This window comes from Leptidea sinapis, chromosome 27 (genome assembly GCF_905404315.1).
Source record: "Leptidea sinapis chromosome 27, ilLepSina1.1, whole genome shotgun sequence".
NCBI classification, from domain to species: domain Eukaryota; kingdom Metazoa; phylum Arthropoda; class Insecta; order Lepidoptera; family Pieridae; genus Leptidea; species Leptidea sinapis.
Window position 1 is genome coordinate 2,504,385 of NC_066291.1, and position 243,793 is coordinate 2,748,177.

At 35.4% G+C, this 243,793-nt stretch overlaps 7 protein-coding genes and 1 long non-coding RNA gene across 16 annotated transcripts; 4 read left to right on the forward strand and 4 right to left on the reverse strand.

The window, feature by feature from the left end:
• Nucleotides 1-5,233: 5,233 nt before the first annotated feature.
• On the reverse strand, nucleotides 5,234-34,408 carry LOC126972762 (zinc finger protein 665). 3 transcript variants are annotated; one of them, XM_050819790.1, is made up of 16 exons: nucleotides 33,796-34,408; nucleotides 33,263-33,485; nucleotides 32,777-33,069; nucleotides 31,151-31,271; nucleotides 28,287-28,444; nucleotides 26,261-26,404; nucleotides 25,838-26,025; nucleotides 24,852-25,245; nucleotides 24,396-24,482; nucleotides 23,756-23,903; nucleotides 20,679-20,746; nucleotides 19,140-19,246; nucleotides 17,316-17,436; nucleotides 15,276-15,443; nucleotides 14,382-14,518; nucleotides 5,234-13,529 (listed from the first exon to the last, which is right to left on the reverse strand). In XM_050819790.1, the coding sequence occupies exons 1-16, from the start codon at nucleotides 33,919-33,921 to the stop codon at nucleotides 13,406-13,408; spliced, it is 2,607 nt and encodes an 868-aa protein (XP_050675747.1). In that variant the 5' UTR covers nucleotides 33,922-34,408; the 3' UTR covers nucleotides 5,234-13,405. The 3 variants fall into 3 exon arrangements, with proteins under 3 accessions (XP_050675747.1, XP_050675748.1, XP_050675746.1); XM_050819791.1 differs by having other exon boundaries at nucleotides 23,801-23,903; nucleotides 31,151-31,286; XM_050819789.1 differs by having other exon boundaries at nucleotides 31,151-31,286.
• Nucleotides 34,409-34,896: 488 nt separating this feature from the next.
• On the forward strand, nucleotides 34,897-39,937 carry LOC126972855 (COP9 signalosome complex subunit 7a). The gene is made up of 4 exons (XM_050819957.1): nucleotides 34,897-35,262; nucleotides 35,562-35,814; nucleotides 36,915-37,135; nucleotides 39,653-39,937. The coding sequence occupies exons 1-4, from the start codon at nucleotides 35,071-35,073 to the stop codon at nucleotides 39,803-39,805; spliced, it is 819 nt and encodes a 272-aa protein (XP_050675914.1). The 5' UTR covers nucleotides 34,897-35,070; the 3' UTR covers nucleotides 39,806-39,937.
• On the reverse strand, nucleotides 35,302-42,176 carry LOC126972904 (uncharacterized). The gene is made up of 3 exons (XR_007731215.1): nucleotides 42,084-42,176; nucleotides 38,360-38,716; nucleotides 35,302-35,414 (listed from the first exon to the last, which is right to left on the reverse strand). It is a non-coding gene; the product is annotated as an uncharacterized LOC126972904 (long non-coding RNA).
• Nucleotides 42,177-84,346: 42,170 nt separating this feature from the next.
• On the forward strand, nucleotides 84,347-157,649 carry LOC126972881 (protein yippee-like). 3 transcript variants are annotated; one of them, XM_050819993.1, is made up of 6 exons: nucleotides 84,347-84,449; nucleotides 142,919-143,034; nucleotides 146,265-146,439; nucleotides 147,721-147,764; nucleotides 149,570-149,678; nucleotides 151,530-157,649. In XM_050819993.1, exons 3-6 carry the CDS (start codon nucleotides 146,278-146,280, stop codon nucleotides 151,617-151,619), a joined length of 405 nt encoding a protein of 134 aa, XP_050675950.1. In that variant the 5' UTR covers nucleotides 84,347-84,449; nucleotides 142,919-143,034; nucleotides 146,265-146,277; the 3' UTR covers nucleotides 151,620-157,649. The 3 variants fall into 3 exon arrangements, with proteins under 3 accessions (XP_050675950.1, XP_050675951.1, XP_050675949.1); XM_050819994.1 differs by lacking the exon at nucleotides 84,347-84,449 and adding an exon at nucleotides 96,316-96,608 and having other exon boundaries at nucleotides 146,315-146,439; XM_050819992.1 differs by lacking the exon at nucleotides 84,347-84,449 and adding an exon at nucleotides 96,317-96,608.
• A 986-nt stretch (nucleotides 157,650-158,635) lies between these two features.
• LOC126972815 (zinc finger protein interacting with ribonucleoprotein K-like) lies at nucleotides 158,636-179,296 on the reverse strand. 4 transcript variants are annotated; one of them, XM_050819888.1, is made up of 10 exons: nucleotides 179,036-179,291; nucleotides 178,290-178,685; nucleotides 176,603-176,716; nucleotides 174,336-174,458; nucleotides 172,311-172,433; nucleotides 170,088-170,238; nucleotides 168,677-168,779; nucleotides 167,500-167,626; nucleotides 165,199-165,268; nucleotides 158,636-164,435 (listed from the first exon to the last, which is right to left on the reverse strand). In XM_050819888.1, exons 2-10 carry the CDS (start codon nucleotides 178,679-178,681, stop codon nucleotides 164,352-164,354), a joined length of 1,287 nt encoding a protein of 428 aa, XP_050675845.1. In that variant the 5' UTR covers nucleotides 178,682-178,685; nucleotides 179,036-179,291; the 3' UTR covers nucleotides 158,636-164,351. The 4 variants fall into 4 exon arrangements, with proteins under 4 accessions (XP_050675845.1, XP_050675846.1, XP_050675848.1 ...); XM_050819889.1 differs by having other exon boundaries at nucleotides 178,944-179,049; XM_050819891.1 differs by lacking the exon at nucleotides 174,336-174,458 and having other exon boundaries at nucleotides 179,036-179,296.
• Nucleotides 179,297-180,578: 1,282 nt separating this feature from the next.
• Nucleotides 180,579-192,759, forward strand: LOC126972805 (uncharacterized). The gene is made up of 11 exons (XM_050819870.1): nucleotides 180,579-181,054; nucleotides 181,395-181,479; nucleotides 181,564-181,634; nucleotides 182,449-182,713; nucleotides 183,943-184,117; nucleotides 188,867-188,949; nucleotides 189,939-190,097; nucleotides 190,554-190,658; nucleotides 191,161-191,289; nucleotides 192,232-192,325; nucleotides 192,547-192,759. Exons 1-11 carry the CDS (start codon nucleotides 180,958-180,960, stop codon nucleotides 192,724-192,726), a joined length of 1,443 nt encoding a protein of 480 aa, XP_050675827.1. The 5' UTR covers nucleotides 180,579-180,957; the 3' UTR covers nucleotides 192,727-192,759.
• A 498-nt stretch (nucleotides 192,760-193,257) lies between these two features.
• LOC126972833 (dnaJ homolog subfamily C member 28) lies at nucleotides 193,258-197,399 on the forward strand. The gene is made up of 4 exons (XM_050819920.1): nucleotides 193,258-193,449; nucleotides 193,536-193,754; nucleotides 194,858-195,205; nucleotides 196,488-197,399. Exons 1-4 carry the CDS (start codon nucleotides 193,354-193,356, stop codon nucleotides 196,911-196,913), a joined length of 1,089 nt encoding a protein of 362 aa, XP_050675877.1. The 5' UTR covers nucleotides 193,258-193,353; the 3' UTR covers nucleotides 196,914-197,399.
• An 801-nt stretch (nucleotides 197,400-198,200) lies between these two features.
• Nucleotides 198,201-243,567, reverse strand: LOC126972745 (trifunctional purine biosynthetic protein adenosine-3). 2 transcript variants are annotated; one of them, XM_050819754.1, is made up of 24 exons: nucleotides 243,191-243,567; nucleotides 241,156-241,403; nucleotides 239,677-239,857; nucleotides 236,935-237,148; nucleotides 228,888-229,018; nucleotides 227,224-227,347; nucleotides 225,928-226,150; nucleotides 220,447-220,663; nucleotides 219,605-219,803; nucleotides 218,114-218,321; nucleotides 216,429-216,676; nucleotides 215,155-215,304; nucleotides 213,973-214,138; nucleotides 211,981-212,065; nucleotides 210,390-210,636; nucleotides 208,557-208,672; nucleotides 208,046-208,181; nucleotides 205,543-205,721; nucleotides 204,752-204,862; nucleotides 203,445-203,588; nucleotides 201,807-201,968; nucleotides 201,044-201,177; nucleotides 200,256-200,379; nucleotides 198,201-199,791 (listed from the first exon to the last, which is right to left on the reverse strand). In XM_050819754.1, the coding sequence occupies exons 1-24, from the start codon at nucleotides 243,356-243,358 to the stop codon at nucleotides 199,609-199,611; spliced, it is 4,098 nt and encodes a 1,365-aa protein (XP_050675711.1). In that variant the 5' UTR covers nucleotides 243,359-243,567; the 3' UTR covers nucleotides 198,201-199,608. The 2 variants fall into 2 exon arrangements, with proteins under 2 accessions (XP_050675711.1, XP_050675712.1); XM_050819755.1 differs by lacking the exons at nucleotides 198,201-199,791; nucleotides 200,256-200,379; nucleotides 201,044-201,177; ... (12 more) ...; nucleotides 219,605-219,803; nucleotides 220,447-220,663 and adding an exon at nucleotides 224,711-224,812 and having other exon boundaries at nucleotides 243,191-243,547.
• Nucleotides 243,568-243,793: the final 226 nt, after the last annotated feature.

Here is a 243,793-nt window from a genome sequence, read left to right on the forward strand (position 1 = left end):
GTTTAAAAGCGAACAGTTGCTTCAAACGTAGTGGATTTCGGCTATCTCCGTTTTTTTACAAGATTACAGGCATCACCTGTCAATCTATCGATGACTGCACGATTCATACAATCGAGTGAATCGCTTTTTTTCATAGAGTTTCGTTGGCTGCTAGATCCGACTTCACACGTGAAGCTTTCACTTCACTTTTGGGACGGTTTCAATGAAATGGCAAAGGATAATACTAGTAGTGATCGCGATAAACACAATCCAATTTTTAAAAAGATTGAGTTTTACTTAAAGACATAATCGATCGCAATTACGACCCTTACATTTGGTGGTCAGTTAATTTGAGTCATTCAAAGTTAGAACATATTAGCGTATACCACCAAGATATTTGTTGTTCTTTTACGACAATCAGAATCGGTTACAGTTACAATAAATTCGCTTACCGTCGTTAGACATATTCTTCTATCCGACACGCTTTGTCTATACGCTAATATATTATAAGTCTATGGTCGAGCCCAGCGATTACCATTTACCGGGTCGCGACTTAGTGCCGGGCCATCTAAAAAAATACCAGGTCACGACATTCCCGCCTTGCTTAAAAAAATAGGATACAACTTGGATTCTTTAGTAAAAAATAATCAAAATACCGGGTCACGACATTCCCGCCTTGTTTAAAATAAAAAAACAATAGAATTAGACTTGAATTCTTTAGTAAAAAATAATCAGCAACTTAATACGTCGCACTAAAATTTTGTGACTAAATAGGCGATACCAGAGTATGTATTAATATTAAAACCTTTTTATTATTAATAAATGTGTATAATTTTACCTAATGGAACCAACTTGGGGTTAAAAAATATAACGTGGGTCGCGAAGGTTCATTGTGAAAGTTACCGAGAAACGGCAGAACCATGTTTGGGAAACACTGGTCTAGCACACATACTGCGGAGTAAGAACGCATTGTTAGACGGATGATGCAACGGAACGTCATAATAGAATGCCCGTCGGTACTAATACCTTACCACTAATATCTTTTCGATACATAATTAATCATTTAGGTATAGTGGTTTTCGATGCCCTACCTGAAATTTTATCGGAGTTATACCACACTTATTCGATACATAATATTATGATACACTTCACCCTTTTCCACTTCAAAATCTGTCTCTCGAATGCGAACCTCTTTCATTTCGACAAGATTGACGCTCGCCGACGATTTCCCCGAGGAGCTATCAGTTCCCAGAGTGAAGATATTGTTTACAGACAACACTCGTGAAAGCTCGCTATTTTCACAACTATTCTTTCTTTGTTCAATTTTGAAATAGGATACGCTTTGTATGGTTTCTACGTATTGGTTAGAAAACCTCAAATATATTTCCATTATCTATAACACAATACATACCTACTATAGATGTTTGATAATTTTCTGGCTGGGTTTATAATTAAAATTTATGTTTGACGAATGATAGATAACAAACAAGTGCAGCAAATCTACTCGTATATGACCATATCTGTACCCAGATATTCACATATTAGTATGTTATGATACAAGTTAAGTTGCTCATAATAACACGAGGCTGTAGGTTGCAGTAATTCAGCCGCTGTCTACTTGCTCACGAGTTTCATACGCACTCTTTCAACATACTAGCCAGAAAAAAAGAAACATGTAAGTACTTATTTAATAAATTTTTCAAGCAAAATATGAAAATTATGGGAAATGGCTCGCATTTTTTTTTCTGCACGCGCCGAATGTCGTGTGACTGATTACATACCTACCTATAGCCATACAGCCTACTTCAAAATTATAATTTTAGTGTATATATTTTATTACAAATTATAAATAAATTGATACCTAATAATAAAATATGCTTATAGTTTTAATTAGGGATACTTTTATTTATTCCAAAATGTAATTGGATATTCAGCTGCATAAAACTTAATTGTTGTTACAACTAAAACTGTATAGGCCGGTTTATTTGAAAATGCTGTTTACACTCACAAAATTTGCAGTAAGGTACCTACTTACTTAATTTTTGTTCTTTCGTGTAGTTTTTTTATGCACGTGTGTTCGTTTTATGGCCCTAAAAACGATGTTATTAGGCTCATTTTAAGAGCAAGCGTGTTGAAAATTTTAATAATGGACATGTCAGATATTTTTGTTAAAATAACATATTTTTACGAATTATTGAATTTTTTCCTTTCACTGTGTCTGTTCTGACTAACCGATTCTAAATTCCTGGACCAATTTTTACGGGATTTGTACTAACAGATAGATTATGGTACAAAGTTGGTACTGAATGTTTTTGGAACTGGCCACTTGAAAACAATATATTAAAAAAGTAAGCTTAAATTTGAAAATGGAACAGAAACTGAGGCACCTGTGGTCTTCTTCTAGGTTTCTATTGTCGTCAAAGAGACCCCTAAGGACGCGTGGGCAGGGCAGTTCTTAGTGGTGTCATCGGATGTAGCGATGTGTTGCTGTATTTATCGCTTCTTCTCTCTCAGAGCGCCATTTGTTTCCGAAGCGGTAGTAGTATCTAGTATATTAGAAATGACATCAAAAATAATTCTAAAGGAAGAAAATAAATACCTTTTATGCCTTTATTGACTTGAATGGATACTATTTTAAAAGAACTTTCAATTTGATCCTCATAGCTCTTAACCACTTACCATACATGTTGCAAGAAGGAAAACCTTTTTGGAGATTACTCCAAATTTTTAATTGATTTTCATATGAGAAAAATATGGAGAGTAAAACCTACTCATCAAATGGCATAGTAACGTTTTTGGTGCGCATCATTTCTAGCGCACCTTTCACTTTCTTGTATTTTGAAGATTTATTATATTATTGAAATTGATTTATTATTATATTTTCATAAAGTTTAGTGAAAATTCTATAAATTATGCCAGAAAGTAGTGTTAATAATAGTGCTGGAAAATCTGATAAGCACGTAGGTACTAATTAAGTTACAATTCGTACTTTAATATGACATGTATTGTATATATAAACATGTGTGCTTTGTATTTATTAAATATTGAATTATCAATATAGTTCATACAAATTTATATGAGCTATGCACATAATTAAATGTTTAATTTAATATGGAGAGTATATATAGCGCATTTCACGCCAAATAGACATATTTTAACCTAACCTTTTATTTTTATTTTAATATCTATAATTTTTTTAAAGTTATTATGATTTATTTTCTACTAACAATTTTTGTAGTTTCAGTTATGATAATTAATGATTCAATAATATAATTATAATGATGTAATCATGTAAGATCTACTTAAATGTAAAATATCTATACTAATAATATTATAAAGCTGCAGTGTTTGTTTGTTTGTTTGAACGCGCTAATCTCTGGTACTACTGGTCCGATTTGAATGATTCTTTCAGTGTTGGGTAGTCCATTTATCGAGGAAGGCTATAGGCTACGTTTTTTTTTTTCAAAATTAGGGATCCGTAATAAAATTGCTATTTTGTAACACATGGTGTAAAATCGAAAACCTATTTTTGCGTGCGCTGCAAAAACTATTGACAATAGAACAAAATGATGTACAGGCTATAATATAGGCAATATTTTATTACTTATAAAACTATCGCGTGAATTATACTTTATATGGCAAAACAACGTTTGCCGGGTCAGCTAGTTTGATATATAATATTTCGCCGAATAGTTGTAAAAAGTGTAAATAATATAAATATATATATATATATATATATATATATATATATATATATATATATATATATATATATATATTCTTTAAGAATTTTCATTAATGCGTTTATTTACCCTAATATATGATGTCGATCTTTTTTAATTAATACGCTTTCATTAGCTTCTAGAGTTCTTCGTAGAGTCTGTTTGTAACCGACTCCATTGGACTTGATTTTGTTTAGTACCTGTTCAAAGACAATCGTTCTTGAGGAGTAAACTCGTCGTGCGTCGGAGCTGACACACACTTCTTTTATTTTATTGCTTATAACATATAATAATATATCTATATTATTTTATGACTAAAAAATATGAAGCTCACCCAAAATAATCTCTCTTGGCCAACGATCCTTAAAAATTACAGCAATTATAATTATTATTTTAAATATTTAAGTAATATATTTATTTATTTAATATTTATTATAAGTCTTCTGTAACGATCAAGCTCAGCATCGAGTCATAATGCTGTCGATCATACCATGTACTTAAGAGATTTAAACACCTTCACAAAATCTGTATCTTGTTACAACTGTGTTTGAATAGGCTTTTCAGAAACATTGAAATATCGGTAAAATCATGAGCAGTCACTCAAACCATTTTGTGTGTTGGTAATAAGCACCCGCTTCTCCGCGAGTAGTCCCACATTATAGCTCTACAAAGCGGAGGTTCGGCCACATATATATATATCGGAGTATATTGCTGTCATCTTTGGTCTGGCGCAACCCAGTATCAGCTTGAAACATTGACCGCGTGCAACGCAGAGCTGCTCGAATTGTCGATGAGCCAGTGCTCTGTCAACGGCTGGATCACTCGGCGTTGCGTAGAGATGTCGCTTCATTTTGTGTATTCTACCGCATTTATCACGGGGAGTGTTCCGAAGAGCTGTTTCACCTGATTCCTGCCGCCAAATTCCACCACGACAAGCCACAAATTAGGATATCATTCGCACCATCTGGATGTGTGGCGTTCCTCCACAGTGAGGTTCTCAAGGAACTCGAAGCGGTGAACGGATGAAACGGTTAAATATGATTGTATAATCATAGTGACGGCGCGGCTGTTACACCCACATTACCCATCTAGCCTTTTTTACCTATTCCGTGAAAATACCGCTGCGAAGTTGATTGAATGTGAAATGAGAAACGAATCTGTCTCACACTATTTTTATTTTAATGAAAATAAGGGACGAGACGAGCAGGACCTTCAGCTGATAGTAATTAATGCCCCCTGCCCATTACAATGCAATGCCGCTTAGGATACTTGTAAACCCCAAAAATTCTGAGCGGCACTACAACTGTGCTCATCACCTTGAAACATAAGATGTTAAGTCTCATTTGCTCAGTAATTTCACTAGCTACGGCGCCCTTCACACCTAAACACAATAATGCTTACACATTACTGCTTCACGGCAAAAATGTGTGAAAAATGCTGTGCAAAGGAGTCTCCCACTGGTATCCCAATAGCAGTAAAACTTTCTAAAGTGGTTCTTAGCAGTACAATTGAGCAGATAATAAAAAAATACACCATCTTCAATTATGTATAATTTCCATTTAATATAAAAAATTATGAATATCAACTATGTTTATAATATTTACAGTGTAAGTAAATGGCAAACAACTATAATTTTCATCACATCGTCTCCGACACGGCTCGCGACATATAATTGTTTCACAAACATAATATATTAATTACTAAACATAATACTGTCTTTGGGTTTAAACAGTTTTCACGTTGATTTGAAGGTCGGAAGCACTCTTTTTAAATTTTAACGTCAACGCATACCGAATTGAGATGAAGTTAAGATTCTGAAGTTAATTAAGATGCTTTCTGTTATACGGACCATAGACTAAGAAAACATCTTAAGCAACATGTTCACACCCAGCTCATGAAACAAACAGGTTTGTCCCAAAATACCAAGTATAGTACGTTTACGGGTTTTTTTTGATTACATAGTAAAACCTCAGATTATTTATACGTCCAGATAGACTGTGACCGCTGTGAAAAGTAATAAACCTGGCATGTTTTCATCGGTTGCCTAGCAGCAAGAGGCTCCATCTAGACGTATAAATTATCATAGAGAAAAACTTATCATCACAACTTTTTATTGTTGTACACAATTAATAATTCAGTTATTTTTGGCAATAAACTATCTTTAGGTATCTTCCACGGCATACTATGGACCACACACAGTAAACAACTACTAACAAAACCAGCAATGGTCTCCTTACTTGTCTCGCCACACACACACTAGTTTCTCTTTCGTACATTATATTTCCTTAGCCAACAATAAAATTGTGGACTGCTTTAATTCCTTTATTAAAATTAAAATATTTAATCAGCCTAAGTTTTTCCCAATTTAGGGAAATGATATCTTTAAGCTTAAATCATTTATACGTCTAGATAGATTATGATAGCTGTGAAAACGTCGAAAAAAATTGAGATTAGAACTAATGTTCAATTTACATACTTCAAAAGGAACAGACCCTCGGTAGATGTTTAAATCTAGAAATATCGCAAGATGTTGGTAGTTAATTGGTAAGTGAAGCACTTTCTATCTATATTTAAAATCTTCAGATATGACAACAGTTACATTAAAACAATATTAGTACAGTACCCACTTCTGATAGTAGTAGTAGAAGCTAAGTCTATATATAGATGGCGCCACATGTGGTTTAGAGTCTGCGTATCAAGTCACCTGATGGCGTTAATCCCACAGTACCAAACGTATTGTTACGTATAGATCAATCTTTTAGCAAATCACGCCCCCGATTCGGAAATAAATATAAAATCAAACAAATAAAAGCACTAATGTTCTAATCTCATTTTTTTTCGACACATTAGTGTCATCCAAATCGCGAGTGTAAGACGTAGTTTAACCTAGTCTGTACCGGTTTATCGTATCATCTAAAGGATTAACTGATTGGCCTAGAAAAACTAATTTGTCCTAAAATCGGGTTTGGCCGGTAACATATTATACAATAGTACAGTATTCATATTATTACATTATAAGTACAGTAATATTATTAAATATAAGTAATAATCCTGGCCTGTTGTTATCGGTTGTTTAACAGCAAGGAACTCCATCTAGACGTATAAATTATCTAAGTTCAGAACTATATAACAATATGTGGGATCACCATATTTTGTGCAATAGACCATTAGTATTACTGCCAGCGTCAAACTCACATAATATACAACATTACACAGACTAGATTTGTATGAAATCTAAAGAAAATATAATAATAATTTAAAGTTTTTATGATTCAATTGTTTTTGCAATTAAATTAATAATGTTTGGAATATAAGCATTCAATGCATCCGATAAATATTAAAATGTTAACATCAGTTGGCACAAGATTTTTGAACCACGATAAAGCAATTTCTTCAAGAGACTATGTTTTCTCATCTCATAATAATCTGCCCACTAGAACAATAAATTAAAACCAGTAATAACTTTTGTTGAAAAACATATTCACAACATGAATATCACCCATGTAATATAAGAGTATAGAAAATAAAATTAAAATATAACAGTACCTTTAACTGGATTATTCAACAGTGTCATAAATAAATTCAGATCTAAACAATATACATTGCACAACGCATTCTGCCACTGCACTGCTTGAACAACGGTAGTGTGTACTTCTGAAGCTTATTTTAAAAAAGCATCTATAAAAATAACGCCTATAATATAGCCGCCTCGCGTTTGTACAGTGATATAACCTTTCATATTATCGCCTGCGTGGTGTCAGCAAGCAGTCATTAGCTATCAAAGTGTACTTTGATTGGTTCGTCACAATGACGACACAAAGATGGCAGTCTGTCCCAATCTTATCGCGGAGACTATATAGTGCGCGGGTTGCGTACATACACGTGTACGCCCGCCTGTTTATATATATTATGGCGATCGCTTCGAATATGAGAGATTGATATCAATTAATAAAAACATTAATATTTTATATTAGGTTAGTGCATTTATGAGGGGGAAGACAAAAACGGCACATATTTCAAAAGGAACAGACCCTCGGTAGATGTTTAAATCTAGAAATATCGCAAGATGTTGGTAGTTAATTGGTAAGTGAAGCACTTTCTATCTATATTTAAAAATCTTCATATATGACAACAGTTACATTAAAACAATATTAGTACAGTACCCACTTCTGATAGTAATAGTAGAAGCTAAGTCTATATATAGATGGCGCCACATGTGGTTTAGAGTCTGCGTATCGAGTCACCTGATGGCGTTAATCCCACTGTACCAAACGTATTGTTACGTATAGATCAATCGTTTAGCAAATCACAACCCCGATTCGGAAATAAATATAAAATTAAACAAATAAAAGCATCTTTAGCAGACTTCTAACTAAAAGCATTAGAAATACCATATTAAGTGTATGTACATAATATGTACGCACGCACCATCACTTTTATTTTATAAATGCATGCATGCAGCGTAAGAATTAAAACTATTTTGAATACAAACCTCTGTAGTACTCTGAGGTCTTGGTTAGTAACTGAATATTTTGAATATAGATATCAATTCACACTATACTATAGGGCGAATATATACCGAATCACTTCAGTGCTGCTAAATTAAGTAAATGCGCGGTGCATCGGTAAAAGTCACTCGCGTATTTATTTATTTTTCAGAAATACGCCGTACGACCTATAATATCAAAAATTTGGGCTAAAGAGTTGAGTAGTAAAAAAACCGACACAATCGAAGCGACCTCCGAATTACAATAAAAACCTTAGAATACCCATATGTGCGTACATTTACATACAAATACGCTCTCAGAGTTCACGCTTCATCATTACCTTTTACACTTGATACAAATCGCTACGCTAACTATTATGTATGATATGTACAATAGAAATGACTTAATACTATGCATAGTAAATCTTAACAGCTTAATACAATTTACACGGATACTTCTTTTTACATTCGATAGCTGAATGCTCTAAATTTTAGAACATCCCGTATATTACAAGCTATATGCATTACTAATCCCGTCTATAATCTACAAAGTACATCTAACTTAAGTGACCCATAGAACTCCATGCCTCAATTGATGAAAACAACGACGTTCTATACACATATAAGGACATATCATTCGCAGTCTGCTAGCGGAACGGCAAAAATGTGCTTAAGGCTGGGGACCAAACCAACGGCCTTGAGGAATCGAGCGGAGCTAGGTTACCTCTCTCGCATAAGATCGAAATAGTTTTAATTCAGAATTAGAAGCATTTTTAATTTATTACAAACATAATACAATTTTTTCAAGATTGAATGATTAGCTCCAACTGTAAAAGTTAGGGGTAGTTTGGTGATGTTTTTTTCGCACTGTCTATAAAATTAGAAAATTTTCATCTCATATTGTGTAGATATATAATTATTTTTCGTAAAAATATAAGCTTTATATAAACCGTCAAGATATGGTTTCAATTATGCGCTATTTTGACAATTTCTTGAGATAGTGGCCTTAAAGACAATGTAAGCACACTCCTTAGTCATGTGTCAACTGTCACTGTCCGAATCGAGTTCCAAATTCAACATACGTAACCTGAACAGATTAATGTTTTACATTGCTGCTTATTGAACAAGAATATTTTAAACAACTAGAGTAAATGAGGCAATGTATAATAGATATAGCAGTCGAAGCTCATTAAGGTGTAATTTGTGACATGTCCCATATTTCGGCGGTTTTTATACGACGTGATTTGTCTATGTGTGTAGAAAGTCATTGGATGAAAATGCTAGTTTCACGATGAATTGACATACAATCAGACTCTTCCGAGTTCTTATTTCTTTCCTGTTTTATTTCACTGCGTTTTGGTACACGAATGAAACAACAAAAGTAAAAATAGTACTGCAGTTGCAAATAGAATACAAATGTTACTATCGAATTATATACCGAATGATATATCGAATTATTATCGAATAACAAAAAAATTAAATAATATTTTACTATCGGCCTTTATATAAATGTAGTGAATATATTAGTACACAGTATAGAAGTACAGATATTGCCAATGCCGTAGTAAGTATGTATGACGCTCAAAGACGATTTTTTTAAGAAAATGAGAAAGAACGGCCATTTTCTTAAAGGTGTTTTTGCTATTTAGGCTGTGTATTCGTTGTATATTTGTTGCGTACAAGAATCAACTACGGAAAAATTCAATTGAAAAAATTCTTGTTCATCACGTAATGTTTTCTGCTTTGTTACTAAATTTAAAAAAAAAACTTTGGTCATTCCGAAAATAGTTTGGCAATAAGCATTATTATATTATATAGGCTTATGAGATCGTGAGCTGTGTAATATGAGATGAGAGAGACCAGAGACATTTAGATAAAAACAATTAAAAAAATCTCTTTTTTTTTCAATATTTTATAAAGATCGCTTTGACACACCGTTTCATCGCAACCAAATGTGTGAAACGTAAATTATTTGTTGGGCGACTAATATTTCTCAACCAAAATTGAACCACGTTATCAAATTAAATCAAATAAAAACTATTTTATTTCGTAGGTAAATTATATAACACTTGAAATATGTATTTTTTTCATACAGCTCGTTCGGAAGGCTCTTAGAGAAGAAGGAGCAATAAACTCTAAGGTTGCTCTTTTCAAAATCATTCGTATTACAGGTTCATATTTTCAAATAAAAATTTTACAAATCATTTCAATTACAATATATGCAAAGTGATGCAACAAAATACACAAAACTTCAATTAATGAATGCCTTACATGGGTAGGTACATGGGTAGGTACAAAACAGTAGATGCATCACTCCACACATACCGTAAATAAAATAAAGGCATTATGCGAGCATTTTATCAACACGGTGTTCTAGGTTTCAATATTTCTTGTTGAATTTTGTTAGAAACTCTGTATATATACGTTTTTATACGAGCTGGAGCTAATCTCGAACTCTATCCCCCTTACTCATAATGGTCCGCTAACTTAAAACAGTTGCTAAGACGTGTTTTTTCTCATTCTAACTTAGGACAATAGAAGAAGACAGAACGAGAATTAGCAATGCTTTAAGTTAGCAGACTATTATGAATAAGTAAGGGGTATATCTCTTCTCTTATTTTTACATTTCACTATTGTCTTACAATATCTTACATGTTATGAACCAGTTAATTGGCAGTGTTTGTATGAATTATAACACTATCATTTTAAATATATTACATCCTATAATATTAGGCCCACATTTATACGAAAACTATATACGTGCCGAAGTACAACTAAATTCGCAAACGATAGATTTCAGTTTAAATTGTTATTTTCAAACAAATGATACAGTATTTTAGAAATTTCAAAAAATCTCGAAGAGAATGATTTTTATTATGGAAACTTAAGACCAGACTGGCTTAAAATGATATATCTAAAGAATACACTATAGAATGAGTATGATTGAGACATAGACAGACTAATCAAGGACCACAAGTTCTCCAATATGTTTCAGTCCTTCATCACACCTGTCCACATTCCATGATTCCAGATTCTCAGTGGCCATCACCATTACAGCCTCATTCAATAACACATTCAATGACAATGTCTTCATCAATCTTTGATAACATAAACAATTTGTTATTTTTAAAGTGATAACCCTCACTTCTGGGATTAATTATGCAAATTAAATTTGTAACCAAAATTTATGAACGATGCGGGACTCGAACCCGGTACCTTTCGGGTTCCGTCCGAGCGCTCTTTCCAACTGAACCAACCGTTCCAGTACTTATGGGTCGTAAATTTTGGTATATCTTATTCAACTCTCAGGTTGTGGCGCCATCTATGGGATCTACTTTACAGTTGACGCCAGCCTGTCAACCCCAATAATTGCATATTAGGAAATTGACTTGAGATGATACTGAGAGTTGAATAAGATGTACCAAAATTTACGACCCTTAAATACTGTTGGTTCAGTTGGTAGGAGCGCTCGGACGGAACCCGAGAGGTCGCAGGTGTGAGTCCCGCATCATTCATAAATTTTTGGTTAAAAATTTAACTTGTATAACATTTGATAACCTACCATCTGTCAATAACTGGAAGTCTATGTGTGTGACCTATCACATATTTAAAGTATTATATCAACTGTATTTTACACTATACAATTATATTTATACACATTTACAACCAAGAAATATTCACTAACAAACACATCACTTTAACATATTATAATATTTTACATTTATCATACATCATACCTGTTATGTAATAAATTTTTATGCCTTTCGTTTTTAATAAAAAAAATAGTAACTGTTGCCGCTTGGGTGTTTTTTTTCTTTATGTACGATTTTGTTAATATATATGTATGTTTCAAGTTGTTCAAGAATATAGGAACATTAATAGAAATCTCACTCAATTTCTGCTTATTTTGACCTTTTCACAAAATGTGATAAATATAATTTGGTTTGGGGTTCAAATAAATATTTGAACTTCAAACATAACAGTTGATGATAAACATTGAACAAACTGTTGCCATCTATGCAACACAGATATTTTTACAATATGAAATAGATTTTTTCATGATTCATCAAATTCAGTATAATTTTCATTTATTATTGATATGCTTGACAAATCTAGCGCTTATATTCTAACAAGTTTTTGGAAAACTGTGACTTATTAACATTAATCCTTGGTGTTAATTTATTAACAACCTTAAAATGTGGCAATAGTTTCTATATTATTATATGATTTAAATACATACTTCATACGTGAATAAACGCTAAAATGTATACCATCTAGGTAAAAAAATTAGACATGTCAGTTTTGGTAAGAGCACCAAAACTTGTATTTACCATGTCTCAGTCTCACCATTAACAAATTTTCTTGCGTAAAACAGTTATTGTGTCTTAAAATACTACTCACACTGCGAAATTCTACTCTCCAAATGTTGTCATTCTTATTGAGTATAAATTCAGCAAGTTTTGCCTTGTCAACCAATTCGACACGCGTTTCGCCTCTACACGAGGCATCCTCAAATCAAATCAAAATCAAAAATATTTCTATTTCATAGGTAAGTCATATTACACTTGAAATATGTCATTTTTTTCATACAGCTCGATTGGAAGGCAGCTTTCCTCAGAGAAGAATGAGCAAGAAACTCTAATTAGGCTCTTTTCAAAACAGATTAGGTTTCACAAGTTCTTATTTTTAATGCAATTTACAACAATCATTTCAATTACAATAAAAATACTCAAACGTCAAAAACAGAAAGGCTTACACGAGTAAGTCAAAAACAAAAGTAAATTAATAATTATAAACACAAGAGTTATTGAGTACATATACATACGTAGATGCATCAATTCACATATACCGTAAATAAATAAAGGCATTATGTGAGCATTTTATTAAATAAAATATGTAATAACTTTACCTTTAAGGTAATTAAATAAAGGATATAAAACATAAAGGAAGTAAAAAAAACCTGAAGCAGACCTCCCAGTAACAACATCATCCAGCCACCACAAATATTCTCAGAAGATGTTGACTCGCCAAAGACACAACTTAGCTGAATTTATACTCAATAAAAATGACAACATTTGGATAGTTATGGACTTACATTATAACGCCTTATCATTACACTTTTCTAGAAATTCTAGTGTCCATGATATGCCAACTCACACACTAACTTATAGGTCACTCAATGTCTCCGTCGTGTGGTGTTGGCAGTTCTGTCCCCGTCTCAGTCAAGTTGCTGCACTTGTACAACACCGGAGTTGTTCTGAGGTATCGCGATTTCGTACTTGATGAGGCCGCCTCCTCGCCCAGTTGCGACCACTAGGCCGCCTACTTCTTTAACATCATCGCTGTAAACATAAGTAATATGTAGATCAACATAAGACTTAATCTGTGTTATTTACTAATTACAAACAAGTTGAATACTGTTTTAAAAAAAAAGTTCTATTACAAATCTGTGTTTCTGTTGTTTAGCGTTCAACAATCTTTAGACATTGCTTATATTTATGCCGAAGCTTGTCGAAGGTATGTAAAGAAAATTATTAATTAGTTTACAGTGAAATTTAGCAGCAGGATTTCGATCCAACATAATATCTTCGAGTGTCAACTCGTCGTGATGAAGGCGGTGACACAATGAAGTGACGTCACTTTCATATTTACTTCCGAATTATTCAATTTACTTTAGTGGATTTACAATTTACCAGTGTAATTATTGTGTAATTTACAACCTCCTTTGCAAAGGATGCCGGCTAGATTATGGGTACCACAACGGTGTCTATTTCTGCAGTGAAGCAGTACTGTGAAAGCATTATTATTTTTCGGTCTGATGGGCGCCGTAGCCAGTGAAATTACTCCTCAAATGAGACATCTTATGTCTCAAGGTATGCACTGCAATGTAATAGTCAGGGCGTATCAATTACCGTCAGCTTAACGTGTTTATTTTAGTTACCTAATAGTTCACATTTGTAGAACAGGACACATACTTTACGAAAAATTACTATCCAAATTAAATTCAGTGCAGCAAACTCATCTACTCATCTTACCTCAGAATTCTTATATTTAATTTAAATTTTTAGTTTATAATTTGTTTGAAGCTTTACAATCTATTTTTTTTTTCTTATTTCATAGTGTTATGGTGGTTTGTTATCAATTAATTTTATTCTCTATTAGAAAATAAGAGTAAATATTGAAACCAGTCTTACTAGTCTAACTTTTCCCGTTTGGTGATGTGGTGCAGCGGTTTCCCATCTCTGGAGACTATGTGCAGCTGTGAGGGTAGCAGCCTCCGCGAGCCCACCATTATCTGGTTGCCTATCACCTGCCCAGACCGATTCGTCACCTGTATTGTAATAAAATTATAACAAATAAGTGAAAATAAGTTTCTGAAATGGAGGAAAGAGTTGTGGTATTACAGGTGTACAGGTCTCATCCTAACCAGTTTGTTTGTTAACCCTCACATCAGGGATTATCGATCGTGTCACGCATCATCCATGAATCCATGAAAAATAAATTTGTATAGATCTCGACCTAGTTTTGGATCAGCGTGTCTCTTAAAAGTCTCGGGGACCCAGTGTTCTGTAAACGGCTGAATCACCTGGCGTTGCGTAGAGACATCATTCATTTCATTGTGTCTTCTACCGCATTTATCACGGGGAGTGTTTCGATGAGCTGTTTCACCTGATTCCTGCTGCCGAATTCCACCTTCGCAAACCTTCGCGAAACGCCACAAGTTAATATATCATCCCCACCATCTGGATGTGTTGCGGTATTCCACAGTGCGATTTTCAAGGAGCTTTCTTCCACGTACTACAAAGCCATGAACTTCCTTGTGCGATGTTTCCGGGACGATACAATATGGGTACCTTCAAAAAAGCACGTACACCTTCCTTAAGGGCCGGCAACGCTCCTGCGATTCCTCCTTCCCTGTGTTGCAAGAGAATGTGGGCGGCGATGATCAATTAACACCAGGTGACCCGTACGCTCGTTTGTCCTCCTTTTCCGTAATAAAGTGTTTTTAGATAGTAACTATTTAGTTGATAGGCTAAGAAAAACAAAATTAATCGAAATATACTCTAAGAATTAAGGTACGTATTCACCACTTGTATATGTGGTTGCTGGTCGTCCATTTCAAGCGTCTGTTGCTGCACGTGTTGCTGGACCTGTTGCTGCTGCACTTGTTGCTGAACCTGCTGCGCCGCTTGCTGGGCCGCCTGTTGCTGCGCTTGTTGCTGCGCCTGTTGCTGGGCTACTTGCTGTGATTGTGACTGTAATTATATATATATTATTTATTTAGACCTTTTTTAACATCTGTACAATTGATGCGTATAAAATTTAAATAAAATAAAAAACTGTTTCTGTAAAGACCAACCACTGTCACGTTACTGACACATCATCACTAACACCACGGTGGCGGAACCAATCGCCGCTACCAATCAAAATATATACAGCTCTTTAGGGAGTTACCCACCTGGTAACCGTTTGGTTGGGCAACCAATTTGATGACGCGTCTGTATAGTATCTAGTTTGGTAGCTTACGGTCCCAGTGAAATAAAACCCAAAACAAAAATTAGTGTTCAGGCAATTTCAAATATAAATAACATAATGTAACTATAAATTTCTCCTTCACTTTGACGCTCTATAATAGTTAGATGAACATGATATCTTCTCAGACTTTTATTACGTAGTATGTATACCGGGTGTAATCGTTAGGTTTCAATAACTTTATTCTCATTAAGACCTATTGTCACTTACATGAGAAATTAATATTTTACAAATTAAAGTAGGTACTTAACAACAATGATTATGGTGGGTACAGAATGCAATTCAATGTTAGGCAAACAGATAAGACATAAAACAACCTACATATGTTATTGAAACATTTCATAATTATTGAGTATGTGCCTTTGAAGGCTCGCTTTAAAAGAAGTCAATGTTTTGGCATTTCTTATTACTGAGGGCAGGTTGTTATATATCTGAACTCCCTCAAGGGTTATTGTCTGTTTTCCATAATTACTTCTCACCATTGGCAGCTCAATCGTTAAGTGTGCACAGGCGATAATTCGGTAACTATTACAGATGTCAAAAAAACTTTAAACGGATATCGAAAGTACTTCACCTACTGAGCAAAATGACAATAATAACTTTTTAAAAATAAAACGAGAAATATGCAAAAATTTTACATTAAACACACCCAATACTAATAATATGTGATAGTTTTACTTTCCTTACTTTAAGTGGAATAATACCTAATCATTTTATAATTATGTATGATATGGTATTGATGAATTTCAAGTAAGTTCACGTGTAGATTTATTATCTTACCACTTCAAATTAATAATAAACCTTTAGAGCTCGTCATTGTATTGCAGAACGAGGACGTCACTTCGAACATCTGCTTTGAATACGGAATTTTGTACTTACTAAGAAATAAAATGTATGGGAGTGTTAAATGTAAAATTTTTGGATATTTCTCATTTTATTTAAAAAAAGTTATTATTGTCATTTTACTCATTAGGTAAAGTGCTTTGGATATCAATTAAAATGTTTACTTATATAATCTGTAATAGTTACGGAATAATCGCTTGTGCACACTTAACGATTACACACGGTATTTTATAGGGGTTAAAAATGGATTCTTTTTTTTTTGGCAATTGTACAATAAATATTGCTTTCAGCTGCGTTTTGGATGAGGACAGCAAGAGATAGATCTTTGTGGAGAAAACTTGGGGAGGCACATGTTGAAAAGCAAAACAATCTAGGAACTGGTATCTAATATAGTAAATTATTACATAACTTGTACTTTCATATAATCAAATTAAAATAGTAGATTTACGATTACAAATGTAACTGCACATATTTATAGATTGTAAATAAAGGCTTTTTTATTATTATTATAATAAATATTGCTTTCAGCTGAGCACTAAACGCAATATGGTCAGCGCGTATGATACGCGCTACGCTCGAACTACGTCAGCGCCTTAAATATAGATTTTTGATATACTTATGTAAAAATCTATGACTGAAATCAACAATCGACTCGATAGCTCACTAGACAACACCAGAGGAAGCACAAAAATATTAAATAGTATTAAGTTACTAACTAGTATAAGATGAAAGAATACGAAAGTAATTCTTACGTTTCTGGAGGGAAGGTCCATATGCTGCCGCTGGTGCAACATCAGATGGTTCTTCTGATAGAAAGCCTTGCCACAGTTGTCACACACATGCGTCCGTAATGTACAACTACCCTCCGGATTTCTATCAAAAACAAACATTATCAAGTTTCACACCTGCGAATTAAGACACATGTAAATAAATGAATTCGGAAAACCGATTTTGAATCAGCAAGATCGAAACGGGGGTACCATTGTGAGAGTCGAAGGGTCTACCTATTGCGTTAGTGACACAACGACGAAAAAACGTAAATAATGATCGAATTTTTTTTCTCAGCTGCGGGTCCCATCTGCATAATTTCACATGAAGCTCAAAAGAGTATTAATGCCGAGTGGTATTCTACCATTTGTTCACCCAGGGTGTTAAAAAGAGTTCGCGAAAGATGACCAGAAATCTGCGTTCTCCTACATCATGACAACGCTTCTTCACAGACGGCCAAAAAAACTAAGTCATTTTTCGCTTGCGAAAAAGTACAACTCGTCACCCATCTTGCACATAGCCCCGACCTAGCACCCTGTGATTTCTGTATTTTCCCCAAAATCAAAGATTTGATGAGAGGTTTCACTTTTACCAATTCTGAAGAGGCAGTCAGCACGTAAAAAACATGCCTTCAGATCTGTAGTCCTCCTGTTTTAAAAAATGGTTCGATCGCATGAAAAAATGTTTAAAATGTAAAGGAGAGTATTTTGAAAAGCAATATACATAATATTTTGGTTATAACATGTTGATTTTTTAAGTTATGCACAATTTTTAAAATACCAAAGAAATTATCAAAGTACAAATACGTTAGTCTCACTCCGCAAAATCAATTGAAAAAATTCTTGTGGTCATAAAATAAGGTGTAAATCAGATCGCCCAGCGCTACTAACCTACATTTTTATTCACCAAGAAGTTGCCTCTCTTTCTATCGCGTGACTCTTACCTCTTCAGGCGACATTAGGGTTGACTTCTTTACCTAAAACTGTACCTACCTAGTATAAGGTCATCTTATAAAATAGCTCAGTTTTTAATAGGTATATAATCGTAATTTTGAATCAATATTGTTTCGTTGTCAAACCTACATAAGTTGCAGATAGTAATGCAGTAGATAATAAAGACCACGACATAGTTGCCACACTGCTCGCTCGTGAGTCCCTACAGGCTGGCCTACTCTGTAGAGGCCGCCGCATGAACTTACGATTTCGATACCTACACGGGGAGTGAGAGAGGCCTGCAAAAACTAATAATCAGGATGTATTTCAATACCGTATTTTGTACAAATACTTTATTTTCATTCTTTACACTCACTGGAAATAACTTGTTTTACTTTACTATGATTATAATAATGGTATATTATGTGATAAAGTATACCAGTAAATTATTTACATGTTTTTTTGTTAATTGTGATAAAATTCAAAAACGGTTTTGCAGTAATATCGAAAAAGATGGGCCCAAGACCCAGAAACTTGTTAAAACTTCATCTTCGGAGTCAGTGCGTGAGTAAATATGACATGAATATTAAACAGGAATTTTCTGTTTAATAGTCATGTCTAAAACACATTCCGCAAATATTACTCTACTCACTGGCCGTAGATTTAATAAAAGTTTATTTAACTTTTTTTACGTTTTTATTAAAAACCTATCTATATCAAATTTATTAATTACACGGTTAATGTCACTGTCTATGTCGTGACAGTGACAATGAAAGTTAACATATACTCTGTTAAGACTAGATGTTAGTACACTACAGCTATTTCTAATGGTTTTAATGTTATGAATAAAAATAAAAACTAGAAAAATTTAACTACCTCCTGTGGTGCGCCAGAAGACCATGCTTCGCTGAGAATCCCTTCCCACAGTCCACACAGAAGTGTAACTTCGGTCTCGGTAGCGCTACGGCGTGTCTCGGTGGATTCTAATAACCATTTCATTGTAATTTATTATTTTTTAAAGTTATAGCCCTCATTTCTGGGATTAATTACACAAATTAAAATTAAATAAAAACAAAACTTATGAACAATGCGGGACTCGATCCCGCGACCTCTCGCGTTCCGTGCGAGTGCTTTTCCACTGAGCCAACCGTACGAGTGACGTAAAGTTCATAAATCTTGATATGTTTTTGAACAAGTCAGGCTGTGGCTTCATCTATACTATCTACTTTACAGTCAATAGTCAATACCCTGCTCAACGCGAGAAGTCACGGGTTCGATACCCGCATCGTTTATAAATTTTGTTTTAAATTTAATTTGTGCATTTCATTGTATTGATGTTTTTTTATAAAATTTACAAAACATAAACATAAAATGCAAGTCACGATCTGTCCACATGACTTGCATTAGTCCAGATTTTTTAGAGTGAAAACTTCTATATGCTGGGCACTTTATTTTATGGATATTAAATGAGACTGAGTTAGTTCTGGTAAAGTCTGCTCGAGGCGACTAAGGCTCTTCATTAGTCAACTCGTGCCAAACTTAGCTTACTTAAATGAATTTACTTTATAAACATAGATGTACAATAAAGAACTAGTCTCCCAATCGCCTATTAAAAGGTCGTTAGAAAATACCCGTGTGGCGTTGAATATACGTACCCATACATTAACTTATACAGATAACATAAAAACATTCATTCAAATTAACACCTTACTTCGAGGCAGTAATGTTCATAGTCTATTGTACACACTCATTACATTATGTTCTCAAGAGTTCGATTATGGTGCGAAAGAGACGGATCAAACACGAGGCAAGATTTTTTTTAGACATTTTGTGTTAAAGGGGCGCCTACCTAAAATACGACACTCCATTTTTTTAAGCTTGGATATTTATTTGGACAGTTTTTCACTGAACACTTTCTGATTGCGTGGCGTTGTATTCAAAGCGCGGTCGAAACACAACGGAAAACTCTACTTAATAGACGCATAAGCAAATTTTTGAGTGTGATTGTAAGTCTAGTTGTTTATATTAGGTATGTTTGTAAAGATAGATTTTTTTTATTTCTTATTATTAGAGTTTAGAAGAAGAATTTAGAAGAATTATTTTAGAAGAACTTTTTATTTATTTTACATTAGAAGTTTTCATTTCTGTCATATGGTCTTGTTGGTTGTTTTTGAAGCATGTAAGCTTACATAATATATACGTCTACATTCTTGCTGTAAGACAACCGATGAAAACAGGACAGGTTTATTACTTTAATGTGCGTTGCTAGCTACGTCTTACACTCGCGATTTGTATGTCACTTTGTGTTAACTGTCAACATCGGTTTCTTTCGACCTTTTCACATCTGTCAGTCTGTCTAAACGTATACATGATTTATACATGTAAGTATATACAAATCAAAATAAATCGACTTACCGTGGCTATTACTTGTGTATGAACGACATTATTTGGTTGATTTGAGGATATGATCTGGATAGGTTGATCTGAAAGACAAGACAATAAATAATATGAACAATAATGCAACAAAACCACAAGAATTAATTATTTATCATTGTCTGATGAGCCACAACATATTTATTACCTTTTCAAACGAAATTAAATCAAAATCACTTATTTATTTAAGTTAAGGAAATAACACTTATGAATGTCAAAAGCTTCATTTCGGAAAGGGTTAAATAAGAAGCTTAAATGAGAAGAAGTGGCAAGAAACTCAATTTTAAATCAACCCTTAAATATTCATATTTTTACAAATCATTTCATTTACAATACAATTAAAGTGATGCAACAAAAATACTCAAACGTCAAATACTCAACTCCTTACACGAGTAAGTCAAAAAAAGTAAATGTAAATTAATACATAAAAACAAGAGTTATTGAGTACAGTAGATGCATCAATCCCCACACACCGTTAAAAATTAAAGATATTTTGCGAGCATGTTATTAGCGATGGAAAAAAATATAATAATTTTAATTTTAAAAACATGAAGCAGAGTTTCTGGTTACAGGATCATCCTGCCACTACAAGTAGCGCCCGCTCGAGCATGACACTTGGGGCATATTTAAGGGAAGGGACCGACCCGTCCCACGTCGACGCCACAAGCAGTGACATTTAAGCGATCATGATGTTTACGTTTATCTTTTTTTTATACAGCCCATACCACTTACAAATAATATATCAATTGGCTTTCCAATCCGACAAGGTGTTAGGCAAGGAAACCTCTCACCAAAACTGTTTACTGCAGTTCCAGTAGTGTAAACAATGTATTGGGGTGACTTTGGCATTAATAGAAATGACGAAAGACAGACAGAAATCTTAGGTTTATGACTTGGTGCGAATTGCTGACAGCGCTGTACAAGCTCTTGCCACAAAAAGCAGAGAGATGGAACTGATAATTAACAGGTCAAAAAACAAGCAAATTAGAAACTTTTTGTCAGTGAGGAAAAGATGGAATAAAACAAATTCACCTTGGACAACTTGTATCATTTCAAGATCATAATGCAAGTAATTACCAGAGCAGTTTAGAGCGAAGCATCCTAAGGCACAATAGGAAGGACTAAAGGAGGACTGCAGTCATTAAAAAATTGAAAAAATTTGGGGATTTTATGTTAAAAACTGAAATGGCGTTAATATACGTACATAATATGAGAAAAACATACATACAAAAATATAAATCTTTCATTTTCATAATATTAGGGGCTGTTTCACAATATCCAAGCAGGATGAATATGGTAGATACACAACAAATATCATAGTTATTAAATGGATCGCCTGAGAGTGACACGCATTTGTCAATCAAGCAAAATGACAAATTATATAATGGTAGGGGAGCCCAAGAGACTAAAATAGAGATTTACTCCAAGCGTCGTGGGCACCTATTGGATTGTGAAGGTTAGGTGCTAAAAAGAAAAAGGTGCTAAAAGGTTTATTTGGTGTGTAACCTGGTACTGGTGGGCGGAGCGTGTACAACAATGTAAAAAAAGTGTGTTTGTACTCATGTATGCACGCAAGAAGTTATACTTCTTTGGCGTAACAAAGCAAAAATCCTGCTATTCTACGTTTGTAGAAAGAACAATAATGTAAAAATCTAGCAAAGATGGGTTTGACAATTAATTATTAAATAACGAATACGGCTGTATGGGCTTGAATCCGATGCCTGTTCTAATAATGAACGAAGAAACCAAAAATATAACTTCAAAAACAGTCACAAAGAAATATTCAAGCGCTTCAGATATTAATAGTGTGTGCGCGCCCCACGTGTTTCTAACGAAAAATATTTATGTGCCGATTTGCATTGTGTTATTTCATGCGAAGGTGTAGAAAATAGGGAACAAAATCTTATATAGCGAGTGATTGAGACGAGATATTAACCCTATTGTAGCTCCTATTCAATACACTGACGATTTGCACGTGACTAGAGGTTATGAACGATTTTTGATAATACAAAAAAATCGTGACCACGAAATACTCAAGCGAGTCATATTATTATACAGACGGTTCATCTTAATGTCCTATTTTTGGTTTGAAACTGACTTTCACGACGTGATGCTAAAAGTTTTAGATTATTGAAATGCACACTTTACTGCATATAATTAACTTACCTTACCTCAATCTGACGCGCTCGAGTTGCTCTAACGACCGCATTTTACTAATCTGATCGGCTGCTCTAGACATTCGACCCTATATACAGGGCTCAGGTATGTTGGGAGTATTTCACAAGTTGCAAGTTTGTCGCTCTTATGTTATTCTAGCACTAGAATAAATCCCAAAATCCCCGCTTGGGCTCCTCTACTATAATGTTTGGTACATGGTTTGTTTATAATGGACAATTATGAAAGGCTCTTGACAATTGATTAGCTGACATTCTCAAATTTTGTTACACGAAAGCGGAATACAATGTGATGATTGATTTTATAGTGAAAATAGTGGTAGAAGTGCTATTTAGAGATATATTCAAATAGAAAACTGTAAAATATACAATAAATTTTCCTTAAAAGCCATTCATCTTGCGTTACGTTATTTCGTATAAGATACAGTTTTTTTTTAAATTTTCATTTCGTCAAACGAAACTATTGAATGCGATGTTACCAGACCGATCTGCCAGATAAGTAAGTCATCTAGTGAATAAATATAGCGGTAAAACGCAATTTGTTTTATCTTGGACCTGTAATCTTTTCTTGCCTATGACAATCTGCTACTTTACTTGGACATTGTGAAACAACCCCTTAGTGTAGAAGACGGACTTGCATACCGGTCTAGCCATAGTTTGCCATCAGTGCAGACAACCCATGCACTAGAAATCTCATGACCATACGGAAGATTTTTTATGATTACTATAACAGTTTGTTTCTGAGTCAGATTTAGAAAAAACTTTATTTCAGCAATAAAGTAAAAAAGACATATTTTAGAATCATTTCAACATACTTCTTTTTAATTGTGCCCATTATTATATCTAGCATGCAGCCCCTAATAAATTATAGGATAGGCAGCGCACCTTCGTGCAATAGTTTAGAGTGATCACCTAAGGCTGCGTACTCACTGTGCGCAACGAGCGAGGGTTGCAGCGCGGCGGTGAGAGCGCACAGGTCCGTCACACACGTGCGGTCGCCCGCGTGCAGCCGCAAGTGTAACGACAGCGCTTCCTGATAAAAAAAGCAGTTACCATGAGATGGGTATTTACGATATTTTTTAAGTGATTAGGGCCCACATTCTCTTCCGACACCAGAGGAATCACAATAGCATTACCGACTTTTAGGAAGGTGTACGTGCTTTTTTTAAGTAACCCATGACATATGTTGTATCGTCGTGGACACACCGTGGAGGGAAGCTCATTTCACAGTTTTTATGTGCGTGGAAGAAAGTTATTTATAGCCGCACTGTAGGACTGTGTAGTAGAATTCAAAACAAACCGATAAAATGAAGTTTCAATTACATTTCATTTTATACTCAATCAGTCAGAATTTGGATGAAGATGGACCATTTCTATATATATAATGAAATACAGAACACCAGCATGTATATATGCCAGCTGCAAAAAAAAACCAATTGTGGACAATTAGTTTAGGTTACACATCAAAAAAGGATTATTTTATTTGCAATACCCGCATTGAAAATATTCATTGTGTACAACAAACCTTAGTATTAAAGCAAGATCCACACTCAGGACATCCATAGCCAGGGGTTGCTTTCTCTGATATCAATGAACCATCAGCACCAATAACCTGTAAGAAAAGAGGAAATCATTTTTTTTTTATAAATTCGTCTTTTTCAAGTATGTATATTACCTTATTTGCTTCTTCAGGCAGTAGCATTTTTGGTGTAAGCAAAACAGTTTTTGTGACAAAAAGCAAATGGTGTAGCATTTTTGAGGCATCTAATTTAACTTGTAACAAATACCATGATATAGTAAACCTTAGTGTGTGGTATTTCATGGTCAGTCTCATGGAGATCTAAAAATAATTACTTCATCTGATGTTGCAGCATGGGTGATGATAATCACTTACATCAGGTCATCCATTTTGCGAGTTTTAATAAAATAAAAACAAGATTAACATGTCATGCTTAGGAATATTAACTTAAACGACACACACCTGTACAATTTGTGGCTTGAATTCATCCTGTTTTATAACAGTTTGTTGCTGGACCTGTTGCTGTGCTTGTTGTTGAGCCTGTTGCTGTGCGTGTTGCTGAGCTTGTTGCTGCGCTTGTTGTTGTGCTTGTTGTTGTGCTTGTTGTTGTGCTTGTTGTTGCGCTTGTTGTTGCGCTTGCTGCTGTGCTTGTTGCTGCGCTTGTTGCTGTGCTTGTTGTTGCGCTTGTTGCTGCGCCTGTTGCTGCACTTGCTGCTGGGTCTGTGTTTGTTGATTCTGTGTCGAGTTTGTCGATAAGCAATGCCTTGTCATTTTGCAATGCTGTTGCAATTCCTCTTTACCTTTGAAAGCTTCGCCACATTCAAAGCAGGCGACTGTTCCTTCTCCTGTGTGTATCCTAGAATCATTGAGTAAATATTTAAAATGTTTAATATTAGTTATGAGGGGAAATATGTACAAAACAATTTCACACAATTCTACAAAAATAAATAAAAAACCCAATACAGTTTGAGTTGACATGATGGATTTGGGCCCAATGTACAAATAACTTTATGTACTTCTAAAATACAAGAAACATTTATAAACATAACTGGCATGGTGGTCATTGTTTTATTTGCCATAAAGTTGTTAAGTATTTATAGCGAAAATAGAACACTCTGTATAACCTAATACTAATACTACCTCTATGGTCGCTCAGTTAAAATTTCAGCTGTCTAACTATTATGATTTACCAGATACAGCTAGCTGGTTGGATTGACGAATAGCTAAGTCTAGGTGATATGTTTTTCTGTTGATTACTCTTCAGATACGGTGGGTGACCTTTAAAAATAAATATAAACGGATCGCTGCTGTTTGAGTGTAATTTTTAAAATCTTACCCAAATAATTTCATTTGAGACATGTCTAGTTCCACTTTATCATTCACTTTCCAAGTTATTAGCCATATCTTCCTCCTGCAACCTTGGACAAATAAATAAACAAATAACTCACTTCAAATGAGCAACTAGTGTTCTTTTTTGGAGGAACTCCTTGCCACACACTGGACAAGCATGGGGCACTCTGCCATGGACCCTGCCATGATTCACCAGTTGGAACTTCCTTGCAAACGCGAGGCCACAATCAGGACATACAAATGGCGACAGTGATCCATGAAACCTGCTGTGCATTACCAAATGTTCCTGAAATAAATACATTAAACTATGCACATAAGATTTTCCTCACAATTAAACATCTTATTATCATATATATATATATGAGGTTTTGAATTTGCATTACATTTTTGGTTTTAATTTACAAAATTATGTATGAGAGATATTAAGTCTTTAATTCCCCAAAAATTCAAAAAATATTATTCATATGAAGAGTTGTGAAAATCAAACTCAAATCAAAATAAAACAGCACAATATAGATTACCTTTTGCGCAAAGCTTTCTCCACATTCATTGCAGACATACGGTCTCTCTCCAGCGTGGTACTTCGTGTGTGTCACTAGATGTCGTTTCAACGGAAAACCTCGTCCACACTCGCCACAGATAAACGGACGATCTCTACTATGAACCTGTACAAAAATAACGACACGACACATTGCACTAAAATTCAGTTAGGAAAAACATACGCGGCCAATGAAAAAATTTACGATTGGATTTTGCAAATTGGAAAAATGAAAAGGAGTGCCCGAAATTGGGCTATGTGAAATAGGGTGGGTTGAAACAGTTTGAATATTTTGTATCAAATTGGTGCATTCCGACTAATCCAACAAAAATGCTTACCAATCCAGTAAGATAAAAAGGGTTGCCTTAACTATTGAATATAAGGAAGCATAATCTCACGCTCGTTTTCCACTTCCAAACACGATTAATTCCGATTATTTATGCCCTCAAGCACAGCAATGCTTAGTTCATTTCAAAAATTTGTTCAGACACTGAGCTCTTTTCCTCACAGACAGAATCTCCATGTCATGGCTTTGTGTTGGGAGCTTACCTGGGGGCCTACTCCTAAAATCGATATACGATATATCGTGGCATTATTCGTGTCGAATCCTACTTCTTAGTTACATCGTATTCAATGCCGAAACGATGATTGAACGAACGAAACATTTTTCGATACTATCGGTCCTAACCCTACTCTTAGTTGAGAGATGAATTCGACAAACAATCAAACGTCACATTTACGATAATCTCAACGACACCTTCTAGGCTGTCTTCGCTATTATCGTTTTAAGTTGTATAGATATATTTGCCATACAATATACATACTTAATAAATAAAATTAAAATTATTATATATGTGATTTACTATTCAACAGGATTTATTTACTACCAAGTAATTTAAGTCATTTTGTTGATCGTTTATGCGTAGAAAGTAATGCAAATGGCCGCCTGAGAAATAGGAAGTCGACGAGAAGGGTTGAGTTACATTTTTTTACGTTTTATTATCCGCAAGTTTTGTACTATTTATTCAATTTTAAATGTTCATATTATATTCATTACATAATTTTTGAATATTTACAGTTGGTGCAGAGTCTAGCATGGTCCTAAGCGCCTAAGCTATGTTTTGACTTTTGACACTGCACAGCGACATAGCACAGATTACTGTAGTACATAGTTTGCGCATAATTCATTCACTCTAAACTCGTAATCGTAAAAAAAAAATTGTCTATGGTTACGATGTTGTTACGATAAACGATATGGAATACGAACATTTGTTAGAGTAGGGTAGGTGCGATATATTCGGGTTATTATCGTATCGTTCCGAATATATCGTTGTCGACTTTGCGAGTACGCAGAGCAGCTCGAATTATCGGGGACCCAGTGCTCTGTGAACGGCTGGATCACTTGGCGTTGCGTAGAGATGTCGCTTCATTGTGTGTCTTCTACCGCATTTATCACGGGGAGTGTTCCGAAGAGCTGTTTAACCTGATTCCTGCCGCCGAATTCCACCTTCGCACGACACGCCACAAGTTAGGATATCATCCTCACCATCTGGATGTGTGGCGGTCCTCCACAGTGCGGTTTTCAAGGAGCTTTCTTCCACGTACCACAAAGCTTTGGAATGAGCTTCCTTGTGCGGTGTTTCAGGGACGATACGACATAGGTACCTTCAAAAAAACCGCGTACACCTTCCTTAAAGGCCGGCAACGCTCCTGTGATTCCTCTGGTGTTGCAAGAGATTGTGGGCGGCGGTGATCACTTAACAACAGGTGACCCGTACGCTCGTTTGTCCTCCTATTCCATAAAAAAAAATAAAAAAACTCCAGAGTGAGAAACAATTTATAAAGTTTCCATGTAATGTATTAGTTTTAGTATATTTTATTGTTGCTTTCTTCTCACTAAATAAAAGTATAAAAGGGCTTAACCCATAATTCCTATCAAAGAGTGTTGCTATCTTTTCATAAATAAATGAATAATTTACGTCTACATCAACAGTAATGTCTACACTTACCCTTGAATGTGTAACAAGATGATGTTTCAATGTAAAAGCCATTTTACACTCATGACATCGGTATGGTCTGTCAGCGGAATGCAATAACAAATGTGTGTTCAAACAGTGCTTCCTTGCAAATGCCTTGCCACAGTGTCCACACACGTGTGGTCTTTCACCTGAAATTTTTTTAAAGTAGGTTATACTCTGTTTCAAATAAAGGTCGGTTCATAAAAAATTAACACCAGACGCGTCAACATAAATGGATAAAAAATACAAATGTAATCTAATGCGATTTTTCAAAATCAAAATCTTGTGCTTGAACAATGTTCAATCAGTTGTTGTTAAATGTTCTTTTAAACAATGAAAATCTGCTGTATTGTCTAGCAACAATGTCTATATGTTAGTCTGCATGCAGAATACACCTTAAGCGCAACCGCACGGCTAAGACTTATTAGGTACGCGTCCTCCACCGAAGAATCGTCCCACGCTGAACCCAAGTTAATCACCAGAACAAGTTAACCGGCAACAAAAAATTCTACTAATTAAGGATAAGATACAATGTAGACATCGTACCTTGATTTTTCGGTAGATGACCGTAAGTTTATGTAGCAACTGATACAAAATTCAACATTTGTGTCGATATAATTAAATAATATTAATTTTTATTATATTACTGAAGCAAGCTTACGGCTCCGTCGAACACTTTCTCTTGCAACACCAGAGGAATCACAGAATCGTTGCCGCCTTTTAAAAAGGTGTACGTGCTTTTTTGGTTAAGGTACCCATGTCGTATTGTACGGGAAAAACCGCACCGGGAAGATAATTCCACAACTTGGTATGTGGTACGAAGTTCCTAGAACCCTATTCTATCCTAGAATAGATATCCTAATTTGTGACGTATCGAAAGTGGAACTCCCCATGATAAATGCGGTAGTAAACACACAAAGAAGCAACATTACCACCCAACGCTAAATGATCTAGCCGTTCAAAGAGCAGCTGGATCCCTGGAGGTTCGAGCAGCTCTGCGTTGCATGCGTTGCACAACAGCAACACATGGAGTATTGCTGGCTTTTTAGTGCGCTAGAATGTGGGCCGGCTTGAAGTATTGCCGTGCTCTTTTTATTAAATGAAATATAAGAAATAGTATAGAAGACAGGATACAGTCTTGGGGAACTCCAGCATTCACGGGCTTCGGCTTCGAGCAATAACCGCCGACTATGACCTGTACTCTACGCCCAGTGAAGGAGCCCAAATTATGGAAGTTTTGAGAGAAGCGACTTGTGTCGAAAACAATCGAAGGCCTTCACTATATCCAGAATAACTTCCAGGCCCTCTCCCAGGCGCGCTGCCCATCATGTTAGGTATACCAGACGATCACGTGCCGGCTAACCAGGGCGAAAGACGACTGAAGAAGAGAATCAACTGTTGACCTTCTCTAACACCTTGGTGGTTAATAATGCCTTCCATGATTATGGAGAGCAGAGAGGTAATAGCAACTGAACCTGAACTGTCTCCTTTTATGGATCGGATAGACAAGGATTGATTTGCATTAGTCCAGAACTACGCGTTTTTAATATGAGTGCTAGAATAAATACGTGTGTCCCGGCAACAACTCAGGAACACACTTTCCCCATGTAAAGCGGCGGCAGTGACAGCTGATTCTAGTTACCAAGAGAAGCTTTCGACGCCGCCAAGAATTTGCGGTGTTCACGTCAGGTAACTTGAAAGCTGCTCGCCAATTATCGTAACTACTGATATACCGATGAACATTTTCAAAAATGGCGTCCATTTTATACATAGAGAGGTGTGTGACCAGCCAGATAAAACGAGTAGGTACAGTAAAAACTAGATTAACCGAACTAATTGTTCTCGTGAGGCATTCGGATAATCGAAGGCATGAATAAAAGTGGGCTTTGTGCATAATATGTAGTACATAATGTTTTGTTTACAGTTTGTAGTACAACAAATACATATCAACGAAAATCATGTTTATTTAGAGATACATTCTCCAACCCACAATGTATATACTTATTTATGACATTCATATTTTCTTAGATTACATCCGTACGTAGTACTAAATTATGAACTGCAGCCTTAATTATTTGTTTACACATTGTATATCGTAATTTTCATTTGGTAATTATGAAATAAAATTATAAGTTTAATTTAGTTTAAGATAATTATTTAGTAATTTTCATTTGTCGTAAGCCACTTTTTCTTTATTGCTGCTATAGCATAAATTTGTTTCAGCTGTAGTAAAGTCACAGTACCACTCTGTTTGTTTTTCAAACCACTTCAGAGCTTCCAAGGCATGAATTCCTTCATCATGAGATGGTTCTGCATAAATTCCCATTTATATAGGATGGTGTAATGCGAGTTCCGACATGTTCATGCTTGCATAAATTCCGACTTATTGGTAGTCCAGATAATCGAATTTCTACTGTACATCCAAAAATGTTTTATTTGAAGTTTTTACATACTATATAAAAAATACTATTCCCTATGTATGTACATTGAATTAAATATTGTTGGATGGTACCCAAACATTAGGCATAATAACCTGCTTAATTTGGGGCTAGAAAATTTGTGAACTATGTTAATTTTTATTCATATATCTAATACATCTCTGATTTCCAATTGCCATAAACCTGTCATACTTTCCTGCCTTTTTCCACTTAGGTCAACTCTTTCATACATGCTCTCTTATTCTTGGGACTTTTTTATTTTGTCTCTCCAGATCATCCAAATCCGATTGTGGAATGTGCACCAAGGTTGACTTTCCGAAATATGTCCATATTCCTTCTAATATATTGCATTCAATCTAGTGTCATACATTCTCTCTACATGAGCAAAATATATCAACCTCAAAGATGATTTATTACCTGTATGCACTCTTGCATGTGTCGTTAAATGATGCTTAAGAAGAAATGATTTTCCACACTCATCACAGGAATAAGGGCGTTCTTTCACAGGGGCCTGCTGCTGTGGTTGCATTTGCACTGTCTGTGAATACAATATCTAATACTCACTTACAAAACAATACATTTCTTGGTATGATATAAAAATTGCTTAATTAAAAAGAGTTATTCAACTCTAAATAAATACATTGAAAGGATTAATGAGACATGCATACTCATTGTTGCTATAATACAGGTGTATAAGACATTTCAAAATTAAGTCTTAGGGTGATGAGATATGATGAGATCAGGGTCCTATTATAGTTAACTAAGACAATAATAACTATAACACAGCATGGCCCCTATCTCTGCTGTGAAGCAGTAATTTGTAAGCATTATTGTGTTTTTGTTCTGAAGTGTGCTGCGGCTAATGTAATTACTAGGCAAATGAGACTTAACATCTTATGTCTCAATGTGATGAGCGCATTTGTAGTGCCATCAAGAATCCTGAGCAGCACTGCATTGAAATGGGCAGGGTGTTTCAATTATCATCAGCTAAATATCCTACTCATCTTGTCTCTTATTATCATAAAATATATCAACTTGCTGTTATTTGTAGCAAGGAATAGAAGGAACATGCATGTATCGAGTGGTTAGCGATCCTACCTAGTAAGCCAGTGGTCCCGGGTTCGAATCCCGGTAGGTGCAAGCATTTATATGATGAATATGGATGTTTGTTTCCGAGTCATGGATGTTTAAATGTATTTATGTATGTTTATATGTTATTATTATTATGTATGGGTCACCAAATGGTAATTGATTACCACTGTTTACAATCTCTTGCAATGTGAATGGCATCACAAGTATGTTTCAGATTTTTTATGTAAGGTAATTTTGTATATGGTTTTTTAAATGTTCCCATGTCATTCCATCCTGGAAACGCCATGTAAGGAGGTTTACTACAGGCAATAGGGGTCATGTCTTAAATAATTTAAACACCTAGATAGACTCTTGCTGTTAGACAACCAATAAAAACATGCCAGGAATATTAGTTTAGTTTGTGTGACAAGGTATTTCTTACACTCGCAATTTTATGACATTTTGTGTAAGTGTTTGAATTGCTCAAATCAGAGGTTAACTTTAAACTAAATATTTTACAATGTTTTCACAGCAGTCATAGTCTATCTAGACATATAAATGATCTAAGGGTCAAGTGATGCGAAGTGATCTCCCCACCCAGTCTCTTGCAATACCAAAACTCTCCCACATCAAACAACCCTTAGGCTTCCTATGACACCCATGGGTTTCAATTCTCTTCAAACCAATGGATGGAGTGTGCAAAATGTATGTTCTATTATAATGTTAGTTTTGAATAGATAACTACAGGTATTTGCCAGTTCAATAAAAAAATATATGAAATTATAATATTATAACAAAATTTACAAAAGATATTATAAATCGTACATTGACATAGTTTAATGCAATTGATGATATTTACAATCTTTAGTGATTCTGCTCATACAAAATGTTTTTTATTCAGATTTCCTCAATTCCTAATGCTTTGGTTATTTAAATAATTGTGCTCAAATTTATTCACATATATACACTTACTTTTGGTGAATTATTAGTTGTCCCTGGTTCTTGTTTTGTATGGAGTAAATGATGTTGATGAACTGGAGTGGTCTGTATTGTTTCTGTTTGGTTTTGCTGGGTTGTCACTTCTGCTAAACTTTTTATTGCACCATTTAGTAATGTATGATTTAACTGAGAAGCATCAATGACTGGAGTAGCGATGCCTTGGGCTTGAAGGGCTCGTTTCATCAATATTTCATTACATTCCTCAGCTGTTAACTGGATTGGACCAAGAGGAGTCATGAATGGCTTAGATGCAAGATTTGATGCACCTGAAAAATACAATTAATATATACTAATAATATAATTTATCAAATTAAATACTATTTCAATTAAATAAATATTTTGGTATTTATTTTTAATGAAACAATAATAATTTCTCAATGAGGCAAAAAAAAACAAATATTAATTAATTCACAAGAGCTATAATAAACATTTTAAAATGCTTGTTTTACTTTTACTCACTTTGTATACTTGTTGTCTGATTTTGTTGTGAAACTCTATTTATTGTTTGGGTTGGTGATTCATTAAGCACAAACATAGCCCTTCTGCCTCCCCCTGGTGTGCCAGTAGTAACTACTCTAGTAACTTGAGCTGCACTATTAGATGCCACAGTCACAGTCCCAACTTTCTCCTGTACCTGCGGAGACTTATGGGACATAACAGTTAGGGTTGTCTCAGGAGAAACCTGAAAATTATGATTATTATAAATAAATAAAAATACTTCCCATTTTTCTAATAAGAATGCAAGAAAAAAAAGGCACATTTTTTATTATAAATGAAAGAATCAAAGTCATAACAGGATACAACCTCAATCTAAAATTATTCAATTATTAACAATCTTTTGTGGATTCAGACTCCATTGGTGCTGTAATTACAAATTATCATCAAATGCTTTTTATTTTGCTTCATTACATATGTATAATCACTCATTTGTTTTCCCCATTTTCTTATTCTGTTAAGCAGTTATTTTAACAAGAGTTATAAAAAATAATTACCGTATTGCCTAAAGTATAACTCAAACTGCCTGGTGTGTCCACCTCACACTTCGTGAGATCCGCAGAGCTTGTAAAACCCCACGAATAAGCAAAGCCAGACACATTTGTTGGTGTTGGCATACACATTTTCGCAAACTATAAGTTGTCACCGCATTGAAAATAAACAAACTAACACAAGTTTAACACACGATAGTCAACACAAGTAAACAGTTTCGTCATGACAGCTCTGCCATTATGTCCATGTAATGTTTCACACACCTACTTGCACACTAACGCAACACACCCGTCAATCAACCGCCGAAATTTAGAGTTGGGACGGTTATTAACGATTATATTACATCCTACCAATCATTTCCAGTAAATATTTAGCGATCTACTACAATCTCTTCATTGATATAAACATAAAATTTAGTAAAAAACGCGGCACAGGACGCTATAGAATTCATTGGCATGCACGTAATATGATAATAACTCTAACTTATTTATGTTAACTAATCCCAAGAAACATTTCATCATAAAACACAACCCCATTTATATGTATATTGTGTGAAAAATCGCCAATTATTATTGTGTTTTTCGGAAAACAATTACTAGCGCACACACAAAAAACTAAACGCCATTTTATTGTTTATGGTTTATTTAGTTTTTTTATACTTGGATTCGTATACAAGAAAATTTTGCCTTTCCTCGTCTTTGGGCGCGTGACAGTACTAAATTCATGTTTTTATTAGAAAATATTTTATTATTACAATTATAAGGCGATTTTATACATTATAGTGACTGAATTCATAAAAATATCTATTGCAAACCACAACGCGATTACACGAAGAAATTTTACTAGCCTCCTAATTACTTTGGTTTCTACACATTTTGAATCCACTATTTCAATAGGCCACATACCTATCATTTTGACATTTTCTTTTTATTGTTTTGAACGTTAATTACACATAAAAATATACTAAATAGTAGTAATAAATAACTTAATTCCGGTGGCATAGTATGATGTTGGCGTTCGCCTCGTTACAGATATTATATTCTTTGATTCACTTGTCAGCACAGAGTACTATTTGATTGTCAGTTGTCACTTGTCAGTACTCAGTATATTAATTTAATTTTTTTTCTTTGTGGATTGGATTAATTTATGCAAAGTTGTTGTTACAAACAACAAATAAAAGCTTTCAAATTAATATATCATAGTGTTATATATAACTTACGTAATTATATTATTGTAAATATAAGCTTGATCCAATCAGTTGATGCTCTATCGTAGTAAAAATGAATTCCGCCATGTCAATGGATGAGCCTTCATCGCTTCTTTCGGTTGCCACGAATCACCCCATAGAACAATTTATACTCCTGGCCAAGGGTGCGAAGGGCTCAGCATGTGCAGAACTAATCAAGCAAGTCCTAGAAGCCCCAGGGGTACATGTATTTGGTGAGCTGTTGGAAATGCCAAACATAAAAGAGGTTAACTTTTACAAATAATATTTATTTGTTTTTATTTATCTGGAATAACAAAACAACGTTGTAATATTAGAGATCTGTTTCATCAGTAAAACCATATTAGATTCAGTGTAAACCCCTGTTGAAATAATTTTTGATCCTCATGAGGCAGCACTCTAAAACACATACAGTAATATTATGTACCAGATAGTGAATTTTCAATTGTCTTGTATATGAATTATATTTTGTATTTATGTAAGGAAGTATACAACAAAAAATACTAAAACCTTAAATCAATCAATAAATGTTATTATTTATTACAGCTTGAAACTGGGCCATATGAAAAGCACTTTAAATCATTACATCTATTTGCATATGGAACATATAAAGACTATATTGAGAATAAGTCTGATTATTTAGAATTAACTGAATCACAGTGTAAAAAACTACAACATTTAACAATAGCAACACTAGCCACTCAGGAGAAATTAATTCCCTATAGTGTACTCCTAAAAGAGTTGGATATAAGAAATGTACGGGACTTAGAGGATTTAATTATTGAGGCAATTTATGCAGGTGTGTATGATTATTATATGTTTAGGTTAGGCTTTATTATTGAGGCAATTTATAGAGATATGCTACTATTATTATTATATATCTGTTAATTAATGTGTTGATTAAAAAATAATTTTCTTATGGATATTAGTGGTTGGAAAAGCAGATGCCCACAAAATGTTCTATTCTATTTTTCCTAATGTCACTTAATGGAAGGGTCACTTCCATGATTTAGTTTTTTTTTTAGTTTCTAGTTTTAACATTAATGATTATTGTTTAAATATTCTACATTTTATTTTTTGTCTGCTAAACCAAATACAGCAGGACTTCTTTAATCCGAACTCTGATTATTTACCAGTCCTTCAGATTCCTGGAGCATTTGGATCAGTACAGATAATATAAAGGGTATTTTTATGAAATAAAACAAATAACATGTGAAATAATGTACCTATAAACATAAGTTATGATTTTTTTTAAAGAAATCCAATATAATTTGTCAGGAGGTATTTTATGATAAATAAAAATCTTTGTCTGACAATTTATGTAAAAACATTTTTTCTAGCACAGGAATCTCTACTTTGTCAGCCCATTCAAGACATGTTTTTAGTGAGTTGGCTGTTCGGATAAGAAGGGGGTATAGATTCTGATGTAAAATAATAAAAAAATACTTTATTTAATGCTTGCAATTTTGCATAATACAATATGACACCAATGTCGGAGTACAGGACCACTTTAGGCTGATAACAAGCCAAGAAGCATTAAAAAGACCTGTGTTTTAAATGATTATAAGTAAATTTTATAGCTATGACATGACAAATATTATTGACTTAGAATATACTAGTATAAACAAACTGCTGCCTGATAATGTGTGATTATTTTTATTAGTCAATATTTGTGTTAGGGAGTGGTTTAATATAGAAAATAGTAAGGCACTGATGTCAAGAGTGGCTGATTGTTTAGGAACTGTCACTTTTCTTTCTGTATCTCCATTAGAGATGTTCTTCACTTTTGCACACTTTGTTAGTCTATACACTAGTATATTGTAAATCTATGTTTGCTACTTACTTACTTAACTAAGTAATAATAGATAATAGCTAACCTGCATACCCTACACATTTCAGATATAATCCATGGTAAGTTAGATCAAGAATGTAAAAGATTGGAGGTGGATGTTACTTTGGGCCGTGATGCAAGACTGGAAGATGCAGCTGGTATTGCTGATGTACTTGCTGACTGGTGCAATGCGTGTGAGGCTGTGCTGTCCTCAGTAGACAAGCACATCCAGAGAGCAAACCATCACAAGCAGAGAGCAATAAGACATCAACAGGCTATTGACCAAGAGGTAATTATAACCTTAACCGGCACTAGATTTTTCAGATTCATCAATACCGGAAGTGCCATACTGCACCCTACTCACTCACCAAGTTCTGACCCTTATTTTGTTTTATAATATGGTTTATTTTGCATGGTCTTATAGCTTGTTTCAATAGCTTTCTGAAACATTCACTCAAATCATCCTAATTATAAACAATCTAATTGCTTCACTTAAAATAATACGCATTGACAGAACACTGCGCGAGCGTCAAAATCTCGCCGATCTGTTTCCTGGAATGGAAAGGTTAATTCATAATATTTTAGTTGAGGTGGTTTTAGCAGGTAGAAAGGCTGAAAGTAGATTGATGTGCAAAATGTATAGGTAGTGAATGCTGTTGAAAGTATTGGAGAAGACCCTTGAAATCTAGTTGCATCATATAGGGGAAGTGAAAGTTTGATGACACATCAAATGAAGCCTTGTCTAAAGTATGCAGAATAAGAGAGTAATAAGATAGAGGTCCATAATCATTGGAAGATAGCAGTCATTGATTGTATTGAAATTTTTTCACCGGAAATAACTAGACTTGATTTGATTTTGTTTAAGTTGTAAGAAGATAGCTAGAAAGGTGTCAAGCAGTTTAGTTGCCAAGGGATTATGCTGAATTTATATTTTTTTGATGGAGGAGATCAAACAAAAGTTTAAGTCATCTGATGTTAAGTGATCACCATTGCCCACATGTACAACAACAGAAATAGTCACAGGAATATAACCCACCTTCTAGAAATATACTGGAATCACTGCACAAGGAAGCCATTTCTTAAAGGAAACCGGACATCTAGATGGTGAGAATGTTATCCAAGTTTGTGGCTAAAATGGGTAGAATGAGGCAAATTCATATCTACATTTATTCGACGCTCGTATGGTGATGAAAAAAAATTTGAGGTAACCTACACTCATGCAAAAAAATTCAATGGTTGTGTGTGAAATGAACCAACTCGCACAGTCTTAAATGTCCTTGAACCCAACCATTAGACGCACAATAGGCGTACAGTAGACATCGGAAATTACCCTAGAGAGAAGACTAGCTTTACTAAGCTGTTTCAGACGTGCAGTGTGCCGAAATGACAATTCGGAAATGACCGATTATCTTGAAGCAACAAATTACTGGTTAGCATGGAGAGTGTTGAGAATGGTTGAGGGTGCCATCCAAAACGCATTGTCGTATAAATACGTCGTCAAATCGTTGATTACCTTACTAGATTATCCGTAGAGTCGAGCGAAGATGTAGAAGGCTTGTAGGTCAAACTATGGATGCTATCGACGCCACTTTGACTTAGTGGTAACGCAAAGACTGATCTGCTCCTTGAGCACATACTCCCTCTTCCTTGGGGTCTCCTCCATCCTCCTATAGGGTTGTGGAACCACTGCCTGATCCGGAGCACCATGCTGATCACTCCTCTGCTTTTTAAAGGTCCACTGCGTGTGCCACTATAGGTCAGCAGAATGTGATGATATGCGGTATTTTTTGCATCCTACTATATCTGTTTATCGCTGAACGATCCAGATGCCGCTGATGCGAGGAAATCTTCATTCCATCCTCCTCGGTGCCTACCAGTGGCATAATTAATTAATACATAAAAAATGAAATATTCTTACATTTTAATAAGATAGGATTTACAAAAGTTCACTTCAGCCTGACTGACATGCATCAGTGATATCCTATACAGATAATTTTAATTTTGGTCCTGTTGGTGAGGAAAAAGGAAGATAAAGAAGAAAAAAGGGTTTTAATGGGTGCATATCCTACACTGCTAGTCAAACAGTGGCTAGCCAGAATCTTCTGGAAGATATACATCCCCTTGCTGAAAAAAAGATCTGGTTCAGGCACCACCATTCTGGGTTTAAGGCTCACCACCACTTTGTTCTATAGTGAGTTTTGGTATACTTGGAAGTTTGTAGTGTTAAGTGTCTGCCAGAATAAAAAGGCAAAAAAATGCCTTAATATGTTGTTGTTTTTGCTATCTAAACACATTTACATGTAAAATAACATAATATGGTAATACCTATAGAATAAGAACCACAGCTTAATAGTACCTATAGGATTATATGGTGTGCCGGTACCACATGTGCATGGTGCAACTCAATAACAGTAGTCCAGAGATGTTAGTTGATTTTGTGTCTTCTATAGCATCTATCACATGTTTTGAAGATGTGTTTAACCTGATTAAATTCGTTCCTGTCGCTAAATTCCACAATAGCAGAAACTAAAATATTGTCACCATCTGTATTAGTTTTGCCGAAATCCACTATAGTGCAAGGAAATGTAAGGTACCTTCAAAATAAGCTCGTACCACCCACCTTGAAGAGCAGAGCTCTTAAGTATACTCTGATCTTCATTAATTTGTCAGTGGTGAACCTTTACCACATGGTGCTTCTACTCTACTACTACATGTTTGTCCTTCTATTCCATAAAAAATAAAAGAAAACAAAACTGTCCTGTCCTAAAAATATAATTGACTTTATAAATTCTTATTTTATTTATAGATACTGTATATAAAGAAAACATTGAAAACACAAGCAGAAAATGATGAGTCTGCAGCTGGTGCCGGAACAGAGTCACATTCTGCTCCAAAGAAGAATTCTGGCAAGGGAAAATCAAGTCGGAATTCATCAAAGTTTTGGCAGAAAAACACATAACATGCTACATATGTAAAATAAAATAGTAGTCATATTTAATTGCTCAGTGATAACTACATTTTTCAGAATTGATTGTATGAAAGTAAATTATTACTTCTAATAATGTATGAAAAGTAAACATGTAAAAACTTATGTATTGTTTTAAATTATTTTTGTTTTTTAATCCTGAATATTACACTAAAGATATTAAATAGTACTGAGTACCAAACTATTTCTGGTGTCACAATGATATTTCGCACGGTGAGTAAACTGCGTGATTAAATCTTGATCAACCATGGGATACAATATGAAAGAGAGTGGCGCCTCCCTCCTTTCTGCAACATACCGGTTTGTAGGCTTGCGTACCGCTACTCGTATGCATGCTATGTACACTGAATCAGTGACGTCTGTTTATTATTCTGATACTGCAACACAATTAATTGTTACTTTGTTACAGCCACATGTATTAAAACCCTTATATAGTTGCTTTATATTGTGTGTAGGTACAACAGTGCAATGCAGGTCAGAAGGACCAGTAAGACATAATGCAACATCTGTAGGATTTGAGAAATATCAATCTGTTGAAATTTAGTCAAGGACTTTATGTACCTACACACATCATAATGATACGTCTAAATTATATTTCTTAATGCAGACCCAAAGCTTAATAACATGAGATGACTACTTAGAGGGTGTTTCATTCAAATAATATGTGGTTACTTCAGGCCTGCAAGTGATATTTAAAAAAAAACCGGCGTAATAAAGGAGTTATGTAGCTCAATTGTTTTATTTCATTACCTAATTGAAATGATTTGACTTGTGATTACCCACCTACCTACTCTGTATATTTAGAACAAGACTCCACAAATATATTTGATCGTTTTGATGAAATTGCTATAATACCTACTGTTAACTAAATAGTCAGTTTTAAATTAGGGCACGTACCTACCAGTTTACTTCAATATTAATAATGAAGTATACTGACGTGCATATACTTTTAGCGTATAACTCCCGTCTCCAAACAACTGACAAATACTACCCTTTAATTTTTCATATGGCAACACCGGTTAGGAAAGTGAAACCTTTCAAATCTCGATTTACAGCTGTGTGTTGACACTTGACATTGTTTGATTTTGACGCAGCCTGCAGCGCAAAGTTAATTAATTATAAAGCGGAGATCCGAGATAGAATAGCGATTATCACGCTGATAGACCAGTTAAAAGTGCTGTAAATAAAACTTAAAATGCTTAATAATATCAGATTAGACTCCACAGCTCGTATTAAATTGTTTGTAGGCACGGATGTCCTTTTGTGATTGCTTAGAAAATATTACCTATCTAAATAGTGGAAACTACGACTTAAAGTGAATGTTGGCTATAAAATGAAATTGTGAAAGCCGTTCAACAAAGACTAATAAACATTAACAATTCGATCAAGTAATACAGTGTACTCCTGTATTGGATGAACAAAAAGGCAAGTAATAATGCCCTTTGCCAGTTGTAGTACAATTGTTCATTCTTAGATTCATGGCTTTGTTTTCTACTAAGTATTAGTTGCGAAATAACAATAACATAATCATATCCATTACATTTATCACTATTTACACATACAGTTATGTTCATTACGTATCTTAAAACAAATTAGAAAATAAATACAAAATGCGATGCAGTATTGTTAAAAATTACCTACTTGTTGTAATTTTAACTTTTGAGAAGTAAGTATTTCGTTTATTCGTGTCATGGGTTTATAAATGCAGCTAAATTAATTTGTAGACAAACAATGTAGTCAAAAAGTACAAAATTAATAAATTACACACGAAATTATATTCATTGTTGTCAATGTCGATATTTGAAGCTGGAAACAATCAGCTGTTTTGTAGGGGAGTGGGGGCAAAATCAACCGGTTTCAGAATAAATTAAATAAGCGACATATTGCTTGTATGTAGGTATGCACTTTGTCGGTGCGGTCGTAAATGTTTATTACTGCCTGTGATTTATAATTTTATAAAACGCAATGGTACAGTTTCATCTTTCTAACAACTTGAGTGTTCCGACCTTTCCGACCGACGCGGACGCAACGAATAAATTGATTTTGTTAATATAATTGGAAATAATATTTATCTATTAACTGAATACTTTATATTTTGTGACCATGGCATAGGTAGACAGATTGATTAGCCTTGCAATGTTTATTAAAGAAAAACAGGTTTATAGGATTTTAAAGGTACTTGGCAGGTTTTATTCACAGGCAACGGCATACGGTCTTTACTGATATCTATATATGCATAAAAGGTACCTACCTACGCAAATGCGAACTTGTTTCGGCGATATCTTTTCTTTTTTCTTCCTTTTGTAATCTTTCTGGGTTTACACTACAAATTTGCCTACGATTCAATTCCAATCGCCAACTCGTTACATTACGTCTTATTGAAATATTCTTTGTTATTGTAACGGATTTGGACGGCTGCCAGTACAGTGCCAAAATTATATCAAATCTAAATAGAATAGGAATCGGAAAATATGTTTCCTATCATATCTTAAACGATTCAAAACAATATACTAAAATCAGATGAATTTCCCGCGCTTCTTGAACTTTAGAATTTGTATGGTTGAACTTCTAAAAGTACGAGATGAGATCCTCCAATATGTCATATCACTACAGAGCCTTTTGCAATCATTATCACTGTCATCAAAAAATCATAGAGTGCATTAGGGCACCAAGCTTTTCCATATCAAGAGAATATTACTTGTTGATAAATGACTGACAGTTTGAGTTTGACAATAGTCGATCAGCTGACGATTTTCTTACATAGAGGGGATGGCGGTCATCAAAGTGAGGGAGGAGACTTGGGTTCTGAGTATAATAGTAACCAGATGATAAGTGATAATCGCCGCCCATGTTCTCTTGCAAAAACTGTGGAATCACACGAATTTTGCGTACCTATATCATATGAATATTGTCGTATCGTTCTGAAAGGAATGCGATTGGTTGTCTGAAAAAGAAATTTATTTGACAAACGCATCATGGATGAATAACACATGCTGAGTTGTCAAGCTGAGTATGATATTTGACTATTAAATCTGTTTTGTAAGTTGTACTATGATGCAGTGTGAATTGAAACTGCCAGATAACCGTGCTATTGGAAACATCTCATTGTTTTATAATCTAATGATCACCTGTCTGTGTGATCAAACATAACAACAAGAGGTCATCAACTTGTGTATATGATACTAATTAGCACGCGAGTTTCTTTTTATTAGTTGTACTCTTCAGCTGCAACAATCACACATATCTACACTCATAAACGGTACCTCCACAGAATTTTGTATGGAATTAGTTATTCTAAAAGTAATATTTACATAAACAATTATTAACCTAGTTAAACTGAAAATACGATGATGAGTTCAGCCTGGGCCACGATAAGGCTTCGTAATATATGCGCTTAAACAATCTCTTGTAATTTTAAAACTGCACAGTGTCGCTTCTTAACAACTGCAGACTAATATGGGCTTAACATGTTATTTATACATTGAATTATGTTGTGCGCCAATCGCCATATATTTATTAATTACTCAATTCGTCTCGCCACTTTTTTTATAGACGATAAAATATTTTGCAGGACGTCAGATGAAGCGATTATCACCGTGATTATGCTCGCAGGTAGCGCTTAGGGGTAGTTGGTGATAGGAGAAGCGACTTTTGAATTTCAAGTGTTCCAATTCGAGAATAATTAATGCTCGCCGTTGAATTTCTGCGCTCAAATCGCAAAATATCTGCAAACACCGCCACTTTAAGAGGGCTTACGCAGAGATCACATGTATTTAATTTTCCTTAAAAAGCTTATCACTTATTACGTCCTGTATTATGATCCGACTTTATACTTTTAATTTAATTATATATTGTTCGTCAAGGCCTTTTCGTTCGTATATTTCAGGTATCCGTGGGTATCCCCTTAACGAATGTTTCGTTATTGAATTGTATCGATAAACGAGTGGTTTAGCTATATAGACTATTAAAAACTAAAATGATCTATGAACGTTATTTTTATTATGACGAATTCGTCGCTATAAATTGTCATCAAATCGTAATAGCAACTCTGAAGTAGTCGTGTATCTCATATATCACAACTTGCTATGTAATAATGAATAAGTAATAATAACATATTACACGCGACTTTGAACTTGCAGCATACTTCACAGTATTTTTTTTATGATAATAAGGGACACGACGAGCAAGACGTTCAGCTGATGGTAATTGATACGCCCTACCCATTACAATGCAGTGCCGCTCAGGATTCTTGAAAAACCCAAAAATTCTGAGTGGCACTACAATTGCGCTCGTCACCTTGAGACATAAAATGTTAAGTGTCATTTGAACAGTAATTTCAGACCGAAACACAGTAATGTTTACACGTCATGTTCTTTAAAGTAACTAATTTATTATTTTTGTTAATTTATCTACCCCCTTATCCCCTTAACTTGAATTATTTCTTCTGCCAGTACTTATTGCCTATCTGTTGGTACTACTAGTATATTAATATGATACATTGCTGAGTACATAATAATGATTATATCTTGATTACATAATATATTGAGCTTAGTTCATACATTTCCTGACTCGCCTGGCTAACACAAAGAATTGACACCACAACAAAACGCAATGCAGCGTACGAAAAAGCACGGTTAGGTGCTAACTCTCTAGTTTGTCTGTGGTAAAATAAAACCAAGTTCAAATTGAGTTCCTCTGCATTCATTCTCTGAATATCCTGCGGTTTTCTTTCAAAGCCGACCACAATTCAACGAAGCGCTTTAGACACGAGCGCGCTCATATTTCTTCCACCTTTATTGTTTGCGCCAGCTTTTATTGGAGCACAAAAGTTATCTACTTATTGTGCAATTATAGGAACAAAAACAGCTCATTTTGTATTATCACCTTAGGATTTTATCTAGAAATAGAATTTTTCGTCATTATTACTTTTAACAAGAACTTTTAGTTGTTCACTAAAGATTTAGTGAATTAATTCCACCATGAATGTTGCTCATGTTTTTTACGTTTCCTCGATCTTCATCAGGGTATTCGTATTTCATAATACCTTTATAAGTAATTATTGTGAAATTTTATTTAAAATACAAAGTTTAATGCATAACTAAAACATAATGACTACAATAAATACAAGAAACATACTAATCAGAGATGGCCTCATAAAGTAAAGACCAATAAAATTGTCAAAATATAATTGCCTTACAATATCACTATAGAAACTATATCACTTGTGAAATTGTAATATCACGGCTTTGACAATATATACCTACGACTTATATACATACTAGCATCTAATACATTACTATTTTCACAACTCAATTAATTGAAGCCATTTAACTCCACTAATTCAAATAAAAGACTATTAATGATCTTAATTACATTCGCCTACGCAGAGTTCGTCGACCGATACAATATAATATATATTTGCTGTATTTTATTTACAAACTTATGTACAATTTTCTATAAAATTCCAGTGACGAATATGGTGATATTCAATCCTTTGCTTTTCAATCCGTTGGGATAAAAATGTTTTTGTAAAATCACCTTTCATTTGTTTATATGAGAGGGAGAAAATCGCAAACGGGCAATAGTCTTATCTGATGGGGAATGAAAAAGATACCGTACACGGACATCTGCCAGCACTTAAGGTGGGTCTAAGCTTGAAGGTTCTTAAGTCGAATAGGTTCGGGAATACTACAGCCGGTAATTGACTCCACAATTTGGCTATGCGGGGCAGGAAGTTTCTTGCACAACGCACGGTACTGGAGTGCTAAATATAAGTATCAATATAATGCTGGTGCAATTTCGGATTTTCATGTCCGCTGGTGAAATTCGGCTGCTGGTATCAACTTTTTAGTAAAAACACTACCCGTCGATAAAAGGTACAGAAGGACCCTACATCTCCACGCAACTCCAAAGCATTCAGCCGATTCGCGCCGCTCTCTGTTGTCTTTTTTCAAAAACGCTGCAGTAGAGGCTACCGTCACGTGATCAGTGAATAAGTATTCAATTCATTTAAGAAATATTTTATTATATTTATATATTTAAACTAAATGGTTTTATTTTTCAACCACTTAAAATCGCTTTGCAACTAAATTTATATACGAATATTATGAAAGGATAGATTTGTTTGTAATGAATCCTGCCTCCGAATTCTACCTTCGCAATAGAACTTTAAACATTCACAGTGAGGTTTTCAAATATCTGCCACAACCAAACTGCCAGAAGGTTCTTTTCCCTCCTTGATCGTGGTTTCCAGGACGATGCGACATGGGTACAAATAAAAATGGGTCCAAAAAGGCCGGTAAACCTTTCCAACCTTTTGATTCCTCTATTGTTGCAGGAGAGCTTAACATTATAGCCAGTGTTGGCTTACAGCATTTATTTATTTATTATTTATTCATCTCTGGTCTGGCGCACCCCAGTATCAGCTCGATCCATTTGACAGCGTGCAACGCAGAGCAGCTCGAATTGTCGGGGGCCCAGTGCTCTGTGAACGGCTGGATCTTATATTATCTTATCTAGATCTTGCACGTTCTACAAAGCTGTGGAATCAACTTCCTTGTGCGGTGTTTCCGGGACGATACGACATAGGTACCTTTTTAAAGAATCGCGTACTCCTTCCTTAAAGGCCGGCAACTGGATTCCTCTTGTGTTGCAAGAGAATGTGGGCGGCAGTGATCACTTAACACCAGGTGACCCGTACGCTCGTTTGTCCTCCTTTTCCATAAAAAAACAACACTGGCTAGGCGTTACATTTTTAATAACAACAAATTCAGACTTAATAAAGTCGCGACGAGCAACTCGTTTATAATAATAGTAACATAATTAGGAATCTGTTTACAAATTCTCATATTGACATTAATATTCACAACGTAGAAGATATCTGAAAGAAATTGTGTGTCTTAATATTTACAGATTTATAAATGGTCCGTGGCACCACCTACAAAACACTATTTCGCAAATAGATAAACATAATTTAAATTTGATATGAGGTCTATTTATTCCATGTGCGCCGGAGTTTGTATAAACAGAACGTTCACGAAACTGGGTCGTATAATCGCGTTTCCTCTTGCAACACTGCGGCTGCGCCGGCCGTCGGCTCCTAAACGTGCTTACAGTTAACGTTCTATGGGATAAATAATTATATGCATATTGTTTCCTGTTCAGAGAGTTGTACTTCTAGTATTATTCTTATTAAGTACTAGTAGCTTGCTCATGCCCGGGCTGAATATTATAAAAAAATTATAAATGTACATAATTCGTTGCTTTCTACAATTTTAGTATATATGTATGTACTAGCTTTTAACCGCGACTTCATCCGCGTTGAATAGTTACTTTGGGATTTTTTTTTATCTTTTAGGATACCTTTCAATTATATACAAACTGCTCTTTTCGCTCTTCTATGATACAACGCGCATCCCTTGTCATTGTGGGCAGTCTCTTAATTAGTATTTCCCTGTGAACTTTAATCTTCTATTTCGTCCCCATAAAAGTAAAATTTTCGAACCAACAAATTTTCCACGAACAAATGTTTATAAATTAATTCTTATCAAGTGTCTAAATACAAAGTTTCGTGGTTTAATCTTCGATAGTGACTAATTCCTATAAAAACTCATCCCCTACGTCAACCCCCTCCATTTATTTTTTTGCAATAAAAGGTATTAAGCCTATGTCCTTTTTCAAGCTCAAGTCTATCTCTGTACTAAATTTTTATCAAAATCGATTCGGTGATTTAGGCATGAAATACAACTTGCGTAACAAACAAACATACATTCACATTTATAATACTAGTAGGCATGTGTAAAATTATGAGGGTAACAAAATGCAACCAATTCTATAAATAGAACATTTTATATGTTACCGAAATATAGTGCAATATTATTTGTGAAAAGATTACCACTATCAAAATGTATGGTTCCTAAAATTTACAAAAATATAATAAAAAATCAATTTCATATAAATAGTAGGTACACTCGTTAAAGTTGCTTTTGCTTCGGAAACAATGTTGATATGGCCAAATCGCCTGTTTCGATCTTATCAAGCAAGTCAGAAATATCAGTCAGTTGCCAAAAAGTATTTATTTTTTATAAATATTTATCGACATCAGTAGGACTTTAGGTTGGGTTAGTAAATAGTAATTCACAAATACAGATCTTCTTGGTTAAATTGCTTGGTAGCACACAATTTTCTTAGAGTTTTTTTTAGGTGCTTTTTGAAACAGACTTCTAATACGAATTATTCCAGCGTGTTAGTTCACAGGACAAACTTAAAATAGACAATACGCAAACGCAATTTACTTAGACAATCTAAATTGACGAAGCATTGCTAGGTAATAATTCTAACCACGATAAAGACTACCACAGGGTATCTATAAAACCCCAAGATGCTGAGAATAATTGACGCAAAATGGTAGAAGAGGTTTTTCTGATGACATATCTAAATGCTCTTTTAGAAGGGTTAGGCATGAAGTAAGTATGGGTACTGTAGAAAATAGTAGAAACTAACAAACAAATACCCAATACAAAAAATTTACCGTAATAATATTAATAGAATGATGTGCAGCAAAATTGAAAGCCAATATCCCGGTTGGCAGCGCAGTATCGGCTATGTTGCCAATAACTTATTGCCGACTCAGTTATTTCCAACACTAGTTACAGAGAAACACTCCAAGAATTCATTGAATGTCTTGACTGTTATTGTAGTTATCGTTGCTTTTTTATTCGACATTAGTTTTTCACACAGTAGTTTTATGACTATGCGCCTTATAGTGCTTTCTTGTATGAAGTAACAACGTAACGATGGATATCTGTACCAGGTATCATTCCACGGCAGTCCTTTGCCTTTATTATACCTAAAAAGGTATAAAAATTTCGAATTTATAAATGATTTCCTTCACTGCTGGGATTTTAAAATATATACATTTTATTTTATTTCAAACGGGAATAAAACGCGTGCCTCCAGTAAATAATTTTTTGTATAACTTTTTTGCATGCATTTCCAAAGCTTTGTTTTTCTCTCAAATTGTCAAATATCATCTAAAGTGCATTACTTGCGATAAAAAATAACTATCCAATACATTATTTATCGCCCTTTTGTTCACATGTTTTGTTTTCAAATATTTATTTCGTATCGGCTATCGAAATTGTAATAACATTGATGATTGAAAGCCACAAAAATTCTGAATTATTTACTTAAATCACACAGAATACAGTGAAATTGAAAATAGTGTACCTACACGAAAATGTCCAGCGCGCTGGATAAATTTTATTTTATTCATTCGTTCATGTACAAAACTATTTATATCTTCACGACCGCGTCGTATTATTTGGATTGGAATAACACTATTAAGATTCTTATCAGTTTTTCATAACACAAGGTTATGTTGCTCAACTGATCGATAGATAGGTACTTTCAAAGGCAAGTTAATAAGTTCCAGCCTGTTTATGCATGAACCAGACCAAACGTCGCTGATATAATTCAGTGTTTTTATATATCACTCATTGTTTCGTTAGCTGTATAATATTGCTTTTGGATGCGCAACTCGTAAAACATTTCCACGGCCATTGTTTCCTTCCAAGAAACCGACATCAATCAAGCGCCCATCTCAATTTAATTTTGCAAAAAGTCTCGCATTATAACGTCTTTTTGATACAGAAATTGTATCATTTCTCCCAAATTACACACCCACAGTAAAGCTGAATTGTGGAATAGTTGCTAAACTGATGGAAAAATAATACCTACACCACCGATGGTGCCGAGAAAATAAATTGCTCCAGTTTTAGCGGAGATGTATTTCGTTTAGGTGCATCTCTCAATCGTATGAAGCGGCCAACGTAAATCGTGCTCCGATTGAGCGAAATAAATCGTACCGAATGCTCACCCAAATTACAAGTTGGCTGTTTTATTTGACGACCGGCGAAACGATTTTGTGATGGGTTTTATTGGCAATGAATAATGTGTTGATGTAATTCTGGAGTCTGTAAATAAGATTGCTATGATTGAATGGGCCAGATTTACGATAAGTCGTCTTGTCGAATTTCATGGTATAGGTACATTTGTATTGGAACTTCCAACACATCAATTGGTAAATTGATGATCTTAAACGTCGTCGGTGGTGTCATAGCTTAAACCTTTGTCTCTCAGCATGGAGCCTCCGGTTTGTCCGCTACGTACCAAAGTGTCTTCCGTTTTCGAATTATATGTTCTTTAATTCGACGATTTACAAGGTCGGCCCCCCACAAGATGGTTGGATGAGGGCAGCGCAGGACCGATCATCGTGGAAATCTTTGGGGGAGGCCTTTGTTCAGCAGTGGACGTCTTCCGGGTGATGAAGAAGAAGACAAGGTCGGCAACGCTCTTGTGATTCCTGTGGTGTCAGAAGAGAGTATGGGCTGCGGTGATCACTCATCATGTGACACGATGCTCGTTTGTCTTCCACTTCCATAAAAACATTGTTATTCATCATGTGTTCATGAAATATCTACATTATTTGCAAAATTTGTAGTTAAATTATTTATAATTGAAGCAGGCCGTTACGTGTTTTAGTTACCTCCTAATTCGCATATAATTATAAACGTAGCACTTCACAGCAGTTACATTTCCCACACTAAGGCTAAATACCGTAGCTGCAGTGACACACTTTAGCAGTACCAAGCGGTACAGTTTATGTCATCGGATAGGCATATCGGTAAACATTTTGGGTGCTCGAAATTGCTTTCGATGTCAGCTACTGTACTCTGAGTCAGCTTTTGTTCTTGAATGTAGAATTTCGTTTGGGTTATTTAAGCGGATCAACGTTGGTCTAATAATGATTGTTTTTGCTGCAAGAGTGTTTATTTTTGTTGGTTTTCTGCTGTTCATTGTTAATATTAAAAGTTTTAATAATTTCAAAACTATTTTTTCTCTATAAAGCTTATAATTAAGAATAACGGCAGGATTCTCTTGTATCTTCGAATGCTAAAATCGTCATGATATATATAATTATACCTATAGTTGTTTGGTCTCGTATCTTTCGCTTGTGTACGCCAGAGCTGAATAATGCTTCTCGTTATGACAAATCGCTTATCTAGACTAGAATATATCGTGACAAAATCTTTGCCCAATCGCGACAATGCGGCAGCAAGAAGTCAAAACTATTAAAACGTCTGTACTAACTGACGCCATAGTTACCTACCGCTATATATTGATAGCTTAGATAATTTATACATCTAGATAGAGCCTTTTGGTGCTAGACAACCGGTGAAAACAGACCAGAGAGCCTACGTAAATTCGTAAATATCATTTCCTTCAAATAGATGAATTAAGTGATTTAAATAATTAAAATTTTCGTCCACCATTCATTAAGAATAACTCCATCCACGTATTAAACCTATTTTAGTCATCAAACTACTTTGTGCCTTTCTTTGTTAGCGTTATATAATATAAAATCTAAACTCAATGATTACTTTAAATGTTCAAAACGCTTTAGTTCTCAACATACATTGTATTTTATCGATCTGCTAGTTAAGTTAGTTTCATTAAATTGTACATTGTTAAACAGCCCCTGTTTAACAATGTACAACTAAAGTTACGAATAGGCTACTTGATACTTATCTATCGAATAAAGATTTTGGTGAATATCTAGCAGATAAGCCCCAATTAATTTTTAATTATAGGATGGATCTAGTAGATTGTGAAACAGCCCCTTAGTAGCTTAAATTTAGCATTACTCATTAGTATCATTATAATTTTTGATAGTTTTGCTCACATAACGAGTGAAAAGATCTCGCAACTGTAGGTACCTATGTATTGAAAGCCGCAAGGCCGTGGGAGGGTTAATGGCTGCGGAGATAATTGTTGGCAGCTGCGTATTAACACTACTAGATCTTACTCAGAGGCATTCATTAGTAATGAACAAACGGACAAAGCAATCGCAAAGGTGCATAGTAACAGCCACCCACTGCAGATGTTATATCAGCTGTATAAGCGGGGATTCTCACTAATAGACGAAGTAAAGTTATTGTTATGTTCGGTGACAGCGACAATATAACATTGAAATATATAAATAATACATTAGAAACTGTGCGTATTTGTTGTGTGAGGAAGTAAATCTATAATTTTGGCAATTAGCAATATACAACATATATTCTACTTAAAAGAGTGCAAAACAAATACTGGGAGAGTTACTTGCGCCGTTTCATTAAGTACTCTTAGAGGGCAATTTGTTTCCAAACCGGTGATAGTAAACATTCAAAAGATTTCAAAAGGAATTTTGAATATAAGTGACTTAAAACTAACGACTCCGGACACTCATTTAAATATCTAAAGTGCTATTAGATCTATTTCATCTCTCTAATGAGTTAACTTAACCGCATGCATTAACTTACCGCTAAGATTTGTTAGTCTACATGCAGAATGCATCTTAGCACAACTACACGGAGAGTTAGAAGGTCCTCCACCGAGGAATCGGGCCTCACTGAGCCCTCAACTAGACGATCGCTTTAATTGGCAATGTAAAACTCTCAACCAATTCGACCTGTTTCGCCTCTATCCGAGGCTTCTCAGGAGATGTTGACTCTCTGAACATTGACCACATGAACTGTGGAACAAGAATCTTTATACAATTCATATGCATAATGTTCTTCCCTATAATATTAGTAATGTTTTAGGTTTGAAGGTGGACAAAGTAACCTTATAATTATTTTCAATTAGGCAATTTCTTAGGAGATCTTTGGTATCTATGCATTCTAGAAATGGCTTGTTGTTTGCCAGTTTGATCAATTTTTTGGTAGCAATTAGCACCAAAGATCTACTTTTTAGAAGAACGCTAACTAGTTTCTTAATTATTGTACAAAAATAAATTGTTAAAACTAACTTTTTAAGCTAAAAGGTAATAAATGCATGTTTGTATTAAATGTTGACCATATATAGCTGGCTTGATATGATACTTTAGTAATAAAAATACGTGGTTAATTTGAAAACCTTGGCATACCTATCTGATGATATTATTGTATATTTGGTATAGATCCCTTGAAGGTACAAAACCAAATTCAGCATTTGAGTGATATTTTTCGCTTCACTGCCGCTGAGGGGAACAAAACTAATGTAAGTATTTATTGAACCGTCTAAAGGAGTATTGATCGTAATCTAGGAGCAATAACCCCTCGGCCTAAAGGTTAACGAATCTGAACTATTTACCACCGGCAATACAACTGCTATTGTTCGAATGAACAAGATTTGTTGCTATGTGGTTTTTGTTACTCGGATGAATATTTTATCTTGCTTATTAGTGTCTTATGCAATTTTAGCTTTACACGACACGCCACAATATAGGACCACCATCTGAATGTCTGGCGTTCCTTTTCAGTGCGGTTTTCAAGAAACTCTCTTCAACGTACTACATACAATGAGCTTTCTTGTACAGTGTTTACAGGACGGTACGACATGGGTGTATCCAAAAAAGCGCGTATATCTTTAAAAGGGGGACAACGCTCCTATGATCCCTCTGGTGTTGCAAGAGAAGGATAAGACGAAACTAGCAGAAACTTCACGAAACCAAAAACTGATTAGATCACTAGGACTGAGCTCTTCATATTTGAGAAATGTTACGTAGCCTTGCAGTAATTTCAGTAACTATGGCGCCCGTTTAACCGAAACACAACTATTACTTGCACGCAATTCCTTGTCGGAGTTAAAACCTGTCTTCCGGGATTCTTTTTTATAGAAGAAAAGGCCAAACGAGCTTACATACGGGTCCCCTGATGGTGTATGATTACCGCGGCCCACACTCTTTGGTAACACCAGAGGAAACAAAAGGCGTTGTCGTCGAAACGTACATATGAAATTCGAAAACACCAAACACATGGCTGGGCGAGGATTGAACCGGGGCTCAACAGCACTCACATAAAAAACTTGACCAGATTCGTAAGACACACGGAATACCTGAAACTAAAGTCTTCAACACAAGTAAATTTTATTTATATTGTTGTGTCATTGTGTCAACAATATAATAAATATTGCGGTATGTTTGTCATATGTAATGTAATTGTGTTCTTTAAGCCATTTAGCGGTCGGTGTTGACTGAGAAAATTTGTCATTTATGGAAAAAGCATTCGGTTTCCTGCAGTATCGTTCGGATATGATCTCGTCAAGAACTGGCCCTCATGCATGTTGTTCACAGATTTCAATGTATTTGATATATTTTATCTGTCTAAAACTAGGAATTATAATTCACTATTCTCAACCTAATTTATATTAAATGAATATTAATCATGAAAAACAACATTAATGACTAAGTGTAAATGATCAAGTGGTTAGTTATTAATTTTCATCTCAATTTCTTCTAAGTTTGTCAATAACTTCGTTGTAATTAAATTCTTTGATAATTTCTCTTAAGTTTTGTGGGTTTTCTAAGAAGTACAGCTACTCGTTGTTTATAATATACAAACTTTAATTTACCTATGTAATAACAAGAGCGGTCTTATGAGGAAGTTTCGCTAGCACCTTGTTATACAAAGTGCTCGGTTCGCGTTGCAACCTAAATACGGCAAACGGCAGGGTGCAACCGTTCCGACCCATGAATCTAGAACATTGCGTCACACGAAACACGATGCACCGGCGGGACTGTGTTTATAATAAATATTGACACTCAGCGTGCTAGTGGTAACTGAGGGTTATGTTAAGCCTATTTATAAGTCCTTTTACATATTTATTGGGATGCGTTTTAATCACAATTAGTTGTATCATACAATATTGGCCTTAGGGGTAGGTACTGTAGCCGAAGTGTAGCCAACGGGAACCCAGTTACTAAATTCCGCAGTCTGCCAGCCAGTGAATCATAAACAGTTGCCTGAAATTGATTATTGAAAGCAAGTTAAACTTATTTTATTTTATATTCAACATTCATTTTGGCATTATTAATATATTTAGGTATTGTATATAATTTAGATAAAATGACTCATGTTTTGCAGAGATTGAAAGTTTTTTAGAAAAAAATAATAATTGGAAGGCTCCTATGGTTTGTAGGAGTAATTTAATTCAAATGGGTATAATCCTATATAGTTCAGGACACGATGTATTCTCGTCCCGGTAGAAATTATACTTATTTATCTTTATAAAGTGACGTGAAAAAAGTGCAGAACATCGACATTGAGCTCATGGTGATTGTGAGTGTGACATAAACTTTATAATAAATTACTTATTTTTACAGTTAACATTCGTTCTGGGCAATGGACTATTTGCTTTCAAAATTTCCTGCTCTACACTTTTCATTAACCTTGCAATTTTTTTTATATATTTTTATTAATAAAAAACAAAATTTACTTGCGGTTTCAAAGCAATAAAAACCACTGAGGTTTGTACAATTGCTAAATTAAGTCTACACCAACAGAGTTAAATTAATAAAAGAAAATAGTTCACAATCGTTAGAAACTTAACTATACGTTATAATTTTACTAATAAAAGTAAAAGTACTTGATACAATTAATAGTTAAGCACGTTAAGTTGATCGGTGGTCAGTCAAGTCTTAAAAAGTATTTTTTCAAATTCTGTTTTAAATTTGTCTCAGTCGGTCAAGTCACGTGGCAGTTTATTAATCAGTCTAGGTAATATGTAAGCTGTTGTTCTCTCACCGAACGCATTGGATGCCCGAGGCATGTGCAGCAGGTTTAGACTAACAGCGCGCGTATACACGGCGTGATCTATGGCTGTTTTTAATTTATTGTTAAAATAATTTTCTTTTAGTATTGAATATTCAATTTGCTTAAATATTGACAACACTTGACAATGCTTAAAAAGCCCGCCTTCGTTACCCTAAAATTTACGTTTAATTTGATTTGATACTATTTTTTTAAGTATTTATAATTGTGTGGTTAAGAAAAGCAGTTCGATCCAGCATATTGCTAGTAACTACATAACTTCAGATTAACTTCAGATTTTATGTTATACAATCTACAAAAATACAGTTATAATCAGAATATTTCGACACGTTGCCTTTACCTAACATTAAAACGTAACTAAGACCGACAAACACTCTTTAACTTGTTTATCACACGGTCTGCATTATACCCTTCCCTGCTTGTTTATGAGAGCAGAAATAAACTGCATTAATATCAATTCATTGGATGATTCACGATCGTTCATCAACCTCAGAACAGAAGCAGCGATGCATCAAATTTTAATTCGCTGAATTTGCCTGTCTGAAGAATCACGGAACTGACCTGTATCCCATTTAGCCAACTTTTCAATTCGCCAAAGTTTATTTTCGACTTTAAAGACAGAAATCATGCCCACTTATATTCATCTCTTGACCTCGAACCTCTGTACCCATGAATTACTTTGAAGTACACTCGTAACCTCGCGACTTGTGATCTTATCTACGTCTTGCGTATTTTCATTTCTAAATATAACTCCGAAAATATTATTTAATTTTATCCATTTAGAGCTGTAAAAATGTTTTAGTGTGATGGCTGAATCGTTTAATTTCGAGCAACATGCTCGTATATATAGGGAAGTTTTACTGTTTTATGAATATGGAACACTTGACGTTAAGCATTGTAGTCTTCAGAAAAGTTTCCTTAATGTTCAAAAAGTAATTTATTCGTTCGAAAATGTAAAAATGCTATATTACCAGTCTATATGCCACGATACTGCAGCGCGTCGGGATGTTTGTTGAAGCGCGCGTAGATTGTTTTTACGCAACGTGCGTAAGCCGTGCACAACCCTGTTGCGTAGGGTCTGGACTCTGGGCTATCCCCAATGACGGCATTTTCGATATTCGATATTCTAACAAGTCTGTCCTGTCCTAGATAGCTTGATTTTAAGATATCTTGTACTAACACTAGTTTTTAAGTTACTTTGTTACTAACACATTGATCCTTTGTTGGTCGAAATAAAGAATTTTATTTGTTATTAATTATTATATATCTATCAGAGATTTCCACTATGTACTCATCCCGATATCTCTAGAACCAATAAGGACCAGGGATTTGAAATTTGGTAGGAATAATTCTTCGCCGAGTAGAGTTTTTTTTTAATGAAAATAGGGGCAAGGAACGAGCAGGACGTTCAGCTGATGGTAATTGATACGCCCTGCATAATTTATTGGTAATTGATACAATGAAGTGCCGCTCAGGATTCTTGAAAAACCCCAAAAATTCTGAATGGCACTACAACTGCGCTCGTCACCTTGAGAAATAAGATATTAAGTTTCATTTGCTCAGCAATTTCACTAGCTACGGCGCCCTTCAGACCGAAACACAGTAATGCTTACGCATACTGCTTCACGGCAGAAATAGGCGCCGTTGTGGTACCCATAATATAGCCGGCTTTTAGTGCAAAGGAGCCTCCCTGGTCAGCTAAGAACGAATTTTACGAATTTCAGCCCCAAAAGAATTGCAAAGGCGTTAATACGTTATAATATAATGTGGATCATTCAGAAATACTTTTTTGTTTTATTTTTAATTTATTTCATTGAGTTAGATTATAATATATACTAGCTAACCCAGCAAACGTTGTATTGCCATCATAGTATCATCATCAACTGTAGTTAATCTATGAACTATAGGTAGCTAAGTTTGTTTTTTTAACTCCTGAGAAAGTTAGACAGATACAAAGTTTCTAATTAGTTATTCATTTTAAACTATTCTTTCAATTTGATTTCTGAACGACGGGGGACACATCAAAGGAAAAACAAAATTGTTTTTTTTTTTTTAATTCCGTACATTTTCATATAAGTATATTCACCTTTTAAACCTTCTCTGGACTTCCACAAATAATTCAAGACCAAAGTTAGCCAAATCGGTCCAGCAGTTCTCGAGTTTTAGCGAGACTAACGAACAGATTAATTTGAGATTTTTTAATTATGAACAGAACGTCCGTCGCGATTCATATTCGTAACAATCTATCTTATTGGTACAAAGGTTACAAGCCTATTTTCTTAATTGTGCCTCGCCACTGTTCCTAAAGGCCAACTGGTTCAATCAAGCTTGCAGTCCAGATTCAACTGTCCACAGCATCATTAAATGAGTCCGGATTTACGACGTATTACCAATTACCAAGATTGTAGAAGCACAATGACAGGCGCAATCTGCGCGGTGGTTATTTGTGGTGTATTTTACTTTTAACTGGAATTGACTGCATTTTCTAAATAAACAACAACAAAATTTAGACTTTACTGAGTAAAATCAAAAAGAATCTCTGAAAAATCTTAGAAATAGTTATTGCACCTATACAATTCCGTTGTAATTGCCTACTTTGATGTTTTGTTGTTTCGCAAAATAAATCATTGTAGGCAACATTGACTAATTAGTATTTTTTGTATCTTTGAATCTCTCCCACTGAATAATTTCTATTCGAGCATAGATATGTAAGCGTACGAAGATTTCAGCTCAATGTTTATGTGTGGCAACGAGAGGGATGCGGGTGACGGTAACCTAGGCCGAGAGGTCAACTGGGGTCATGCTCCAGCTTTTAACTAGGTCATAGAGTATCGTGCCCGCGCAGGATAAAACAAAAACAAACCGGCTGCGTATCAAATCCGAGCTAGATGGATGAGCACAGACTGTGTTGATGGTCATGCTATTTTTATTAGGTTAGGTTACAATGGATAAGTACCACTTTCCATAGATTTCTCCTAAAATCTATAATCATCTAATATTTCATTATTTTACATAATTTTCTTTTTACAATAAATTAGATAAAACTGATGTGAGATATATTTACTACAGATATACTTAAATCTTATATCTTTAAACGAGCAATTCTTGTATACCTATATATAATCTGAATCTCGGAAATGGCTCCAACGATTTTCATAAAATTTAGTACACATGGGATTTCGGGGGCGATAAATCGATCTAGCTAGGTTTCAATTTAAATAAATGTAGTTTTATCCGTGTTTTCGTCAGAAACAGCTACAATAACATTGGAATAAAGAGGTAAATTTCGCCACTATATACAATACTTTAATAGCTCAGATGGGACATTGGGTGATCGGGAAAGCAGAAGACCCGGATTCGAATACAGACGTCCTATTAGATTTTTTTTGTTCAAGTTTTGTGCATTCTTAAAAATCCGAGCAAGGCTCGGTAGTTCGGATATTAATGTTAGCACATTTGGTCAGAGCTGTTGTATATTATGTAAGTAGCTGACGGAAATATAAGTCAAGAGGTAGATATAATATGTAAACAAGATAGTTGGATCAATAACGTGGATGTATTAGTGGCAATTACGTATATCGATTGCAAGTTATTTTGGTAACACGTAAAGTGGTTGCATGTAAAATATAAAATAATATTATTAGTACAACTGAAAGAACGAGGAAAATCAACTCTAGTTAGGGGTTGGCGTTTGGAATAGATTCCACGCTTTTTAAAAGCTTTCATTCGAGATATACACTGTATTGGCCAAGATAATTAATACAATTATTTTGTGCAGTTAATATTGAACTCTCTCTCTTTGTTTTCCTTCCCTCAATTAGTCTTTCAGTAAATATTTACATAATATTGATTATAAAAGCGTTCGCATCTACAAAACTTATAGTTTTAACATTGTAAGGGCTCAGTGGATAAATGGAACAGTGTAAGTCAATCACAATGTGATTTTTCAATTATTATTTTATTGATTCACTAAAAAACTATCCCAGCAACGAAATATTTATATACTTTACTACATTTGTGTCAATATTAGCTAAATGATTTAAAATTCGGCTGCAGTTAAATTCCGACACAATAATATATGATTAACTAGCTGACCTAGCAAACGTTGTATTGCCATATAAAGTAATAAAATAAAATTGAATAATTAAAATTTTTGATGTTTACAAAATAGATGACGACCGATTCTCAGACCTACCAAATATATCGTACATAAAATTGATCGTACTACAATTATTATTATTTTCGATCGCCATCTTACAACCCTATTGCGGATCTGTGGATGGAACAGAATAATGTAAAAATCGCGATACAAAATCAGGGGTTGATCGTATAGGGTTGAAAATTTATGGTTGTATGTTTTTTAATGTTTTATCATAAAAATAAATAAGATATCAAAAAATTAAAAAAAAAAATAAGGGTGAGCTTAACATTTAGGGGGATGAAAAATAGATGTTGTTCGATTCTCAGACCTACCCAAATATGCACACAAAATTTCATGAGAATCGGTCAAGACGTTTCGGAGGAGTTTACCTACAAACACCGCGACACGAGAATTTTATATATTAGATTAAAAACAAATAAAGTACATACTATTCATGAGTTTTTATTTAATGAAGTTCCGCCATGCTATCAGTATTATGCAACGTAGATAAACATGAACATTTTTGATTGCAGCACTTTAGACTAGCAGTGAATATAGGTCAATGCTTTGGAGCCAGCAGCGGTTGCAGTGACCTGGTTTCTATGAGGAAGAGGAACTTGAAAGCCATTGTCTTTAGCTTCGTACTTTTTGAAATCTTACTCAATTTCGTTTTGTTTGTCAACATCATTGGAAGGTTACTTGGCCGTTAGAGAGTTAATAGATCTCAGGGAAATAAAACGAAAATAGGCCGTTTGGTAAAAATAGTAATATAGATCTGATGTGGAACTCTCTTAAGTTTGACCGAGTTTGATATAACTCGAATTTCAGTATTTGAGTGTATCTAACGTTTCAATCTGCCCTATCAAGTCGTCTGTCTGTAGATGGAAAGGTCCCTTTTGAAATTTAATATGATTTATCATCAGGTTTTTATTTAGAATGTTCGGAATGCGAGTGTAAAGAAGTAACATAGCCATTTTTTCCTCTTCATTCTATTCTGAATGGCTTACAGTTGTGGATCTATTAAAAAATGAAAAGCAAATTATTTCCGAATCATTTGGAATCAGGGGCGTGCATTAATTTTCTAGCAAGGAAGACACCGGAATAAACAAAGATTGCTTACCGTAGGTGTTTAGTATCTAGTGTAAGTACAAATTTATGAGTGGGTGTTCAATAAAAGTTTGGTAATACTAAATTAACTTTAACATTAGTGCTATATTTAGTTAGGTTCATAACGAGGTAGGCACTGCCTAAATGCCTATATGATATGCACGCCCCTGGACTTAGAATAGGAAATCATTAGCAAAGTACTTTCCTAGTTGGAACACTTTGCTACTTGGAATAAATTGTGTATGCAGTGTTCGTCCAGCGTTTTTTTATAAGTTGCGTTCAGGTTTATAGGAGTGTTATTGCCGATGAAATTATAGCCACATGAGAAATACGTTTCCCAATTTTTTTATTTGCGATCCCAATCATTATACATATTCAGTGTAGGCACACTTTTTCTTAAGTGTTTCGAACACTTTTGCAATCAATTGTAGTATAATTGATCGGATTTCCAAATATTCCACGTTTTGTTTGACCTCGCTCCAAATTCGACCATCTGTATTGTTAATGCCATTGATTAAATATTGCTGAACTATTGAAATATAAATTGTATGCTTATACAAAATATATGTACTGTGTATTCCGCTGTCATACATTGAACTAAGTATATCTTTTATTTCGGTGTTATATTTATATTTCAAGATGCAGGTACGTGTTTTTGTGATGAAATAATTTTAAATAAACGTTTAGGGAGTATGTAATGTATTAGCGATATGCCTATAAAAAATTGGCCGCACTTAACTGTAATTTATTTTAGTTTTTAATTAATTTACTGGTGAAAATTGCATCTATATATTCTTACACAGTACGCATTTTAATTAGAAACAGCTGTAATAACATTAGAATACAAAGGTAAATTTCGCCACTATATACAAGACTATAATAGCTCAGATGGGACATTGGGTGATCCGGAAAGCAGGAGATTCCGTTTCGAATCCAGATGTCCTATTAGTCTTTTGTTGTTCAAGTTTTGTACATTCTTAAAAATCCGAGCAAGGCTCGGTCGTCTTGATATTACTGATAACTGCTGATAATCTGTTTTTGTAATACAATTTCGTATTTAATATAATAATATTATTATTTATTAAAATAATTATATTATTATTTATTAATATAATAGTATTATTATTTTTTTATATAATAAATACGAATTTGTATTTCAAAAACAGAATATCAGCAATTATCAGTAATATCAATATGACCGAGCCTTGGCCGGCTTTTTTAGGAATGTACAAAACTTTTATATCTTTACTAGCTGACCCAGCAAACGTTGCATTGCCATCATAGTTAACATCTGTAGTTATTCTACCAACTATAGCTAAAATTAAGTTGGTTTTTTACTTCATGAGAAAGTTAGAACGATACAAATATTCATTCATTTTAAACTATTCTATCCATTTGATTTCTGAGTGACGGGGAAGGAAAAACTAAATTATTGTTGTTTTTTTTTATTCCGAACATTTTCATATTTATTCACCTTTTAATCCTTCTCTGGAATTCCACAAATAATTCAAGACCAAAATTAGCCTAATCGGTCCAGCCGTTCTCGAGTTTTAGCGAGAACAGCAATTCATTTTTATCTATACTAATATTATAAAGATGCAGTGTTTGTTTGTTTGAACGCGCTAATCTCTGGTACTACTGGTCCGATTTGAATGATTCTTTCAGTGTTGGGTAGTCCATTTATCGAGGAAGGCTATAGGCTATGTTTTTTTTTCAAAATTAGGGATCCGTAATAAAATTGCTATTTTGTAACACAAGGTGTAAAATCGAAAACCTATTTTTGCGTGCGCTGCAAAAACTATTGACAATAGAACAAAATGATGTACAGGCTTATATGGCAATATTTTATTACTTATAAAACTATCGCGTGAATTATACTTTATATGGCAAAAGAACGTTTGCCGGGTCAGCTAGTATATAATATAGATATGTTTAATATTTCGCTTAAGCGGACGCTAAAATCTTAATGCGTCGCGATTGGGCCAGGTCGTGAAAACCTGTCTGAACTGTGTATACTTTTGTTTCAATTTACAGTTACTTTATTTTGTGTTCACTGTTGTATCTGTAACATTATCGTCTCTTCAACTTTTTGGGTTTCCATATTTATTTATGTTTTATCAATATTTCTTTGCGACGTGTGAAAACTCTGAAATCTGCGTTTGTCCATAAAAATAAGTACTGACTTCATCTATAATTCACTCCGGACCCGTCGTATGAAAATGAAGACATTTTTAACGAACTACAGTTCGAACTTATTGATTTTACAAAGGAGGTTAGAGAATAGCTACATACAAAATATTTTTAAGTAAATCTACCAGTGTATCAGAATAAAAAATATACCCACCAACAACTAACCATGAGTAGGTGTACATATACAACAACTTATAACATGCTACATTTAGAAACACTACGGATACTTGCCACTAGCGTCTACCGGGGCTTTACTAAGGGTTGAGGATATCCTATCCGCTAGGAATAGGGTTGCTATCATTAAAATCGAAATTATAATGAGCGAAGTTTCAAATAAACTCGAGAGCAAAGAGATTATTAAGAGAAAATACCTCACAGTTTAATTAAAAGACTCTGTTAATTCTTTATTAATTACACGAATTAAATTTGAAAACAGCGACCTCTTGCGTTCCGTGCGAGCGCTTTTCCACTGAGCCAACCGTTTGAGTGACGTATCGTTGATAAATATTGTACTTTATGAATACGCTGTTGCTATGTCACACTTATTTAACTCATTTTTTAAGTATTCACTAAATGTTTTCTATTTAATTAAAAATTCTTTATTTTAAAATAATAAAAAAATACACCACAGTAAATACGTTACATGTAAGTTCGGTACAAAAAGGAATTTGTTGTCCACGACTAGACTGATTAGGTGTTCATTTTGTGCCATGTTGTTTTTGTTGTAATTTTTAGTCTGTAGGTCTATCATTTTTAAACTGTAGCTTAGTATCATTATAAATATCATAGAGCAAGTATAGTAACTAGACATCGGTTTGGCGTGGCCAACATGAGACAGATAATATCCTATATATATAGGTACAGAATATAACACAAGTGTTCTTTCACTATCACTTTTGACATCGTACCATATTTCTTTAGATTCTACCTAAAATTGTCACTGATGTTGAATAAATAGTGGATATTTCACACGTTTCACAAGTTTTCTGTGCAGTGTAAAGTTTGTTTAGCACACCGGGTGTGCTGACCTTGAAAAAACCGGCACGAATGGCGAAACAAAAAATCTAATCACTCTCATTTCTTTACATAAGACTCGCATAAGTTTTTCTTTTTCTCGTGTGAGTGAGACGGAAGCTATCAATTAGTCTAGTTACTATACTTGGTCTATGATAAATACATCCAAGTAATTATTTACATTTGATTGTATATTAAACTGATCAGAGGCGATTCTCTTGTTGCCAAATGGAGGAAAAATTTTTATGATGCGATAGATATATTGTAGTATGCAACGAACAGATCCTCAAACCAGGGAGTGAGAATAACATATTGCAAGATCACTTGGTAATCGTTATGAAGCTACAGCAGTTCGTTAAGGGGGTTTACATGCGGAGAAGAAGTGACGAGAAACTCCCAGCCCATCTTCTAAATCATAAAATAATAACAAAATTGCATAGTTTAGCTTAATTGATAGTAGCTAAGCTTGATAGAAATAATCTTGTTGCGATCCTCTGCTGTTGAGTTTAGCGCGCCAGTTTTCGCTTCAAAAAAATATAAGATTTAATCAATATTGTATTACTTCTTGATTCAGAGCCATCTCTAATATAATTTAAAAACGGTGAAGTGTGAGTCGGACTCACCCATGAAGGGTTCCGTAGCAGCAAGTAACATAATATAAAAGTTATATGGAAAGGAAAATGCTATAAAATTAATTAAAAAAGGCAAAAAATCTTTGCTCAAAATCCTACAGTGCAAAATGAGCTCTCATCATTTATATGTATTAAAAAAAATATTTACTAACAACAACAAACCAATTTGCGGTGGAAGTTTGCAGGGTAATGTACATCATATATTTTTTTTAAATTTTATCTTTCCCTTATTTTAGAAGTTACAGGGGGCCCCGCCTGTAACTTCTAAAACATACATTTTACCACTTTGAAAGTGTCTCTCGCGCAAACTATTCAGTTTAGAAAATAAAATATTAAAAACCTCAATATCTTTTGAATTCATCAACTGAAGACCTATCCATAGATCCGTTATGGGTTTGATGAAAAAAATTTTGAGTTTCAAATTTGAGTATCCCCCAAAATTTTTTTTTTCTATTTTCGGTTCACACCGCATTAACATTTTCAAACAACACATGTACTTACCAAGTTTCTACTGTATAGTTGTCATAGTTTTGAAAAAAAAGTGGCAATGACACACGGACGGACAGACAGACATGACGAATCTATAAGGATTCCGTTTTTTGCCATTTGGCTACGGAACCCTACAAAACTAAAGTTTTATACAATGTCTTTGTAAAAAGAAGACAAACACTTAACAGACGATGGTATTTATAATTCATATGCTCTTCCAGTTATTTGCTAAGTGCAAAGAAAGTTTTCGATGTTTTGGCAGCGCTGCAAAGGCCAAAATTCCGAAGAAGTTACTGTCGCAGTATGAAATATGTTGAAATTAACCCGTAGAGTTACGCTCCCGACGAAATTTATGGATTCATTTAAATGCGCAACTCATGTTTCTTTCTCTACAGAGCTGGCACTCTCTGTAATATCCTAATATCGATACTGATTGACGTTTGACGTCGAACCAGCAAGCCCAGTTGTAGAGAATTCCATTAAAGACAATGTACGTTTGTAATATTATTACAAAACTAGCTGTGCCCGCGACTTCGTTAGCTTAAATTAAAGTGCATTTGTATGAATGAATGCTTATTTTCAATGTAAATCATACAAAGAAAAACTTAAGATTATTTTTTAAGGAAAATGAGGACAAACGAGCGTACGGGTCACCTGGTGTTAAGTGATCACCGCCGCCCACATTCTCTTGCAACACCATAGGAATCACAGGAGCGTTGCCGGCCGTTAAGGAAGGCGTACGCGCTTTTTTTGAAGGTACCCATGTCGTATCGTCCCGGAAACAGCGCACAAGGAAGCTCATTCGACTGCTTTGTAATATTTTTATATTTTTCTCCGTGCACTGATTCTGATCAAATGAAGCCTAAATGTTGCTTCAGGTTACGTTTAATACATTCGTGGGTTTCTTGAAGGTCTGACCAGTAGTTCCAGCGATTAGCGTGTACAAAAAATCAGGCAAACGGACAATTTATTTAAATTTGTATTTTTGTATTCAGCTGCACTCCCTTTATCACTCACAATCGGGTTTTAGAAAAAATATTTAACATACAGATATGTTGACTCTACAGTTTTATTATATATTACTAGCTGACCCAGCAAACGTTGTATTGCCGATATTAAAATCGCGATACAAAAGTAACTATTGATCGTAGATGGGTGAAAAATTGAAGTTGTATGTATTTTTTAATGCTGACTCATAATCAAACAAATTAAAAAAAAAAATAAAAAAAAATCGTGTGGACCACCCTTAACATTTAGGGGGATGAAAAATAGATGTGGTCCGATTCTCAGACCTACCCAATATGCACTCAAAATTACATTAGAATCGGTCAAGAACGTTTCGGAGGAGTTCGGTCCCGCACACCGTGACACGAGAATTTTATATATTAGATTGCAGTTTTTTTTAAATAAGAGCTAATGATTACATCGGGATTAAAGATTCGAAGCCTTACGATCTTCGCGTATAAATTCTTGCCACGTTAAGTTTCTATAATTTTACCCATGCAGTAACAACGCTAAGCCAGTAAATGAATTTGACTCTATCCGTCCGTTCGCGTCCGCGTCGGTCTGTCTGTCAATGGGCCTTATCGAGTAATCCCCAACAGCTAGCATAACTGAAATTTTGACAGTATTTACGGTGGTATTGTCACCATTATAACATAAATAATGGAAAATAAAAGATGCAATAAGTTTAACTTTTTCAAAAGTATTTTCAACCTCTTTGCTTGGTGAGTATTATTGCGTCGCTTTTCTCTGCCGTCAAGGAAAATATGCTAGTATTTCTATATTTTTGTTTCAGTATGAAGGGCGCCGGATCTAGTGAAATTACTGGGATAATAAGACTTGATATCTAACATCTCAAAGTGACGCAGTCTTGATGCCGTTCAGATTTTAGGTTCAATTTAGAATCCGGAATACTTAGATTCTAACTAGAACTAAATACCGCACTACCTAAGAACAATACCTTTTTTATTACGGCAACTATTAGATGCTTGTGTGCGTCGCATCTGTACACTTCAATGGCATCTTTCAAATTTTGTAACATAAGCTTCGTGTTACTTTACATTGAGATTAATAATTTACAAAATACTTACTGAGGATTCGTGAACCCATTGTCTTTCTTATTTCTCGTAGTATTATTTTTACAAATTTTACTATGCAACCCGGAATTTTAGTTTCAATTATTAGTAAAGTTTAACAGAACATGTGGTACGTCAACGTCACACATTTTTCGAGACCTGCTCGCCCATTTGGGCCTAGTATTAGTTGCCTCACTAATCCTTAATCTAAGCCTGAGTAGCACTGCATTGTAGTGGGCAGGGTGTATCATTTACCACTAGGAAAGTCTTGTTTGTCTCATCAGTCATTCTGATGAAATGCAATAGGCGGCTTAGGAATAGGGCTTACGAATCAACTGATGATGATGATGATGTCCTCCCAGACGTATCAGTCGACGTCGACACGCTTAGCTCGTCTTCGCCTGGGCTCTTGCATGAGCGCGAGCATGACTCGCAAAACCAAATTTTGTTTTGAAGGTTCTATTGCAAGAAGCGCAGTAAAGAGACCCACTTGAATTGCGAGTATAGTTGTAGGAGGGCTTGGGTCGAGTTTTTCGGATCAGGCGTTTGGCGTCAAGGTCTTCAAGACGGGAACGCTCAAAGTTTTCTATACCCGTGTTGACAGCAGTTCGCCACTCCGACCTCTGCGTTGCAAGCTCCTCCCATGACTCACTAGACATGCCAATAGCAGTCAAGTGGCGTTTTAAGACATCCCTGTAACGCAGAAACTGTCATCCAGGCTTTCGTTTACCTGAGCTAAGCTCAGAGTAAAATACCTATCAACTATAATAGAGAGGAAACAACGTAAGAAAGTACAAGTTGAATTTATACTCTATCGAATTTTAATCAAACTATCATTATTTTACTGTAGATATAATTTGAAGTTTTTCATCTTCAACCGCAGTAAATTAAGAACCAACAGAGTTGTATATGTAATGACAGAAACTAAAGTATTAGGTTGACCATATGGGAAACTATATGCGAAACACAAACAACTTCAATATGTAGACTTCAAAACCTAGTACTGTCGGACTAAAGCGCAACTACGACTAGTTATATCTACAGTGGCTACCTTGCGGGACTCGAACCCACGACGTGCTCTGTCAACTGAGCTAACCGTTCGAGTGACGTATCGTCATAAAATCTTGTATGCTTTGTTCAACTCTCATGTTGTGGCGTCATCTACAGGATCCATTTTACAGTTGATAACCTGCTCAACCCCAATATTTGCATATTAGGAAATTGACTTGAGATGTCGCTCTTGTAAATCTAAACAATATGTTATGTTTTTGAAGTGGTAACCCTCACTTCTAGGATAAATACACAAATAAGAAGGAGAGTCCCGCATCGTTCATAAAATTTTGTTTTCAAACTTTATTTGTGTATTAATCATAGAAGTGAGGGTTATCACTTTAAAAACATAACAAGTTAACAACTGTATTGTATGTTAATGAAACATGTAACATTGAGCTTGTAATATGGCCATTTAGAAAGTGATAGACCTGGGACTGTAGCACTTGCTATCTACATCTGATATCATAAGCTGGTCGCGTGCAAAATAAGATTAATGTGCGGGATTAAGTCAAATCCCAAGCCTATCATGTTATACGTGAAAAATGTTTTAAAAGAAATCTTAGAAAGATGCTAATCAAGATTCTAGATCCTGTCTCCTAAAATCCTTATATTTATTTACTAGCCGTTCCCGCGGCTGGGCGAATTTTAAAAGTAAAAAAACTAATGAAGAAACTTTGCAATAGGAAAAATAAGTAGCCATAAACCATCTAGGATAAATTTCGCATCGAATGGTGGTAGTTTCATGTCTATACGATGAGTGGTTTAGGCATGAAAGAGCCTCAAACGAAGACCATTTCCATTATAATATATATACATAAATAGATTCGTAAATGGCGTTACCTGTGTGTAAGGCTAACATCTATAGAGCGTACTAAAACTGCTCAGCCTTTACTCACGTCAAACTTAGCTGAGTGTAAGCTTAGCGTAATTTTTCATTTCGTTTTTATTGTCTTTTGACAGCTGAAATTATACTTGGCTTAAGCTAAAACATCCGAATACAAAAGTCAAGTTCGCGTTTAATCACAATTAGCAAAGTTTTACGTTACCTTTAGTTTTAGGTACTAAACAAATAGTTGAAATACTAAATTATCATATGCAAATAGTAAGGCATAGTATTGAATAGCAGGAGGGCAGACATTTTTCCTCAAAATTCGTTAATAGAATAATAACTGTTTTAAAAAGCTTAAATATATATATTTTTTTAATTTGGTCCGTAAGTATTCCGCAAAGAAAATGTAAAAACTAGGGCAAAAGTGGCGGAACTGCCTAAGTAAAAATTGAAATTTAGCTCAGTATCAAACGTGCAGTGATTTGACATAAGTTTGAAATAGTAATTACAATACTATGACGACGAAGTATAAGTCGGCTTAGTTTGAAAGCCAACAGTTGCTTAAAACGCAGTCGATTTCGGTTATCTCCGTTTTTTACAAGATTATAACCGTCATCTGTAGGCCGATTCACGTATATTCTAACGAACCAAAAATCGTTGTAGTTCAGAAGTCGTACTATTGAAACTTGGTCCAAAATTGGTATTCACATAGCAATTCGATAGCTCTCTAGGACTAACTCAATAACACTGAAAACAACTCAATAGGACTGAAACTCAGCGACTTATCGACGACTTTGGATAGGACTCAACCTAACAATATTTGAAGCCGTAGAGTATTAAAAAGGTAAGGTATAATTATTTTTATACAGAAATTAATAGGCTGAAAATGAAAAGTCATATCCAAATGGTTATAATAAAAAAAAACTGCCGTACATCAAAGTCAAACTGGATTTTCGCCTAAGTGTAAGTAACTCTTTCTCGTCTCGTTTTGTTCGATTAAACAAAATGAGCTCGAAGAAGATTGTAACCGTGCGTCAGCTTGAATTACTTACTGAGCTAAGTATTTTAGTTTTTTCATAAAAGCTGTAATAAGTACGTACAATATTAAATAAATAATTAAGTAGGTATTTAATTAGTCCAATAACATATGTAAACGTAAATAAAAACCTTCTCTTTATTCTAAATATTCCATCCTGAGTAAGAGAAAAATAAATATATATTTTGAATAACTCAACATCATTGAGTGCTGTAGTCACCTGTCGCACTGCTCTAGACACTGTAGGTTGAGATACTGAGTTGAAATTACTCTGACGAACAATGGTTTGGTAAGATCCTGTAGCATAAAATGCTAGTGCTATTAATACCTATAATGTAAAAAGCACATCATTTTATAATTTATTTAATTAAAGTCTTAAATATAGTAAATATTATCTAGTCAGATAAGTCGGTAGGTCCCTACTAAGATCTTTCTTGGTAACTACCGACCTAAATAGGAAACTAAGTATAGTATTACGCTCTCATAGAATTAAAGGAACTAGGTCTTCAATAAGACCAAGGACTAAATCCTTGGTAAAGCGAAATGTTTTCACGAACTCCGTATCTGTCATTACGAAAGCAAAATATTTGTTGATCCTCATATTATTTCGGCGTCGACGTTCTCTTCGCCGGTCTTCCCTTTCGGAAAGATCCAAAAGTAGCCAAGACAAGCTGATATTCATGTTTATGAAAAAACTTTCAACAGCCAACAACTGCAAATTACTAACTTCATTTCAGCGACTTCTCAGACGTTCGATTTGACATTAAATCGTTTGTAACCGATTGTAAAAAGATAGCAGAATACCACTGACACAACGATTGAAGTCCATCTAGCTGACGTGAATACGTTTTAGCGATTTTTGGATAGGATAGTTTCTCGAACGTGCGATTTAAATCACGTGAATACGAATTGTAGGTGAACGACAGATGTCGCTGCGATATCGCTCATGTAAAATTACGTGAATCGGGCCGCTGTCAATCTATGAATGACTCGTGCAGTTATTCATAGAATTGCTTTTTTCTTAGAGCGTTTCGCTAGGCTTGTGTTCTGGTAACTTATTATATATTTTAATTGACATTGTTATAGGACTTGAAGTTACAAACTTTCATAATATTTCGAGTATAGATAAGCACGGTAATGTTAGCATTTTGAAGTTTCGTGAAAGAGGTTTGCAGCTTACTCTTTGTTTAATATTTGCACGTACACGAATACATTATTTTCCGTAAAATATTTTACCTAGTAATTGCAAAAATGTAATATTTTTAGAACATGAAAGTTGCTCAAATAAATGAGACAAGCAGCCCTGACGAGATCCCCTCCAATTTTCCTGTTAAAGTCTGGCGTCTGCACTTGTTGAGTTCCTTTGTTGTCTCGGTCTGCGCTTAATAATGTTGGGAAATATTTTATGTTGAATCCCTTCCGCCACACAGCTTACTACGGACAATGAGATTGTTCCTGAACTGTTTACAGCCGAACTTTACCAATGCTTCTGATAGTGTAATCAATACATACAGAGGAATTGAGTCTATTATGTTGACTCAGTAAATTTTTATGCGGGCACACACGTTGATTGGGCAAATGAGTGTAACATAAAGTGTAAGTGAAAGTTATTTTACTGTGTACAAAATTTAATTGCTTTTGAAAATTGTTCATGAAAACATACAATACGGGTTGTGCTGATAATTTAATATTTATATTTGATAGACACCGTTATATATACTTAATTTACTTAAAATTAATACTTTGAAGACCCATATAGCCGAATGGTTAGTGACCCTGACTACTAAGCTAGACGCCCCGGGTTCGAATCCCGGTAAGTGCAATCATTTATATGATGAATATGGATGTTTGTTTCCGAGTCATGGATGTTTATATGTATGTTTATGTACGTATATTGTATTAAACTTGTACCCATAGTGCAGGCTATGCCTAGTTTGGGGCACGATAATTTGTGTAAGAGTGTGTCAATATAAAAAATAATAATTATTAAATTTTTGACGCTCAGAGTCAGTATTTAAAAAGATTTAAATAACCAACCTACGTTTCGTCGCGCTAGGTTCGCATTTCGCATGTACAATGACGTCTTTGTTCATAACAACAAACAAGTGCAGAGGATTAGTTTAGAATTGAAATGTGCCGCCATATTTAACGTCAAATGCATTCTAATTAATGGCGTCGCTTATAAATATTTGAATTTCCCATAAAAAGTCACACTTCATTAATTAATATAAAAATAATCTTCTATATAATACTTTATATATATAATTCTTGTGTGCGTGTGTATGTCACTGAACTCCTCCTAGACGGCTGGACCGATTTTATTGAAACTTTCTGTGTGTCTTCAGGTGGATTCGAGAATGGTTTAGATTCACAATTGAACTACCTCCTGAACGACTGGACCGATTTTGATGAGATTTTTGTGTGTTCCAGTGAATTTGAGATTGATGTGTGTCTTCGGGTGGATTCAAGAATGGTTTAGATACTCAATTACGTCCATATAATATAATTCTCCTGCTCATGTGTATGTTAGTGAACTCCTCCTAACGGCTGGACAGATTTTTCAAATTTAAGACGTGTGTACAGGACAACGTCTGTTGGGTCCACTAGTATATATATATAATGAAAATAGACTTTGTTTGAGGCTCAATCACGCCTAAACCACTGATCGTGTCTACATGAAACTACCACCATTCGATGCGAAATTTATCCTAGATGGTTTATTGCTACTTATTTTTCTAATACCAAAGTTCCTTAGTGAATTTGTTTCCTTTTAAAATTCGCCCAGCGAAGCGCGCGGGAACGGCTAGTCTACATAATATAATGAAAATGGTCTTCGTTTAAGGCTCAATCACGCCTAAACCACTGATCGTATCTACATAAAACTACCACCATTCGATGCGAAATTTATCCTAGATGGTTTATGGCTACTACTCTACTTATTTTTTTTGTATTTGTAATAAGATGAATAAAATTTACCTTTATTTCCTTTTAAAATTTGCCCAGCGAGCGTCGGGAACGGCTAGTATAATATGTGAAAAATATCGATGTAAGCGTGATTCTTAGCGTGCTGGCGTTTAAAATTTGGACTGTTATTTAAATAATATACGTAATAAATCTTAATATATATAAATCTCGTGTCACAATGTTTGTCCTCAATGGACTCCTAAACTAATGAACGGATTTCAATGGGGATTACTTCATGGAGTGCAGTTTAGTCCAACTTAAGAGATAGGATAGTTTTTATTTCGATTTGGGACTCATAATTATTTTTATTTCCAATATTTGTTTTGTTTGGACATATTTTCTGTGAGAGTATTTTTGACGCGCGGTTTGACAGTTCTGCTGTGAAACAATTTCATTATAACAACAAGGAGCATATTATTATGTTACAATGAAAAATTATTGACAAATTCATCAGAAACGGTATTTTATTTATTATGTACAGAACAACGTCTGTCTGGTCAGCTAGTACCCTTATAAAATTATTAATCGTAGTTAAATTAACAACACGTCTTGTATGTTCTAGCGTGATCTATATTAGTATTGGCTACTTACATACTTCGTGACATTGACATTGTGTTTCAATGTCATTATAAATAACTTTTGTTTTAGTGATGGTAATCACGCCATTATTAGTGATAACTAGGGAATGGCGTATTATTTCTAGTGTTTGTATAGTTCAAATGTTATGTTTAGTTTTCAGTTGGTCATATCTACGTCGTATTTTGTTAATCGATGTTATATCTCTGTACAAAATAGTTCATTTAATTTTATCTATTGCTTTTAATAGCAAACTGTTTGTTTTTAGATCCGATATATATTTTTTAATGGAAAAGAAGGATAAACGAGCGTACGGGTCACCTGGTGTAGAGTGATTACCGCCGCCCACATTCTCTTGCAACACCAGAGGAATCACAGGAGCATTTCCGCCCTTTAAGGAAGCGATATAACAATGTCATTGACAATTTTTTTCGATTAGGTACTCTAGCTTCTTTAATTGTGCAAATATTAACGTTTCAAGCGCGGTGAAATATTAAACATAATTTTTATAATTCTATTAAAATACCTTGAATCTCGTTTAGTATTCATGTGTCGTTGATAATGCCAAAGCCAACTAGTTAGTTGATGACAAATAGAATTAATTTCATGCATTGTTAAAACTTTTTGATGTATTCTCATTACATGGTTCGTCATGCTCACTTGCTTTGTGCTTTGTGCTTGCCACGACGTCGCCATTTGCTGGTGTGTTGCATGCAACAAGTATTACGAACGGGTGCTGATTGTGATGGCTAGTCAACCGGCTTGGCTGACCAGAATAAATGTTTGTTTTTTTAAGATTATTATCGCGTTATGTTTATGAAGCATATTTACACAAACAGAAGCTCATGAAGGTTGATGCTGTCACTATGGGATGGAAGCTTAATTATTGCTCTTAAGGCGAAGGGTTTGCAGGAAACACGCAATCAATATGTTTTTAGACAAGTTTTATGATGAAAATTGGATCCTGTTACACACATGCTTAAGTCTTGCCAATGCTTGCTGTTGGTTTTACATAGTTAACACTCCACAGCTATTTTGAACTACCATTTTTCCTAAAAGTTAAACAGGTTTATTCTCGGCATGACGCACTTGTTTATTACGAAAATCAGTAGAGTTATTCTTATAGCTTGTACTTTTTTTGTGTAGGTACATTTATTAAGGTTAGTAATCAATAACAATGATTGTAAGCATATAAACTGTTTGCGCCTATTAAAATATAACGTCTTCCAGTTAAAAATTTTGCTCGAAAATATGATCAGTCGCCAGAGCTTCCAATTGCACATACAGAGTGTATTCCTACCTTCACCTATTAGAGTGCGTGTGGTATTTTAGTTTTAACTCATCATAGATGGCGGGCGGGCGGACTTTCGCTCAAGGTCGCTGGCATTTAGTGTCGCCTTAAGTTCAAAATTCTAAGCATTTTGTATATACTCAATATGAAATGAAGAATTTATTTGACAAGTTCTCAGTTAATTAGAAAAATATTTTGGGTGTCTAATTAAAAAAAATAATTATTCACTCAAGACATAACGTAACGTTTTAATTATTCATATTAAACCGTGTTTCTTTGAGGAACGTTCTATGCGATAAAGCTGTGAAGGATTAACAACCTTCTAAGATAAGATTAGTTTACACAGAAACCTAAACCTTTAAGAAGGATTATGTGGCAAAGCAATGGGATCTTATCCATGTTAATGATTCTTAACTATTTAGAGAAATGGTTTGTTCACATGAGGAGGAATAAGTACTATCAAAGCAAGCTTGTTTGCCTCCTATTTATTCCATAAACATAATCGTGTCATTGTCACTGTGAACAATTAATATACAAATGTAAAGCATGTTTTAATAAATGGCGCGACACAAGCTTATCGTATTTAACGTTTTTCTCGTCAGCTTAATAAAACTTAGGCAAAGCAACGCAATAAAAACAACAATATTACTAAAAAGAGCTGCGCTCTTTATCAGGGTAAGACGAATCTACTAATGATCGATCGGGTAGACGAATTGATTAGAACAAAAATCAAAAGGCGTTTAACAAAATGGATGTCTATTATGTTTGAATAAAACACTTTTATTAAAACGCGTGTAATTGTAACTGTGTTTTTACATTAGATTTTTGCGTAAAAGTTTCGTTTTTATTTTTATTTTAGTTAACCTCACGTTTAAAGACCTTTCCAGATCTCGTTTTCAGGGTGACATAATATAACATAACATATATTAATTTATTTATTATATTTAGTTCAAGTTAGATTAACATGTGATCTTTGAAAATTTCTACCCATCTGCTAGAAAAGCTGTTTGAGTTTAATGATCAATCACCTCTTTCACGAGATGATATAACAATGGAAATAAAAATAAATCGACAAAATAACTATAATAATTGGGATTTTCTTACAAACTTTACGAACTCGTGTAGCGGTTTTTGGAATCTAAACGATGACATTGCATAATGGTTCGTTAACTTCATATTGTCACCGTAAAATCCTGCAGTCATAATGTCTTTAGTAGTGTCTCGTAAAATTGTCTTTTGGTGCCCGAGTTTACGACACGGGTCAGTGTCCCGATATTACGTAACGCCATAGATTATATTTGAATATTTTTGCTGTATTACGTGCAGGGGCGTGCATTGGTTGTCTAGCTAGGTAGGCACTGTGGATCTAACTAGTCGTTGTTGAGCTTAGGAATAATCAAAGATTGCTTACCGTAGGTATTTAGTATCTAGCGTAAGTGAAAAATTTATGAGTGGGTGTTCAATAGAAGTTTGGCAATAAAAAAATAACGGAAGCAAATTAAACTTAATTATCTTTATCACTAGTGCTATATTTATTTAGGGTCATAACGAGGTAAGCACTGCCTAATTGCCTATATGATATGCACGCCCCTGATTACGTGGTATTACTACAGTTTACTTAAATTGGTGAAGTAACATAATATTTATAGTATTTAGTTTCCACGGAAGACCAGCGTTGTGGATTCTTTCGAAACCACAACTATGCTGAGTTGGGGGCCCATTGGCGTCATTAGATCATAATTAGATATAAATTATAAGAATGTATAATGTCAGTAAAAATTTTTTCTTTCTTTCTTTCTTAGTTGATGACAAATAGAATTAATTTCATGCATTGTTAAAACTTTTTGATGTATTCTCATTACATGGTTCGTCATGCTCACTTCAATGTCATTGCTTGCCACGACGTCGCCATTTGCTGGTGCGTTGCATGCAACAAGTATTACGAACGGGTGCTGATTGTGATGGCTAGTCAACCGGCTTGGCTGACCAGAATAAATGTTTGTTTTTTTAAGATTATTATCGCGTTATGTTTATGAAGCATATTTACACAAACAGAAGCTCATGAAGGTTGATGCTGTCACTATGGGATGGAAGCTTAATTATTGCTCTTAAGGCGAAGGGTTTGCAGGAAACACGCAATCAATATGTTTTTAGACAAGGTTTATGATGAAAATTGGATCCTGTTACACACATCCTTAAGTCTTGCCAATGCTTGCTGTTGGTTTTACATAGTTAACACTCCACAGCTATTTTGAACTACCATTTTTCCTTAAAGTTAAACAGGTTTATTCTCGGCATGACGCACTTGTTTAGTACGAAAATCAGAAGAGTTATTCTTATATCTTGTACTATTTTTGTGTAGGTAAATTTATTCAGGTTAGTAATCAATAACAAGGATAGTAAGCATATAAACTGTTTGCGCCTATTAAAATATAATGTCTTCCAGTCAAAAATTTTGCTCGACAATATGGTCAGTTGCCAGATCTTTAAATTGCACATACAGTGTCTGCCTACCTTCTATTAGTGCGCGTGTGGTATTTTAGTTTTAACTCACCATAGATGGCGGGTGGGCGGTCTTTCGCTCAAGGTCAAAGGCATGTAGTGTCGCCTTAAGTTCAAAATTCTAAGCGTTTTGTATATACTCAATATGAAATGAAGAATTTATTTGACAAGTTCTCAGTTAATTAGAAAAATATTTTGGGTTCTAATTAAAAAAAAAAACACTCAAGACATAACGCAACGTTTAAATTCATATTAATCCGTGTTTCTTTAAGTAAAGTTGTATGCGATAAAGCTGTGAAGGATTAACAACCTTCTAAGATAAGATTAGTTTACACAGAAACCTAAACCTTTGAGAAGGATTATGTGGCAAAGCAATGGGATCTTATCCATGTTAATGATTCTTGACTATTTAGAGAAATGGTTTGTTCACATGAAGAGGAATAAGTACTATCAAAGCAAGCTTGTTTGCCTCCTATTTATTCCATAAACATAATCGTGTACGTGCAGAATATAATATAAGACGAAAAAATTTTCTTTTATAGTTTTTTTTATGAAAATAAGGGCCGAGACAAGCAGGGCGTTCAGCTGATGGTAATTTATACGCCCGCCTATATTGCCGTTCAGGATTCTCGTATAACCGAAAAATTCTGAGCGGATACAATTGCGCTCGTCACCTTGAGACATAAGATGTTATGTCTCATTTGCCCAGTAATTTCACTAGCAACGACGCCCTTCAGATCGAAACACACTAATGCTTACACATTACTGCTTCACGGCAGAAATAGGCGCCGTTGTGATACCAATAATCTAGCCGGCATCCGCCTCAGAGGAGCCTCCCACTGGTCTTATTACTGTTACGTAAGTCACGTCAAACGTTGAATCTTCACGAAAGCTATATAGTATTCGATAGGTGTTAACTATATGCTGCTGTTATGTTTAATAAATTATTTGCGGAATTTTATTCCGAATCTTGTAGTCCTGACACGTAATATTAACTTAGAATTATATCTTCATCAATATCTTTGATGATAATTTTATTTTAATTATTAAAATAACTTTTAAACCGTAATAACTTCAGGGAAATTTAATATTTGATAAGCGACGCCAGCGGTCACAATATATAAGTAAAAGCGAACCAAGCGCGAAAAAATGGCAGGTTTTTCAACGTTAAATATTTTTTAATATTGGTAAACTGCTGATTAAAATATTTAAAAAAGTATATGCATTTTGCTTGCTAATTATTATTTTAATTAAATTGTTACAATGTAGTAATATATAAACAATAGTACAAGCATACAGCCAGAAATTCAACGGTCCCGTTTTGTAGTAGGCCTTCAGATCACTGAAAGAACAAAGATCTTACAAGTTAGCTGAAGTATGCTCAAACCGCTTTGCTTTTCTCTGAGCGATCTAGGCGACCTAGAGACTATATCGGGCTTATTTACAAGAGACGAAAATAGATTCTAAAACAGACGTTGTTACAAAGTAAAATAAACTGTTTAATTCATAAAGAGATTTTCTTTAGAACCGAAAAACTTCGTGTTCTCTAATAAACTGAAATAAGCTATTTTTTCAAGCATTTTTTTGGTCAGCCTTTTTTTTAATGAAAATAAGGGACGAGACGAGCAGGAAGTTCAGCCGATTTTTTAAGTAGAGTAATTGATGTCCCTTGTCCATTACAATGCAGTGCTGCTCAGGATTCTTGAAAAACCCCAAAAATTCTGAGCGGCACTACAACTGCGCTTGTCAGCTTGAGACATAAGATGTTAAGTCTCATTTGCCCAGTTATTTCACTAGCTACGGCGCCCTTCAGACCGAAACACAGTAATGCTTACACATTACTGATTCACGGCAGAAATAAGCGTCGTTGTGGTACCCATAATCTAGCCGGCATCCTGTGCAAAAGAGCCTCCCACTGGTAAAGCCTATATCAGTACCTACATTAATATTTGTATATGTGAGGTGGCAGAAGATAGAAAATCCCAACACGGCGATATAGACTTTCATATTTTTAGCTCCATAAACCGTGTTAAAAATGTTTGACAAATACATAAAGCCGCCACAGACCAACGAGAAAAGGCGGAACTAAGTGTGCATGAGATAATAGAAGTGTACAAAACTTTATTTGTGACAAAATCTTCAATACAAATTACAAGGTTACGTACACAAAAAATTTGCTGTCAAACATATGGAACAGCCCGTCCGGTGGTATTTATACAGGTCAGTGATTGGCATGTAATGGCAAGACTCCTGACAGTTTGAGATATATGTCATTAGCTTCATACAATCAGTATGATGCTGTGTACAATGGTGTGCAAAGTAAAGCGGGGTCGTCGCCTCTCGCCACGTAAAGATTGCTAGTTCTCGATCTCGGTCCGTTGACTTCGAGCTACGACTCCATCAGACGCAGTACTCACTACAAGTTTAGTAATAGACGAGATTGTATCTCTACGTCTTTGTTACGAGGCTCTCCGAGTGAAGCGAGCGTCTCCGAGGCAAGATGGCTGGATTAATGTATGTTTTTTTTTTATGAAAATAAGGGACGAGACGAGCAGGACGATCAGCTGATGGTAATTGATACTCATTACAATGCAGTGCCGCTCAGGATTCTTGAAAAACCCAATAATTCTGAGCGGCACTACAATTGCGCTCGTCACCTTGAGACATAAGATGTTAAGTCTCATTTGCCCAATAATTTTACTAGCTACGGCGACCTTCACACCGAAACACAGTAATGTTTACACATTACTGCTTTACGGCAGAAATAGGCGCCGTTGTGGTACCCATAATCTAGATGGCTTCCTGTGCAAAGGAGCCTCCCACTGGTATGTGTATTTAATAAATTAGCCTGAAAAATCTGAATGAAAAAGAAGTCGACCGTCGCATCGGGTAGCCAACGCATGGAAGCGTTATTAGTCACTCGGGGAAGTCATGAAAAATGAATATATTTCAACATGAAACTTAAAAGTAAATTATTTAATGCCTATACTTTACCAGTGATGACTTGCGGCTGCTAACCCTGGGCTTTCACGAAAACTCAATGTGACAAAGTTTCAATTTATCAGCGCGCAACGGAGAGAAGTATGCTAAGCGATAGGAGTTAGAACAGAAATAGAAACACAGAGATAAACATGGCGACAGGAGTTGGAGACATTTCAGTAAAATTGAAAAGATGGAAGTGGATATGGGCTGGACGTGGACATACTATAAGAAGAAATTATAAGTGGAGCAAAAGGGTGACAATTTGGTACCCAACAATCGGAAAAAAGAAAGAGAGGACCGCTAGATAAAAGATGGAGAGACGACATTGAAACGACAGGCGAAAAGTGAAGGACTAGAACAGCAAAGGACAGAGAATTATGGCAGAGGTTAGAAAAGGCCTATCCCAAAGGTCACACAGATTAAAAAGATTAAAATATAGTAGTTTATTAGTAGATAGCTGGTGTAAAATAATATACAATACTGCCTCATTAGTTAAAACTAGTTTTCATTTGTATGATATTAGCTCATTAATAGTCTGAATAAAATTAATAGGCTTATTTATTATTTAATAAATCAATGATATTGGTAACTAGCTAATACTATTAACTATTTACATTAAAATTTCCTATTACCAACCGAGGAAGTCTTCTTCTTCTGCTAGTGCCTTTTCAACTTTGAAGCGTCAGAGACGCATTTGGATCTTGGAACACATTTATTTGGTGAATTTACTGGGTTCATGCACGGACTAGTAAAAAAAGAAGTACTCCGCGCCGTGATATTAGCAAGTGAAGCACCTTTATGCTAGTGTGTGTGCGTTACGGGGTATACCAGTTACACAATATTTGCTCCCTTAAATAATCATATGTGCTCAAACATATGGAACAGCCTGTCCGGTGGTATTTATACAGGTCAGTGATTGGCATGTAATGGCAAGACTCCTGACAGTTTTAGATATATGTCATTAGCTTCATACAATCAGTATGATGCTGTGTACAATGGTGTGCAAAGTAAAGCGGGGTCGTCACCTCTCGCCACGTAAAGATTGCTAGTTCTCGATCTCGGTCCGTTGACTTCGAGCTACGACTCCATCAGACGCAGTACTCACTACAAGTTTAGTAATAGACGAGATTGTATCTCTGCGTCTTTGTTACGAGGCTCACCGAGTGAAGCGAGCGTCTCCGAGGCAAGATGGCTGGATTAATGTATGTTTTTTTTTATGAAAATAAGGGACGAGACGAGCAGGACGATCAGCTGATGGTAATTGATACTCATTACAATGCAGTGCCGCTCAGGATTCTTGAAAAACCCTATAATTCTGAGCGGCACTACAATTGCGCCCGTTACCTTGAGACATAAGATGTTAAGTCTCATTTGCCCAAAAATTTCACTAGCTACGGCGACCTTCACACCGAAACACAGTAATGTGGTACCCATAATCTAGATGGCTTCCTGTGCAAAGGAGCCTCCCACTGGTATGTGTATTTAATAAATTAGCCTGAAAAAAAAGAAGTACTCCGCGCCGTGATATTAGCAAGTGAAGCACCTTTATGCTAGTGTGTGTGCGTTACGGGGTATACCAGTTACACAATATTTGCTCCCTTAAATAATCATATGTGCACAAATACTTTTATGTTATTGATTTTACACTTATTCACAACGCACGACGGCATTTTTAAAATATTTTATTGAGACACAAACTGATCTGTCACAGACGATGACAATTCTCATGACTCCTCGGCCTGTAGTAGTGTAAGTGTGTGCGTGGGGCTATTTACACGTTAATCGGTTTGTTTTGGTGCCACACTGTTATTTAAGGTGACACGGAGTACTTATTTTTTTACTAGTCTGTGGGTTCATGTTGTAAAAGCACTTACATTAGCCAACAAAAGAATACTAATTCAGCTCACCGAATAGTATGTTTAACAAGTTTATGTTTGTTCCTAACATCAAAAATATAATGTTGAGAGGCAACAGTTATTATGTTAATTTTCCTAAAAGTTTCTCATTATGATTTTTTAGGACCCAAGTTGTAAATATTGTGTATATTCGGCAGCACAATCATTAAACCTGTTAAAATCGGCAGCCACCATAATAATAATAATATTGACACACTCTTACACAAATTATCTTGTCCCAAACTAGGCATAGCCTGTACTATGGGTACAAGACAACAATATATTTAATACAATATACTTACTTAAACATACATAAATACATATAAACATCCATGACTCGGAAACAAACATCCATATTCATCATATAAATGATTGCACCTACCGGGATTCGAACCCGGGGCCTCTAGCTTAGTAGTCAGCGTCACTAACCCTTCGGCTATATCGGTCGTCAATAATAAATCATAGAACAGAATGCTATGCGAACTTACCATTTAAAATCAACCATATTCATAATAATTAAACATCATTTTATATATTATAACTCATAGCTAACAATGACTTTGCTAGCTCTGGGATAGGATTGGCCTTTAGATTGCCATTTTCTTCGGACAAAGCTTTGTCACAGCCTTTGTGCACAAGGCCATATATAGTACCTACCTTAGTTATAAACAAAATATGTTTAATGCTCTAATTATAGTTGTATTCGTTAATGTACCTAATTTTTTTTTTTATGGAATAGGAGGACAAACGAGCGTACGGGTCACCTGGTGTTAAGTGATCACCGCCGCCCACACTCTCCTGCAACACCAGAGGAATCACAAGAGCGTTGCCGGCCTTTAAGGAAGGTGTACGCGCTTTTCTTGAAGGTACCCATGTCGTATCGTCCCGGAAACACCGCACAAGGAAGCTCATTCCACAGCTTCGTGGTACGAGGAAGAAAGCTCCTTGAAAACCGCTCTGTGGAGGACCGCCACACATCCAGATGGTGGGGATGATATCGTAACTTGTGGCGTGTCGTGCGAAGGTGAAATTCGGCGGCAGGAATCAGGTTGAACAGCTCTTCGGAACACTCCCCGTGATAAATGCGGTAGAAGACACACAATTATATTGCAGCAAACAGCTAAATACAAATAATATTTACAATTGCTGTCCCGACGGGCTGTCCTGTCCAGGATCTGATAGATAATAGAAATTGCCATACTTAATTTAGAGGAGCTGGATGTTTCTGAGATCTAACTGGGCAAGTTAGATCTCGGAAACATTTCCTTCACTCTGCAGACAAAACCAGCATCATAAAAAATAGTTACGGATCGTCCAAATTCTGCGGAATGACCTTGATATTATACAACAATGCTATAAAAATCTTGTCTTTCATCTATTCTATGAAATTACTATTTAATTCATGCTACGTTATTTAATCTTTATATATATGAGATTTCCACCTATATCAATACTAACCACGATATCTTTGAAACCAAAAGGCGCAGAGAATTGAAATTTGGTAGGAATATTCCTTTCGCCGAGTAGAATCAGCTAAGATATGGATTGGATTTTACGAAATTCCACCTGCCAGAGCTTTTTTATTATGAACAGAACTGCGTCTAAAGGGTCAGCTAGTATACAATAAATATATTTCTTGTATTTATTTCAGAATAAAAAATAAATCCAAATACAGTGGGGTGATTATTATTGAGTCTATTTTCGATGTCTTATATAAAACTAAGAACTCTTTCAAAAAGTTAGTTAAACATTTTTGCTTATTTTATAGCGTAGAATGGTTGCTCGTTTTAAAGAATGTGTACTATAAGAAACTATTTATTTATTAATTTGAAGTTTTAATCGAATTGGTAATTTCATTGTTTTGATTATTAAGATATAGGTGAACGCCCTTCCCACTGTCGGGAAAGCATAACTTAATGCCAGCTTCTGGCTTCAACAAAGAAAACTTGTAACAAATTGACGTCTTCATAAATAAAGTTGTTCAGGGTATAAAATGTTATTGCAAGTTTTATGTGTCTCGCCTGTGCAGTGGTACATGGAATCGATGCACAAGTTCTTGCACAATGCAGACGGCAACGGGCAAGCTAAAACCAGTTGAATACAGGCTTCAGCGCCGACGGGTCGTGTTCCTCACCGCTCTGTGTTCTCTTAACGAAAGTTGTCTCGTTTTTGTCCCTTGTTTTTGGATTGCCTCTGCAAAATTGAGGTGAGTAGGATTTATTTGAACCTCCTGCTTATACTAATATGATTAGTTAGGATTGCTAGATATACTTCAGTGTGACTTTCAATTGGGTAGCGGTAACTAACTTGAGTTTTATGTCAACAAAAAGATTTTTTTTAAATATAATTTTTTGGTTGTTCTTTAATATTTATATCTTTTAGTATTAATTTATACTTTGTTGTTATGCTTAAGTTAATTGAATTATATTTATTAATGATGCTCTTTTATAGAAAAACATGAGCTTTTTTTTGTTTTGTCGTATTTGTAAATATTCAAAATTTAAGTTAAATTGATAAGTTTGTATAATTTATAAATAAAGAGATATCTCTCATTCAATAGATGAACTTAAGTTCTGTGAGAGAGGATGTGCTTTTAACAATAGATTGACGTGGGTGGTCTGTTTACTTTACAATATCGATATCAAAATTCATACTGTTTATTATATAGAGTGATCATTTCATTTTTTATATTACGATTTGTTTGGTTTGACAAAATGGTCTCTAAAATGCTTTGTATGCTCAGTAAAATATGTACTAAACTTTAAACCAACCAGCCAACTAACCAGCTAGTCTGGCCAAGTTACAACATAAGAAAGTTCTAATTTTATTTTTTCTTTTGACATATCGCTATTTCCCGCCATTTTACATATTTTGTCGAGGTTAGTTTTACATTTTAATTATGAAATGTGGTGTTAAAGATAACAGAATTGTAGTGATTGACTTGCACAAAGTGAGCATGGAGTGGTCGGTAATTTTCAAGATGCTGAAAAAGCTAGATATCAGTCCTATGTTCGTAATTCGTATATAGTAGCACACATCGTCTGTTGAAGACCATGACTGATCGGGAGAAGCCGCTTGCAGTCTAAAAGTCAGAATTTGCCAAAACCCTCTATAAGTAAACAAAAAAAAATATTGCGAGTAATGAACATTCAAAACTCTTTCGCATGTCATAAGATTTGAAGTATGTTGCTTATCTTTGATACAAAACATGCCCTTTGTCAATCTTTAAAGTTAAAAAGAATTGCTTTAATAAAAGCTTACTGTCGCGATACGGGAATTAAAATTAGTACAGAAAAATTCGTGTCGCTGATAAAAAAATTCACAATTTAAGAGCATTACATCAAGAAAACTGCCCACCGATAATTCCATACATATTGTTAGGTATCTTATACCTACTTATAAAAAGGTATACATTTTTTTCAGTCTTCGTCATAAATCGAAATCTGTAAAAATAATTATCTATCTATCTGATTTGTGCTAATGAAATGTTATGATGGTATTAAATTATTATATAATTATTTTTAGAAATCTAGTAAATAAAGCTGGAACAGTGGTTCGTTGTCCTATTTGCCCCTTTTTTTATGAAAATAAGGGACGAGACGAGCAGGACGTTCAGCTGATGGTAATTGATACGCACTGCCTATGAAATGGCATTAATTTTCTCAAAATTGATTCCTTTAGAATTCTTTTTGATGTCATTTCTAATATACTAGACACTACTACCGCTTTGGAAACAAATGGCGCTCTGAGAGACAAGAAGTGGCGCAAGATACTGTCCCAGCATTTTTTTTGCGCTCTGGCAACGCTCGCATTACAATGCAGTGCCCAGGATTTTTGAAACACCCCAAATATTCTGAGCGGCACTACAACTGCGCTCGTCACCTTGAGACATAAGATGTTAAGTCTCATTTGCCCAGTAATTTCACTAGCTACGGCGCCCTTCAAACGGAAACACAATATTGCTAACACATTACTGATTCACGGCAAAAATACGCGTCGTTGCGGTACCCATAATCTGGCATCCTGTGCAATGGAGTCTCCCACTGGTTTTCAATTTTCATAACTTATACCTTACATACCACCTCCACAACTTAGTATGAGATTAATTTAACTTGTCTATTTTGGTGCTGTCAAAGTCTATCTAGACTCTAAAATAATTTCGTAATCTTTGACTAATATTGTTATGTAATGTGGATAAGTTTTAATATATATATTTGTATGATTCCATGTATGTGTATATGTATGTATTTGAAAACCTTTGTGATAAGGTGATTTTAGTGAGTTTGTTTCTACAACACAAATAAGTAATCTGTGGATAACGTAGTTGATTATATATGTATTTATATTATATGAATTGTAATTATTAAGTAAGACGTCATGTATAGTTGTTTGTTGTTCCCAATAAAAAAAATAAAGAAAAAATAGACGTAAGTACATATCAGTTCCTCCCAAACATTGTTATGCCGTGGCCCGGTAATATTCAAACTGCCTTTACGTGACCCACTTAGTACTTTTAAATCCAAGCTGGTAATCCATTGGGTAAAATAATACACATTTATTAAAATTAAATAGATTTAATTAGCACTACATACTTTACTATCGCCTATTTAGTCACTAAGTTTTAGTGCGAAGTATGGAGTTACTACTTATATTTATTCTTTACTAGCCGTTCCCGCCCGCTTCTTTGGGCGAATTTTAAAAGGAAATAAATTATACAATAAAAAAAATAAGAAGAAGAAAAGTAAGCCATAAACCATCTAGGATAAATTTCGCATCCAATAGTGGTAATTTCCTTTTCATGTCGATACGACCAGTGGAAGGCTCCTTTGCACAGGAAGCCGGCTAGACTATGGGTACTACAACGGCGCCTATTTTTGCCGTGAAGCAGTAATGTGTAAGCATTACTGTGTTTCGGTCTGGGGCGCCGTAGCTAGTGAATTACTGGGCAAATGAGACTTAACACTTATGTCTCAAGGTGACGAGTGCAGTTGTAGCGCCGCTCAGAATTTTTGGGGTTTTTCAAGAATCCTGAGCGGCACTGTATTGTTATGGGCAGGGCGTTTCAATTACCATCAGCTGGACGTCCTGCTCGTCTCGTCCCGTCGTATTTTCATAAAATAAATAAAGTGGTTTGTGTGCCTTGAAAGAGCCTCAAACAATGACCATTTTAATTATATGTATATAGATAGACTAAAGTTACGAAAGTTTTATCCTATGATATTGTTTTTAAAACAAGGCGGGAAGCAAGCGACCCGGCAGTTTTTTTAATGGCCCAGTACCGGATCGCGACCCGGCAAATGGAAACACTGGTATATACCTATTATCTAAGAAATAACCGTAAAAATACCGTTTAATAAATATTCTGGAAAATTATCGTGAAATAATTGAATGAAATCTCAACAAGTATTAAACTTTTAAATTATTTATTCGTTAGATAATTCTCGTGGGCCTTGACTTCTCGAGTACTGTTTGGTTTGTGTTTGCATCGAGCCTTGTTGATTGTGTCCGTGGGATAATTATTGGCTCGATAATAACTGTTGCATAATGTATTCATAAAACCTCGTACTTGTTTTACATCTATTTTACCAATATTGATATAAACTAGTCTAGGCGCGCTGAGCAGTTTTTTCTGTAAGTATTAAATGAGACTAAGCCGTCACGCTCAGTTATGTAACGCTAGTTGAAGTGAAGACGACTAAGGGAGACTGGCTCGGTGAGCATAGCTGTATTTTGTATTATTTATCTCGACTTTATCAAGTTGTCATGTATGTCGTGTGGTCTTAACACACTAATCTATTTGTAAGCGTAACACAAAGTCTCAGATCTATAGAGCTTACTTAAACTTTGCTCAGACTTTACTCAAGTAAAACTCAGCTGGGTTCAAACTTAAATAACAGTTCTTGTTACTCTTTCACGGAAACTACTCAAATGAAATTGTGTATTTAGTAGACACACCAATACTGGATGAAGTAAGGATATTGTATTTTATCCTGAAATTTTGATAAGTTCGCTATGAAGGGCTAATCCACGGGGGCGAAGTTTCGGGCAAAAGCAGTTTTAATTAATAAACTCATTCGGCCTTATAAATAAACTTGGTATGAAGTTATGCCTGAAACTAAACCAAGAATATGCAAAATGTTGACAATTATATCGCTGATAACACTGTCAATACAATGATAATTCTGAAGTTTTCCGCATGTCAAGCAGTCTTGCAAATAAACCAATCATAAGCAAAATGTCTATTTGTAAACATTTTGCATATTCTTGGTTTATCCTAAGTTATAACTTTATATCGAGTTTATTTGTACGGCCGAATATCTTGCGAAGGACTGTCAAAAGTGTCAAATCTGACTGTATTCTAACGAGCAGTAACCTTGATATTATTCAATGAACCGCATCGCAAATAACTCTTGCCGCCGACTTTTTGCGGTTCCCCATTTTGATCGAACAGAATAATTTATTTCGATTCTATTTTTTGCCGCTGAACAATCTTTAACAATTAATGAGTGCTAAGGTGACTCTGCACCGCCCGTTTATCTACCAGCGGGTTGTGAGTAATTTCGAGTAAGTTGGGAGTACGTGTAACTCAACAATCATATCGTTGCATTATAAATTACTTATTTCGTGTTCGTCTGAAGCGAACGTTTAAAGTTGTAGCGGATAGTGCCTTATGTCATCTCCAGAAATTATTCTAACTCAAAAGGTACCAATGTATATTGTTGTTGGTCTTGTATCTAATTTGTACCCCTATTTATGATTTTTTTTTGAAGTGGAAACTTTTTTGAATGGGTCTGAGCTGTTTGTTCGAGTCGATCAAGGGAGCGTGATTAGTGAAAGCAAGATTTACCAGAGTAATTTCATCATCAGCCGGAAGACGAAGACGTCCACTGCTGAAAAAAGACCTCCCCACAAAGATTTCCACGACGATCCTGCTATGCCAATCCAACGAGTTCCGGCGATTTTGACCAGATCGTCGGTCCATCTTGTGGGGGGCCTACCTGCACTGCGTCTTCCAGTACGTGGTTGCTATTCGAGGACTTTACTGCCCCAACGGCCATCTGTCCGTCGAACTATGTGCCCAGTGCACTGCCACTACAGTTTCGCAATCATTTAATTTATTAATCACCAGAGAAATTTATACACAGGCAATTGTCTTCAAGAAAGACGAAGAGCCAAAGGTTGCGAAATCGGGTAAATGACACCCAAAAGACTCAAGTTTGCCCGTTTTTTTATGCTAGAGGAAGACAAACGAGTTCCTTGAAAACCACACTGTAGAGGAATGCCAGACATGCAGTTCGTAGAAGATACACAACGAAGCGACGTCTCTATGCAAGGCCAAGTAATCTGGCCGTTTACAGAGCACTAGATCCCCGCTAATTCAAGCAGCTCTGCGTTGCTCGCGGTTAAATGGTTTGAGTAATACTGGGTAGTGCTAGTCCAGAGATGACAGCAATACTACATAATATGTGGCCGGACCTGCTCTTTGTACAGCGCTAGATTATGGCCCGGATTGAAGTATTGCCGTACTCTATATAAGACGCAAAGCTTCTCCGAAGCCATCTTGGCTTTGCCTTTCAGATGACCGCGGATTTGGCAATCGCTCGTAATTTCGAGACCCAGTATTCCGATACTAGGCGAGGCATCAAACACGGCAGTGTTGTCGAAGAGCAGTAGTAGCAGCAGGAATCTGTTAAAACAATGAATGATTCCTGCCTCCGAATTCCCCCATCGCACCACACTTTGCAACTAGAACCTCAATCCCACCATCTGGTTAACTTTTATTTATACCTAACAATGCAATTACGATATTTACTAAACTAAACATAAAAAAATACTGCGTAGAAGTGGTTGGGTGTCGTTCCTTCACAGTTCGATTTTCAAGATGTAGAGATGTAATATTATTGGTAAAAGCAATCATTTTGAAAATCTCTTCAAATCTTTGAATTTCAAGTCTTAATATGATGATAATTTCGTATCAACGAATAGGTGTGCGCATGTTTTAGAACACAACTTGATCTTTGGCACAAAAACGCTACCGGCTGTATCGGAGTGAAGATCTTGAAAATAAAAATGGGACGGACTACACAAATTATTAAATTAACACCCCGAAAAAAATATGGATATGTAGGGGCCGAAAATCACATACAAACAGACACACACACACCAAGCTAATAAAAGTGGAAAAAACTCCAATTCAACATTTTTAAGTGGGTGAAAAACATGTTTTAAGTTTCCCTAACATACGTGTTAAAAACGCAGCCGGTTACGCAAATCCTAACTTGCCTAGTAGAAATAGGCCATTAACATCGACTTCAGGTGCTTCAGAAATCCAATTCTCAGACACGTATCAGTAAACAAGCTTACTTCGTAGCAATGTATTTGATTATCTTTCTCAGATTGGTCTGATAAAAAAAACATTAAATCGATGATAATAATTAAATTAATGGACGGGTCAACGAGTTTAAAGACATGAATATGAACTGTAATCGGTTATCGACTTATTTATTAAAACCACACAAAACTGAACTGTGTCGTTATGTTAATAAGAACTATTTTGACTTAACACTTGAATGTTTACAATATGTTGTGCCTACTGCCAAGTATCTAAAATTACAAACTTACTTCCGATATCGATTAACGAATAATTCGTTATTTCCATATTTTTTTTTATTTTAGACTCGCAGTTTTGTTTTAGTCACTGAGCGTATGCTATCTAGATATCTTTTTTTTTCAGTTGATGGTATTTGATACACCCTGCCCGTTACAATGCAGTGCCGTTCAGGATTCATAAAAAACACAAAAATTCTGAGTCGCTCGTCACCTCGAGATATAAGATGAAAAGTCTCATTTGCCCACTAATTTCACTAGCTACGGCGCCTTTCAGACCAAAACACAATAATTATTATACATTCATGTCGACCCGACCGCTGCTGTTAATCTTAACTCAACTGCAGGTTATCTAAACGATGAGACAGCCTTTTTTTTAAAGAAAAAAGGGACGAGACGAGCATGACGTTCAGCTGATGGAAATTGATACGCCCTGCCCACTACAATGTAGTGCCGCTCAGGATTCTTAAAAAAACCCAAAAATTCTGAGCGGAGCGACAATTTCGTTCGTCACCTCGAGATATAAGATAATAAGTCTCATTTGTCCAGTAATTTCACTAGCTATGGCGCCATTCAGACCGAAACGCAATAATGCTTACACATTACTGCTTCACGGCACAAATGGGCGCCGTTGTGGTACCCATAATCTAGCCGGCTTCCTGTGCTAAGGAGCCTCCCACTGGTAAGTAATATGTTGTCCAAGGCGTAGAAGCTTGACGCTGGCCCCTAGGTACCGATGGCGGACTTAAAAATTATAGAATTACTATCTGGTGATCGGTGCGATTCACTTCACATAAACAAATGCATATTATATTATACATAATTTTATATCAAAATTTAATAGTATATTGTACGCACCTAGGTAGAAAAGTAGGTCATCCTCACCCACGGAATAGTGACAATCGTGGCAATGTCCTACTTATCTTATCCACTTATCGTGGTGCGTGGCCGATTCTCTGCGGCAAGGCGACTTTTGTCCCTCGCACCAGGGACTAAAAGCGAGCTTCTCATCGAGGTGGGGAAAAAATATTTTTTGTCAATAACGTAATTTTTAGGAGTTCAATTATTACAATCAATGACGTTATTCGATTATTATTATTAATTCGTTTCGCCATGTTCTTGTATTTAACTAATGTCACAGCAGAACTGTCAAACTGTGCGTCACAAAATTATCTCATAGAATTATTTCATACAGAAATAAAATTTGAAATTAAAAATATCAAGTGTCACGAATATAAAGACTATCCTATATCTCAAGTTGGATCAAACTGTATACAGTGTGCAAAATTTGATTAAAATCGGTTATGTAGTTTAGGAGTACATCGCGGGCCAATTTTCCCATTACTATTCAAACTTCCGAAAAATTGAACGAGATCTAGTAAGTAGTTTTTTTAATAAACGTAATTTAAATTCACACTATTATTAAAACATCCATCAAAGTTACAACGTACTACAAGAACTTTTATATTCTGGTACTTGCTGCTACGGAACCCTTCCTGGGCGAGTCCGACCCGTACTTGGCCGCTTTTTTTATATATATAGAAGATAATCCAACTTGTTGAGTCTCGGTTCCGTTACGAAATTTTCCACACAATTGTAATTCGGATCATATCTCAAGAGCGCCTGAGATAGTGTTACACGACATCGTGAGAAAAATACACAAGCTGTCGACATCATGATGACATTTCCACATTTTCACATGCCCTCAATTGGTTTATTGTAAATATTGATGTGCAATACGGTGGGTGTTTATGTCATTTATTTATCTATATATATATATATATATATATATAAGGGATTTCCACGTATATAGTCACTCATCACTATATCTCTGGAACCATTAGAGCTAAAGACTTGAAATTTGGTAGGAATATTCTTTTCACCGAGTACAGGTCAGCTAAGAACGGATTTTGCAAAATGCTATCCGCAAGAGTTTTTTTTATTATGAACAGAACAACGTCTGTCGGGTCAGCTAGGATATATATAAGAGATTTCCACGTATATAGTCACTCATCACGATATCTCTGGAACCATTAGAGCTAAAGACTTGAAATTTGGTAGGAATATTCTTTTCACCGAGTAGAGGTCAGCTAAGAATGGATTTTCCAAAATTCTATCCGCAAGAGTTTTTTTTATTATGAACAGTACAACGTCTGTCGGGACAGCTAGTATTATGTAAAACTACTATAAGAATAATTATAATATTAATAATCACTAGCGGTAACCACTGACTACGCTTGCGTACGTGCCAATTTGACCACTGAATAGAATTTTGTAAAACGTTTGCACGAAACCTTAATTTATTTTTTCAAATAAAATTAAGTTTCTCTTATAGCATGAGCCATTTGCATGTGAAAATCTCATTCAAATCAGTGCAAACATTATTATTTCATAATTGCGGGTTCGTTATAGTCTCGTACAGAATAGGTGAGGATGTAATGGAAATATTTGGGAGAAGCCTTTGTCGGAAGACAAGCCTGTACCAAACCAACTACCGTTTGCTGATATTTATTTAAAGGCACATTTTTGAAGTTATACTTCATTAGGCGCGTTATGAAATAATTATTAGAGTGAAATTTTAAGATGCGCGCGCATTGCTGTAACACAAAAGCACAGTTAGTGAAGTTAGCTCCTAAAATTTTCTGACGTTTGCGACAGTCGTTATTATTTTTATGGTTTCTTCGTACTTTTTTAGGATAATGTATAGGATAACATAATAATTAATTGTCAAAGCCATCGTTGCTAGATTTTTACAATATTGTTCTTTCTACAAACGTAGAATAGCACGAGGAATAAATAATTTTAAGTACTTTTGCATTGTTAGGCCAAAGAAGTATAACTTCTTGCGTGTATACATAAGTACACACACACTTTTTGTATCTAAATGTACTGCGAATATCTGCCTTATCTTTGGATTTATGAAAAGCCAAAAAGGCTATTTTAAAGTGATGGTTAACGGTAATAAATTCTTGCGTGCATACATAAGTACACACACACCCTTTTTTATATTTAAACATTTTATGTTATACTTACACAGAAAGTTACTATAAAATTTAAAATTTCATTATATTCTGTATTCGTATCTGCGCAGTATGGAAAAAGTATAATATTTATTTGTTATGTTCTCGGTCTCGTAGCAGGTTCGTTTCTCGATGTCAATAATCTGGCTAAACACAATGTCGTTGTAAAAAAGTACAAACTAATTATGTATTATTCATACTCTACTCTATGTAGGCGTATCTGTTGACGCATTCCTATACTTCGCCTACGCTTTGGACGTATCTCAAATCTCAGACATTTCAGGTTCACGGGTTGTAAACAAACACAGCTTTTAATTGATACTTCAAATTCAAATATTTTTATTGAAAATAGGATGTGACATCACTTATTGAAAGTCAAAAACTACCACCCTTACCAAAAAGAATGCCTCAGACCTGAGAAGAACGGGCGCAACAAACTCAGCGGGCTTTTTTTTTTTTCATCAAAAAATATGTTTACAAAGTAATATTGTACATTTAAACTTATTATTTAATAGCATGACAGCGGTCGCTCCATTCCCAATCTGTGGAATCATTAAGAAGGTAATTTATGTTATAGTAACTCTTACCACACACCGTTTTTTAACAATTCTTTTGAATATCGCAATACTTTTGTTTTGAACATTGGGATCTTATTGGAAGATTTCGGGCGATGTATATGTCAGATATTCGGAATAATTAAAACAAGTCAAGTACGAGGCGGCTTCGCACAAGATTTCCGCACCATCGTACGAGACATAACAACACATCGCCCGGTCCTAATAACGCAGTAGACTTCTATTATCTAGTACATTTGCAATGCAAAGAAATCAATCAACCCACTGAGGTGAGCGGGCCCAGGGACTGGTGCTCAATGATCACAACATATCGAAAACAATCCTTACTGGCTGCTATAACTTTATATTATAAGATCTGTCTTCCTCAAGTGGTATGTGTGTGTATCGGTATATAATAATTTATAGTGAGGGGACGAGACGAGCAGCACGTACAGCTGATGGTAATTGATACGCCCTGCCCATTACAATGCTGTGCCGCTCAGAATTCTTGAAAAACCCAAAAATTCTGAGCGGCACTACAATTGCGCTCGTCACCTTGAGACAAGATGTTAAGTCTCATTTGCCCAGTTATTTCACTAGCTACGGCGCCCTTCAGACAGAAACACAGTAATGCTTACACATTACTGCTTCACGGAAGAAATAGGCGCCGTTGTGGTACCCATAATCTAGCCGGCATCCTGTACAAAGGAGCCTCCCGCTGGTAAACACTGGCCTACATATAATTAGCAATTAGAATTTCAATGCGGTTGCATGCATGCACCCCGTAAAATAGTGTGTTAGTGGTTTTTTGCATACCAAATGTAAATAGAAAAACCCGTGCAATTATCGGATTGCCATTGTCCATTGATTGTGAACGCCCGTCTTATCTGTAAAGTCGGAATTAGAGTGCGATATGGCAGATTGAAAACACATGTACGCTACGTGATAACTGTGTTATTGTTTTGATGCTTTGTAATCGTTGCGCTTGTGACGCGCACCTCAAGATAACAATGTCAAATGCTGCGCATTAGTTTAATACATTATTCCAGTCGTTAGTTAGTTTAGCTGGACTATTTACGCACCAATGTTTTACCAGTGAGAGGCTCCTATGCACAGGATGCCGGCTAGATTATGGGTACCACAACGGCGCCTATTTCTGTCGTGAAACAGTAATGTGTAAACATTACTGTGTTTCGGTCTGAAGGGCGCTGTAGCTAGTGAAATTACTGGGCAAATGAGACTTAACATCATATGCCTCAAGGTGACGAGTCCAATTGTAGCGCCGCTCAGATTTTTTGGGTTTTCAAGAATCCAGTGCGCATTGCAATGAGTAGGGCGTATCAATTACCATCAGCTGAACGTCCTGCTCGTCTCGTCCCTTATTTTCATAAAAAAAAGAACTAAGTCTCTTTGATTGGACCATTATGTGTGTCCGTTCCTCTTCTTTCTGCAACATGCCCAGATCGACCCAGAAGTCTAGCAGTCTTTTTAAATTGCTTCATGCATCCGAGATGCCACACTCCTGGCCGATAATGCGTGACTCTCATCTATGATGCTCTCTTTGTTTGTCTATATGCTGGTATTTTGTCTAAGTGGTATAGTGTCTGTATAAGTCTATGGTTTACACGTAATGTCGATGTTTATAAATATATTATGTTGCTCTTTAATATAAAACATTCGTATCTATTTATCTGTTTCGCAAAAAGGACAGACACCTCACGATAAAATCTGCTTCGGTTCAATGTTTTAATGTTCAATTGCTAGCTTGCTAAATAGAGATAGTTGTATCAACAATTTTCGTATTTCGCGCAATGCTATTACAGTTTCGAGTTCGCTATTATTATAATATACTATTAGAATGTTTACGTGCTCATTGAGAGGTACGCGCGTGTGAGTGCAGTGCGCCTGCGCAGACGGCGCACGACCGAGCCCTCTTTGTTTGTTGACAAGCGAGTAGCGACTCCACCAGTTGTTTTGTTCTTACGCGAGCGTCGAACGCGTCGCTCGTTAAAACGTTGAATATTATATTGTAGAGTGATAGTTCTGTTTGTTTTGACGCGTTTCTCTTGGTAAAAGTGTTTCTACTGCGCATATTGTATTTCCAAAGGATTGTTGCTGTTCTTCTACGATTCTTAGAAGTGCGTCGAAAACTCGAATATAACTTTTTCGGTGCTCCGACAACAGGTAAGTACATCTGAATCTTTGTTTTTATCTCTTCAGTAATTTAGCGGGAGTTTGCAAGAGGACAGTTATCTGTTAGTAGTTGAAAATAAGTTGTGGGTCAAGCAGTAATATATGCCAATAATAATTTTAATTCATCGTTAATGTTATTCCAGTCATTACACAACGCACATGCAGCTCTACGTTTATTATCAGCTGTTTGAACGAACATAACTCTAGTGGCGACCGTTTAAATGTTTGATAACACGATAATATTTCTTTAAATGTTAATTCCTACAACTGTAGTAAAAATATTCTAAATTAGGTACTTCAACTGTGATGTGATCCATCGATAATGATTAGATACTTACCTACGTATACTTTTCATTTAATTTTATCAGTTAATTAACATCCGTTGCAATTGCGAATCTATTATTTATTTTTCTAGAAAGTACATCTTTAGACTAAATTTATTTATTTTTAACTCCTTATTTACGATTCACGACGTTTTCCGTTTCAAATTGACTAAGCTTATTTTTGTCGCCGTTTAACTTGACTACTTTCACTTCGATTATACTTAATGCAAATTTTATGCAAAATAAAATTTTATAGTACTTTTTAATACATTCACGTCTGAAGATTTTCACTTTGCCCTGTTTTTTGTTTAATATTTAAAAGAATTGCAAGCAAATTTATTATTGAACGAATTATGAGTCGAAATCAGCTTCTTCTCGATTTAAATCAACAAGGACATGGTTCGATTGTAAACACGTTCGTAGTAGTCGTAGTGATAAACAATAAACCTGTCTAAATTATTTGACTTTAAAACTTATTAATAATTCAAGGATTGCAATCGTAAGTTTTATGTAGATAGAATTTAAAAAAAAAACATCCAGTTTACCAGTTCTTTTCGTACTGCTATTATTCGTTTATATTTTGCCAAAAAATGCAATCTATGCAAATATTAATTATCCGTGAGACCATATGAAAATGTTTATTTTGTGTTTAATTTAGTCTTAATAATATTTGACTTGCAAAATTAGATATTTGAATAAGTCAATGCCATTTAATTCATTTTATATGTGTCTAAGCATTTAGAGGGGCGTTCAATAATGAGAATCAAATTCAAATTCCTTGGAACCAAAAGGAAAAATTCTCGCTTGTAAATCTGGAATAGTGATTAGATTAAAAAGAAAGAATTAGAATTTTTTTTGTTTTTTTAGACATCTACTTCTATCTATTCTTCTATTCAGTTATACAGTATCTGCGCTTAAAAAATTCAGTACGGAACAGGTTAACCAAGATGAACCGGATAATTTATGTCCGAATGATCCACCGTTGCACACTGGTGCGTCGAATTTAAACGTGGAAGAACATCCACCAAAGTTGATTGACTCTGGTGGTCCAACAATGGAAGTTGAAAAATTGTTTTAGCAGATCGCCGTGTCACAGATTTTTTTATAGACGCAGAAATAACGATTTTTTTAACTGCGTACAATTTTACACGAATGCGATGAAATAAGCTACCGCGCTGTGTTCCCGGAATGCTGAAAGATGCACAAAACAAATGAGACTGGACATTTCTCGAACATCTTTGGAACTTAATCAACAAGATCCTGAACACTTCTTTGCTCAATTTATGAAGGAAACTACATCATAATGATGCAGAAACAAAATTTAGTTTATGAACTGAAAGAGACCATCGTTTCCAATCCCAGAAATAAAAATGGGGGCTGGTTGTGCGGAAAGATCGTAGGCTCTCTTATCTGTGACAGTAAAGTGACTACCACTTTTCTATTCTATATGTAGTATGCAAAAAGGCGACTATATTAAAAAGTAAAATAAGATTTAATAAAAGTTACGAGCAACAAACGCGTTCTGGCTTTTATTGAAAGCCCTACCTATGTAGCGCTTGTAAAGGAATCATAAATGTAACGGTCTGTAAATTTCTGACAAAAGAAACCGTCTCCTTTTTTGGATAATTTACCCGAAAGGATCGAGACGAGATCGAAGGCGATACCTGTTGTAAGGCTAAACTGCTTATATCTTATGCTATAGTAATAAATTTACAATTTTCATATCTATACTAATATGATGAAGAGAATGTAATTGTGTTTTTGTATGTATTCAAATTCTATTTTAATAATTGTTTCACCAGTAGGCAATGGTATAATATTATCACTGAGTGCTACGTAGGTGAACTAAAAGCTTTGCACTTCTAGCTAATCGGAACTATTTGAATTTCGAATGTTATATTTTTTTTAAACGTTGCAACCTTCTTAGTAGTAAAAAAAAACAATTGGCGGGAAATCATTTGTCAATTGTTTATCACGCAAAGTTCTACGTACGCAAAGAAAATGGAATTTAAATTAAGTCGAAAAGATTTTGGAGCGATTATTTTTTATGATTTTAAAAGTTCTCTCTCGCTGCTAGACTGTGCCGCTCGTCTTCAAAATGCTTTTGGGAAAGAAGCACCTTGCTTGGGCACCGTGAGGCGATGGTTTGCTGAGAGGTCGGGTTTCTTTACACGACGAATTGGATGAATTTTATATAAAAATAATTGGGGATCCATTGCTGTAGTGTAAATATAAGCAAATATCGTAGCTAATTTTGTTTTGCAACAGTTCATTGTTGAATAAGCTAAGTATTACATTCATTACTTCTTATTACTATTCAAATCAGTCTGAACGAAGATTGGTCGAGCTCTGTATAACAAAGTCATTTCATGCGCTGATTTTTCTTTAAATGTATGCGGATGATATTTTGATGCATTTATTTTGTATTTATCACGATATCGGCTTGGCATAACTGGTTTTTTGCTCATTGAAAATGTCATTCATCTGAAGTCGCAAGATTCCGTGATCGTAGAAATAGTCCTCTCTATAATATGTCTCAACTTAAACTCAGGGAAAATATAGTAATAAACCGTTTAAAACGTATCTCTCGAATAATAAAAAAATCCTAATTCCATTGAACGAAATGTAGGTACTCATGCAACATTGTATAGTTTTGAGTAAGTAATGTACAGTTATGTTGGTAAAGTCTCACCAAAGATGGAGCATTACGGTACCTCGTATGGCCGGTAACGAGGTAACGGGACTTGTATGTGATGTGTCCACGATTGACGCTGATTCACTGCCTGACCTGAAATATTAATGCTGAGAGGATTTTGTTACGTGAGGTTTTACTTTCTATCGCGGATCGTTATCTGGTTAATCTCGATGAAATGTTCGAATTTTGGATTTCGAGAGGTATTTTTAAAGGCTTTATGTATCTGCCTATTGACCAAGGCTACGCGAATCGTTATATATTATTATTTATTTCTGAGAAAATAATTGAAACGGGACAGGAACGAGAAAATAATTGGACAGAAATTATCGACGATGCGGGACTCAAAACCGTACAAACAGTTAAAAAAAGTATATTCAAACCTAATCCCTACATAGAAACCTTAATTCATTATAATGAAGAAAATAAAATAAAAAATATTATACTTAATAAAAAAAAATTATGATAATTTCCAACTACAATCAAATTTTACCGAACACACTATCGAGAAATGAGGTAAATCACTATGTTACTGCCTTTGTATAACGGCACTCGGTACAGGTAGTAGTTAAGTTGATTTAATGGCAACTAATGATCATGACACCGATTTGTGTCAATTACCTATTAGGACATACAAAACGTCAGCCTTGCAGAGAAGCAAGTATCGAATTTGTTTTAATTTATTCTTTGCCAGTGAATGGATGCAGATAACGAAAAAAGTATTAAGTAATTTTCGGGTGATTGTTGTATAAATAGATTTCGGAAGGGCAATAAAATACCATTCGAAACGAGTGTTATATTTGTTCGGCAAGATAATGAGCAGAAGTGATCACCAAGTGAACCCATTGTTTGTCATTTGGTGGGTAGTACTAAAAATTATTTTAAACCGAAATATTATAGTACAGTTATTACTTTGTTAAGGAAATGAACATTGAACAATGCTGGTAATTAACAAAGGTGTGGGAGATTTATGGCATTGAAAGCCGTATTTTGTTGCTTTGTTTAAAAAATAATAATAATAAACGTTACAGTAAACACTGTAAACTACGCCGAGGAAGCAATTGCAAATTGCGAAGATACATATAAAAATTGCGTCGTTACGCGCCACATATTATTAGAAATCAGTACCTACGTAATTAAGTTGTCACGTTTCGTTATGCAAACATTATATTATTTATAAATAAGTAATTCTTATTTATATATAAGGCTAAAAAGTTGCATGAACTCATGTTCTGTGCAACAAAGGAACATTAGAATTAGTATTTACAAATTGTGCCACGTTGAAGAGTTTAGGTTTTGCGCTGATTTATACGAGTATACCAAAATTTCATAGATTGTTTTCTACACGGTCCTCAGGATGATTTTAATCTGTAGTGTGTTAAACTTGTGTATATTATTCTAACTGATGCTTGAGTGACTTCGTCCGCGTAGATAAAGGGTTTTTTAAAAATAATAAATAAAAAATAAGTTTCGCTCCCGTTCCCAACACATTATATGAATCTTATTTCGAGGAAGATTGCAATGGTAAACTAAACCTACTATTGTTATAGTTATAGCTCATCGATGTGAAGACGTTCAGTTTTTCAAAAATCCCGCGGGAACCATTGATTTTTCCGGGATAAAATGTAGTCTATGTCCCTTCCCAAGCTCTTGTCTATCGCTGTACTAAATTTCATCAAAATCGGTTCACTAGCTCTGGTGTAAAGGCGTAATAAACAAACTTAAATTCACATTTATAATATTAGTAGGGATTAAAACGCTGATAACCAAATAACAGTAAGTAAGCCTTGCTTTTAAACTGCAGATAATTCTGGTTTATCTACGATATGGAACCAATAAAGGAAATGACATTTTGCCGCATTGTATTTATTCACCTATATAAATTTATTTAATAACTCCGATATTTGTACTTGAATGTCGCAGTTTGTGTTCTGGCACCACACCAAATGGCTCAAGGGAAGCCACGTATCACTTTTCAGACCCTTTGTCTGCCGATCGCTCCTAACTTTCTTTGTTCGCAAACTCCGCACTTGCTATATCTGTATTGCGTTTCATTTATATAATGAAAAGTATTTACATATCGTATTGCAATACATTTTATTGTCACTAAGTTTTATGCAAATATTTTTGTAATGATAACACTGTTTTCCAGTACTTTCCAGTTCTAATCAACATTTGTTTGCATGTAAATCATTTTAATATGTTGGTAGGCATTGCACAGATTATAAATAATCCTAATTCTCTTTTTACGTATTTTTAGGCGAGGGCATTGATCTACTCTTTACTATATAATAGATATGTTTGGGCGAGAGCCAAAATAAATTGCATACTGAACACTGGAAAAAAAGTAACTGTGATAAAGTATCTATATATATAAAAGAGAATGAATGTTTGTATGTTCCCTAATAACTCCTAAACTATTCTACCGATCTCAATGAAATTATTTGTAATAGATTCGTTGAAGCTCAAGGAAGGTTTACATATATAATTTATATGGCAAAACAACGTTTGCCAGGTCAGCTAGTAAGGACATAACATAGTTTTTAGTTCAATAAAGAATTTCTCTTTATAAATACAAATCGCTTATTTCGAAAACTAAATCTACTTAATAATAATTACTTATAGTATTAAAAAAATATATTAGTGACTATAGTGACAAAACAGTAATGGAATTTAATTATCTTCAGAATATAATTACCTTTAACAGTATTGCTGTTTGTGTGTATGTGTTTGTTAAGATTGTACCTTAAGTAGGCTTTCTGATTCCGTATAGGATAGATGCATCATATAGTTTGATAGAAGCTTTTTACCTCGAAGATATAGTGTTCTTATTCGTAATATTCATAATATTTTTAAAACACATTTTAAATTCGATGAGATGGGGACCTGTTATATTCTAGCATAATGCCGTCCATAAGCGCTTTGTAGTCGCAGAACCTGCTCACAATATCCTTTTATTAAAATAAATTTACAGTGAAAGCGTTGTCGCTGTATTCTGCAGTGTGTCAGATGTCTAGACATGCGTACATTCCCTTAGCTGCAGTCTGCATATTAGCCTCACCAGACTGCATTTTTCACTCTAGCATTAATTCATCCAAGTTCAATCTCTCGTGTCTATATATCTAGATGCATCAGATAGTTTGATAGAAGCTTTTTACCTCGAAGATAGAATGTTCTCATTCGTAATATTCATAATATTTTTAAAACAATTTAAATTCTGAGATGGGGACCTGTTATATTCTAGCATAATACCGTCCGCAAGTAAAATTACCTCAATTCAGTCGGACATAGTTGTTTCTTTGTCTCGGCGTCCAGAATGTTCCGGCTAATGAGCGCTTTGTGGTCGCAGAACCTGCGCACAATATCCTTTATTATTAAAATAAATTTACAGTGAAAGCGTTGTCGCTGTATTCTGCAGTGTGGCAGACGTCTAGACATGCGTACATTCCCTTAGCTGCAGTCTGCACATTAGCCTCACCAGACTGCATTTTTCACTCTTGCATTAATTCATCCAAGTTCGATCTCTCGTGTCTGCAAAGTTTCCAATTTAGTTTTAACAACAGGGACATAGATTTTATTTAGTTTTTCTTCTTTATCTTTTCTGGAAAGTGTTATTTAGTCACGACGCAAATTTCAAAAATTTTAAAACTCATTCGATGTATTCTTAAAGCTATGACGTAATATGAACGCATAATATAATATACCCCATAATCGATGATGAAAATTATATAAATAGATTGTAAAATATTGTTTTTTTTTTAAAAGGAAGAATTAAACAAAATAAAAAAAAATCTGTTTGTACCTACCGAAACCTTAACCGGTAAGCGTTTTTATTGGTATTCAAGGCTTGTAATAAAATAAACTATCTGCGATACGATATAACATATTTATTTGTACCTTTGTACATAAGCCAAAATAGTTATTAATATACAGTAAAAAAACTATTATACGCGTTATATGTAATAGCTCAATTTCAGAATTCTCAGAACCTCGAGCATATAATTAAAAAATTATAAAGAATAATTAAAGTAGTTACCATTATCGTAGATAAATAGGGATAATAACAATAAAAAATGCCGTATCAACTGTATTTTCGCCTTTAAATATAAAGAATATGGCGTAAGTACGACAAAATGGCTGCTATGCAAATAGAAATAAATCTTTTACAAATATAATTAAAAATTACATAGTGAATATATCTTGTACAATAGTACCAACTTGACTGGGTTTCAATAATAGCCTCATCATGTCACAAGTTAAGTGAGAAAGAGAGAGAACATTTGATCTTAAATTGACCTCAGAAGCCATCATCAACGTTAATGGTTCAAATAATTAAAAACAAATTTAAACCTGTAATATAAATTGTTTATTTTCACACGGCTGTCCTGGTTCAATTCTAACTGTGAGGCCTTCGTTACGGGTCATAGCTGTTGGTCTAATTTGGAGTAATCTCGTGACTGAAGTATAGTATTTGTATGAAAACATTGGACTATTACCGATAACGTAACCTGCTTTAGCAACGATAACGCGACTGACCCATTTACCATGGCTTAGTTGGATACAATTAAGTTTTAGTTAAGCTTACAACAACAGTTTATAATATATATTTTTTTCAATATATTAATTAATCGCTTACATGTCCGCATGGAATTCGGTTAAATGTATAAAAACTTGGGATCGTTTATCTCCTTGCCCATTTAAGGCTCTTCACACGTGGCCTATACGAGATGTACATAATAGCACGATACATCTCATTACATCTTTCCGTAGAAATCAACAGAAGACCACACACGACACCTATAATGTACATTTTCACATCTTCATATCTTAAGATACTGAGCGATACGAAAATATACATTTATATTTCGATACATCTTTAAAAATCTCAAAACAAAGTCGAGTCTGTTGTTGTGTGTGTATACATTAAGATAATTTAAAGCTATACATCCCGGAATGTAATGTACAATACATTATAGCTGCCGTGTGTGAAGCCCTTTAGACTACAGAAAGAATGACACAAACAGACAAGCAAAGTTTATTTTGCTTTTATCATAATACAAGCTGACCCGGCAAACGTTGTTTTGCCATATAAAGTATAATTCACGCGATAGTTTTATAAGTAATAAAATATTGCCTATATTATAGCCTGTACATCCTTTTGTTCTATTGTCAATAGTTTTTGCAGCGCACGCAAAAATAGGTTTTCGATTTTACACCTTGTGTTACAAAATAGCAATTTTATTACGGATCCCTAATTTTGAAAAAAAAAACATAGCCTATAGCCTTCCTCGATAAATGGACTACCCAACACTGAAAGAATCATTCAAATCGGACCAGTAGTACCAGAGATTAGCGCGTTCAAACAAACAAACAAACAAAGAAACAAACAAACACTGCAGCTTTGTAATATTAGTATAGATTAGTAAAGGTTCAATCGTTGCTTATTATTCTAGAGCTTGCAATTGGGTTTTTGTGTGATAGATGACGGCTATAATCTTGTAAAAATAGGGAGATCCACTACGTTTTATAAGCAACTGTTCACTTTCAAACTTCGCCGGATTATACTTCGTGGCCAATCGCGATACTGTAAATACTACTATTCAAACTTATGTCAAATCACTTTCATACTTAACTAAATTTCAATTTTTACTTCTCATCTCCTCCATTTTAATGCTCTTTGGTGCGGGGTGCCGTTGCCCGTATTATGTTGTGCATTCTATATTGACACTAAATGTTACACGGTTAATGTCACTGTCCACGTCGTGACATTGACAATGAAAATTAACACCAATATTTTATTTCGGGCTAAACATCACAGCAATTGCTAAAATATTAAGGGCGGATTTGACCAAAATTTAGTAAGTTTTTACTCGCGAGTAACTTCTGCTATTCTAAGATTAAATTTTGCATTTCACTAACCACTAACCTAAGCATAATATAACTTTAATAATAATAATTTTTATTTACACAGAAGATTTTGGCGGTATAAAAGCTTAATCTGAGGATAACAGTTGTCAGAGCTGAGATGTCACTTGTCACCTAAAGGACGAATAAAAATAAACAAGCTGTCAACATTTGACATATCACTCTATTATCATAAAAATGTAATTGTCATGGCATTTCTTGTCACGTTAGAAGAAACAATGGAATATTAATTTTTGTCGGTTTACAAATTCGTTCACTCTTTGTTCATCATTAACTTAAACCATAGTACACCAATACCGAAATAGCGCACTCCGTAAGTACTTTGGATAGATTCAAGAGAGTAAAATAATCCCCGTATAGTTATCCTCGCGTAACATCGTGTTTGGTCGAAAGCGGTACAAGGTACAAGCGGTACAAGGTACAAGCGGTACAAGGTACAAGTAGAATGTATTGTTACTGTTTACTAATCTACTTAAGGTACCTGCTTGTCGAGATAAATTTAATTTATAAATAGGTATTTATAATTTTTAACGGAATACTAATCCCTTCTCTTGAATTTCCGAAGCTAACTCGAACTATGTTTCGTATACTAGCTAGAAAGAATTCATAATGTACATATTCGTGATTTATTATATTCTGTTTTCTTTTTATAGAAATTAAAGGTTGCCAAGCACCTCAAAAGTTTTTAACGAGCCTTAATTATATACATACCATTGTTTTTTTTTTATGGTTGTACTTTTCCGAGAAACATTCTTCTCTCGAGCCGAAGATATTGGTAATTCTATTGTAGTTGGTCACAATGGCCTCAGGCGTCAATTCTTCCCGGTTTTTCGTTCTCCTCAGTTCATTGAAGAGTGTTTCATTGTATTAAAAATATTCCTAAAGGTTTTAGCTTACTTAAATCATTTCTCCTTAAAGAATTGGTTTTAACTGCATACGAGTACTCTTATTTGTACGAGAGCTGTTATTTGTGGTGACTTTTCGTTGACTTATTCGTCAACATGGTCACGTTGATGATGATAATTTTTTTGTAAGGTCAATGAAATGGGATTAAGTATTTTGATTAAATACCTAATACGGATTATAATTATGTACAAAAAACACATTGCTATGTTTATATCTAAAAAAACATGATTATATTATGTTTATAGTATTAGGGGGAACGGCCGATATACCTAGGGTTGTCACAAACTTTTGCATAAGCAAAATAATAAAAATATATTACTTATTTGTTGATAGTAGGCCCGCGATAACGTATGTGTGGTATATTTATTTGTAAATCTGATAATCGGATTCTATTCACAAGTTTATGGGTTTTCTATGTGGCCATCAACCCTTTTAAATTTTCTAAAATTGGTTCAGCCGTTTTGGAGAACAGCTGGAACAAACAGACATATGTATAACATCATGGTCTGATGTAATTTAATTAAGACTTTAGGTTGGAAATTAATTGTAATCGGTTTGGATTACCTAAATAAATAAATTAATGGGTTAAATAACCAACGTCCACAAATGCATTACTTAATCATTAAGTTCGAAATGGAAGTTTCGTTTCAAATTTTACTCTAAAAAATACGACTGTAAAGATTGTTTTAAAAGTTAATTTGGTTAATTAGTAGGTTAATAATTAAATTTAACAATTACTATCTTCATATTTTTATAAAACAAACAATATGTAGTTATTAAAAATACGGTGACAGCCCTGTCAGTATAGTTCTTAACCTATGTGTACTACTATAAAGTTTAATAATTTAATTTTACATTAGCCTAGCATTGTACTAATCTGATTATTAATTATAGCTTATTAAATTAATATGTAAACAGATTGCAGCGAGGCTCATTTACATTAAGGCGAAATTCCGGAGTTTTTTTTAATTAAATATTAATTTATCAATTCCCATTACATTCTAAAATCGTTCTGCTCTGAGTCTCGTTGTCGCGCCGGCACAGATTTCTGAGCGACGCGTGCTTGTTTTTACCGCTAATTCTTATTTTATTGCAATTACAGATCATTAAATTGATCTAGTGCGTTGTGAACCTTATTTGTATGATTCTTACCATCAAAAGTATATTTAAAGATTTATAATGGGTAATTAACTATCGCCGAGAAATTAAACATTTTTCATATGATGTACGATGAATAAAAAAACCTGCAAGCGACATCTTGCAACCGCCTCAGCTTACAAAGACTGCCCCTAGTGTATTTAAATTATTTTATTAAAGTTTCCCGTACTGTAAAAGCATAACTCGTTAACCTCATTCTACCAGTGGGAGGCTCCTTTGCACAGGATGCCGGCTAGATTATGGGTACCACAACGGCGCCTATTACTGCCGTGAAGCAGTAATGTGTAAATATTACTGTGTTTCTTACATAACACATTACGTACATACGTCACATCTTATGTCTCAAGGTAAATAGCGCAATTGTAGTGCCGCTCAGAATTTTTGGGCTTTTCAAGAATCCTGAGCGGCACTGCATTGTAATGGGTAGGGCGTATCAATTACCACCAGCTGAACGTACTGCTCGTCTCGTCCGTTATTTTCATTAAAAAAATAATTTCTATGTATTCATTTTACTTGTCAACTAGAACACATTTATTCTATATACAACGCAAAAGTGTTCTTGTTGCGTCGAAGCATACGCTCGTGGCCTATGTCTGGCTCTCCTGCTCTGCCCTTCAAAATCTGTACTGTGCTGTGCTGTGTCACCTGCGTCTCAGCATACGCTTAGCCTTAATATCTCGTGTCTCAAGGTGACAAGGGCATTTTCACTGCCGCTCAGAATTTTGAGTTTAATCAAGAATCCTAAGCGGCAATGTCTTACTCGTCTCGTCACTTTTATCTGAAAAAATTTCTCTACTAGGACACGAAAATGTTGGGAGGTTTTTTTTTATGTAAAAGGAGGACAAACGAGGAACGCTTTTATGATTCCTCTGGTGTTAAGTGACCACCGGCGCCCACATTCTCTTGCAACACCAGAGGGATCATAGGAGCGCTGCCGGCCTTAAAGAAAGGTGTACGCGCTTTGTTTTAAAGTACCCATGTCGTATCGTCCCGGAAACAACGCGCAAGGAAGCTCATTTCACACAGCTTTGTGCGTGGAAGAAAGCTTCTTGAAAACCGCACTGTGAAAGACACATATACAGATATCCAGACATATCGTAACTTGTGGCGTGCGTGGGAAGATGGAATTCGGCGGCAGGAATCAGGTGAAACAGCTCTTCGGAACACTCCCCTTTTTTTTCACCTTCCTCCCACTTTTGTTTACATAATGATTGTTTTTATCACTATAGTCATTTTATTTGTGAATACATAGACAAAATTTATTGTATATCGTGTTATAGCACCCATATACTATTATGAAAGTGTACTAAATAGTTAGAATTATATTTTATTATAGCGCTCAATTTTACGTCTGTGACGACCTTAATTGTGGGTGAATTGTATTTGTCTTTTCAAACATCCGGTCCTAGATTAACAAGATGTGCTCTTTGTGAACTGTAAAAATAATTTATAACGTTATAAAGTACAGTTACACAACATTGTTCTAACCGACTCAAACACAAGAGTGTTTACTGTAATTAATATCCTTTCACGACGCATCAGCTAAGTACAAAATTCGACTTTATAACGACGATAGAATAACGCTGAATATCGCATACTTGATACCTAACGTTATTCACGATACAAGAAAAAAGGTTCTGCTTTGCTGAGCAAAAATAACTCTATTTTTACTTGATATTGTTATAATGTGTGTCAGGAGAACTGCACAGTTTTGATTAAATTTTTAATTAAAGTATGTTAATGATAAACCTGGAAAGTAAAACTCAGAAACCGTTGAATAAGCAGCTTCTACAGTGAAGAAGAACGGTTTATTTTGATTCCAAGTATATTAAAATCTGCTCAAACTCACCGCTCGTTTACATCGAAAACAATTAATATGTACGTATATCTGGTAAAGAGATGACTTCTCTTTACCAGATATACGTACATATTAACTGACAGGTGAAACACAGTTCATACTAGTTTAGCTGTCCTTGCTCCCTGTTTTGTATGTAAATAATTAATAAAATAATTTAGAAACATATTTTTAACTTGAAATACTATTATTTATTATGTTTGGGAATAAAAAGTTATTAAATATGATAGAGATTTTCATATACAAATTTTGTTATTAATTCAAGTTGTCTAAAAAGATTTTACAAACATATTTTCTTATTTGCTCAGACTACGATCTCAATGAATAACTGGTAGGCTCTTGTACGGGGTATAGATAGGTACCACAGCGGCGCCTTCTTCTCAAATCAAGTGATAGTGTGCCAGTACCAATGAGGTTTTATACTGTAGGTAATAAACCATAAATTTAGTATACTAGCGTAATAGAGAAACACTCTCCTCATTACGGTGAGACTAAATTTAAAATGTTCATGTGTGCTGCTAGTTTTACAGATGTGTTACGGCCGCCCAATATACTACAGATAGAGATAAATTACTACCTTCTACTGTCAGTAACTAGCTATCATTAATCTGAAGCTGTCCCAATATACCCGATAAGTCATTCTTATCGCCTTATATTGGGACGCGTGAATTGCAATTTCCATACAAACTTCTATCGCTGGTAAGCTATACGTCGTCCCATTGACAGCGTGTACGGATAGGGTGAGTTACCGTCGATAAGTTTATTGGTACAGAAAAGTCAACGATAGTTACGATTTTTATCTCAAGTAATAGATAGACTGAATATTGGGAACGGCCGTTAGTGAGTTAGTGAATTGTGTATTATTTTGGTTTTGGTCAATCCCTATGACAAATATTTATAAATGGCGTCATGTACATGTATACAATATCTTAATTTCAAACACATATTTTCTTAAATGATTATAATCTCAAGAATATAGAGTGTTTACTGCGTATATAAAATGCAATATTTAGTATTTTAGTGCATATGTTCTAAGAAAATAAACATCACGAAAGTAGTATTGAAAAATCAGAAATTACGCGTGAAATGTTTCTTTAGTTGACTTATTGCTATATGTAACAACACAATCTAATACAGAACACGACACCATTATATTTTTAATTAATTTCCGTTAAAATGCAGAACAATAACGATAAAAACACTAAAAATAAAACACGGTCCAACTTGACAGGAGACTGGAAATCAGGGGCGTGCATTGGCAACGTAGGAAATATTTTATGAGCGGGTGTTCAATAGAAGTTTAGTTACAAAATAACGGAACCAAATTAAACTAAATTAACTTTAACACTATATTTATTTAGGTTCATAACGAGGTAGGCACTGCCTTATTGCCTATATGATATACACGCCCCTGCTGGAAATGGACACTAAATTCCTTCAAAACGGTTTCATCCATTCCGTCTATTTCTCACACCTAGGTTTTTATGTAAGAATAAGTTATCTCACTTTCACACAGGGTTCGTCTATTACGATAGTATACTATGCTTATGATATAGATTAATTATAAATATCGCCGAAATATGGAACATGCCACTTATTACAATATAATAAGCTTCAACTGCTATATCCATACATGGCCGCATTTACTCCAGTTAAACAAGAACAGCCGTTTTTAATAAGCCGTTTTTAATCCTTAGTTTAACTAACTAGAGGTAAGACAAATCTATTCTTTTACGCTTACTTACATTTCAATAACCTATCGACAAAGCATTGAACTATATTCGACGTAACTGTAACATGGATAGATAAGATCTTGTCATTAAATGGTGACAGCAATGTATCCGTAACGAGAGATACGGTTCGATTCGGTCAGTGACAGTTGACACACGGCTAAGGACAAATGTATGCTTACATTGTCTTTGCACACTTTTGCCGTTCCGTTATCAGTCTGCGAATGATATGTCCTTATAGTATTTATTTATATATTTATTTATTATAGATAGTATATATATAGGACGTCATTAGGCAGTTATTTATTTTATTAGGCTATTTGTTTCGGTTGGAAGGGGAACGTAGCTAGTGAAATTACTGGGGAGAATATGGATTCACTAACAAATGGAATCCTGCCATTCGTTTGGGTATTCAAATTTAAACAATACAATTGCAAGAAATGATAATGTGTTTGCCCATATTGTGTTAATCCGTTTTAATTGCTGAGCACTGGCATGGGTTGATAGAAAAGGGTTGGAACCTATGAGTAAATGACATTAAAATATTATATGCGTGTTCCAAGTCACGAAAAGTTTACATGAGTCATAAGAATTGATTCAACTATTTCCGCAATTATATTAAATAGTTCTAAATAGGTATTGCAACAATTTTTATAATACTTTTTTCTGTAGTACACGTTCCTTTCTTTTATTAAGCTTACAAATATTTGAATTTTCTGAGGATTTTTATAATTATTAACGATATTTCGACATATTTAAATGAGAACCCCTTTACAGGGTAAAGGTCTTCTTCATTGTTCTGCATTGTTTTTGTATTTCGTCTCTAATTTCCATTTTGCCTCCAATTATGTGTTCCTTATGTCTGTCTGTTGAAACAAAGTATAAAATCGTCGTATACTTTTATCCTGTACCCTGATCTTTTCATTTCTGACGATCCGATAGTGTCGTATTTAATATTGTCACATTCTATATTCTCGTTCTTAAGTTCTATGAATTTGGCCGGGCTTGTATATTTGTTTGTGCCATTGTGGAGATAAATTTTATTTTCCTAATTGCTTAAAATATTTCAACGTGTCTTTCGTAGTATTGGAGGGTTGCAATCAAGAGATGAACCGGTTTCATCCTTCTTCCCCGCCCGCGGTGACCAGCCGTATTTTGTTTTTGAATGCTAGAATGTTCGCAATCATTTCTTTCTCTATTTTTTTTATTTATTGCTCCAACAGGGCGAGCACCAATATATTATATTTGCTTAAAAACTAACACAGATATATCTTTTTAGGTGACAACCCAATTATGAGATTAAGTAACAAGTATTTGTGTATAAAGGCTATAATTTTATTACTCAATACGATAACTAAATTGGTTTGGAACCAGAACTGCCTTGAACTCAGCTAAGCTGAATAAATGTCTAATTTTTAGCAAATGGCGCGTAAAATAGGTGGGTCGTCGAACTCTTGACTGATATTGTTAAGCTTCTCTGAATAAACTGTTTTATTTCGTACACGGATAAACTGCGAATTAGTCACGGGGAACTATGACTCAGTGTATTTATAATTGGCGGACTGTCAGTACTAACAAATCACAGCTCAATTATGTATGGGCTACTAAATAACTACTAATGTTGTAAAGAACGTGAAAATTGTACGAGTAAAATACGTGGGCCATAGAAGTTGAAGTTTGAAAGTTTCTGGACTGGCCATTTCTATTTAAAAAGCAATTTTAAAAATGGAACGATCCGAGAGTAGATTACATTGTAGTTATTGTGATTTGGGGCATAGTTTTAAAAATTGTGTGGCAACAGTGCAATGAAATTAATTCGAGAACATAATATTTTTTTATGATTTAAGCTATAGCTGAACTGAACAAGAAAATTTCCAGACACTTGAATTGGCATTTAATGATAAAGCTCCATACCGTAGCTCTGCTTATTTATGGTTCAGTGAATTCAGACATGTACGTCATCTCTCTGACGATTGTCGTGAAGTTGTCCTGTTGACTGCTGTTACTGAAAAAGTTGATACCGTACGACAATTATTGATTGAAACTAATAAAATAACATGTTAGCAAATTTATTAGGTATTGGTGCAAAAGACTTCGCATGTGCACCTGAAGGCATGGAAGCTTTGCACTCGATGGATTCAATATGTATATAATATTTTTTGATGAAACCTGGATATATTATTCTGAACCATAAGAATAAGCCAATGGGCGGAATGAGCTTTTCTTTTGACCATTTGCCTGTTAAGAAAAGTTGTCGACGCATTCATATAAAAATGGTTGCGTTTTGCGGCAAATCGAGACAGAACAAGATCCCAGAAAATGTTCCAAACAAAGGATAACGTTATTCAAATGAATTGTTAAAAAACGTTTGTGTGGTAAAGGTTACTATAGCATAAATGACTTTCTTAATGATACCACAGATTGGGGTTGGAGCGACCGCCCTCAGGCTATTAAATAGTAAGTTTAATTGTACAATATTACTTTGTAAACATAGGTATTTTTTCGATGATAAAAAAAGCCCACAAATGATGTCGAATATAAATATTTGAATTTGAGTATTGCTTGAAATCCAAATAACAGTTACTGGGTTGGTATGTATACACGTGCTTGGCTAGAGTTTTCAGGAAGTCGTCCTTCATCACAAAAACGCGTTCTCACTTTCACTAAGGATTTTCTGAACGCCTAAAATATAGAATTGATGACGCGATCATATAGTCTTGACATTGATTTCTTTATATCCTAAATTATAGATAAGCTAAGAGATATACGATTTACAAGCCCTGGAGGCAGTAAATGCGTTCCATGGCCAGTCAAGACGCCAGGTTCTTAAGGCTTTATGCAATGGTTCCATAAAATGTAAAAATTTGTAACATTGAAGGAATATGCTTTTGTAAAACAATAAATATATCAAAAACATAACATGTAGCATTATTAATGGGAATCCAGAAACTAGCAGTGCCTTTTGCATAATCGCAAAAAAATAAGTACATACAAACATTTAGTACGTTATTAATTACAGTATCCTCAGCGCACATCCAATAATTATTAACAATGCTGTAAATTATACTTTTCAAACGCTGTTGATAGAAATGTTCCATACAATTGTGCCAATCTCCCAGGAAGGCAGGGGCTAAATGGGGTAACATTTGCCTCGGTCCTGACACACCCGTTTGTCTTCTTGCTCTCGCATTAAAATTTGATGTATGTACTCTTTCTCTCTTGAACTGATCTCTTTTCAGTACTTTTCCCTTCTATCAGATATGTTCTAGGTTAAAAGACACATAAGGCTACATGTAAACGTAGAATAGAATAGACACATTGACACTTCCTATGGCTGTCCCCAGAAAACGTCCTCCTGCAAAGGTCATGAACCCGTTTATTTTTAGTTAAATTACACTTCTTTTACTGTAATTTAATTGTTAAGAGCCAAGAGCTGATTATCATCGCAATTGAACCTTACGTTAAGGATGTAAGGTGTAAGTTTATTATGTTGATGCGGACACTTTTAATCGTAAATTTTGTATGGACTCTTGTATCTAGGATCATATATCAATGACTTATTCAATCTGATCGTGGAATGTGCCTAGGTGGACTTTTCCCAGCACTTCCATTTACCTCCACATCGGCTCTATACATTTGTGCAGTCAATCACAGTGTTAATAATTTTCCTGTGTGGGGTTTGTTTGCACCGGTTGCTGGGTAGGCGGGCACATGAGAGAGTATTGTCAAACAGTTATATGCAAGCATTGTTGTGTTTTGGTTTCACAGTAAATTTAATCTACTTATGAGACTTAACATTCTATCCGCTAGTTGCAGAAAGCATCCTTAAAGTTAATGTTTCATTATATGACACGCTATTTTTGACTGTCAGAATGAAAAAGAAAGTGACAGCACGTGACGGTGTTATATTTAATGAAACATTAACTTTAAGGATGCTTTCTGCAACTACGGTATGTCTTAAAGCGACGAGAGCGTTTGCGATGCCGCACAGAATTTTGGGTTTTAAATAATCCTGAGCGGCACTGCGTTGTGGTAGGCCAGGGTGTATCACTTACCCATCTACGTCGTCACGTCACTCCTTATCGCACATGACCAAACCACCTTAATGTTTAAGGCATTTATTTCTTATCTTTAATTCCTTTTTTAATCTAATAATTGAAGTCTTATATAACTTAAAATCCATAATCAACTTTTAATCGTTATTTTATTTTAGTTTATATTATGTTATTAGTTAGTAATAATAAGTTTGTAAGTAGTTAAATGTCACAGCAGCAACTATGAATGTTGTGTACATCTGTTACTGGTACTCACATCAGTTATTTAATTACTTATAATATTATATTATGTAATTGTTAAGAATAAATATATACCCCCTTATTCATAATGGTCCGCTAAATTTAAACAGCCGCTAAGGAGTGTTTTTTCTCATTCTGACTTAGGTCAATAGAAGAAGACAGAGTGAGAATTAGCAATGCTTTAAGTTAGCAGACTATTATGAATAAGGGGGATAATGTTTAGCAAAATTTTAGGAACTACATTTTTGCCAACTACATCGCTCTCTGCAAATCAAGTAGTCTTAAAATTATAACTCATTGACCATTGTTACATATCGGTAGACTGATCATAAGATACATAATAGCTTTAAGGGTAAATGTATACACTTCTACAATAAAGTCCCAGCCACTGTTCAGGCATTATCTATGAATAAATTTAAATGTTTTATAAAAAAATGGCTCTGTCGTAAATCCTATTACTCCACTGCTGAATATCTAAATGATCGGACAGCCTGGGACTAGATTGTGATTATTTTATAGCGACTGTACAATATTGTGTATTTTTATTGAAAAGAGCGCAAAAAAAAGAATGCTGGGAGAGTTTCTTGCGCCGCTTCTTCTCTCTCAGAGCGCCATTTGTTTCCGAAGCGGTAGTAGTATCTAGTAGTATAAGAAATGACATCAAAAAGAATTCTAAAGGAATCAATTTTGAGAAAATAAATGCCTTTTATGCCTTTTAATACATTAAATTAAATTAGTTAACATTTAAGTTATTTACTTTTGAGTTCACTGGCTAAAATAAATTTTGCTGTATATAATAATACATTTATCGTGACGTCACTAACGGCCGTTCCCAATATTCTATCTATAGATAGAGATAAATTACTACCTTCTACTGTCAGTAAGTATATACTCGATAAGTCATTCTTATCGCCTTATATTGGAACGCGTGAATTGCAAATTCCCTACAACTTGCTCGTCCCATTGACAGACAGCGATGTACGGATAAGGTGAGTTACCGTCGATAAGGTTATTGGGACAAAAAAGTCAACGATAATTTTGATTTTTATCTCAAGTAAGAGATAGACTGAATATTGGGAGCCGTAATTGGCCCAACGGATGACCAGCGTTGGTTTTCAAACCAGCAAACATTCTGAGTTGGGACGATTTTTGTAACGTACTCGTATGGTATAAATGTTTCAGTTTTCATCAGCGGTGGATTTACACTAGGGGCAGTTGGGGCAAGTGCCCAGGGCGGCAAAATTTTTACGGCGGCAAAATTTTGAAAGGGAAAAAATTTTATTTTGTCTTATCAAGATTGCTCATTATAATTAATTCTTTTTTTTAATCAACCAATTCGCAATTCGAAAAGTCAGACGTGTTTGCCTGTGAAAAAATTGATGTAATGTAATTATGAGTCACCCTTAGTGCCAAATTTTTTATTGTTAGAAAAAAACAATTATTTATTCATGTTATAGCTACATATAATAATAGAATATATTATTACCTACATATAATAAAGTTTCTGCAATAAATTAGTTATTTTAGTTTTAAAAAATAAAATGTAAAATTCCAGTATTGGGGCGGATTTTTTTCCGGTGCCCAGGGGCGGCATTAAGTTTAAATCCGGCCCTGGTTCTTTGTTTTGTCTCTTTAATAAGTTTAAGTCTTTTGTATATCATACCTACTATACGTATCAAATAGACATTTGTAGTTTCTTTCTTTCTAAAATTGTATGATAAGTGTGAAATTAGTATATAGGATCAGTAATTAATTTCATTGTAACTAAACAGCTGAGCTGGGCATGCCTCGAGGGCCTCCCACGGTTTCTAAATATATCTCGAGGACCACCTGCAAACTGGCTCTCTTACCGAGAAATCCATCACTGTAGTTTTACGCATACACAATTCCATAAATATCGTTTTGTTTATATACCTTTGGAATACTTTTTTAAATTCTCCGATGTATTTTTAAGCTTTATAAAATAAGTTATTCGTATGTATGTAACTGTATAAGTTTTTGCAATACTCTGCCGAACTATGTTCAATTATTTCTATAAATAGATTAAGCCATTATGTTTAAAGTAAATTGAGTTACAAGGTCTATCACAGCATAAAACAACTAATGAATCATGTTAACTGATCTAAGTATGCTTTGTTTGTTAACTTTGTGTATATACTTAATTAAATTTTTCTATTCTTAATTTTATTTATTATTACGTACTCAACTCGTGTTAGCAATCCGGACAAATCTTCATGATTTTTGGTTTGCTGTAGTATTTATGTAAATTTGTAAAGTTTTAAATAAATATATAAAAAAAAACTAATTAATGAATAAGGCAGCTTGGCAAATCCAACAAATTTAAAATCATGGAAATCAGTCCAGCCGTTCTCCAGTTATAAATGTTCAAACAACTTTATTGTGATCTCACTAATAAGTGTTATAAACGCAACGCAATAGTTTGTAAGAATAGATAGTAGGCACGAATGTACATAGGTTACTACTGAAATATACTCCTATTAACGTATATGTTAAACGATTTATTTCGGCAAGCATTATTAACATGCAGATGCATACGCCCGTCACCGGACCGCACCATTATATCGCGCACTCGATTGTTTATCGTCATCGTCATAACTTTCATCATTCATCTTTAGCTCCTTACTAGGGACTACTCCTCAACAGTAACCAGCACAGGCATTTCAAATAATCCACATGATATTGGTTTCAAATATAAGGGTTTGCTGAGCATACTACATCTGGTGACAGACGGACTTTGGACGGACGGAAAGCGGAGTGTTAGTATTATGTTCGACCGCCGTTTTACCCTTTGGGTAAGGTCCCCAAATAAAGTAGAACAATTTCTGGTGACTTACAAGTTTTTGAACTGTAAATTTGTTTAGGCCCGCTGGCAATAGCGATGTAACAACGACAACAAGATATATGTAACGCAAGTTCGGGTAAAGTCGGCTCGGATCACACACAATTTTAATCTATACTAATATTATAAAGCTGCAGTGTTTGTTTGTTTGTTTGAACGCGCTAATCTCTGGTACTACTGGTCCGATTTGAATGATTCTTTCAGTGTTGTGTAGTCCATTTATCGAGGAAGGCTATAGGCTATGTTTTTTTTTCAAAATTAGGGATCCGTAATAAAATTGCAATTTTGTAACACAAGGTGTAAAATCGAAAACCTATTTTTGCGTGCGCTGCAAAAACTGGTGACAATAGAACAAAATGATGTACAGGCTATAATATAGGCAATATTTTATTACTTATAAAACTATCGCGTGAATTATACTTTATATGGCAAAACAACGTTTGTCGGGTCAGCTAGTTACTTATATAATTTACAGTAAGTATATGGAACAAATAAAAAGTTGAATTTCGTATTATTAACCTCAGCTTGGTGAGGTTATCACTTCTGTCGTGTTGTCTTATTTATTTTTGAAAACAAACTTTAATCATTCGTAAATTTATTTGATGAATTTCAAGGGAGAGGCGAAACTTTATGACTTCGGAAATGTTTCAACTGAGATTTCGTAAGAAAATATTCGACTTGCAGAGTTCTCAGTACTTGAGTTGCTAAGAAATATGTATAACAATTGCTTATAAGGTTTGACTAATTAAGTACTTCGACGTGGATAGGCTGTAGATTTTACGTAATGGATGTTTTGTGGCTTATAGGGAAGGGGAAGCGGTGTTATTTTGAGTTGTAGTGGTGTTCGACTTATCGATGTTTTACCATTACTTCGTAATCTGCCCTTTGCAGTGGTTCTGTATGTGACACTCAATTGAAATTCATATTTTATTCAAAATATTATTTTAATGCACTTAATGAACTATTTAAAATGTTATGAATTAACACAAAATGTTCATAATATTTACCAGACTACCGCCTAATCATTAAATAAAATTATTATAATATAAATATTATTACTATTTCAAGCAGCGGCGCATAATTTTTGTATTGGCTAACATGAAAAATAAAATGTTGTTTCCTATATCTATAATTTATTTGAAAATTAGGTACAACATTTTCATTATTTACCTAATTTTTTTTTTTTATGCAATTTCAAATTTCTCTACAGTTATTATAGCGGCAATAGTAATACACACTCAGCCATTATGTCAACTAACTATTGCGGCTTATGATATTCAGCCCCGACAGTGAAAGACGTACATACTGAAGGGACAGCGTCATATTAACAGGATATGTCTGGAACGGAATACTCAAGAACTATAAAAATACATAAATGTCATTTCTCTCCAACAAATTTCTCTACTTTTGTTAGTTTGTCTTAATTTGCATGCATGGTCATAAAAATAGTTTTATGTTAAAAAATATTTAATATTTTTTTTCTTTACAGGTAAGAGACCAGACTCCTAGTAGCTGAACTGGTAGAATTAAGCGAAACTGCACTATACACTCGCGGTAAGAATAGATCTATTTGAAACAGGGCGGGCTATAACAAAATTTCCTTTATTCTTTAAATAAAACTTTCACACTAAGTATAAGTCGTACGTGGAATTTTCCGTTTATAATTTACATAAAGGTCTGTAAAAAGTAATGTTATTAAGCGAAATAAAAAGAATTCATAAACTATAACGCATTCTAGAAAAAACCCACTCGATTACTAATTCAGCGTAGTACGTACTGACGTTGTTTGCGCAAATTTGCATGGATAAGAGTTGCTTGAATTATTACTGTATAAAAATACTAACAGAATAAAGTCATAATGAACTACCGCTTGAAAAAAATTGCAAACAGAACGATACTTTGTCAATGGTTGGTATTTTCGTGAGATAATTAGTACTAATTATTGATAAATCAGTTCTTTTATGACTGGTATTTTTTTAATTCGCTTCCTGGAAAATTTATTACAAACACTACCAGCGTATGTTCATCCCCGCCGTTAATAACTGACGCTAAAATGGAAGTAATTACTTCGGATTACGAGTTCCATTCCCTCGTACAATTAACATGAGAATTATCTCGCTTTATGATAGACCGTATCCACCCTTTGTTGGTTCAGAGCGGGGCAATATGTGCCTGGATTAGTTGTCCATTCATCAATGTCAATGAAGGCTCTAAGCTTAAGCAATTCGCTTATAACAGTGGTCCCGTATATAGTAATTATGATGGTTTCCTTTTCAATGAAATATCATGAGTTTCATCTTACAGAAAATTTCCCGTGTGCGCCGTACTTTTAGTCCAGGGTTTTTAGGACTATCAAAAAGTAGCTCATTGGCTTGCGTGTTTATATTGAATAGGTAATGTATTTGTATATAATTAAGTATTTGACACAATATTGTAAATTTGCGTGGACTCGCTAGCGCTATCCTATTTGGCCAAGCGTTACCAAAGGAAGCGCTATGCATGAATACATCAACCTGTCTTGTATGCTAGTAAAGTGTATCGTAAATCTGGCTGGCAACAAATCGGGTAATTTATATCATTAAATTGACATTAACCAAACTATTCATTAGCCAATGATAAGGTATATTTGTTGGTTTGTTTAGTTTTATAAATATTAGTCATCTACTTACAGACCAAAGTTCGAACTCTACTCGATGTATCTGAATTTGTCAATATACCGTGATTACAGCGTCTCTTTAGGCGGTGTTGACTATTGGTGTATGTTCTTTCCACCCTTTTGGCATGGCAACATAACATTCCCGACTACAATAATGAAGACAAATGAACGTTGCATGTACGTATAATTGAACAGTAACGCGATAGCGATAAGTTTAGGTACGTTCGTTCTTATCTAAATGGGACAAGTACCTACGCATAAACGTTGAATTTCGTGTCTTATTTACTTCCTTATTTCTTGTATCCAATCGTTACTTCGTTATTTTTCAAGTTTCAATTATTTTTTGTGCATATATTCATAATCGAAATCAAGATGCTTAGACAATTTGGTCACGAAGGATTTAATACGGATTAGGTAGATAGACATAAATACGATTAGTATTAATATTCTATAGCAATCACGAGGCGGCTTTTGTAAAACACCGAAACTTATTGCTATTGAAATAGTGTAAAACACATTAATAACAATTTATTGAAATCTTACAAAATAATCAATAAGTACTCCGAATCTTGCTTTTATCATGCAAAAATATGTATGACGCCAAGAAATACTCATCATCAGCCAGAAGACGTTCACTGCTGGACAAAGGCCTCCCCCAAAGACTTCCACGACGATCGGTCCTGCGCTGCCCTCATCCAAGGTATTCCGGCGATCTTGACCAGATCGTCAGTCCATATTGTGGGGGGCGTACCAACAGTGCGTCTTCAGGTACGTGGTCACCATTTGAGTACTTTACTGCCCCAAAGGCCATCTGTCCGTCGAACTAAGTGCCCTTCCCACTGCCACTTCAGTTTCGCAATCATTTGGGCTATGTCGGTAACTTTGGTTCTCCTACGGGTCTCGTCATTTCTGATTCAATCTCGCAGGGAAACTCGGAGCATAGCCCTCTCCATTTCGCTTTGAGCAACGATGAGCTTTCTCATATGGCCCATAGTTACTACCTCTGCGTACCGTAAGTATAAAGTACGAGAAATATTGTGCTTTTGTAATTACCCATTTGTAAAACATAATACTAGCGGCTTTGACTACGCCGTCTAACACGCATTCAATGCGGTCAACTATTTGGCTCCATAAAGAGCTGTTGATAGCTATTTACTAATCATACTAATAACACTCCTTGTATGTGATACTAAAGGACTTTATACGATCTGTGATACTATCGCATTCCTATAATCTTCATGTGTACGTAAAACATTGATTAAAAAATTCCATAGATGTTTCACATACATTGGGCCTAATAATCAAAATGGTTCGATTTACAGCCAATTTACTCATCTCTTTGAGTATAACGCCTTCTTATCTTCTATAACATTAATATAAGTTTTTCTAGTTTTGTAGATATACATTTTTGTGCTTATTCTTAATCAGATACTTAGTTACTGCTAATGTTTGAATTTGGACACTACAAACCAAAATATTTCGCAAATAGGCGTACTGTAGGTACCTACGTAAGTACGAATAGTTATGCGATTGATTTGATCCTGATGGTTATTGAGTTCGTCACACATGAGCTGTGAAGTCTTGTTAGAATAATAATTTCACTAGCTAAGCCGCCCTTCAAATACAAACACAATAATGCTTGCACATCTCTGCTTGTTCACACAATAAGGTGCTGCTGTGGTACTCAGCTAGCCGGCGTGTAAAAAGCCCCTCAAAGCCCCTAAAACTGTCGTATTTTGGAAATAGTCGTAAACGTATAGTTTTTAGTATAAGATTTTAAAATATAATGTATTTTACCATGCAAAATTCCACTTTAATACGTCATAAATAAATTATTTAAAAAAAATACACTATTATTTAAAACATCGCTTAAAGTTACAACGAACTACAAGAACTTTTATATTATGTTACTTGCTACTACAGAACCCTTCATCGGCGCAATTGGCCGCTTTTTATATTTTTCGATTAAATATGATACAAATAAACGCTTGTCTAATTGTGTCTTTATTCTGGTCGAAATAAAAAGATATTGCGTAATAAAGAATTGACTTTATAGAAAAAAAAGTAGTAAATTTTAAGATTGACTGGGTTTAATAACATACTCGGATAAGAGATATACCTTCTCATCAGCATGCTAACAGCGTTGCATGTTACGTGACTATAGACTTGACCGTGAGCCAGCCACAATCTTTGTATCGATTCGATTAACATCATCGCGTTAAAGATTCGCCTCGCACGGTGCGTAACGCGTTCATAATCTACAATTACACGATACAACCTGCGCAGCGAGATGCTATCTGTCAGATAGAACTTTTTGTACAAGCCATTACAGCACGGGCATTCAGAAAGATGATAGCTAGCGATGGTAATGATCACTCAGAGGATGCCGCCGATCTATCAGCCATTGTCCAAGTTTTTCGTAGTGGATTGAAAGTATCTGGTCATAGCAAACCCCCTTTTGAAGTTATACAGTATACATAAAAAAATGATGAGTGTGAAATTTTAAGATGCGCGCGCATCACTGTAACACAAATGTAACAGGTTGAAGTTGGTTATTACAATATGTCTTTTAAACATTGACATTTAACAATTATTGACATTTGACAAATTTCAGACAAATTTAAAAAAAAAGCAAAACATATTGATGTTTGTACCTTTTTGATGTTATTGAAGATAAACTTCTTTGACTATTACATTGCGCGCGCACAATGACATCTAAAAATAAAAGTATTCAGAAATTTTCTAACGTTTGCGACATTAATAATTTTTTTTGGTTTCTGCTTCCATTATTAGGACAGGCAAAGGGTTCAAGCCAATACAGCCGTATTCATTAATATTCAATAATTTATTTCACGATTTTTACAATATTGTTCTTTCTACAGACGTAGAATAGCACGACGAATAAATAATTTTAAAGATTTGTTTTGTTACGCCAAACAAGTATAACTTCTTGCGTGCATACATAAGTGTACACAGACTTTTTTTCATTCTTATTTTCCGTCTTTAACTTTATTACCTTAATTATTTTACTTTATTTATTTTAAATGTTTGCATTTGCTTTTTGCAAAGTTGCTTCGTGATTCTTATGCAATGCTCAAGACCAGGTAGTTTTTTTAATAATATCTTTAACCCAAATGCCAAAGTCAAAACTTTTATATAGAATATTACCGTTGCATCAACTATACTAAACTATATATATAAATAGTTTGTAAAATCTTAAAGCGGTAAATCTTTCGAATAGAGATATTTAACGATTGCCAAATTTTTTTGCAAATAGTTTTACCTGGTTTTCTCGTATGAGTACATAGTGATTATTACCTATATATTACCTCCAAAAAGTAATAGTTTTTCAAAATGAAATAGTTATACAAGTCAAATAGATAGATATTTTACATGTATTATAGTGCTATAGAGAATCCTATTTACAGAGATGGTACATGCGCTTTGAATACGAAGAACGCTCTCATTAAAATCTGGAAATGATGTTGCTATTGCTTTTCAGTTCAGGATACGTTTCCTTCTTCGACAGCCTATACTTAAGAATACTGCTGCCTTTGATATTACATTTGTAAACTCCATTAGATAATTAATGATAAATACTCACTTTACTAGACAAAGTTCCCCTTTCGTAGAAATATAATTACGGTCACTTCAGTGAAAGTTATCACCGAAATACGATATTAATTTGTTATCAATTTTCTGAATATTGATAGAATACATTAGCAAAACTGAATGAAAAGGAAAGTTTCGAAGTAGGTTGTGTGGAGTTCTTCCTTCCCTATCATATATATAAAATTCTTTATATTACGACATGTTTGCAACAGCAAAGTAAAAGGGAAAACGTTATCAGAACTTTATAGCAGTAGACATAGCTGTATGTGCAGTGGTCATCCGGCCACTCCCACACACACAACTTACTACTGCAATGCAAAATTGCGGTTATAGGCCAGTGCCTATTAGAGCACTACGTACCTACTAGTAGAGCAAGTCTCTAGGCTGATGGGGCAATCCAGTATTGGATTCAAACTATTTGACCGCTTGCAATGCAGAATTTCACGAATCGTCAGGAATCCAGTGCTTGGCCTTATCGTTTGGCTTTGCATAAATACTCTTTATTCTGTGTTTTATACCGCATTTATCACCTACCGGTGACCACTACCGTGTTCGGAAAAGACGTTCGACCGCCCCTAACATAAATATTATTCTTACCATCGTAAGTACCATCACACCAAAAATTGCGTAGAGCCACTTGAAAGGCCGGTTAACGGTCCTGTGATTCCTATGGTGGAAGGCGTTCACCATCAGGTAACCAGTAAAGTCCTTGGAACTCCTTTTCTATAAAAAATATGAAAGTGATTTTGCTTATACAATTTTATGATAAAAAAGAATTCCTCTATCTTACCAATAAAGAGCGAACTGATAATAGGTCACTATTATTATCTTAATAATATGTTGCAATTTGTTTTCTAGAGATAAAACGTTGCCATTGAAAAATTCTTGTAACATTTCTAAGGAACTTATATGGAACGTTATGATGAACGTTATGTCACCTGAGAGGTGACGCTCTCGTGTTTGCTTCCCATACCATCAGTTGATCACCAAGCTCCGTTTGAAAAATAAAAATGTATGCCACAAAATCAGAACATACTTACACCTCTATACTTGTACTTATCAATTAAACTTAGTAGTATTGTAAACCAAGTCTCATATCATTATGGTTGTATTATTTTGTCGTGTAAAAAGTTGTAATTGATAGTGTTATCATCGAGAAAGTCTACGTCCTACATTACGGGGCAACAAACTTATTTATTGATTTCCAGCGGACACTGCTGCCTGATCATAGGTTAATGTTGTGATGTTTGTGTTGTATTATCAATTAGTGATTTAAATTACTATTTATTTTAAATTTATAATGATTTATACAAACATTTGGTAAAACACCATTAGTTGATCAAGTTTTTTCAGAAGATATCGTGAAAAGGTCACTCGTCGAAATATAGTTGGCACTTTAAATAAACATTGTGTATATCTGCTTATTTTATGGCCAGATCTATTGTGCAGTCGTCGTTTTATAATGTCTATGGTATATACAACGAGCACAATATTCAGAATGCTTTGGACTAGAAGGAGTCTAAGTTTTTGGGTAGAGCTGGATTAGCTGGAGAAGTAGGCAAACCAACAGGTGAAAGAAGGGAGTCCTTCACTTTTTCTATTGCTATTACAAAATAAAATAAAAAGTTTTTCTCGAGTGGGGTTGGTTTTACAGATATTATAGACTATTGGTACGGTGCAAAAATAGTTTTTCTTTGATTTGCTGTTTCTGTGCATTTTTATACTGGATGTCATCGGAAGACAAAACAGAATATAAAAAATAGTTTTGATTAAAAAGTCTTTATCCAAATCAATCTTGAAACAACATAACTAAAAACTCCTTAAGGAACCCTACGTCTTTCCTTTATAGCGTTAATACCTACTTACCTATTTCTTACGAACTAGCTACTTATTGTACGTGTCTATTAGTTTCACACTTTTATTTCCGTATACTTAAATCTGCTAATCCTTATGATTGAAATATCCTAATGTGCATTTATTCGTTTAATAAAGTCGGGTAATGTTGAAGGCAATTGATCTTGATTTTTTTTTCGATATTTTGATCGAAGGGTTTATTATTTGTGTATCTATAGGTTGGCTATCGCTAATTCATAACCTTCTCGCGTAATTATATTATTCACTACAATCATTTTCGATTTTGTTCATGAGTATGTATTATTTAATTATAAACCAATACTCGGTAATAATCGTTGACTTCGCGCCATCTCCGATATAGAAATCAGCAATAATAGAATATTTAACATAGTATAAATCTATAATGCCCGGGGTGATCTGCTGTCACATCAAATACACCAGGAGGAGATGATATAAATACTAAACACACTTTCATCAAAATTCAGCTACTAATTTTTTTTATAGAACTTGCAGGAGAAGAACCAATTCTGCGATCCTTTTTAAAAGGTTTGTGTTGAAAAGTGCCTGGTACATAAGACATACGCATCATACAGATTCACGCATGTTGCAGAGAAAATATTTTATCTTCCTTTAGCCCTTTGTCACGGGACATTTTGGGTCAACAAAGCAATAACTAGACATAACAAAGGAGTTTCAGGATATGCCCAAAGTTACAAAATCAACGCGTTCATTTAGAACTGTAGCGAGAAAGTACATCCTGTTGAGTCTCGTTTATGACTTATTTCAAAATAACAACTCCACAATTCTATTTGCAGTCGGGCGCTCGTGCTCCGTATTATGCTAATGTACACAGCTGTGCATTATTTTGCCGCTTTGATGTCAAGAGATTATGGCTATTATGCCCCATTAACAAGGGCTCTAGTTGCTTGTGGATAGTTAATGCGCAGTGCCTTATCGAGTTGCATAACTGTTGATGCTATCTGTTGGTCGCGACTTGTGGCGTTGACTACACGCGGGCTTATAAACTGGTCCCAATTTATAACTAATGATATCCTCGTGTAAGTAGATCAAATCTATAGATATTTATTCCTCACTATCACTTTTCATGTCGAAATTAGTTTTCTTCTTAGTCTACCATCTGTGATTCCGAGTTTTCATAATTTTTATAAAATATTTGATATTATTTTAACACGATCCATATATTGGATGAAACATTACAAACAATAATAATATACAATTGTATATTACAGCCATTGTAAAATACTCTATTGATAGAAAAGTGTGACCGTTGAGTTTCTTTTTACATTTTCCACACATATGGTGAATTCAGTAATTAAAAATATATTTTTATAGTGACGACCATCTATCTAGTTATAAAGCATTATCAATTAAAAATTATTTAACTAAATTTTACCTGCCAAGGCTGTACAAATAAGACGTTACACTAATTAAAAAACTACAATTAATGCAGCCCCTTTTCAGTGAATATTTTAGGGGTGGCAAAAAATATTATGTATCAATTAGATTCCCTGAGGGGTGAGCAGAGATTGCGGATTTCCTTCTGCATTGAATCTTTCATGCACCGTAACTTGTTTATTGATACAGTCCATTATTTTATAACAAATATTTATAAAATTATCAGTACGTTAATATTGAAAGCTATGAAACAGTTTTCCATTATAATTTAAAAAACTGGGATTATTATAATATGTATCCAATTTATACTTGAATTTTAATGGACTTGTCTTAGAAATTTCTTTGAAGTGTTCATCGGATGCAATACCAGTATAAATATTATGTTCGTAACTCCAACACGTGACAAAAATCACGCGATGCTTTTTGTATGTTTAATTGCGTATTACGTGAAATATTTTAATATCTATCTGACCAAATATTTGTATTTGGGATTTGCTGGGCAATATAATATTTTATCTTGTCTTGATGTGCCAAACTGTCTATATCTGGAAAATTTTGGTAAAAATATTTCAGAGTAAGGAATTTTTATGAGAGCTAAGGCAACACTAACAAAAGTTACTTTGGAGTGATAAATAATATCACAAGATGATATCATTTTATTTATATAGCTATACATTTTACATTGTATCGTGTGACACGCTGCATATTTATCGACGATTCTACAGAACGAAGATTTCTGGATTTTTGATGAGACTCAACAGGATGTACTTTCCGCTACAGTTCTAAATGAACGCGTTGATTTTGTAACTTTGGGCATATCCCGAAACTCCTTTGATATATCTAGTTATTGCTTTGTCGACCCAAAATGTCCCATGACAAAGGGCTAAAGGAAGTTAAGCGAAAGCTTAAAATATTTTCTCTGCAACATGCGTGTATGTGTATGATGCGTATGTCTTATGCACCAGGTACTTTTGAACACAAACCTTTTAAAAACGATCGCAGAATTGGTTCATCTCCTGCAAGTTCTATAAAAAACATTAGTAGCTGAATATTGATGAAAGTGTGTTTAGTATTTATATCCTCTCCTCCTGGTGTATTTCATGTGACAGCAGATCATCCCGGGCATTATAGATTTATACCATGTTAAATATTCTTGTCCTAGATTTAGTTTCATTTTATCACAAACTCTACCGAAAAATATCTTATTTTTGTCGGATTCGTAAATTCGCGTCCTTAATATACCAAAGTGAATACTAATATCTAACAAACCTTAACCATTAAGTGGAAATATAGTTTCATATTTTCAAACAATCTATCTGTACAATAACAATCTATAATTAAAACTCTTTGATGTATATTCGTCGCTGATTTTGCAAAACCTTTTGATATCCAAATAAAAGATCAATCAGTATTAAAATGTTTCGAAAAGAAAACAAACATTCAAACACCTGGAGACGATAAGATCGTTTGAAGATTGCTATGAAACTATCGTTTGTTGGTCTGTTGGTATTGATCTTGAAGTTGAATTGGACCCAAGGTTGTTTTAGATGAGCGAAGCTAATTATAGCGAGACGTAAATAAACAAAGCGTTGGCGTTGCATCCAGCTGCTTTACTGCCGGTGGAGCTATACAATACATTGTATCAATACTTCAGTTACAAATTGTAACAATTCAGAAAAGGGTTCCAAAAGAAATTAACTTGAGTTATTACTGTATAATCTTATATCTTTAAACGAGCAATTCTTGTAGAGCATATCTGAATCTCGGAAACGGCTCCAACGATTTTCATAAAATCTAGTATACAGGGGATTTCGGAGGCGATAAACCGATAGGTTTCAATTTAAAGAAATGTAGTTTGATCCGTGTTTTAATGAGAAACCGCTATAATAACATTGGAATACAAAGGTAAATTTCGGCACTATATACAAGAGTACTCGACTAGCTCAGATGGGACATTGGGTGATCCGGAAGACCCCGGTTCGAATCCTTTTTTTGTTCAAGTTTTGTACATTCTTCTATTCTAGTGTAGGTTTATTTAAAGTGACCAAATTAATTGTATTTTTTATATATTTTCGCTTTTATTTTGAATTTTGTTTTCGCTTTTTTTTGTGGCATGCCGTTTATCTGAATATTCGAACCCACTGGTTGTTTCTTAAGCTGCCTTCTGACAGTTCATTAATTTTTTGCTTCAAATCATTTAATTCGATTTGATAGCTGCTAACTTTAGAAACCTCTTTATCTAAATCATTTATAGTTTATACGGTCTACGATGATATTTATGCATGACTCCATAGAGGTAATTCTCAGACTTATCTCAAACTTACTGAATTCCTGACTTGTTACACTGTGCAACTGAGGTATCGGGTTTATGTACATATAAAGTAGGCATCCGGAAATATAAAGTTGAACCATTAATAAGTTTTTTGGCAATGATATTATTTGTTCAAAGGGAGCAGAAGAGTCCTCTTGGGAAGTTCCAAAGTTCTTAATAGCCAGTAGGACTCCTTTTTTCTTATACAATATCATTTCTAAATTACTGATATCATTGATATTTTAGCGTTTAATTAAGCGATCTATGAATGAATCGTTATAGTTATATGTTTCTGAAGTAAAACTTCTTTAGGCGCTACTTGTGGGTAGCTATGATTTTCTACACGAAAAACTGACGGAAGTTACTTGCGTTACTTCCGTCAGAAAAATATAAACTAAAAAAATTTAATGGTTTACAAACATGTTTATTCCTATATTTATGGTTAAGTTTGATCTCAATCGCGCGTATAGTTTACACCCACACACTTTTTTTCAAACCATCTATGACAGGAAGATCCGAATAGTATTTTTGATATCAAAACTTCATTACGAACGTTCGACACCTTGGGTAGGAAACAGCACTGAACTGTCATGGCTGTTACCCATATTTCCACATATTATTTTGAAATGGATTCCTGTTCTGTTGAATTGTGTTGAAAAAGCGCAATAAATGATACGATTTTTCTATCCATAAATATTTTTTACAAGTTTGTGAATCTAAGGAGTTACTCTCCTCCGATGTGCAGTCCTACGAAACAGAATTAAGATTGCCATTTTGAATTGCCACATCGATTGACGGATGACATAAAATGTGGATTCAAAGTGATCGGTATATATTATGGTATGATTAACGATCATCCTTTTACATCTTCCATGTGTCAATTTATTGCGCGGAACACCTTTGATTGTTTTGCGTACATACGAAAAATACACAGCCGAAACATATACTACTAAATTGATAAGATCTTTAGAAAAAGCTACTTTTGAAAAAAGGTACTATTTTATTAATGAATACTTTGTGGAAAAATATTTTTGAAAGTCTGCCCGTCTGCTCATTTATAAATTAATTAATAAACAAACCGCTTAATTAACATAACGCTTACACCACAATACAGTAACAGTTCAGTACTTTTTTACTAGGCGCGAATCGACGCACGCACACATACACACGATTGACACGGTCGCTAAGCAATGTTCGGAAGACAACTTTTTGTATGTATCAACCCTAGCGCTCCGTCCAGACGTAGGTATAAATTTCAAGGAAACCGCAGAGTTACCCGACTGTTATATTACTTTGTATTGTGCCTATACTATATAATTAAGTGATCCGGGGATCCTAATCCTAACATATATTCTAGGAAGGTACTACCTTTCGGGCAATTAATATTTGATTAGCACTTTTTCGATAAAGCTCATACCGGATAGACCCAGAAATACCGCTATTTAGTTCGTTCCATATTTCGTTGCCGCGAGGAAACAATTTTGCTGATAGCGTGGGTGGCACCTTTTGACTGGTAAACAAATATTTGTTACCATTTCATTGAACCCTGAGGTAAATAATCGGGCATGCCGACATCACGTTGACCTAACCTCTACCTGAATATAGATAGATGTACCATAAACATGTTTATTTCACGACTCCCAAACGTTGTGTGACAGGGATTATTTTTATTTATACCCGGATAGTATTTGGGTATAATTATACAAATTGCGTTCGAGTACTCAAACGGCTGGCTCAGTTCGAGTCCCGCATCGTTCATAAATCTTGGTTACAAATTTAAATTGTATAATATAATCTAAGAAGTGAGGGATAAAGTGAGGGAGACATACTTAAATGGCAATTCATTGTTTCCATTTATTCAATACTAGGTGACCTGGCAAACGTTGTTTTGCCATATGAATTATATATGTTAACCTACCTTGAGCTACAACGAATCTATTACAAAAGATTTCGATTTGTTCCTGTTTCGCCTCGCAAAGTTTCGCTCCACACAAAAAATTCTTTTTTCGACCCAGATTTTATTCCTGTTTCGTCTCGAAAATAAGAATAATTAATAATTTATTATTTTATTCTTGTTTTGCCCCATTTTTTGTTCCTGTTTCGCCCCGGGTTTTAGTCCCATATTCCTGTTTCGTCCCACTTTATTTTTATTCTTGTGTCGTCTCACTTTCTAAAATGTTATTTTAGTACAGCCAGAAAAAAATGTGAATTACAACAATATTCTAGATGGATATAGTGATATATATAATATTTCATTGAGATCGGTCGAATAGTTTAGGAGCTATTAGGGAACATACAAACATACATTCTCTTTTATATATATAGATTAACGATCTGTCCACATGTAACTTCCAGCATCTGATATATTATAACGTGTACATTCTATTATTCCAGATGGTGGTATATTAAATTTTCATACATAATACTTTGATAATGACAGCTTCCATACAAATACCCTAAATCCCTTATTCATTACTAGCTGATACCCGCGACTTTGTCCGCGTACGTAGCACTTATAAAAATCTTTATTTCTTATGAAAAAACTTAAGATTCATCGTTCGTAAAAATTTTCAAATTTTATTTGATCTAAAATCAAGTTTATATTGAACCACTTGAGAAAGTTGGAAGATATAAAAATTGTATTTAGTTATTCATTTTATACTATTCTTTCAATTTGATTTCTGAACCACGTATGTGTCACATATAAAAAAAATTGTTTTTATTTAATTCCGGGCACTTTCATATTTATTCACTTTTTAAACCTTCTCTGGACCTCCACAAATAATTCAAGACCAAAATTAGCAAATTCGGTCCAGCCGTTCTCGAGTTTTAGCGAGACTAACGAACAGCAATTCATTTTTATATAATACTAGTGGACCCAACAGACGTTGTCCTGTACACATGTTTTAAATTTAAAAAAATCGGTCCAGCCGTTAGGAGCAGTTCACTAACATACACATGAGCAGGAGAATTATATTATATGGGCGGAATTGAGAATCTAAACCAATCTCAAATTCACTGAAACAAACAAAAAAGTCATCAAAATCAGTCCAGCCGTTTAGGAGGTAGTTTAATTGTGAATCTAAACCATTTTCGAATCCACCTGAAGACACACACCAATCTCAAATTCACTGGAACACACAAAAATATCATCAAAATCGGTCCAGCCGTTTAAGAGATAGTTCAATTGTGAATCTAAACCATTCTCGAATCCACCTGAATACACACAGAAAGTTTCATTAGAAGCAGTCCAGCCGTCTAGGAGGAGTTCAGTGACATACACACGCACACAAGAATTATATATATAAAGATGTAGGTTACAGCTTTCCAGCAGTAGTTTAAGCGCAGTGTTGATAAATAGGTCGAAAGGTCTGTGAGCACAAGTTTATAGATTGGGCTTGAATGTCCATTTCCTTGATCGGGTTAATTACGGTCCGTATTCTAAGAAGGAGTCTCGAAACGTTTATGCACAGCTATGACAGCAGTTGCAATCGACCGCAGACGTGAGTATTTGATGTTAATTTCAACTGTGTATAAATCAAATCAAAATCACTTTATTCGTGTAGGTCACGTAAATAAACACTTATGAATGTGAAAAAAATACTTTTCTTATTAAATTTACCAATATATATCCTTGTAATTGCCAAATAAATGATTACTCAGCACCGAAACATCTATCGTCAAACGGGAGCTACTGAAAATCAGTGCTGTGACCAATTGTCACAGGTAACCTGAGTAGCATCCCTTTTGATACACACTGCCACACAGCTGGTATATAATGTCTTGGGACAGTTATTAATTTATTCTTCGTAAAATATTTTCTAGCTTAGTTTTAGTTATAATTTTACTTAGTTTTGTAGCAATGTTTCATTGCAATTCATGTGTGTGTCAAATAAAAGATATTATTATTATTATATACTAGCGTATAGACAAACAGAGCGTACAAAATAGAAGAACATCTCTAAAGGTATCTCCGTTCAGCAAGATAGAAAAGGAAAGGGAAGGCATTCTCTTATCTTTGAAGTTACAGGACACATTATAGCACTTTGGAAGTGTCTTTTGCGCAAACTATTCGGATTAGAAAAATTGATATAAGAAACCTCAATATCATTTTTAAATGCCTATCCATAGATACTCCACACGTTTCGGTTCGATGAAAAAAAATATTGAGTTTCAGTTCTTATTATAGGGAACCCCCAAAATTTATTGTTTTTTTTCTATTTTCATGTGAAAATCTTAATACGGTTCACAGAATACATCTTAACTTACCAAGTTTCAACAGTATTGTTGTTATAGTTTCGGCAAAAGTGGCTGTGACATACGGACGGACAGACAGACATGACGAATCTATAAGGGTACAGTTTTTTGCCATTTGGCTACGGAACCCTAAACAAACAAAATACATTTTCGACTCAATTCCAATGCAAAGCTTTTTGGCAAAAACACTGCAATGAGTTTGTTTAATCTTTATAGTTGGTGGATGCTCGGTTGTCTACAAAGTAGATTATGGATACAAAAGGCCGCGGTCAGGGCCGACGAAGCCACAGTTCGGCGTTACGTAACGCTGTTATCAGTAAATTGTGATAAGAGTGAAAGTGCAAAAACATGACTTGTTTATTAGTCGAGGATAATTTCGGAACGGCTTGATCTCTGCTATCAGATCAGGCAAAGAGTATTCGTGTTTGAGAATGTCTGTTGGATTAAAACATTATTAAAATTTAAAACTATAAAATAATAATTATGTAAATTTATTGAAGAAGGCGTTACTTTGCGGAAATCCATAATTATCAAATGATTTGAGTTTTCTTTAATGTTTATTCTGCCAATATTTGTCTTTAAACAATTCGACACGTGTTTCGCCTCTACACGAGGCATCCTCAGGACGTGTTGACTGGCCAAAATCTGGCACGAGACTGTAATAATTATGTATGTATTGTAATTTAATTTAATCTAATTCAATTTCATTGTGAGTCAACTATTAACGTATGGCATAATATTGTGAATTGATTTTTTTTTTAAAACATAAATATTTTTTTTATTGTACGTCTTAATTGTGAGTGTTATTTGCTCAGCTTGTATTTTTGTCAACATTATTTTGTATGTGTTAGTGTACCCATACTTTGTTGGTGAGATGAATAAATAAATTATGGGGTTTTGTATTATATTCGCACTTACAACCTGGTTTTAAAGTTTTTTTTACAACATTATTTCAGTACCTGGTTAGGATGACTATATGTATAATATTTCTTCGAATACAAAAATTATCGCTGGAAGTATTAAATGATCTTTAATGAATGAATGAATAAAAATACTTTATTGCAATAAAAATACATAAAGTTATAATCTGTATATATAACAGTTATGGTAGCACAATTAGGCGGCCTTATCGCTATTCAGCGATTTCTTCCAGTTAACCTACAGGTGTAGGAGATTTTGTTAACATATAACTTGACATAAGGCAATAAATTAACATAATATAGGATATATATATTCACACATACCTGTTTATACTTCTAGAATATTACTCTATATGCATGTTTTAGGGAAGTGGGAGGATCACCTTGTATCGTGTTTGGGTTGGCAACATTCGTTTCCCGAATTGAATTTCAAATTTGTCGTCCCTGTTTGCATTCCATTTATAAATTTCAGCGTGGGACCACTTTATTTTTTTTTCTTGCAAAAATACACCCTCATATTTATTGTTTCGAATGTTGCAAATGGCATTCCGATATAGAAGTGAACAGATAATATATCCAAACGCAAAATTGTTCACTATAGGTCATCACAGAGGGGTGAATTTGTGGATAAAATGCGTGTAAAACAACCCCTTAAATATGGGTAATGCCACTACTTACTAAAAAAAAAACAAATGTGAATTATTGTAACGTTCCTGCCTTTCTTTATTTTTAAACGATTTTTATTAGCTTCACCTGTATGTATATTTGTTTGTAAACAACCCATTTGGGCGCGGTTTTGACCCACTTTAAACGGCCAGATTTCGTTCAAACTTCGTAGATTTATCAAGGACCGATGACAATACATTCAATACATAAAATAATTCCATTTTTCAATTTGCAAAATAAGATTCTTGTAACTTTTAAATAATTTTCATCTATCGTCGATAAGGCATTATCTATAAGCGATTTATATAATAAAAGGATATTTTCGAATACCAAAGACAATTTTATGCTCTTCAGCGTGTTTTTTAGTTATTTTAAACTATTATATAACATTTTGTTTATCTCGCTTTTCTTCTTCATAGAAAGTGGTTATTTTTTTTGCGAGTATGACTTTTTTCTTTTTGTCTTAGGTGAAAAGCCCACGTAGACAATCATTGTTTTAGGGACAGATAATCAGACAAATATCGTGGGAAGTATTTATTTAAAAAAAAACATAGAAGTAGATTGTACAACAGGATCATATAATGAGACATTTTACCCTCGGCTTAACTATTCACCCTCGCTAGTTCAAGTTTTGTTCAAAAGTTACCAATCTACTCTATAAGGATTTTGTTGCAGGAAGGAATATTAACGACGTTAAGACTATTAATAAAATTTAAATTACTATGCTAATAATTGTTATTGTTTTATTATTTTATAGATGTAATACAAACCACTCCTATATGGATAGTTGTAAACAGAGCGCTTTGTTTTGTAAACAAGGAGCTAGACGCACGTGTATGTAAAGGTGGTCGCACACTGATAAAACCTGCCGCTTTCATGACTCGACAGTGACATACTCATTTGTTATGAGTTATCAACTTATAGATAAGATAAATCAGTTATATAGATGTTTATGTTGCAAATGATGCATCTGTACTGCTTTTTGTATTAATTTCAAGATACATATATTTATTTATTTATACATACAGATTACATCTTTATTAATTTTCATAATTGCGTAAGGTTTATAAATAATCCACTTCATTACATACTAATAATGAAAGTGGACGAAGCGAAACAAGTATGTAAGGATCGTAGCAAGTGGAAAGATGTGGTCTCTGCCTACCCCTACGGGAAAGAGGCGTGATTTTATGTATGGCTGTATGTTATAAATAATAGTGTGGCTCGGTAATGATTCAGTTTAGTATAGTATTGATAATAGAACAGATCAAGATGAAGCTATTGATTTAGACAAAAAAATTACACTTACTTATGGCAAAAGATCATTTAATATTAATTACCACTTTGGTAAACTTATCATTTCTTCTCATTAAAGTTGTCGTTTAAGAAGTGAAAAGAAACGCTTCAGCATTTAACAAATTATTATAAATACAATATATGCAGCTAGCTTAGATCATTTATAGACTATCACAGTTGTGAAAACGTTGAAAATTTGGTTTAGAATTAACCTTTATTTATAGTAATTCACGCACACTAACGCAAAGTGTCATACAAATCGCGATTGTTAGACGTGCTTGTCACGCACACTAAAGTATTACACCTGACCTGTTTTTATCAGTTGTCTTACAGCAAGAGACTATCTAGACGTATAAACTGTCTAAGGCAGCTGGTTACCAAAAGCAAGTAAATCTTAAAAATCTTCTCACTAAAAACTCTCTAGTGGGAGGTTTCTTTGCCCCGGATGTCGGCTAAGGGTCCCTTCTGCGCGTATAGCTGTCGTGAAACAGAAATGTGCAAACACTACAGTGATTTAATGAGCGTCGTACCTAGTGAAATTACAGGGCTAATGAGGTTTTACATCCTCTGTCACAAAGGGACGAACGCAATTGCGATCCCGCTCTAAACAATGGGTTCAATCAGGAATCCTGAGAGGCATTGCATTGTCATTGCAATGAGATAGTGAAGTGAATCCCAGTGTATTGTAATGGGTAGGGCGGTTCACTTTTCTATCTCATAAAATAAAAGCTCAAGAGTTATTGAGTTACAGTATAAATCAGTTGGCACACATGATGTATCAATAAATAAAGGTATATATATTATCATAGTGTACAGACATAGTAGTGACTAGTACCTGAAAATATACCGTTGGTACTCGGAAGTGTACACTCGGACCTCGTGTATTTGGATGACTTTTCAAAGGCTACTCGTAAAGTGTAAACAGGTGATCCGTGTGCACTCGGATGACATCATTTACACTATGTAACTAATACGAGTGTACTAGAATAGTGAAGGCCCCGCTTTAGATTATTGCATTTATTTACGACTAGCTGACCCGGCAAACGTTGTTTTGCCATATAAATTATTTTTAGAGTTAGACAGTTTTTTGGACATTGCAACATTACTTTATTTTTCTAAAATAAACGTACGGACTACTCAATTTAAGGATGTCCAATTGAATAATGGTTTGTTTTAGTTTGGAAATCGAATATATTAGCTGTTATTTTAAATTTATTAGTCCAATCAGATATATTATTTAGAACGATGTCATGGTTACTACTTACTATATCTAACTATATCTATATTATGTAGGTATGTTCAGTATCAAATTATAAACATCGCAATGTGATCTTCGGGTCAATGCTGCAAATATACAAGGCGGAATAGTTATGATAATATTGTAATCATTATTATGTGGGTCGTTATTGGTATAACAATTTGTGTTACTTAACTGATCTATACTTATAAATGGATAGCCTTTCCTTCGGTTATTCTGGGAAAACTACTGAACAGATCGGAGTAATAGCGTGTATATTTTTTGACTTAGACATTTAATATTCGCATTTATATTCCTTTATATTCGCAATACGAATAATTCCTTCAGTTACGTTACATATTAGAATTATTCATACAATAAGCGGGCGCGGGGTAGTACTTAATTTATATGGCAAAACAATGTTTTCCGGATCAGCACTTGTTACATACATGTAACAAAAACCCTACCCCCAAAAGGCCGCCGGGTTACCACTTGAACTCTTTTAATATCGATCAATTCGAATATTGCTATCAAAACGAGGGATTGAGTTTAAGAACAAATGTCTAGATGGTCGGTGCGTTGTCAATAAGTATACTTTATTTATCTGCAAATACAAACTTAAAATTCAGTCCACACACCATTCGATAGATAGCAGCGGTTACTTTAAATTCGTGACACAACGCACCCGCTGTCGGTGGAATTGTAATAAACTATGTAGGTTTAAATAATAATACACATAAATAAAATTGAGGCATGTGTTTGTAATGTCAGAAGAGCTTTTTAACTTAATGTTCACAGTGGGAGGTTCTTTTGCACAGGTTATCGGCCGATTATGGGTACCACAACGGCGCTTATTTCTGCCGTGCTTTACTGTCATAAAAAATACACGATAATAGCACATTAGCGAAACATAATGGACTTTTACTTTAGAAAACGAATTAGGTGGTGTAATTCATAACAAAATCAATTAAATTTTAATATTGCCACGAAAAAAGCAAAAAATATATATTCGCTATATAAATATTATATGCACAAAATAATGTAACATCATACAACGGTGCTCTTAACATACCAGTTGTAGTAATTTATGAGAAGCATTATGCAATCCTAGTAAGAAACAGGATTATAAATAGTTTACCAAAAATAGTAACTGCAAGTATGTCACCATATGCGTTTGTAACTATTTTCTCACCGATTAGTCGCCGATGGATTACACGCGCTGATTGGGAATCCACCATTAGCACATTTCCGCATTTGCACGTGTATTATTTCGCTGGATTACTTTGTGACGCGGTGGGTTACGTGGTTATTGTGAAATAAAACCCACGGTTAGCACGAGGAATTTATTTATCAGCGGTTGAAGGTCATTAGTTAGGGCCGTTCCCAATATACTATCCACAGATAGAAATCAATTACTACTTTCTACTGTCAGGAATTAGCTGTCAATAATCTGAAGCTGTCCCAATACACTCGATAAGTCATTCTTTTCGCCTTATATTGGGACGCGTGAATTGCAATTTCCATACAAACTTCTATCGTTGGTAAGCTATACGTGGTCTCATTGACAGACAGCGTATACAGATAAGGTGAGTTACCGTCGATAAGTTTATTCGGACAGAAAAGTCAACGATAGTTACGAGTTTTATCTTAAGTAAGAGATAGACTCAATATTGGGAACGGCGGATAGAGGGGACGGTCACTATTGTAACTAAGCTAGGGATACTTTCCTGCTATTCCGTGCGGTGACGTCCCAGATGACAGTGGAACGAGGCGAGATGGTGATGGCGGTACACGCTCGTTGATGGTACCGTATGGTGGTGATCGCGGTGAGGCTTGCAGATACAAATTATATTTAGCGTGACATCCCCAAATGGTCCAAAGGAAGATCAGCGTTGGTTTTCACACCAGCAAACATGCTGAGTTGGGACCATTTTGTAACGTATAGGTTCTTTCGGATTTTGTTTGTCTCCTTTGTAAGTTTTATTTTAAGTTATTTGTATATTTATATGTACCTACTATACGTTTCAAAATAATCATTTTTCATTTTCATTCATTTCACCTCGAGACATAAGATGTTAAGTCTCATTTGCCCAGTAATTTCAATAGCTACGGCGCCCTTCAGACCGAAACACAATAATGCTTACGAGTGAGGGTTATCACTTTAAAAAATAACAAATTATTAAGCTAAGTGTGATAAAACGTGAACTTGGCTTTTGTATTGGGCTGTCTTAGCTTAAGCTTAGCATAATTTAATTGAACATGTCAATTGACTATAAAATCGTAGTCGAAGTTTACGCTAAGCTCAGTCAGCTTAGTTCTACGAAAGTAAAGTCTGACTAAGTACGATCTATAGATCTTTGCCTTAGTTTCGATAATGAAACTTGACGAGAGATACAACTTAGCCCTGGACGACGTATACATGCCTTAAGAAGGAGAGCATGCCGGATTGCACTACAGGAGATATTGAAAACAGTTTAAGGCCGGGGACCGAGCCAACGGCCTTGAGGAGCTTGGTTACCTTTCCCGTACAAGATCGCCATAGTTTTAATTCAGAATTGGAAGAATTTTTAATATATTACAATCGTAATACAATTTTCTTTATAAAAGTAATAAAACTATGTCATGTTAAATAGTATTGATGTACAATTAATAAATTTTTGTACAATTTTTATCTAGATTGAATGATTAGCATGGGCTCCAACTGTAAAAGTTAGGGGTAGTTTTTTTTCGCACTGTCTATTTAAAATAGAAATGAAATAAAAAAAATGAATTTTATTCTCATTTTCTGTACATATATAGTTGTTTTTTTTCAACTATGCGCTCTTTTGGCGATTGCTTGGGAGTAGGTACATTTATTTATTTATTGAGGAATCCAAACAGATTATAATAATTCCTAAGATGTAGTCTTAACTAAGTTACATTATTGTACATTGGTCGAAATCTATACTAATATTATAAAGCTGCAGTGTTTGTTTGTTTGTTTGTTTGTTTGAACGCGCTAATCTCTGGTACTACTGGTCCGATTTGAATGATTCTTTCAGTGTTGGGTAGTCCATTTATCGATCTGTTTTTTTTTTAAATTAGGGATCCGTAATAAAATTGCTATTTTGTAACACAAGGTGTAAAATCGAAAACCTATTTTTGCGTGCGCTGCAAAAACTATTGACAATAGAACAAAATGATGTACAGGCTATAATATAGGCAATATTTTATTACTTATGAAACTATCGCGTGAATCATACTTTATATTGCAAAACAACGTTTGCCGGGTCAGCTAGTCTTCTATATACCTGCTACATATACCATTGTCTTACGGCCGTTCCCTCTTACTTGAGATAAAAATCGTAAGTATCGTTGACTTTTCTGTCCCAATAAACTTATCAACGATAACTCACTTTGCAATTCACGCGTCCCAATATAAGACGAGAATGACTTATCGGGTATATTGGGAAAGCTTCAAATTTTTGAAAGCTTATTACTAACAGTAGAAGGTAATAATTTATCTCTATCTGTAGACAGTATATTGGGAACGGCCCTTAGTCATCATTGCTTATTTTGGAGCTAGATAATGAAAATGTAATATTTACTTTGATTAACAGAGAGACAGTTACAATTACACGCGTAATCCTTAAAGCGTGTTTAATTTAAAAAATGAAAATGTATCTAGAATTCATATAATCCAAGGTAGTTCATTACAAGATTAATTAATGCACACAACAATTGTACAACACCTAAAGTTACAGGTCACCAACATTCAGGTCATTACTATAAATAAATGATGTATTGTTGAAAGCCAGCCATAATGAACGGAGTTGCAAAATAGAAGACGAGAATATATCTTTTGTTGAAACTTTGTGTGTTGGTGACGGTCTATGTGTAAATACAGTTTTGGTTAAAAAAATTGTATAGCCTGTCTATAGAAATTATGTTTTATTGAATTACCAGTTTAATTATTCTGATAGATAGCTCCGGAATAACAATGACGGTACAATATTGTATATTTTATTAAAAAGAGCGCGGAAAAGAATGCTGGGACAGTTTCTTGTGCCGCCTTTTTTTCTCTCAGAGCGCCAATTGTTTTCGAAGCGGTGGTAGTGTTAGAAATGACATCAAAAATATATAACCATATTTTCACTGCACACTAACCATACGTCGAATCGACGTGGGAATGTTTGAGTGAGCATATTTTAGATCATGTAAATACTAAGTTTATAAATGTGATGTAATATCTTAATGTATGTAATTGTGTTCTGAGTAAAACATACTCCTACTTTATACGTTCATCATAGTTTACCAGCACAACTAGTAATTACGATGTATCTTTTATTGCAGAGGGTGGAGGGTCGGAGGGGTGAGGTGGTCGCGCGGCGGGGGGAGGCGCGCGGCAGGTGACCGCCGGAGCCCGCGTCTCATGTGGGCGGCCAGTGCATGCTGCTCCCGCCAGCCAGGTACCTCACCTACCATCTCCAGTACCCCACGGTTGATCGCACACACCTCACTTACTACCATCACTACATCCTTGACTTGCAGCCTTTCAGACACTCCAACCAGCCTAGCGAAACTCTCTAAGAAAAAAGCTATTCACTAACCTGTATACATACCACTGGACAGGATGTTCCATATATTTTACAGCACTTTTTTTGTGCCTATTTGAAGCGCCACTCGCGAGCGTCTAGAGAACTAATTTTGACGTATAATGCAAATGGCTGCAAAGGAAAGTACAATAATTTTTGCATTTTGAATTAATTTCGTTCGTTTTCCGTGTTATTTATACTTCAAGAATCAACGTAATAAAGTACTCATTTTTTTTTGGAAATAGTTTCCCACCACCCATCGATGTTTGCTGAGGTTGTCTTCAATAGTTTTAGTACCACAGACTCTTGCTACATGGCCAACAGCGCCAAAATGGCGAATATCAGACAGGCACAAAAGCACTTTGACAGCCGCTAGTCCAGTGGTATATAGTAGATACACTCGATTGTATGAAACGTGCGATGATTGACAGATGACGGCTTTATAGCATAAGATTATTCTTATGAAAAATGGAGATAGCCGATTTCAAACTTATCCAGATGATATTTCGTCGCCATATTGTAATTACTATTTCAAACTTAAGTCAAATCACTGCACGTTTCATATTAAACTAAATTTCAATTTTTACTTAGGCAGTCGCGCCTCTTATTACGTAGTAGTTACATCCTCTTTGACTCCAACTAGTACTGTACCACTACGCATACAATAGCTTGTATCCCTCTCATACTCCCGACAGTACAGACTCTGGCCATAAAATATATTGTTATTACTTCAATTTTTTATTCTGCATCCAAAGAAACATATTTTTTCTATTCAAAACTTCGAATTTATATTAAAAAATTCAATTTTTCACCAGCCAACACTTCTTTTAGATTAATATTAAATTACAATATGGAATGAAGTTGAAGGTTACTTAATTAGTGATTGCTTTGCTGAAGATAATTTCGTTTATCCGTTATCGCGCTACCGACTGATATATCAATACTTCCTCAGTCAAAGACAATTTTTTTTTTCTCAACTCAAATGTTTCCATAACCGAATTTCCCAATCACTTCTTGAAATACAGAATCTAACTAGACTCTCCATTCGGACAGGCAAGGTTTTTAAAGCCCAGGGAGACATTATTTTTCGTTTTAAAAGGAATTTCTTAAACCATCGTTTAGTTTTACCTTCATGAATTGCGCTGCTTTCATCTATTCAGTGTACCTTACTTTTCCCCCTATCTTCCGATAGTTAAACAGATCGGTCATCATCTTTATAGACCCAATCGCGATGTGGACTTTGAAACGATCCCGTGATTTGATTGCGTCAATTGGCTGCAATTCGATGATATCTTCATTGTTTGAAAGAGACTATTTGTACCGCACGCTTTTATCATTACTTATTGGAGTATTTGTAATTAATATTATATCAGTTAAATTAATAAACAAAGTGCTAAATTTTGTTAAGACATTCACTTTAAAGCTGATAAACAGTTTTTGCCGCAACATTACCCTTCGCTTCTATCTATATATCTATCATCTATCATCAAGTGTTCACCGCTATTGGCTACTTATCAGTCCTTTTGAAATTGGTATTATTTAGCCGGGGATTTGAAATTATTTGGGTAATGCTATGCTGTTATAGAGAACAGTTTGTTTTAATTTAAATGTGATAATATATTGTTCTATCGCATGAGTGCTTACTTCAAGCCCCTCGTGCACTATTACGAAAGAAATAAAGTTTAGTAGAAGTAGAGGTAGGTAGATTTATAATAACGTAACTTCTGTTTATTCGGAAACTAGAACAATTGTTCAGATAAATGCAAAGATCATTTGATTTAATTAGGAAAGAAAATGATATGATTTCATGAAACTGGAACTAGACCTAGTTGGAAACTTTAGGCGTAATTTTTAACAATCGGAATATTGTTTATTATTTTTCTTAGTTGTGTGTAGGTATAGTATGTAATAGTGCACGTATTAGGGGGATGTCAAGTATGAGTTAAAGGGGGTGTACACTCTGTTTACCGTACGGGGATCGATTCAATATGACTGGTTTTGTATAATGACATATTGCACGCTCATTGTTCCATGTTGATAGGAAACCTATATTATTAAATCAGACTGATTCATATTGAAGCGATACTTGTTTAACAAGGATATTCGCAGACATTTTAAGTTCCAACTCGAGTTGAACTCGCTCAGTAATGTCATTAATATGTCACTCCGTACTTTGTTCTGACCTAACCGAGACTGGACACGAATAATTGTCTGTGAATATCATCGGTTGCACACCGGACCTACATTTATTTTGCCACAACTGTTGCGCCATACGGGATCGCGGAAAGTTCTTTTGGGAATTTGAATAATAAAATGCGACTGTTAGATTTGACGTCATCATTTCTATGCCTTTGCCATACTATCCGATGTTGAATTGCGAGCACGCGCTTGTTAGTTAGTAATGACCCGTATCGGGTATTAAATTAATAATTAATAAATAAATTATTCCAAAACGGTTACTCAAATTATTATTCCTTGTTTATGGGGCACCGGTGGTTTATTTATTATATAAAACCGGTCAAATAAAAATCCTATGAGTATATTGGAAATTATTGAATTCATGCATTTAAACAAATACAAACTGAGCATATGGCTAATACACACTTACTATTACTAGTCTAATTAATAGTGGGTTCTACTGGTTAAGCACGTTGTGATAGATTGTGTGCTACATTGGCGGCGCGATTTCGTACCTTTAATTTTTTTCCAAATTTTTCCTTATCTCGGTAGCACGTATCCGTACGCGCTCACCATGTTGCGTTTAGTGCTAAGCTGACAGCAAACTTTATTGCGCGTGTAGATACAGTTGCAGTATATTATCGCCATAGCGCGTCAGCGAACCGACGACGTACGCCGCACCGACGATTCTCGTCAGCGTGACGTAGCTGTACGCGCGTAGCGATTCATCAGCGCTGGACTACGCGTTCATATATTTTCATTGTTATAGCTACGCTTGACAGACGTCAGCGCTGATCGTCGGTCGAGCACTAATTGCAACTTGAAAGTCGAATAATTAAATTCGAAATACCCAGTTGTGGCGCAGCACGATTGGCATGATAGTCGTGGTGCGGGTATCTAAGCAGAGTGTATGTTGGTCCTCGTAGCTAGCAGGCACTCATGCGTGAGACGGTGAGTAACGGGGGCGGGGTGGCAGGCGAGGGCAGCGCCGCCCGCACGCCGGTGAAGACGTTCCAGGCGTACCTGCCGCCCGCACACCGCACCTACAGCTGCATCCACTGCCGGGCGCACCTCGCGAGCCACGACGAGCTCATATCCAAGGTAACTAGTACTAGTTTTACCAGTGGGAGGCTCCTTTACACAAGATGCCGGCTAGATTATGGGTACCACAACGGCGCCGTGAAGCAGTTATGTGTAAGCATTACTGTGTTTCGGTCTGAAGGGCGCCGTAGCTAATGAAATTACTGGGCAAATGAGACTTAACATGACATCTTATGTCTCAATGTGACGAGCGCAGTTGTAGTGCCACTCAAATTTTTTTGGTTTTTCAAGAATCCTAAGCGGCACTGCATTGTAATGGGCAGGACGTATCAATTACCTTTATTTGCTTTAGTGCCTACATTTGAAGGGCAGCCGGAAATATCGTCACGTGGCCCAAAGTATTTTGTTATGACAATAAGAGACGAGACGAGCAGGTCGTTCAGCTGATGGTAATTGTTACGTCCTGCCCATTATAATTCAGCGCTCAGGATTCTTGAAAACCGTAAAATACTACGATGCCGCTCGCTCGTGTCGGTATTTTCTATGCAATAGGAAGACAATAAAGCATGGTGCACGTCTCCTGATGCTATGTGATCTCCGCTGTCCAGACTCTCATGTAACACCGGACGAATCGCAGGAGCTTATGTAATTTCAACCTGGAAACACGCCTTTACATGCTTATTTTATTTATTACTCACACGGTTTTGTAGGATTCCGTACCTCAATAGGAACTCTTATAGGATTACTTTGTTGTCCATCCGGCTGTCTGTCTGTCAAGACCTTTTACCTCAGAATCGCGTGGAGGTATCGAGTTGAAATTAAAACGATATAATCAGGTCTAAAATCTCTTGAAGCTGTGATATAATCAAAGTATGTTATCGTAAAAAAAGATACCGCCGTTTATGCCGCAAAAAACGTATGTATATTTCGACACTCTCAAGGAGAAATCGAAGTTTTAAGATTTTGCTTCCGTAGGGAAAAATCTGAAAACTATACTATACTTATTTGTAATTAAATCATAAAAATTTTTGTACGGAATCCTATCTCTACGAGTGTGACTCGTACTTGTCCGATTTTTTTACTCATACTATCTAATTTTCAATTTGTTTTTAATTTTGTCTTAAATTATTATCAGTGAGTGTGCCTACATCTGGCTTTTACCGTTTTACAATTAACAATGTAATGAATCAAGCAAATAATAGAATAATTTAAATTATTAATTGTGAAAATAAATAGTCGATGAAAAGCAGTGAACGATTGTCGTGACAATATTAATGTAGATCATTAATCAACCCTCAATATCTCGCTGATTCATCTTAATTGCTTTGTTATTTTTTTCAGTCGTTTCAAGGCAGCCAGGGCCGCGCATATTTGTTCAATTCAGTGTAAGTAACATTCATAAGTTCGTGACTAAGTTCGCATACTCGCCGAATTCCACCTCATGGAAATTTATTACCAGTAAATTATGAATAATAATATACATTCGCGGTATGAAAATGTTTTTCAGTGTTTTTAGACTATGTTACATTATTTACCGAATGTTTAAGACTAATTGTGATCTGCCAAAGTTTATGGCCTATTTTTGTATTCATGCGCATTTCAAAAATGATCTGTAGAAAATTTTGCTGATACATTTTTTTCAACCTATCTGCGGGATGAAATATTGATATTTGCAGACAAGCGCTTTGTAACTAAGAGCCGGGACACCATGGTAGCGCAACCAGTCTCGCCACCGAAAGCTACCAATGGTGTCTACCTTACTGACACCAAAGTCATGACGCGTCCGAGCTGGTCGCGCCACCAAAATGTTTGACACCAGTTAAGTAGGTAACTCCCTATGAAGCTGTATATATTTTGTTGGTAGCGGCAACTGGTTGCGCCACAGCGGTGTCACGGTGAAATGGCTATGGATTTGGAAGCTGGCGATATACTAGTGTCGTGTCGTTACCGCTATCGTTCAATGCGGTGATGCAAATGACTCTATTGTTCATACAATCACATTCGTCTCCAAAGGAATAGGCACAGCTGGCTTCTTCCACTTTTATCCAAGTTTTACTACATACGATCTTATTCTTTATACTCTAGGCCTGGCCCATTTTCAATACATGCCAGAATTCCCTCTATAAATATGTGCGGGCGATATAGGTTCATCCATTATCTCTAAGTGACTCAACTTTCTCAGCATCACTTTATCAATAGCTGTCACTACATCTTCAATTTCGCGTTGTATGCAACATGCAACAAAAATAGGAAGTCCCCTAAATAACGGTTGAGACAGTATTTTATCAGAAAATCGGATTATTAAGAAAATCCTTGGATGATTGTAAGGGATCGGATTATTTGAATCTAATTCAGTCTGAGCTATTTTTAGTTCATTAATTAATCCTAGTTTACTTAGGACAGTTATAAATGGTATGAATGCTGAGTCTATCGAGTTTATTAAGGGCATCTTTATTTTTATCAACTGATTTGAGAAATAGCTTAATATTACTTTAATATCAGCTAATCATAGCTTATAAGGTGATATTTAGCTAAGATTAGGTATCCCTATGTAGACTTGCTGTCGTAAAACTTCCAACCGAAACAATTTCAAGCCAAAATTTAGTTTGGCCCTTGATGGTTGTCGTAGGCTGTACAATCGATACGTAAACATAGAGATTGTTGATGAACAAAACGCAAGATTTTATTTCTATCTTCGTTCATATTCTTATTCATCAAAATCGGCCTGGGTGAATTCTGCCCAGAAATCTTTCCAGCTGGAAGGTACAATTGTTTCGTTTATAGTTTACAGTAACAATAATTTCGATTTCCTTTTCTATTTTGCTGTATCTCAGTTAGAAAAGTTCTTCTCTCTTTTAGGCTTTGTTCTTCTATGTATATTATAAGTCTATGGTTTCTACATTTCAATGCAGTAATACACAATGTAACTGTCATGAATTGCTGATTCTTGGTTTCAGCCTTAGTTCATAAATCTCGATGGGTTGCGTATAACTTAAAATAATTAATGATGTCATAAGTGGGGTGATCAAATACAGTCTTGTCCATGCTCGTTCACTGGTGACGAACTGGATCACGTGATGTCAGTCACCACAGCCTCAGTTGCAATACTTCACTGTCACTTGGATCGGGAAAACCAGCTCAAAAAATAATAATTTTGGAGAAATAACGATGAGTTTGTATGGTGTTACAGAGTGAACGTGGGGTGCGGGCCTGCCGAGGAGCGCGTGTTACTGACGGGACTGCACGCCGTCGCAGACATCTACTGCGAGTGTTGCAAGACGATGCTGGGCTGGAAATATGTGAGTGTAGCAAATAGCACCATGACCAGTGTTACTTTAAACTAAGGCGACAAAAGGAAAAACTACCTCCACGAGCGAGTGCACCGCGACGAGAAATAAAAAAGGGGTAATCTCTACTTGACCGCAACCACTACGCGAACACTTAAGCCTTACAAATAAACTTGATATAAAGTTATATATGTTTACAAATAGACATTTTGCTTATGATTGGTTTATTCGGACATAATAACGTTTCCCGCGTTTATTTGCAAGGCTGCTTGACATTCGGAAAACTTCAGAATTATCTGTATTGACAGTATTGTCAGTGGTATAGTCAACATTTTGCATATTCTTGGTTTATTCTCAGGTATAACTTTATAACAATTTTATTTGAAAGGCCGTTATTGTTTTGTTGAAAATACTTCATTAAACTGCGCGCTTGCCTCGAGAACGACGGCGACCCACGTGCGACGATAATTGATGTTTTTTTACGCATTTAGCATCACTCGTATCGGCGCGATAGGTTGGCGGTTATTTGCACTTTGTAGCATACAATGAAACAAATTTACACATTAATTTATGATTGGAATCAAGAATTATTTTGTAACATATCCTCCTTGTTGTTATAATTTAATTGTTTCACAGCAGAACTGTCAAATCCTGCGTACAAAAACAAATATAGGAAATAAAAATAATTATGGGTCCCAAATCGAAATAAAAACTATCCTAACTCTCAAGTTGGACCAGACTGCACTAATGAAGTAATCCCCATTTTTTCCCCATTATTAGGAGTCCATCGCGGACAAAGGACGTGTCACGTAATCTAATATAAAAAAATTCTCGTGTCATGGTGTTAAACTTTGAACTCCTCCGAAACGGCTTGACCGATTCTCATGAAATTTTGAGTGCATATTGGGTAGGTCTGAGAATCGGAAAACATCTATTGTATATATATTTTCATCCCCCTAAATGTTAAGGGTGGTCCACACGAAATATTATTTTTTTATTTTTTGACATATGAGTCAGCATTCGAAAATACACACAACTTCAAATTTTCACCCATCTACGATCAACAGTTACTTTTGCATCGCGATTTTAATATCGGGAATACAACGTTTGCTGGGTCAGCTAGTTAGCTATATATATTAAAGATGAAACATGGCAAATTGCAGTAAGATAAAACTGATCTGCATTGATGTTATGGTTTAATGAAAATGGCGCTCTTTTTATTATATCTTGAGGATACGTATAATGGAAATTTAATCAAGGCTTAGGACGTGCGGTGTGTCGGCGCCTTCAACAAAGCACGTACACCCACCTAAAAGGTCGGCGAAGCTTTTAAAAACGGACAGGCCACTATAATCGGCCAAGTGTGAGGATGCCGTGTGGCGATGGATTAAATAAACTAAAACTGTATGAAACAAGTGACGCCAAGGGACCGGTAGTGGAACTATGTGGAGGTGGCAACTAATCTATATTATCGACACTATTTACACTATTGAGAGACGGACTATACTATACAGGAACTCGTTATATAAATAACTTTATTTCTTCCTTTCTCGTGGAGAGGTTTGCTCTTAAACGGATGGTAGAAAAGTGTCTCACACGCTAGTTGCTCTGTCGTTTCAATTTCCACCAACTTTTTACCAACAAGAGATCCGGGCACCTTTTCGGCCTCTATGAAAACAAAGCAACGAAGAACTATTATGATCTTAATATTACAAATACATTAGTACTTACTTTTTGTAACATGGCAATCCTCATCTCCAGTTGCGGTATTACGGAAGGATTCTTTCACCTGAAGGCATTATAGATATATAAGTTTTTTCATTATTTTTGATGTATAATATAATTCTATTTTATTTATTGCAGGAACACGCATTCGAATCGAGTCAAAAATACAAAGAGGGCAAGTTCATAATAGAACTGGCTCACATGGTGAAAGAGAATGGGTGGGACTAGGGCTTGTGCTCGGACTATAGTGCTGTGACCTGTTTGCTTTCGTCAATTACTGGCTACAGTGCGGCCGTGCTCAGTGTAAACGCAGCATGTGAACTTATTGAACTAAGCAGCATGCTCTCGCCGCGGCGACTCGAACCCTCGTGATGACGTCACGGGCGAGTCCACTCGCCTCAACCTCATAGCGCGCGACGATCGTACAGCAACAAGAGATTATTTTTTCATGTAAATCAATTATTATTGGAAGTGTTTCGAGTGTTTCGACGATTGCCACGCGTTACCTACGTAACGGCAGATTGTATTCAAACTAGTTCTACTTGCACTTAATTGTGCAATTGCTTGTAACAGAAACATTGCTTGAAGCCAATTCAAGGAATTATTTAGTAGAAGTTGCCGTTAAGTGGGAAAAATGAGTATTTAAGCGGCTTCAGCTTGAGCACCGCCATTTGACGTTATACATAAGTTATCGATCTCAACCGCCCAGCGTAGGGCATTGGGCTTAGAATAAATAGTTATATTTAGTTGTAATAACATTAATTTTCGCCCAGCGCGGATAGTTTAAGTTGTATTAGTTACGTCATTTATATCGAAGATAACACTAATACTTCTTATCCCCCTTAACCTGTGATAAGTACGCGTTAGAATAGTATTTTTTTTCTTGAACGAACTCAAGAGTTGCTCAGAGGTCAGAAGTATGTTCCTAATTTCAGCTGTACAGTTTGCTTTTCAGAGGAAACTAGTCTTGGAAAATAAATTCCATTTTAATTGCGCCGTTCAATTGATTTTTAGTTTTAGTTCGTACGACTGTTCCTCTGTTCTTATTCCGTTCGGAATAGATTATTTACAATGTTATTTTAAAACAAGTGATAGTTGGTTGTAGGTGTCGATGTGATCGAAAACATGTTTTATATACGAAGTGGGCAGTTAGAGGTTTTATTATTCATTTATTGTTTCCATTTAAATGTGTATTTTGCGTTAAACATCATACCGATATTTACGATGGCGCGCCATATTTACTTAACATCGTTTTTGATTACGTTTATTCTGTTAAGTAGTCTATAACAGTCATAACTGACAGTGAGTTTAGTTACATTAAAATCATGCATCTAAAGTACCAAGACTGTTTTCACACAAAACACGTAGGAATACTGTTTTTGACAATTGACAATGCTTTTTCATAGAAAATATTACGCGTCATGATAAATTAATTGTGTGTAGCTTGGACGTATCTGGTCTATGTAGTATATTTTGATACATCTCATTACAAGAGCTTTGTAGTTATACAACAAAATGGTACTCCATGAGCATTCTATCAATTGAATATTCGAATTTATAACCGGATCGAGATTCGATAAATTATCGAATATTTATCAGTAATTTTACATGGTTTTCTATGTTATTATGTCACATACAGTCAAAAAGTGATAATGACATAATTGAAACTAATAAAACGTCCAATATATCGACGATATACCAACGTTTAGTATTGTACGACTAAGCCGTTGGCGTCTTCACAAAAGTTTTGTACCACCAGAAAAGAATCCCATGTGTAGCATTATTTGTGTGCTAAGATATCGTTTAGAACCTATTCATACAAAATTTCAACCATAAAGTATTTCTTCAACGATTTAATATCTTGTCTGTTTCTTTGGGTAAATTTATTCTCATTCGAATAAGCTAATTTACGGATCTATTTATAAGACAGTATCATTGAATAACTTCCTCTATTAAATTACTGTGTACACTGCATATAAAGCCATAACTTGTAGGAAAATTATAAATATTGTGATATGACATGAGTATAAAAATATAATTTTAACATTAAGGCTGCATTTAGTGTTCAACCAACGGTCACCGCTGACGTCGGTCGAGCGTAGCGTGTGTCCGTACGCGCTATGCTGTTGCGTTTAGTGCTCAGCAAACTTGATTGCGCGTGTACACTTGCAGTATAATATCGCCATAGCGCGTCAGCTGACCGACAATTCTTGTCAGCGTGACGTAGCTATACGCGCGTAGCGATTCATCAGCGCTGGACTGTATGCGTTCATATGTTTTCATAGTTATAGCTACGCCTGACCGACGTCGGCGCAGACCGTCAGTGGAGCACTAAATGCAGCCTGAAGTTTACATAAAGCGATATTTTAATACACAAAAAATATATTATGAGAACAGCTAGCCGACATGTTTGTGCGTAAAAACTGCCACTAGTAATACGTTATATATACACTAACTGATTAATATAATCTTTAAAATGGGCGTACGATGCGCGTTCAACGTTATTTTTACATTAATGTGTACTCGTGTGTAACTATATCGCTATATTAGTGTTTCAGATTCTATTAGTAAACATTTTTCGTAAAAGACGTTTTTGTAACATTTGTTTGTAAGAATACTTTTTAATATGGAATGGCTTGCTGAAATTTATTTCTATAAATCTGTGTGTTTTAATTTTCTTTTGTGTTAAATCTTTCCGCGATACAAACTTCTCAAACGATTTGATGTCAATTTGTCAATAATGTCACAAATCCACTTGTTACTTTACAATACCTTTTACCCTTATTTTGGCCCTTTCATATTTAAATTATTCTAATTCATTTAATCGCCATATCTGTTAATCAAAGGCCTAAATATCTCACAGATTTCGCATCTCAAAGGAAACTATCTGTGATGATTGTAAGTTGAGTTGAGTCGAGTCGAGTCAACTGTGCGTTTTGTGTTGTAAAGGCACTTGGTTGACGAGAACTTTTGATGTGGTGTTTCTTCATAAGACTGGCTGCAGTACAGAATAACGAGGTATTTGAAACGAGATAATGGGGTATTCCATGATAAACGCAAAGAAGTTGAATAGAGAAAGTGTAGACTCATATTTATTAACTAGCTTTGTAATTATATACCAGTATCCTTTGAAATCACCATGCCAAGGGGAATATAGAGGTGCCTAGTGCGACTTTTGGCAAACTCAAATGTCTTCTATTCCTGTCTCTTATCTTCATCATTTTATCTCGATGTAATATATACTCAGTTCGTCTTATCGCTTTATCCTAGTATTCTTTTCAATAAGAATTCGTTCAAATTTTCTTCTCTCAGTAATGCAGTAAATGGCCTACTTAAATTAACTTGATGAATCATAAAACTAAGTCAGTCACTATTTCTGTTAGTCTTCGAAAGATCTAATATAGCTGTGCGGCATAGCACGTTATAGGCGTTTAGACTTTTTCAAACACATATGGCGTGCTCTTCAGTGCCGTTGTATTGTATCTAAAACACATATATGTTGTGTTTTACAAGCTTCAATAATAGAAATGTTATTGTATATCTGACATCGGATTTTTTCTCTTCGTGTAATATCTCGTGATCGACCTATTTGGAACTGCTGTTATCTCATCTCAGTTGCCGAGTTATATATAAAAAAATAAATACAATTTAGCATTATTTCGATGCTTATCAATGTTTGGTCATTGGTCGTCAAAATTATTTAGAAGCACCAGTTGTCTTTAATTGTAAGCCTTCAGACGCTAAATCGTAATGTGATATCAAACAGATACGTCTTTTGTATTGTACTATGATAAGGTTCAACGCATTGTTCACGTGTCTATTGTACTTTATGTTGACTTTATATCATATGGTTATAGTCATATTGCTGATGCACAATGTTCAATGAATATCGCCCAATGGACGAATCTCGTGCGGACTTTAACTCAACTAAGATACATTATTATAAGGGATATATGTTTTATATCGATAAAAAACCTTTATTTTCATTATGTTCTTCAAGGGTAATTCATCATACCGGAATAAGATGTTACAAACCGCTAAAGTAATAAAGCGTTTTGTAAAATGCGGCAGTTATTTACGGTCAGGACGGTCAAGCAGTATGAACATGACTGCGCTAGTAAATAACAACAGTCCGCCATTTCTAAATCCCTTCTATATTGGCAATTTTTAAGGTTATTGAATTTTTTTTTAAAAACCGCTCGAGATTGTTCACGTTGGTTTAATACATGTAAGCTATATGCGTTAAATTTATTTCAGGTTTTAAATTTATTGGCAAAATTATAAGTTTACGTAGTTGAGAGTATTCTGTAAATTCAAATTTTCCTAAGCGCAGCAATAAATTATTAAAAACTTAAGCTATTTCTTGGACAATTTGAACATTATGCAGCCATTTCATATTGTATTATAACTGTAGTTAATTAACACTCTTAGATTTTCCTGTAACACAAGTTATTATCAATGTGACATTTAAAGTGAGAAAATTTAAAAAAAATGTTAGATTTCTGTGAGGCATATTCGAAATATTTTTCTACTTGATCGTTAAGGAGTGCTACTTAGATATTTTTGGACCATTGTTGAGATGCGATCAGTATTTGAGGAGAATGAATTTAATGTTAGTTTATTGGGAGGTTGTTGTCGAGATTAGTGTATGTAGGCTTCGGTAGCTGTATAAAGCACCTGGTGAGGGTACTTTGACATTTTTGGGTGTGACAACACTGCTATAAAACTAACAACTGTAAACCGACTAAATGAATTGAATTTTGAATGTGAGTTTTGTGTATGTCGGACTCCATTTACATCACAGACGTATTTATAATCGAAGAAGGAAGATATTTTTGTATCAGATATGTATCTATTATTGTATTAATTCAATTCTTTAATTCAAAGTGACCCCAAAGTTGTTAATATCTGTAAATGTTGAAGTACCTACATGTCGGTCTTGGAGTGTTAATTATTCAAAGCCGCGACACACAGACGACGGTGCATTTTTCATAGTTGTGTCATAAAGCGAAAGTACTAGGGGTCGCCACCGTATTGAATACTTGTTTCAATTGTACAAGTACAATACTTCTGATTGTGTTTTAAGCTGTACTTTGGGCTCAATAAACGTATAGCATACGAAAATTCTATACTATTTGACAATAGAAGTTTATTGAGTGAGACAAGTAAGTATTGTTTCTGTTAGTCTGCAAAAGATTTTTGTCAGAAGAATCGAATGATTAATTTTCTTTAAATACATATTCATCTGTTCGTTCGTTTTTTTTTAATGTTTAATTACCGACATTGTAACTTCAATAGTGTCAAAAAATTTGTTACATATCATTTAAATATAAATAGATAAGGCAGCAATAATACGCCGTATTCAGCGTACCTACGTCAGTCTCGATGCAAGTAATTTATAAGATGTTTTATTAAATTTTATTCACTATCCGAAGTAAAACGCCAGTTTGTGCCTCAACAAACAGTTTCACTAAACTGAGTGAACAATTACTAAAAGAAATAAGATATATTACAATATTCAACTACCGCATTCACGGAGCTGTTGTTTTTTTTTTATGGAATAGGAGGACAAACGAGCGTACGGGTCACCTGTTGTTAAGTGATCACCGCCGCCCACAATCTCTTGCAACACCAAAAGAATCACAGGAGCGTTGCCGGCCTTTAAGGAAGGTGTACGCCCTTTTTTTTGAAGGTACCCATGTCGTATCGTCCCGGAAACACCGCACAAGGAAGCTCATTCCACAGCTTTGTAGTACGTGGAAGAAAGCTCCTTGAAAACCGCACTGTGGAGGACCATCACACATCCAGATGGTGAGGATGATATCCTAACTTGTGGCGTGTCTTTAGGTATTATGTTTAGGTATCGGCGGCATCTAGTCGAAGCGCGCGCGGAAAACTATCAATAAATAATTTAAGCTGTACTTTATTTATTTTGCTGTATTACATCATATTTGTACTGTCTATTGTAAGCAGATTTAATTTATTTAGCGATAAGTTTTACAAATATTACGTTCGAAGTGTAGTTTTTTTTTGCCTTACGAAACAGGGACTTTTCAATATTCGAGGTGGCAACCCCTAGACAGTAGGTACCCTGATCACGTCACGACAGACCCGCTTATTTTTGTATCTCCCTAGCGTAAGTAACGATACTGTAAGTACGTGGCGTCTTCTAACGAATGTGTATTCATTATGCTGTAGGCGAAGTCGTAAGCATTTGGTTGAAATAATAAGTGCGTAATAAAACATTTTTCGTATTAATATTGTTTTTGTTTTTCTAACTTATATTACCCCTCAAGATTATAATTTACTTTTTTGTTATAATCGATCAGTGATGTTTCGATCAGTAGATACCTATAAAATATATATGACTGATTTGGAAATAAAGGACGTTGTTCATGAAAAGCAGAATGAGGCCGAATATACACATAGCAAATAACATCCATTTAAAAATTTAACGAAGGCATCTTTTTGAAGCCTTGTGATACCTTTGTATATATATTATATACAGCCATTATTGGCTTTTCGTCAAAATATTGAAAAGACAAACAAAATCGCATATTAAGAACAATTTAGAAATGGTTTTATTCACAACTTTTCTGTCAGCATATTTCTTACAAATAAGTTTCGGCCAAGTTGTCATATTCAATTCAAAGGCACTTTTCCGAGAGGTATATTTTATACTTATCGAGTTATTACTAAATTTTTATTACACGTAATAATATAAATTTATAAAAGATTTGTCAGTACTTTTCTATTCAGTTTTTTGGCCCTTCATTACCTAGATACTATTGGTAAATTATTCTATATTTGGTCCATCTAGTAAATTCACCTATAATACCTATTATCTCCCATATAATTATATAATTAATTAAAGCTGTGGAATGAGCTTCCTTGTGCGGTGTTTCCGGGACGATACGACATGGGTACCTTCAAAAAAAGCGCGTACACCTTCCTTAAGGGCCTGCAACGCTCCTGTGATTCCTCTGGTGTTGCAAGAGATTGTGGGCGGCGGTGATCACTTAACAACAGGTGACCCGTACGCTCGTTTGTCCTCCTATTCCATAAAAAAAAATTTAGAGGGATTGAAGAGAAATACAGGATAAACTACTTTATAATAACGTATATAATTCATAATAACGGGTTCTCTCTATAATAAAATGGATTCTTAGATGAGATGTAAAATGTAGGTTCCTAACCTACATTTTACAATGACACCACGAAAAAAGGAAATAAATAACACAGTATACTTAAATACTTATCTTTATTATATTATAGTAAATAATTAAACAACAAATACTTTAACAACGTACTGCAATTTTTATTTATCAGTTACATATCTTATAGTTAGCAATCTGTCCGACAAATATTCAGATTTCATGCTTTAAAAATAAAAATAAATAAATAAAGGAGGTAAAGTAGTTGAAAAAATACTCAGTTTAAAAACAAATACATAAAAGATGGAATAGCCTATTACAGTCCACTAAAGTTATGCAGGAATCGTTAAATATACATACATACTTGTCAGGTAACCAGCAGACATTAGGTTCACCGCATATATAAAAAAATCCGTGCCTCGCGGTGAAACCGTAACATACATATTGGTAATGTCATATAAAGCACATAGTACGATCTTACACATAAACTTGGTATAAAGTTACATCTGAGAATAAACCAAGACTATGCAAAATGTTTACAAATAGACATTTTGCTTATGATTGGTTTATTCGGATCACTGACCTCTTACAATGTACCACTGGACTGGCTGTCAAAGTGGTTTTGTGCCTGTCTGATATTCGCCATTTTGGCGCTGTTGGCCATGTAGCGAGAGTCAGCGGTACTAAAACTAGTGATGACATTCTTAGCAAAAATCGATAGATGGTGGGAAACTATTTACATAAAAAATTGTGTACTTTATAACGTTGATTCTTGAAGTATAAATAACACGGAAACCGAACGAAATTAGTTCAAAATGCAAAAACGTTCCTTCGCAGCATTTGTATTATACGTCAAAAGTTAGTTCTCTGGACACTCGCGAGTGGCGCTTCAAACAGTCACAAAAATTTGCTGTCAAACATATGGAACAGCCTGTCCAGTGGTATTTATATAGGTCAGTGATTCGGACGTATAAGGTATCCCGCGTTTGTTTTCGCAAGGCTGTTTTTGGCATTCGGAAAACTTCAGAATTATCACTGTATTGACAGTGTTGTCAGCGATATATTCTCAGGTATAACACTAATACCAAGTTTATTTGTAAGGCCCCTAATGTTTGGCTTATCTAAAAGAAGGATGCATATGCTTGAACGAATAAAGGACCGGACACGAAATCCAAGAAGAATGTATGGAACCACAATTGACCAAGTTTCGCGGTTTGAGGAGTGACTTCAACTGTCAAATAATTACAGTTAACTTCAAGCTCTTTATGTACGGAATAAAAATTATAAGCGCATGAATGAGCAACACCAAATTACTTGCCAAATTACGTATCTTTGAAGCATTTACACTTACATTAAGGATTGGTCTCCGCTACGCTCCAATTAGATACCGCAGGCGTAGTCGAAAAGTGCGGCAACTGATACAACGCCCAAGTGGGCGTTTCCGAGCCAGTCTCGAACAATGTGTGACGTTGACGTGCCACATGTTCTGTTAAAAATTGCTAATAATTGAAACTAAAATGCCGGGTTGCGTATTAAAACTTTGTAAAAATAATACTACAAGAAATAAGAAAGACACTGGGATTGGATATCATCAGTAAGTATTTTGTTTTTTATTAATATTAATGTATATAACACGAGGCGTATGTTACAAAATTGGAAAGATGCCATTGAGTATCAAGATGCCACGCACAAAAGCATCTAATAGTTACCGTAATAAAAAGCTATTGATCATAGGCGGTATCAGTTGGAGCGCAGCGGAGACCAACCCTTAATCTAAGCATGTACATATTAATATAATGAGTACTTTTCAAAATGACGTATTGTGTTTTGTTTACAAACCAAATTTTATTTATTATACGAAAAAAATGCTAATGTAATGTAAATAGGTTGAAGTTGTGTTGTGTTGACATGTGAAAAGACACATTTTTTTAATGTCCGCTAATGAAGTGAAATTTTTGCCCATCTATCGCATGTCGCATTACAATCGGCCGCGGTACTCCGCTTTATAAAAAAGCAAAGCATTCGTTTTGTTTCTTTTGGTTATTATGATGATATAAATATATTATTTTTTTACAAGACGAAACAGCACAGTTGCCTATTTTTGTGATAATGTTTCACACCGAGATCGCGCATCATAATGACATCGCCAAATTACTTACTAAGGCTATTACTCTCTGTAAGTGGCTAAAGTAAAGGTTAACACTCTACTCGATACGCGTCCTGTGGTTAATTCGTCTAAGGACATATGGTATCCCATACTTTTTACATAAAGGTAAATACTCAGAACCAATAAAGTTATAAAAATTGTAGTAATAACCACTACTCCACCCGCATGAAGCTATTTATCATCATCACCGGAATAGTTAACCTTTTCTGGATAACACAAAATCTTATGGGATTTTGTCAATGAGCGCCAATTATGAGCGCCGTCTATACTAAATAGCAAAACGAGAGAAATCACAGAATGATTCCTTTTAGGTGCTTGTATGTAAAATAGTCCTGGAAACACCACATAAGTTATCTAGTATATTTGAAATGACATCAAAATAATTCTAAAGGAATCAATTTTAAACACATAAATGCCTTTAATGCCTTTTAAGGAAGGTCAATCCACAGTGCACTGTACGTGGAAGAATGTTCCTTGATAACTGCACAGGATATGTATACGGCATACTTCAGATAGTGGTGGTTTGTGACGTGAGGTGCGAAGGTAGAATACTGCGGAAGGAATATTTTTTTATGAAAATAAGGGACGAGACGAGCAAGACGTTCAGCTGATGGTAATTGATACGCCCTGCCTATTATAATGAAGTGCAGAATTATTGAAAAACCCAAAAATCCTGAGCGGCACTACAATTGCGCTCGTCACCTTGAGACATAAGATGTTAAGACTCATTTGCCCAATAATTTCACTAGCTACGGCGCCCTTCAGGCCAAAACACAATAATGTTACACATTATCGCTGCACGGCAGAATAATGCGCCGTTGTGGTACCCGTAATCTAGCCAGCATCCAGGAAAGGAGCCTCCCACTGGTAAATCAGTCCATGTGGAAGCTGATGAAAACTCACAACGAGACGATGCCTCAACGTCACGTGGGGAAGCCGTTTATAGTGGGTTACTCTGGAAGTTCGAGCAGTTCTGCGTTGCTCGTTGTGAATTGTTCGTGCTGATACCTGGGTCACCAAAACAAAGATAAGAGAAATACTTCATTTGTGTCAATTATTAACAGAAATTACCGAGCCCCAAACTAGGTATGTACTATATGTGTCCGATAAAAATATATTTAATCTAGCTAGTCCGGCAAACGTTGTATTGGCATATTTTGTTGCAAAATTCGGCAAAAAATTTGTAATGCAAAAATTTTTTAGGGGTTATAAAAATTCTTTACGACCTCATCTCACACCTACCGAATTTACCGACCTACAAAAGTTTTATAAAAATCGATCAAGCCGTCTCGGACGAGTATGTACGGCAACTAACTTGGTGACACATGAATTTTATATTTAAGTATATAGATTAATACTGTATGAAAACTTAAATATTCATATTCATTATAAATATGTTTGCACCTAACGGGGTTCAAACCCTGGTAACTCAGAGGTCAGGGTCACTAACCAACGCGCTAAGATCGTATAGCAGTTATTGGCACTGACTGACAAATATCCGATCGTTTATCAATTTACTGGTAAGATAACATTACCTAATAGTTGAAATGAGTTCTATCTAGAGACCTATACTAAGTACATTTAAAACCCCGATCCTAAATGAGTTCGCGGAATGATTTTGGACTGGCAAGCGAAGCCTACCATCAAGTGGACCCATACAAATCTAAATAATCAGAAATCTAAATAAGAACAAACACAGCCACATTAAACATGGCACCTCGCCAGTTACTTATGCTATTATATTAGAAAAATTAAATTGAACATTAAAAATTTCAGTGCATAATTTTCTTCCAATGGTAATTCCTTCAAAAGATAATTGGAAGCTCCTAGATTTTCTCTTCAAACGAGCCATTTTCGTAACCTAATAGCTAGCTTCCTTTTCTTAATCAAACAAATTTCCTCACCCACCTCTTCTAAAATAGCGGTAGCCATTTGCTTAGTCAGATTATTCACTTTATTGCGTTGTGGACTGTTCATCTCACAAAACACTACTCGCTTGTAAACTGGACTCGAATACTGTGCGAATCACTGACCTCTACTATATACCACTGGACTGGCGGCTGTCAAAGTGCTTTTTTGGGCCTGTTTGATATTCGACATTTTGGCGCTGTTGGCCATGTAACGAGAGTCTGCGGTACTAAAACTAGTGATGACAACCTCAGCAAACATCGATGGATGGTGGAAAACTATTTACAAAAAAAATGTGCACTTTATTACGTTGATTCTTGCAGTATAAATAACACGGAAAACAAACGAAATTAATTCAAAATGCAAAAAAGTTTCATAGTATTGTACGTTCTTTCACAGCTATTTGTATTATACGCCAAAATTAGTTCTCTGGACGCTTGGGAGTGGCGCTTCAAATAGGCGCAAAATTTTACTGTCAAACATATGGAATAGCCTGTCCAGTGGTATTAAATACCACCATTTTATACAGGTCAGTGGTGCGAACGAATTATAAATAATAAACCTTGAGTAAGTAGTGATTTAGTATTAATCAGAACGGCGGACGTAATACAACGCCTTAATATGGGTGTACCTGAGTAAGTATATTATAATATGGGTGTATTTGAGTAGGTATGTTTATTTTGATAAACTGTGGAAGTTTTTGCACAACCTGCAACTATATACTGATGTTTTTAAATAAATTGTTGATGGCAATGTAATGACAATATTAGTAACTCTGTAATCTATGTTTTTAAATGCTCTGTATTCTATGATCCTCGGATATCCTTGACAGTGGACAGTAAACCGTTAAAAAGAAATTACAAAGATATTCGCCATTTAAAAACTGTGTTCTATAGATTATTACAATGACGTTCTATACATATAGACAATGCAACTCATACAAAATCAAAGCCGAAATATGGCACATGCCACAAATGACATCATAATAACCTTGGACTGCCATGTCTATACATTTCTGATTGTGTCCTTTCATCTGTCCCATTCTTACAAGCGGGTCTGGTCTGGGGACTTGTCAATAATATTGTACCATATTAAATGAAAAAATATTCGTTTTATTAAATTACTTCCGCTTTTTGCATCTCAATCTTATATAATAGAATAACTTTACCAATGATGAGTCACACCATCTTATTTCGAATCGTTAATGTATTATTTAAGCACTTTTTATAGCACACTTGGCTTGTTGATTGACACACAGTCGACTCACGACTAAGGAGAAAAGTGTGCTTACATTGGCTTAAAGCACACATTTGCCGTTCCGTTATCAGACTGCGAATGATATGTCCATATTTATAGAACGTCATTGGATTATTACAATATAAATATTATTGTTGCAAAAGAGTCCCACAATATCCGGAGCGTTGCAATCGTTAAGTATATGACGACGGTCATCCCACAAGGGAGTAACACTTAAAACATTATTATTTAGATTACCTTCTTATTTAGATTATATGACTGGGCTTCACGCTGTTTCGTTGAGAATAATAATTCCAATGTATGTCTCTAGAAGGATTCGAACCCGCTAAGGCAGGTATACCACTGCATATGTGTCTAAAATCTAAATCAATACAAACATATCTGGCATATACACACATCACTGCAGATAAAAAATAACTATAAATAAAAAAATTAGTAATCTAAAACCATTTTCTATCTCCAACAGTCTTTCTGCTAAAATCCCATCTCCGACTTCAAGACTAACTTGGCTTGTTCTACCTCTATCTGGCTGAAGTCCGCTCTTGATCTGTAGAACATCTGCAATAATTAAATATAAACAACAATTAAATATAAATATCGTATACGACCCATATAGCCCAGTGGTTAGTGACCCAGCCTACTGAGCTAGAGGTCCCGGGTTCGAATCCCGGTAGGTGCAAACATTAATATGATGAAAATGGATGTTTGTCTCCGATTTGGATGTTTATATGTATGTTTAAGTAAGTATATTGTATTAATTATATCGTTGTCTTGTACCCATAGTACAGGCTAAGTCTAGTTTAGGCCAAGATAATTTGTGTAAAAAGTGTTTCATTATTATATTAACTCTAGTATTATTATAATCATTACATATTATAAATCAAAGTCCTCCAATGAGTCTGTCTGTTTGTTCGCGAAAAACTCAAATTTCCGTTTGCCGTTGGGGCAGTAAAGTCCTCGAATCGCGACCACGTACCGGAAGACGCAGTGTTGGTAAGCTCGGGACCGATCTTATCAAGATCACCAGAATACGTTGGATGAGGGCAGTACAGGATCCGATCCGATCGAGGTGGAAAGCTTTGGGGAAGCCCTTTATTCAGCAGTGGACGTCTTCCGGCTGATGATGGTGATGATACCAATAACAACCCACATATTAATGATTATAATATTATCATAACTATTCCGCCTTGTATATTTGCTGCATCGACCCGAAGATCACAAAGCGATGTTTATAATTTGATACTAAACATACAAATCGAATCAAATTCAATTAAACTTCCTTAAATTAAGTAGTCCGTAACGTATTTAAAGTTTAACTTACCTTTTGTGTCACAAGAACCATTCCGTGCATTTTTTTCATGTGTTCCTTCAGAATCGACATTCGGTTACACCTGAAACACAAAATAATTGACGTTTGAGTATGTTTGTTGCATCATTTTACTTATAATATTGTAATTGAAATGATTTATAAATAGATGGAATTGTAATCTTTATATAAAATAGTGGCAATAAGTTTCTTGCTACTTCTTCTCATTAGCTCAACCCTTTACGAAGTAGCGGTAGATTCGATAAGAAAATTTTTTTTTTTGACATTCATTAGTGTCATTTCCGTGACCTACATGAATAAAGTGATTTTGATACTTTAGGGATAATATATTAATTAATATTAAATATTACAATGGACTAAGCTAATGAGGTGAGATAAGCTTTGGGATTAGACAGTCGCACCCGGAACGACGTCCGTATGCTGATCAAGTTGATATATTGAAATATCATAGCAGATTTAATTTTTAGGGGATTTAAAAGCCTAAATAACATCGCAATCTTAAGTTCTAACTTTATATTTTTATTTATCATCATTTCATTCAAAGAATAGATAATCATTTTATACTTAGATAGAGCTGTTAGACCAACCGATGAAAAAAGCAAAGGGGTATTACTTCAGTATGCGTGACAAGCTACGTCTTACACTCGCGATTTGTGTTAGTATGCGTACATTGCTCAAAATAGAGGCTAATAAATGATCTAAGGTTTAGAGTGGTATTGCAATTACGGTCGTCACTTTGATATGTAAGAGTTTACGCCTCTTTAGCCCAAAAATTCTGCTAGCTACGGCGCCCTTCAAACCAAAACACAAATTACAGTTCTTATACACTACTAGACTGTAGAATAAGACGCCGTTGTGATACTCCTCTACCGGCATAATGAACAAAGGAGCCTCCCATGGTGGGACAATACCAACTATGTCTCAGGACTGATCGCTATCAATAACTTGTCTCTTGGGGCACTGACCAGCACCACCCTTAACCAAGTTAGAGGGAAATTATCTTTCGGCACCCTTAAGTGAACTAATTTAATATGATAAAAAGCGCATATGCAGTGCCGTTTTCTTATTATATTTTTGAGTACACTTTTATTATTAAACTCAAATATTTTTCAAATTCAAAATATTTTTATTCGAAATAGAATTTAAAATCACTTAATGAATGTCTAAAAACTACCACCCATACGAAATGGCATGCCTGGTGTAAAGAACGGACAAGAAACTTTATTAAACAAGGGGCTTTTCTTTTTTTTTCATATGCAGTATCGTACACTAAAATTTATAATAAATATCCTGAGGGCCTTAAATTTATAATAAATAGCCTGAGGGCGTTCGCTCGATTCGCTCGGGTAGTGGTAACAATGACTCACCATCTGTAGGAATGGTAACAAAGACTCGCCATCAGTGGCAATGGTAACAATGACTCACCATCTGTAGGAATGGTAACAAAGACTCGCCATCAGTGGCAATGGTAACAATGACTCACCATCTGTAGGAATGGTAACAAAGACTCGCCGTCAGTGGCAATGGTAACAATGACTCACCATCTGTAGGAATGGTAACAAAGACTCGCCGTCAGTGGCAATGGTAACAATGACTCACCATCTGTAGGAATGGTAACAAAGACTCGCCATCAGTGGCAATGGTAACAATGACTCACCATCTGTAGGAATGGTAACAAAGACTCGCCATCAGTGGCAATGGTAACAATGACTCACCATCTGTAGGAATGGTAACAAAGACTCGCCGTCAGTGGCAATGGTAACAATGACTCACCATCTGTAGGAATGGTAACAAAGACTCGCCGTCAGTGGCAATGGTAACAATGACTCACCATCTGTAGGAATGGTAACAAAGACTCGCCGTCACTGTCAATGGTAACAACGACTCACCATCTGTAGGAATGGTAACAAAGACTCGCCGTCAGTGGCAATGGTAACAATGACTCACCATCCATAGGAATGGTAACAACGACTCGCTATCAGTGGCAATAGTAACAATGACTCGCCGTCAGTGGCAATGGTAACACTGACTCACCGTCTGTAGGAATGGTAACAAAAACTCGCCGTCAGTGGCAGTGGTCACAATGACTCACCGTCTGTAGGAATGGTAACAATGACTCACCGTCTGTAGTAATGGTAACAAAGACTCGCCGTCAGTGGCAATGGTAACAATGACTCACCGTCTGTAGGAATGGTAACAATGACTCGCCGTCAGTGGCAATGGTAACAATGACTCACCGTCTGTAGGAATGGTAACAAAGACTCGCCGTCAGTGGCAATGGTAACAATGACTCACCGTCTGGGGCACAGCTGGCAGGTGAACCGCGGCGGTAACTTCCTGTGCACGCTGTCAACGTGCCGCAACAGAGCCGCCTTCTGCGAGTAGCGGTTATCGCACTCCTCACACGGGTACTTCTTCATCGCTATAACAAATTTTTATAACATTTGGTGGTCAACATTTAAAGTAGCTCAAGCCCAATCGTTAAATTGTTAAACATACGTTTTGTTCAATCAATTCAACACGTGTTTCGCATCTACACGAGACATCCTCAGGAGATGTTTACTTGCCAAATTCTGGCACGAGTCTCGTATTGAATTGATTGAAGACAAATAGTAGCGGAATTTACACTCAAGATAACTCAAAATTAGGATAATTATGTATTTCCGCAAAATAACGACTAGTTCAATAAATGTACGTTTTAGACGTACCAACGAACGTGCCTTTTGTGACCTAAATGTACGTTTTGTGCACCCGTGAACACCAATAGTGCACAATAGTTTCAGTGATACCGTGCAGTCATCACCGCCGGCACACCCTATCCTGTCAAGCCGCGCACTGCGAGCGTAAATCCACAGTTTGAGACGAGACATCACCGCAAACGCACTACACTCACCCTGATGAAGGACCTCCCAATGGTCTGAAACTAGTCGATACCAAAGCCGTTTTAAACACATTCTCTTGCAACATCAGAGGAGCTTTTTTTGAAGGTACCGATGGTGTATCGTACTAGAAGCACTGCACTTACTACTTATTCCACAGCATTGTACGTGGAATAAAGTTCCTTGAAAACCGCACTGTGAGAGAACGCCACTGGATGGTGGGAATGATATCTTAATAGGTGGCGTGTCGTGCGAAGGTGGAATACGGCGGCAGGGATCAGGTCAAAAAGCTCTTCGGAACACTCCCTGTGAAAAATGCGGTAGAAGACACACGATGAAGTCTCTACGCAACGCCTAATGATCTAGCCACTCACAGAGCACTGGATCCCCGAAAGGTCGAGCTGCTTCTTTTCTTTTCTTTGCGCTGCTCTCTAATAATGACACCCAGTTTCTTCTAAGCCGATTTGGCTTTTCCCTTCCAGATGACCGCGGAGTTGGCAATCGCTGGAGATTTCGAGACCTAGTATTCCGATACTAGGCGAGGGTTTAAGCGAAGTGATGTCTTTTACAATAAATGAGTTATAACTACTCACGTAGGTGTGTGTCAAAGTGCGCAATGATTGAAGACCTGGCGTTGAATTTGCGGCCGCAGTAGTCGCAAACGTACTCTATACCGGAGTGCTTCTTCATATGTCGCTGAAAAAATGTCACAAAGTAAATTTTATTCTAGTAGGTTTATAAAAACACTATAATCGCCAATTAAATTTTTCATTCTACCACAGATTCAAGACCTACCAAATTATCGGCTTACCGAATTAGAGTCCCTTGCTGTTAGACAACCGATGAAACAGACCAGGACTATTAGTTGAGTGTGCGTGACAAGCTACGTCTTACTTGCTATTTGTATGACACTTTGTGTTAGTGTGCGTGAATTGCACACATGTCATAGTCTATCTAGACGTATAAATAGTCTAAGCTTTATACGATAAACTATAAAGCGTAGGAACTAAGCGTAAAAATAATGAAAAAAAAAAAGACGTGAGGGACAATTTACACAGGTTATTTTTTATCCACAGAATGGCAAAAAAACAGCTGATCGCAACGGATATTATAAATTTATAAAATGAGTGGCGTGAATGTATAGAGTAGAGAAAAAGATAGAATGTCACGCCAACCACGTACACCGACATGAGTGAAAGCGAGACAGAAGACCACGCACACTGAGGTGGAGAGCGCGCGGCAGCTGCCACTTCATATATATTAGAATATATACGAAGTGGCAGCAGTTTAGTATAGATACGAAGTATCTATACGAAAAGAATATTGTGTAACGGGTCTAAATCTGACGCTCCCGTGTAACGCTAAAATCTGACGCTTGGCACGGATAGAGGCCGCGCGGCGAGCGGCCCGAATAGGCCGCAAACAGAAGCCTAATATACAAATCCGACAACAATAAGCGAAAAAATTTAAACAGTCCGACACATAATATTTGATTCCCATTCGGTTCCTAAAATTTTGTTACGATTTCATTTTTAAATGTTATTGCAGTTCGAAGGAATTCGAATGAAAATATTCTCAAGATGGCGGACGGAAAGTGAATATTTCACGGAATCACAAATAATTTATGATTGTTATCCTTATCAGAAGCCGGTGTGGAAATAATATAAGTAGATGTTCACCAGTGGCAGGCTCCTTTGCACAGGAAGCCGGCTAGATAATGGGTAACATAACGGCGCCTATTTCTGCCGTGAAGCAGTAATGTGTGAACATTACTGTGTTTCGGTCTGAAGGGCGCCGTAGCTAGTGAAATTACTGGGCAAATGAGACTTAACATCGTATGTCTCAAGTTGACGAGTGCAATTGTAGTGCCGCTCAGAATTTTCGGGTTTTTCAAGAATCCTGCATTGTAATGGGTGAGGCGTATCAATTCCCTTCAGCTGAACGTCCTGCTCGTCTCGTCCTTTATTTTCATAATAAAAAAAAGATATTTGTGGGTGCACTCACCGCGAGGGCGTTGCTGGAGGTGTAGGTGGAGGGGCAATGCGGACACAGGAATGGTCGCTGGTCGTCGTGCAGCATCGCGTGCGCCATCATGGAGTGCTTGGTGACAAACGTCGCCGAACACTGGTTGCACTCAAACCGTTTCTTCTCCACACTACAATTTATATTAAGGACATAATATGTACATTCAGTGTTACAATGAATAGTTGCATTTTAATCTCTCTAATTTTATTTGATGAAAATAGGGGACGAGACGAGCGGGACGTTCAACTGATGGTAATTTATACGCCCTGCCCATTACAATGCAAAGCCGCTCAGGATTCTTGAAAAACCCAAAAATTCTGATTCGGCACTACAATTGCGCTCATCAACCTGAGACATAAGATGTTAAGTCTCATTTGCCAATTTATTTATATTTGCTTATTTATTTTCACCATTTTATTTAAGTATTTGTAATTTGTTGATTCAGTTTAACGCGAGCTTTCGAATTGTGTGTCCGATGTCTGGAGTGTCCAAGCGAGTGCCTTACGCAGCCCGCGATTGTTTCAAGTGATTGACTGTATTTATTAATACAACTTTCTTAAAGTTCAAGTGAAATGTTAAAATTAATTTTCATTTCTTCGCTAATAATTGTGTTATTGTTAAGAGCTTGTTTACGAGAAGAGAAGTAACAGTCAATTCGCCGCCGTGAGCTACGTTGTCGCTGCTCGGGGTCAAAGTACGTAGTTTAAATAGACTGTTATCTTATTTCTAATTCAATTTTGATATTTAGTTTCTTAGAAAATTTAACTTTTACAATTTAGGGATTTTAATTTAATTATTAATTTTACTATACTTCTGTGGACCAGTATGACTTGTATTTTCATTTATTTCATATATTTGCAAACCATACTGTATAATCAAAAATATTAAATATAACGACCAGGTCTATTAGTTTATAGTTTCCACCACTCTTGTCATGAAAATATGTTACTTACGAGGGGCACACTGAAATGATCGGGAATAAGAAAAACCAGGTGCACTGTATAGCTAAATTGTATTTTATTGTTTTTCGAAGTATTCTCCGTTCAACTTAATGTACTTTTCCATTCGTGCAAACCAGTCGTTAAAACAGTAATTCCAGTCTGAAGTTGATATTGACAAAATGGCTGATTTGTACGCTTCCACAGCTGCTTCGGGGTCTTCAAACCGTTGACCGCGTAATAAATCTTTCATTATAGCGAATGTAAAAAAATCGTTTGAGCTCAGGTCAGGACTGTACGGAGGATGGCCCATCAGCTCAACGTTTTCCTGCTTCAAAAAATCATTTGTCTCCGAGCCGGATACGGCATTTTCGCATTTTCGTGATGTACCATTCAGCGGTAGCCGTTCTGCGATCCTGTAAAGGAATTGTAGCAACATGCCCCTTTTTCGAGACAAACGTAGCAAACATTTTCTTTGACACGCTGCGGGAGCGAACCACTTTCGTTGGTTAGACCTCGTCTTCGAAGACCCAAACTTCTGACTTCTTTCAGGTTCGTATGAATACATCCATGATTAGTCACATGAGACGATATTATAAACGGCATTTGACTTCCCTCCGTTGAAGAGTTGCAGAGTATTCCGGCATCAATCTACACGAGCCGCCTTTTGCTCTTCGGACAAATTGTGGGGTACCCATCGGGAAACTAGCTTTCTTAAACAAAGTTCATTATGTAATATCGACTGAATTGCACTCATTCCGATACTGATAACAGCTTGAATCTGCTCGTATGTCACTAATACAATAGTTCGCACAGCTGCGATGTTTTCAGGCGTGACCGCTGTTCTTGGTCGCCCTGCAGAAGAAACAGTGCTGAGCAACATACGAACGCGTCGGAACTCGGCATACCAGCGGTATATTGTCGTTTGACTCGGTGCTTCAACATCATAAATTGAAACAAGTTCACTGAGACATTGATCTTGAGATAAGCCGCGACGAAAATTGTGAGAAATTATGGCACGGAAATGTTCACGCGTGAGCTCCATTTCTGTCAACGACGTGTCAACTTTAAACCAACACAGTTTTTGTTTTTGAACTTTTTTTTCAATTGTATGAATGTCATTAAGGTTCTAAGAGGCCAGTATTCAAATTCTAAATAAAGGTTTAATTGTAACTCAATCGGAAATATTCTATTCCCGATCATTTCAGTGTGCCCCTCGTACGCGTAGTTTCCGACACTCTTGTCATGTAAATATGTTACTTACGCGTATCTCTGCAGGAATGGACGAGAACGGGCCTTGTTACCGATCTGTTGTGCTCTGGCCTTCAACACTGGCACGATGTCGGGGGCATTGCAGCGCTTCTCATGTTTGTATAGATTTGTTGTGCTGAAACATTTATATTTCCACAATTTTCATTGTAGTACGTGGAAAAAAGCCCACGCCAGGACCGCCACACATCCAGAAAGTGGGGATGATATCCTAACTTGTGGCGTGTCGTGCGAAGGTGGGATTTGGCGGCAGGAATCAGGTGAAACAGCTCTCCGGAACACTCCCCGTGATAAATTCGGTAGAAGACACACAATGAAGCGACGTCTCTACGCAACGCCAAGTGATCCAGCCGTTCACAGAGCACTGGATCCCCGACAATTCGAGCTGCACTTCGTTGCACGCGGTCAAATGGATCGAGCTGATAGTGGGGTGCGCCAGATCTGAGATGACAACAATGCTTGATGGCCGGAGCTGCGCTTTGTAGAGCGCTAGAATGTGGGCTGGCTTGAAGTATTGCCTTGTTCTATTAATGACGCCGAGCTTCTTCGACGCCAATTTGGCTTTGCCCTCCAGATGGCCACCGTTCTGGCAATCACTCGAGATTTTGTGTGGTTTTTTAGTGGTAAATGCGCAAACTTGAGACTTCTCGGGATTAAATTGGACCAGGTCCAATTTACCCCATTCCACGACCTTTTCAAGAGAGGACTCGATATAAAACACAATTTTCTCCCAGGACTGATCAACGATTTCCCGACAGACCTGCATGGCCAACATATGATTGATATGCAGTAGAAACAGCGTGGGAGATAGTAAACAGCCTTGGGGCACTCTCGCGTTCACGGGGTTTGTGTTCGACCATATTAGATGGTATGTCGCATTGTCGATCGCACAAAATTATTATAATGACCGTCCGTACCGTACTGAGTACGACGGTGACGGCGACCAGTTGGTGCGAGGTGTCCACCCACGCCCACCGTACCATCCTATGGTCCCGCCGTACCAAATCCGACCATGTGTTTAGGCTATAAAATACACGTGCCGGCGGTATCTCTTTGACGGCGGCGCTATTCAAAGGCAAGGTCGAACTTCGAACGGCGTAGGGTAGAGACATCTTCTATCGATAATTAGCTTTCTTTAATGTGAGTTGTAATAAACGATAAGCTGTTAAGTTTATTTTAAAATAGTTATGTAATGATTATTGTAAAAATACAGCTTCAGAATTTTTATTTTTATACATTATGAAGTAGTTTAGACATAATAATTGTGAATAAGGAAGAACTAAACAATAACAATATATTACTTGTTTGCAATTTGAAAGCCACCAATCAAAAATCGTACCAACTTACTTGTTCGCTGCTCAGGAAATCACTTAGAAAGCAGTGATTTCGTAAGTACTGAACTTACAAATATTTTATTACAAAGCTTATACATTCATTAATTTATTAAATAATAAAAAGTACTAGATTTTACTGCCTTGTTTAGGTTGTTGGTAAGTAATTTTAAATAAAGTATTGATAAACTAGAATTGTGGGGTCCTATTCACGCCCTTATTTATTTTCGCCACTTTATTTAATTAATTGTAATTTGTTGATACAGTTTAACGCGAGCTTTCGAATTGTGTGTCCGATGTCTGGAGTGTCCAAGCTAGTGCCTTACGCAGCCCGCGATTGTTTCAAGTGATTGACTGTATGTATTACTTTTCGCTCCTCGGGTTCAAAGTACGTTGTCTGAATAGACTGTTTCCTTTTTGCTAATTAAATTTTAATATTTAGTTTCTTTGAAAATTTAACTTTTACAATTTAGGGATTTTAATTTAATTATTAATTTTACTATACTTCTGTGGACCAGTATGACTTGTATTTTCATTTATTTCATATATTTACAAACCATACTGTATAATCAAAAATAATAAATATAACGACCAGGTCTGTTAGTTTATAGTTTCCGCCACTCTTGTCATGGAAATATGTTACTTACGCGTAGTTTCCGACACTCTTGTCATGTAAATATGTTACTTACGCGTATCTCTGCAGGAATGGACGAGAACGGGCCTTGTTACCGATCTGTTGTGCTCTGGCCATCAACACTGGCACGATGTCGGGGGCATTGCAGCGCTTCTCATGTTTGTATAGATTTGTTGTGCTGAAACATTTATATTTCCACAATTTTCATCTTTTCACAACTATCAAGAATTTCGCAGAACAAAAATCGTATATGTACTGAACTCTGAATGCATAGTAATTTTAATGTAAGATATTAGTATTAGAAGACATTCTAGTGAAACCCCTTTTCAAAGCAGCTAAGTTTAAAACAAGTGCTGCCTTTTTCTTACTTAACTTCTCCTCATATACCTTGCTCAAACAAGCTTAAAGGTATGTGGACGTACATAACATACTCGCAGGCCTCACAGTGCAACACGAGTGAGTATAGTATAGTATAACACTTCGTGCGTGATCGTCCCTCAGGGTGACAGACGGTGATGGGGACGGGGTACTAAAGATGTCAGCCGGTAGCGGGTAACGCCGTAACCTGTTACCCGCTGATAGCTTAGTATCCCGTCCCCGCTACCGTCTGTCACCCTGTGGCTCTAGCGATCGGTTGACGCACCCTGTGGCTCTAGCGATCGGTTGACGCACCCTGTGGCTCTAGCGATCGGTTGACGCACCCTGTGGCTCTAGCGATCGGTTGACGCACCCTGTGGCTCTAGCGATCGGTTGACGCACCCTGTGGCTCTAGCGATCGGTTGACGCACCCTGTGGCTCTAGCGATCGGTTGACGCACCCTGTGGCTCTAGCGATCGGTTGACGCACCCTGTGGCTCTAGCGATCGGTTGACGCACCCTGTGGCTCTAGCGATCGGTTGACGCACCCTGTGGCTCTAGCGATCGGTTGACGCACCCTGTGGCTCTAGCGATCGGTTGACGCACCCTGTGGCTCTAGCGATCGGTTGACGCACCCTGTGGCTCTAGCGATCGGTTGACGCACCCTGTGGCTCTAGCGATCGGTTGACGCACCCTGTGGCTCTAGCGATCGGTTGACGCACCCTGTGGCTCTAGCGATCGGTTGACGCACCCTGTGGCTCTAGCGATCGGTTGACGCACCCTGTGGCTCTAGCGATCGGTTGACGCACCCTGTGGCTCTAGCGATCGGTTGACGCACCCTGTGGCTCTAGCGATCGGTTGACGCACCCTGTGGCTCTAGCGATCGGTTGACGCACCCTGTGGCTCTAGCGATCGGTTGACGCACCCTGTGGCTCTAGCGATCGGTTGACGCACCCTGTGGCTCTAGCGATCGGTTGACGCACCCTGTGGCTCTAGCGATCGGTTGACGCACCCTGTGGCTCTAGCGATCGGTTGACGCACCCTGTGGCTCTAGCGATCGGTTGACGCACCCTGTGGCTCTAGCGATCGGTTGACGCACCCTGTGGCTCTAGCGATCGGTTGACGCACCCTGTGGCTCTAGCGATCGGTTGACGCACCCTGTGGCTCTAGCGATCGGTTGACGCACCCTGTGGCTCTAGCGATCGGTTGACGCACCCTGTGGCTCTAGCGATCGGTTGACGCACCCTGTGGCTCTAGCGATCGGTTGACGCACCCTGTGGCTCTAGCGATCGGTTGACGCACCCTGTGGCTCTAGCGATCGGTTGACGCACCCTGTGGCTCTAGCGATCGGTTGACGCACCCTGTGGCTCTAGCGATCGGTTGACGCACCCTGTGGCTCTAGCGATCGGTTGACGCACCCTGTGGCTCTAGCATCGGCTCACGACATCGTAATTGATGATTGGAAAAAAAAATTAAAAATATAAAATTTTGATTTTTTTTAATCATTATACTTTCACGTTATAGACACAAGACAATAGTGGTAGTTCCGAACTTACAAACGAGTTGAAAAACAGCAAAACAATCGCACTATGAGCATCTCAACTTGATGAGTCTTGATGCATATTTTTCACATTTCCTGTACATAATTTGTCCAATTACAGGAATTTCAAATATTTAACATTTGTACACACTATAAAAATAGATATTCATCAAACTTATATTCAGAAAATATGTATCAAACCAGTTCTGTATCTGCTTAGTACTTTTGTTTGCGGATTTATGAAATTAGGTACAGACCATAATTATTTTTTAGTTCTGAGCATAGAAAAAATTCAGTTCTTCATAACATATAATTAATATTCCACATTAGTTAGTTCCAGGCGAATTCCTGCCTTAAAAGCATTGTAATAATCTGAAGCAGGCTTTAACATAATTTTGACTAAAGCCCTCCTGTCATCCCACTTACCTTCTGAAGTCAGCACCACAAGCAAAACAGAACAAGTATCGCACTCCATGTGTTCTCTGATAATGCCGACCTATAGCTGGTTCATTCGTTTCTGGAGCTCCACATAAACTACAACTGAAAATATAAAAATTAATGAAATAATAACATTGTGCTTAGAATAATTACTGATGTTGAAAAATGTGGGTATTGACAATTGAATAAGGAGTAGCAAACCTGATGTTAAGAGTCATCTTCTGTCATAACAGTCATAATATCATGCATGTTACAAATTGGGTGTTAGATGTACCAATATGCCAAATTCTAAGATGTGGGTTCTTAATTCAGACATCATGAGGAGAATATTCATCAACTTGCTGTTTGCTCATGTTGCCACATGGCAACGGCATGAGACCACCAATATAAACGGTTTATTTATTATTACACACAATTTAAAAGGTTTATAGGTAAGTACAAATTAAATATATAGGTAAGGTTTTATATCATATCATGATTCCAAGGGAAATAAACTTAAAAGAACACAAGTACTAATAACAAGAAACAACTCTATATTAACTTATCTGCTATAGAATTAGTGGAAGATGTATTTTATAAAGTGAATGTGGATGGAAGTATTGAGAAAATTCAACTCAACATACAAAATATTTGAAAATATGTATTATCATACAGATGCCTTTTCTGTAGATTGTACCATAACTATCAGGTGGGGCTAGTTAAATTCTAAACTTTATCTTTGGTGAACAGAAGACATCTGGCATGCTCCAAGCTTGTATTTTGCAAGTAACTTCTAGCCTAGAACAGCCACTTTGTGGAATTCATTTTTCCCAACCCTATTTATACAACTTAAAGGCTTCATCTCTTGACCCCTGGTGTTGCAGATGTCCACGGGCACCACTTCCCATGAGCATTTTACATGAGCCCCTTCCGTGCACATGCCCGTTTCTTTTGTATAAAAAGAAAGACTTATTCAATATTAAGAAAATAATGACAATCACTCATTTTTAACACTCAATTTTAACACCTAAGATCACAAAGGACTTTATCTTCTTTATTAGCATACAAACAAAACCTAGTACTATAGTTATTGAAGGTATGTGTACATTTTATAATGAATTATTGCCAAAAAAAAGATATATTTAGTCAAAGTTCAGCAAAGTACAAGTATTGTGTTTATAAATCATTTACAAAGTATTCGTTTATATTTATTCAATTTATAACATTGTTATTTATTTTCATTCTGTCCATATGGTTTTTTCTTATTTTTATATAAATAGCATATTATCTGCATGCTAGTAGTGAATTACCCTCAATATATTATATTTATGCTATCATTATACTTTATTACTTAGGTACAATTTAATTTATTGTAGTTTGTGTGTTTAGTACATAACATTATGAATTATATTATTTGGCTCTTACAGTTAAAAGGCATTTATTTTCCCAAAAATGATTCCTTTACAATACTTTGATGACTACCACTTTAGAAACAAATAGCTTTCACTTGTAAGTCTTACAGCAGAGCCATTTTTTAAGAACATTTAATTTTTTTATAGACAATGCGTGCGGAATAGCAACTGGGGCTTTGACAAAGTATTTGACTAAGGGTCAATCTATATTAATCCTATAAAAAAATAACAGTAAAATTTTGTGCCTAGTGTTTTTTTAGCTCAATGTTATTAAACCAACTTACTTAAAAATATTTCCATTTCTGGTAAAGTAGCCTGCAGGCAGTATTGGAGGTTTCGTTTCCTTCATTATATGTGCTAAGACCTCGACCAACATTTTATCATCATTCAATTCAGGGCAACTCTCTTTTAGTTTTTCAATAAATGAGACAACAGTTTTCTCTTTAGTCCTGCTCCATCTTGGTGTACTTGTTATCAGATCATAAAAAGGTTCTAATGGAACTTTTAACTGAGAATACTCATTGGCATCATATGTTTCTTCTTCCATATCATTATCAACAGGTTCATCTTTGATTTCAGTTTTAGGAACAGGAAGATTTTGATATTTACTAATAATATCAGGAATCTCCTCATCATTACCAACTATAATAATAAATGTGTCATCTTTGGAATCCATTCTCCTGTAAATTATAAATGTTAAACATATTTTAATATGATTCAACCTTATAGATTCAACTTAAATTTTGGGTCCATGATTATGGTAATTGGTGGTATTTATCCTTGTGATTAATTTATTAAATTATACGATCAATAGTTATATTTTTGTAGTTTGCGTATATATTTCATACATACAATACTAAACAACTACTAAATAAACAAATAATCCAAACTATTTAATTAACTTCAACTAAAACAAATTCAGTCCATTTCATTTGCACCTTTATTTATTAGTTTATTGGCCCACAAGCCACATCAAATTGTAATAATTTTAAAATTCACAATACTAATTTGTAAACTGTATCCACAATACCTTGCATTTGAATTTTTAAATTAATTAAAATCTAATATCTATGGTTCCAGTTTGCAATTTGCATTTTGAATCAGCATTCAGCCTAATGTTAGGTTTTGGCGCCTCTGCTAGAATTTTTTTTCGAAGAGTACGGTTTACGCATTGAACTAAAAGTTCACTTTTAGGGTATATTCTTCAATATCAAATATGTCGTGGTAACAAAAATATCTAGAGAATGAAAATACTCGAATACACTGTTTTCTCCATCAAACGAAAACATCAAAATCAAATCCATACACGTAAATCTAAAATATAATCAATAATTTGTTTAATTACATGAACATACCAAAATTATATTGGATTTGTAGATTTTTCCTTAGCCCTTAGAAAAATTTAAAATCTTGTCTTCTGTCATAATTCACATGTCAGCGTCAAGGCAGCGACTACTGATTTTTTTTCTTGTTTCTTCGACCTTTGCTGGGAAAGGCATAGATTTCAAGCCCATACAGCCAATTAATTTTTTCAGTTTTTGCTATTCTTTTTGTTAATTTTCTTGCACGGTCTCTACATGTCAAGTCTGATAAAAATATTATAAAGTCTGATTGAAATTAAAATTCAGTGGGAAATCAATTTAGTAATTTATTATATTTTCCGGTTCTACATAGTCCAATAATCTGCATCGAGGATCTTTTTTTAATTAATATGCAAAATCACAGAAAATATTTTTACTAGTACGAGTTTCTCTGTTTCTGAGTCATTCAAAGTAAAATTCATGTCGAGATTATTTCATAACTTTTAACTTAAAGCTTTTTCGAAATAAATACAAATAACATTTAAGGACACTAAAAAAGGTGCTCAGGCTCAAAACATTTCAGCCATTTCATTATTGTTTTGTGTCAAAGAATATAATAGACACACTTTTGCAGTTCTGTCATCTTGATTTAAGAAGTAAATACCTTAGCCATTGAAACGTCCGAGCAACTAGAGCGGTTTGTTTCTTTAATCAATCTTTATCAATAAGGTAAATAAATACATTCTTATTTCTTTGTCTGTCATCCTGATTCGAGCGTGACCCCGTCACCTGTCACATGCTAAAAATATTCTTTGCCAGTGTGGCGCCCCTCCCAAATTGGGTTCTTAATTTCAAAATGCGCTGCCTAAACTGAAAAAGTGTTTACACTGCTGTTTTTTTTTTTGGAATAGGAGGACAAACGAGCGTACGGGTCACCTGGTGTTAAGTGATCACCGCCGCCCACACTCTCTTGCAACACCAGAGGAATCACAGGAGCGTTGCCGGCCTTTAAGGAAGGTGTACGCGCTTTTTTTGAAGGTATCCATGTGTATCATCCCGGAAACACCGCACAAGGAAGTCTGAAGTCTGCTGTCTATTGAACATACCTATGTATAGACATAGCAGTACAAGCATGGTGTAATTTGTGGCATGTGTCATATTTTGACTTTCTTTTTGGATGACGTGAATTGTCTATATGTATGTATAGAAAGTCATTGAATATGATTTCTAAATAAAAAAACGGAGGTTTTTCTTGTAATCGAGTATGTACCTTTTTTTAATGTACTTTTTGAACGTAGTGTTCAGCAGTTTTAATATAAGGTACTCTGTGGTTTAAATTCTCTTTGGTATTTTGGTTTGAGCTGAATGCTGATCACTGATGGTCAATTAAAAAATAAATTAAAAATACCAATAAATAAAACAACAGCAACCTGTGTAATGTGTTTCCGGGAAAATGTAAATAGAAATTGATTTAATGACTAGATTGTAGATAATATTAAACTATATTTTATTTTCATTAAAATATTATTTTTACCATATAAATTGTTTGAGACTGAAAATTGTTGAAAATTTACTTTAAAAGTTTTAAAGCCTATATAATATATGGCCACAGTTCAAATGTGTTTTATTAAGTGTTTAGTTTGAAGACAATATGTCGAATTCCCAAATTTCTGCACCGTCTAATGGTGTCTCGGATAAAGTATTGGAAATAGAAACTACTTTACAACAAACAGCAAAGTATTTAAAAGGTATGTCTCACATTTCTAATCCTGGCTAAAACATTCTAATATAAATAACAGGTCCTTAGAGTGTTGTGTTGCGAGCCTTATTACTAATATTATAATCTATGTGTTTCCATTCTATTAATAATTATTTAAAATACACTTTAAAATCACTTAACAATCTACAGTCATTCAATTGAAATTAATAATATGACTATAATTTGTATTTCTAATCAACTATTTTTATTTACTGCCAGTAGTGGTACCCTAATTTACCGCTACTTTAGTTACACAGGGATTGATATCCTTACATTATTGTTTTTTTTTTGTAAGTGGGAACAAACAATATATATATATTTTTTTTCAGAACTTTATGCAGAGTGTGAGATTCTTCGAAATGAATTATTAAATTATAAAACACAATACATATCACTAAAAGAAAAATGTGAAGGGTAGATATTTTTACAAGGAGTAGTAGTACTTTTTATATTAAGTGTAGTATGCTGTAAATTAATTGATTAATCTTTCATCAACAGAAAGTGTTGTGCTGCTGGAGAAATGCTAAAAAAGGAAATAGACAGTAAAAACAATATCCTACAACAAATTGGTAAACTTTTATTTACTTCAATCCACTATTTATAATAACAGTAGATTAGACAATAAATAAAAATTAGAATTTAATTATGTACTTTCGACATATCACCCCAGAAAGTAATGATTTAGCTGTGTGGCTTTGGGTATGTTAGAAGTGGCAACAAGCAGTTAGAAGCTGCTCTGTATGCTTTTTAACATGAAGTGATGGAAGATTAAACACAGAATGTGTTATTAATTTTTAGTAAGACAAAATTATTGATAATTTAGAGAGAATATACAATGGAATGTAGTATTATGATTAATTGTGAAACAGTGGATAAAGTGAAAGAGGTTATATATTTGAGAAGTTAGTTTACTAAAGATGTAATGTGTGAAGGTGAGATTAGTTAATCAAGTAAATGGCATGTGTTTAACCACCAATAAGGCACATCTGGCTGTTCATTGTGGTTTGTTGATTCCTGTGCTTAATTGTAGTGAATGTTGGCTGGGGCAGAAGAAGAATAGAATTGAGCGTTTTGCACCCTATGCAAAGAGTTTTTAACACCACATATGGTGTTAAATTGACATAAGTGAGTTCTGTGGAGTAAGAAGAAGTAGTGACAGTTGAATGGGTTGTTTTGGCCATGTAGAGCAAATGAATGAAAGGAGAATGTCTGCACAGATCTTGTGACATGTGAATGGAAAGGTCGACTTTAAAAGAAGCCAGATCAAGGGTGTGTATGAAAGGTTTTATGCAGAAGAAGTCTGTAATCATTTCTGAGAGACAGTGTCATAATAATATATATGTACTTATTATGTTTTATTATTATTTAATGTTTTTTTTGCAGCATCATCCTTATCAATTCTGCATGAAACAAAGAACTTCAATATAATAACTAATATATATAAAATAATATGCAGTGATGGTTCTGATCCTTTACCCCAAAATGTATGTATCAGTCCAAAGAAAGAAAAGTTATCTCAGGATGAGTCCGTATCTGAAATAGAGGGAACTCCAACAGGTCGTACAAGTCCAATTATACAAAGCAAGAAGTTGAGGGGCAGTAGCAACAATTTAAGTTTGAATAATAAAAGAAAATGTCCTGAATCATGGTAAGTTTCTATACCAACACACCATAAAAATTTTTCTTGACATAGCTTCCACTTAGCACTTGCCCTAGATGCCTTTAAGTTGGACAAAGTTATCTAAAATAGAGGCATATCAATAGACCATTCATAATTAGAAAAAACTGCAGAAGATCTATTTACAAGACATCTTAAATTATACATGATAACACAACCACAAGACCACAAATCTTCAGTTTGTTCTTCATAACTTATTCATATTCTGTAATAACAGTGTGTATTATGTTGAAAATAAATAAAGCAGCTAACCTCCAAAACCTCCATTTTTTAACCGACTTCAAAAAGGAGGAGGTTCTTATTTCACTCGGCTTGTTTTTATGTATGTACACCGATTACGCTGATATTTATGATCCGATTTACGTAATTGTTCTTTAGTTAGATGCGGAATAGATGATTTTTGGTCCCATAAAATTTTTACACAGTTTGGCCCAGTAGTTTTTATTTTATGAAAATTTTGTTTACATGGATGATGTAACTGTAGATTGTGTACGTTTTTTTTAGGAGTTTTCATTCAGGTTGTTTATATGTTTTTATTAACTGACATAAAAAAGTAAAATAAAACTATTTAAAAAAAAACGACTTCAAAAACTGAAAAGTATAAAACAACTAAAAATATAATTTAATACTCATCTTATGCCTTTATGCGGAAATTTCTGAGAATCATGGATAATCTGGATTACTTTGAAGGGTGATTGGACCATTAGCAAATACAACCCCATATCTTTCTTTAAATCAATATTACTGGGTATAACTGTTTTCAAGTGTAGCTTGTTGAAAAATCTGATGAACTGGCTAAATTTCTAAAATATACTTTTTTAATTGAAGAGGTGGTCATCTGATGGTAAGACACCACAGCCACCCACATTCTCACATCAGAATAATCACAGGAGTGTTGCCGGCCTTTTAGAGAAGTGTACGCACTCTTTATGAGTACCCATATTGAATTGCCCTGAAAATACCGCACAAGGAAGCTCATAGCACAGCTTGGTTGTATCTGGAAGAAAGTTCCTTAATAATTGCGCTGTAGAGGAATGCCACACATCCAGATGGTGGGAATGGTATCGTAACTTGTGGTGTGTCGTGAGGCAGATGTCAGGTCAAACACTACTTGCCATAAGTTATAACTTAGCCAAACATAATAAATTATAAAATACAGTTTAAATAACACCAATACTTATAAAATATTTGTTATTCAGGAAGTCACCAGAGAAGAGTAACTTGATGATCAACTTCTCTTCACCTAACAGCAGTAAAACACGTGGTCGAATGAAACAATCTAAATTAAACATAGTTAAAGTGAAAGCTTCTAGTGTTGTTGATCTCACCTGTTCTCCGGAGCTGAGGGTGCATCCTACTGGGAAAAGAATTGAGGTAAAAAGGCATAAAAGGCATTTATTTTCTCAAAATTAATTCCTTTAGAATTCTTTTTGATGTCATTTCTAATAACTACTAGATACTACTACCGCTTCGGAAACAAATGGCGCTCTGAGAGAGAAGAAGCGGCGCAAGAAGCTCTCCCAGCATTCTTTTTTTTGCGCTCTTTTCAATAAATATATACAATATTGTACAGTTATTTCTATCGCTATAAAATAATCACAATCTAGTCCCAGGCTGTCCGATCATTTAAATATTCAGCAGTGGAGTTATGACAGAGCCATTTTTTTTTATAAAATATTTAAATTTATTTATAGATAATGCCTGAACAGTGGCTGGGACTTTATTATAGAAGTGCATTTACCCTTATGGTTATGGTTTGTAAAGTGGCTTTGATCCAGTTCATTTCAGCCCTGTTACACTGCGACCAATGTGATCTATTGTGATAGCCACTGTTAAACTATAGCTCACTGCAAACATTGATTCTTTTCATGAATCTTATTATGTCTTTTGCAGTGAGCTGACGTATCTCAAATTCCAAGGACCACATTCAGAGAGAATGTGTAGCGGGGTTTCATCTGCACTATTACAGAATCTACACGCTCTGCAATCTCTGAGACCTAAGATTGAGAGGTGTTTGTTTAATCTGCAGTGCCCCGTTAATGTCCTGGTTAATATGCGTAAGTTTTCTCTACTTAGCCCTAGTGCCTCATTTGCAGCCTTTTTGTTGAAGGCTTGGTTTAGGGTTTTGGAATGGGTTAAGCCCGGAGTGTTGCTCCAGAGTTTAATGCACTCTTGTGAACATGATGTATCAAGTGTTGATTTAACAAGACTCCTTGGGACACCACAGATGGGTTCAGGGCCAAATTGAGTACTTTTAGCGCCAATTCTTGCAAGTTCGTCGGCGTATTCATTGCCTTCGATTCCTGCATGTCCTGGAACCCATCGAAGTGTAACTCTGTTCATTCCTCCCAGAGTATTCAGTATAGTCCGGCAGTTGTCTACAAGCTTTGAGACTGATCTGTTGGAATCTATAGCGGACAGAGCCGCCTGACTATCTGTGTGGATATAAATACACTTGCCGACGTATCCTTTATGGGTGTTTTATCAAAAGCTCCTTCAATGTCTAGGAAGGCGCAAAGCGCAATTTGTTTGTCCTCAAGTGCCCTTTCTACCCTGTCTACGACTTGTAATAGGGCGGTTTCAGTAGATCTACCTCTACAATAGGCATGTTGAGTACGGTGGATGGGGTTATTAGGTAAAACCTTATCTCTGATGTACCTGTCTATCACCTTCTCCATACCTTTCAATAAGGATGAGGTAAGGCTGATTGGTCTGAAGGATTTAGGAATTGAGTAGTCCTTTCTGCCAGCCTTTGGAATAAACAGTACCTTGACCTTAGTCCACTGTTCTGGGATGTGTCCACATGCAAAACTCGCTCTGTAGATCCTGAGTAAATGTGGAAGGAGAATGTCAATTCCTTTCTGCAGGAAGATAGGAAGGATGCCATCCTCCCCACTTGCTTTATAGAGTTGGAACGATTTAATTGCCCATTTCACCTGTGCCGGTCTTATTACTTTGGCAGACATACACCAGTCCTCCCTACGAGTTCTATATGGTGTACTCGCCTTAAGTTCTTCAACCTCAAGATTGAGCGCTCCAGCGAAATGGGTTGAGACTAGAAGTTCCAAGGTTTCCTTCTCATCGGATGTGAAGGTCCCATCTGGTCTTTTCAGAAGTCCCAGTTGGTTCGGGCGTGTTTTCGAGAGCATTTTATGAAGTCTTGCACCTTGAGTCGTACTCATGACGTCCTCACATAGCTTCCTCCATGATGCTCTTCGGGCCCTCCTTATTTCTTTATTGTATTCCGTCAAGGCTTTTGTGTAAACTGACCAGTTTTTGGTGTTTTTAGCCTTGTTGAATAATATTCGGGTTTTCTTTCTAAGGTTTTCAAGCTTAGAGTTCCACCACGGTACTTCTCGATTTGAGGTCTTTGTTTCTAGTGGACAGCTCGTTTCATAGGCATCTATAATACCTTGCGTCAGAGCCGACACGGCTAGATCAAGGCTCTCTACGGACTTGATACTCTTCGGAATTGATTCTAGGTTCCGCCTTAGGTTTACCTGGTAGGTGTCCCAGGTAGTCCGTCTTGGATTCCTAAAGGTTATGGTTCGACAGTCAAGAGTGGCTGCTAAAGAAAAAGTTATGTGTTTGTGGTCGGACATGGAGTTTTCATTACTTACCTTCCAGTTTAGGATATGTCTGGCAAGATTTTCCGTAGCGAAGGTTATGTCCAAAACTTCTCTGGTTACAAAGGTAGGAGTACAACCTATGTTAAGAAGGTCAAGATGGTTAGAGTTAAGGAAATCATTTAGAATATCACCTCTATTATTGATGTTAGTGCTCCCCCATGCGTAGTGGTGAGCGTTGGCATCGCACCCAACCAGTAGTTCGGCCTTGTGCTTCCGCGCATATTCCACCACAGGCCTGATGATGTTGGTAGGGTCACTGTGTTCTCCGGGCAGATAGGCCGAGCAAATGATTACTCTAGACCCAGTCCACCCTTTGAAATTTACATAAGCCGCCACTAAGTCGTCGGAGCATAACTCTGTAACAGGCAAGAACTCTACATTTTTGTTAAAGATTATGCAGGCTCGAGGCCGCACACCACAGGCGTAAAATAAGGTCTTACCAGCAGTATTTAGTCCTAGGATGGAAGTGCCGGCAACCCAAGGTTCTTGAATGATGGCAAGGTCTGCTGTTCCTTCTCCAAGACAGCGCTCCATTACTGCAGTGGCAGCTACAGCATGGTGGAGGTTAGCTTGAAGAATCCTCGCCGGTTGACCCTTGGGTGCCATTTTTAGGGCTTTTTGTCTTTTGCAGGTCTAATCGTCCTTTTGTGCGGTTTTTCACCGCCTAGACGTCCGGCCTGCGATTTGCCCTTAGTTGGACCTTTAGTTATAGGTCCAGCTCTATCAGAGGAAACCGAGGCTCTAATTCCAGATGTACTTGGAGCCTCTGTCAGTGCTGGAATAGATATAGTTGTGGTACCAACTCTGGAGGTGCCCGGAGCGTTCTGTACCCCTACCTGGGCCAGAGCCGACCCTTGTGGGACTGTTGGGTCCGTAGAGGTTGCAAGAGTGTTGGTAGTTCCACTCTTAAATTTGAAGCTGACCCTCTTGAATCCAATGATCGCTTTCAGGGCTTCAGCAGACGGGTCGTCAACGTTGAAGGTCGTTACTCGACCTCCTGTCTCGACCCTGTCATATAGCACCTTCCAGAGCTTTGTGTTGAGTCCTTCGTTCTGTACTCGCAGTAGGGAGAGCGCTTCATCTACGCTAGATGCTTCGCTCTCCGGAATAAAAGTTGTGACCGTTTGAGGTTTTGGCAGTTCTTTCTCGTCCATAATGGAGAGCTGCGCCTCGGGCCACGGTTTTAAATTGGGAACTTCTCCCACTAGCCAGTCTTGACTTTTTTGAATAGCGCACGTGATCAAAATCCAGCCTGGCCTGTGTGAGAAGCCCAGAAACTTAGGTCCCGTGCCCTTTGTGGTCATTTTAGAAATGGCCAGGATTAGGGCTCGGTGGACAAGTTTCATCTGTTCCTCACTCATAGCGTCCGAATTACGGATCCCTAATCGTGTGGAACCTACTTTGTCCTTATAGCCTCTTCGGCTCCTACCCCAGCGATCAGTTTCTTGTACCTCTTCCTAGCGGCACCTCCCAAGCGGTTTCGAACCCTCTTGGGAGCCTCAGTCTGGGCCGTCGGTTGGGGCAATTCGGAAGCGCTTGATGCACTTTCCTCTACCACCTGTCTCGGCTCCTCGACATTCGAGTGTGACGCGGGTGGAGAGGACAGCAAAGCCCTCTCCAAAGCGTCTACTATTCCATCCTGGGAATATTCTTCCCAGGAGGAGACTAATGGGTTTAAGTTTTTTTGTTTGTTTTGGTCCATATAAGTCCCACGAGTAGCTAGGGAAAGGTAAGTCACGGACAGCAGAGCCCCGCATGCCGCCCGAAGGGCTGGGTACTACTCCGATTCGCCCCGGTTTCGGAGAGACACCGTTTAAGACTGAGCAACCCCTCAGGCACGCATCCATCGGCACGGTATGTATGACACCTTGGATTGGGTTTTTGAGAGATTCTTAGCCATCAGCCAGCAATAGACCATATTTCTACAGAAATTCACTGACAGATACCCAGGATGCACCGGCCAGTAGTCTTCATTCCGGGAGAATAGAACATTCCACCTCGGACTGAAGGCCCTTTAGCACACGTGGAGGTAATCTCTCGTAGCACCCCAAAGCTATTATGTATCTTATGAAGCCTACTAGAATTAGTTACAAGCAATCCTTTATTTCTAATAGGTTAATAATTATAAATTTACTAAATATTAAACTTCTTTTTATATTTACCTTTAGGGTCTGAATCTTGAAGGTCTCTTAACAATTACAAATTAAACTTATCTGAAAAGATCCAAATTACAAGTTTCATTATCATATCATAAGAGCCGGAAGATGTCGACTGCTGGCCTCCCCCAATAAGCGGGTTTTGCCATAATCGCCACGCTTGGCAGGCGGGTTGGCAATATCAGTAAATGTTGATTCTCTCGACAAGATGCTGCTACCAATCCTCCATTTTTTGTATCCCTTATATACAAGTTTATCAAGACTATACATTATATTGTATAACAAATATATTAAAATTTATCACCTATTTGTAAGCCAAATTTTCTTAACACTTTCAGGTGAATATTAAGAAAGAGATAGCAGACATAGATGAGACGATAATGCCATCCCCTACTAGCAGACTCGTGAATGTACCAGATATGTATGGATAGTTATTATTAACTAGCTTACCCGACAGACGTTGTTATGTATATAATAAATACAATAATGTTTTTAAATGAATTTGTCAATAATATATCATAACATCAAAAATTACTTGGTAAAATATGCACCCTGCTGTCGTAATGAAATTGTTTTACAGCAGAACTGTCAAACCGTGCGTCAATAAGTTCTCTCATAGATATTATGTATGGGCACATCAAAGGAAAATCAAATTTGTTGTTTTTATTTAATCTAGCAGCATTTTCCTATTTATTCACATTTTAAACCTCTGGACTTACTGTTCTGTTACTTGTATTATGGAATAGATGTAATGTTTTTTTTTTTTTGTAACTGTGAAATTATTTCCTTGCTCCATGTTTCTATTCGATACAATATGGGTACCTTAAAAAACAGCGTTCACCCACCGACTTCAAACGTTAACTAGGTGGTTATGGTGATCACCATCAGGTACAGTCCTTTCGTTTGCCATGCAAAATTGCATTGATGGTGCTTACATAAAATAGTATTTTCTTCGATTAACCCGAGTGTTACACATTTAAGTAAAACACTTTAAAGGATTTATTTATTTATTTGTAATCAACAGCGGTACAGTAAATGTTTGTATTTTGAATATGTTTGTATTTTGAATCCTGCATATTATCGAGTTTTTATAGTTGTTCATTTTTGTACGTACCTACTACGTAATAAGGAGTAAAACGCGTGTAATTGTAACTGTGTTTTTTTACATTAGTTTTTGAGTAAAATGGTAATAAATTGATAACAAACATTATGAATGAACAAAGTAAATGGTTCATACTAAAACCTTAGATAATTTATACGTCTAGATAGAGCCTCTCGCTGCTAGACAACCGATGAAAACAGGCCAGGTTTATAACTTTAGTGTTCGTGACCAGCTACGTCTTATTATATTAAATTAATTTGGACCCTTACAATATCTACTAACTACTACTACTTTTTATGATGTTTCAGACAAAAAATAAGTAGTCATGATAGTCCACGTAAGTTTAAACAACCGACGACACCGCTCAAGTTCAAGATTGAAGAGGAAACCAGATGCGATAGACTGGTGAAACATTCACCTACTTACACAGAACATTCTATAGACTTAATGGAACATTGTAGAAAAGTGTAAGAATTTTTTTGTTTATTGACACAGTCCACAAGCATTAAGTCCAAATCCCATCCGTAGACCAGACATATTTGTCATAAATAAATATATTTAAACATCCATGACTCGACAACTACATTAATATTCATGAAATGTTTGGTTTAACTTGGATTTTGATTTGAACCCAGAACCCCTAACTTAGTAGTCACACTCACTGACCACTGGGCTAGCTGAACTAAGCATTATCAATGTAAAAGAAACCGTATATTAATTAAAATTTCTTTTTAGACACGGTCTGCTACATTTGATCTCAAAAAATCAAGTCTTGTCATAACTAGTATTGGTAATGGTACCTTTAAAAAAAACGTGTTCCAGACTTAGAAACATCATGGGTGGCAGTGACCGCTTAATAACTACTTGTGATAATATATTATTTAAACTTATATTGAAAAATGTTTTTCGTTTGAATATTTCAGACATAGTAAACAAATAAAAACTGAAAAATGTAATGAAGAGAATGCAGAAATGGATGCTGATGAGAGTATGTCGCTCTTAGAGAAAAACAGAAAAAGCCCTCTCAGGTAGGTCTAAGGTCATATGGAATCCTTTTTTTTTTCAGGTGCTTTGTTTGTCGTTATAGTAACACCGCGGAAGTAGGTTCTTTGCATAGTTCGGATATACGAAAGTTGAAACCAGCACTATAGAGAAAAATGATATCCAAGTTTGTGTCGTGTTATGAGCAGGCTTGGCGGCAAGACTAAGATCGAACAGCACATCGAAACTCCCGTGAAAAATTCGCTGGAAAACACACAATGAAGCGACCTCTCTACGCAACTCAATTGAGCCGGTTACAGAGATCATCATTGTTTCCGCGACCAGTCGATGAGTTGTGCGTTGCACCAGTCACTTGGGACACACATTGGGGCAGACCTGCCTATTCCAGCCTATAGCGTAATGCCAGGGCCCTCCTTGATGAAGCCAATCTATCATGTTGTTGCTCAATAAATTGATTAACATCCTATATATATATATATATGTACTATATCCTAGTGTTAAATTCACCAACATTTCTTGTGCTTACAGTCCAAAGAAGAAACCAATGTCAGAAAACATAAATGTTACAAATGTGGCCGAGCCAGTGATTGAGTCAAGTATGTCAATATTGAGGCAAGATTACAACAAGATATCACCCGTTAATGATAAATGCAAAAGGTATGTTAAAAAAATATTATTTTCATATATACAAATTTACATTTATTATTTTATACACATATCCATGTTCTTTTTACTAAATGCATAGAATTAATCTTGACAAGTTGATAATAGTAAATAGATATCTGTTCAGGGGCTTTTTTCTAAACTCGAACAGACGTCGACGTCTGTGCGCCTATGTTGCGTGAAAACTAAAAGTTACGAAAGCGATTTGTTCTAACTTCATACGCCACGCTTGAATTTCTTCATGAAGTGGATAATTGAATAAATCTGATTTGATTTGATTAATAATCTTCCAAGATTCAAAAATACATAAACATATTAATCCTTCATTTGTTTGCCCTTACTGGGATTTGTACCAAAATGATTCATTTCTTGGCCCATAGTATTATATTATATTTCCTACTTTAAATATTTATGCTATTTTTGACTTTTATAATATTCTTAAATATTATGGTCGCCATTTATGGAGACACCACTCAGAAATAAATAAAGACGCGTATCATAATAAAAAAATTCAAGTGACACGCTGATGAGTACCTACTGAGCCATAATAGGTATTAGGGTTTCATAAAATAATAAGTAATGAAAAGAATTCCTTTTTCATGTCAGTTGAATCACTATAACCGCTTCTTCTTAAATAGCACTAGTTTGACTAAACATTTTGAAATTAGAACTATTTTCATTTGTTACTAATTAGAAAATATAATGAATGATAATTTTTTTTAATAAGCTGCATGGAATTCTGAACTACGCATTGGTAAGGTGCCAAATTTAAAGTATAATTAAGTATATATTATATGTACATATTATATTTCAATATGATAATACTATATTAATAATAAGTTGCAGTTGTATTAACTCTGTTTGTAAATGCATGTTTAAAATCATATTTTAAGATGCTATGTATATGAAAGACTACCAACTCGGACGTATTTCTAGGACTGCTCCAGAACCTGTTTACAAAGAGCCGGTTATAAGAAAGAAGGCTGAGAAACGTGCGCTACGCGGGTGGAGTTGTGACGAATGCAAGACCGTAAGTAGTGACTTATTTAATAGCCACAAATAAATTCCATACAAGTTCTCATAAATTTATATTATATTATTATATAACAAATAGAAATATTTTTCAAACCCTAAAGTTTCTAGCAGAAATGAAACTCCCATGAAACTTGAGATTATAGCCTTGACAGTATAAAAATTCTTATGTGAATTAATCACAAATTCTTCTCATTTGTTGTATATATATCTTTTCAGTTTTATGGTGAATTATATAAAGATGATCCTGAAATGTTGGCTATAAAAATGGATGAATGTTCTAAGCACAGGGGTAAGAATAATCCAATTAGACCTAAAACACCGCCTGGTTTCTGGAACCCGAGATGGGATGTTCCTACAGATACAGAGGAGTTCAACAGAAGAAATAATGCAATGTGAATGTTACAATCAATAAAAAAAATTGTTCATTTATTTGTGTTTTTCTTGTTAGTTATTTGAAATGATCAGGAAAGAGAAATAAAAAATATATTTTGGAATAAACCTATAAAAAGAAATTGTAACTGGAAGCAACCCAACTATAATCTACTATCTAATGTGGATTCTGGAGCGTATTATAATTTTTTTTTTTAGAAAAATTAGTAGGCACAGGTGAATAAAATATAGTAGAAGTTTCCATACTTTTATTTAACAAATAATATATCTCATTTAATATAAAATGATTATTTTATATATTCATATTATGATACCGGTTCTAGTTTTTATCGACCTCTTCATATAATCGATATTAAAATTTTATTGTTCAAAAACTTGAAATTTATTCTTCGTCTAGCAGTGTCTCTGCGCTGAGATCTTGACAGTAATGTTTTATTGAAAATCTCCTTCTATTACTATTATATATATCTTTGGCTAGGCCAATTTTTGTCTATCTAAACTCTACAGTTTATGGTTATCACTGTCAAAAAAATCAAAATAGAAAATGTAACACGATTCAAAACGGACTTGGAAACTTTCATGCAGTTTGGCAAATAAATTATAAAACACATCTAAGTTAATAATAATTTGATTATGAACAAACTCAGAGGACCCACTATAAATTTAAAGCAATACGCCCCATATACACTCAGGACAGTATATACTCAATCATCTAAAAAACAAATAGAGGTAGAGTACTATATATATTAAAATTGTATGATATTCTTAACATTAACATAATATGTAAGCTAATTGCCTGCTTATTAAATCATTAGGAAAGCTATAAAGTTCTTAATATAAGCCCTGATTCAAACCAAGATGTGATTCGACAAGCGTTTATTGAATTGGCAAAAAAATACCATCCGGATTCGCAATCGCCTGACGCCGATATTGACAAGTTCGTAGCTGTTGAAGATGCTTTTAGATTACTCTCTAAGCATAAATCTGTATCCAGCAAGAATGAAGAAGTGGAGAAAATAATATTTGATATAAAAGTAAGTATTGTGATCTTAATAATCTTTTTTGTGATGAACCACTCCTCATGTTCCGTTGCAACACTAGCAATAGGTAATGCCTGCTTTTTAAATCATTCTCTAAAGTCTTATCTCTGTATAAAGAACTGTGAAGTTCCTTATTTTGTTTGGTTGTGTATGGAAAAAATTCCTTGAAAAACTCACATCCAGATGTTTTTTTTACTAGGGGCTTATTTCAGTAACATTTAGCAAGTACTAAACTAGGTAGTATAATTATACTACATGTACATGTCACTGAAATTATTGACACTTCCCAGCCTATACATTTACAAGATGGCAAAATTTTTGAAGGAAAATCACACTGTGCTATACTTACAGCTCAAACATATGACCCACAGTACTAGAATACTTAGGAAAGGTGATAGGTTAGTGACTAGAGTTGTTATGCATAGCACTTTAATTCAGAAAAGTTGCTTCTGGATGGGTATGACAATTTTCAATAAGATCCCTGATTCATTTAAAATTTAACAATTTATTCAAGATTTAAAGTGTCCTTACACAGTTGGCTTCTTCAAAACACATTTTATTCTTTAGAAGAGTTTTTTGACCACAAAGAGTAAAGGAATTTTGACATTGCATTTAAGTGGATTATTCTTATCTTGACTATCATCAATTTTTTAAAATTATATCAAATTAATTAATTAATTTATATTGTAATAAAATTTTTGACCATGACCAAGTTTGCATGTTATTGGTTATGGCTAAATAGGAAATACTTTAAGGTATTGTAATACCAAATTTGTACCACCCTATTTAATAGCAAATATATGAATATGAATACAATATTACCAGTTTCAAACTAACATGACGAAATTGTGAAACCTATTATGAATCATTCAATAGATAAATTTAACAAGCACTTGATGATTATATATCTTGTTAGAAATCTTATCGAAGAATTATGTTATTATTAAAGCACATTAAATATGAAATTTACAGCAAAAATGTGGTTACTTAGAAAACTGGACATACCTAAAAGCCTGCAGAAGGTATACAAACAGCCATAGTAGCCATACAACTGTTTCTTTTTAGAGTGATTATTTTAAATAATGTTGCATTTACAGCATACAGCTCCACAGCATCGGCAGTATTTAAGCTTCGAAGGTGTGGGCCATGGCACACCATTCCAGAGAGAAAAGCAGTGGCACCAGGTCAGAGCCCAGAAAGCTGCTAATAATGTCTTGGAGCATCGCATCTCAAAGGCCATCACCTCTGAAAATACACTTATTAAGAAGGAATCATTGAAGAAACATGATATAAAAACCAAATATGGATTAGAAAGATTGGTGGAAGATTTAATACAGGAGTCTATGTCAAAAGGTGAATTTGAAAACTTGAGTGGAAAAGGTAAACCACTGAAGGATCAGAATACAAACCCTTATGTAGATTTTACAACCCATAAATTGAATGAGGTAAGTTTTTGTAGTTATCAATAAACACTTTAGTTTACATCTAACTTTTATTATTTATATGTAAAGCTAATAATATTTTTTTGTTTAAAATGGATAAAATCTTGGCAATATGGAATTAATGATTTTTTATTCTTTAAATCTACATTCGGCTTTACATTCCATTAATAGATGTTTTCAAGATTAAATGGCTTGTGGAATTGCCCCTCCAATGAGTAAGCCATTCTTATTTACTGTAGGAGGTCCCATATTATGTGATTTATTTTGAACATTGTCACTTATTTGCTACTTTACCTCCGATATAGGCTTTATTTGTGTGGGTTTAAAGTGAATAGTCACATTCTTTTCCTCTATCTCCTCTTTGAGTTTTTTTGTGCTTATGCAATTCACTGTTTCTAATGAAAAGGTGCATTTGTTATGATTTTGTGTAATGCTTTGATGTGTCAACCCCCAAATCTCAAACAGTGTGATTGATGCATGTGTGTGGTACTACCTCTTTTTAAAAAGTTTATTTGCAAATAAACTTGTCTGTGGTATGATATATAGTTGTGGTGTGATAAAAAATCTGTTGAGGCCTGCAGAAGATATCAAGGGTAGTCCTAGGAATTATACTGAATTGTGCTAAGGTGTATGGAGATGAACCCTTAGACCTAATTCGTACAGTCCACTACAATAATCCTTAAGATTCCCCATCATGACCACTAAATGTTTGAGTTTTATGTTATTCCGTACACCCAGATAGGTTTAAGAATTGTTTTGTATGTTATCTTTGTCTCAACATCAAGTAAGATTTCTGAATTGTATCTTTAGTTAATCTTGCTTTTCCTGTATATGAGTATTCCATGTCTGTCCTTTATTATGCATGCCTAGGTATTTGGCAGTGTCATTATGTGTTAAGTTCTCATCACCTAATATAACTGGTGTGCAGTTTTCTTTCCTCAATGAGAAGGTTACATGGTCAGATTTACTGGCACTTGCCTTATATGCCATAGCTGCATCCACTATTCTGTTTGTGTTGTTTTGTAGGTTCATTGCAAAGTATCATCTTTTGTTGTGTAAGATTGTCTGCAGCAATTACATATAATTATTATTGGCTCCAAAAAGAATACTAGGAGTGTTCTGGAACCATATCTTCACTCTGCAAGCTCAATTTGTTTACAAATTAATGATAGTGGTTTAATTGACATCAAAAAGAATTTTCAATGAATTAATTATGAAAAATTAAATGAATATTATGACTATTCATGGCAGGTTTAAATTATTAAGTGTATTTTTTTTTGTTTAGGTTTTAATTAATAATGGCTTTACACCTGAATGGATAACTATGAGTAAAGAAATTGAACACGACATAGAATTATTGAAAGAAGAAATATCAAAAGATAGAATGGTACTAGGTTCATATCCATTGAATGATACAGATCAAGTAAAATGGAATAAAATATATAAGAGTAATAAGGATTTAGCAAAATCAATTAATACTAAGATTAACACATACAATTTGATAGTACCACTGCTGAACAAGCAAAAGTTTCATGTAGAATTTGATGAGATGTGTGAAGATATACTAAAAAATGGATTGCATTCTGTGATAAAAGATGAGGATATAAAGAAACAACCAACTGGACAAGCTCTGGATAAGGATGATGACATTATCGGTGTATTTTTCAAAGCAGTCAGTGAATTGTTTACATTTAATCCACAGAAGCGCTGACTGTTATGTTAAATGCTCAACTTGTACTCTAACAACAAAGAAATGGATGTATCAAATATGCAGATTATATTAAAAAACATTATATGAAATTGAAAGAGATGCAAAGGATAATAGAATTGTTACTACTTAGGTCCTTACAACACTTTACTCTTATCAAATACTTTATAACAAACACTGCATTGATTTTGGATTTTCAATCATTAATTTTATTCACTTTGATATGAAAAAAGGGTTCTAAGGGTGTCTATTTTTCTTAAAAATCCTAGTCCTTAAATCTTTAAGGGATACATATTAACAAAATTTTGAATTGTATAAGTCAAATTGTAACACAAACCTATAGAAAGTTATAGAAAATATCTGTGATTATTAGCTTTAGCCAATTTATTTAATAGTTAATATTTTTTTCTAATTAGTTTTCAGTATATTTATTTTGATATTTAAATTTATTGTTGTAAAATGTGAAATAAAAATTCAATAATTCTGAAAGTTTTATTTGATTTCATAATAAATACAAAAATATCACAATTTACAATCATAATAAAATGTGTTATCTTTGTTTACACCATTTTTCTACATGGAAGACATAGTTGACTTACAACTAAAATTGTAAATTCTATTAACAACTAAATATTGTAAAATTTGATAAAATCTTATATTCTTTAATATTTCCAAGGCAAAAAGTATAAAAATATTTGTTGGTTACATTTCTAATAAATCTAATATTTCGATAATATTATGATATGTCATTTCACAATTCTCTTGCATGGGTTACTGCATATTTGCATTGTTTGAGGCAAGTAATCTGATACATATCTGCCATTTAATTATACATATATAATTTCTATATTTTTTTTATTCAATAAATATAATTTCTATGTATCATTTTGCGTAGATTTGTACAGAATTATATGAAATGTAGCTTTTATGACAATTTGTGATTATCTAACAATATCCCTAAGTTTTCAGTCTCTCATTTAGCAGTGTTTTGCACTTTTTGTTAGAGTCACTGATTTACTTAAATATGTTTAAAAACATCTCTTATTCTCTCTCTCTCTTTCTCATTTTATTGATTATGATGACATGTAACTATTGCTCTATGTTAAAAAAAAAATATCTTTTACAAACAACATCTATATAATATATATTTAAGTTAATTTGTGCTTGTCTTTTATGGTATCTAAAGCACCAATATTAAAATGTCATTACATTTTAAACTTGGCTTGAACTAGTGAAGACATAGTATGTTTAAAGTATCAATAATTAAAGCCTTATAATGTATTGACATTATAAGGCAAACTTACAAATTGAGCAAAAGCCTGCGAGTTTCTTGTATGTTCTCACTATTTAAAAGCAACAACATATGAAAAAAAAAGACAATGAAATAATCACAAACTTTACTTTAATAAAGACTATTTGAAATTGAGATAGTGACAATGAATGTCTGCTATAATTTGTGCTATATTGGTGACTGAACTATTATAAAGTATCGTTAAAATATTAGGAATCATTCATATAAATACACACTAAAAAGTCTTATGACCGAATTTTTTTTAAATAAGGAGGCAAATGGCCAAGATTGCTGCATCTGATGTTAACACATTTATTTTAACATCCAAGACTTATGCTATTTAACATGAAAGTGTGTAGTGTACCCATTAATATTATATCATTCTGAAGATTGTTCCCGAGGACATGATGGTTAAAGTGCTAATGCAGCCTAACCAAGTTTTGTTTAGTAACCTGACTGAGACAGATTGATAACATTTAAAATATTGATAAATTTTAATACAAATGTGGCCAAACTTGGATTTTTTTATTAACATAATAGATAGCGTACTATTAAATATAAACAAACCACACTACTTGGTTTAAAATTAATTATTTTTAAAGCTTGTGGCAGTTAGGTTATCAGAAGCAATGTGGCTTAGGTCAATCTTTGTTGGTCTCATATACAGGGTGTAATCGTTAAGTGTGACCAGGCGATTATTACATAACCATTACAAATATCAAAAAACTTAAAACTGATATCGAAATTATGCTAACTAATGAATAGTTAAAATGACATTATTAACTTTTTAAAAATCAAATGAGAAGTATACAAAATTTAATTTATATGTCATGTAAAGTATGTATATATTGTTAAGTATCAGATTAATAGAAAGGTTGTTGTATCACACAACAAGTGATGTTAATGTCGATTACAAAATTTTGTACTTTCTAAGAAATAAATATTATTCAATTTAAAGATAATTTTATTACTTTATTAGGTTAATAAAAAGTTTCCTCTAACATCAGTACTAAGCTAAAATAACTTTTAAAAATTAGGAAACGAAAACCTTTCTACTAATACCATACTAGATGTATGGGAGTGTTTAATATCAAAATTTAGGATACATCTCGTTTCATTTTTAAAAAGTTATTGATCTCATTTTACTAATTAGGCACTTAACGTACTTTCGATATCAATTCAAAGTTATTTGGTAAATAAAGGTATTTGAAATAGTTACGGAATAATGGCACAGTCTGATTTAACAATTACATCCATATAGAGTTTTTTTTAATGAAAATAAGGGACGAGACGAGCAGGACGTTCAGCTGATGGTAATTGATACGCCCTACCCATTACAATGCAGTGCCGCTCGGGGTTCTTGTATGTTGTAGTTGTTTTGGGCTTTGAGGTTGGTCGGCGGTGGTGTTAACACATCACGAGCTGTCCGTGGTGGTCGAGTCTCACGCGGCCCGTGGCCACGTGTCGCAGCGCGCGCGGGTAGGCGCGGTGCTCGGCCGCCAGGATCCTGTCCGACAGAGACTCCACCGAGTCACCGGGTAGCACCGGCACACGCTCCTGGGTTATGATGGGTCCCGTGTCCATACCCTCCTGCAACAATAAGGGTCCTTAAGAGCGAATATATTAAAGCGTATAGGTGTAGCTTAACTGTCAATGTCATAAGGTCTATTCTATTAACTGTACTGTAGCTTCTGTAGAAGAAACACCACAAATTTGTCAGTGTCACGTTAAAGTAGGCTACCAGGGTTTCAGTATGTGTTTTCTAAGTATCGGTAATGATCGGTGCTAAGATTAAACAAGGTTTTATTTTCTTATAATACCTGAAAATATAAAAAATCAAATCAGACTCTAGTCTGTACAACTTATTAGTTGAAGTAAGGCTCAATCATTATATTGGTATATGTGTAGTTTAAACCCCAAAAATGGCATAAAAGGGATTAGAATTGCGTGAGATTTTTGGAAACAAAGTTTATGGACACAAAATTTAATATAGATGGAGCCCACAGATTCAGATTATTAGATGTCCGTACAGATGGAGAGAATCGTATACTAACATCGACGAAGTGCACCGTACAGCCAGAGACCGTGTCGCCCGACTCCAGACACTTCTTCTGCGCGTGAAGCCCCGGGTGACGCGGCAACAGCGACGGGTGGATGTTGATCAGACGACCCTTCCACCTGCAACCAGTGATGTCATGCTACTTAAATTGTAAATCTTTATTCGTATAACTTTATCTGAGCCCTTTGAAATGTTCATTTCATCATCATCATCAGCCAGAAGACGTCCAATCCTAGACAAAGGCCTCCCCCAAAGATTTCCACGACAATCGGTCCTGCGCTGCCCTCATCCAACGTATTCCGCCGATCTTGACCAGATCGTCGGTCCATCTTGTGGGCGGCCTACCAACACTGCGTCTTCCGGAACGTGGTCACCATTTGAGGACTTTACTGCCCCAACGGCCATCTGTCTGTCGAACTATGTGCCCTCCCACTGCCACTTCAGTTTCGCAATCATTTGGACTATAACGTAACTTTGGTTCTCCTACAAATCGCCTCATTTCTGATTCGATCTCGCAAGGAAACCCTCTCCATTGCCCTTTGAGCAACTATAAGCTTTCTCATAAGGCCCATGGTTAGCGACCACATCTGCGTACCGTAAGTCATCACTGGCAACACACACTAGTTGATAATTCTTAGTGTTCATTTCATATTTTTGTCAAACTGAGCCGCCTGTGACCATGCTAATTGGGAAATTAGCGAAAGGTTGGCATCAAAAGATGAAAGTCTGTCAGTCAATCTGTCAAGATTTACTCCCCGCCAGTTTCTGTAAAGTGGAACGTACTTCTGCACGAACTCTGCGGACAGTATCCGCATGAAGCCGGCCAGACACACGATATTGATCCGCTGCGCCTCGAGCTCGCGCGACAAGGCGCGGTCGAACTCCTCCCGGCTGGCGTAGTCCTTGTGACTCATCACCTGACAAGTTGCATATACATTTTATTATATGTACATTTTATTACCTAAACTACTCTGCATTATTATAACACTAGAAATAAGGGATTGCTTGTAATTAATTCTAGTAGGCTTCATAAGATACATAATAGCTTTAAGGTTAAATGTATACACTTTTATGATAAAGTCGCAGCCACTTATAAATAAATTTAAATGTTTTATTAAATGGCTCTGTCGCAAATTAGCAAAAGAATCACCTATGATTTCGGAATTCTAACCTACCTATACAGGTACACAGCATAAGAGTTACTGGTCTGTAGTATGGTAGGTACATATTATTACTGAAATATTTCAGTAACGGGTTCTCATGAAAAAGTCATCTTAAACATAATATAATTTTAATAATCCTCAAGGCTTTAGCCCTTGGATCATGGGAATATGTACTGTATCGTTTTATAAAACGAAAATTATTCTGTTTTGACATATATGTCAAAACAGAATAATTTTTATAAACTTTACATTTTGCTACTAAATAATGAAATTTTTCAATGAGAATTCGACTCAATTTAATCACTTGCACGTCTATTAAAAGATCAATTCAATGTAACAAAATATCAGATTTATTACACTTGGGAACTAAGCTATATACTCACAAGCGTAGGAATGTTTGCGTTCTTGGCGCGCGTGAGTGCGTACGCGTCGTGTTTGTTGGACACGACAAGAGCGATCTCTGCGCACACACACTGGCTGGGATCCCGCGTACTTTCCACCAGCGCCTGAAGGTTGCTGCCGTTGCCTGACACCAGTACCGCCACCTGAATAATACATTGGTAACCATCTACACCAGACCAGTGGCGAATGTTTCACGTGGACTCACCATCGGACCGGATTTATTGTTTATATTATCTCCTCTGAGAGAAGCGTCAAACAGAATAGGTTTCAAAGAAATTGCGTGTTCGGACGTGCGTATAGAGCGAGACAAGTTTCGCGCCGGCTCACACATTTGCGGTAAGTAAATGTAAGTATAAGACGCGGGGCTGGTGCGCCTCAGTCGATCCTGGACCGATCAGACAATACAATTTAACCACTTGCAACGCAGTAGTATTAAAGCACCGCATTATATGCCATGAACTCATTTAACATATATTTGAATGTATGCAGCACATCCATAGTGCGGTTTTTCTCAAGGTTTTCAGATTGGTGTTGTTGCATGGGTGCTTTAACAAAAAAAATCGTTCATTCTACATCTGGGAATGTGGCTTAATACCTATTGATAAAAAAATCTATAACCAATGTGGTTTAAGTAGTCAAAAAAGTTGTATCATAATCTTTTTCTACCGTGTTTTACATATTTTTTCATTTGGGTGTTGATGTAAAACCGCCCATGTTTTCGTGACTCTTTCGATGTTGCAAATTGACAAAGGCAGTGTTAATGATCCATGTATGAAAGAATCGTATTAGCCGCCCATAAATAATTTTTATGAAGTAATATGTAGGTGCCAGGCACGTTTTAAATGCTTATTAAATAGTTTAAATAAATAAAAAATGGCCTTATGTCACACAGAACAATGATAGGACCAAAAAGACCTCGTTTTACTGTAAATGATTGCAGCCAAAGCATTCTATAGAGAAATACATATTAAGTTGGTGCATTTGGTAAACCAATAAAATACAAAATATTTTATTTCGCCTCAAAAGAAAACGTATTATACAAAAAAAATCATATACAAGTTAATAACTCACAATACCTATTACAGAGCACCACAACCATTAGGTCCACATATTAAGAAGAAGCCAACGGTATTTTTTTTAAATTTGTCGGTTCGCTGCTTAGTGCTATAATTTCATTGGTTTGGTTTCTATGCCTAATTACACCGCCATTTTTTTTCACACTTTAATACAAATAATTTGCTCCAAACTAGGCATAGCCTGTACTATGGATACAAGACAACAATATATTTAATACAATATACTTACTTAAACATACATAAATACATATAAACATCCATGACTAGGAAACAATCATCCATATTCATCATATTAATTATTGCACCTACCGGGATTCGAACCCGGGACCTCTAGCTTAGTAGTCAGGGTCACTAAGCGTTCGGCTATATGGGTCGTCAGCTAGTTCCTAATGGCATCGACATTTTGACAATCACTACGTTTTTTTTTTGTGAAACGCACCGACTATTTGTAGCAAATGGTAATAATTTTAATGTCATGAACTGATACATGGAGAAAGGATTAACTCGAAACGTATTTGGTCCTTCGAGCCTTTGTTCACTGACCCGCTTGGTGACCAGCAGTGGCATGCGGCGCGTGAAGTCGAGAGCAGACGCGAAGTTGTCGACGATGACCCGGCGGCCGTCAGCCCCGCGGGCCTGGATGCTGCCGATCACCATGGCGCCGAAAGACCGCGTTATGTTCATCACCTGTCCATACAACCCACTCAATACTGGAGACACTGTGGCAGTACTTGAAAACATATTAATTTTGTATGAAAATGAGGGACGAGACGAACAGCACGTTTAGCTGATGCCTTTAGCCATTACGATGCAGTTCCGCTCAGGATTCTTGAAAAACCCAAAAATTATGAGCGGCACTACAATTGCGCTCGTCACCTTGAGCCATAAGATGTTAAGTCTCATTTGCCCAGTAATTTCACTAGCTACGGCGCTCTTCAGACCGAAACACGGTAATGTTCACACTTAACTAGTTCACGGCAGAAATAGGCGCCGTTGTGGTACCCATAATCTAGCCGGCATCCTGTGTAAAGGAGCCTCCCACTGGTAAAACAAATATTAATGAGATTATACAAACAATACTTTTGTTATCTTAAGACATGGTAACCAATAAAATAAACCGGTTATAGTTAAAAACTTATTCACAGCAATTAACCATAAAATGTAGAGAAGTAAATTAGGTGCTGCTAATTCACTTAGGATTTGCAGAAATATAGATGGAGGTTCAATATTAAAATACAGATGCAAAACAATAACTCTCTTTCTTGCACGTAGAAAAGGCTAATGCTGAGGACACGCCAACTGCTGAGCAACACTTGTAATATGACGTCAATATCATATTATTTGTATAAATTGCTAAAATTGTCACAAGTTCTCGACAAAAATCTTTGTCGATACTTTACAAGTTTAAATTATAAAAGCAAGAGGACACTACGCGAAATGACACGGTATCACTCATACGACATCGTTCCATTTCGTCACTCCACTTGGAACATACAAATGGGACAGGTAGCACACACGTTTAATGGTTAACTAAAATCTTTAATATATCACGAATGTAAATAGTAGTTATGATACAAGGCGTGCTAACATTACTTTTGTGATACAAAGTGTATATTGTGAACTATGACGTCATTGATCGTGCGCACCAAGTGCGTTATGGCAGAAGTTTAAAATGTCTGCGTCGGTTGGTACTTTTAATATATAATCAAATATCATTAGTTCCATTGTCGATGTTGAATATTTTTTAATAATTGTATATTCATGTGAATTATCAGTAAAAATGCATATTCTCTTTGTACTGGACACGAGTGAAGACAGGGTAGTGTGTGCGTGTGATTGGTACTACAGACCTCAGCCTGGTGCTCTGGTGCCACCACCAGCACCATTCCGATGCCGCAGTTGAAAGTGCGCAGCATTTCGTCATCCTTCACTGACCCAGTGTCCGCTATCCATGAGAACACCTAAACATGGACTAATTAATACATCATTTTACATATTAACTAGAACGAAACTGTTCACGTCCCGCTCAGTGCAGAAATATTTAAAACGTAGGGTGTACATTTATTTCAGACTACAAGTGGAAATAATTTAGTAAATAATCGATTTCCATACAGCCGTTTATCCGTTATCTCCTTAGCCTAACCGGTTTAGAGTTCATAATCAAATAAACAAGAAATTACACTGGTTTTGAAGTTTATAATAACAGTTTAACGAAATCAGATTATTTATGTTTTTAAAGTGATAAGCCTCACTTCTAGGATTACCTAATACACAAATAAAATTTGAAAACAAAATTTTATGAACGATGCGGGACACGAACCTACGCCCGTCGGATTATCACTTTAAAGACATAACAAATTGTTTAGATTTACAAGAGCGACATCTCAAGTCAATTTCCTAATATGCAAATACTGAGTAGGTTATCAACTGTAGATGAAGCCACAACCTGAGAGTTGAACGAAGCATACAAGATTTTATGACGATACGTCACTCGAACGGTTAGCTCAGTTGGCACGGAATGCCAAAAGTCGCGGGTTTGAGTCCCGCATCGTTCATATAATTTTGTTTTCAAATTTTATTTGTGGAGATCAGATTTTGTAATAGTTAAATGTTACAGTAGAAAGTGACAGGGTGCACTCACGGGGTGCACGTTCCACCAGTGCGCGTTGAGCCTCGCTCGCACGGCGTCGGGGATGACTCGTGGAATGTTCTCCAGCAGTCCGCCGCCCGTGACGTGCGCCACGGCCTTCACGAACCCGCGCTGCAACGCCGGCACCACGCTCTGCACGTAGATGCGGGTCGGCTTGATCAGCTCCTCGCCTGCCACAATACATTATCTAACTAATGTGCTATGTTCAGGGGCTGATTTCTCGTGACAGGTGTCGTCATGCTCGCTTAAATGCCTCCGCTTGTGGCGGCGACGTGGGGCGGGTCGTTCCCTTCCCTAAAATATGGTCGAGGGAGGCGATAGCTGGTCCATGCGTCATGCTCGTGAACCGGTGCTACTCGTGGTGGCTGGATGGTCTTGTTACCGGGAGGTTTGCTTGATGTGTTTTTTATTATTATTTCCTTTAAAGTTAAAGTTATTATAATACATTTTATTTTATGAAATGCTCACATAATGCCTCTATTTATTTACGGTATGTGTGGATTGATGCATCTACAATACTCAATAACTCTTCTGTTTATAAGTATTAATTTTCTTTTTTTGACTTACTCGTGTAAACCTTTCAGTTTTTGACATTTGAATATTTTTGTTGCGTCACTTTGCATATGTTGTGATTGAAATGATATGTAAAACAATTAAATGTAAATCTTGACTTAAAAGAGTGGCAATGAGTTTCTTGCTACTTCTTCTCATTAGCTCAACCCTTTACGAAATAGCGGTAAATTCAATAAGAAATAATATTTTTACTTTTCTTTGACATTCATGTGTCATTTCCGTGACCTACATGAATAAAGTGATTTTGAATTTGACAATATGCCGAAGACACTGTGCTCTTAGCCACCTCTATTAATGACACGAAGGAACTGTTCCAGAGACTCGAAACTGAAGGTAATAGGTATGGGTCTTGCAGTGAACAGGAGCAAGACCAAGATTATGGTGGTCGATCGTGCTGATCACTTGGCTGACACGGTGCACATCGCTCCAGGAGTGTATTAACACCAAGATCCGGTTAGAACGTGCCTTAATATTCACTCCAAGTGTGGACCACTTTTTGATGACCATAATTCTCAGTCATGAGAGAACGACTAGAGAGACAACATTCAGGGGCTTGCATACCATATAGGCAATTAGGCAGTGCCTACTTCATTAAGAACCTTAACAAATATAGCGCTTGTGTTAAAGTTGTTTCAGTTCAATTTGGTTCCGTTATTCTATAACCAAACTTCTATTAATTCAATGCAATACATTTTTTTTGCAAATCTTAAGTTATATTTACAATACTATGATAATATAAAATCTATCATTACGGGGAAGAGTACCAAGAATACTCGCAGCATTTTCGGGTTGGATAGCTAGGCTGATCCGTTGACCGAAATAGCTGCCAGCACTTAGGTTTCCATAGCCTTATTGAGGCGAAAAGATAATTCTTTGTACATTCTCCGCGCCTCTGGGCCCCAATAGTATCTATTGAACTATTAAACTTAAGTATTAGATTGACCAAACGATCCGGTAACTGTATGCGAAACACAAACAATATATAGATCTTCAATATATAGATTTCAAAACCTAGTACTATCGGACTAAAGCGCAACTACGACTTGTTATTTCTACAGTGCCTACCTTGCTAGAAAACCAATGCACGGCCCTGGCTATATTGGTCATTACGCTCAAGGTGGTAATAAGATAAGTTAACCGAGAGGGTCATGTTCAATACACACACGTCTCAAATGACTACACAGACTTTATGCCTAATTTTTTATTCTGCATAGAACAAACCCATCGGTTCTCAAGCAAGAAAATCTGAACATTACATTTTTAAGAAATTTTCCTCACTTGTCGAAATATAATTTATTAAGTATAATTAATGTCTTAATTTATACTTTTATACAAAGCAGACTATGCTGATTAATTTACAAATAAACTATATTTTTAATCATTAACCTTAGATTATTGCGTCCGTAGAGTCCAAGACTGTACAGTTCAACAAGATTTATAAACAATATGTCATCGGACAGTTGGTATCATTCATAAATTTTGGCATACTTAAAAATCTCTATCGGCGAATTTGTTCGTATAAACGAACAAAGTCTGAAGACATAAGTCTGGTAATTAAAAGGAGAGTTCCTGTTGAAGTGTTTGTTTTTTTCGCCAAATAGATCCTAAATTCTGAACGCTTATATAGACTATATTAGTAGAACTCACAGCAGTTAGGCGGTTTCTTGGGCGATGTGACTCCTATGTCAGCTGAAAAGGCATCTTCTGGTGTTGCAAGATATGCCCTTACGCTTGTTTGTCCCTTTAGATGGGAATATAATGAGTGACAAACGGTGATGATCTACCTCCAGTGTTGGCAAACCATAACCAACTGGTCTAATAGGTAGGCTTGGTTATGGGGAAGGAAATTTATAATTCTAAAATATAGTATTGTTTCTCATTCAGAGCTTCCCTGCGGGGTCCTAGCTGTAATCACACTCACCCAAAGTGAGTCCCTCGTCCCCGAAAGGTGCCTTGTCGCTGAGCGTAAGTCCTGCCTTCTTCATCAGGTTATGTATGAGACTGAATCCATTACTGTGGACGCCATTTGACGGCAGTCCTATTATGATATCTCCCACCTTCAAACAAATACGCATGTCATTATAAAAATAATAAGGCGCAGAATAATTGGTTGAGAAAAAAATTATGAAAATATTTTATTTTCATTTCAAGAATATTTGACACTACTTAAAGACATCAAAGGGATAAAGGCTTGTAATACAAATCAACTGACTTGTAAAGGCATTAATGAAATATGTGCTTTATCGTAAGACGCTCTCATTCAATGGGAGCGGATTACTTACATCTATATCATAAAAATGTTACGACGCACTTGCACTTTCGCCGGTTTTATTTCGATCGGGAAAACCGATAAACAAAAAACGGGTATTAGTTTCCCGACACTTAAATTTTGTAATTATGCTAAAGGCTTGTCAGTATGAGTAAGTAGTGACCTTGATGTCATTGATCCTGGGCAGTATGTGCGAGCGTTCGACCACGCCCAGTGCGAAGCCCGCGATGTCGTACACGCCTGGCTCGTACATGCCCGGCATCTCCGCTGTCTCTCCACCTACATTTACGAAGAATGTTATACCCATTAACTCGAAATCGCTTAAAATTTGTTACAATAAAATAAAAATTTCATTTTAAAATACCAATTACTTTAGATTGTTCACACCTAAAGTTCCCTAAATAAATATAAGCCGCTATGTGACGTCACAGATCAACGCTAACTTCTTTATTTCCTTATTTAGTGGTTGTGCTTTTACATTTCGATACAACACATGACTTTCTGATATTTAAATTAACTATTTCAAACAATATTTGCGTAATATCCTAGCGACCCGTAGCTCGGAGCGCATGTACTGCGCGAGCATAGATTTATGACGTCACACGTAGCGAGCACCGGCCGGTTGAAAATTGCGCCATACGCATATGTTTACAATTCCATATCTCGAAAACTAATTAAAGTATAGAAATAATTAAAAAAAAAAAAACAAAATGAGTGAACATTCTTCATTCACAGATAATTTTTAAACGTATATCTGGCCACGTAGCCTTGATATACTGTCAGGAAGACCCTCATCTATTACTTCAGATCTGTTCCTCAACAAATTTTAATATTATTTGTGTTGTTAGGGTGTAGTTATAAACTATCAAAAACTTCTAGTGCGCCAGTGAACATAAATAAGATAAGATTCATAAAACTTGTAGGTATGATATTAATACTTAGGTAAGGCAGGTTTAGGCCAGGTAAATTTTCTCTGTCATCAAGCAGTAACGTTCAAATAATGTTGCGTTTCGGTTTGAAGGGCGCCGTAGCTAGTGAAATTACTGGGTAAATGAGACTTACCATCTTTTGTCTCAAATTGAGGATTTTTTGTGTTTCAAGAATCCTGAGTGATACTGTGTTCTAATGAACAAGGTGTATTATAAACATTTTGTTATATTAAAGTAATATCCCTCACTTCTGGGATTAATTATACAATTTAAATTTGTAACCAAAATTTATGAACGATGCGGGACTCGAACCCTCGCCTCTCGGGTTCCATCCGTGCGCTCTTACAAACTGAGCCAACCGTTCGAGTGACGCATGAGTCGTAAATCTTCGTATGTTTTTTTATTTTTTAGTATGTAAATTAGGGACCTTGAGATATTGCATGTTACGTCTCATTTGCCCAGTAATTTCACTAGCTACGGCGCCCTTCAGACCGAAACGCAGGAATGTTTATACATTACTACTTCACGGCAGAAATAGGCGCCGTTGTGGTACCCATAATCTATCCGGCATCTTGTGCAAAGAGCCTCCTATTGGTGAATGTCTTGTTCAACTCTCAGGTTGGGGCACCATCATCTAGGGTGTATAACTTAAAATCATGTGAACGCCTTACTTGTTCGTTACTCTGTCTGTGTGTACCACTGGACAGGCTGTTCCATATGTTTGACAGTAATTATTTTGCGCCTATCTGAAGCGCCACTCGCGAGCGTCCAGAGAACTAATTTTGACGTATAATACAAATGGCTGCAAAGGAACGTACAATACTGTAAAGTATTTTTACATTTTGAATTAATTTCGTTCGTTTTCTGTGTTATTTATTCATCAACGTAATAAAGTACCCATTTTGTTTTGTTGTAACCAGTTTCCCACCATCTATCGATATTTGCTGAGGTTGTCGTCACTAGTTTTAGTACCACTCTCAACTCCAAAATGTCGGATATCAAATAGGCACAAAAGCACTTTGCCAGCCGCCAGTCCAGTGGTACACGGTACGGGTCAGTGTACACACCGATGAGCGCGGCGGCGGCCTGCCGACAGCCGTCCGCGATGCCGGCCACCACGTCTCGTGCCACGTGCACGTGGAGCACGCCGCACGCGAAGTAGTCAAGGAAGGTGAGCGGCGCAGCACCGTTGCACAGGACGTCGTTGACGCACATCGCCACCAGGTCCACGCCTATCGTGTCGTGTTTGTTGATCCGCTGCGCGATCTTCAGCTTGGTCCCCACTCCGTCAGCCGCCAGCACCAGCACGGGATCCTGTTGAACGATTGGCGAACAAACTTAGTTCTGCAGCATAAGCGGTTAAAAATATTACACAATTAACTGACATAGATACTTTTCTAGCTTGTATATCTAAGTAGTCGTTGGAAATAAATGAAACTAAATTAACTTAAACACTATTTATTTAAATTGATAACGAAGTAGGTATTGCCTATATGATATATATATATATATAGCCCGCCCCTGACTATAGTTATTTACAAAATATTATGTCCTATTGCTATGAGGCAACGCTGCCAACATTAATACCATCTTTGCGTTGCAGACACCTTAAAAATAAGTCCTAGGGAGACTATCGCTCAATTTCCAAGATGATGTATCATTTAGAAAGTCAAAGAAAATAATAAAAGGTATTTATTTTCCCAAAATTGATTCCTTTAGAATTCTTTTGATATCACTTCTAATATACTAGATACTACTACCGCTTCCGAAACAAATGATGATCTGAGAAAGAAAAAGCGACGCAAGAAACTCTCCCAGCATTCTTTTTTTGCGCTCTTTTCAATAAAAATAAACAATATTGTACACTCATTTCTATCGCTATAAAATAATCATAATCTAGTCCCAGGCTGTCCGATTACTTAGATATTCAGCTGTGGAGTAAAAGGATTCACGACAGAGTAATTTTTTTTTAAATTTAAATTTATTTATAGATAATGCCTGAATAGTAGCTGGGACTTTATTATAACTGCTATATTATAAATAATATAATAACCACACAAACGATTTTTTTGTAACATGTATTGATCCATCTCTTCATGAATAGTGTAAGTTGAGATAGTTTGGACATACTAATATTATATATGTGCGACTATTTTTCCTAAATTTGATTTTTTACAAATTATTAATCACAGTTAAACATAAGTACTGTTTTTTAAACAAATCGTGGAAAGATTCTTCACTCTGTGAGAAGAAGCGGCGCGCGTAGGAAAATCTCGCCGTAATCTTTTGTGTGCACTTTTAAAAATGCTGTTTACAATACTTTACTTATGTCATTCATATAAGATAGTCATTGTCTAATCCATGGCTGTCTAATAGTTTGTTAGACTTGTTTTTGAAAATAAGCGGTGTAGGTGGTTTTCTTTGTGTTTTATTTTTATACATTATATTTTTAATGTAAATCTGAGAGATTATAAGTAATCGTGATATTAAATTATAATTAAAAAGTAAATTATTTTTAAATATCCTCGAACACGTTGATAAGAAGCGTTTTAAGCTTAAATTATTAGTGAAGTTTATAAAATAACATAAAATAAAAGTAACAAAACACATAATTAATAATAAACTAACATAAAATAAAAGTAACAAAATAAATAATACCTTGTACTCTTTTTCCACAGCTTTCAGCTGGAAACAGCCTCCAAATCCACCCAGACCTCCAAGCACACCGGAACGTGACGTAGACCTAAAATATAACATTTTTTTAAATAAAAATCTAGAAGTAGGTTTTACTTTTATGAAAGAGGAGGGCAAATGAGCATATTGGTCCCCTGATGAATCAAAATAATTGTTAAAAAACGTTTTTGTGGTAAAGGTTACTATAAAATAAATTACTTTCCTTAATGATACTACAGATTGGGAATGGAGCGACTGCCCTCAGGCTATTAAATAATAAGTTTAACTGTACAATATTACTTTGTTAACATATTTTTTCGATGAATAAAAGCCCGCTGAGTTTGTTGTGCCCATTCTTCTCAGGTCTGAACCTGAACCGTTTTTGAATGGGTGGTAGTTTTTGACTTTCAATAAATGATTTCACATCCTATTTTGACTCATCACCGCCACCAACTCTATTCATATATCATCAAGAATGATAAGAATCCTAAGAGTTTTGCTTGCATTTAAAATGAATACGTCCTTTTTTGAGGATACACATATCTTCCGCATTAGATTCAACGGCATGTAATTTATTTATTTTAACTTCTGGAATTATAAATAGAAATTGTTTTTTCAGCCCAAATTTATGGATGAAGTGGCATGCGGAATTTATTAGTGTTGACTAGGCAACAACTGTAAAGTAGACACTGTAGATGGAGACAGAACTTGAGAGCTGAAGAAATAAAATAAGACAGTATTTATACGTTTAAATAGATTTGAAAACGTCAAAAAAAGTTGACAATTAACCTCCATATTAATCAATATACCACTGGACTGGCGGCTGTCAAAGTACTTTTGTGCCTGTTTCATATTCGCCATTTTGGTGCTGTTGGCCATGTAACGAGAGTCTGCGGTACTAAAACTAGAGATGACAACCTCAGCAAACATCGATAGATGGTGGGAAACTATTTACAAAAAAAATGTGTACTTTATAACGTTGATTCTTGAAGTATACATAGCACGAGTAGTGAAGTATTCAGAGTATTTGTACGTCCCTTCGCAGTCATTTGTATTATACGTCAAAATTAGTTCTCTGAACGCTCGCGAGTGGCGCTTCAAATAGGCACAAAAAAATTCTGTCAAACATATGGAAAAGTCTGTCCAGTGGTATTTATACAGGTCAGTGATTTACGCACACTAACACAACCACGACATAGTGAAACCTACTTACTATATAAGAAATAAATAGGACATCGAGGCGGGAGACTCGCTCGTCTCCATGACTCACGAATTGTATGGCATACAATTCGCGAGTGCAAATGACCTGTTTTCATCGGTTGTCTAGCAGCAAGATGGCTCTAAACATATAAATTATCTTAGATAAGATATATGAACGATTACGATATCAAAGGTTAGCTTAGGGGTAACACGTTAGGTTGTCAAGAGCACCCGAATCGTTATCTCAACACTTTATCCAAAAATGGCACAGAGAAAAATTTGTATAAATAAATAATTATCTGGCCAGGGCTTTGATCATGGAGACGAGCGAGTCTCCCGCCTCGATGTCCTATTTATTTCTTATATAGTAAGTAGGTTTCACTATGTCGTTGGTTATCCATCACACACATTATTGTTTGCAATTAATGTAGATTCATGGAACAGAAGAAACTAGTGGAAGTGGCATGTGGGCTTGAGGCTCAAGGCTCAAGTGAGACCAGTCATTTGATATCAAGTGAAGCATTTATTATCTTTTAAAAAAATACAAATATGCCTTATTGTGCCATTTTTTACTGTAGAAATCATAGCCGCAATAAAAATATGTCCAACGAAGGGATTTCCTCTCATCGGTAATCATAATTTTCCGATTTAAATACAATTAATATTTTTTATTTGTTGTGCAAAATGTATAATTAAAAATGAACCATACTATAACGACGTATGGTTCATTTACCTTTACGTTTAATCGATGTAACTTGTGTTAGAATGATTAATTACCTTGCGAGGGGTTTGATCATAGAGACGAGCGAGTCTCCCGCCTCGATGTCTACGCCGCTGTCCTTGTACGAGAGCGACTTGTGCCCGCTCGCGCCCTGCACCCGGTGCGGGCTGGTCAGCGGAGCCATGGCCTCCACGAACCTGTCCACCACCACCTGGTGCCCTCCTACACACATTTTTACGTTAGTTACAAAAGTTTCACTCCACTGAATGTGACTGGCTGAATACAGCCCAAAAGGACCTGGTGCGAATCTATAACGTAATAAAAATTATCCAGGCTAATATAGCTAACTAGTAACCTCTTTATTCATAATGGTCCGCTAGGTTTAAACCGGCTGTTTTGAGGAGTTAGGAGTGTTTTTTCTCATTCTGACTTAGGTCAATAGAAGAAGACAGAGTGAGAAATAGCAATGCGTTAAGTTAGCAGACTATTATGAATAAGGGGGTAAATATATAATTTTCCAGTTGGAGGCTCCTCTGCAGAGGATGCCGGCTAGATTATGGGTACTACAACGGCGCCTTTTACTGCCTTGAAGCAGTAATGTGTAAGCATTATTATTTCGGTGTAAAGGACGCTGTGACTGAGACGTAACATCTTATGTCTCAATGTGACGAGCGCAATTGGACGTAGTGTAGCAGAAAGGATTCAAACCACACTTTGGTCAAATTAGGGTTAAGTATGCCATCATACTCCTGAAGGTCGTAGTGAAAGCCCTATTCTTGAAATGTACACGGAAACTTTTTTTTTATATTTATATGGAAGATTATTTAGAGCTGAAACTTCATATGCCTAAAGCTCAACAGTGCCTTTGTGTGGTTTGAGTTCTTTCTGCTTAACTGCGTCCAATTGTACTGCCCCTCAGAGTTTTTGAGTTTTCCAAGAATACTACGCAGCACTGCATTTTAAATGGGCAGGGGGTTTCAATTACAACAGCTGAAGGTCCTGCTCGTCTCATCCCTTATTGCTTTTAAAAAACAGGCCAGTGAAGCTGCATTTCACAGTCCTCAAAATCTGTTACGTTGGTGTATTACCCCGTCAGAATGATTAAAAAAAAATTCGTAAATAGTATGGTACATCAGGCGGAAGCCTACCGTAATGTATTAAATCTTACCGAACTAGCAACCCGATGCACGAAACACAGAGTCGTACACGACTCGACCAACAGATTTATAGAAACGTACCTTTCTTGTCGATTGCTTCAACGGTCCCAACTACGTCTACCACGCCGTCGACCGTGTCAATGAACTCCTGTAGGCACACGGGGTCTACGATCGCGACCATACCCACACCGCAGTTGAATGTGCGAAGCATCTCGAAGTCCGACACCATACCTGACAATTAATTAGACTTGAATTAAAATTACCAGCAATATTTTATGGAATTGAGAAACAGACGAGCAAACCAGTTTGCTCGATAGAAAAGCCAGATATTTACGGTACAAACTTATAACAGAGCACAAAGAATATATTTTTTTGTTTTCATCAAGTTTAGTTAGACGTGGGTCCTCGCTGTAGAGAAACGCCATTACATCAATACCTTAGTTCCAAAGCGTAACAAGTCGGAAATTCAGTAAGTTTGAGATAAGTATGAGAAATTGTTCCATAAACGATAACCCAATGGTGAAACAAGTCGATAAGTGAATATAGTATAGTTGGTACTTCCAACATTTCTTCATAAGGCTAGAATATATTTGTTACAAACAGTAACAACTCGAGTATTTTTTTGGAACCATTTTCTGAATTGATACTCTTAAGACCTGAGGTATCTACCGTTAGTTTGTTGGGTCCTGGGCTAATGCTACATAGTATCCTGCTAAATAAATTAACTAAATACCGTTATGTCACTAAATGACGTAAAAAATATTTTATTTAGTAATTATGACTGACAGCATTTGTGTAAAAAGTAATTTATAAGCATTATAACAAAAATAAATCAAACTTAAATGGGCGCTGGGGCCCTTTATATCCATGGGGCCCTAAGCTACAGTGCAACAAGTCCAATCTGCCGCTACATCTAATTACCTAGATAGATTGGTCAAGCAGCCTTGCAAATAAACGCAGGAAACGTTTGACCTCCGAGTAATCCATTCATAAGTCTATTTGTAAACATTTTGCATATTCTTGGTATATTCTCAGGTATACCAAGTATATTTGTAAGGCAGTATATTTATGTGACCTGGCCTTGTTTGAATATATTTATACATTTGAAAAATGTATAAAATACGAAATGTTTTGATACATATGGCATGCCGTGACGCCAAAGCGCATTATTTGGTCATAGACAATTAATAAAAAAAACATTAATCGCATTGAAAAACATGATTCGCTGCAGTCTTAAATTATGGAACTCTCAGTAAGAAACTATTTATTGTAATTTGATTTACAAACAAAACATTATGGACACCTCGCCTTGTTTGTTAATATGTTTTAAACTTATATTACTTTTGTTTGCTCACCCTTAGCTTGAAGCCATCCAAAAATCGGCTTAATTCTGAACTTAGTTGCGTCCAACCTAACCCTGACACCTGGTGGTAGAATCCTTGGTATATTCTCGAGTAATCCACCGCCGGTGATATGTGCCAGTCCCTTCACTAGACTCTTCTTAACGGCCGGCATCAGCGCCTTTATGTAAATGCCAGTCGGTTCCAGGAATTCTTCTCCCAGTGTTTTGTTTGATGTGCTGAATGGGGCTTTCTCGTGGAAACTGGAATTTACATGATTTTATGAATATTATGCACGTAAGTTTAGTGCAGAAAATAAAGTGCAATAGATAGGAACATAGTTCAATTAACGCACCATTACTTGCGCTGTGCCATGACTTTACCCAGACTTTACTTACGTAAAAATAAGCTTAGCATAATCTTTGATTTCATTTTTATATTCATTTGACAGCTGAAGTTATACTGGGCTTAAGCTAAGCCAGGGGAAATAGTAGATTGTTAACCAAGGGTCGAAAGAATCAATTATTATTTTACCCGTGTTAAACACTTTACTTTTCATTTCGAATATGAGGAAAATAAAACTAGTTGTTTATCTAAACTATTTATTGATAATATATCATAATATTACCTAGTAGTACCTATTTAAAATTAATTGTCAAATTAGGATAATTTATGTCGACTTCTTAAAATTTAAATATGGAACTCACCGCGTAATTGTTGCGGCTTATTCCGCTCAAAGAAGTTTGTGCTAAGTTCACACCAGTGTGAACTGTTTAGAAAGTCACATGGCCGCAGCATTTTTTTTAATTAGCTGTTTTTTACATAAAACTCTTCACAGCTGTAAGCAGCTCTATTTTTGAAGTTCATTCCGGCCCTTAGGTGGGAAGTAATTTGTATGAGTTTTTCCCTCTCTATGGAGGGAAGCAGCATTTTCCACCCAATAATCAGATTAAGACAACATTACTTTCCGAGTATGAGAAATGAAAAGTCAATTTGGCGTTTTATCACACTCAGCTAAGTTTAACGTAAGTCTGAGCAAGTTAGAGTGTAGACGACAAGATAAATTGAATCAGTGGTAAGAAAGTAGGGCTGCTATGGGGGAGTGTAATCAACAACTGCCTCATCAGAGTAAAGGGAAAACTAGCCATAATATCAAAAAGAGGAGCTAACGTATGTAGTAATCAAATTGTAGGAAAACATTTTTTTATGAGAAAATGTGATGAGACCAGCAAGAATTTATCTGGTGATATACAATAAGATAAAATGATACGCCCTGCACATTACAATGCAGTGCCATGTAGGATTATTAAATGAAACAATTTTTTTAAGCTGCATCCCGATTGCGCATTGCGAGACAAGATGTTCAGCCTGATAAGCCAAGTAATTTCACTTACTACGGCGCCTTTCAAAATGCTGTCATTCTGTGCTCCGCAGAAGTGCAGAAGCCTCCCTGGTAAATTGATTATTGATGAGTAGTACGGGGCAATACTGACATCACACTTATTTCTGACCAAAATAGAAGTTCACTTGTACTGTTATGAAGGTTTGAGGGGTGTGAGTATCACATAAGGCATATCAGAAGTAATATTATGGTACACTGTGCCTTGATGTCACATAACATCAGTTGGACCCTTAGTCCATTCAATCACTTATTTATTAAAATTTTCAATATAAAGTTCACAATACTCTCTCCAACCAACCTGTGGCCAGTTTCCATCATGATCTTCTGCACCAGGCTGTATCCGTTGCTGTGCACGCCTGTGGAAGGCAGCGCCAGCACCACGTCACCAGCTCGGATCTCTTTCATCCTGGGCAGCTGCTTTAGGTTGTCCACAACTCCCACAGCAAACCCGGCGAGATCGTATTTGCCCACTTCGTACATTGAGGGCATTTCAGCGGTTTCACCACCTGGGTAGGTAAGTTAAAGATAAATTCCAAGAAAGGGAAATATCAATTCCTGCTAATATATTGGATAATAGAATACAAACTATCGAAAATCAAACGTAACACTTTGGAAACACGGCAAAAATTCAATTTTTTTAACAATAAATTAAGACCATTTACGCAAGTGCCAGCTATGATTTCGCGCAGTATTACCAATATGTCAGGTACACATTACTAACTTTATTACTAATTACTTCTTGCTTAACACACGTAAGTACGTGAAGTATAAAATTAAAAGACACTCGATCAGATACAGACTACAAAGACGATATAAAACTCCAGAACGATACAGAGGACCTTAATATTTTGTGAAATATTTGTTTGAAAGAAATCATATGATCATATTATAACGTGTCCACTATGGTAAAAATAATACAAAGAATCTAATTGCAATATTTTATTTTGACGCGTTTAGCAAAATAGTCACAATTTCTCGTACAACTCTGAAAGAGCGGCGTATCATCTGCACGAATCTATCACAAATCACGTTTTTTGTTTACAAAAACCAAGCTTGTTTATCTACTCGTAAGAACCAGTAACATAAACCGCATAATGATATTTCGGTTAATGTAAACACAAGTGGCTATAGCATCTCAAGTGGCCGCGCCGGGTTTGGCGCCAACACAGCTGAGCGAGACGTAAGAGCATAGCTTACGTTAAAAAAAGCGTATACACAGTAAAGGCCGGCAAAGTTCCTGGGATTCCTGTGGTATTGCACGAGAAAGTTGGCAACTGTATAACATGTTATTGGTGATCACTTAAAACCAGGTAAGCCGTACGCTCGCTAGTGTCTTCTTATAAATCTTTTTTGTAAATAAAAATAAGTGACGAGACGAGCAAGACGTACAGCTGGTGGTAATTGATACCTTCCCATTACAATGCAGTGCCGCTCAGGATTCTTGAAATCCTAAAATTCGGAGTGGCACGAAAGTTGCCCTCGTCACGTTGAAACATAAGATGTTAAGTCTCATTTGCCTATTTAACTAGCTACGGCGCACTTCAGACCGAAACAATATAATGCTTACACTTTGCTATTTAACGGCAGATAAAGGCGCCGTTGTGGTACCCATAATCTAGCCAGCCTCCTGTGCAATGGAGCCTCCCACTGTTAATTAATGTCATAGAAATAGAAACACGTTAGTTATGTCCATAGGGAGTGACAAAAACATGATATCAATGTGTCACAATTAACAAGACTTGGTATATATCATGAAGCTACATTATTAATTATTTTAATCCAAAATTACCTAATAGAGCACAGCCGGACATAAGACAGGCATCTGCAATTCCTTTTATGATAGTACTAGCCACAGTAATCTGCAGCCTCCCGCAAGCCATATAGTCCAGAAAAGCGAAAGGCTCTGCCCCGGCGCACAATATATCATTCACGCACATTGCTACTAGATCCTGTCCTAGTGAGTCGTATTTTTGCATAATCTCTGCAATCTGAAAGTAAAAATCAATTTTATAAATATTATAGATTTCTTACTAAGTATATTATATTTTCCCATTTAAAACTAGTATATTAAATACAAAAGTTAGGTTAGGTTAATCTTTGAAAACAACGACATCTGTTGGCATAAAATGTAAAGTAAGTATTTTTTCAGCAGCGGACCTACCAAGTTCACTTGTTGACAATAGGCGTAGACAACGTGGTTCCTTTTGTTATAGGTCTTAAAGTGGCTGTATTAAAAATAGTAGTAAAAGAAAAAAATAAGATTAGAGTATTGACAGATTATTTGTTTTATTAAATAGAATATAATTTGAGTTTTTTTAATATTTATTTAACTTTATTTTCTGATTATTATTTTATTTTTATTATGCCTGTTAACCCTTTTGTTGTTCTAGTAGAAAAGGTTTGTTTGTTTTTAAGAAGAGAACAGACTTTTTTGATTTTTAATGGACCTATTATTTGTTTAATTAATCAAGAAAGCATATTACAATTGGGTCACCCCGTAGATGATTAATGAATATAAGAAAGAGGTTTGGACAAGGCTTTAGGGCTACACATACGTTCTTGCCTCTTCTAGTATATAGAAAGTGAAATAATATTTCCAAAATTAGAACAGGTCAGTCTAGTCGTTATTACCTTCAGCTTAGTCCCAACACCATCGGTTCCCTGGACCAGTACTGGGTCTGTAAACCGCGAGTCCATAGCAGATAGGTGGAACAGGCCACTGTAACAACCCAGGCGACCCAACACTCCACGACGGTGGGTGGTAGTCGCTACCGGCTCTATGAGGCGGACCAGTGAAGCTGCTGCGTCGATGTCCACTCCACTTTCTAGGTATGACAACCCGTTTACCCTGGCAAAAAAAGTTGGTTTTGTCTAAATAAACCATTTTAACGTCAGAATATAATTTACAAGGGTCAAGAGTCGTCAGCATTCGAAGTGAGAGTTTGCTCCAAGCGTTGGAAAAAGCTAAAAATTATTTAAAAGGAAAGCCAAACTGGAAGAACAGTTTAGTATTTATGCAGGAAATTTTTTTCCCGGATGACATCAGAATGCTGAACTTGCATTAGCTAATAGAGAAAATTACAGGAACAAAATTTTTGTGCCTCAAACAGGTAGCTACTAAATTCGACTCCAGTAAATTATTTCGAAAATTTTTTTACATTTTAACTTTACATATACTTTATGCACTTAAAGACTAACCATATCGGAAAATAAATATTTAATGACGAATTCAGATTATTTTGATTAGATTTTTTCGTGCACAATGTTTCGAATGGGTTTGGTGGAAGCCTGAGTGATATTTCATGATGATTATTAAAGTTATTGGTGAATGATGTTTTTCTCTAAGATGGTGGAGTTGTCAAAGAAACAAAATAAAAGATTCGTGGGTCGGCCATTTGTATTGCCCAGTGTTGCCTAAAATCGCCACAATAAGGTATCTACTTAATTAAAGATTCCGCTAAAATACAATAATGAAAACGATGAAAGTGGCGTTGATAAACATCTAGAAAGGTTTGAGGCTAAAATTTTTCTCATTCTTTAATCAAAGATAAAATCGTTTTTTTAACGTTAACACTATTTTTCCTTGATACAAATTTGCTTTGTTTGAACAAGCAATTAGCCTAGATGTCATTAGTTGTCGATGGAATAAATAATTAATGTAAATGGCTAGATTAGGTTATCTTAGGGTTTATAAATAAAAATAACCTAAACTTCCACTAAAGAGATAAAGCCCTTAAAAGCCCATTAATACTAATGAGACATACTCATTAAGGAGATTGGATATTTTCCTTTACTTGCTGGACCTGACTTATTTTGCGCGTGCACTTATGAAATATATTGCAATTCACTTGATTTCTTGTAGATTGATTCAGTAACAATATTATTTCTCAAATGCAAAGACATATCCGGAAAAAATCTTTTGAATTTTTAGGTTATAAGATTATAGCCATATTTCGTTCATATACTAAATCGATATATCTGAACTATCAAATTGACGTGTGGAAAGGATCCAATGATTTATAACAAATAGGAAATAAATTAAAGTATTTTAGTACCAACGTAATTCTAAGATATCATAACACGTCAGAAGGCAATAAGCGTCAACAATGTCAGGAATCAAGAAAGTTACAGCATCATTTCAGTGATATACTTCAATAAAAGTTTTTTTTCTTCAGCACTGCTATTTATGCGCATTCTGCCAGAAGCCAATTCTCACGGAACAAGAAAACTGCAACGGCGGATGGATTATAATGCAAAATATGCAGAGAAATACAACAAAAGAATGCATGCAATATTTTTACTTTTTACACTCAAGAATGGAATCGGCAAATTATCGATAGTAGATTCATTAATAATTGTCTATTGCTTTTCATCTATCAAGCCGAAGCGGGCAACGAAAAATATACAGAGATTTTTATAAAATATAGACTTATGGGGTTAAGTTGGGAACTTCGAATAGAAATTTCCAATAAGCCTAATTCAGAATCCGGTAAAATAATTTGTAACATTTGTTAGCTGTTATTTAGTAATTGTAGATAGTTTAGATAAATGTTTTTTTATAATTTCTTTAGTTCAGTTTCAAGTTAATAGAAGTCAATTAGGGACACATAATTAAATGTTTTGAAGCGCAATGTCTTGCAAACAAACTGTTAAACCTTAGCAACATTGAATAAATATGTAAAAAGTGTACTTATAAAATTTTAAATAAATAAAACAATCACACTCATTTCCTAGAGGGATAGGCAGAGATTTCGAACGATCCTCAAAAAAATCAAAAATTTCTTTATTTGTACACAGTCATTTACAATCACATATGAAACTCTCCTGGTAGATTTAGATAATCTGTGTTAGGAGAGAATCGCTCACTGCAAGTTATACAAAACAATATTAAAAATCATGATCAGATCCTTAGTCATGGTACATACTTGGCTGGGTTCTTCCACTCGCAACAAACTTTCCAGCTCTCTCCTTGCCCCTTTTTAATACATCCCCGACTTTGCTCAAACTTTCCACTTCCCTCCACATTTGCTCCATTATTTAACGCAGCCAATCTACTTTCATGCATCCTCAAACCAACCCAACATTTTCTTATCAATAGCTGTCTCTACCTCTTCTCACTACCTCCTCTTCTTTTATGACAAATCATTTGTTCTTTAATTAACACGTCGTTTATTTTTTAGAAAAAAAGACGAGATGAGCAAGAATTCACCTAAAGGTTAATGTTACGCTATGCCCATTACGATGCTGCTCAGGATTTTTGAATGAACCCAAAGCTCGAAACGGCACCGAAATTGCAAAATTGAAACCGAAACACAATAATAATTGCACGTTACTACTCTTCGGCAAAATAAGGCGCCGCTGTGGGACACCACCATCTTGTATATATTATAGCTATCCATCCTGTGCAAAGAAACCTACCATTTGAGCTTTTCTCCAATGCTACGTGCAGTTAAAATCGTCACAGATTTTTTTTACATATTGTGATACACATTTGATTGATGATATTATAAATAAATATTGTTTGGGAGTATTAGCAAAGAATATGGAGTAGTACAACTACGGAAGGCTCACTCCGCAAAATCAATTAAAGAAATAGGGACTCTTACGGCTATAAAATAAGGTGCAATTCAGGTCGCACAGCGGTATTAACCTACATTTTTTATTCACCTAGAAGTTGTCTCTCCTTCTGACTAACTACCAAGTATAAGGTCACCTTATAAAAATATCTCAGTTTTTTTATAATATAAATAGGTGTGTAATAGAAATTTTAAATCAATATTCTTTCTTTATGAAACCTATATTAGTTGCAGAAAGTAAAGAATGCGTTTGAAGACCACGACATAGTCAACATAGTTCCTTTTTCCTTCAAAAAGTAGCAACTATCTAAATCTAGGTATAATCTAGGTAGGTAGGTATATATTCGAGTTTGAATAGAACCATGACGCGAGCTAGAATTGTACACGTCCTCTTCGGTATAATATTTATAATTGGCAAGAGCCGATAAAACCATGAGGTTTTAATTACGAAAAACGAAATACAACCATTAAACTTACTTAGTTTACTAAATAAATAGGTAGCTCATGAATGCTAATTTCATTACCTATACATATTAAATAATCACTTTAACTTAGATTGTATCAGCGTCTTTAGTAAATTAAAAAAAAAAGACGTGTGGCACTCGGGGACTGCCGCGGTAAAGCTATTGCATAGCATTTTTTATCAACTTATGCAATTATATTATTTATTTATTTTATTTATGCAGTATTTTTTAATAAAATTAATTTAAAAAAAAAGCAAACGGGAAGTGAGTAAAATTTAACTTGCATGATTTGATAACAGACAGACAACGGGACAGGTGAAACTAAATAAAAATGCTTGTCATAATAATAAAAAATAAAAAACTGTGATAAAAAAATAAAGAAATTAAATAAAAATCAAGACGTCCCCAAGGCTCGAACCTGGGACCTTCTGCACAAAAAGCATACGTGATAACCGCTGTTCCACGGCAACTGAAATGACCATGGCGAAATATATATACATCTACATCTAGTAAGTAAGTGTTAGGTTATTTTCGTTACGGAATTTCTGGATTCGGTTTCCACGCTCAAGGCCCGCGATAGAAGCTATGCAATAGCTTAAAAATTATTGCAATGATCTTTAATATGTTATGCTTTTTTTAAGCTTTTTAAAAATTGAGCGCGTGAGTCCCTATTGGATAGTCACGCTGGCGTGGCCTCCGCACGTTTACGACTTCGATACCTACATGGGGAGTGAGACAGCCCTGGTATTAGTAATATAATGGATTAAATCGGCAGTTTATATGATATTTCGGAATAGAATGAGATTACAAAAAATATTCCTATGAATCATGATGAGGACGAAAATGAAAAGAAAATTCACTTGAGGATGATTTTTATTTACAATGTATGTATAACAAAATGCAACACAAAAAGTTATTTCATTCTTAAAAAATTCTTATTCTTCATGCGTTAAAGAGCTGAAACAAACCAACAAAACCTCAGAACACATTTAAAACACAATGGCCAAATAGTGAACAAATAATAAGCCCCTCATACAAGTATGTAACACTAAAAATTTATACATTTTGATAGTGTTAGTTAGGCGATTTGAAAACAAAAAAAAAAACATATATTTACGACTTGTACAAAATATCATTAAATTCCTGAGTTTGCAACCACTACCATGAAATATATTTCCTAATATAGGAATAGATATTAAATATCAGAGCCATAAGAGGAACATACAAAAATGGCATTCACTGATATATAATTACATAGATAAGGGTTAAAATATTTAGGTGTTATTGTTGGATATGGCTTTTATTTACCACTAGTTGACCCGACAGACGTTGTTCTGTATATAATAAATAAAATAATGTTCTTTTATGAATTTGTCAATAATATATCATAACATCAAGAATTACTTCGTAAAATATGCACCCTGCTGTCGTAATGAAATTGTTTTACAGCAGAACTGTCAAACCGTGCGTCAATAAATTCTCTCATAGATATTATGTATAGACACATCAAAGGAAAAACAAATTTGTTGTTTTTGTTTAATTTAGCAGCATTTTCCTATTTATTCACTTTTAAACCTTCTCTGGACTTCCACAAATAATTCAAGACCAAAATTAGCAAAATCGGTCCAGACGTTCTCGAGATTTAGCAAGACTAACGAAGAGCAATTCATTTTTATATATATATATATAGATTACTGTACTCAATATTAAGTTAACATTAACAGATAAACGGAAACTTTTAAGTTTTTACGTAAAATCTCTTTGTTGTACGCTGTTAGACGAATTATTCTATTTTAGTAGGAAAATTCTACAACAGCACGTCAAAAATCATAATTAACTAATTCATTACCTAACCTTGAGTAACTCCTAATAAGTACGAGTGGATCAAATCGTGCGTAAAATAATTTATCAATGTGTTACGAATCCAACGCATCTAGGAACTTATTATGAATTATGATATTATACTTATTAGCGGGTATCTACAGTACGACTTTCATTAAAAGGTGTAACTGACTGAAACTTGAAAAAAAATAAAAGATAACGCAAAATTTAAGGACCCCGTTTAAACTTACTTGGAAAAAGCTCTATGAGCTATATCCTTCCTGTACTGAGCGCCAGGGAAGTCTATATCGGCGGCGGCGGAAGTGGCGACCGAGGCAGCAGATCTCAGGGAGCTGCGCTTGGCCGCGACCAGCATAACTCGACCCCCGGCCGTCACAAGTGACTCGTTGGCGCCGCGGGCCACCCCGCTGTGGAACACCATGATGTTGGGTCGCGACTGGACTTTAGAGAGACCTGCAAACAAATAGGAATAGTACAATATAATAACAAGCATTCCCTTATTTCATAAATATATTCAAATACTTATATAGATTTCATGATTTTAGTTAAATTTATATTATTGTAGACATAAATAAAACCCGCCATCGCCAACCCGCCTGCCAAGCGTGGCGATTACGGCAGAAAACACCCCTCAAAAAATAAAAGGACCGATCGTCGTGGAAATTTTTTTCTTTGGCCTTTGTCCAGCAGTGGACGTTTTCCGGCTGATGATGAAACATAAATACATACCGTCTGTGTTATTAATAAACGCGAAGTAAAGTTAATTCAAGTTTAAAACATTTTCGACCTTACAAATAAACTTGATATAAATTTATAGCTGAGAATACACCATGAATATTGAAATTGTTTACAAATAACGTTTCCCGCGTTTATTTGCATTTGACATTCGAAAAACTTCAAAATTATCCTTGTTTTGACAGTTTTTCGTCCGACCTTCATGACAGCGAGAAGAAATTTTAAACTTGGAATAAATTTACATTGCGTTTATTAATAAGACAATATAAGGTTAACTGATACGATAATAGTCTAAAAGGCATTCATTTTCTCGAAATTTATTTCTTTAAAATTCGTTTTGATACTACTACCGCTTCGGAAACAAATGGCGCTCTGAGAGAGAAAAAGCGGCGCAAGAAACTACCAGCGTTCCTTTTTTGCGCTCTTTTTAATGAAATATACAATAATGTACTGTCTTTGCTATTGCTATAAAATAATCATAATCTAGTCCGGCTGTCGGATCACTTAGATATTCAGTTGTGGAGTAGTAGGATATATGACTGAGCCATTGTTTTAATAAAACATTTAAATTTATTTATAGATAATGCCTGAACAGTGGATTTTTTTATTATAAAAGTGTATAAATTTACCCTTAAAGCTATTATGTATCTTATGACTTATGTCTTCTAATAATAATCCTAAAAATTGGAATTAGGGACCACTCAGTTTTCATTCAATAATATTTCCAAATCAACGCCACACACTCAAGCATAGATTGTTTGACGGGTTAAGGTGATTGTAAATTATTTTACCGCTTATGACACATCCCTTGGTGGAAGTCTCCGGGTAACCCTTTGAAGCGATGACGACTCCAACTGCGGACATCTCTGTCTCCCATTTCACTTGTACTTGTTTGAGATTGCCATCCACACAAGCCTGCAATTGATTAATAATTATTAACCACGATTCATGCAATTGGATCAAAATATCGGCTTCAAATTATTGAATGAGGCGTTATAGACGACCTGTATAGCCGAGTGGTTAGCGATCCTACCTACTAAGCTAGAGGTCCCGGGTTCGAATCCCGGTAGGTGCAAGCATATATATGATGAATATGGATGTTTGTTTCCGAGTCATGGATGTTAAAATGTATTTACGTATGTTTAAGTAAGTATATTGTATAAAATATTTCGTTGTCTTGCAACCCATAACACAGGCTATATATGCTTAATTTGGGGCAAGATAATTTGTGTAAAAAGTGTGTCACTATTATTATAATTATTATTATTTTACGGACATTCATAATTATCAATTTTTTTTGTGTTATCTTCGAGTTAAAAATTCAGCTAACAATCGGCTTCAATCAATTCGACACGAGCATCAAGTCATCTCGTGCCTGAAATTGGCGAGTCAACATCACCAAATTACATTCAACTCAAAAAAAATGGGCTTCAAATTAATAAAATATATATAGTGAGTACCCGTCATAATTACTATGTTAAAGTTTCGCGATGATAAAAGTTTGAACACATATATCTAGATTATTTAATATTCTCTGTTTGTAGAGGTTCACATTCACGATCATCCTGAAAATTCGGATTATTACTATGTGTGTAGCCAAAAATTCCGCCTTCGCACGACACGCCACAAGTTAGGATATCATCCTCACCATCTGGATGTGTGGCGGTCCTCCACAGTGCGGTTTACAAGGAGCTTTCTTCCACGTACTAAAGCTGTGGAATGAACTTCCTTGTGCGGTGTTTCCGGGACGATACGACATGGGTACCTTCAAAAAAAGCGCGTACACCTTCCTTAAAGGCCGGCAACGCTCTTGTGATTCCTCTGGTGTTGCAAGAGAATGTGGGTGGCGGTGATCACTTAACACCAGGTGACCCGTACGCTCGTTTGTCCTCCTATTCCATAAAAAAAACGCGAATATGAATTATTTTTTTTTTCCTTTTGTGCTAAATAAACTAAATACAAAAAGATATAATTTTCCAATAAGGAAAGAATAAAGTGTGTGTGTACTTATGTACGAACGCAACAAGTTATTCTTCTTTGGCGTAATGAAACAAAATATAATTGTTCCGTGTAAAAAAAGAATATTGTAATAAGGAAGGTATTAATTACAACCAATGAAAATATTATTGTACTGCATAATTTTGTTAAATAACGTGTAATTAAATATCATTAAATTGTTTTCATACAATTAGAAAGATTTTATTAAACTTGTATATAAATTGATATTTATTTAATTCTCGTCCATTGCTTGTGGTTCAGTAGCCATATGAGTTACAATAGGCTTGGTAACTGAAGTATGATACAAATGGTCTAGTTGACCAGCTAACGTCAGGGTGTCGAATTTGGGTGACAGATATTTTTTCCCTAACGCGCCAAAATAATAATAACTTCATAAACTAATAAATGAAATAAAAAAACGAGTACAACAAGGTTGTTGCAGGATTGTATTGCCCACCTTAGTGATGGTGTACAGGTCTGTCTCCAACAGCAGCATCAGCACCTGGGTCTCAGGGTCTCCGAATCGACAGTTAAACTCCAGCGTCATCGGACCAGATTTCGTCACCATCATCCCGGCGTATAGAACACCTATTGAAATATATTTCAATAAGAACTTTTGTGTATTAAAGTAAATTCATTACCTCTTATTTAGAAGAACAATTTATCATTAAGAGCCAATATTAGACAAGACTATTCTGTTATAAGAACATTCAGCGAACTCCCGCTAACTGAACAAGTCATAATTCCTTACTTCACCTTATGGGAGATCCGCCTTTTGACACTGCGTCTTCGAGTGCCGCTATTCCAGAACTTTCCCTCGTCATGAGTCTTACGTACTGCGACATACATAGCCCTGCTCACATCCACTTGAGATTTGGCTTGACAGGTGACCCAAGATCTGGTCACCCTCTGTCAAAGGATAAGTTTGGCTATTCAAAGGGGTAACGTTGCCAGCTTCATGGGCATCTTACCTGCCGATAGCGATCTTAATGATATTTTCTATTTGTAATTAATTAATTTTGTTAGATTATTTAAGTTTTATTTTATTATTATTTATATAAATAGCGTTATTAATTATTACGTCATATGTAACTTGAGATTTGTAATTCTGTGTTATGTAAGTAAACTCATATTAAGCACTGTGTAATTTATAATGCTTAAATACTTGTCAAGTATCTTAATATTCCTTACAATCACAGCCGCCCAGATTCTCTTGCAACACCAGAGAAATCACAGGAGCGAAATGACGCGACAGGAAAACAGAGGAATAAAATTTGCTCAAACTATGTTTTTGAGTTTGGTCAATACAATAAAGACAATTTGGTCTTAGAACCAGCTTGGTCTTAAAAGTATAATGTGAGCCACGAAGGGGTCCGGGCAGTGTGAAAATTACCAGGCCATTGCAGAACAATGTTTGAGAAGTACTGTCCCAGCGTATAGAGTTTAGAACCCGATAAGGCGTGTCCAATTTTGATTTATTTTATGAATGTGTGCGTTATTTAGTAGTGAGCTAGTTTAATATTCAAAATACTAAGGAGCTTATTCAAAGCGTGGCTGACTGTTTACGAGTTGTCAATCAAAATCGGTTACGGTGACAATAGATTCTAAACAATTTGTTATATTTTAAACTGATAACCTTAACTTCTGGGATTAATTAAATTGTTTATGTTTAAGTTGATTTGAAAGAGCGACATCTTAAGTCAATATATGCAAATATTGGGGTTGAGCAGGTTATCAACTGTAAAGTAGATCCTGTAGATGAAGCCACAACCTGAGAGTTGAACAAGACATACAAGATTTATCAACGATATGTCACCGGAACGGTTGGCTCAGTGGAAGAGCGCTCTCCCGGAACGCGAGAGGCCGCGGGTTCGAGTCTCGCATCGTTCATAAATTTTGTTTTCAAATTTAATTTGTGTAACAATAGATTCGCTTTAATATAAATATTATATATAAAAAAAAAATTATACAACGAGTTATTACAACATAGACGCTTATAACTATAACAACTTTTACAATATTGAATAAACTCGTAAAAAGGCGTAAGACGTTGCGTAACAATACGACCCGATCAAGTGGGTTATAAGGTAGAATGTCTCGTATGCTGCAACGACAACCATACCCTTCAAAAGCATACGCAAAAAAATCATCTCATATATTACTACTAGCTTAAGCTACTACGCTCCCCATTGTTCATTCTTTAAAGAAATAAGTCATTGCGAAAATATTGTCCATAATCTTAATACATTTATATAAATCCAGTGTCCTGATGTTTGTTCCCAGTGAACTCTTAAACTAATTAACGGATTTTAATGCGGATTTCTTCCTGGAGTCCAGTTTAGTCTAATTTGAGAGATAAGTAGGATAGTTTTATTTATACCCATAATTATTTTTATTTCCAACATTTTTTTGTATGAACATATTTTCTATGAGAGAATTTATTGACGCACGGTTTGACAGTTCTGCTGTGAAACAATTTCATTATAACAACAGGGAGCATATTTTACGAAATAATTCTTGATGCTACGAAATATTATTGACAAATTCATAAAAAAACATTGTAATTATTATGACGGGTACTCACGATATATATTTTATTAATATGATGCCGATATTTCGGTCCAATTGAATGTACAGTTCCGTCGTGACCATGATTCATGCAATTGGATCGAAATATCGGCATCAAATTAATAAAATATAAAAAAAACAGTAATTTATTTGTTATGTACAGATGAACGTATATGTCGGGTCAGTTAGTAGATTATATAGATATTAAGCCGGTCAACATTAGATCGGTTGAACGATATAAAAGTTGATATAGTGCAACGACATCTGATGACAAAGTGAGTAACAACCTCCACGACAAATCGCGTGCATAGAAGACAAACACAAAAACAATCATATTTCCTTACAAAAATGAGTATAAAAATAATCATACGCAAAGCCCAGGTCACCCGGAATAAGCAACTTGACATTGAAATCCTTACAATATCAACTTATTACATCAACACAATATCGATTGCCGCAAAACAAGACGCAATTTTTTCAATAATTACCACAACAGCCCCACAGGCCAATCTCAATCTTAACATCGTTGGCGTAAGAGTGATAATTACGAAATTCGCGTCTAATTTAACAAATATTTGTTGTTTGTCAATCGTTATCGTTGTTTACAATAAAGATATTCTCTTAATTGAGTCTTATTTTATGTAATAATGTTATAAATATTACGAATTATTGTTGAATAAATAACTTTAATGTAATGTAAGCAGGATTGTATATTAGCGTTATCTAAATCATAGGAACGAATCATCAGAACCATTACTTTTCTGATGAAGTTTTTATCTTGAGACTGTTCATACACAACGAATATCGGCGAAAGATCTCGAGAAGCGTAAACACACAATTTTCTGAATAATATGGTCACTTTGGTGACCTTCTGCCGTGAAGCAGTAATGTGTAAGCATTAAGCACACTGAATGACACCGTAGCTAGAAAAGGTGACAAGCGCAATTGACGCTCAGAATTTTTCGTTTTTCAAGAATCCTGAGCGGCACTGCATTGTAACGGGCAGGGCGTATCAATTACCATCAGCTGAACTTCCTGCTCGTCTCGTTCCTTATTGTCATAAAAAAAAGTGTGTGTGTAGTTATGTATGCACGCAAGAAGTTATACTTCTTTGGCGCTACAAAGCAAAAACCCTTAAAATTATTTTTTGCTCCTGCTATTCTACGTTTGTAGAAAGAACAATATTGTAAAAATCTTGCAAAGATGGCTTTGAAAATTAATTATATAATAACGAATACGGCTGTATAGGCTTGAACCCTTTGCCTGTCCTAATAATGGGCGAAGAAACCAAAAAAAAAAAAAACGAATGTCGCAAACGATAGAAAAATTTTAGGAACCAACTACATCCTGTTACTTTTGTGTTACAGTGATGCGCGCGCATCTTAAAATTTCACTCACATATTTTTTTCATAACGCGCCTAAAGAAGTATAACTTCAAAAAATCATACAAAGACAGACTTTCTGAATTTTAGAGAGGTGAATGTTTGCTTTACCTCTCTCTGTCTTTATTTCTATGAGATTAAAATGATCACAACCGCGTATATTCTATACACTAGTGTTACCAGTATGTGGCCTATAATTTTGTGTTTTTGTACTTAACATATCGACCTGAAGACTCAGCGATTGCAAGTTTGGTTAACATGAAAAAAAAAGCTCCTTGAAAACTACGCTGTGCAGGTTGATGTGGTGATAGGATACCTAACGGCTGGGTTAACACTCAGTTAATTGCGTATGTGTGTGTTACGAATACATTTGTATGAACCCTAGACTCTGTAACCTTATGCTTAGATAAACTCACACAATATCTACATACACTATTATCATCAGTCTTGGGCCATAGGTTATTGACACATACGTTTCACGACTCTTGACGTATTATTATGTTACTTTGAATATGTTTATATAATATAATATGACATGATTAAAATTTATAAAAAAAATAAAGAACATACGAAGGGTTTCATACCATCCTACATAGTATAACACTACATAATATCTCCTTTTAGAATACGTTTCTAAATAAACATTTGTTTTTTATTTGCGTTGCCGCCATTTTGTAATGCGTCATCATTTATGTCATTTTCATTTCAGCTGACTTACAGACAGCCTGCTGACAGATGGACTGCGGGGAGATCCCCGCTAAATAGCAAGAGGTTACCCATATGGCACATTTCAGGTGGGAAGCCCTGAAATAAATACATATCAACGGAGGCACACTGACTAAAAGTACTCGGCCACATTAATCGTTGACCAACATAAAAAGAGAACTGACGTGAGTCTGACTCGCTGGCCGAATACTTTATTTTTTAATAGTGAAAAGGAAAAGAATGGTCTTCACATGATTATGACACATAATGTCTACATTTAAAGAATGATGGCGAACGAAATCTAACGAATAAAAGAGTACTTTCTTTGATTAACGCGAGTGTTATACATTTAAATAAAACATTTTTTAGGATTAATACGCGTGTAATTGTAACTGTATATATATGTAACCCGACGTTTCAAGACTTTGACATGTCATGATGACAATTTGTGTATACCTGAACGTTTTGTCATGATGGCACTGTCATCAATCAACTCATCACTGTTCTCAAGACCGTTGGAAAAGAAAAGTTTTAAATTATTGAAGTAGAAAAATCGAAAGACCCTGTGATTTCTTGGATTAACTTTTTTTTTCTTATGGGTGATTAGTGTGATGAAAGTTTTTTTTCCATAGTATAACGTCGAGTTCAGCAATTATACACTAAAACTGACAAAAAGTTTGTTGAAAATTTAAATTTAAAAATCAGATTACTACAAATTCCCTGTTTATAATAATAATAATAATATTGACACACTTTTCACACAAATTATCTTGCACCAAGTTAAGCATATATAGCCTGTGTTATGGGTTACAAGACAATGATGTATTTAATACAATATACTTACTTAAACATACATAAATTCATATAAACATACATAAATACATTTAAACATCCATGACTCCGAAACAAATATCCATATTCATCATATAAATGCTTGCACCTACCGGGATTCGAACCAGGGACCTCTTAGCTTAGTAGGTAGGATCGCTAACCACTCGGCTATACAGGTCGTCGTTTATATCTCACTGATTTTTTTTTACATAATCTTGAGAATATTTCTGATGTTTACCGATGATTTGGTTAAGACGCAAGAATAGCCCAATTTTCATACAAGGATCGGCATTCTTCTTTTCCAAATTATTGTTTCTTAATAATTTACTTTATCAGAAGACTGTAAAACTAAGTAAAACAAAGTCATTTTCTATTCCATTTGTTGTTTCAATCAGATACTAAAGAAAATACAAGTTATTTCCATTTTAAAATGGCCTACCATAGTAGGCCACGCGTGAACTTGAGTAAAAAAACGGGGCGCGTATAGTGTACTGTTAAGTGGATGAAATATGTTCCTAATAATTGTCAACGGCTGAACAGATAATGTAAAGAAGGGCACGTGTTTTACATACCCATGTTATTAAAACCTAATGCTCCCGAGTATGTGTTTGATAGAATCGATATGTCATAGTGTCAACTGAGGCCATAGATAAACACAGTGTTAACTACGCAAGTTGTTATTGCTCCACAGTTTATATGACGTGTCCTTTTCACTATTAAAGCATAAGAGTGAGGTTTTATGTCGACACGCCCATTCGATTAGCGATGAAATATCCGCGTATTTACAATTTTGCGCAGACATGAATACATTTTAATTAAAACACCAATTGAGATCAAACTTATCTCTCTCCATATGATATGCATACAATCTTAAGGAGATCTTTTGGATGTACGCACTTTTTTTCAATATACCCACATTTTGTAAATTGAGTAAAAATATGATGTAATGTATTGGTTTTAATGTTCAATTGGCGATCTACTGCATCACACAAATAAGCGGTCGCCCTTAGTCATCGCTCATAGTAAGGGAATGAGGGTAGTGAAATTACTGGGCAAATGAGACTCAACATCTTATATCTCAAGGTGACGAGCGAAGTTGTAGTGCCGCTCAGAATCTTTGGGGTTTTTCAAGAATCCTGAGCGGCACTGCATTGTAATGGGCAGGGTGTATCAATTACCATCATCTGAACGTCCTGCTCGTCTCGTCCCTTATTCTCAAAAAAAAAATGTTATAATTGAAAGGTCATATTGAAAGCCTTAAATTTTTTGAATGAAAGAAGAATTTCTTTCATAGAGTTTCAAAAAGAAATGAAAGGGCTCGCCAACTTCGTTTTTTTATGGAATAGGAATGCACACGAAGTAATTTGGTGTGGCAAAAGTTTGGATATTGGTTAGATACACGGATTCAGGTATTCACTCTTCTTCAAGACTTAAATAGGCATTGATTCCTATAGTCATCCAAAGCCCAAGGACGATACACCTCCTTGATGTGGATTTCTTGTTATTGATTCAAAGTTAATAGTTGTTAACTTTTGTGCAGTAATATGTAACGGTGTCAAAATGCAACTTTAGTATAGAAAAAGCTACCAAACTGGATCTAATTATGGTCTGATGTCATCACTGTTTGGCACGTGTTTTGCAAACTGGTCTCATTAGGGTTAACCAACTACTGTTGTTCAAGCTCAGATACTCTCATTTGATATAATATATTTGTTCTGAATTTTACCCATAGAAGCAGTAATCGAAGGCGACGATCATACTATGTAGTTTGCACAAAGAGGTATGAATGTGGTAGTGTCGTATAATGACACCACAAGAAACCTACATACATGCATACAGTGGTTTCGGAATTTCTTGGCTCGAAATATCAGATTCATATGAACTCTGTGCATTTTTACAAACTGTGTGGCTTATTTTTTTCCAATAAAACGGGTATTCATGAGAATAAGCTTAGTTGTTCATTTATAACGCTTTTAATGCTTTCTGGGTTAGGTAAGGCTCAACTCGCGTCTGCAAAAAGACCGAAAATTAACTCTTATATGACTAACTTTACTCTTCTCTTCACTTACGTTTCAATTAGCATAAAATCTTAGTCAAAATAAAATAAAAAAATTATCATTTATTTAGATTTATAAAAACCATAGTCGTATATCTTTCCTTCCCTTCTCTCAAAATCAGAACACCCAACATTAGAAGAACTAGCACAAGAAACTCAGCGGGCCTTTTTAAAGATGAAATTGTATCATTAATATAATTTATCATAACAGGAATTTATGTTTTAATGGTAATTAAATAAGGAGAATGCTATTATTATAAAGTAACCTGTCCGTAACTAACTTCATCGTTAATCAGAATGTTCAAAAGAAATATCTGCAATGGAATAATTTTACCGCGATAACCCCGCACGCGTCACAGACCCGCCCAGCTGACAGCGCCCAGCTTAGTGATAAAACAACACCATTTCAGTTAGTTACATCATGCAGTAACCCGATGCATGACTGCGTGTTCCGTTGGACATTAACGGCCTTACAAATAAACTTTGTAATAAATTATACCTGAGAGAAAACCAAGAATATAGAAAATGTGGACTGTATCGCTGACAGCACTGTCAATACATTGATAATTCTGATGTTATCCGAATGTCAGGCAGCCTTGCAAATAAACGCGGGAAACGTTGTACGTCTCAATATACCAATTATAAGAAAAATGTCTATTTGTTAACATTTTGCATATTCTTGGTTTATTCTCTGGCATAACTTTGTACTACGTTTATTTGTTAGGCCGTTACAGTTTATACTATAAGTCCGGCGGTTACTAGGAAGAATTTTATAACGGCATGTATTTAAATGATCGTTATAATTTTGGCAATACAGCAAAGAAAAATATCTATATGGTCATCTATTTCAATGATTGATCCTCTTTTTTTCGCCATATCTTTTTTAAACATGCTCTTGTAATATTTGGTATATAACCTTATCTTCGAGGAGTCAGATTTGCACCTATTAAAATCAAACTCACCGACGTATTTGATTCCCTCCTTCTTCAAGCCATCAACTGCTCTTTGCAGCACTTGCTCCTTAACGTCAGCTAGTTGTTCTGGTGTGATTAAAGGACATGGACAGTATGCCCCCATTCCGCCAGTGTTCGGTCCTGTGTCACCATCACCGATGCGCTTGTGATCCTGTGCTGGTGGCATCATGGATACCGTCTCGCCGTCAGTGAACGCAAGTACCTGAAATTTTAAATTACACTAAGCCATGGGTTTGACAACATTTTTTTTAAATTTGCTGCCGACAATGTTACTGGCAAAGACTATAATTTATATGCATTCTTTATCTTCTATGTGGAATCTATCAGCGTTATTTTCACATCCACATAAAGTTTTTCAAAGTATTTTCTTCCGCGTACCTTCAAATTACAAGACCCAAATAAAAGACCAGCACCTAATGCTTCTACATGATATCCATGCAAACATAATAATCCAGTTAGGCAGGTCCAATCTAGCGAAGTTCCTGTTCAAATCTGGTTCAGTAAACTCCATAGAATCTTATCGTTCTAAATACCACAGTATCTCAGGACGATGGTTTTTAACCATTATATGTTGGAAGGGCCTTATAAAAAGCTCATAGTCGCTCATAGGGCAATGGGGTTGGCTATAAACTCCAAAATTTTACCTAAATGAGGAAATCCGTAGGAGAACCAAAGTTACAAACATAGCCGGGATGATAAAGAGACTGAAGTGGCAGTGGACAGGGCACAGGGCCATCGTGGCAGTAAAGTCCTTGAATGTACTCGAAGACGCAGCGTTGATTAGCTCTACACAAGATGAACCTATGATCTCGTCAAGATTGCCGGAATACGTTGGTGAAGCCAGCGCAGGAGCGATCGACGTGGAGATATTTGGGGGAAGTCTCTATCCAGCAGATGACGTCTTTCGGCTGAAGTGAATGCTTCTCCGATTCATTCTTCACCGTGTTCAGGAAACAAGTGTAAATAAGTGGCAAGTTAAATATCTTCGCTTATAATACCTATATCAGCATTAAGGAGTCAACCCTTTAAAATCAAATAGGAAGTGAATTAACAGTTTAAAGAATTTGGTCCCATGGATTCGCGGGCCCGGCCTTGATAATTACATTGAAAAAAATAAAAGAATAAATAATTATCTTATCAGTAAAACCCCGTTAACGTTCAAAGACACGACTTATTAGTTGTGACTGGGGGTTATCGCATCGAGATGGTGTATTTTAGGAACAAACAGTGTAATATACCTATTCAATGTGTTTTAGCGACTGTGATTTAAAACACGCAATTAGTGTATCGATTAAGTAATCATGATACTGGTTGCTAATTTTATGATTTAATATATAAGTATGTAATAATTTGATATGATAATGACACTCACATGAAATGTAAGCTGGCGACAAATACCTCACATATTTTCCTCAGTATTGATATAGGAAGGGTTTCGTACAACCCGTACAAAATAAATATATGTCGCAGGGAAATGATAATAACAGAGATTTGGTCAATTCCCTAAGTGATTTGATCAAATCACGGAGTAAGTTTAAAGAACAACACGATTATATCGTTTCTCTAACATATTTAGTGATTTGATCAAATGCCAGGGTTGGTTCCGTAAAATGACAATAAGTGACGTGACTAGAAGAACTTTGTATGTAAAAGCGAGCTTCAGACTTGAGCCATACCCCGAATGGGACAGGTTAGGTGGAAGGGGTTGGCGGGGTTGGCGGGCTTGGCCCCTTCGTGTTTTTTTTAATAATATGGGCCCCGCGACGCGGGGCTTCTACTTGGCCTTTAGAGAAACTTTTATCTGTTTTGAGGTTAGGTTACATTAATTGGATTTTCAAGAGAATGGTGCGTTACCTTTTCATGGGAGTGGGGGAGTGAGCCAGGAGACAGAGGACATCAAGGCTTTCAGGCTATTTAATTAACGAAAATTAATTTAAAAAAACTGCTGTGTTTACGCGTCCGTGCTTCTCACGTCTAAGACATATTATGTATATTTTCGAATGGGAAGTTTTGGACAATCATTAAGTGATTATATAATCCTATTTTTGAATTAAAATATATTAATGTGAATATGAATACCTTACACTATAGTTTTTAAATACTAAGTCGGTTTTTAATAAGATTGAGCCATTCCACTCGGATATATGACGAGAGTCGATTACGTTATTTAATCCCAAGCCTAAAATTGCGATCGGATATTATTATTTGTAGCTATTTTAGGGCTTATATAACTTCTTTTCTTTTACGCCATCTATGGGATGACGTATGTGACAGATGTTTACTACCTACAAGGATTTTGAAATTAAGATAATCATAATTAAATGCAGATCCAGGACCAAATGACGGGTACTATAAAATGTTGGCCTAAAATCTTAATCTCCAGTCCAATCTCTGAATATTGAAATCGGTCGTAAAGGTTTATTGCTGAGTGAGCATATTTTATCTCGTATTATTAATCTCGCCTCCAAGAAGTTTTCACTTCTGTCGTGAACTGTTAATCACGAATCTCTGCAGAATTAGGTACTCATTTTCTTTTTATTTTATCGGAAAAGCGGCAATTGCATAAGGCACTGTGTGAGCTGTATTATAAATACGGTAACAGACACCTACATGCCGCTGATACACAGACGGACAGATGAGTCGTAGTAATAGTTTCCTGTTAGTTACCCTTCGGAAACAGGCCCTTGAAAATTCCTTAGTTAACTAAATAAATTTAGTAAAATTTCTTACCGATACTTCATCACCTTCGAGCAATTCTTCGATGACAACGGTTTCTCCAGCACTTCCATATTTTGAATCGGTGAGGATAGCATCGACTGCGGCGCATGCTTCTTCCTTGCTAGAGGCGACCACAACCCCCTTTCCAGCAGCTAAGCCCGATGCTTTCACAACTAAAGCCGGGAATGGAGCTCTAAAACAAAATCATGTTTGGTACTGATATTGTGTATTTGGGCGTTTTTACGTATTTTACATTTTTTGTGATAAGTATATAAATAAAGAAGGCTCTAAATTTTATATAGTATCATAAACTTGGCTGAATGAATGTGGGCCTGCGCTGTGTGAGAGGTGTCCAACATATCATTGATATGCAGAAGGAACAGTGTAGGAGATAGCACACAGCCTTGCGGCACTCCAGAGTTCACGGGCTTCGGGTTCGAACAATAACCGTCGATAACGACAACGCTGCACCCAGTGTGGAAGCTGGAGGTCCTCAAAGGTGACTAAAGATGGTATTAATATCGGCAGCATGCCCCATAGCAATATATCATAGTACATAACTATGAAGGGTTATTAGCGCTAAACCAGTACACGATGTCACATAGAATCTCGTTTACTTCGTCATACATAACTTGGTTTCTTTTCATTTTGGATATCAATGAAGTGGCATCCGCAAACAATACTACCATATGTTTTTTTAAAGTTTATTCGATCATTTATGTAGATAAGGAATACGAACAGTCCAATAGACCATCGTGGTACCGTCATACTGTGAGGAGTCCCAGGAGATCTCCTGTCATTCTAAGGTACTCGTACTAGAGTAGGTGTATTGATAAGTATGAGAATATAACCACTAGACCGGCAGTCACTGACCAATGCAGTCGCGTGCCATCTGTAACGTTCGCAGTCGCTGATGGTAAGTTGTAATGGGCACAGTAGCAATATAAGTTATAAAAATAAATAGTAACACTAGACTTTTGCTACTCATTCAATGAAATTTATCATCAAATTGGTATTTTTTTTTGTCTTCAACACTGAACTCTTGAACACTGCGTGTTCCGGTACGTGGTCGCCATTCGAAGATTTTACTGCCCTAACGGTCAAATTTTTTAATATTTTATTTTAATAATTTTCATCCCCTGACGATCTGGTCAAGATGGCCGGAATACGTTGGATGAGGGCAGCGCAACACCGATCGTCGTGGAAATCTTAGGGGGGAGGCCTTTGTCCAGCAGTAGACGTCTTCCGGCTGATGATGATGATGGTATTTTTTTTAACATCAAATATGCTTATCACCTGTGATGTAGCTGTACATCGACATTATAAATCAAGTTTTTATTTTTAGCAATTAGACTTATTAGAATTTACTATACAAAATATATAGTACCTCATGTCATTTTTCTTTCCGTGTCTGATACACTTATAACACAGTCATGGTACAATACAGTTTAGTGTACAGACTGCTTGAATTGTTACAATTTATTTACTCACTTTTTAATGAACTCTTTAGCCTCCTCAGCAGCTGTGAAAGACTGATATCTTGCTGTTGGTATCTGGTATTTGCTCATGAACTTCTTAGACCAATCTTTGTTTGCCTCAATCTGAGCACCGGCCTTTGTTGGCCCGAAACATTTGATTCCATGTGTGGACAGAGCATCAACTATACCATTTGCTAAGGGGTCTTCGGGTCCAATGATAACCAAGTTTATTGCCTTCTCTTTGCACCATGCTGCTAATGCCTGTTAAAATTTTTAATATTTTTTACAGAAGTTAACCCGCTAATTGTGACAATGGTTATATGTGTTTGTTCTTTGAACAACTGTTGCGGGTTCAATCCTCACTGGAATTTAATCAGTGGGAGGGTTCTTGCTACAGGATGCTGAATAGATTGGTACAAAGAACAGCACCTCATTCTGCTGTGAAGCAGTAATGTGTTAATGTTCTCCGTAGAATAATTACTGCCAAATTTTATCTAAATTACACTATTTAATAATGCACTTATAAAATATAATTTTAGTTTTATATCTTTAGTTTAGTTTAATTTTTATAAACAGGGCATTATAAATAATTGTTTCTATTTAATACAGATTTTCCAGTCACATTTGATGCAACTCATAATAAGCCATTTATTCGAAATTTGTATAAATTCATAACTGTTTTTAGTGATACTGTTTAACTGAAACTTTTACTACATATCCTCATGCGACATGCATAGGGATGAAGTTGTATCATTAATTTCAACATGTAGTAGGTAGGGGTGATGTTATATCAATATTTTTAACAACTGCTTTCAGTCAGTTTAACCATGCAGTTTAAGGCACCAGATTTAAGGTCTGGTTCCCGAGAGGGAGAGTAGGTTCAAACCCCACACCTGACATAGGTTTTTTTTATTATTTTTATTTTATGAATATATAAAGCATAATATATATTTTTTTTCTATGCTGATATTAATATGTTATTTAGTGAAAAAAAGTTTCCTTTGCATCATACACAAGTGTGGTTTCATTAAAACTATGCAGTTGTTTTTTTTTAAATATGCAAGACTAATAAATAAAATAGCCTTAATTGTATTCACAGTCAACTACATATTATTACATTGAATCCACTTAAATATTAACAGACTTTTTTTTGTACAGGTTCAAACACATAAAACCTAATTTTTATGTATCTTTGAAATGCCTATTGGCCAAACTTATTTCACAAATAGTAAGTATTCTTATATAAATGATCTACGTTTTTTAATGAAATCTTATTAAATAATATTTTATTAAATAAAATTCCAGCACAAATATTCACTTCCTTGCCATATACACTAAATATATATTCTTATACAATATTCAGTATTTGTGCAAAATTTTTTTTCCTCACAAATTAAATAAATTATACAAATAATATTAGAGTAAAAAGGACCTAATCTAAAGCTGTAAATGTTTGAATAACAGCTTAATGTATGGACACAGGCTAGGTTGTGTAGTTAATAAATTTGGATAAAAAAAAACACTTAAATAGCTAATAGTTCTAACTCTAATCAACTAAATAGAAAGATTTGCTTTATTTAATGATGCAGTTTTAATTTAGTATAATATAATACATTGTTATTTTATGTTTGTTCAATTCACAAGTAAGATATTTTTTTAGTAAAATAGTTATTTAACAATGTGCTTACAACTATATTACACAAATCTCAAGAATGCTGGTAGCATTTCCAAATAAGATAGCTAGGCTGATCCATAGGCCGCCAGCTCATAGGTTTCCAGTGGATTTATTAAGACACATAGGTAATATACATATACACCTCTGGGACCCATGGGTCAAGAATGATATTATGTATATTCAATTATATTTATGGACATTGGTACTATTTAACTCTATGCAATTACTTAAAAAAGCATTATTAAATCAATCAAATTAAGAATTAAATCGTTCTTTACTTGTAATAAAATTGATACCTAGTTACAATATTAAACATCGTTTTTTTTTTAATAAATAGGTATTCTTATAATATTCTAATTGGTATAAAACTCACCGTTGTATCTTCAACTTGGAGATTTACACTGTCTACTTTTAAAATGGAAGAAATACCAACACTCCCAGGTGCACAATAAATAGACTTTACGAGAGGAGAATCAGCTAATTTCCAGCACAATGCATGCTCTCGGCCACCGCTACCAATTACCAATATATTTTCAGACATAACTATTTTATTAGTTCTTAAATAATATAAAGAACACTTAATATTTACAAGCAGTTTTTAAAGATATTCTGTTGTTAAAAAAATAGCAAAAAAAAAATAAACAAAACACAATTCTTTTCAGTTCGTAAATTCGAAAAGTTTTAAAAGTTTAGGGCACTTGTATACACCTCACGCATTAACTTTTAAATGTCATTTTTGACGTCTGTGACTTCGTTTAGTACCTACCGTCACCAAAGCCGTCATTCAATTGAAATTGAAATTTCAAACTACATTTACATACCTAGTAGGTACCTACATATATAGGTACCTTAAAAATATTGACACTAGAATTTTTTTTTTTGGAGTTTATGGCCTGGTATCTAGTACAGTAGAAACTGACAGTCTCAAGACCTACAGTACTTTGACCGTCTTTTTTCATGAATCTTCTCACTGAAA

Bases quoted from the DNA above. Each gene is read 5' to 3' on its own strand.
- LOC126972762 (XM_050819789.1), bottom strand. From the start codon at position 33,921: ATGTGTATGCCAACACCAACAAATGTGTCTGGCTTTGCTTATTCGTGG. The intron at 25,246-25,837 runs GTGAGTTATTTG...CAATGATTCTAG, and splicing joins ACACTAGTTGCTCATTTGAA to GATACACACAGGAGAAGGAA. The intron at 24,483-24,851 runs GTGTGTGTCGTT...CTTTTCTTACAG, and splicing joins TCAAGCCACAAATTGTACAG to GTTATTGGTGCTGATGGTTC.
- LOC126972855 (XM_050819957.1), top strand. From the start codon at position 35,071: ATGAATTCCGCCATGTCAATGGATGAGCCTTCATCGCTTCTTTCGGTT. The intron at 35,815-36,914 runs GTGTGTATGATT...TACACATTTCAG, and splicing joins TATTGAGGCAATTTATGCAG to ATATAATCCATGGTAAGTTA. The intron at 37,136-39,652 runs GTAATTATAACC...TTTTATTTATAG, and splicing joins AACAGGCTATTGACCAAGAG to ATACTGTATATAAAGAAAAC.
- LOC126972881 (XM_050819993.1), top strand. From the start codon at position 146,278: ATGCGTGAGACGGTGAGTAACGGGGGCGGGGTGGCAGGCGAGGGCAGC. The intron at 146,440-147,720 runs GTAACTAGTACT...TATTTTTTTCAG, and splicing joins ACGACGAGCTCATATCCAAG to TCGTTTCAAGGCAGCCAGGG. The intron at 147,765-149,569 runs GTAAGTAACATT...ATGGTGTTACAG, and splicing joins GCATATTTGTTCAATTCAGT to AGTGAACGTGGGGTGCGGGC.
- LOC126972815 (XM_050819888.1), bottom strand. From the start codon at position 178,681: ATGGATTCCAAAGATGACACATTTATTATTATAGTTGGTAATGATGAG. The intron at 174,459-176,602 runs GTAAGTGGGATG...TAAATGTTTCAG, and splicing joins TGTGGTGCTGACTTCAGAAG to CACAACAAATCTATACAAAC. The intron at 170,239-172,310 runs GTAAGTAACATA...TATAAATTGTAG, and splicing joins CCATTCCTGCAGAGATACGC to TGTGGAGAAGAAACGGTTTG.
- LOC126972805 (XM_050819870.1), top strand. From the start codon at position 180,958: ATGTCGAATTCCCAAATTTCTGCACCGTCTAATGGTGTCTCGGATAAA. The intron at 182,714-183,942 runs GTAAGTTTCTAT...TTTGTTATTCAG, and splicing joins AGAAAATGTCCTGAATCATG to GAAGTCACCAGAGAAGAGTA. The intron at 184,118-188,866 runs GTAAAAAGGCAT...TAACACTTTCAG, and splicing joins CTACTGGGAAAAGAATTGAG to GTGAATATTAAGAAAGAGAT.
- LOC126972833 (XM_050819920.1), top strand. From the start codon at position 193,354: ATGAACAAACTCAGAGGACCCACTATAAATTTAAAGCAATACGCCCCA. The intron at 193,450-193,535 runs GTAGAGTACTAT...TTAAATCATTAG, and splicing joins CATCTAAAAAACAAATAGAG to GAAAGCTATAAAGTTCTTAA. The intron at 195,206-196,487 runs GTAAGTTTTTGT...TTTTTTGTTTAG, and splicing joins CAACCCATAAATTGAATGAG to GTTTTAATTAATAATGGCTT.
- LOC126972745 (XM_050819754.1), bottom strand. From the start codon at position 243,358: ATGTCTGAAAATATATTGGTAATTGGTAGCGGTGGCCGAGAGCATGCA. The intron at 241,404-243,190 runs GTGAGTTTTATA...AAATTTTAACAG, and splicing joins TCCAAGTTGAAGATACAACG to GCATTAGCAGCATGGTGCAA. The intron at 203,589-204,751 runs GTCTGTAGTACC...TTGTATGGACAG, and splicing joins CACCAGAGCACCAGGCTGAG to GTGATGAACATAACGCGGTC.